Genomic DNA, 288,358 nt, shown 5'->3' on the forward strand with positions numbered 1-288,358 from the left:
TTCTGTAGCCTCGCACTGAATTCAGCTCCGGGCTGCGAAAGAGAGCGAGAGAGAGGCGCAGCGCATTTTGTCTGATTTATCTTGATTAATTATCAGTACTTTATTACTTTATTAGCTTTAGTAAGTTTAATAGCACTAATTTTACTACACTTCTCCGACCTTATTTATTAAAACGTTTATATTAGAAGACAGAGGTTAATATGCGGGCAATGCCGCGCGCAATGCCACGCGCTGCGCTAAGCTGGCTTTGCGTGGCTAATATTCTGGAGCACTGGACGAGATTTTAATTAATAAATTAACATATTTATAATTTTAATAAATTTGCCCTGGCTAAAAGAAACGAATTATAAAATATAGCTTTATATTTCTGTGCATGTTTTAAGGTTTATATAATTGACGGGCAGCACCAGAGGCTGACAATGTGCTTTATTTTTCAGATATAATAGCAAAGTGAAATAAAATAAATTTATGTTTGTCAAAGATATTTTCTCTTTTAATTTTTCTTTTCAAAAACTCCAGCTATTGACTGAGAATAAGCATCTGTTGAAATTCTTAAACAGCAGAATTCCTGTGTCTGCTATATTAAGATATAAGTCTGTGTACCGAACATAAATATACATATAAATCCTTATAACTGACAGAAATAAATATGACTAATAATTATTTATAGTTACTGTGCAGATTTTTGGGAAAACAGGTCGTAACGTTAAGAAATCGGCCCGCAAAACAGCTCACACTGTGAGACAAGCGACCAAAATTTCTGGCATGTCAGAAATCCCTGGTCGCGTCCGACTGCTCATTCGCAGCTCGTATGGGCAATTAATCGGACATCGCTTCCCCTCTCACACTGCACGACAAACGACGCACGATCAAGCTAAAATTCGGCCCGATCATGATATTCAGTCGCATCCGACCAGATCGGGCTTAAAATCGGGCTAAAATCGCAGTGTCCGCCTGGCTTAAGTTACTGTGGCCGATTATGATCCGATCAGCAACCTTTAACCTTTGAAGATCCTCCACCTAACAGCTTTAAAAATATACATTAAATAATGCAGCACTTTTCTTAAAGATTTTATTTTATTAAAGAAAAATATCAGTAACTCAATTTTTGATTATTATTTAGAATTCGTGCTGGACTCTATGGAGCTACTAAGGCGATTTCCAGTATAAACAAAAATAATGCATGGCCACAACTTATTAAGGTAGGGGTTTGAGCAATAAGGCCAGTTAAATAGCGGCTTCGTGTCGGTCTGGGATTTCCAACCTGATGTTCCTCGAATCCACCCGAAACATGGGAGAGAAAGCTGAAGAGCTGCTAGAACTCAGAGAACAGAACAAACACAGCAGCAGTCTTATGCTCGCTATAGTTTCTCTAAAACGGTGCAGTTTAATGCGGAGGAAATGCAGCGATGCAGAAAGAGGAGTAAAGAGCTGGAAGAAAAAGAGTGAGAGCAGTGCAATAAGGAGAAGTTGGAGCTCGGGGAAAGACTGAAAGAAAGAAAGAAAGAGAGAGAGAGAGAGAGAGAGAGAGAGAGAGAGAGAGAGAGAGAGAGAGAGAGAGAGATCTATCGGAGGAGGTGGAGTTGTTTGGAAATCCAATGTTGTCCAAACAACGAGCTATTCCATCAACTGAACACGGACTATTTGAGAGCACGAGAAAGACTTACCATCTAACTGATGATCATTTCTTTCTCAGAACGGACTCCGCTGATCCACAGCGAAGACTGGAACTGTTCAATCCTACAGATTTACTAGCTGAAAGCTCGTGGAGATCCAGTTTCTGCGGGTTTTCGGATGGAAAACTAGTTCCATACTGCCACCTATCATACACTGCTGAAGAGGAAACCAGCCGCCCAATAGTATAAAGTAGTGTTGCCAACTCCTCAGTAAGGAAAGTAGCTATTGGCTGTCCTAAAAGTCGCTAGAAGTCGCTAAATGACGTCATCATCTAATTTGCATAATACATGTTTTTGAAGCTGTAAAGGATTAAGGTTGTGGGAGAAAAAAAAGAGTAGAAACACTCTAAATATGTTAGAAATGTTACAAATGAACTCTAACAAATGAACAACTTCTATTGCTTTTTAAATAGGACGTCACTTTTTTTTTACAATAACTTCATTTTTACGTGAATTTTAGTGTTTTTTTGTTTGTTTGTTGTTTTTTTTATTTTTTTAAGTTTTCTTTATTTTTAAACCTATTATAGACAAATTGTTCAATGGTTCAATAGATATTTAGGTTTTTACAAAGAGGCAGACACTGTGGAGGAGGTGAGTCACAGGCTATGTGGTGAATGAGGTGAGTGACTGACTGAGACTGTATTAGTTAAATTCAGTGATTTATTTTCGTGTCACACTGAAGACACATTTATATTTACATCCTGCTCTGTAAATACGTGGGCGGGGTCAGTCAGTGGTGGCTTTGGTCATGCGCAGTTTATTTACAGTGTGTTCGTGGAGTGGTGTGGGTGAGACCGCACTGAGTGTTGAGGGGCGGGGCTCACGGCAGCTATACCCTTCTCGAGATTTCTGGCGACTGGTTTCATGGCTGAAAATTAGCTTGCAGGTAGTCATAGTATTACCAATATGAGAAATATGAGCTGGTTAGTTGGTCGCTTTTAAGCATGCTACTTTACATTTTCAGAACGAATTCATATATAGAAGAGTTATTACATATTATATGGCATTAATGAAGAATGAGAAAAGTGTTCCTTTTCTATCACACAAGTAAAAAAGTAAATATATATATATATATATATATATATATATATATATATACATATGTACATATGTACATATGTATATATATATATATATATATATATATATATATATATATATATATATATATATATATATATATATATATATATATATGTGTGTGTAAAAGGAGGTGTGGTTTAGAGCTTCTTGCTGTCAGAAAGGAGAACTACCTCCATCTAGTGCCATTAAGATGTTTTTACACACAAATAAACTCTTGCGTGTTTGTGATCTTCTAAGAGAATGTTATAATATATTATGTGGCACCAAAACAGCCCTTCTAGAAAACCTCTGGAGTTCCTATTATTTTTATTATTTTAAAAATAAAAATGGAAATTTGTTTACATAATACTTAAGTGCTCCAGTGGTTTTCTTAAAGTGCTTAATTAAGGGAAAGCCTCACATTATGTGGCTAAACTTCAGCTGGGTTACACTGTGATTCAGCAGGAGATGCTCTCCTGTCAGATTCCTGTCACATTAGCCTGTTAGCAGCTAACAGAGTTAGCAGTGAATTAGCCCCGTTTCTCTTAAACTGTTTAATAAACTGAGAAAAACACTAATAATTTGTGGTTACATAGATGAGATTAAACAACTTGAAATAAAACTAATCTAATTAAACGCTGATTTTAGGTCAAACATAAGGAACCGGCTAAATGAACTATTGTAACCTTCCTAGTGTTAGCTAAGCTAGCTACTGAATGAATATACCCAAAGTTTCTGAGGAGAAAGAGCATTTATTAACTGTTTAATGTAAATGAAAAGGTTTTATTTAAAAGATTTGGACAAAATGACTTGCCACTATTCTCACAAGTCTTCTAACTACAATCTGTCTTTAAGCTAATTTACCCCAGTAAGAGCAAATCATCCTCAAATTTGACCTCAGTTTAAGTTTTATTGCTTGTTAGCACTAGCTAACATATTTTATGTTTCTTCACACAGTTCTTTCTTAATTTCATTCCCCCCCCCGCATTACTCACACGTTTACTTTTACTTTTAATTCATGTATTCTTTTCTCTCCAGTCTCTCTTAGTTAAAAAGACAGATATTTGTATAATAATTAGATCAATATTAGTTTTGTTCTCCAAGATCCCTGCATTTAATTTTAAGAAGGAACTTATCATCTACAGCAAGTCATCCAATACGTTGAAATTTGAAATGTATTTTATATAAAGATCTGTTTTGATAGTACATAATGTTTTGTGTCATTATTACAAGAGCACAAACACGCCAGAGTTTATTTATATAAAATGTAGAACATCTTAATGACACTAGATGGAGGCAGTGCTCCTTCCTCACAGCAAGAATTGCTTAACTTCTAAGCATTGTTATGACAATGTACACATATACAGTAAGCACATCATGAAAAGATGCAATATTAACTAAATTTTCTAATAAAAAGGGAAAATTTACATTATTATTATTCTTCATTAAATTATGCTATAATCTATAATAGAAGTAACTATATTAAAACAAGTATTTGCTTTCTCTGGCTGAAACATAAGCCTGTTATTTAAAGTTAAGAAGCAACAGACATATATAGATATATATAGAATATAAAATATCATCATCATCATACCAATATCATTATTTACAACAACTTTACACAATACAGTTTATTTATGAACACATTACACTGCTGGAAACTTGTATAAAAATATTTAGGAAATAAATTAATTTTAAGATAAATCATGGTCGTGACATTTTGTGATGCCAAAGACAATTTGTATGGATGATCAATTAATTTAGTAATTCTAATAAGAATGTATGTGTACACAATATTCTTAATGTTTGAACAATTACAAAAGATACTTATATTGTTGTGCTTTTAAAATTATCTTATTAAAAATGTTTGTCTTTGGCCCATATATACTTATTTCTATCAGAAGCAGATTATATCTGCCCAATATCATTTATTTTACTCCAATATTCAAACACACAGAGTTCATTAATAATAGCATGGCATAATGAATTAGATTTTTTTTACAATAATATATTGTTGCAGAAATAGAGGGTCAGGTGGGGATTGTGTTACAGAGTGAACAGTCTCAGTGCCAAATTTATGATGCAATGTGGAATTGTGTTTAGTCATTTCTTATTTTTAACAATAATATAAGATAAATAAGTATTATTGTATAAATAAACAGCTATAAGACTTAGGTCCAAATGTACATCGTAAAAGGAAATAAAGATAATACAAAATTAATAAAATGTGTGGCAGTTGTCTATGAATTGCTCATATAACAGCTGCTTTAAATCTCTAACACTATATAAAATCAGAATAGATGGTCTAAAATACTATTAATACAATGTTTTAAAATGTTTATTTAAATGGGCAGCAGTTCATATAATAATTTGGATCAATTTGATCATTTATTCCAATATGTTTCCTAAAATGTGTTTTAGATGTGACCAAATGTAATTGTAATTGTAAGATGTACATTAATATCATTGTTACGCAGCCTGGCTCTCCTTCCACACTACCGGACTCTATTTCCCAGAATTCCCCAGATTATGACATCAATAATAACCCTTCACATTCACCCAATCACGTTACGCTCCGACGCTCTGATTCACCTGTTTACTAAATTACTTCCGGTTCATTCTTATCTAGATTCTGTATTTAAGGCATCCATTTGTAAGGAAACACCGCGAGGTATTGCCAACTCATGTTGCGTACTAAGCGTTTTCTGGATTACTGTTTTTGCCTTCTCGTTACGACTCTGTGTTTGGATTTTCGGTTTATGTCTTTTGTTTTGCCCTTGTTGGATTTGGTATATGGTTGGACTGTTTTCCGGTTTAGAACTTGGACTGTATCTTTGACTACGTCTCTGGTCATCGGTGAGATTATTGTTTGTTTTCTGTTAGCAGAACCTGTTAACCTTTCTTATAATAAACCTGCCTGTATTTTTAACTCGGCTCGCGTCACTCCTCTCTACCTGGCGTTTCTGAATACCTCGCCTAGCGTGATGGCCGAGTTTAATAACCTCCAGCAGGCAGTCGGTAATCAAGGGAGGGTTCTCGAACAGCATAGCCAGCTGTTTGAGAGCCTTGCTAACACGGTTACTGCTCTCACGACCCAGCAGTCAGAGCAGCACTCTCAGCTAGCTCAAATCACCACTAGCCTTCAGGATATCGCTACTCAGCTAGCCCAGCTAAGGGTAGCTGCTCCAGCTAGCCTAGCCTCCGCTAACCAGGCCCCGGTTAGCTCTCCTGCTAGCGCTCCCTCGGCAGCCGCTTTTCCGGTAAGCAAACCCGATAAATATGACGGTTCCCCCGATTTGTGCAGAGGTTTTCTCTTGCAAATGTCATTATTTTTTGTTAACTCGCCGGTTAATGTCGATGCAGCGCGCATTTCGTTTTTTATATCGCGCCTTACCGGCAAAGCTTTGGATTGGGCTACTGCTATCTGGCCTAGCATCGAGGGTAGCACATACGAGCATTTTCTTAAGGAGTTTAAACTGGTTTTTGATCATCCTCATCACGGACAATCTCAGGGGGAGTTATTAGTAAAGTTACGCCAGGGAAATCGTTCAGTTTCAGATTATGCTTTAGAATTTCGTACTTTGGCTGCTGGTAGTGGTTGGAACGAACCCGCTTTACGGGTTATGTTTCGTAACGGGCTCAGAAGTGAAGTGTTAGCCGAATTAGCATGCAAGGATGATGGACTTCCCTTGGACGAACTTATATCACTAGCCATCAGACTTGATCAGCTAAAACAGAACGCGGTACCTGGTCGTAGAGCTGCTTTGTCTACTCTGCGTTTTCCTACACCTCGTGCTTCTGGATTTACTCCACGGGACACACTCAGAGAGGAGGAACCCATGCAAGTGGACGCTACCCGTTTATCAAAGGAGGAAAGAATGCGGAGAATTCAGGCTGGACTTTGTTTCTATTGTGGCAGAGCAGGCCATGTGTTGAGAAATTGTCAACTTTACCCTTCCCGAGTTCAACGTCAAGTTACTTCAGGCTCGTCCTACGGTGGGCTCTCCCATGGTTACCATGGCAACCCGGACCGTCCATATGAGCCACCTGCTTCTGACTCGGGAAAGCGTGTGGAAGGGGTTCCACACGCTAAAAGGGTAAGCCGACCTAGCTCTGACATGTATTCAAGATCTTTTATTATATCAGTTATACTGTTCTGCCAGTCCTCTTCCTTTGTTTTTCCAGCCCTGATAGATTCCGGAGCCGAGGGGAACTTCATTAATGAGCAGCTGGCCAGAAGACTCCAGATCCCGTTAGAATGCCTGGAGAACCCAATGAGACTGTCAGCGGTGGATGGGACCCCAGTTGGACAAGGAGCCGTATCCCACACCACCACATCAGTCAAGCTGAACGTCAGCGCTTTGCACTCAGAGGAGATCAGGTTTTTTGTGATGAGGGACACAACTTATCAGATTATTTTGGGACTTCCATGGTTGAAAAGACACAATCCTCTGATTTCTTGGTCAAATTGTGAAATAATCTCATGGTCACCATACTGTCATGATCACTGTATTATTGGCCCTAAATTATTGATCCAATCTACTACTGTAGAAAGTCCTGGTTTGGAGTCACTTGCACATATTCCTCCAAATTATTCAGATCTAGCTGAAGTATTTAGTAAATCGCGTGCGTCTCAACTCCCACCACACCGTTCGTATGATTGTGCTATTGAGCTTACTGATAATCAGATACCACCGAAATCACGCATCTACCCGTTAACTCGGACTGAGGAGAATGCTATGGAGGAGTATGTGCAAGAGGCCTTAGCTCAGGGGTATATTCGTCCATCTACCTCTCCAGTGGCTGCATCCTTCTTTTTTGTTAAGAAGAAGGACGGAGGTCTTCGTCCATGTATAGATTATCGTCAGCTCAATGCAGTTACGAAGACGTATCCATACCCACTTCCTTTAGTACCTGTAGCTCTTGAACAGTTACGTGGGGCTTCCATTTTCACTAAATTAGACCTGCGTAGTGCGTATAACTTGGTAAGGATCAGAGAGGGGGATGAGTGGAAGACTGCCTTTACTACCACTAGGGGGCACTATGAATACTTAGTTATGCCGTTTGGTCTCAAGAATGCCCCTTCCGTGTTCCAATCTTTCATTAATGATGTACTACGTGACATGTTGGGGAGATTTGTAATAGCATATATTGACGACATTTTGATCTATTCATCGGATTTGCATACTCATGTCTCCCATGTACGTGCAGTATTGAACCGACTCCTCCAAAATCAACTTTTCATCAAAGCAGAAAAATGTGAATTCCATTTGTCCACCATTTCTTTCTTAGGCTATGTAATTAGTGCTAAAGGTATTACCATGGATGATAAAAAGGTTCTGGCAGTAGTTAATTGGCCTCTTCCCAAATCTGTTAAGGATCTACAAAGATTTCTTGGTTTTGCCAATTTTTACAGAAGATTTATTCGTAATTACAGTTCAGTCGCCGCCCCGCTCACAAACCTGTTGAAACGCAATGCCAAAAAATTGGTATGGTCAAGTGAAGCATCAGATGCGTTCTGCTCTCTCAAGGAGTTGTTCACTTCAGCTCCTCTTCTAAAACATCCGGATCCCAAAGAACCCTTTATAGTTGAGGTTGATGCGTCCAGTGTAGGAGTGGGTGCAGTTCTGTCCCAGAACTTTGGCTCTCCCAGCAAGATGCACCCAGTGGCCTATTTTTCCCACAAACTCTCTCCTGCTGAACGTAATTATGGAATAGGTGATCGTGAACTTTTGGCGATTAAATTAGCTTTAGAGGAGTGGAGACACTGGCTAGAAGGAGCATTACATCCTTTTGTAGTGATAACTGATCATAGGAATTTGGAGTACTTAAGGTCTATGAAAAGCATGAACTCACGTCAGGCTCGTTGGTCAATTTTCTTCGCGCGTTTTGATTTTGTTATTACTTATCGACCTGGTTCTAGAAATACAAAGGCTGATGCACTTTCACGTATTTATGAGGATGACAGTGCAGAAACTTCAGAACCCTCCGCTATATTAAAACCAGGTATTGTTTTAGCCCCTATTCGATGGGAGATCTCGGATGAGATTGATCAAATTAATTCCACTTCACCTCCTCCTGTACAGTGCCCTCCAGACAGGACTTTTGTACCATTGCAATGTAGAGATAGACTCATAACATGGGCCCACACCTCACTCACTTCGGGGCACCCAGGGGAGACCCGCACTTACCAATTGCTAGAGAATCGTTTCTGGTGGGAAAATATGCGGTCAGACATCCACCGCTTTGTATCTTCCTGTACTGTGTGTGCTCAGAGTAAGACTCCCCGTACTCTACCTGCTGGTAAATTAGTACCGCTGCCCGTTCCTGCTAGGCCCTGGTCTCACTTAGCTGTTGATTTTGTTACGGATCTCCCTGAATCTATGGGGCAGACAGTGATCATGACAGTCATAGACCGTTTCTCTCGCGGTGTTAGGTTCATTCCTTTCTGTAAGATGCCTACTGCCTTAGAAACTGCAGAAGCGTTATTTAACCAAGTGTTTCGTGTGTTCGGAATCCCAGAAGATATAGTCTCTGACCGAGGTCCTCAGTTTGTTTCCCAGGTTTGGTCTGCTTTTATGAACAGATTGGGTGTATCCGTTAGTCTATCCTCTGGTTATCACCCACAGAGCAATGGTCAATGTGAAAGAATGAACCAGGAACTAGGGAAATTTTTAAGAATTTACTGTTCTAACAACACCCATGACTGGGCTAAATTCCTTCCTTGGGCCGAATTAGCTCAGAACTCTCTAATTAGTTCCACCACCAAGATGACACCTTTTCAATGTTTTTTAGGCTACCAACCACCCATCATGCCCTGGACAGCCGAACCCTCTGATATTCCCGCAGTTGACGATTGGATGCGTCGGAGCGAGGAGGTGTGGGAGGAGACTCATAGGCGCATTGAGACTGTTCTACAGCGACAGAAACAGCAGGCAGATCGCCTGCGCCGCGAGACCCCCCTCTATTCTCCCGGGGATCGGGTTTGGTTATCGACCAGGGATTTCCGGCAGCCAGATATGCATAAGAAGCTCTCAGCTAAGTATATTGGTCCCTTTAAGATTATCAAAAGAATTAATGAGGTCACTTATCGTCTCGACTTACCGTCTCATTATCGTGTATGCCCTTCTTTTCATGTTTCTCTGCTAAAGCCGGTTATCCCTGGTCCATTGGATGAGACTTCGCTTGGGGCACCTCCTCCTCCTCCAGTGGCTATGGAAGGTGGTCCAGTTTATGCAGTGGAACGATTATTGGACTCCAGGCGGAGAAGGGGGACCCTGGAGTATCTTGTGGACTGGAGGGGTTACGGACCGGAGGAGAGAAGCTGGGTGCCGGCAACTGATGTTCTGGACCCTTTGATGGTGGAGGACTTTCATCGGTCTCATCCGTCCCGTCCTGCACCACGTCCCAGAGGTCGCCCTCGGAGAAGGTCTCCGGTTCCACGAAGGGGTAGACGTCGTGGTTCGGACTCGGTCCATTCCCTCAGTTCCGTCCGCGGCTCCAGAAGGGGTCGTCCCAGGTCCAGGGTCTCCGTCCATCCCGTTCCCGCTTCTGGACAGCCTGTCCAGGTTGCCACTGGGGGTGATGGGGTTGTTTCCTTGTGTCGTCCTCATCCTTTGTTACCTTCGGACTCTTTGGAGGGGGGTACTGTTACGCAGCCTGGCTCTCCTTCCACACTACCGGACTCTATTTCCCAGAATTCCCCAGATTATGACATCAATAATAACCCTTCACATTCACCCAATCACGTTACGCTCCGACGCTCTGATTCACCTGTTTACTAAATTACTTCCGGTTCATTCTTATCTAGATTCTGTATTTAAGGCATCCATTTGTAAGGAAACACCGCGAGGTATTGCCAACTCATGTTGCGTACTAAGCGTTTTCTGGATTACTGTTTTTGCCTTCTCGTTACGACTCTGTGTTTGGATTTTCGGTTTATGTCTTTTGTTTTGCCCTTGTTGGATTTGGTATATGGTTGGACTGTTTTCCGGTTTAGAACTTGGACTGTATCTTTGACTACGTCTCTGGTCATCGGTGAGATTATTGTTTGTTTTCTGTTAGCAGAACCTGTTAACCTTTCTTATAATAAACCTGCCTGTATTTTTAACTCGGCTCGCGTCACTCCTCTCTACCTGGCGTTTCAATCATAATATTACCTTAAAACAGTTATCCTGTTTGTACAACTAATTTGTATGTCTAATCTAAATTAAACTTGTATTGGAATTATATATAAATTAAATAATTTACTATATGATATACATCATTACAAATCAAAACTATAATCCAGATTTATGAGCTCAGAAACATACATTAACATTGTAATTACAAACAGTTTCTTGTGCGTATTTTAGTGATAATGGCGGGGAAAATATCTTTAATCTTCCAATTTGCTCACCTTTCACATGTATATAATAATGGAAACACAAAATTGCATTTAATGTATAACATATGCTGTTTCTATATCTGATAAAATAGTCTGAAGATCTGCATATCAAGTCACAGTCTCTTGCTCAGAAATGTTAAAGCCTCATATAAAAAGACATATAAAACAAATAATTATAAACTTGTTCAAGCTATATTATCTGAATTTTGTGTTTAATTTCTTTGCTACAAAGATTAATATATAGATGAAATCCAAGTATCATAAAAGTAATAATGCTGTAACCAGATTTAAGAAGGGGTGCGTTTTCTTGGAGGCTGGCTGAATGTTATTAAAAAATGAATCAATACAATTCCACATTGCATCATAACTTTTTGAATTGATATGGTTCATTCTGCATCAGTAAAATGTTTGTTTCCTTTATTCATGGCTGGAATCGACTGTATTTGTTTAAACTGTTTGTCAATTTATCATGTCAGCTCTCCTCCACGCGCTGTAGAGACGCCACCGCTACGACAAAATCTGCACACTGTATAATCTGTAACACTAAAGCTTTAATAATCAGCAGGTTTGTATATAACTGTAGGCGCCAGATGCCTATTTTATGCCTAGTTTTGAATTTTCCACATATTATGTGTATTTGATATTTATATTTCATATTATAATGTCATATTGATAAGATATTTGATACTGATTTAAATTTATGCTTGATATATATTAATAATTTAAGTAAAAACATGTTAAAATGTGGATAAAAGGTTAAAATGTGGATTTAGAATAATTACAGGAAGTGACATAGTTGACCTTTAATCACAAGGCGCCGATGGGGGCAGACATTTTGGGTTGTTGTGGTTAGAGTGACAGGGCAGAAGCAAGGGGGGAGCCTCACAGGTTTTTTTGACCGTGCGATGCCGTGGCCATAGTCAGGCTGTGGAGTGACTATAATTTACATTAGTGGACGCTTAAGAGGCAAAGGTACATGTGTATTCGTTTTGGTTATAATTTTTTGTGAAATAAAAAATACAAAACACGACTTTGGTGGAAGATATCTTTGCTGTTGGATCCTGTAACACGCGTCAGCCACAAAGCTCCAACCTATGAAGATTTTTGTTTAGAATACCCTACAATAACTGTATAATCACAGCAGCCCTGTAACAGCCCAAGAGAGGAAAATGCTCCTTTCCCTTTGAGCTGCTTGTCATAAAAAACGTTCGCTCGAATTACAGAAATCGTTCGCTCTAATTTTAGAAATGTCGTTCACTCGATTAAATTTTTTCCCGGGCTCCGTACAGAACAGACGTATTGGGAATAAATAAGAAGGGATCATTATTTACAGTAATGTTTATACAGGTCTTCAGATACACACTGAAATTCTAATAAATGTGAATATTTTATTATTTCTTTTTAGATAACTGCATTTATAGTTATAATAATTATAACACTAATGTGCATTTATGTGTAAATGAGAGCTGTTCACTGAGACTGTGTAATAAACAGTAAATGATGATTGGCCTTTATAAATACAGTAAGTTCAATATTGGAACTGTGTTCAGATCAACTTAGACGAGATCAGTTGTACTGCACTTTTTCTTCTTCTTGTTTTTTTCTTTTGAAGCAGAGATTTTACACTGCAGTGATTTTTACAGAGCAGACGGTGTTCTGAAGAATTGTGCTACTGTATCGAACTGTGCTCCCCTAGTGTATATTTAAATATAAAAATACAACAAAACACCATATTAGAACAGTCTCCTGGCAGGAATGTAGGTAGGATAACTGTATAGCCTAAATCACTTTATCGGTGTGAAGTAGTTAGGTAGTTAAGGTAATAGAGGTGATTAGAAACCATTTTTTATTTTGTTTTTAAATTGTTTATTATTTATTCTTTTTAAATTGTCATTTACTTTTATGTAACCCTTAAATTAAAAAAGTACAGTGAGCTCAGGCTGTTTAATGCAGTTCTGGAAAACAGAATCATCAAGAAAATCGTATAAAAACATTATAAAATGTGGGTCAGAGCATGCGCAGTGGCAGGGAGGAGCACTTTTGGACGGGTAGCAGAACTCAGCCAAACACCGGTCTGAAAATTTTAGGCTCATGAATATTCAAACATTCTATTTAGCCGTGTGATATGATTGGCTGACAATAGCGAATAACGACCAATAGCTCCGCTCACTCAGCATCAATTCGCAATGAGAGAGTGAGGGGGCGGGACTTAGAAAGCGATGTGAAGCAGTGAAGGAGAAAGTGAAAGTAAGTTCAGTTTCCTCCATTAAAAGAGGGCAGAAGTCCGGATTGACTCGGTAAGTTCAGAACTGAAGAGAATGTAGAACAGAACCGTGTAGCTTAAAGTCAGAACCGGTTCTAAAGGTTCCTCAGATCCAGAACCGGTTCTTTAAGCTCAGCTCAGTGTCCGATTCCACTGGAAGAAGCAGGATCAGCATGGAGATCTGAACCGGGCCTGGATCAGACCTGGACCTGGTCTAGATCAGACCGGCTGGAGAACAATCAGCTGTAACAGATCAATAATGCTGTAAACTGAAGAGAAATGCGCAGATATAGATCGATATTTATTGATCACAGTGTAGTTTATGCTGTTTAAAGCGCATTACTGCTTAATGTGGGCTTTGATCTGTTGGGGAGATAAAAACACGGAAGTGCTATAAAGGCGTGTTTATATGCAGCAGCGCTGTTCAACCACGTGATGTCTTAGCGTTTTTAATAATGCTAACATAATAATAATACAAATATTAATAATAATGTGTTTATATTCATATTGTTTTGTAACGAAGTAATGTTACTAGCAATAGTGAAATTATAATAATTATAACGACACTAAATCTACTCTGTAATCTGTAGAATATTTAATGCAGTTCTGACTATAATGAAATTATTCTAAGAATAAAGGTTTTATTGTAACGGCTGATCTGTTCTCAGGGGTTGGTGTCGGCAGTGTTCAGCTGTGTGTGAATGAAGAAGAGTAAATGATGGATCTTCAGAACTCCAGCAGTGGAGGAGGACCTCCTGTCCTACAGTGAGTGAATTAAGTAATAGTTTTATTTGTAAAGTAGTTTTGTATGTTAATGGTTTCCGCTCTAATCCTGGACCTGTGATCTCCATATTTTAAAGTTTTAAATATTGAGAACAGAGGTTCTCCTCGACCAGAGTCAGAACCCTGTGCTGTATTTAAACATAGACAAAAGCTTAACAAACCGCCTATCTGGGTTTACATTAGCAGGTGGTAAATTTAAAGAAGAATTGTGCCCTGGATTCACTGAACCTCAACAATCACTGATTATAAAGGGGATTATCTTTGGATTATGTTTAATATTATAACCTTCAGTATCATCGTTACATTTTGAGATTAATTGTTCATAAACTAAAGTGAGTAAACCGTATGGGTTTGCAAAAAGGTTTAGTTTAATTCAGGACAGAAAATAATTTTCTCTAGTGTTCATTTACTCATAGTTAGTGTTAGTTTGTGGTTACCCATAAACCACGGTAGGAGAACTAATGGTTATTGTTTGTGTACATGGATGTTTGATTATTACCAGTATTGATGAAGAAACCCAACATAATGAAGAGTCTCTCGCCTGTACAGGCATCCAGTTCAAATCATATTTCTCTCCATCAGTTATCTTTAGCTCAGTTAATATAAATATAATCAGCATCCGGTGAGTCCTTCCTTAGCTGGCCTTCCCCACCAATGCTTTCCCATCACTCTTCTAGCCCCGCCCCTGTAACCAGGACTTTAATGGGGAAAGTTTCCACACTACAAAGATAAAACAGCCAGGCAGCAAAACAATAAAGACATTTTTTTTACTAAAGTGACTATTTGCAAGCCATATTTACATAAGGAAATTAGGAAATCCTGATATGCTGCATTTACAGTCATATGAAAAAGTTTGGGCACCCCTATTAATCTTAATCATTTTTAGTTGTAAATATTTGGGTGTTTGTAACAGCCATTTCAGTTTGATATATCTAATAACTGATGGACACAGTAATATTTCAGGATTGAAATGAGGTTTATTTTACTAACAGAAAATGTGCAATATGCATTAAACCAAAATTTGACCGGTGCAAAAGTATGGGCACCCTTATCATTTTATTGATTTGAATACTCCTAACTACTTTTTACTGACTTACTGAAGCACAAAATTGGTTTGGTAACCTCATTGAGCTTTGAACTTCATAGCCAGGTGTATCCAATCATGAGAAAAGGTATTTAAGGTGGCCAATTGCAAGTTGTTCTCCTATTTGAATCTCCTCTGAAGAGTGGCATCATGGGCTCATCAAAACAACTCTCAAATGATCTAAAAACAAAGATTGTTCAACATAGTTGTTCAGGGGAAGGATACAAAAAGTCGAGGAACATAGTAAGGAAATGGAAGACCACAGGGACAGTTCTTGTTAAGCCCAGAAGTGGCAGGCCAAGAAAAATATCAGAAAGGCAGAGAAGAAGAATGGTGAGAACAGTCAAGGACAATCCACAGACCACCTCCAAAGAGCTGCAGCATCATCTTGCTGCAGATGGTGTCACTGTGCATCGGTCAACAATACAGCGCACTTTACACAAGGAGAAGCTGTATGGGAGAGTGATGAGAAAGAAGCCATTTCTGCAAGCACCAGCTTAATCCTTCCCGGACAAAAGTTGCCATTCCATGCTTCTTACTGTAGATGGATCCAGCAAGGAGGAACCCAGGCAGCTTGAGGTTGTCATCAGAAACCCAGTGTGTCTCTTGCATGAGAATAACCTCCACTTTGTTGGAATCGGCGAGGTGTCTGATGACTTCCAGTTTGGCGATGGTCAGGCCCTCGACGTTGAGTTGGAACACTGTCAGACCCTGGTTTTCGACGGTGGGGGTGTCCGACAGTCTTGATGAGGATGTTCTTGGTTGTGACCTTGACTTGTACCTTGGTCTGCCAGTTTGATGATTCTTTGGCGACATTAGTTTCATGAGTTGGTCTTGCACCATTTCTCACTACTCGCAGAGGAGGCCACGCGGAGGCTGTCGTCTTCTCCCCCGTATTGTTGACCGATGCACAGTGACTTTTTGTATCCTTCCCCTGAACAACTATGTTGAACAATCTTTGTTTTCAGATCATTTGAGAGTTGTTTTGATGAGCCCATGATGCCACTCTTCAGAGGAGATTCAAATAGTAGAACAACTTGCAATTGGCCTCCTAAAATACCTTTTCTCATGATTGGATACACCTGGCTATGAAGTTCAAAGCTCAATGAGGTTACCAAACCAATTCTGTGCTTCAGTAAGTCAGTAAAAAATAGGATTATTCAAATCAATAAAATGATAAGGGTGCCCGTACTTTTGCACCGGTCACATCTTGGTTTAATGCATATTGCACATTTTCTGTTTCTGTAAAATAAACCTCATTTCAATCCTGAAATATTACTGTGTTCATCAGTTATTAGATATATCAAACTGAAATGGCTTTTACAAACACCCAAATATTTACAACTAAAAATGATTACGATTAATAGGGTGCCTAAACCTTCTCATATGACTGTATATAAATCAGATGGAAGTAATTGGGTATGTTATTAAAGCTGTGGGATGAAGCTTCTCACAAAAACATCTGTTCCATTCTGTTTTGATATATATCTCTGTTATATTTATTTAATTAGTTTCTAATATAACATGCAGTTTTATATATATATATATATATATATATATATATATATATATATATATATATATATATATATATATATATATATATATATAACTGCATGTTATATTAGAAACTAATTCATATATATATAACAGATGTAATATAGATAACATAGATGTAGTAAATATTATTTAATCAGGCGATGACATTGAAACATTATAACAAACACACAAATACAAACAGAAGTATTGTTAAAGAAATTAAAATATATATAATGTATATTTATTAGACAAGCGTTTTTCAGTTTGGGGCAGCTGACAGAAAGCTTCAGGACGCTTCTGGGACAGTTATGAAGAAGTTAGTCTGGAACCTGTGAATAAGTTTTAGTAAAGGAACACATTACTCCACACTTTACTCTCATCATGGATCATCATGAAGATCTGTTTACAGATCTCCACCCCAATGGAGTGTCTATGAAGAGTGATCGGTCCATGGATCCTCCTCTTAAGTTCAGCAGTGGAGGAGGAAGCTCTGGGTCTCGGTACATCACTGCACTAAACTACTGTTCTGTTCTGAGAGTGAAGCTCTTCAGTTCCTGATCTTTATTAAAGATGTGCTGTGTGTTGGAGTTTCACTGTGTAAATGCTGGAGTTTCACTGTGTTTAATGTTAACAGAACTGAAACCCAGAGAGGAGCTTCTCCAGAACCCAGCTGTGTGTCTATGAAGAGTGACCGGTCCATGGGTCTTCATCCTGAGTTCAAGGGCTGAACTCAGGATGGCACCAAAGGAAATAACTTATCTAATGAAACAATGAAAACAAAAACTAACTACACTAAACCTAATGTAATAAATAAAACATACAGAGAGTGGTGCCCGCCCCACTAGGGTGTTGAACAAAAGAAGGCCTGTGTGATGGAAATGTATGAGCGTGCTCCTTCTTAACTGTCCAGCATCTACAAAGAAACAAATAAGAAAACAAAAACCTACTGGCCATTAATAGTGAAAAGCCACTGTTCCTAAAACGGGTTTCGTTACATCAAGCAGTTTCAAAATGTTTTGAATCTTTTCGCCCGTTTTAGTCCACACTTAAGTTCAAGCAGCTGGTCTGAGATCAGAATATTTGGTCTCATATATGCCCAGAGGAGAATACCCTATGGATCACTGGCTCAGACACTCTGCCGTCTTTCCTTATTTGTTTTAATTAACACAAAAAAACTCTCAATTCCAGCAACTTCTGTGCCCTGTGAGAGAGTTTTCTTCAAAGCTGGAGAAATTCTGAGCAAGAGAAGAAATGGTTTTAATCCAAGCACTGTGGAACAGATGCTGTTAATTAATAAAAACAACTGATTACTTGTAATGTTTAATAAATAAAGCATTACACAAGCATTTCCCTACCTTTCAATGTAAATGAATGTCAGCTATAATAATCCACTGACTAACAGTGTATCATAATGGAAAATACATCTTAATGACATTATTAAAACAACCCTGTTCTCTGCAAAATGATATGTTTTCATGACTAAAATTTATTTAAGGACACAATATGCTATGGGGAAATATGTCATGTTATTTTTCATAAAAGAAAAAACACATTACTTCTGTTTCTTTTAAGAAAAAGATGTGGATTAAGGCCCTGGTTGCCCACTAGATGTCACTGTGGCGTTTGATGATTCGAACGTTTCACAAGGTCGAATCATTTCCAAAATCAATTGGTGCCCACTTTTGCCATCACTAGCTATTAACTCTTTTAGAATTAATTCTTAGAAATACATAATTGCATGTTGTAGCATTGCAGTATGTTTGGGCCACATGGTTTCTCCCCATCAAACAGCATGGCCACTGCTCTCCCTCTGTGGTGACTGTCTGTCTGTCCCATCTGTCCTCCATTTCCCTCTGGTTGCAGACCTTAAATAAAAGGAGCTCCACCCACTGTGGAACCTCAGCACCTGGACCACACCCCAGGCGTACCTGCAAACAGACACACACACACAAGCATACATACAATCATGCCCTCAGTGCATTAGCACGTAACACTGGGAAGGAAATGGAATGTTTAGATGGTGGATTGGTTTAGATCAAAGAATATTCATGTGTAACAATGATACAGTCTTAAATCCCATTGATCTTCTGTGGAGAGACATGAAAACTGCTGTTCACAGACCAACGCTCTCCATCCATCCTGACTGATCTTCAGCTGATTTATAAAGAAGAATAGAGCAAAAATCTCAGTCTCTAGATGCGCAAAGCTGGTAGAGACAAATCTCAAAGCACTTACAGCTGTAACTGCAGTGAATGGTGGCTCTACTAAGTATTGATATAGAGGCGCTGAACACTTTCTCACATCACACTCTCACGTTCAGCCATGTGGATGGAGGCCATGTGGTTACCTCGTGTTTACTCTGCACATTAGCTCCATCTGGTGGCCAAAACGTAGAACAGACACATATTCAGAATAAATTAGAATACACATAGAACCTATATTTTTATAAGTCACACAGGATAATTTTCTAGCTGTTTCCTTTCTAAATACATTCACATTAAAGTGTGACATAATTACAAACATCTTTATTTACATTGTTAGAAAGTCAAGCTCTGTTTTCAACTTTAGGAAACATTTAGATATGTACTGGCTTAATGCAGGTTTTCATTAAAGATCTGTTTTAGTTTAATATGATTTTCAGACGTTATTTATATTATTAATAAGCGTAACATTTTTGTGAAACAAAAGCTTTTTAGATCAGATGTATTCATGTGGATTACAGTGTGGATTTTCTGTTCCTTAACAGTAAGAAGAAAAAAAACTATCGCTGGGAAAAACTGGACCACATATTGAAGGTTAGTCCTAAATCATATATGTGATGGGGATCTCTTGATTTCTCTTACTGTGCGTCCACACCGAACACGACGCGAGCGACAAAGCAGCCGTAAGTCATTCATTTTCAATGAGAGCGAGCGACACTGAACGACAGGCAGCGACGCGATGCGAAGCGGGCGGTTTGAGCGACGCGAGAGGGTTGACCAGAACTTAACTTTATACAAATGAGCAGCGACGCGCGGCGGCGACTACCAGTCAGAAACAGATTCTCATATGTCCGGCCTGAAATCGCTGCTCTGATTTTCGGTTCCTACTGAAGATTTATTCCGCCAGCAAAACGGAGAGAACAGAACTGAACTGAGCTGATCTGAGGTTCCCCACTATACTATTAACCAGAAGTAAATCCTCAGAGATCTACTTTATTTAATACAACACTATATATTAAAACTAAGGGAATTATTTATTAAATTAACAGAACCTTTTATTGAAACAAAGGGAAATAATTATTAAAGTTAACATAACGATTTATTACAAATGAAGAAAGCATTTATTAAATTTAACATGACGATTTATTAAAACTGAGGTATGAAATTTGGAATGATTTAATTAAAACTGAGGGAATTATTTATTAAATTAAGAAAAAGACTGTTTTTTAAATCAAGAGGATGATATACTATATTTAAGTAAACATATTAATCACATCCAAGGAATTATTTATTACATTAAGTTAACAATATTTTAAATTATGGACAAATTAAGAGAACGATTTACTACATTAAGGAAAATAATGTATTATATTTAACTAAACCCATTTATTGTAATATTAAATAATTATGTTAAATAATTGTACTGAATAGTTATAAAAGATATAAAGATTTATTTTTTGTGAAATGTCTGTAGGACTGTTTAATGTTTAGGAATTGTGTAGAGAGGCTGAACCCTTGTTTCTTTATGTGCCGTATTTGGAAAACGCCCACCAGCGACAGCTCGTTCTGAGTGAGACACGCCCCCAAGCGACTCATCGCCTGTTGGACAGACGACACAGAGCGATTTTATCGCATTTGGTGTGGACGTACATTTACATTTCAGTTTATTTTCACTGTAAATTTCAATACTAATCATAATTTATTAATCTTTAGTTTCTGGAATAATACAAATGTAATAATGTTAATATCAATGCTAAAAGATGCTGCTCAGTAACTTGATGTTTAAATCCTTTTACACACCAGAGCATCCATAACCCTTTCCTCCTCAGATCGGTGTCATCATCTCTCTCTCTCTCTGTACTGAAACAGCTCTAGTGATTCTGATGTTTGTTCTTAATCAGGAGCTGCAGGAGAAATTTATCTCTCTAATGAAGAATGAGCTGAACACATTCAAGAATCTTCTGAGTCCAGATTTCCCAGCATGCTCTGAGGGAGAGGTGGATGATGATCAGAGGGAGGGGGTGCTGAAGACCACACTGCACATCCTGAGGAACATGTATCAGATAGACCTCGCTAACAAACTAGAGAGCCGTAAGAGTTCTGGGTCATGACCATGAGTACCAACTTAAAGTGCTAATTTATTTCCTCAGTAAAGTTGGATTTGATATAATAAACAATATTTCACTGGATTTTGTAATTATACGATAATATATCATTATGTATGATTTTAGCACTACTACCACTACAACTGTTACAAAAACACCACTCTGCTATTTTAACATTACATTATTTATTTACTATATCAGAGTTGTGCTATACATAGCTCTTTGATTAATAATCAAAGCTAATTATATTTTCCTTATTTTCTTTCTCTATTATCAGAATTGGCCCCAGCATGTCAACAAAAACTCAAATCCAAACTTAGGGATAAATATCAGATAATTAATGAAGGAATCTCAGGCCCTGTAAAGTCAGCATTTCTTAATGAGATCTACACAGAGCTGTACATCACAGAGGGAGGAGGTGGAGACATCAATCAGGAACATGAGGTGAAGCAGATTGAAGCTGCATCCAGGAGAAGGGCAACACAGGAAAGTCCAATCAAATGCAATGACATCTTTAAACCCTTACCAGAACAGAACCGGCCCATCAGAACTGTGCTGACTAAAGGAGTTGCTGGAATTGGAAAAACAGTCTCTGTGCAGAAGTTCATCCTGGACTGGGCTGAAGGAAAAGTAAATCAGGACGTTCTCTTCATATTTCCACTTCCTTTTAGAGAACTGAATCTGATGAAGGAGACAAAGCTCAGTCTGGTGAATCTTCTTCAGCGCTTCTTCCCAGAAACACAAGATTTAAAACCAAGACATTATAAGAGCTACAAGATCATGTTCATCTTTGATGGTCTGGATGAGTGTCGACTTCCTCTGGATTTCCAGAACAATGAGAACTTGGTAAATCTAGAACAAAAAACCTCAGTGGATGTTCTGCTGACGAACCTCATCAAGGGGAATCTGCTTCCCTCTGCTCTCCTCTGGATCACCTCTCGACCAGCAGCGGTCTGTCAGATTCCTCCTGAGTGTGTTGATCAGGTAACAGAAGTGCGGGGTTTCAGTGACCCTCAGAAACAGGAGTACTTCAGTAAGAGAATCAGGAATCAGGACCTGGCCAACAAAGTCTTCACACACATCAGGTCTTCAAGAAGTCTCTACACCATGTGCCACATGCCGGTCTTCTGCTGGATTACAGCCACTGTCCTAGAGAGAATGCTGAGTGAAGCTGAGAGTGGAGAAATCCCCAAAACCCTGACGCAGATGTTCACACACTTCCTGATCTTTCAGATCAAACACAAGAGCCAGAAGTACAGTGGGAAAAGTGACATTGATGTTCAGCAGACTAGAACAAGTATCCTGGCTCTGGGGAAACTGGCGTTCCAGCAGCTGGAGAAAGGAAACCTGATCTTCTGTGAGGAAGATCTAAGAGAGAGTGGCATCGATATTAAAGACGTGTCAGTGTACTCAGGAGTGTGTACCCAGATCTTCAGACAGGAACATGAACTGCTGAACCTGGGGAAGGTCTTCAGCTTTGTACATCTGAGTTTTCAGGAGTTCCTCGCTGCTTTATATGCGTTTCTCTGCTTCATCAACAAAAAGGATCTGAATCAGCAAATCACTAAAAACCAAAACTCTGGACTATCTGAACTCTTCAGCAAGTCAACGATGACTGACTTTCTCAGCAGTGCTGTGGATAAAGCCTTACAGAGTGAGAGTGGACACCTGGACCTGTTCCTTCGTTTCCTTCTGGGTCTCTCACTGGAGTCTAATCAGACTCTGTTACGAGCTGTACTGACACCGAAAGAGAGGATCTCTCAAAGCAATGAGGAATACATCAAGAAGAAGATTGAGGAGAACCCTTCCCTGGACAAATCCATCAATCTGTTCCGATGTCTGAATGAACTTAATGATCACTCTTTAGTGCAGGAAGTGCAGAAATACCTGAGTGAAGGGGGTGACCGTTGTCTTCAACAGGCCAGACTCTCTCCTGCTCAGTGGTCAGCTCTGGCGTTTGTGTTGGTGAACTCAGGAGAAGAGCTGGATGAGTTTAACCTCAGTAAATATCACACTTCAGAGGAGTGTTTGCTGTCGGTAGTTAAAAGATCCATAGGAGCTGTGTAAGTTTTATCATTCAGTCCTTCACACTGTTTGTAATAAAGTGCTGATTTTAGCAGTTTTTAATAAAATTCATGGAATCACTTTATTCACATATTGTTACACCTTAGTATGAACAATTATTATCTTAGTGTGTGTAAAAAAATTTCAGTTTCTATTTAAAACATTCTCTCTTTTCCAGACATTATCTTAATTTAATAATGAAACCCTCATTTAAATCTAAATGGTAGTAAAGTTAATAATTTCTGTCTTAGACAAATCAGATATGTGATGCTCATTGCTATCTTACAACCTGCGAACAGTCTATTTTCACACCTTCAATCTGAATCGTTTTAAAGAAAATGGTGCAAATGAATATATCTAAACTGATGGGCGTGTTTATCTGGAAAATCAGGTAAATTTCTGACGTATTGCTATTCGCTATCACAGGTGCACTACTGACTAAATACAACCTAGACAGACGCCAACAGTCAGACCTTCATCACAGCGTCAACCAGCAGCTCAGTTTCCTCTGCTGAGAAGCGTTTGTTGGAGGTTCCAGGTAGCTGCACGGTTAAAATAGCAATCCGCCAAAGTCAGAGCTCACCTTTATCTTAAAGAGAATGATGAGCAAGAGACACTCTGATTGGTTTATTTAATGCTACGCCCAGAATTAACCACACCAATGATTAATTAAGAGAATTAGTACATGCCTTTTGCACGTTTCAACAGCAAGGTGTACTTTTCTCATTATTACGATAGAAAAGACACACTGATGCACTAATCCAAGCTGCATCGTTGATGACTCACCTTTAGATTGCTCAAATAGGGTCTTACAAAAAAAGATTTTGCAGGTTATGGGATTTCTGTAGTTAAAATAAATGTACATCCTCTGCAGTCAAAGTCTAGAGTAGTATTGGGCATTGGGTGTTGGCTTCTGGGACAGTAAGTCTGGAACCTGTGAATGAGTTTTATTAATTTAAGTCATTACCCCACACATTACTCTTATCATGAATCATAATTTTTTTAGGGTGAAGAGAACAACATCTTCAGAGCCCAGTGGAGTGTTTACGAAGAGTGACTGGTCTAGGGATTTTTCTTATAACTTTAACGGCAAAGCTGTGACCTCTGTCCCACAGTGAGTGAAACGTTAAAGCCTTTTTTAAACTGATTTTTACTGTAATGTACATTTGTTGTTTTGGGGTGGGGTGTATTGTGGTGAGATGGGATGTGGTTGGGTTGTTATGGGATGGGGTGGGATGGGTTGGGTTTTTATGGGATGGAGCGAGGTGGGGTGTATTGTGGTGAGATGGGATGTGGTTGGGTTGTTATGGGTTGCGGTGGGGTGGTGTGTATTGTGGTGAGATGGGATGTGGTTGAGTTTTTATGGGGAGGGCTGGGATGTGGTTGGGTTGTTATGGGATGGGGCGAGGTGGGGTGGGGTGCATTGTGGGGAGATGGGACGTGGTTGAATTTTTATGGGGAGGGCTGGGATGTGGTTGGGTTGTTATGGGTTGCGGTGGGGTGGGGTGTATTGTGGTGAGATGGGATGTGGTTGGGTTGTTATGGGATGGGGCGAGGTGGGGTTGGGGTGTATTATGGTGAGATCAAGTCAAGTCAAGTCAAGTCAAGAGGCTTTTATTGTCATTACATCTGAGTACAGGTACACAGTGTAATGAAATTACGTTCCTCCGGAACCATGGTGCAACATGGAACAACAAGCATTAGACAACATAAAGTGCAGGAGTGACGACAGTGCAACATAAAATTATAACATTAAATAACAATAAATACAATAAATACAAAGGACGAGACAATTTAAAGACAGGACAGTGCAGTACCGATACGGTATAATAAAGTGTATAGTGGGGATAAGGTGCAGAGATGTGTAACATACTGTAACATATAGAACATATATAATCACAGCAGTTACTGAGGTAGAGTTTATAGTTTTTAAGAGCGCAGCAAATTGCTGAAGGGAATAAAGTCATGTCAGCCTCTGTGTGCTGAGTGTGAGTGTGTGTGTGGGTGAAGTTCAGTTCTTTGTGAGTGTAAAGGGGGGGGGTGTACAGTTTAGTTTTGTGTGAGTGTGTTGGGTGTGTGGTGGGTGGGGTGGGGGTTCAGTTCTGTCTCTGTGCGTTGAGGAGTCTGACTGCCTGGTGGATGAAGCTGTTGCAGAGTCTAGTAGTGGAGGCTCGGATGCTCCTGTATCTTCTGCCGGACGGCATCAGAGCGAAGAGTCCGTGTGAGGGATCGGTGGGGTTGTCCACAATGCTGGTGGCTTTGCTGATGCAGCGTGTGGTGTAGATCTCGGTGATGGAAGGAAGAGAGATCTTCTGTAGGGTCTTGCGGTCTGAAGTGTTGCAATTCCCAAACCAGACGGTAATGCAGGTGCTCAGGATGCTTTCTACAGTCCCTCTGTAGAACATGGTGAGGATGGGAGGTGGGAGATGTGCTTTCCTCAGTCTCAGCAGGAAGTAGAGGCGCTGCTGGGCTTTCTTAGTTATGGAGCTGGTGTTGAGGGACCAGTTGAGGTTCTCTGCAATGTGAACACAGAGAAACTTGGTGTTTTCCACAATTTCCACAGCAGAGCCGTTGATGTTCAGCGGGTGGTGGACACCTGGAGCTCTCCTGAAGTCAACGACCATCTCCTTGGTTTTATCCACGTTTAGAGATAGGTTGTTGGTTCTGCACCAGTCCGTCAGCCACTGCACCTCCTCTCTGTATGCTGACTCGTCATTCTTGCTGATGAGGCCGACTACAGTTGTGTCATCAGCGAACTTGATGATGTGGTTTGAGCTGTACTTTGCAGTACAGTCATGAGTCAGCAGAGTGAACAGCAGTGGGCTGAGCACACAGCCCTGGGGGGCGCCGGTGCTCAGTATGGTGGTGCTGGAGGTATTGTTTCCAATCCTGATTGATTGTGGTCTCTCAGTCAGGAAGTCTAAAACCCAGTTGCAGAGGGAGGAGTTCAGGCCCAGCAAGCTCAGTTTTCCGATCAGATGCTGAGGGATGATGGTGTTGAATGCTGAACTGAAGTCGATGAACAGCATTCGAACATAGCAGTCTTTGTTGTCCAGGTGGGTGAGAGCCAGGTGGAGCGCAGTAGAGATGGCATCGTCTGTTGATCTATTTGGACGATACGCAAACTGCAGAGGGTCCAGTGAGGACGGGAGCTGGTTTTTGATGTGCCTCATGACCAGCTTCTCAAAGCATTTCATGATGATGGGAGTAAGTGCGGACTGTAGTCATTAAGGCAGGACACTTGAGACTTCTTCGGCACAGGGACGATTGTGGTCGTCGTGAAGCACGTCGGCACGATCGCAGTGCTCAGAGAGATGTTGAAAATGTCCGTGAGAACATCCGTAAGTTGTTCTGCACATCCTCTGAGCACTCTGTCAGGTATGCTGTCTCGTCCTGGGGCTTTAAGTGGGTTGACTCTGAGTAGAGTTTTCCGCACATCAGCTGAGGACAGGCACAGTACCTGATCGTTTGGAGGAGGTGTGGTCTTCCTTGCTGTCGTGTAGTTCTGTGCTTCGAACCTTGCGTAGAAGGAGTTCAGTGCATCTGGAAGGGAGACATCACTGTTACAAGCAGGTGGAGGTGACTTGTAGTTGGTGATGGTGTGGATGCCCTGCCACATGCGCCGAGTGTCAGCAGTGTCCTGGAAGTGGGCGTGGATTTTCTTTGCATAGGTGCGCTTTGCCTCTCTGATCCCCCGGGAGAGCTTGGCTCTAGCTGTTCGGAGGCCAGCCTTGTCCCCTGACTTGTAGGCTTTGTCTCGGGTTCTCAGCAGCACACGCACCTCTGCAGTCATCCACGGCTTCTGGTTGGGGTGGGTTGTGATGGTTTTGGAGACAGTAACATCCTCAATGCACTTGCTGATGTAGCCAGTCACTGAGCACAGTGTGCTCAAAACAGTCCTGAAGAGCAGAGATGGCTCCTGGAGGCCAGGTTGTTACTTGCTTCTTCTCTGATTTGGCGCGTCTGATGAGCTGTCTGTATGCTGGGATGAGCATGACAGAGATATGATCAGAGTAGCCGTAGTGGGGGCGGGGCTCTGCTCTGCACGAACCGGGAATGTTAGTATACACACAATCGAGCAGGTTAGCTCCACGGGTTGGAAAATCCACATGTTGGTGAAAGCTGGGCAGCAGAGCCTTCAGATTACTGTGATTGAAATCACCAGCAACAATAAACAGTCCGTCGGGGTGTGAGTTGGGATGTGGTTGGGTTGGTATGGGATGGGGCGAGGTGGGGTGGGGTGTATTGTGGTGAGATGGGATGTGGTTGGGTTTTTATGGGGTGGGGTGGGATGGGTTGGGTTGTTATGGGATGCTATGAGTTGGGCTGGGGTGTATTGTGGTGAGATGGGATGTTATGGGATGGGGTGGGATGGGTTGGGTTTTTATGGGATGGAGCGAGGTGGGGTGGGGTGTATTGTGGTGAGATGGGATGTGGTTGGGTTGTTATGGGATGGGGTGGGATGGGTTGGGTTTTTATGGGATGGGGCGAGGTGGGGTGTATTGTGGTGAGATGGGATGTGGTTGGGTTGTTATGGGTTGAGGTGGGGTGGGGTGTATTGTGGTGAGATGGGATGTGTTTGGGTTGTTATGGGTTGCGGTGGGGTGGGGTGGGGTGTGTTGTGGTGAGATGGGATGTGGTTGGGTTGTTATGGGATGGGGCGAGGTGGGGTGTATTGTGGTGAGATGGGATGTGGTTGGGTTGTTATGGGATGGGGCGAGGTGGGGTGGGGTGTGTTGTGGTGAGATGGGATGTGGTTGGGTTGTTATGGGATGGGGTGAGGTGGGGTGGGGTGTTTTGTGGTGAGATGGGATGTGGTTGGGTTATTATGGGTTGCGGTGGGGTGGGGTGTATTGTGGTGAGATAGGATGTGGTTGGGTTGTTATGGGATGGAGCGAGGTGGGGTGGGGTCTATTGTCGTGAGATGGGATGTGGTTGGGTTTTTATGGGGAGGGCTGGGATGTGGTTGGGTTGTTATGGGATGGGGCGAGGTGAGGTGTATTGTGGTGAGATGGGATGTGGTTGGGTTGTTATGGGGAGGGCTGGGATGTGGTTGGGTTGTTATGGGATGGGGCGAGGTGAGGTGTATTGTGAGATGGAATGTGGTTGGGTTGGTATGGGTTGCGGTGGGGGGACGTTCTGTATGCTAACAAGCTATAAGATAATAAGCTAACAAACTAAACTAAGCTCAAAATGCTAAAAGGAATATAATCTAAAGAATTCTAAAAGATCAAAACGAAATAGTGAATCCTCAATGCAGTAGCTTAAAGACAGAATATAAAGCTTTACTAGATTTATGAATCTTAAAAATTATGAATCTTAATTCTAATAAACAAGGCATATTTTGCCCTAAATGTTTATTTCCTGAAAGGACATACAGCTAAATGGGATAGATACTGAAAAGCGATACTGAAAAGAGATTCTAGGCTTTAAAATGGCATATTGGGTGTCCATAACCATTTGCGCCTCTAAAAGGGGGCCCCCAGAATTTCTAATATGTTGAGAGGACTCTGACTAAAGTTCAATATATTTGAAATATTAATTAAAAAATATTTAATTAGAGGGCCCAATTCATCACAAAACATCACAAAAAAATCTGGATTTTCATGGGCCCCTATCCCTACTCGGGCCCTGGCCTTGCCAAAACCACAAAATGTGTCATGTATCTTGTGGACAAGGACCTGGAACTGTGTTCCAGCGAATTACAATTAAATTAGAATACATTTAGAACTCATTGGTTTAAGTCTCTCTGGAAAACGCTCTTTTATTTCTATTTTCTATTTCTATTTTGTGATATAATTATAATTTTAATTTTAGAACAAATTAAGCATTGTCACAGTGGTTCAAAGCAATAGATTCAAAGGTGACGTCATTATACAATACACAAATATCTGTGTGACGACATCTTTGTTTTCAATGTTAGTGTCACGTTCTGGTCGTGTTTCTGTTCTGTTCTTATGTCTCTGTGTGTTTTCCCCCCACGTGACCCGTGCTCCTCTGTGTTTCTTCCCCAGTATATTTCCATTCACGTGTGTCCCATTTCTAGCTCCGCCCTTACTCCAGGCGTTCGTGTTTAGTGTGTGTTTCCTGTTTGTATAAATAGCCCTCCTATGTCACTTTGTCCTCGTCGGTCTTTGCACTAACCTCTGTCGTTTTTTTCTCAGCGTTTCTGTGTTTCTCATTGTCCTAGTTTCTTGTTCCGTGTTTTATTCCTAGTTTAGTGTTTATCTTCTTGTTTATTCCTAGTTTGTTTTCCCTTGTCTTTATCTTGTTTATTTCTCGGTTCTCCTTTGTTATTTTCTAGTTCCTCGTTTATTTCCTTGTTTTGTTTTATTTTCTTTATTTAGCATTAGTTAACGTTATTTGTTTGTTTCTTTGTTTTCCCTCCGTTAGCCTCCCTGTTTGTTTGTTATTTATTATCTCTTGTTTGGTTAGGTTTATGTTCTCTAGTCTCACTCGTTTGTTTTGGTTTGTTTCTTTGTTCTTTGTTTATTTGTCTGTTATTTATTTAATAAATTATATTTTTATTTACCTGCATTTACATCTGCCTCCACGTTTTCCTGCCTGCACCATCCTGACAGTTAGCCAGTTGAGTTCTGTTTCTCCTTTGAGAAACATTTAAAAAGTATTTGTTTATTGCAGGTGTTAATTATACATCAGTCTTTGAAATTGACCTGTAGTATTTTTTATATGTTTCATTTTATTAGTAATCTGAACTTTCATATTTTGTTGCATTCTAAGCTCCTAGATCAGTTGATTTATTCATATAGATTTTCTGCTCTTCCACAGAGAGAAGAAAAAAAGAGAAACACTGGACCACATATTCAAGGTTAGTCGTAAACCATATACAGTGCTGTAAAAAAATAATTTGCCCCCTACATTTTTTTTGTTTTTGCTTTTGCTTCTGTTTAACAAACACTTTGCTGTGATTATGTTGCTTGGGGTACAGATTAGAACAGCTTGAAAAAATTTCTCAAGCCAGGTCCCCCTAAAAAGAAGGAAAAGTGGGAGGACCAGCGGCCAAATCTGAACTGAAAGTGAGGTAAACGATAGTGAGAGTCTGTGGTCTTCAGTAGAAATTAATCTTCAACAAGAACGCTGATCTTCAACAGCGTTCCAGGGGTGGTTTGAGTCTTTATAGTAGATGGTATACCGAGTTGGCATCTGTCAGCTCATGGTCGTCACAGCAGATAGGGGCCGCCCAGACGAAGAACATGAACACCAGAGAGATGCAACCAGCTGGAGGAGAGAAGCTTCGACCGAAGAATGCAGCACCCGAGGAAAGAGTGAAGAAAACAGAGTCCGCCTCGCTGGCAGGGGTCGAGGGAACAGAAAGGAGCCGTCGCGACCATTAATAGTAAATGTAGTCAAAGTCAAAGTGTTTTTTATTGTCATTTCAGCTATATACAGAGTACACAGTGAAACGAAACAACGTTCCTCCAGGGACCATGGTGCACATAAACACAGTGTAGACAGAACAATAGCGCAACAGTACAAAAGTGCAGACAGACAATACAACACAATACAGACAAAGAATAATAAATAACAAGACAGTGTGCAAATTATGCAGTGTGCAAAAAAGACCAGTGAGGTAGTAATTACTCTATTACCCAGTGTGCAATAGAGTCCAGTGAGGTAGTAGGGTTTTTAGTGCTTTCCATTTTCTGGGGTAAGTGGGGTAAGAGTGTGTGTGCATGTACAGAAAAACCAACTTGGTGCTCTTAACAATCTCCACAGAGGACCCGTCGATGTTGAGTGGAGAGTGGGTGTGTTGTGCTCTCCTGAAGTCAACAACCATTTCCTTTGTCTTGTCCACATTCAGGTGAAGGTTGTTGACTGTACACCAGTCTGTCAGCCGCTGCACCTCCTCTCTGTATGCTGACTCGTCGCCTTTGGTGATGAGACCCAGCACGGTTGTATCATCGGCGAACTTGATAAAGCTGTTAGAACTGTGTTTTGCAGCACAGTCATGAGTCAGCAGGGTGAACAGCAGAGGACTCAGGACACTGCCCTGGGGGGCCCCAGTGTTCAGTGTGATGGTGCTGGAGGTGCTGCCCCCGAACCGGACTGACTGGGGTCTCCCCATCAGAGGGGAGGTGTTGAGGTCGAGCGAGCTTAGCTTCCTGGTGAGGTTCTGTGGGATGATGGTGTTGAATGCTAAACTGAAGTCTATAAACAGCATTCTGACGTAAGTGTCCTTCTTCTCCAGGTGGGTGAGGGAGAGATGAAGGGTGGTGGTGATGGCATCGTCCGTGGAGCGATTGGGATGATACGCAAACTGCAGGGGGTCCAGTGAAGAGGGTAGTTTTGTCTTGATGTTCCTCATGACTAGCCTTTCGAAGCACTTCATGATGATGGGTGTAAGTGCAACGGGACGGTAGTCATTGAGGCAGGACACTGTGGACTTCTTCGGCACGGGGACGATGGTGGTGGACTTGAGGCACATTGGGACAGTGGCGCTGCACAGGGAGATGTTGAAGATGTCCGTGAGAACATCTGTCAGCTGGTCTGCGCACTCCCTGAGCACTCTGCCGGGGATGTTGTCTGGTCCTGCAGCTTTCCGTGGGTTGACTCTGCGCAGAGTGTTCCTCACGTCCACTGCAGTCAGGCACAACACCTGCTCGTCCGGCTTGGGCATGGTCTTTCTCACCATCGTGTTGTTTTGTGCCTCAAACCGTGCATAAAACTTGTTCAGGGCATCAGGGAGGGAGGCATCACGTTCACAGGACGGTGGCATTGTCCTGTAGTTGGTGATTGCCTGGATGCCCTGCCACATGCGCCGCGCGTCACCCGTGTCCTTGAAGTGGCTGTGGATTCTCTGGGCGTGTGCTCACTTTGCCTCTCTGATGGCTCGTGACAGGTCGGCTCTCGCTTTCCTCAGGGCCACCTTGTCACCCACTCTGAAGGCGGAGTCGCGGGTCCTCAGCAGCGCACGTACCTCAGCAGTCATCCAAGGCTTCTGGTTTGGGCGTGTGGTGATGGTCTTGGAGACAGTGACATCATCAATACACTTGCTGATGTAGCCAGTGACTGATGCTGCATACTCCTCCAAATCAACAGAATCGCCTTCAGTAGCAGCCTCCCTAAACATGTCCCATGCAGTGCACTCAAAACAGTCCTGAAGTGCATATAGTTCCCACTCACTTGCCCTTAGTACATCTACCCCTTTTAGGTATGTGTCTGTTTTTACAAAACTGGCAATTGTTATGAACCATACCTGTAGTTGAATCTGAATATCACATAAAACATGAAAGTTAAATAGCAGTACTTTCAGCATAGAACAATGACACTAAAAACAATCAAGTAACCAGCTTTACTTGCCCTTCTTTACACTTTTTTTCTTATTGGATCCAGAAACTGTGCTGGGATTATTATGCCCTGTGAAACCACAGCTTGGTATATTGATCACTAGGGGCCCTAGCGTACACCCTGAGCAAGGTGCGGTGCAATGCTCATTCCTATCTTACGCCCAGTTAACAATCTATTGTCACGCCTTGCATCGAAGTTTAGGAATATATCTACACTGATGGGCATGTTGGTAAGGAAATGAGGTGTGTTCAGGTAAATTTCTGGATTGTTTCAAGTCAAGTCAAGTAGTTTTATTGTCAATACTGCATATGTACAGGACATACAGAGAATTGAAATTACGTTACTCTCCTTCCCAATTTTACAGCAAGTACAGATAATAGATATAATAAACGAGAATGGGAGACACTATGTGTACAATACAGCAGGGACACAAATAGACATACATGAGACAGAAACAAGGTGCAGTGGTGTGGGGGAGGAATAGATATATAAATATAAGTAAATAAGTAAAAATAGATATATAATTATAATATAAAAGAGTGGGAGACACTATATGTTCAATACAGCAAGACACAATAAACATACGTAAGACAATAGTGCAATATTGATGGTGATTGAGATGGAATGACAGTAAAAATAGTAAATAACAGTAGTGCAAATACGGTATATGGTATATTCCATCTTTGTAACAGAAAACACAGGAGCTCCACTGACTGAATACGACCTAGACAACAGTCAATCGACAGAGTCCATTCCTATCTCAGATATGCAGGTGCACTCAGAGTCCATACACCCCAGTCATTAAATACACACATGTGTAAATGCAGCAGTGTGTAAACCTGACATTTACCTCAACAATGAACATGTTCAAGAATACAACAACATTGCTAGGGGTGCAGAGTGGTCTATCGGTCTAAAGTGCTTCCAATATGTTTGAGAGCTCGCTGGTTTAAGTCCCAGCCGTGCAGCTTGTTATCAGCTGCCAGAGCCCTGAGAGATTAAAAGATGCTGGCGTACCTTTACAGCGTAGAACTCTGAACTCGCAGAGTAGTTACCTCTCCTCCACACTGTTAAGATACGAACGCGCCAAAGTCAGAGCTCACCTGTCTCTTAAAGGGAATGACAAGTGACACATTGATTGTGTTTTCCAAAACACACCCCTGATTAATTAAGATAATTAGTTTTTGCCTTTTGTGCTTTTTGGGCTGTACGAGGCATATTTTTTGTGCCATAATGATACCAAAGACACACCAACAAGCTCTCTATAGATCGCCAAAATATATCCCTTGAAGTTAAAAGTTAATTCTGCATGGGCTCACTGTGGGGTGAGGAATCATTCTGATTTGGTCCTAACTAATCTGTTTCTTTTAAGATGTGCCAATGGAAGGTTATAAGTTGTATGACCTTGTCGTTTTGGTCGGGCCACTGACTGTACCTGTATCTATGTTCTTCACCCAGACCCTCTGTCCTAGCTACTAGCCTATGTTTAGCCCTTGTTTTGTGTCTTTAGTTGTACCAGAAAGCCTGTTTCTGCTTTAAAACCTGATCCTTACTCCTAAAATCCTGGAGGTCGAGCCATCCTGGCTGAAGTTTCTTCTGATTAATTGGCAAGGGGGTCCTGATGTTGTGGCCCATCAATAGCTGCGCAGGGGACGATCCATGTGCTAAAGAGAGCTTTTTCAGGAGACAACCCTCTCAGCTTCAACATTATTTTGTGGATAATGAGGGCTGCTGGTCGTCTGAGTAATGTAATTGTCTCTGGAAAAGGCTGTGAATTCTGTAGTGTAGTCCGTACAAAACCAGCAGATTCTGATGATAAAGCCAGTAAGGATGAAGTGTAGGTGGAAGAGCTGTCCTGCTATTGAAAACCCTGTTTTTACTAGTTTACTAGCCGGTGTTGTCAGTGTTCTTCCTGTGCCTGATTTGTGCTAGCTTTGCATCTGATGCTCGAAACTGTCCAATTATTTGGTGGATGTACATGCAGACATTCTTCTAGCTGTTTTTTTCTCTGTTGTGGGCACTGCCTCTATTGGGGCCCTAGTTTGCGTATGTGCAGTGAATAAGATCTTTCCTGCAACATATTCAGTTTTATACCTGAAGCAAAAGAGTTGCAATCCGAATCTCAGAATGCATGGTGGCAAGTCGTCAAGGACAATGCTGCCTAGCAGGAAAATGAGTGGCTTATGACCAGTGTGTATAAGTCCAACCTGACTCAATAAGACGTTCACATGCCCAGGTCAGTGTGAGTGCTTAATTTTAAATTTCACTCAGTATGTGTCTAGCTGCATGAAATAAAGGCAACAAGGCACCAATTTCCTGATGGTTGCCTTTGAAATAGAACCCCAGTACCTTCGAGCCCAGTCAGCCACTTTTGGAAGTGTTACGGTGCTAACGAAATTCCAAATGTTGTAACAGTATCACCAAAATGGGGTGATAAATGTTGTCAATGGGACTGATTGGGATGACCTGCCAAACACTCCATGGGCTTCTCAATTGGTTCAGTCACCTCCCTTTACCCCATCCTTTCAAGTTCTGCTTTGACTTTGTCATACAATGGCAGGGGTTCATGTCTTGGTAGAAAGAAAAGCTTTTGAATAGTTTTTGGCTGGGATAACTGTCAAATCTCCACCTGTATCCAGTTTGTAATGTCTTTGCAATTTATCTTCAGTGTCTTTTTCCAGTTTGTAGACTTCGCTCCTGCGGACAATGCTCTAAAAAAAAGAAATCCTTTTTATGTTTTCTGCACTCTCTTGTGGCACAGCTGATTTTTGTAAAATCCTTTTTATATTTTCTGCACTCTGCCTCTCTTGTGGCAAAAGATTGCTGTTTCTTGATTTCCTCATGCTGTCGTATTAGCAAAACTGCTTCTTTCAATGTTAATGCACTGTCCATTTGTAGCTTTTTTGACAGTCCAAGATGTAGTATTCCCTCTACTAGTCTATCTCTTATGATTTCTTCTTGTAGTGTGCCGTATTGACAGTGTTCTGCTAGTTTGTAAACTTCAGAGATGAAAGATTCTGCAGATTCCCTGTTTCTTGGCATTTTTTGTTAAAATGATCTTTCTTATAGATTTCCCTATAAAGAACTTGTCAAATGCTACATTTATAGTTTTATATTTCCTTTTGTCAGCCCTGCGTAATCTTACTTAATCTCAACTTCTTCCAAACACTGCACTGAAAAAAACTCTGTTGGATTTACATGAAAAAGTATGTACATTGGTTGCACATAATAATAGTTGTGTTTAAAAAAAAAGAAGAATATACTCATCTATATATTTTTTTGGTTCAGTGAACATGACTTTTTAAACTATTTTAAAGCTATTCTATCATATGCAATATAGTCAAATGCAATTGGTTAACCCAACATGACTTTCTTATATTATTTTAAAGCTATTTTTTCATGTAAATCATAGTCAAATGCAATTGGTTAACCCAACATGACTTTCATATAATATATATATTAGATCCTTACAATTGTAGTGAATTATTTCATACACAAATAACGCAATTAAAATGACTCATTAATGCAAAATATTAAATTATGCTTTGTTAAACCAATGTTTCTTTCATGTGAAACACACAGTGTGGTAAAATGACCTAACCTCCATAAATGATTTCTAACTATTATAGGAGAGCTTTGGCATCCTTCATGCATAATATGTTATTTTTTTAAACTGATCTATTATTTAATCCTTTCAAATGTGAATTATTTCCAGGTGATGATAAGAATGCTGATTTCTGTAATTCACACAAAAAAAGAATCAGCAAAGTGTTCTAATATAAAATCTAATACAGTAAAATTCTAAATGTTATCATATATTTTTTATGTCCACTGCATTGGAAGCCTGGGCTTAATTTTCAGAACTGATATTAACCTGTTTACTTCTTAAACCATGACTAAACCATCTAATTAACTAACTAAATAAAGTGTTCTTAATTCGATAAAATAAATAAAAATAAGCCCTTGCATTTCATAGAGTGCTGCCTTGCAGTACTACAGTTGCTGTTTTTCCAGTGCAGTTGTTCAAGCTACTCTTATATTTGCTGGTAAGCTTTTTCATTGATATGTAAATGTAGGGTCTGAAAGGGTTAAATAAGACATTTTTGTATATTCCTCTACGTTATCCAGCCTAGTCCTTTACATAAACAGTTACAGAAAATTTGTGCATTTTTCAAGTCAAGTCAAGAGGCTTTTATTATCATTATATCTGAGTACAGGTACACAGTGTAACGAAATTACGTTCCTCCGGAACCATGGTGCAACATGGAACAACAATTACAGTACATAACATAAAGTGCAAATGTGTAACAAATGTGCAACTTAGAACTATAACTCTTCAATAAATATAAAAGACAATTTAACAGACAGTGCAGTACCAATACGGTAAAATGAAATGTGAGTAGTGAGGATAAGGTGCAGAGATATGTAACATAGTGTAACAAATAGGCAGGGCTGGACTGGTAATGTGGTGTACGGCCGACAATCCTCTGGGGCCGATGCTGGATGGATTTTTTTTTTCTTCCTTCTGTTTTTTCTAGGAGACCAGCCCATAATTTAGAGTGGGCAGCTCATTGGGCCATTTTTGCATGGTCCGCTGTAACTCCCACTACGTTCAGTGTTAAGCGCTTATGTTAAAGGAGAGGAAGCATGGAAAAACAGAAGCGGCAGAAATGGTTGTGCAGAGAAGTTACGCGCGAAGAAATTCACTGTAGATGCTAAAAAATGTCTACTGTAGGTGAAGACAGCAGCAGCAGACAGGGAGAGCAAGCTTGTGACGGAGAAACCGAGGGACAGACTGAGCAGGAATGTGTAGCACATAAGCAGGTAGTAACGTTAGTAACATTAGTAAAGTTAGGATTACACAGGGACTTTGAGGTGATGTAGGTAACGTTAGTAAAGTTGGGATTACACAGGGACTTTGAGGTGATGTAGGTAACGTTAGTAAAGTTGGGATAACACAGGGACTTTGAGGTGATGGAGGCAACGTTAATAAAGTTATGATAACACAGGGACTTTGAGGTGATGGAGGTAACGTTAGTAAAGTTAGAATAACACAGGGACATTGAGGTGATGGAGGTAAGGTTAATAAAGTTAGGATACACAGGGACTTTGAGGTGATGGAGGTAACGTTAGTATAGTTAGGATAACACAGGGACTTTAAGGTGATGGAGGTAACGTTAGTAAAGTTAGAATAACACAGGGACATTGAGGTGATGGAGGTAAGGTTAATAAAGTTAGGATACACAGGGACTTTGAGGTGATGGAAGAATGTTAGTAAAGTTAGGATTACACAGGGACTTTGAGGTGATGGAGGTAACGTTAGTAAAGTTAGGATTACACAGGGACATTGAGGTGATGGAGGTAACGTTAGTAAAGTTAGGATTACACAGGGACTTTGAGGTGATGGAGGTAACGTTAGTAAAGTTAGGATTACACAGGGACATTGAGGTGATGGAGGTAACGTTAGTAAAGTTAGGATTACACAGGGACTTTGAGGTGATGGATGTAATGTTAGTAAAGTTAGGATTACACAGGGACTTTGAGGTGATGGAGGTAACATTAGTAAAGTTAGGATTACACAGGGACTTTGAGGTGATGGAGGTAATAGATAGATAGATAGATAGATAGATAGATAGATAGATAGATAGATAGATAGATAGATAGATAGATAGATAGATAGATTGATGCTTTATTGATCCCAGAGGGGAAATTCCAGTTAGGAAATTCCAGTTTAACGTTAGTAAAGTTAGGATTACACAGGGACTTTGAGGTGATGGAGGTAACGTTAGTAAAGTTAGGATTACACAGGGACTTTGAGGTGATGGAGGTAACATTAGTAAAGTTAGGATTACACAGGGACTTTGAGGTGATGGAGGTAACGTTAGTAAAGTTAGGATTACACAGGGACTTTGAGGTGATGGAGGTAACCTTAGTAAAGTTAGGATAACACAGGGACATTGAGGTGATGGAGGTAACGTTAATAAAGTTAGGATTACACAGGGACTTTGAGGTGATGGAGGTAACGTTAGTAAAGTTAGGATAACACAGGGACTTTGAGGTGATGGAGGTAATGTTAGTAAAGTTAGGATTACACAGGGACTTTGAGGTGATGGAGGTAACGTTAGTAAAGTTGGGATTACACAGGGTCTTTGAGGTGATGGAGGTAACGTTAGTAAAGTTATGATTACACAGGGACTTTGAGGTGATGAAGGTAACATTAGTAAAGTTAGGATAACACAGGGACTTTGAGGTGATGGAGGTAACGTTAGTAAAGTTGGGATTACACAGGGTCTTTGAGGTGATGGAGGTAACGTTAGTAAAGTTATGATTACACAGGGACTTTGAGGTGATGGAGGTAATGTTAGTAAAGTTAGGATTACACAGGGACTTTGAGGTGATGAAGGTAACATTAGTAAAGTTAGGATAACACAGGGACTTTGAGGTGATGGAGGTAGTAAAGTTAGGATTACACAGGGACTTTGAGGTGATGGAGATAACCTTAGTAAAGTTAGGATAACACAGGGACATTGAGGTGATGGAGGTAACGTTAATAAAGTTAGGATAACACAGGGACTTTGAGGTGATGGAGGTAACGTTAGTAAAGTTAGGATTACACAGGGACTTTGAGGTGATGTAGGTAACATTAGTAAAGTTAGGAATACACAGGGACTTTGAGGTGATGGAGGTAACTTTAGTAAAGTTAGGATTACACAGGGACTTTGAGGTGATGGAGGTAACGTTAATAAAGTTAAGATAACACAGGGACTTTGAGGTGATGGAGGTAACGTTAGTATAGTTAGGATAACACAGGGACTTTGAGGTGATGGAGGAAACGTTAGTAAAGTTAGGATTACACAGGGACTTTGAGGTGATGGAGGTAACGTTAGTAAAGTTAGGATAACACAGGGACTTTGAGGTGATGGAGGTAACGTTAGTAATGTTAGGATAACACAGGGACTTTGAGGTGATGGAGGTAACATTAGTAAAGTTAGGATAACACAGGGACTTTGAGGTGATGGAGGAAACGTTAGTAAAGTTAGGATAACACAGGGACTTTGAGGTGATGGAGGTAATGTTAGTAAAGTTAGGATAACACAGGGACTTTGAGGTGATGTAGGTAACATTAGTAAAGTTAGGATTACACAGGAACTTTGAGGTGATGGAGGTAACGTTAATAAAGTTAGGATAACACAGGGACTTTAAGGTGATGGAGGTAACGTTAGTAAAGTTAGGATAACACAGGGACATTGAGGTGATGGAGGTAACGTTAGTAAAGTTAGGATTACACAGGAACATTGAGGTGATGGAGGTAACGTTAATAAAGTTAGGATAACACAGGGACTTTAAGGTGATGGAGGTAACGTTAGTAAAGTTAGGATAACACAGGGACATTGAGGTGATGGAGGTAACATTAGTAAAGTTAGGATTACACAGGAACATTGAGGTGATGGAGGTAACGTTAATAAAGTTAGGATTACACAGGAACATTGAGGTGATGGAGGTAAGGTTAATAAAGTTAGGATAACACAGGGACTTTGATGTGATGGAGGTAACGTTAGTAAAGTTAGGATTACACAGGGACTTTGAGGTGATGGAGGTAACGTTAGTAAAGTTAGGATTACACAGGGACTTTGAGGTGATGGAGGTAACGTTAGTAAAGTTAGGATTACACAGGGACTTTGAGGTGATGGAGGTAACGTTAGTAAAGTTAGGATAACACAGGGACTTTGAGGTGATGGAGGTAACGTTAGTAAAGTTAGGATTACACAGGGACATTGAGGTGATGGAGGTAACGTTAGTAAAGTTAGGATTACACAGGGACTTTGAGGTGATGGAGGTAACGTTAGTAAAGTTAGGATTACACAGGGACTTTGAGGTGATGTAGGTAACGTTAGTAAAGTTATAATTACACAGGGACTTTGAGGTGATGTAGGTAACGTTAGTAAAGTTAGGATAACGCAGGGACTTTGAGGTGATGGTATGGTAACGTTAGCTCTATTACATGAGAATGATGAGAAATGGCTGCTAAAAATAGGAAACGGTCAAGAATGAGAAGTGTTAGATGAGCAGTAAGTGTATATTTTAGGCTACATCATTTTATTGTAGATATTTGGGTTAAAGGTGTTGAAAAGCTGCATAGTTTGAGTTTTGTAGCCTCTACGCTGTGGATCATCATGTTTTAAAATGCACTAAAACAAGTGAAATAACAGATTTTAAAACTGATAAATGATCAGTTAACTTCAAAAGTAAGTAATATAAAAGTAATATTAGCAAAAGTTATGCCCACACTGAATAAGAGTAAAACAGTGTCAAATGCTTTTAAAACATAGTTGCATCGCATGAATTCATAAAGCAGCCCTGTTTGTAGCCTGATACAGATACATGTTATAGCTGTTTAAAGGAGGAAGCACCTTTAACCTGAAGAATTAGAATTTAGCTGTTATATCAGAAAAATTCAGAAAATACATATAAGACATGATTTAATAAAATTGATGTGAAATCTATTGAATTACACAGAGCAGACAAAAATGGTGGAGTTAACACTAGACAAAACAAATGACTAAACATCTTATATTTAACATGATACATTACGCTCCTCTGTAACCCCACATACATAAATTACAAGTTGGTTGTGCTCCGCTTATTATGAGGGGCCGGTCTAAACCAAAAATGCCAGGGCCGATTTTTTGTCCCAATTCAGCCCTTCATATAGGTACACGTGCATAATCCCAGCAGTTTTTTGGGATAGAGAGTTTATAGTTCTTGTAGATGAGCAGCAAATATTACGTAGATGTGGGCGCTGGTTTAATACACTTTATATGATTTGAACATGTTCAGATAAGGAATACAAATAAATTATGTAGAATATATGAAATGTATTTTTATTTTTTTCAGTGTGTCTAAGACTGGATTCTGCACTTCTGACACCATGTACTATGCCTCAGGTTAGCATTGTAGAGCACTCAGACAGGAGAAACTTGCTGTCACGTCAACCCTACACTTTTAATGAGACCTTACAAACACACAGGTCCATCTTTCAATGTGTCCTACCTACATAAGTAACCAATCACTTTCCCTCAGTACAGAATGATGCGCTGGCAATTACTTTCAGTGAGTCTTTCACATCTCTGTGGAGAAATTTTGATCCACTTTTCTTTGCAGAATTGTTTTAATTCAGACACATTGCTGGGTTTTCCAGCATGAACATCCTGTTTAAGATCATCCACAGCATCTCATTCAGACTTCAATTCCAAAGTGGACCTGCTGGTGTACTTCGGATTATTGTCCTGCAGTCATACGTGGGTTCTATCAGTTCCATCAATTACAGCAAGGCCCTGAAGCAGCAAAGAAGCCCCAGAACATCACACTACCACCACCATGTTTTATGCTCAGTATGATGTTCTTTTTCTGAAATTGTGTCAGTTTTACACCAGATGTAATGTGACAGAGTTTAAAACTTACCCAAATCAAGATTCAAGGAATCAAGATGTTTGTTGGTAAATATGCGCTAGGCCATTTTCACCTAGTCTCTTTTGTATTATTGAATCATTAACACTGACCTTATTTTTTCACATAGGGCCAGATTGAACTTGATTTTTTTGCCTTAAAGGGATAGTTCGGTATTTTTGACATGAGTCTGTATGGCATCATCATAACCAGTGTCGTGCATCCACACTGACTTACCCCCCACAGCGTCCTGTGAGCCGAGTTCTTGTCCAGTTTAGGTCAAAGCGAAAGTAGTCCGGCATGTTTGCTGGGGTCAGGAAAATAACTCCTTTTTCTTCCCAAAGCAGTACGTGTTCAAAAGAGTGATTTATTTACATCACAAAAAACTAACCCTGCAAAAGTCACGCCTCGTAAATCACTTGGGTCCTACTTTCTCTCATTTCGTATCAGTGCGAGTCATACTGACAGCGAGCTGCGCACGCGTCAACTTGTTCTGTGTTTTGGCAGTGCTTAGCAGCTGTGTTCAGACTAGCAACGCAAACGAGCTAACTTTACGGAGAAGTCTATTGGCTTTTATAAGCTTTGTAAACACATATATATATATATAGCTAGGTGTGTGTGTGTGTTAAAATGGTGCGGACTTGTGACTATCCAGGCTGTAGCAACAAAGATGTGGCTGATTCTCCGCAGAGTTTTCATCGTTTTCCTGTGACTGATGTTGCTCTGAGGAAACTTTGGGTACTAGCGCTGGGCAAAAAAAAGGAAAAAAGTTCTCAACACACCAGCATTCAGGAGTGCAGGGAAGTCACTGTTGTTTGTGATGCAAGCAGCTGCCCCGCTGACATCCTCATCAATGGATAGGTCTTGCATCTCGGGCATAACTAAGTCCCTGCAACAGTAGCATTCCACCTCGGTCTGCATTATTTCGCATTGAAACAAGTGCACCAGGATTTGTCGGCCACCCTGGGTATCGCAGCTCCAGCAGTGGCTCCAGTTTCATCTTCCACCACTTCTCTGTCCACCCTCTCTCTTTCTGCCCGATCTAATTCCATTTGGCGAAGTTCAACATCTGTATACTCGGGTTCATAAAGATATCCCCGTGGCTCTGAGCGGTGATCAATGTTTTCCTCGTCACTCTCTTAGTCAGACATGTTCTCGAGGCGAGAAGTAAACAAAGCGACCCAAACACGTAGGCTAGCTGTCAGGTTGCAGCGCTGCGCGCATTGATATGGAACGAGAGAAAGTAGGACCCAAGTGATTTACGAGGCGTGACTTTTGCAGGGTTAGTTTTTTGTGATGTAAATAAATCACTCTTTTGAACACGTACTGCTTTGGGAAGAAAAAGGAGTTATTTTCCTGACCCCAGCAAACATGCCGGACTACTTTCGCTTTGACCTAAACTGGACAAGAACTCGGCTCACAGGACGCTGTGGGGGGTAAGTCAGTGTGGATGCACGACACTGGTTATGATGATGCCATACAGACTCATGTCAAAAATACCGAACTATCCCTTTAATAAATGAAATCATTTACTCATATTATTTTGTATAGTTTGATAATCTAAAAAAATGTATGACGAAGCAAAATATAGCTAATTTGTATGGGGGCAAATATTCCTGATTTCTTTTATTTCTCTGATTAAAGCCACTTTACAAATGTTAAACTTTGCTAATACTAATGCTAAAACATTTATTATAACTGTAATATGGTTAATAATAATAATAATAATAATAATTAAAATTTAAATTAAATTTAAATTAAAATGATGCTCAGTAACTTAATGTTCAAGTCCTTTTCACACCAGAGCATCCATAACTCTTTTCTCCTCAGATCGGTGTCATCATTTCTCTCTCTGCACTGAAACAACAGTGATTCTAATATTTGTTGTTAATCAGGAGCTGCAGGAGAAGTTTATCTCTCTGGTGAAGAACGAGCTGAACACATTCAAGAAGCTCCTAAGTCCAGATTACCCAGCATGCTCTGAGGGAGAGGTGGATGATGATCAGAGGGAGGGGGTGCTGAAGATCACACTGCACATCCTGAGGAATATGAAGCAGACAGACCTCGCCAACACACTAGAGAGCCGTAAGAGTTCTGGGTCATAAACCATGAGTACCAACTTAAAGTGCCAATTTATTTCCTCAGTAAAGTTCTGCTTTTTAAATTGGAATAATAAACAATAGTTAACTGGATTATTATAATAGTTATATTATATTAATAGTTATGTTATATAGGTAGTTGACATGACGTGGACTTTGGTCCAATGTGTCAAATATAAGTATAAAATAATACGTCAAAAACTGCGATGATATTGTTTAGAAAGTGCTGTTTTATATGAACTTACAGAGCATTCATGGGATTAACATTTATTTTTTTTTACAATTTTCAGTCAAACCAGAAAAAGCTCATATTTCACAAAGTTAGATTTTGAATAAAAACATGCTAATTAATGCATTTTTTGTTCAATCAATTATATATTAATAATCAAGATGTCTACTTGTGAGTCTACTTAGCTAAAAGTTCGGGCATAATATTTTGAAGCCACCCTTAACTAAAACATTTTGTCCCAAAAATGAATGTCATATGGTGTGATGCCATACTCCTTTTTTAAACGGGCTATTGTTTAGAGACTTTTAGGGAGTGGGGGTCTTCCTTCTTTCAGGAGGAAGAACAACACATCAGAAGGCCACTGGAAGTTACAGGGTGAATTATCGCTCTCTATTCTTTTGGTGTGACACATTTTACACAAAAATACTCAAATTAAATTATGTTTCAGTCAATATTACCTTTAAAACTATATTGTCATATTGTAGTTAGCATGGTTTTATGATGCTAGCATAAAGCCACATTGCTTAATGTCATGCTAAGTACATAAAAACATCATATGGCGTGACAATGTCATACGGTGTGACAGGGTTTTCTCATCACACCATATGATTACTTTGTCACGCTATGTAATATAAACTGCATTTAAATACATAAATAATGCTATTAGATACATATATTATTGCTAATAAATAAGTTTTTTTTAAATATTTCATCCTTTTAGCACATTTTGATAATATATTATTTACAAATTTAGTATCAATATATCACCTCAATTTACTTCCCTATTATCTACAGTTTCAAGCTGAATCCATGTTAAACTACAGAATTTTGGGATTCAAATGTTTAGTTTAAATCAGATTTCAGTAGATGATGAGAGATGGCAAGTACAGAAAGAACAAGTAAATACAGAGAGATTAAATGCAGATTCTGTAATTGTTACACCTCAGCCCATGTCTGTCCTGTGTTTTTCCCTCTTTTGGTTTTCTGTGCTCCTGCCCTGTTTTCCTGTCTTGTGTTTCCAGCCATGTGCTTTTTTGAGCACATGGCATTGTTTTGTTATTGTTCTGTCTCCGCCCTAGCCCCGCCCTAGCCCTGCCCAAGCCATTAGTGTTGTCACCTTGTGTCTCATTTGTAACTCCGCCCCCTCATTACCTCCAATGCTTCTCAAGACCTAGTTTATCTTTTGTTTTATAGTCTTTAAGTGTTTACTTTAAGTGTTTTCTTTGTCTCAGTTTTTGGTTTGCTTTTTTTGTTATGTCTAAAAATAAATATGACTTGCATTTGCATCCGGCCTCCTCCTCCTTGTTACAGTAATTAGAGAGGAGGTCCTGAGTAAAAGACGAACAAAGTAAATGGAAACATTGAACTTTTTAACAGTGTTGCAGGGTGCTGCATCAAAAAGTCTATGCCAGAAAAATAGCTCTACAAAAGTTCAATGATAAACAAAGATTATTAGAATTCATGTAGCTAACATTCAAAATATTCAATAAAAATGCAAAAAATGCAACATCTAATAAATATAATGTATTAGTTTGCTAGTATTTCCCCATGCCCTTAACTGAAAGAGAAGGAAAAGAGAGAGGGGGGGAGCGAACTCAGAGTATTTGGGGTGGAGTTCGGGGCAACTTTGCCGGGAAAGCGTGAAGCTGAACCCCCCTCCCACGCAAAGAGGAACTGGAAGAGAAAGTTAGAAAATAAAAGAAGGAGGAAGATAGGGAAGAGGGGGGTGCGAGGTTGTTCGACTCAGGTAGAGAAGAAGTGATGGTTATAAAGGTTGGACAGTGGGAGGAGTAAGGGCGTGGATCACACTCCCAAAATTATGTTAATAACTCCAATTAGTTAATGTTTCAGTCACTTGTAAAGCAACATTTGTTTATCCCAAAGGAGGAAGTCTCCAAGAACATAGACCAGTTCAGGATTATTTCCTTGCTGAGTGTCGAAGGGAAGATTTTCTTCAGCATACTAGCAAGGCGGCTGACCGACTTTCTCTCTAGCAACCACTACATTGACACTTCAGTGCAGAAGGGGGGCATATCTGGAGTACCGGGGTGCCTGGAGCATACAGGAGTGGTGACCCAGCTCATTAGAGAAGCCAGGGAGAACAAGGGAGACCTGGCAGTGCTTTGGCTAGACTTGGCTAATGCCTACGGCTCCATCCCACACAAGCTGGTCCAAACAACCCTGGAGAGGCACCATGTGCCGGGCCAAGTGGCTGAACTCATCATGGACTACTATGACCAGTTCAGCATGAGAGTATCAACAGGGTCCATAACATCAGAGTGGCACAGAGTGGAGGTTGGGATCATCACAGGCTGCACCATCTCCGTGATTCTTTTTGCATTGGCAATGAATATGCTTGTGAAGTCTGCCGAAACTCAATGTCGGGGCCCAAAGACCATGACAGGAGTGCGTCAACCACCAGTCAGGGCATTCATGGACGACCTGACTATTACCACTGAATCAGTACCCGGCAGTAGGTGGATCCTTCAAGGGCTGGAGGAGCTATGTGGGTGGGCTAGGATGAGATTTAAGCCCGAAAAATCAAGGTCGCTGGTTTTGAAGCGGGGCAAAGTTGTGGATAAGTTCCGCTTCAGTATTGGAGGGGCATCAATCCCAACTGTCTCAGAGAAACCAGTGAAGAGCCTGGGCAAGGAGTTTAACAGCAGCCTGAAGGATTCAGTATCCGTTCAGGGAACCTGTCAGGAGCTGGAAAGCTGGTTGAGAGCGGTGGACCGGTCTGGGCTTCCTGGTAAGTTTAAGGCTTGGATCTACCAGCATGGCATCCTGCCAAGGGTACTGTGGCCTCTGCTCGTTTACGAGGTGCCAATCTCAATCGTGGAGGGCTTAGAGAGGAAAGTCAGCAGCTTCCTCAGGAGGTGGCTGGGTCTGCCTAGGAGCCTTAGCAGCATTGCTCTCTACGGACGCAACACCAAGCTCCAATTGCCCCTGAGATCACTGGAAGAGGAGTTTAAGGTGACAAGGGCCAGAGAAGTAATGATGTACAGGGACTCCAGCGACCCTAAGGTGGCCCAGGCAGGGGTCAGAGTGAAAACCGGGAGGAAATGGGTAGCCGATGAAGCCGTATTACAGGCAGAGTCGCGGATACGGCACAGAGCTTTGGTTGGAGCTGTAACCCGCGGTAGAGCTGGCCTGGGGACCTTTCCAACACCTCAGTATGAGAAAGTCAAGGGGAAGGAGAGATGCAGACTGGTGCAGGAGGAAGTGAGGGCAGAGGTGGAGGAGAGGAGGATTAGCAGAGCTGTCGGTTTGAGGCAGCAGGGTGCCTGGACAAGGTGGGAGCAGGCCATGGACAGGAAAGTCACATGGTCTGAGCTGTGGCGGGCAGAGCCGCAGCGCATAAAGTTCCTTGTCCAGGCAGTGTACGACATCCTGCCCAGCCCATCAAACCTCTCCATCTGGGGCAAGACGGAGTCTCCCAACTGTCCGCAGTGCCCAGGCAGAGGAACATTGGAGCACATCCTGAGCTGCTGCCCAGTAGCTCTTGGGCAGGGGCGATACACCTGGCGCCACAACCAAGTCCTGAGACCCATTGCGGAAGCCATCAGCATGGGAATCAGCAGTAGCAAACGGTCCCACTCCACCACCCAGATGATCGCCTTTGTGAAGGCTGGCGAGCGCCTGGGGAAAACCACCGGAGCCAGAAACCCAGCAGGACTGCTGGCGACGGCGAAAGACTGGCAGCTGTCGGTTGACCTGGAGAAACAACTGAAGTTTCCCCAGCACATAGTCGCCACCACCCTGAGGCCAGACATCCTCCTGGTCTCAGAGGAGACAAAGAACATCCTCCTGATTGAGCTAACAGTTCCATGGGAGGACCGATTGGATGAGGCCCACGAGAGGAAAAGGACCAAGTACGAGGAGCTGGTTATAGACTGCCGCAAGCAGGGCTGGAAGGCAAAGTGCATGCCCATCGAGGTAGGCTGTAGGGGGTTTGCAGGCCAATCACTCTACAAGACCCTGAGCGCTCTGGGCATAACTGGGATGGAGAGAAGAAGGGCCATCAAGAAAATCATGGAGGAAGCAGAGAAAGCCTCCAGATGGCTCTGGATCAGGAGAAGTGACCCATGGAGTAGTAGCAAATGCCACCTGAACACAAGCCGGGTCTGATCAACCTAGGCTGGGTCGCCAAGGAGAGGGTGTCTGATGTTGAAAGACCCGAAACACCCGAGGACCCTTGGTTACATCACTGACGATGTGTTCAGGAGCATCCTAGAGATGTATTTCATCAAGTGGAGCATCCTAGAGATGTATTTCATCAAGCACTCTACTGGCGAAACCAGTGGCGACCAGGAACAGGCTGGTTGACAACCAGGAATAGATTGGTGACGACTGGAGAGACAGTGGACAGCACGGAGAGACGGCAAACAGGGCGGGAAGGGTTGGCAGCCCGAACCGCAGCTTCTGAGAGGAGGAAACCCACAACAAGCTACAGAGCGGATCATGGAGAAATACCCCCAGGGATGCCCGAGAGGGGGGGAGGATGAGCATCCCAACCGGACGGACCTGAGGATAACGAACACTGGCAATGAACAAAGGTTTACGAGCATTGGCAAAGGACAATTAACGACGAGCAAGTGCAGATGCGGAAAGGTCTGCAAGAACAGCCGAGGTCTTAAGATTCACCAGACCCGGATGAGATGTTTGGAGGAAGAGCAAGCGCCACAACGCACAGGTACTCAACCTGATGAGACGCAGGAGGAGCCAGGCCCGGAGATACCCCACAGAGCCAGGAACCTCCAAGTGCCGCAACCAATTCCTCGAAACAGACTTCCGGAGACCGGAGAACAGACTTCTGGAGACCTTCCGGAGAGGATTCAAATCAAATGGCCACAGGCCTGCAAGACAGCAGTCTGGCAGCAGTTTGATGAGGATGCCAACTCTGTCTTAGATGCAACAGCAAAGGGTGATGCGGACCGAAGGCTGCAAACGATGACGACAATCATCGTCAGGCTAGCTGTGGAAAGGTTCGGAGTAGTGGAGAAGAGGATAGGAGGAGCACCCTTCACCATGAACCAGAGAGCAGCAAAAATCCACCGGATCCGGCAGGAGCTCAAGTCTCTCAAACTGCAGTTCAAGGAGGCAAGTGAGGAGCAACGCCCTCCCTTGGTAGAGCTGCGAACCATTCTGAGAAAGAAGCTGCTGACCCTCCGCAGAGCTGAATGGCACAGACGGAGGCGGAAAGAAAGGACCAGGAAGCGAGCATCCTTTATAGCCAACCCCTTCGGCTTCACTAAGCAACTCTTGGGACAGAGGCGTGGTGGGAGATTGGCCTGCTCCAAGGAAGAGATCGATCGGCACATCCAGACCACCTACAGCGACCCTGCCAGGCAGCAGGACTTAGGCCAGTGCAACACCCTGATATAACCACCTCCGCCCACCAAGGAGTTTGATGGCAGGGAACCACTCCTGAAAGAGGTGCAGGATGTTGTGAAGAAGGCACGATCTAGTTCAGCTCCCGGTCCAAGTGGAGTGCCCTACAAGGTCTACAAAAACTGTCCCCTGTTACTGAAAAGGTTGTGGAAGATCTTGAAAGTCATCTGGAGAAGAGGGAAAGTGGCGCGGCAGTGGCGATTTGCTGAAGGAGTCTGGATCCCAAAGGAGGAAGTCTCCAAGAACATAGACCAGTTCAGGATTATTTCCTTGCTGAGTGTCGAAGGGAAGATTTTCTTCAGCATACTAGCAAGGCGGCTGACCGACTTTCTCTCTAGCAACCACTACATTGACACTTCAGTGCAGAAGGGGGGCATATCTGGAGTACCGGGGTGCCTGGAGCATACAGGAGTGGTGACCCAGCTCATTAGAGAAGCCAGGGAGAACAAGGGAGACCTGGCAGTGCTTTGGCTAGACTTGGCTAATGCCTACGGCTCCATCCCACACAAGCTGGTCCAAACAACCCTGGAGAGGCACCATGTGCCGGGCCAAGTGGCTGAACTCATCATGGACTACTATGACCAGTTCAGCATGAGAGTATCAACAGGGTCCATAACATCAGAGTGGCACAGAGTGGAGGTTGGGATCATCACAGGCTGCACCATCTCCGTGATTCTTTTTGCATTGGCAATGAATATGCTTGTGAAGTCTGCCGAAACTCAATGTCGGGGCCCAAAGACCATGACAGGAGTGCGTCAACCACCAGTCAGGGCATTCATGGACGACCTGACTATTACCACCGAATCAGTACCCGGCAGTAGGTGGATCCTTCAAGGGCTGGAGGAGCTATGTGGGTGGGCTAGGATGAGATTTAAGCCCGAAAAATCAAGGTCGCTGGTTTTGAAGCGGGGCAAAGTTGTGGATAAGTTCCGCTTCAGTATTGGAAGGGCATCAATCCCAACTGTCTCAGAGAAACCAGTGAAGAGCCTGGGCAAGGAGTTTAACAGCAGCCTGAAGGATTCAGTATCCGTTCAGGGAACCTGTCAGGAGCTGGAAAGCTGGTTGAGAGCGGTGGACCGGTCTGGGCTTCCTGGTAAGTTTAAGGCTTGGATCTACCAGCATGGCATCCTGCCAAGGGTACTGTGGCCTCTGCTCGTTTACGAGGTGCCAATCTCAATCGTGGAGGGCTTAGAGAGGAAAGTCAGCAGCTTCCTCAGGAGGTGGCTGGGTCTGCCTAGGAGCCTTAGCAGCATTGCTCTCTACGGACGCAACACCAAGCTCCAATTGCCCCTGAGATCACTGGAAGAGGAGTTTAAGGTGACAAGGGCCAGAGAAGTAATGATGTACAGGGACTCCAGCGACCCTAAGGTGGCCCAGGCAGGGGTCAGAGTGAAAACCGGGAGGAAATGGGTAGCCGATGAAGCCGTATTACAGGCAGAGTCGCGGATACGGCACAGAGCTTTGGTTGGAGCTGTAACCCGCGGTAGAGCTGGCCTGGGGACCTTTCCAACACCTCAGTATGAGAAAGTCAAGGGGAAGGAGAGATGCAGACTGGTGCAGGAGGAAGTGAGGGCAGAGGTGGAGGAGAGGAGGATTAGCAGAGCTGTCGGTTTGAGGCAGCAGGGTGCCTGGACAAGGTGGGAGCAGGCCATGGACAGGAAAGTCACATGGTCTGAGCTGTGGCGGGCAGAGCCGCAGCGCATAAAGTTCCTTGTCCAGGCAGTGTACGACATCCTGCCCAGCCCATCAAACCTCTCCATCTGGGGCAAGACGGAGTCTCCCAACTGTCCGCAGTGCCCAGGCAGAGGAACATTGGAGCACATCCTGAGCTGCTGCCCAGTAGCTCTTGGGCAGGGGCGATACACCTGGCGCCACAACCAAGTCCTGAGACCCATTGCGGAAGCCATCAGCATGGGAATCAGCAGTAGCAAACGGTCCCACTCCACCACCCAGATGATCGCCTTTGTGAAGGCTGGCGAGCGCCTGGGGAAAACCACCGGAGCCAGAAACCCAGCAGGACTGCTGGCGACGGCGAAAGACTGGCAGCTGTCGGTTGACCTGGAGAAACAACTGAAGTTTCCCCAGCACATAGTCGCCACCACCCTGAGGCCAGACATCCTCCTGGTCTCAGAGGAGACAAAGAACATCCTCCTGATTGAGCTAACAGTTCCATGGGAGGACCGATTGGATGAGGCCCACGAGAGGAAAAGGACCAAGTACGAGGAGCTGGTTATAGACTGCCGCAAGCAGGGCTGGAAGGCAAAGTGCATGCCCATCGAGGTAGGCTGTAGGGGGTTTGCAGGCCAATCACTCTACAAGACCCTGAGCGCTCTGGGCATAACTGGGATGGAGAGAAGAAGGGCCATCAAGAAAATCATGGAGGAAGCAGAGAAAGCCTCCAGATGGCTCTGGATCAGGAGAAGTGACCCATGGAGTAGTAGCAAATGCCACCTGAACACAAGCCGGGTCTGATCAACCTAGGCTGGGTCGCCAAGGAGAGGGTGTCTGATGTTGAAAGACCCGAAACACCCGAGGACCCTTGGTTACATCACTGACGATGTGTTCAGGAGCATCCTAGAGATGTATTTCATCAAGTGGAGCATCCTAGAGATGTATTTCATCAAGTCAAGTTAAATGCATGTGTTGTGTGTTGTGTGAAACCCAAAAATCAGTGTCTCTCAGAAAATTAGAATATTATATAAGACCAATTGTTTTTTTTTGGCAGTGCGGGCAGTGTGCCAAGTCCTGCTGGAAAATGAAATCCACATCTCCATAAAAGTTGTCTGCAGAGGGAAGCATGAAGTGCTGTAAGATTTTGTTGGAAAACACTGCAATGACTTTGGACTTGATATTAAAACACAGTGGATCTGTAATGGGATGGAGTGCTACTGATAGGCAGCCCTCCAGCCCAGAGAGTTGTTAAACCCAGTTGTAGAACAGTAGATCTCAAAGAAGGTAAACCCAAGAAAAAGGGAAATAATAATAATAATGATAATAGTAATTATTATTATTATAACAATGAAAAATAAATATATAATAATTATTATTATTAATATATGTAGTGTTATAATACTAATTAATAGTAATAGTAATGGACGGGGGGCAAACCGTGAGAAAGAGAGGGGCAGGAGAGCTGAGATGGGGAGGAAACTCGAGAGGGAGGAAAACATAATACAAGTTTTTGACAAGGATTAACATTATGGGAGAGAAAAAAGTGAGTAAAAAACACCCTAAATATGTTACAAATGAACTCTAACAAATAAACAACGTCTGTTGCTTTTTAATAGGCAGTCACTTCTCAAAATAATTTCATTTTTACGTAAATTTCATGAATCAGTTTTTGCTGTGTTGTCATGTGTTATTATAAGAGCAGCATTTTTTTTTTTTTTTTTAAGTTTTCTTTATTTCAAACCTATTAAAGAGTAAGTTGAGTGAATGGGTAAGACTGTGTGAGTTAAATTCAGTGATTTTTTTTCTTTTTTTGTCACACTGAAGACATTTATATTTACATCCTGCTCTCTAAATACAGAGCAGGGTCAGTCAGCGGCGGCTTTGGGTAAGCGCAGTTCATTTACAGTGTGTTCGTGGAGCGGTGAGGTTCTGCTATGAGTGTGAGACTGCACTGTTAGGGTTGTGGGCGGGGCTCACAGCAGCACCGGCTGCTCGCTGATGTCAGTAACTGAAGAGCATGTGAAGAGATGCCAAACGTCTCCAATAACACCACAAAAACTCGCTAGATTGGTCGCTAGTCACCAGCTATGCTGTCCAGAACTCATTCCAAAGCGCAAGCAGGAAAACGGCACTTGCCGTGGAAAGAGCAGAATGGAAAATAATGAGCCGAAGCTCTGAGGAGCGTCAAAGATCCAGTGCCGAGTGGCTCGTTAACGTTGCTCCGATGCACCGGCCCTTACAGGATCAACACCAGCCTGTCATGACATGTCTCTATAAACCATCACTGATCATCAGTAAATTTGATATTTCATTTGTAAATCAAGGAAGCAGCATCTGGAGGAAGAGTGGAGAGATTCAAGATTCATGATTCAAAGATTCTATTGTCATTGTGCACAGTAAGAAACAAGTTGCCTCGTACAATGAAATTATTTCTTTGCTCCTTGCCAAGTATGCCGCATAAACATAAAAGTAGAAAATATACAATAAAGAAAGAAATAAACTAACTAAATATAAATATTAAATTGGTGTTAAATTTACATCCAGGATGGAAATATATATGAAAACAGTAACAGTCGAAGCTGCTTGAGGTCTAGTGTGAAGTTTCCACAGTCATGGTCTGCTGGTGTTGATCCACTGTGTTTTATTATCAAGTATAAAGTCAGTGCAGTTTTGTTTTCCCACAAAATCTTACAGCACTTCATGCTTCCCTCTGCTACTGACAACTTTTATGGAGATGCTGATTTCATTTTCCAGCAGGACTTAGCAAACTGCCCACACTGCAAAAAGTATCAATTGGTCTTATATAATATTCTAATTTTCTGAGACACTGATTTTTGGGTTTTTATTGGCTGTAAGCCAAAATCATCAACAATAAAATCAATAAATGCTTAAAATAGATCACTCTGTGTTTAATACATCTATGTAATATATGAGTTTCACATTTTGAACTGAATTACTGAAATAATGTAACGTTTCAAAGATATTCTAATTTTTTGAGATGTCTCAAATCTGATATATATTTTCTTCCTCTGTTATCAGAATTGGCCCCAGCATGTCAACAAAAGCTCAAATCCAAACTGAGGGAAAAATATCAGAAAATTAATGAAGGAATCTCAGGTCAGGTAACGTCAGCACTTCTGAATGAGATCTACACAGAGCTCTACATCACAGAGGGAGGGAGTGGAGAAATCAATCAGGAACATGAGGTGAAACAGATTGAAGCTGCATCCAGGAGAAGGGCAACACAGGAAAGACCAATCAAATGCAATGACATCTTTAAACCCTTACCAGAACAGAACCGGCCCATCAGAACTGTGCTGACTAAAGGAGTTGCTGGAATTGGAAAAACAGTCTCTGTGCAGAAGTTCATTCTGGACTGGACTGTAGGAGAAGTTAATCAGGATGTTCTCTTCATATTTCCACTTCCTTTTAGAGAGCTGAATCTGATGAAGGATAAGAAGCTCAGTCTGGTGAATCTTCTTCAGAGATTCTTCCCAGAAACACAAGATTTAAAACCAAGACATTATAAGAGCTACAAGATCATGTTCATCTTTGATGGTCTGGATGAGTGTCGACTGCCTCTGGATTTCCAGAACAATGAGAACTTGGTAAATATAGAAGAACAAACCTCAGTGGATGTTCTGCTGACGAACCTCATCAAGAAGAACCTGCTTCCCTCTGCTCTCCTCTGGATCACCTCTCGACCAGCAGCGGCCAATCAGATCCCTCCTGAGTGTTTTGATCAGGTAACAGAAGTGCGGGGTTTCAGTGACCCTCAGAAAGAGGAGTACTTCAGGAAGAGGATCAGGAATCAGGACCTGGCCAATAAAGTCTTCACACACATCAGGTCTTTAAGAAGCCTCTACATCATGTGCCACATACCGGTCTTCTGCTGGATTACAGCCACTGTTCTAGAGAGAATGCTGAGTGAACCTGAGAGTGGAGAAATCCCCAAAACCCTGACGCAGATGTTCACACGCTTCCTGATCTTTCAGATCAAACACAAGAGCCAGAAGTACAGTGGGAAAAGTGACCCCGATCCTCAGCAGACTAGAACAAGTATTCTGGCTCTGGGGAAACTGGCGTTCCAGCAGCTGGAGAAAGGAAACCTGATCTTCTATGAGGAAGATCTAAGAGAGAGTGGCATCGATATTAAAGAAGTGTCTGTGTACTCAGGAGTGTGTACCCAGATCTTCAGACAGGAACATGAACTGCTGGACCTGGGGAAGGTCTTCAGCTTTGTACATCTGAGCATTCAGGAGTTCCTCGCTGCTTTATATGCGTTTCTCTATTTCAACACAAAGGATCGGAATATGCAAACCCCCGAACAGCAAACCACTGAACTATCTGAGATTTTCAGCAGGACATCGATGAATGACTTCCTCAGCAGTGCCGTGGATAAAGCCTTACAGAGTGAGAGTGGACATCTGGACCTGTTCCTTCGCTTCCTTCTGGGTCTCTCACTGGAGTCTAATCAGACTCTGTTACGATTCATACTGACACAGAAAGAGAAGAACTCTCACAGCAATGAGGAAACAGTCAAATACATCAAGAAGAAGATTGAGGAGAACTCATCTCCAGAGAAATCCATCAATCTGTTCCACTGTCTGAATGAACTGGATGATCATTCTCTAGTGCAGGAAGTGCAGAAATACCTGAGTGGAGGTGATCATCTTCAACAGGCCACGCTCTCTCCTGCTCAGTGGTCAGCTCTGGCGTTTGTGTTGGTGAATTCAGAAGAAGAGCTGGATGAGTTTAACCTCAGTAAATATCACACTTCAGAGGAGTGTCTTCTGAGGCTGCTGCCAGTAGTTAAAATATCCAGAAGAGCTGTGTGAGTATTTTCTTTCAGCATTTTTTATTGAATCACTGGTAGACTCACATTATTCACATTGTTACACAATACTATAAATTATTCTGTGTATATGTAGTACACATACATTTAGTTAAAATCAATGCACATCCTCTACAGATTCACTGTAAAGTAGCACTGGGTGATATTTTTTATTCATATCTCAGTATGTTCAAGGGAAATGGTGATAAACAATACAATGTGGTAACATATTTTTATATAGATCATATGGTTTAAGTATTAGTGTTTGTAACACCAAAACATTATACTACATATTTGAATACTATTTTAATATCTAACTGCACATCCTAGTATAGTACACACTATTGCTGTTCCTGTGAGGCATAAGTTCATCAGCTTTCCTGTTTTACCTGGAATAATCATTTATCTCTAGATGTTGATGAAGCTGAACATGGAGGCATGGTTTGAGCTGTGCAACACTAGCATTCCTTTCCTTAATTCAGTGTCCAAGCTTCCTCATATATAAAAATCTATGTTAAACTCATACACTAAGCATTTTAATTAAAAAAGCTTCAAAACTACCTTGAGAAATTATAATCAAATAACCCCTTAAAATGCCTTGTCCCGTATTTGGGCTAAAGGTGTAGGTGATACAAAACTCCTTTTTTTCTGCTGTAAAATAAGTTATTTAAATTCTGAAATTTGAGGGTTTGAAATCTCCTACAGGACACTTGGAGAAGCTGCATGTTTTCTCTTTACTCCACTTAAATATTCCAGCTCATTAACAGGAATCAACCCAAATTCTGCAGGTTTGAGACTAGACAAACATAACGAAACCAAAGTTTTGGAGGACATGAACTGTTTGATTTGAATTCAGGAAAATATTCATTCAAAAAGTTCATCAAAGAGCAAATTTTATGATTTTATTCATAATATATTGACATTAGCAGATTTACTTAAATATTTTTTTTATATTTTCTATTACAATTACAATTATGATTTTCAGTAATGTTTCTTGTCAAACATGAAAGCTTTTTTGTAATGCTTGAATAGAAATCCTCAAGATTTAATGGTGTAATGTCAGGCAGAAAATTGAAAAATACCGGAATGTACCTCATACGTTTTTGATGGTCTTTGTGACTGCGCTTGAGGATACTTTCAAGTTTGTTGAAACTTTTCTGACTGACAGTCCCATTTTTTTTACTTAGTTGAGTAGTTCTTGCCATAATATAGATTAGAACATAGCTTAAATAGGGCTATTCACTGTATACAAACTTTACCTCTTCACAACTTTACATCTGATGCTCCTAAACACATTAAAAGGGCAAGAAAATCAAGTAATTAACTCTTGACGAGGCACAGCTGCAAAAGACCACAAGGACAAACAAAAGTATAAAATTAACAATTCAGTACAAAAAGGAGACAATGCAGCAGATAAAGATAAAAAGCATCTCAGTCACACCAAATAAGGAGAGAGAGAAAAAAAGGATGTACAAGGTGAGTGTCTAATATTGGCTAATTAGATAAAAGCAAGTCCTTAAGGATTGATCTAATGGTGTCCCACTCCATAAGTGTAGCTGCTTTAGCTTTATTTGTCATTGCAGTCGTCTGTTCAAGAGAGACAATGTCATGATAGAATAACAGCCATTGTTTTGAGAGTCTTGTTTTGGGATTAAACCAATTAAATATTATAGTCTTCTTAGCTGCCGTTAAGCCAGCAAAGATTAGTCTCTTTTGTACTAGTGTAAATGTAAAAGAACCGTCATCACTTAATAAACAAAGACATGAATTTTTGTCAATATGAATTTCAAGCATATCAGACATTGTAAGTAGAATGTAGTCCCAGAATTGAGAAATCACACTGCACTCCCAAAACATGTGTAAGAATGTACCAACAGAATCGGTGTTACAGACAGGACAGTAAGGCGTGGGGACCTTGCCCATTTTGTATCTTAAGTATGGAGTGGAATAAGCCCTGTGTATACATTTATAGTTAATTAACTGATGAGCTAGATTCTTCGAGGTAATTGTCAGATTAGGCCATATCTCATCCCACATAGGCTGGAATGCAAGATGTTCTAGTTCCCTTTCCCACTTAAAGGTTATGTCTAAGGGGGAGTATGATCTATCTAATATAGTATTGTAAAGTCTTGTTACTAGCCCTTGTTTAGAAGTCTGACAACTAAACCATCTAGACATTGGATGCAAGGAGATTGGACATTCCCAGGGAACTCCATATGCCCTCATGGCAGATCTGAGTCTGAGATACAGAAAGTAAGATGTGTCGGGAATAGAGAATTTTTCTTTTATTTGAAAGGACTTTGCTGAAAGGACAAAAAGTAAAATTTTAGATTGGGTAAGGAAAGTCCGCCTGCTTCTTTCCGTCGCTGCAGAGTAGCCTGTTGGATTCTAGCACGCTTTCCATCCCAGATGAATTTTGTAATTAGAGAGTTAAGTTCGTCTATAAATTTAGGTGGGGGAGTAAGAGGAAGCATGAAAAAAAAAGAAAATTAATTCTGGGAAGAATATTCATCTTTACAACTGAAATTCTACCTGCGAGTGAGGCCTTTAAAGAACTCCAGTGATCTAGATTGACACAAAACGTTTGCATTAAGGTATCAACATTTTCTTTTGTTATCTTTGATAAGGAGGGAGAAATTTTAATCCCCAAGTAAGTAAATGAGGTACTAATGGGGATTAGTGGGGGCAACTGTATTGACCTTGCCCCATTATTTAGTGGCATGAGAGCTGATTTGGACCAATTAATTCCATATCCTGAGAATGACCAAAATAAGTCGAACAGCTGAAGGAGATGATTAGAGGAAGAATCTATATTAGACAGAAAAAGCATTATGTCATCGGCGTATAAAGAGATGTGATGTACGGTATCATATATTGTAATTGGTTCAATAAGAGTGCTTTGTCTGATTGCCTGTGCAAGTGGCTCTAAACTAATGCAGAAAAGGGCAGGAGAAAGGGGGCACCCTTGTCTTGTGCCACTTCCTAAAGGAAGTGGTGTAGATTTTTGATTACTTGTAAGCACTGAAGCCATCGGAGAACTATACAAAACTTTAATCATCGAAATAAATGTAGAGCCAAAACCAAACCTATCCAGAACTAACCATAAGTATTCCCATTCAACTCTGTCAAAGGCTTGACGAGCATCTAAAGAAAAAGCTGCACAAGAATGTGGAACTGAGTCTGCTGCTTCTATAATATGCAGTAGTCTTCGTATATTATCGGCAGCGGATCGCCCCCTAATAAATCCAGTCTGATCATGATGAATTATTTTATTTATTACAGATTCCAAACGTAAAGCTAAAACTTTTCCATATAATTTTACATCACTGCAAATCAGGGAAATAGGCCTATAACTACTGCAGTCAAGCGGATCTTTGCCTTTCTTTAGGAGCAAAGAAATCAACGATATGCTTTGATCTCGATGGAAGAATTTGTTTTCAATTGCGTAATTATAAGAATTTAGCAGCAGAGGTCGGACTTCATCCCATAAAGCTATATATATTTCAGGGGGAATTCCATCCATTCCAGGAGCTTTACCTCTTTGAAGGGACTGAAGTGCGTTTTTAAGCTCTTCCAAACTAAAGGGTTGATCTAGCAAATCTCTTTCTTGTTGAGAGAGTACAGGTAAGTCTAACGAGTACAAAAAAGAAGAGCACCTCTCCTGATCCAAGCATACATCAGATTTGTATAGTTCTTCAAAGAAATCTTTGAAAGTTTGATTAATAAAATCTGGATTAGTTGTTATGATGCCCTCTTTAGTTTTTATTGCATTAATTGTTGCTTTAGATTCATTGTCTTTTAATTTTAATGCTAATAGTTTACTTATTCTTTCACCATGATAATAATATTTTTGTCTAGTACGATGAATAGCAAATGCCGCTTTAGCCATTGAAATAGAATTAAATTCTCCTCTTAGTGCAGTGAGTTTGTTTAAATTATCTTCAGATGGATTACATAGCTGTTCTGCTTCTGTTGCTTGAATAGTATTTTCCAATTCAGTGAAACGTTGGTTCCTCGCTGAATTTACCATAGATGTAAAGGCAATACAGTTGCCCCTTATAAAACATTTAGTAGCCTCCCATAATATTTGTGGATTTTCGGACGATTCTTCATTAAAATCATTAAATCTCCATCTAGTGCAGCGCGGCCTCCCCAAAGGGAAAGTATATTTACAGCAGAGGGGGGAATGGTCTGAAATAAGGATAGGAAGCATGTCAACATCTGACAGATCACTCTGAATGCCATGTGAAACCAGCACATAATCTATCCTTGAATATGATTTATGTCCGCCGACTCAGGTAAGCCCACTAGCCTCACGTTGTTCCTGCGGCTCCTGTCTTCCATGTCGATTAACTTAGCTCGCAGTTTATCGACTTGGCGTGCCTGCTCCTGTAGTTGTTCCCGGTCTGTGCGAGCTGCGTGCTGAATGTGGTCAACCCGGGTCTGTAGATGACTGATGGATTTGCTGTGAGAATCCAGTTAGTCATGAGCAAATTGTAGACTGGCTGTAACTTCCTTTATTCCGTTTTTGAGCTGGTCTAGCTGAGATGTGAGCACGTTGTTTAGAGCATCAGCTACTGCCGCGGAAATCAGAGAGTTCACCATATTGTCTTGCACTCTCTGTGCAATTTGGTGGATGATCAGTAAAGATTTAAGGATTAGTCAGCAAGGCTGTAATAGGGCAGATTTCAAGAATCAAGTCACATACAAGATTATCCTGGAAGAACACTTGCTTCTTTCTGCTCTGGCAATGCTCCCCAACTCTGAGGACTGATTTTTTTTCCAGCTGGACAATGCTCCATGCCATACAGCTTGGTCAATTAAGGTGTTAATGAAGAACCACCAGATCAAAACCCTGTCATGGCAATCTCCAGACCTGAACCCCATTGAAAATCTCTGGAATGTAATTAAGAGGATGATGGATTGTGTAGCATGAAAGAAGCATGAAATCTGTCATTACAAATCAGGGTTATTCCTCCAAATATTGATTTCAAAACTTTAAAAACATTAGTATTGTTGTTTCTAAATTAATATGAACTGGATGTCCTTTGCTCTAAATATTAGTAGTTTGAGAGAAATGTTATCAGTAATTTATAGAATAAAACAACAATGTTTATTTTACTCAAGCATTTACCTATAAATAGTTCATTTAGAGAAACTGATCATTTTAATCTGGTCTCATTTTTTACAGAACTGTATATCGCCGCTCTACTCTACAGCATCATTTTGTTGTTTAACAGTGTATTTCAATGTAATAACCTATAAACATAATGAACATTTAAGTATGGGTGAAGGCGACATTTTAATTGCTCTTTTAATTGCTTTTAAATACTCTTAAAAGCTCCCATGCTCTTTCTCTGTTTTGTAAAGCTTTTTCTTGGTCTATTTTCACTCATTTTAATCTGTCCCAGAGCTTTTGGTGAGCTGCATACTTTAAATGTATTGTACAATTTGTTGTGTTTATACTTGTTTTTTTCAGCCTAGCTTCATGTAATCTTGGAGTAAAGGCGTGTGAAAGTCTGGGATCAGTTTTAAACCTGATTAACTCCCCTCTGATGGAGCTGGACCTCAGTAACAATGACCTGCATGACTCTGGAGTGGAGCTACTCTCTGATGGACTGATGAGTTCACACTGTAAACTGCAGATTCTCAGGTCAGTGTTTCAGGTCACAATTGGTCAGACAAGATAGCTCATGAAAGCACAATTAACTACAGAAACTAATTTACATACAATTAGCTTAAAAATAGACACAACAAAATGGAGCTAATCCCCTACTTGTCAAACATTTATGAAAAATGGAACAAAGCCATTAAGCTAACATAGGATGTGCCAGAATGACCTGAGCAGGATGTTTACCAGATGACAAATTGAAGGAGCTGTATATAAGGGTTAATGTCAGTATATTTCTAAAGTAATTTTACTATTTTATTCATAATTCTTCTCTTTTCTGTAACTCATTTTATCCTTGCCTTTTTCTGATCTTAACAAAATCACAATGTAACAAGTAGCATAATACAGGAAGACTACAAAAAACTAATATAAACTCATTGTCATGGATGTTGAGAAACAGGAGGGCAGACATAAGTGCAGGTAATGAAAAAATAGTATACCAAAAGCATAAAAGCAAACATGCGATGGGATGCACAAAATCTAATAAAGACAAGACTATCAAAAGACAAGACTATGAAAACTTGACTGGATTAACCACATTTAAAAGACAAGAAACAACAGAACAACAACCATGAACAAGCAAGATGAGCACAAACAAACATAAAAGTCCAGACAAAGGTCAACCCCATTTTTTGTATATTTCCCCCCTAGAAATTAGGAAAACACCAAATAAACATTGTAAAAAAAAATAACACTGCTTCATTACCAGGCTACTACCTGTGGTCCATATGTGATCCTGCTGGGATAATGTGATGACAGCAGTGGAGCACTATCATCACATTAGTTCAGCAACCTGTTGGTTTACTAGCTAACTTTAGATCATTGTATGTCTTCAGAAAGGAGGCAGGTGGTGCAGCCATTACTTAGGGAAAAAAAAGCTGAAATTAGCTTTTATTTAGTTTTTACCTTAACCCCTTAACGCCTGTTGTTGCAAATATGCGACTAACCGTTTGATTCAATCAACCTGCCAAGATAGCGCCTGCATTCCCCCAATGCCTGTTAGTGCATATTCGCCACGGACCTAGGAACCTTTGACAATTTACAATTCAAATGAATCTAGAATTCAAATTAATGAAATGTTTCCTGTAATATTTGTGTATATTGTGTTGGTGACCGTAATTGGTGTTATTTATTATTGAATGCCTGCTGTTGGGTGCATGAATAAAACATAGATTTTTCACTGTTATATTACTCTGTTATTGTTATCTTAGTATGGACCATTATGTCTGCTGTAGCAAATTTGCAACATACCAAATTTACCCCAAATAGACCATATTGCCTGTTGTTGCAAATTTGCAACATACCAAAATTTCTATTTATTTTTTGTGCAAAAGTGAAATTAATAATCTCAACAATATTTACTATCTACTTAAAGGTAAAACACACATGAAACATTTTTTCATATAAAGCTACATTAATTCAGGCGTTAAGGGGTTAAATGCTGCAGCCTCTGCTGTGTGTTGCAGCAGAACAAGTATAAAACACTGAAACTACTCGTCAAACTATGGTAATGTAGTGGCTCTCATAATTTAAAAAAAGTGTGGGTTTATTTGGTTGCCTCTGCCTCATCTTGCCGGTGATTCGCAAAGCTGTCTGTTTTAAATGTGCCTGAAGGTCGATGTAGCCCAAACACTTTCCCCTACCCCTTTAGCCCAACAAGAATCGGACTCCCCTAGCCGTGCATACACAAACAGTCAAAAACAGAAACAGGGCAGACAGAAACAAGAAGGACAAAGAAAACAAAACGACAGACAAAGCTAAGGTCTGACACACTCATAAGTCTGCATTTGTCTTTAGAATGAAATATATATGCTTATAATCAAAACCTTATCATGGTTAAAAAAAATATTCTGTATTCTGTAGTCCACATCTATGCCACTGCTACATTCACATAGATGTATAATGTTTAAGTTTTTGAGGTTTAAGTTTCATGACTGGGTTATTATTTTCCTGTTTTAAGAAACTACAGGTTTCTATATATATTTTCAGATTGTGTAGTCTTATTTATAAGAAAGTGTCTATTTTATGTCAAAGTGCATTATCTTCTTTAGTCACTGACATTCTTTCTTTCTTTCGTTCTTTTTTTTCTTTGTTTCTTTTTTTCTTTCTTTCTCTTACTCACCTCGATCACATATTCTCTTGCACTGTCTACAGATTATCTGGCTGTATGATCACAGAGAAAGGCTGTTTTTCTCTGGCTTCAGCTCTGATTTTAAACCCCTTCCACCTGAAAGAGCTGGATCTGACCTACAACCACCCAGAAGAGTCAGGGGTGAGGCTGCTTTCTGCCAGACTGGAGGATCCGCACTGCAAACTGAAGGCACTCAGGTAGGTGTGACATGAGCATTATGTTATCAACTTATTGTAAGATAAATTGACATGATGTTTATTTATGCCACCAATAATATTGACTTTTGTATTTTAGTGAATAAATAACTTTCAGCCAGTTGTGCTGCTCTGTTCTCTCATCTGCACTCTAACTGAGGAAAGGGGAGTAGGCTCCAGTCACAGCGCACAACTGTAGATACAGACATAGGGCCCTATTTTAGCGATCTATAGCACACCGGTGATCGGTGATCCAGTCATGATTGCGCGGCTGGCTATTGACCTTTGTCAGGGTTTAACTCTGTCAGTCGTGCAGCTCTATTTTTTGACACCAAGATAGAAACATGCCAGAAATGTACCAGAACACATCACTTCCAGACCACCACACCCATTGGCATTAATAAATTCCTATTCCTATATAAAACGCTATTTTAACGATGCGTGCACAAGGCATGAAAATCGCGATGTGCCTTGCATACCATAGGGCCAATAGACTGTAACTTTTGTTTCAATTCAAGACAAAACACTGCACACAGTGTTGGGAAAATAAATGGTTAATGCTGTGAAATACATTGCTTTGTGGGACTTGTAGTGAGTCTAATTGTAGTCACCAAATACAGCAGTGGAGCAGCATGTAACTTTCTCTGTTACTTTATTTACACAGCTACACACATTTTCTGTTATGCCTGTGGTCCCGCTTCTGTTTATCTTTCTATTTTTCTGTTTTTTCCTTTATTGATCAATTTCAATGTTACATTAACAAACATTCTTTATTATTTAATCCTTAAATCAGCTCCCCCCGAGCTATCTAACCCCCCTCTCTGAGCCCCCTATCCCCTCAACCATTCCCCCTCCCTAAGAAACCTCCTTCTCTCCCTCCCAGGTCTCCCACCTGTACAAGCATACATGTAGACAATAAAGTCAGTTGTAGATTAGCAAAGAACCAAACATTGACACATAAATATTATTATTAATAATAATAATAATAATAATAATAATAATTAAAAAGAAATAACTCAAAATAAAATACAACTAATCAAGTCACCTTACCACTCTGCCCCTATTCATTTAAATTGGAAAACTGTTTAAAGTATGTGATAAAAGGATCCCAGACCAAACCAAACATATCTGCCACCCCTCTCAAACTAAATGTAATCTTTTCTAAATTGAGAAAGAACATTACATATTTTAACCACAGAGCATGAGCGGGTGCTGTAGAGGCTTTCCACCCAAGAAGAGTTCTTCTCTTAGCTAAAAGCAGCGCAAATTTTAGTGCCTCAACCACTCCAGACTGAAGGGAAGATTCCAAATTTACCCCAAACACTATGAGTAATGGGCTGGGGCTGATATCACTACCAAACGCATCTTTTAAAGAACTAAATACTGCCTTCCAATATTTCTCAAGCTTTGAACAGGCCCAAAACATGTGCAGTAGGGTAGCAGGCTCTTTACCACATCTGGGGCACAGGGGGTCCACCCCAGGATATATACTTCCCAGTCTGGCATTGCATAGGTATGTTCTGTGGACTAGTCGGAACTGTATTAAGTTCATTCGAGGACAAGAGGAGGACGTATGTATTCTTTTTAATATTTTGCTCCAAAGCTTCAATCGCAACTTCAAGTTCTTGCTCCCATTAAGACCTAACTGCTAAGGGGAAATCAGTGAAGGACATAAGAATACTATAAAGTTGTGATATCAACCCTTTTGAATGAACAGGAATTGTAAACAGGCGTTCCCAAGGTAACTCCGGCGGACGTCCTGGAAATGGGGCAAAAAGTGTTTGAGCACAATGGCGAATTTGAAAGTATCGAAACATATTGGTGCACGAGATGTTATATTTAGAATACAATCCAGAGAAACTGTAAAAGGCATCATCATCATACAGGTCTCTAAAGGAAGCAATTCTCAATTTACTCCAGGAGCCAAATGTGCGATTTAGGCATGAATACTGGAAGGCATTGAAACAGAAACAAAAACTTGGGAAGAATGTTCATTTTGACACTTTAAATTCTACCAGCAATTGATAAAGGGAGAGTACTCCACCTCTGAAAGTCTCTCTTAATGGAGGACATAAGAGGGGAATAATTAATTTCTTGAATGGAAGCCAATGTATGAGCTATATGCATACCAAGGTATTTAAAAGTATTTTGAGCTAGTTGAAGGGGGATGTTGGTTTGAGCTGATTGGACTGTAATAAAATTAAGAGGAAAGTATTCACTCTTTAATTTTACTTACATGTATATCCCGAAAAGGAGCCAAACTCTTTTAAAATTACCTGAGCAGCAGGAATTGAAAGTGAGGGGTGACCAATATATAGCAAGAGATCGTCAGCATACAACGAGCCTTTATTTTCTGTTATGATGTATAATACCCTGTATGTCTGATGATTCTTTGAGGGCAATAGACAAAGGCTCCAAAGCTAAAACCAACAAAGCTGGGCTTAACGGGCAACCCTGAGAAGTACCCCGCTGTAAGAAAAAAAAAGGAGAGAGAATAGAATTAGTACATATTCTAGCTGAAGGGGAGGTGTAAAGAAGCTTGACGCACGATATAAAATTATTCCCAAAGCCAAACTTGTGTAGGACTGAAAAGAGGTATTCCCATTCTAAACGGTCAAATGCTTTCTCAGCGTCCAAAGCAATAACTGCCTCAGGAACGTTAGAGGAGTTGGAAGACAGTACAATATATAAAAGCCTACGAATGTTTGATCATTTGAAACAACTAATGGAAGGACTTATTCTAAACGCTTGGCCAGCACTTTTACAAGAATTTTGTGCTCGTTACAAAGCAGACTGATGGGTCGATAAGAGCCACATAAAGTTGGATCTTTGTCTTTTTTCGGTATAAGCAAGATTGTTGCCTGAGTAAAAATTGGGGGAAGATAACCATTTTCAACTTATTCCTCAAACACCTCCAGGAGAAGGGTAGATAATTTTTCTTTGAACTTTTTATAAAACTCTATACCAAAGCCATCCGGGCCTGGCACTTTTCCACTATTCATAGAGAGAATTTCATCTACAATCCCCTCTAATGTAATAGGGTCCTCCAGATTCTGTACAGTGTCAGGGTCTAAACTAGACAGTTTTAGTTTATTCAAAAATGAGTGCATTATATATGGGTTGGGGCAGCATTCACTGGAATATAGTGTAGTGTAGTATTTGACCAAAATTTTGTTAATTTCCTTGGGATGGGTTACTTTGTTGTCTGATGAATCCCTAATTTGGGATATTAATCTGGAAGCAGTAAGTCTCCTCAGTTGATGGGCCAATAATCAACTGCCCGGGTTACCAAACTCATATGTCAGACCATGCATACACCAAATTTAAGCCTCCGCTTTTTCTGTCGCGAGGATGTTGAATTCCGCCTGGAGGTCTGTGCGTGATTTCAGCAAATCTGGGGAAGATTTTTCAGATATTTTTCTATCTAATTTAAGTATTGATTTAGAAAATGTACCCGTCTAAATTTGTTATCGTATGAAGAGGATGAGATTATTTCTCCCCAAAGTACAGCTTTCAGAGATTCCCATAATGTTGACTTGGAAATCGAATCTGACCTATTAATAGCTAAAAAAGTGTCAATGGTGTCTGAAATCTTGGAGATCTTTGTAATAAACTGTGAATTCAAATGCCACTGCAGAGGATCTTTCTGATAAAGACCAAACTTCATGTCCATTTGATCAGATATAACTATGGCCAAATAATCTACATGGGTAACAGAATCCAGGAGCACACTGTTAATAAAAAATTATCTATATGAGAATATGACTGATGTACGGGCAAGAAATAAGAGAATGATTTGTTGGAGCCAGGGGGCCACACAACTGTTATCCTCCATAAAGAACGACAAATATTGGACCATTTTAGAAAGCGAAGCTGTTTTTGAGCGAAGACTGAATTCATAACGCAATTGAAGTCCCCACCTCAAATAAGGTTTGGGAAAATATGTAAAAGCCTTTTCACAAAGTTCTCATTGTCCCAGTTCGGGGCATAAACATTGACCAGTAGCACCTTCTCCTGGAATAGATGAGCCGCTACAATGATATATCTACCCTCCCAATCTGAAATAATTTCACTTGGTATAAACTAAACCATTTTATTAACTAAGACAGCAACTCCTCTCGCCTTAGTGTTATAATTAGAGTGGAAGACTTGATTTACCCACAATTTACACAGCTTATTATGTTCTAATTTGGCTAAGTGGGTCTCCTGAAGAAAGACAGTGTCTGCACTTGAAGATTTGAGATGATCCTTTAACATTCCAAGAAATAAATCTTATTGGATTGTGTTGTCGGTTGGCTGCCCTTAACGTGTACATATATAAAGTATAAGGCTAAGAAGCAGTGGCAAGGAACAGCAAAGTGGGACCAACCCCAATCCCATAAAGCATTCCTCAAACTCAGACTTCTACTTCCATTAACGGTGCCCTGAGTTGTAGTTTACAGCAAAAATCCCTAATACCCACCCCCCAGGACACTGGAGTTAAACAACTGTATAGTAGAACATTATATAACAGACAAGTTAAGAATCGATACAAAGACCTGAACGGTGACCCGGTCTAAATGTGTTGGGTAGAGAATTATTAATTATAACTGCCCATACGGTGTCCACTTCAAATAACACCCCAACAGTAAACATGCCAAACGAATCTGGCCTTTATCATAGTCAACAGCCTCAATGGTGGCATTTTTTAATTATTGCTGACCTGCCCTTTAGGGTGCCTGTTTGTCGCAAAACTTCTGCACAATGTCTGGAGTTTCAAAGATCCTGGCCACTCCATTCACCATCACTCGGAGTCTGGCGGGGTAAAGAAGTGTGAAGCGGACTCCTCTCTGAAGTAAGGTTGCCTTAACTGGTTGGAACACAGCTCATCTGCGGGACAACTCCGCGCTGTAATCATGGAAGAAACACAGTTTATTCCCCTTGTTCATGAGCTCATCTCTGCTTTTCCTCATGACCCGCTCCTTGTCTTGAAAGCTATGGAAGAGGACAATCATAACCCGGGGTCTTCCACCAGAGTCGATGGGCTCTTTCAATAACCTGCTGACTCTGAATCAGACTGGAGTCGAACAGCTCCCTGAGGAGCTCCGTCACAAACCCAAACTTCTCCACTAGCGAGGCATTTGAGTGCTTAAGCAAGTCGCACTCCCGCTCGAGCCGCTCGAGCCGGGTGTCATGCACAGTCAGTGTACAGTCAGACTCCAATTCCGCGACATTATTCTAGTGAGAGTTGAATATCCGCTCCAGTGATTCAAGTAATTCGCAGATCGGTAATTCATTCAGGATTCTGATTGTTTACTCCATTTTCTGATCAAATTTTTCGCTAAACGCTGTAAACCATTTCGGAGGGGTGTCGCCATTGAAAGATGAGCCTTGTAACTTTCTTGTAACCTTGAAATCCACTTCCAAGGATTAAAAGGGCAGCTTGAAGTTTGTTCTAGGGGTGAAACGATTAAAAAACGATGCAAAAATTGATCAGTTAATTTTCTGTGCCTTGAGCAATTGTTTATTTCATTTATAAACTGAGAGGCATTTTCCTGACTTTTATTTTGACAACACGCTCAGCGTTACGACACCAGGAAGAGGGAGGAGAAGGCAGAAGGAAAATGGAAGCGGCGAGAGAAAACAGGGTTTTAAAGGACTAAAAGCATTTTATGTTCAAACTGTGAAATGTATTTGGTGCAGCGCATCCTTGCCTCCCACAACAGCATGTTTTAATGCTGTACCATCTCAGCCGAGGACACACGAGACGCGAGGACGCTGGGAGAGCAGGTAAATTTAACTTATAATAAATCAATGAGATTAATTATTAATATTAGTATATTACATATTAATATACCTATAACATAACGACAGCGCTGTGGAGTACTAAGTATTAGGAATACTGTCTAATGTGTGTGGTTAGTTTATTAGAGCAGAGACAAGTTCTAGACTTAATACAGGCTTTATGTAAACAGCGCTGTGGAGTTCAGAATATAAACAATAAATACATGTTAAAGTTAGCTAAGCTAAAGTTACTTTAGCTGGAAATTATATGCATGATTTCTTCATCTTCGAGTAAAATATATTTGGCCGGTGAGACAAGAAAATAAATTCAGACACTGTGTGTGGTTGATATAGGGAAGTGTTTGTCTCTTATTTATTTGATTGAATATTATTGGACAAAATATTAATAAGCACTAGAGCCTAATGTGCCCCAATGCGACAGGTGTCAATCTTAGTTTTCATAAGTGCACGGCCATGAATTTACTGTATTATTAGTCTTAGTGATGTAATTAGACCCAAGAAGTCCAAAATGTAAATAAACAAAAAAGCAACATTTTTAATACTTCTGTTGTCACAATTATTCCACAGGTCCTGATATATTTTGGAGAACCGGCTTTGTGGTAAAAGAATGCAGCACGCTTATCCAACACTGACAGGACTGACAATGTCTCTGCTGTTTAGAAATTAACATGCACAACACAAAGCCAATTTTTATGCATTTGTATTGATTAATACCCTATATTTGAAAGTAATGTAATTAAATGTATTTTTACTTGGGGTATTTATTTCTTTATTGTGTTTTATTTATTTGTATTTGCAATTTGGAAATGTATGTTGTAAATTTTAAAATATAACTTATCTAAACAAGGAAACCAATTGGTCATTCATTATTAAGTGCTCTTCAACCAAGCAAAAATGTTTTGTCCGATTACTCGATTAATCTAATCGATTTTTCAGTAGACTATTCGATTGCAAAAATAATCGATAGCTGCAGCCCTAGTCTCAACTGTAGAGTTTGGGGCAGCATAGACAAGAAGGGGTCACAGGGTCCTGGAAAGGAAGCCATGCTTGCAGACCCAGACTTTAAACTTTTAGCCAGCCATCCAACTCAGTGCAGGCTCACTGGATAGTTGTTGAGTCTCTCAGAGAGCTGTAAAAATCTTGACTGGCTTTTCTGTGATAGTTGGAATGGCTGTGCCTGCAATGTTCAACAGGAACTTGTCCTCCACCTTTCCTTTCCTCAACACCATGGGTCTTGATTCGGCTGGTTCGAAATGTATCCGGGCTCACTCCATCTTTTTTTGAGTCCCTTCAGAATCCACTGGCAGCCTAGGACTAATTTTCTTGTAACTGTGTGGTCATCCATGAATGCCCTGATGGGTGGTTGCTGTTGTCCAGAATTTGTTCAGGGCCCTCTGCACTTTTGCGGTTCTGCGGATTTGGTGAGCATATTTATGGCTAGGGAGAACAGTGTCAAAGAGGTAGTGCACTCCCTAATGATGCTGAACTCCACCATATGCCAACTAGGTGTATTTGCTTCAGACAGATTTAAGGCAGCTTGCACACTTTGTATGAAGCGCCTCTTAGTCTTTGACATATCTCCTCTTTGCTTTGTGGCATTGTGACTCCCATCTATGAGAACGCTGTGCTCTGAACCATGAACCTTGAGGAGGAATTTAAAACGACCGTATCATCCATATCCAAATATCCTTCCACCATGTCATCTCTTTAATCTGGGCTCTACTTGCACCAGCCTAGCTCAGGTGGAGCATGCAGCAGTCTTGGCTCATAGAGGGAGTAGGGTGACTGGAGCTTGGCGGGCCATTTTTGGAGCCTCTTCTCCTGATCCCTCCAACATGCAATTTTGTAATCTGGGACAAAGTCCACATTGAAAGCTTCTGAGAACCACTGGAAGATTTCAACCCAGTAGTCATGTAACACAGGGCAAGACCAAACTAGATATGACAAAGAACCTTCAGATGTTTGACAACGATCACACAAAGGAGAAACAGAAGTGTAGATTTTGTTCAGTTTGGTTTTAGAAAAGTAACATATGTACAGTATATTAAACTGTAGGAGTCTATACCTGGAGTTCACTGAGCAACAATGAATACTAAATAAACTTTCCTCCCACATGTCATCGGAAATTGCTGGACCCAGCTCATTAGCCCACCCTTCCTTTAGGGGAGTACTATTAATTGATTGGGATAATACAGAAAGAAAATTAGACACCAAGTGTCTAGCATCAGGGGAGAATGTAGTAGGTCATAGAAGGTTGATTCTTTTGGTTTAACTGAAAAAGAGGGTATCTTTTTTTAAACATTGTGTCTGAGCTGCAAATATCGAAAAAAGTGAGAAGGGAGACTAAATATAGTTTTAAGCTGAGTAAAGGAAGCAAAAGTATTGTTGATATAAAAATCTTTAATACACTGTAAACTCTTCTCTCTCCATGTGAGAAAGACATTATCTAACTGGGCTGGAACAAAGAAATGGTTATGAGCTATAGGAGTATAGATGGAAACTGGAGGCACCAACCTTTGTTAACACATTTGTCTGAAAGCCAAACCATTCTTTTTTGGATGGGACGGATGATGAATGTTTGAATTGTTGTCCGACAACTTCTCATGTTGTAAAAGCAACATATCAGGGTCTAAGGCAGCTCATTATTCATCTGTAATCCACAGTAGTACCTCCCTATCATATTCATATATACTCAGGGATTTAACAACAGAGTCTGCTCCATGTTATGCTGTCTACAGGGCCTGGAAAAGTCATTTATAATATTTAGTAGATTACGCACTCCCTATTCATCATTTAAATATTGTTTATTGATGTTTATATTAGTTTTAAAAGTATTTCACTATGTAGGAATCATGGTGTTATTTGAGATCTCCTCAGAAAGTGTGAACAGTGCAGGCTCAGTTCTGCCTGCTTGTTGTTTTTTCTACTGTGATACAAACAGCTCTACAAAAAGTATTTTAGTGCCTATCAATCATTGTCACTGAGCTCTGTCATGTTTCTCCTGCTGCATTTGGGAGGCTGCTGCTATTTAATTCATTCATTGTGAGATTTATTGTCTGTAATTGACTGATTTAAAGTTAATATGTTTTTGAAATGATAGTACTAACTGTAGTGCATGTTAGTTCATTGTGGAACCAGTAAATGTCTTTAATCTTAAATTCGTGTCAGACACATTCTATATTGGAGGTCTCATTGTGTTATTACAGTTTCCTCATTTGGATCCACACTGTGACTGAATGAATCCAATTGAACTAGCACCAATCAGAGCTTTTTCCATGTAGCATGCAACATTACACCTGACAGCTGTTAGCCTTCATTTCAGTTTGTGAAAATCTCACACTGCGCTAATGTGTGTGTGTGTGTGTGTTTAGAATGGAACATGGAGGGAGGATCAGAATGAAACCTGGATTTAAAAAATGTAAGTTCTCTCACTTACACCCTCAACTTACAGTACACAAACTACATATGTGTTACACGCACTGCACACAGTAAATTACCCTACACGCACATCTATATCACAATAGTGTTTCCACAGTTGTTTTGTGTCTGGAGATGTCCGTGTAGTAATACAAAGGACAGCTGTTCAGTGTACAGGACATAAACTTTTTATCTGAGTCTGAGTGTGATATAAGCAATGTGCATTTTGGAGAGGTCAAGTTAGTAAAGTGAGTACTGATTCGGTGACCTTCAGCTGTACACTGCCTCTGGTCCAGTTACACAGATCAATCAATCAAGTTCCAAATCCAGATGTGTTCGTATTCAGTTTACTAGAGGGCTTCTATCTGAAGTCTACACAAAACCAAGTGCAGTGTTAAATCAAGTCCAGTTGATTGCAACTTTCAGAGTTTATATAGTTCCACATTCTGACTAAATCACACATTCTATCAGAGCAGTGTGTGTAGTGTGTGTGTAATGTGTGTTGTTTGTTTTCAGACGGCTGTGATTTCACACTGGATCCAAACACAGCAAACCCTCGTCTCTCTCTGAGTGAGGAGAACAGGAGGGTGGAGAGGAGAGATGAGCTGCAGTCGTATCCTGATCATCCAGAGAGATTTGATGTGTACTTGCAAGTTCTGAGTAGAGAGAGAGTAACTGGTGTTGCTGGTGTTACTGGACGCTGTTACTGGGAGGCTGAGTGGAGCGGGTGGAGAGCTGCTGTAGCTCTGAGTTATAAAACCATCAGCAGGAAAGGAGGAGGATCAGAATGTGGATTTGGATGGAATGGAAAGTCTTGGAGTCTGATCTGCTCTGATAACGGATACTCTGTTCTTCACAATGAGAACATCATTGATCTCTCCACTCCTCCCTCCGGCTGTAGGAGAGTAGGAGTGTATGTGGACTGTCCCTCCGGCACTCTGTCCTTCTACAGCGTCTCCACTGATACACACTCACACACACACACACCCACTCACACTCTCAAACACTTACACACATTCTACACCACCTTCACTCAGCCCCTCTACACAGGGTTTGGGGTTTATTATGGCTCCTCAGTGTGTCTGTGTTAGACTGTGTAAACCTGTGTAACTGAGTGTGTGTATCTGCAGTATATTGGCAAAAGTATTTGCTTGCCTGCCTTTGCAACCATATGAAATTGAGTTAATTCCATTCTTAATCCATAGGGTTTAATATGACGTTGGAACACCCGTTACAGCTATAACATCTTAAACTCCTCTGGGAAGGCTTTCCACAAGGTTTAGGAATTTGTTTATCAGAATGGGTGACCACATGTGTAAGGTCAGAAACTCATGTTGTGCAAAAATGTCTGGATCTGTTCTAAGCGTGTTCTATCAGGTTGGGGTCAGGAATCTGTTCCTGACCAGTCAAGTTCTTCCACACCAAACTTGCTCATCCATGTCTTTATGTTGAGTTTGAAGCATGAATTTGTCTAAAATCGGTCAAGCATTAGAGTGTGTGTGAAATATTGTGTGTGTGTGTAGTTTGCAAGAACATGTATTTTAATTATTGTTACCACTTATTCTCTACAGCTATATCTTATTCTGTTAACTACTTTTTTCTCATTGTTATTTTGTTATTGTTATGTTTTAGCAATACTGTTGTATTACAGTCATGACAGCTACTTTAAATCTTGAATGGAGCAGATTACTTGAGCTACATGAGCTAATAGGGTAAAGCTAGCAGAGGCTAGATCCTAATTTACAGGAGCTAATAGGGTAAAGCAAGCAGAGGCTAGGCACTATTATAAAGGAGAAAATAGGGTCAAGATAGCACAGTCTAGTTGCTACTTTACAGGAGCTAATAGGCCTAAGCTAGTGGAGGCTAGCTGCTACTTTACAGGAGCTAATAAGCTAAAGCTTGCGGAGCTATGTGTTACTTTACAGGAGCTAATATTTTAAACATTGTATGTGTGTGTCAAGACATTATTCCAGTATTATTCTTGCACAATTGTGATGTATGTAACAACTATGTATTATAGCCTGTCCTTCAAAATAAAAGTCTCACAATAATGGCAGAATTAACCATAAATCTTCCTTTATTATCAAGATCGTATCAGTTGTATGAGCAAACTTACCCTGACAACAGGGGACCCTGAAAAGTTTAATGTACAAATGTATTCAGCCCCTTTTACTCTGAAATCCCTAAATAAAATCATGTGCAAACAATTGATTTCAAAAGTCCTTATTTAGTTAATAGAGTTAATCCAGCTGTGTGTGATTTAGTCTCAGTATAAATACAGCTGTTCTGTAAAGGCTTTAGTGGTTCATTTAAGAACACTAGTGAACTGTTCAATCCATCATCCAAACAATGGAAAAAGTATTCCACAAACCTACCAAAACACGGTCATGGTCTACCTAAACTGACAGATCCAGCAAGGAGAGCACTGGTCAGAGAAACAGCTAAAAGGCTCATGGTCACTCTGGAGGAGCTGCAGAGTTCCACAACTCAGGAGGAAAAATCTGTCTAGAGGACAACTATAAGTTGTGTACTCCACAGTCATGATGGGAAAATGGGTCTGTGGCAAGATATTTTTCCCTATTCAACCTGGCTGAGCTTCAGCTGTTTTATGAAGAAAAATGAGGTAAACATCTCAGAGATGATCTAGCTATTCCTCTCCCTGGACTAACATTCCTCTCCCTTGTCCTGGGGTAACTATTCCTCTCCCTTGTCCTGGGGTAACTATTCCTCTCCCTTGTCCTGGACTAACATTCCTCTCCCTTGTCCTGGGGTAACTATTCCTCTCCCTTGTCCTGGACTAACATTCCTCTCCCTTGTCCTGGGGTAACTATTCCTCTCCCTTGTCCTGGGGTAACTATTCCTCTCCCTTGTCCTGGACTAACATTCCTCTCCCTTGTCCTGGGGTAACTACTCCTATCTCTTGTCCTGGACTAACTATTCCTATCTCTCGTCCTGGACTAACATTCCTCTAACTATTCATATCTCTTGTTCTAGAATAACCATTCCTAATTAATCCTTTCTCTTGTTCTGCACTACTACAACTATTCATTGTAAACTGTATGTAAGGTTTGGAACATTAGGTATTTTGTTCTGGCATGCTGTAGATATTGTAATAGTGTAGCAATTATAAATAAGATAAGAAATATCCAGAATTGTGTTTGTGGATAATCTTGTGTGTTAATAGAATGTAAGCATGTCAAAACAAACTACCTTCTACTACCAGATCAGGAGAATCTCTCACTATCTTTATAAAACTCCTGAAGACAGAGCTCTTCAAAGAGCACTTACTCTCCTAACACCTCTAACTAACTACCTTCTACTACCAGATCAGGAGAATCTCTCACTATCTTTAATAAACTCCTGAAGACAGAGCTCTTCAAAGAGCACTTACTCTCCTAACACCTCTAACTAACTACCTTCTACTACCAGATCAGGATAATCTCTCACTATCTTTAATAAACTCCTGAAGACAGAGCTCTTCAAAGAGCACTTACTCTCCTAACACCTCTAACTAACTACCTTCTACTACCAGATCAGGAGAATCTCTCACTATCTTTATAAAACTCCTGAAGACAGAGCTCTTCAAAGAGCACTTACTCTCCTAACACCTCTAACTAACTACCTTCTACTACCAGATCAGGAGAATCTCTCACTATCTTTATAAAACTCCTGAAGACAGAGCTCTTCAAAGAGCACTTACTCTCCTAACACCTCTAACTAACTACCTTCTACTACCAGATCAGGAGAATCTCTCACTATCTTTAATAAACTCCTGAAGACTGAGCTCTTCAAAGAGCACTTACTCTCCTAACACCTCTAACTAACTACCTTCTACTACCAGATCAGGAGAATCTCTCACTATCTTTAATAAACTCCTGAAGACAGAGCTCTTCAAAGAGCACTTACTCTCCTAACACCTCTAACTAACTACCTTCTACTACCAGATCAGGAGAATCTCTCACTATCTTTAATAAACTCCTGAAGACAGAGCTCTTCAAAGAGCACTTACTCTCCTAACACCTCTAACTAACTACCTTCTACTACCAGATCAGGAGAATCTCTCACTATCTTTAATAAACTCCTGAAGACAGAGCTCTTCAAAGAGCACTTACTCTCCTAACACCTCTAACTAACTAACTACTTCTAACCTCATTTCCTTCTTCCCCTCCTTCAATCCTCTATCCCATTATTTCCCTTTGACCTCCTTTAGGCCCTATATAAAGATGTTTTTACCTTTAACTTTTTTATTATTTTTGTACTTGACTATTGTACTTTGGACAAAAGCGTCTGCCAAATGTAATGTAATGTAATTGAATGCATATTGAGATAGAAACATGAATTGTATCAATAGATGTTGTATATACAGATGTTGTGTTAAGCGTATTTAGTTTTTAAAATGGAAATATGTCCCAGGGACAAAATGCAAGAGTGCGTGTGTTAAGGTCCTAAACCCACAGTAACACAGATGGAGTGATAAGTCAATCAGAAAGAACCTCCTATTAAGGAGGGATCACCAATTTTATCCAGTGAGTTTTTATCCACAAGGGGACTTAATGACCCCACACACAACCCAAGCCTTAAATTTACCTTCGGACACTAATATTTCACTCTCCAAACAACCCCTGGAACTAACCTAGCTCAATTGTTAAAACTATGGTTAGTTTCAGAGGGAATATAGTATATACCAGTAAAACTACCCGAAGGAGACAACAACTTTAATTATATCTCTAGACATAAAGCCAGCTAAAAATCACGTGTGTAGTAAGGCTAAAATATTAGTATAACTTTTAAGATTAGCACAGTCAAAACTGTACTAAGAACCTGCAGCCGCTTGCTGGCTCGCCCCTCGCGCTCCTTATGGCCGCATTCGTCCCCGCGTTCTCCTGCTTAGATCAGGCCCAAAAAATCCGACCCGGCCCGAGCCCATGCACGTTCTGTCCGACCCAACCCGCCCCATAAATTGTCATTCTGAGCCCAAGCCTGACTGCCCCATAAACCATAAAATAATTTCGCAGCTAGCATGTGCTGCACGCTGCCGCTGTTGTGCCAAATCTGACCCGCAGAATCCGACTCTGCTTCACAAGCAGAATCGGCACAACACCACCCGCTGTAAAACTGCTGGAGTGGAAACAGCGCTTATAAACACAAAACTACTGTATTCTATCAGTAATTTAAATTTGTTTCAGTTAGTTTTATAAACACACAGTACAGTTCCAGTAAATTACGTTTTTTTTTCCATTTTTATTAGTTTTTCACTTTCAGTTTTCGTTACTTCGTTCATTTTCATTAACAGTAATAATAAGTTACTACAATCACTTCAGGGTACATTTTAGATAACTTTTCCATTTACTTTTACTTTTAAATTTTATTACTCTCCTAAATAGACTTATTTCTCAGGCAATTCCTCAATAATGATTTGAACAGCTGTACAGTCAGGTAAAGATGCATTGTTGGAGAAGGTGAAGGTGTGGACCACACATTTTTCCTTTGTTTAAAGATATAAATGGGACAGGTCTATGAACTGTGACTCAGCACTTGAGGCCCCTGCCAGATTAGGTAGACCTATAGTAACGTCTCCTACAAGTAATGTTTTAATTAGGAAAACATACATTTCAAAAATGCTCAAATTTTAGATTTGTAAAATGCTTAATGGCACATTCAATAAATATTATTTATCAGTGTGTATCAGTGTTATCATGTGTTGTATTGTATTATATTTTACTTATTGTATTTGAGTATTAGGAACGTTACTTTAGATACTATAATGTTAGTTATTGTCAAACTGGGAATGCTGCATAAGAAATATTTATGTTACCCATTTTCTCAATGTTTCTGAACCATTGTTTGTAACATTGCTGAATGTTCCTGTAGAGATCTTTGCTAAGTGGCCACTGGATGGAAACTATGCTGTCTTGTTTTTCCGTTCATGTGAAGACAGACCTGAAACCAGACTAACCAGTTTATGTGACACTTCTCAGTGAACAGCACTTACTGTAATTTGATCATAAACAGCTGAGAAATACTTTCAGTTTATGAAGAGACACTGCGTTCCAACACAGAGGATTCTGCAGAATGCAGAAATATAAAGGTATGATTCACATTTCAATTAACTTTAAATGCCTCATTGTTATCAAAATTCACATTCCTTCTAATATTGTAAGTTTGCTCTTGTTGAAGTGTGTATGTTAGGCACAAATAGACAAAAATAAAAAAACACAAAAACACACAAAAAAAAATGTTGCCATGTCAAAAAATAATTCCTGTGGAAAAAACTAGGCAGCTGTTTTGGACAAAGCTGAGTTTAATTCAAATTTATTTATAAAGCTCTTTTTCTTTCAACGAATGAGCTTTTCTCATTTGGTCGGTCTATTTCAAAAAGTAATGCAATTTTTTTTACATGTGTTAATTCAGAATATTCTATTTAAGTAAATGCTTGTTTGTAAAATGCTTAATGACACTAATTAAACAGAAATAAATATTATGTCAGTGTGATATGAAAGTAATTAGTTATTCGTTTTACCATAGTTTTTATTGTGTTGTAATTTATTTATTGTATTTAAGTATTAAGAAAGCTACTTTAAATACTAAAATGTTAGTTTTGGTCAAACTGGGAAAGTTGTGTAAGAAATGTAATAGTAAAATTTCAATACAAAACATTTTTAGAATGTAAAATTATAGTCTAACCTCTTAGGAACCTTTTAAAAACATTGTAGAACATTCATATAGATTTCTCTAATAACTGACCACCAGATGGAGACCATGCTGTCTTGTTTTGTGTCCATATGAAGACATGCCTGAGACACACCTAAAAACATTCTAAAATCTGACTAAACAATCTGAAACAGGACTAACCAAATCATGTGACACTTCCTGTAATTTGATCACACATCTCAGAAATACTTTCAGTTTATAAAGAGACACTGCGTTCTAACACAGGATTGTTTTACTGCAGAATCCAGAAATATAAAGGTAGGATCAATATTTTTATTCATTTTAAATGGTCTTATTCCTATAAAAATATACTCATTCTTAAACCGTGAGTTTAATCTTGCAATCTTTTGGAGCTTGTACATTGAATTTTACTTGACAGAAATGCAGCAGATTTTAAGGAAGTGTTCCCATGTTGAAATCCCTGTGGAACAAAAGGCAAAAATCAGTTCAGTTTAATTCCAATTTATTCATATAGCATTTTTTTTGTACAACAAATGAGATACAGTACAAGTTTCCTATCATCAAAACCACAGAAGAGAACATAACAGAGGTTCTAAAATATACAATCCAGAACATCAGACACAATCTTCTTCCTGAAATTAGTCAGAAGTGACCTGTAGATGAAAGAATTAAGATATTAGAAACATACCGTAAAACTGACACCCCGACCCTGCCTACAAAATAACAGCAAAAAATAATGCAAAAAGTAATGCAAGTTCATATTTTCTGAAATATTAATAACAAAATCTATTTAAATAACTGCTCCATTTTTTGTGTAAAATGCTTCATTAAATATCTTTCAATTTTATTTATATTTTTATTGTATTTAAGTGTTATGAAGTGACTTTAGATAATGCAACCATAATGCAAGTTTTTGATGGGATTTGTGTGGCCCAAAACGCACCCAAAAAAAACTTATTAATTCTCTTAATTAAATCTCTTAAATAGTCATGGGTGTGTTTTGGGCGTAACGTGAAATAAACCGGCATGTCTCTTGTTCATCATTCCCTTTAAGAGTCAGGTGAGCTCTGACTTTGACTTTGTAATGGTACAGGTTAACCTTTCAGGAACCTTTTAAAAAGATTGGTGAACATTCACATAGATTTCTCTGCTAACTGAACACTAGATGGAGACTATTCTGTCTTGTTTTGTGTCCATATGAAGACCTGCTGGAAGCGCACATTCTTTAAGTTCTCTTAGTTATCTGAACCAGACTAACCAGTTTTTGTGACACTGTTCAGTTAACAACACCCCTGTAATTTGATCACACACACACACACACACACACACACCAGTACCAGTAATACCAGTAACCCATTTAAGCATTAACCCAGAATATTGGATTCATTATTCATTTATGACCATTAGTAACCTGAGGAAACACATGCTAATCTGCTAAACATGAGAAACACAATGTATATGGCTAAAACACTGTTTAAATATATTTTAGCTGGCAATCCAGCTTTTAACTGGAGTTTTACTTAATTAACTGCACTGCTCCCATGTCCGACGAATGTTACACGTTTAAATAAATAAATAAAATCCCATAAAAAGCGCAAAATAAATGTTCACAATATGCATTTTAACCTCATGTCGATGTTTATTTTGCAAAATCCTCAGTAATTCTTAATGTTAAAACTTTTACATTTTTGTTGCTTTTTTCCAGCCATTTCCTGAATTAAACCCCATTTATTACCTCACAGCTCACACAGCCCCTCCTCCACACTGCTGCTATGTTCATGGTTCAGTATAAACGTTAACAGCACTTCTGATGTAACGAGAGTAAAATGTGCTCCAGCAGGTTTTTCTCTTTACAGAGAAAAGGTGAAGCATTAAAGTTGATGGTTGGGTTATTGTCTTTATTATTTATTAGAAATTGAAGATACTTGTATTTTATTGATCAATAATTGAATATTTTTGTATGAAAAAAAACTACATTTATGGATTTGGAGTTAGTCACCCATGTTTGGATATTCCACAGTATAAAACAGCTTCTCTGTAGTTTCCATTTTTGTCTCACATAGGTATTCTAAATCCAATTTAAATCTTGTCTTGATCAATTAATTTGAAGGGCAAATATCATGTATGGATTTAAAATGTATTTCTCAACATTAAGGGGTATTCAGAGATTTTAAATGGCTTATTCGAGAAGCTTATGTCTCAGTTGTTATCAGGATTATAAGCTGGTATGTTCTTCTGATTAAACTTGAATATATTAAGTTACCTAATACTTCCTCAAAAAAGTATTATTGTATCTTTATCTAAGAAGTCTAGACAGTATATATTTAGAGTCTGTAATTTGGGAAGTAGGTTATTTTCCAAATTAGTTCTGATTAATTTAATAAAAATGGCATGAATATTTTGTTTGATAGGATTTAATAGAACTATTCAAATATTTTGTAAATAAAAAATCAAAAATGTTATTTCTTTCGGTGAGATGTAGAATTTGCCATATCTGTTTATTTATTCAATTTTCCATTAATATAGATTTTTCCTGCTTCATATAAATCTATTGACATTTTGTGTAAGCTGAAGTTTTTTTTTTTATTATTATTAATTATTCTATTTATTTTTAACTCTTTTTATACAGGAGAAGATGGAATTAAAATCTAATCTTAATATCTGGATGTATAAAAGTGTTTATTTAGTAACTTCAGGTGTTTAGGAAAGCAGGTTAGCTGTTCACACCAACAGATACAGTATTTAAGACCAGTGGAGACCAAACTTCTACCCACCTCTATTTACAGGCTCTTTCTGTGGTTGCTTAGCAACAGCAGCACACTACATTTCCTGGCATCAGCGATTATTATTATTAGGGTTCAAGCACCGAAGGTGCGTAGAACCCTATTGTTTTTGCTAAGATTTTTCTTCTTCTTCTTCTTCTTATTATTATTATTCTTTTTCTCCTGTAAAAACAGTTGTGCAGCCTAAACCGTAAGTCATAGAGAAATGAAACTTGGTAGGTAGATGTAGGATCAGTGCATCACGGTGGACAACAAAAATGGCACCGATTGGTCAAGTGGTGGCGCTATAAACAAGGAAATTCATTTTTCACAATTTTCTCAATAACTCAAAAACCATAAGACCTACATTCAAAATTCTTTTTTTTTTTTTTTGGACCATGCACTTCCGTCTATATAGATTTTGTGCTAATTTGCATAATATGCAAAACCTACTTTTGCAAACTAGTCCTAGGAATTTTGACCAATCCTGGCATGTTTGGTATCAAAACACTCGTGAGAGCATGCGCTTCAATATTCATTAAGAAAAAGTTGAAATATGTAAACAATATGGCCGCCATATGCAAATTAGTCCTTCCGGATATATGCCCCATTCACTTCAAGAGGTAAATTTGGAGCACTGTTTCTCAGCAACCGTGCAACCTAGCAAGTTGAAACTTTGCATGCAGAATCTATCATACAGCCTCTAAAGGATGTTCAAAGGGCAACTTAATCAATCAACATGGCTGAACACCATCAGCCAATCAGCATTCAGCAGACATTTTGGCAGGCTGAATGTTGCCCAATCTGGATGATATTTGGCAGTTATGTTCAGGTGGAGACACTGTAGTGACCTGCAAAGTGCTGAAACAATCCGCCCACTGGGGGGCGCTGTTCCAAAAAAACGAATATATGTCAATCATGCTGTACTATTTTGACATCTAATTGTTTTTGCCATATTTAGTACAGTGGCTCTGACAAATTTCTCAATACAACTATGTTTAAAAAGTGCTTTGTTCATTCATAATTGCTAATTGTTTGAAAATAGCTATATTGAAACTACTCTCTGGGTATTTGGCCTATCACCTCCATTTCAGTCTTGCTGCACACTGTAGAGTCTCTAGGTAAATGTTCATTAAAAACATTTGTGAAAATTTCACATACAATACTCTCCAGGCATCAAGCAATCTGTGCGTCCTTGGAATTTCTAACCTAAATTGCTGTAACTCTGCAGTATTTGCTGTAATCTCACAATGTTAAAGACCTCTGTACAATATCACTCTGATGAAGCGCCATTTAATACAGAACTAGATTAAGAATAACTTGACATTACATGTCATATCAGAACATTCACTCCTTTGTGCCTCTTCTCAACATTAATAACAGGTGAAAGACTTTTGATCATTTTAAATGTGACAGAATGTCTCCAATTGTGTTAGACCTTCTTACACATCACCATCCTATGCTCTAGTAGGCACCATTGTGCTAGTTGGTGCTTGATGAAGCGCCATTTAATTCAGAACTAGATTTATAATAACTTCGTAATTACATGTCATATCAGAACATTCACTCCTTTGTGTTAATTTAAACTTGTTTGGTCAAACATTTCAGCTTGTTCTGCAAAGGTTCAAAGGTCAATCTGAATACCACTTTGTGAACATTCTGGTTGAAGCCACCTGATCAATACCAATAACATGTAGACACCTTTTGACTAGTTCTAACTCACTTAATGAATATCCTACAAAGTTCACTAGATTTACATGTGAATTTAAGCACTGATCAGGTTGAAAGGCCTCTGCTCAACATTAATAACAGGTGAAAAACTTGATAATTTCTAAATGTGACAGGGCATCTCCAATCATATTAGACCTTCTTACACATCACCATTCAATGCTCCAGTAGGCACCATTGTGCAAGTTGGTGCTTGAACCCGATGATTGCCGCTTGCGGCTATATTTCCTCTTACATTACTTTTACTTTTATACTTTAAGTAGTTTTTAAAAGCAGTACTTTTATACTTTTTTTAAGTAAAAAGTTTGAGCTGATACTTCAACGTCTACATTACTATTATAAGTATCTTTAAACCCCAGAATCTATACGTCTACCTACGGAGTAATGAATGTCAATACTTTTGACACGCTTGGTGAAAGTTTATACACTTGGGAAAATGTTTGGGATGGTTTGATGACAGATGATGGCAGAGATTATGATGAGCCAAAATCAATCTAGAGGAATTTGCATTTCAGGGGAAAGTCCTCAGACTGTGTTTCCTGGAGGTCTTAGCAGTAGATGTAAACGAGATAAGAGGTTAAACATCCTGCTGTAAATGTGTATAAAGTCTGAACTGTCTCTCACTTTCTCACTCTGGCTGTTCACACCATCGTGAATTATACCTCTGAGGACTCAACACTGCAGAGTGAGTACCAGCACAGATTTACTGTATACATTTGTCTATATATACAGTGTATATATATATATATATATATATATATATACACTGTATATATAGACAAATGTATCTGTCTGTATTTTCTGACATTTGCATTTAGTAGCAAACAAAGACCATCAACATGAATGAGCCTCTTTGTTTGCTTTATTTAAAAAGAGCAGTTTTATTTAATTTAGGTTTTATTATTTTTTTATCAGGAAATGGGCCGCTTTGTGTTTTACCTACTGGGGTCGATTACAGTGGCTGCTTTCACTGATGCATCGTCTATGAAAGGTAAATACAGTCTCTACAGCTGCCAGAACCCTGAGAGAGCACAGTTGGTCTTGCTCTCTCTGGGTGGGTACAGTAGATGGTGCTCTTTCCCCTCATCACTCCTTGGGTGATGTGGATCAGCACAACGCTGCATCTGTGAGCTGATCATTGACTTATTTCACAATCTGTTTGCATACTGGGTGTGTCCCCCAGTTTTTGAATTTCACCATTAGTGTGAGAGAGGTATGGTTTAGTCTGGTGAGAGAATATAGTTTGTTCTGGGAAGTGTGTGTGATTTAGTGAGGTGAGTGGGTGTGGTTTAGCCGGACAACGGGGTGTGGTTTGGTCTAGTGGTTGTGGTTTAGTCTGGTAAGTGGGTGTGTTTTAGTTGGTAAGTGGTTGTGGTTTAGTCTGGGGAAGTGGGTGTGGTTTAGTCTGGTAAGTGGGTGTTGTTTAGTCTGGTAAGTGTGTGAGGTTTAGTCTGGTAAGTGGGTGTGGTTTAGTCTGGTAAGTGGGTGTGGTTTAGTCTGGTAAGAGGGTGTGGTTTAGTCTGGTAAGTGGGTGTTGTTTAGTCTGGTAAGTGGGTGTTGTTTAGTCTGGTAAATGGGTGTGGTTTAGTCTGGTAAGTGGTTGTGGTTTAGTCTGGTAAATGGGTGTGGTTTAGTCTGGTAAGTGGGTGTTGTTTAGTATGGTAATTGGGTGTAGTTTACTTGAGAAGTGGGTGTGGTTTAGTCTGGGAAGTGGGTGTGGTTTAGTCTGGTAATTGGTTGTGGTTTAGTCTGGTAAGTGGGTGTTGTTTAGTCTGGTAAGTGGGTGTAGTTTACTTGAGCAGTGGGTGTGGTTTAGTCTGGGAAGTGGGTGTGGTTTAGTCTGGTAATTGGTTGTGGTTTAGTCTGGGAAGTGGGTGTGGTTTAGTCTGGGGAGGTGGGTGTGGTTTAGTCTGGTAAGTGGTTGTGGTTTAGTCTGGGTGAAGTGGGTGTGGTTTAGTCTGGGGGAAGTGGGTGTGGTTTAGTCTGGTAAGTGGGTGTGGTTTAGTCTGGGGAGGTGGGTGTGGTTTATTCTGGGGAAGTGGGTGTTGTTTGGTCTGGTAATTGGTTGTGGTTTAGTCTGGGGAGGTGGGTGTTGTTTAGTCTGGTAATTGGTTGTGGTTTAGTCTGGGGAGGTGGGTGTGGTTTAGTCTGGTAAGTGGTTGTGGTTTAGTCTGGTAAATGGGTGTGGTTTAGTCTGGTAAGTGGGTGTTGTTTAGTCTGGTAAGTGGGTGTAGTTTACTTGAGAAGTGGGTGTGGTTTAGTCTGGTAATTGGTTGTGGTTTAGTCTGGTAAGTGGGTGTTGTTTAGTCTGGTAAGTGGGTGTTGTTTAGTCTGGTAAGTGGGTGTAGTTTACTTGAGCAGTGGGTGTGGTTTAGTCTGGGAAGTGGGTGTGGTTTAGTCTGGTAATTGGTTGTGGTTTAGTCTGGGAAGTGGGTGTGGTTTAGTCTGGTAAGTGGGTGTGGTTTAGTCTGGGGAGGTGGGTGTGGTTTATTCTGGGGAAGTGGGTGTGGTTTAGTCTGGGGAGGTGGGTGTGGTTTAGTCTGGGGAGGTGGGTGTGGTTTAGTCTGGTAAGTGGTTGTGGTTTAGTCTGGGTGAAGTGGGTGTGGTTTAGTCTGGTATGTGGGTGTAGTTTAGATGGGAAGTGGGTGTGGTTTAGTCTGGGAAGTGGGTGTGGTTTAGTTGGGAAGTGGTTGTGGTTTAGTCTGGTAAGTGGTTGTGGTTTAGTCTGGCAAGTGGTTGTGGTTTAGTCTGGTAAGTGGGTGTGGTTTAATCTGGTAAGTGGGTGTAGTTTAGTCTCGTGAGAGGATGTAGTTTGTAGTGGTTGTGGTTTAGTCTGGGGAAGTGGGTGTGGTTTAGTCTGGGGGAAGTGGGTGTGGTGTAGTCTGGGGGAAGTGGGTGTGGTTTAGTCTGGGGGAAGTGGGTGTGGTGTAGTCTGGGAAGAGAATGTTTGCTATAATTTACGGGTTCTGTTGTTAATTCCAGCCAAAAACCTCGCTCTCAATGGAAAAGCCACTCAGTCTATCCTGATTGAAAACCCCTGGGCACCGTTTGGTCATGCCTACAACGCTATAGATGGAAATACTGATCCAGACTTCACTCATGGGTCCTGCACTGCCACCCCATTGCAAAAGAACCCCTGGTGGAGGGTGGACCTGCAGGACGAGTACACCGTGACCTCCATCACCATCACCAACAGAGGAGACTGCTGTCCAGAGAGACTCAACGGAGCCGAGATTCACATCGGAAACTCTTTAGTGAACAACGGAAACGACAATCCCTGGTGAGAGGACATTTACTGATTAAAATTATTGCTAAAATAAAAAAAAATATATTTTCCATTTCTCAGTACACCCAATAATGTCTCTCCAGGGCTGGAGTGATCTCCAGCAAACCTGCAGAAAAATCCGAGACCTTCACCTTTCAGAAGGAACTCTCGGGTCGGTATGTTAACGTGGTCATCCCTGGAGATAATCGGCTCCTGACTCTCTGTGAGGTCGAGGTCTACGGATACCCCACTCCTGATGGTGAGAAGAAATGATCTCAGGAAGATAAAATACTGCTCATATTGGTCTAATCCTAGAATTAATCTTAAACCAGTCAATCACTTAATTACTCAAGCAATAAATCAACCAGTTAACCTTCATCTAAAGTCATACACATTTTGTGATTAATTCCAAACAAATACACTGCAAAAGAACCTATTGGCAAAAACTGGAGGAAATATATGTGAAGAAATATACACTTATATATTAAGCAGAAACATCTGTCAATGGAGTAAGCAAACATCTTCTTAGTAAGATTTCTTAAAATAAGTGCAGTCTTACAGTTTAAATATAGTCTAGTAAGTGGGTGTGGTTAGTCTGGTAAGAGGGTGTGGTTTAGTCTGGTAAGACGGCGTGGTTTGGTCTGGTAAGTGGGTGTGGTTAGTCTGGTAAGAGGGTGTGGTTTAGTCTAGTAAGTGGGTGTAGTTTAGTAGTAGTAGTACTTTAGTAGTAAGACTAAACCAGGGGTACGTTTCCCAAAAGCGTAGTTGCTAACTACGTTAGCAACTTACATAGTCTGGACGAGCTGCGACGCAGGTGTTTCCCAAAAGCGTGGTTGGAACTATGGAGGTAACCATGTTAATAACTTACATAGTGCAAAACTTAGTTAAGCTACTCAGGTGTTTCCCAGAACCGTGGTTCCAGCGAATATTCGCAACTACCGTGGTTCAGCTGCGTCGTTCCAACTACAGCTCTAGACCTGTCGTTAGGAGCTTAGTTCCTGGTTATTAGTGCAGACGATGGACGGTAGGATACAGAAAGCTGATAAATCACATTAATATTGCTGCACGAGGATTTAAGATATCAAGTGTACCTATTTTTTTTAATGTTTGTGTTAATTACATTAATTGAGCCACTTCACTTTTACCAATGTGCGCCCAGGGAAAATAATAAAATTCAGTCCTTTTTTTTAATGTATGTCTTTAACATTTAGCTTTATTTGGCAAACATGAATTCAGTGTAGTGAAAAGAGTGCACTGAAGTGCTCTTTAGCTAAAATGTATTTTACAGTCTTGGAAAGATGTATGTTAATTATTCAAGCAGGCATCTCTTGAGTAAAGATAACTTGTGCTGTGAACATTTATGAAATAGTTAATAATTATTTTTTAAACCCATTGTGCTATATGCACTCTGTGAATAAGATATGCAATAAGCAGGTGTTTTGAATTACCTAATTATCCTCTGGAGGTAACAGGGCCAGACAGAGTGTGAATAAAGAAAATTTATTATTTAGCCAATACAGCGTGTTTCTAGGCCTATACAAATGTTATCAATTAGTATTTGTTAAATAATATATTACAGGAAATACGTAGAAATATGTAGGCTACATTAATATATATGTAAAAAATAATAACATTAATTGCCATTATGAAAACTTGCAGTTCATTGTTATTTTATTAATAGTATTGTTGTCCGTTATGTTCTGGTGATAATTACAATATAAATAGCCTAAATGATACATTAGAAACATATTTTTGGCATAATATTTTAAAGATTGTGAGTTTTGCACGTTTTCTGCTGGGAAAGTCTGGCCGAACACATCTGGAAACACCCTAGTTAAGACCACAGTGGTTCAAACCAACATAGTTCAGACTTCTGTGGTACCAACAAAGTACGATGGTTTCGGGAAACGGTCGTACTTCAGATGTTAGTTAGTTTAACGATGCATCGTACCACGTTAGTTCAATGCTAGGCTCCGTCGTTGTACGGGAAACGCACCCCAGTCTAGTAAGTAAATAGTCTAATAAGACTGTAGTAAATGGGTGTGGTTTGGTTGGCAGGTGAGTGTGGTTTAGTCTGGTAATTGGGTAAATGGGTGTGGTTTAGTCTGTTAAGAGGCAGGAGTTTGGTCTATTAAGTGGGTGTGGTTTATTCTGGTAAGTGAGTGTTGTTTGGTCTGGTAAGTGGGTAAATGGGTGTGGTTTAGTCTGTTAAGAGGGAGGAGTTTGGTCTGGTAAGTGGGTGTGGTTTATTCTGGTAAGTGGGTGTTGTCTGGTCTGATAATTTGGTAAGTGGTTGTGGTTTAGTCTGGTAAGTGGTTGTGGTTTAGTCTGGTAAGTGGTTGTGGTTTAGTCTGGTAAGTGGGTGTGATTTAGTCTGGTAAGTGGGTGTGGTTTAGTCTGGTAAGTGGGTGTTGTCTGGTCTGATAAGTGGGTAAGTGGTTGTGGTTTAGTCTGGTAAATGGGTGCGGTTTAGTCTGGTAAGTGGGTGTTGTCTGGTCTGATAAGTGGGTAAGTGGGTGTGGTTTAGTCTGGTAAGAGGGTGTGGTTTAGTCTGGTAAGAGTGTGTTGTCTGGTCTGATAAGTGGATGTTGTCTGGTCTGATAAATTGGTAAGAGGGTGTGGTTAAGTCTGGTAAGAGGGTGTGGTTTAGTCTGGTAAGTGGTTGTTGTCTGGTCTGGTAAGAGGGTGTGGTTTAGTCTGGTAAGAGGGTGTGGTTTATTCTGGTAAAAGGGTGTGGTTTAGTCTGGTAAGAGCGTGTGGTTTAGTCTAGTAAGTGGGTGTGGTTTGGTCTAATAATTTGGTAAGTGGGTGTGGTTTGGTCTAATAATTTGGTAAGTGGGTGTGGTTTAGTCTGGTAAGTGGGTGTTGTCTGGTCTGATAATTTGGTAAGAGGGTGTGGTTTAGTCTGGTAAGTGGGTGTTGTCTGGTCTGTTAAGTGGGTAAGTGGGTGTGGTTTAGTCTGGTAAGAGGGTGTGGTTTAGTCTGGTAAGTGGGTGTTGTCTGGTCTGATAAGTGAGTAAGTGGGTGTGGTTTAGTCTGGTAAGAGGGTGTGGTTTAGTGTGGTAAGTGGGTCAGTGGGTGTTGTCTGGTCTGATAATTTGGTAAAAGGGTGTGGTTTAGCCTGGTAAGAGGGTGTGGTTTAGTCTGGTAAGAGGGTGTGGTTTAGCCTATGGTTAACGGTCTCTCTCCAAGAGGTACACAACACAAAAGTAGATTCTTGGTTTTTAAACAGATCACAAAGCTACAGAACTGATTTATCACTGGATCAGAGCTTAATTTAAGGTTTGTTTTCTCTGTAGGAGAGAATGTTGCCCTGAAATCAAGAGCTACACAGTCCAGCCTTTATGCAAATAATTTTGCATCCAGTGCCATTGATGGAAATCGAGACGGTGTGTACGCTCACGGCTCCTGCTCACACACGGACAACCAGCTCAGTCCCTGGTGGAGACTGGATCTCCTGAAACCACACAAAGTCTTCTCCATCACCGTCACCAACTCGATTAATGCTGTTCCTCTGAGGCTGAATGGAGCTGAAATCAGAATCGGGGACAGTCTGGAGAACAACGGCAACAACAACCCGAGGTGAAGACCTTCATTTTCTTTAGTTTCTAAAGATCTGCCATTTCTGATCTGCACTAACTGCATTAAAAAAACACTTTTTTCTCATTTTCTCATGTCGTCTGATCAGGTGTGCTGTGATCTCGGTTGACGTGAACAACCCAACCATGACCTTTCAGTGTAAGGGGATGGAGGGACGCTACGTCAACGTCGTGATTCCAGGAAGGAACGAGTTCCTCATCCTGTGTGAGGTGGAGGTCAATGGAGCTCCATTGATCTGAGAAATGTCTTGGCTTCAATGGAATTGTTTGAAATGTATCTCTTGACCCCCAGTTCTAGTTGATCATCTAAGAGACATGTAAAATGTGCTTTTTTTAGTCCACAAAAGTAGATGCTAGGCTAACGTTGCTACCAAACACTGGGTTAACTAAAATTTGGAGAATGTTCTGAAAACATCTCTTATCTTAGACAAAAACTGTACACTTCTCAGCTGTTTTTTTAGAACACCTCTAGAACCTAGTCTGGTAGGTGGGTGTGGTTTATACCACCGTAATACTTTAATTTTTCAGTGCAATGTTTCTTTTCAGTTTATTCTGGTCTGCTGGTACGTTAACAGGAATGAAAAATGTTAATAAACCCTGAATCTGTTCAAATAAATGTGCCCATGCTTCCAATCCTGAAACTCCACATGCTCTTTTATGTAAGTGAGGACACAAATGAAGCGCTAAACTCATCCAAACTATGAAGAAAAACACATGGAATTATTTATTAAACTAAAAAGTGTCAAACAAACCAGAATATGTTTTATATTTTACATTCTACAAAGTAGCTCCTCTTGTTTAGATGATCAGTTTTGAACATCTCTGCTGGATTTTCTCAGTCAGCTTTATGAGGTAGAGTCTCCTGAAATTCAGGCTTTCAGTTAACAGCTGTGCTGAACTCATTAAGAGTTAATTACTTGAATTTCTTGTCTCTTAATAATGTGTGTGAGAGCATCAGTTAAAGTAAAGTAGTGAGGAGGTAGAGTTACAGGTATACAGTGAATAGTGAATATTTGAGTAATGTTCTAATCCAGATTATGAGAAGATAGAACTACTCAACTAAGTAAAGAAAATAGGTTTAGAAATAACTGAACAGGTGTTACCACAGATTTGTCTATATTGTGTAGTTGTGAATTTTAAGGACTGTACTTTGGTCAGAAGATTTGTTTTGTACTTTGTACTCTGATTTACTGGATTCATTTCACTTGTTTGTCCTCAGTGGAACTTTAACCCAGAGTAAATTTGATAAGTGGACCAGAAAGGTAAATATTTGGGTCTTTGGTTCCTTTTGGGAATGTTGGGATGTTGGGAATGTTGTCCTAGCACTATTTAGCTTCCCTCTGATATACAGATACAGTGGTGTGAAATGTGTGCCTTCTCTTTTTTTAATGTTTCAGGTCATCATTGAAATTTAACTGTTACTCAAAGACAACACAAGTAAACACAAAATGCAGTTTTAACCACTTAACTGTGGTTTATCACACCTGTGTTCAATTTCTCAGGCCTGATTACTGCCACACCTGTTATCAATCAATAAATCACTTAAATAGAACCTGCCTGATGAGGAGAAGTAGACCAACAGATACTCAAAAACTACACATCATACCAACATCCAAACAAATTCAGAAACAAATGAAAAAAATAAATTAATTGAGATCTATCAGTCTGATAGACACACCAGCAAGTCTGAAGAAAATGGCTGAAGAAAAAAAGGTCACTTTTGGAGTGACCTAGTCAAAGTCCTGACCTGGATCCTGTTAAGATGATGTGGTATGATCTTAACACTTTCAGACCTGAATTATGTTCCAGAAAAAAATATGAGAATGCTGCTTTCTGTCTGCAATGCACATACAATTAGAGTAGTCTAAATAGTCTAAAGAGAAACTTGTATAAAAATGAAATCCAATAAACTAAAATATATAAGAGCTTTTTTAAATGCCCATTTAATGCACTGGATGCCTGTGTTTAACATTCTTATTTTAGATTTAATATCGACTGCAAAAGTTTGAGGCACCAATGCAAATTACACTGATCCATTTATCTCAGCAATATGAGTGTTTTTACCTGATAAAAGCACCACATAGGATTTAAACAGATGCAAAAAATCTCATTTGTAGCTATAAGTATGTTTTATATCCTGTGAGCCAAGCTGAAGAACAAAGTGTAGAGATTCCAGATTTCTCCTGGATGCTCCTCAGCCAGCATGTGTATATTATTATGTTCAGTTCCGTCAGCAGCTCACCTGATTTACCACATTTACCAATTTATCAATTTACCAAACCAGGTGTTGATTAATATGATGAGAACTAGAAATAAATAACTCTATTAAACTCAGATTAAGAGGAGGAGAGATTAGGAGATGCTGTTTTAAGGAAAACTTTTAGCTTTTTGTAAAATTGCTGTTTGTATTTATTGTAATGCGGTAATGTGTTTTGCTGAGATAATTAACACTTATTTTACAGATAAGAAGCTTTTTCTTTACTGAAATCCCCACATGTGCCTCAAACTTATTATGTTTATAAAACTTAAAACTTATTATGTTTATAAAAACATAATAAATCAGGAAGGCAGAGAAACAAGACAAATCCAATGAATGAAAAAAGAAAAGCGTTAACACTATCCAGTTTAAAAGCACAGATATAATACACAATGCAAATGTACAAAATTAAATAAGGGGATTCAGACCAAAATTTACTTTACCTCATTGGAGTTGCTGATTTTTTCTAATGCAGTTGATGGGGCTAAGCTTCTGTCAAGTTTTCATTGATGGAAGAACACAGTCAAGGTCAAACACTAGTGGTCCAGTCAGACACGTGAAACTTCAGTACTGACACGTGCATGCTAACATGAGATGATTTTAACAACGCCTCATCAACAGGCTTACGTCATTTTGGGGTATAAACGTGGAGTCAGATCGGAAGGGGGGTCAGAACTTTTACTGAGACGGCTGTTGTTAACTGTCTGTTTGTAACGTTCTCCTGAATTCAGTAATAAATACTTGGTTTGCTTTCAACTTCACTCTACTTGCCTTCGACTCTCAATCAGACGAACACGCAGGGGAGATGTACCCCGGACGAGAGGTGGGGGCTAGCCCACCTTTCATTTTTCATTTCTACAACACTACTGTCTTTATAAACTGAAGGTTCTGTTTATTTTAACTAATTATCTTTATATTCTACCATATTCATCAGGTGTGCGGTGATCTCCATCGATAAGGAGAACCCTTTAATGACCTTTCAGTGTAACGGGATGGAGGGACGATACGTCAACGTCATTATTCCAGAGAGGAAAGAGTATCTCACGCTGTGTGAGGTGGAGGTGTATGGAGCTCCTTTAATGTGAGGAACCTCGTGAATTAAAGCTAGAAAACTGTGTTTAACGGCCCTGTCCTGTCTCAGTGTACATTTTTTTTACTCTGGAAGTGTTGGGTAAAACAGGGCTACTAGCATTCCACTAGCAATTAGGGGTGTAATGGTACACACATATCTCACAGTTTCGACATGGGCTACAGTTTGGACCTCATAGATTTGGAACATCAAAAAAACGACTAACCCAGCCAATACACTGGCCTCATCCAAAGCCCTAACCGGACGGGATTAGTTTCTCAGTTTCTCATTAGTTCTGGGGTAATTTTCTCTTTTATTGGGGATTCTCTGTGATTTTATTCCTGTCCAGAATGACCTTGTACATGTTTTTACAGACGTCCTCTGAGAAAATTACAGGCTGAATTATCTACTGTTTTTTCGCTGAACTCAGTGGTCCTCCGATAATTTTAGTCCCATCTGGATCTTTGACTTTTGTCACCTTGTGTTTAATAAAATAGCTATTTGTCCACTGCCAGGCACCGTAATTACACTTTGAACGGATGTTTCCATGGAGATTCACATAAACACAACAATAAGTGGAAATGGAGGAGCTACTGAACGTGATGTCATGTGACCAAAAAAAAAATAAAGCCTAAAAACTCACTGGACCTTTATTTTTCAATTGCAGTCTGGGTGCAGGAGTTTTATCACTGAGTAGAAATGTGAAATATTTTTTTACAGACATCCCCCTGAAAAACTAATCCCGTCTGAAAAGGGCTCAAATCCCCATGGTTTCCTGAGTGTAAAAAAGATAATGAGGACAAAATATTGGTGAATGTGTTTAGTCAATTCCTGTAGCTGCATTTCAGCTGGGCACATAAATTATTGATTGGAAACTATGCCTAGAAAACTGTGTGGGGGTGAGCATTATCCTGCTGAAAAATGCTCACACCTGCAGTTTACAGTGCGAACTCTTCAGTCCACCTTGATACTCTAACCTGGCTTTTATCCGATCTCAGATAGAACCTGAATTCTCAGTTAAATATGATACAGTTTTAGACTGTAGCTTCTTTTTCGCAACTCCACTGTAAACAAAGACAACTGTTTCTCGGCTTCAACGGTGGACAAATAAGCAAAATTACCAGACTGATTCTCTTAGTTATATAATCGGTCAAAAATCTGTCAACTTTGCTAAATTTAAGTCTTTATGTGTGTTGTAGAGGCATGTCTAGCAGCTTTACAGAAATGTGGTAGCAGGACAGATAATCAGACAAAACACTGAACATTGAACAACGTTTTTTAGATGTGTTTTCTTTACGGGTTCTGTGGAGTAAAACGCTTAAATCTGATTAAATGTGTAATATTGTCTTCATTCAGTAGTTTTACCACAGCTGAACAGGATCAGTTAACATTTGGTTCCAGTCAAAAGTTTGGAAGTTTTTTTCTACATAGTAAATAAATAGTGAAGTAATCCAGACTATGAAGGAACACATAAGGAATCATCTAGTAGCTTAAAAACAGTGTTAAACAAACCAAAATACTCTGTGAAGAAGCTTTTAGGTGCTCTTATCTGGGGAACTTTTAATTTGCAGTTTCTTAGGCTGGTAACTCTAATGAGCTTATCCTGTACAATAGAGGAAACTCCTGTTTCATCTTTTTTCAGATCGACTGACCTTTGTTTATTCAAGTATTTGTAGATATAATACACGATGCACAAAATCAAAAAAAGAGATTCAGCCCAAAATTTACTTTACCTCATTGGAGTTGCTGATTTTTTCTAATGCAGTTGATGGGGCTAAGCTTCTGTCAAGTTTTCATTGACTGGTTAATGTCCTATTCCAATGGACAATAGGCTTTAATTATTGTTGTGTGCAACAAAACATAAAAAAGAAAAAACACATGCTGTCCATTGTAATGGGCATAGGGTCTGAAAGGGTTAAAAAGGTTCATGCTGGTGAAACAGAATTTCGCCACAGTGCTGTGAAAGATTCACAGGTCTGTAAATGTGAAAGGTCGTTCCTTTAGTTAGCTTTTCTATTGATTGGTAAACATAAAAAATCTCGTTTACGGTAAATGACTCTCGGTGTGTGTAAACATCCCCTTTAAAAGCCTTGTATAAAACTCAGTCTGGCTCAAACAAAGCTTCAGTGGCACCGATAACGTCGAGAGGAAGCTTCATCCTGCTGATTTCTCTGCTGGGTAAGTTAATCTGAGATGATTACAGTACAGTAGCATGTTTAGTATGATGCCTGAACACAGTGGAGTTATTATAAAGAACTGTATCTGATTTAACTTTAGAGAAATGGATCATCACCTGTTTTACCTGCTGGCAGTGATTATTACAGAGGCTTCTTTTGGTCATGCTTCATCTGTGAAAGGTAAACCTCATTTTATAATGTATATGGATGCAAACATCATAAGAAAGGAACTCAACAAGGCATTGTTCTTCTCTATCAAATACAGAGGCTTGTAAAATTATACATTAAACTTTTTCACATTTGAGAATTTTATTGAGATTTTAAATGATAAACCAACTCAGAGTAGCACATAACTGCGTCACATGCAAATATATTCAGCCCCCTTTACTCTGAAAGCCCTAAAAAAACTCCAGTGCCTTTAAAAGTCTTACCTTAATTATTTGAGTCCAAATGTGTGTAATTTAGTCTCAGTATAAATATAAACAGCTGTTCTGTGAAGACCCCAGTGGTTTGTTAGTGAACACTAGTGAGCAAACAGCATCATAAAGACCTAATGTGGAACTCAGCAGACAGATCAGAGATAAAGTGGAGTGGAGAAGAAGTTTAAAGCAGGATTAGGTTATAAAAACATCTCCCAAAGCTTTGATCATCGCAAGGAGCACTGTTTCACAATCCATCATCCAAAAATGAAAGAAAAAAATACAAACTGTTTTTACAAACCTACCAAGACATGAACCAACCATCCACCCAAACTGACAGATCCAGCAAGAAGAGCACTGATCAGAGAAGCAGCCGAGACCCATGATCACTCTGGAGGAGCTGCAGAGATCCACAACTCAGGTGGATCAGGAGAATCTGTTCAACTGTAAGTCCTGCTCTCCACAAATCTGATCTTTATGGAAGAGTGGAAGAAGAAAACTGTTGAACATTGTTGAAAGAAAGACATAAGAAGGTTCTGTGGTCAGATCAGATCAAAGAACTTGAACTTTTTGACGTAAATATAAAGCTCTGTGTGTGGCAGAAAAGTAACACTGCTCATCACCCTGAAACCATCCTGATCCCCACTGTGAAACATGGTGGCGGCAACATCATGCTGTGGGGATAAGTTTTTCTTCAGCAGGGACAGATTTAGGAAGCTGGTCAGAGTTGATGGAGGGGAGATGGATGGAGATAAATAAATACAGAACAATCCTGGAAGAAGAAAAGCTGTTGGAGGCTCTAAAAGACTTGAGACTGGGAAGGAGATTCACCATCCAGCAAGATGATGACCCTGAACATACAGCTAAAGCTACAGTGGAATCAGAGAATATTCATGTGTTAGAATGATCCAGTCAAAAAAAAAGTTCTAAAGACCTAAATCTCATTGATCTTCTGTGGAGAGAAAACTGCTGTTGGAGGCTGTAAAAGACTTGAGATCTTCCGCCAAGACGATGACCCTAAACATACAGCCAGAGCTACAGTGGAGCTATAATGATTTAGATCAGAGAATATTAATGTGTTAGAATGATCCAGTTAAAGTCCTAAAGACCTAAATCTTATTAATCTTCTGTGGAGAGACATGAAAACTGCTGTTCACAAACGCTCTCCATCCAACCTGACTGATCTTCAGCTGTTTTATAAAGAAGAATGTAGTAAAAATCTCTAGATGATCAAAGTTGGAACAGACAACCCCCAAAAGACCTGCAGCTGTAACTGCAGTGAAAGGTGGCTCTACTACGTATTGATGTAATTTTCCACGTCACACTTTTAATATGATTAAAATCAAATTTTGTAAACCATGTATAAATTGTGTTCAACTTCACAATTATGTGCTACTTTGTGTTTTTATAGATAAAATGACTAAACACAGTATCTCGGACAGATTAGTAACACACAGATGACAGAATTAGGCTTTTGTTGTTTGTGTGTAACCGAATGTGAACCGATTTGTTAATTCCAGGCAAAAATCTCGCTCTCAATGGAAAAGCCACATCGGAAACTCTTTAGTCAACAACGGAAACAACAATCAACAGTGAGAGCACTTGGCAAATTTAAATGTTGCTATTAATGTTCTAAAGCTCATTCATGACTAGATGTTCCTTAATTATCCACGTAACACCCAATTATTTCTTTCCAGAGCTGGAGTGATCTCCACCATCCCTGCAGGAAAATCCGAGACCTACACCTTTGATTCAGGGATCTCAGGTCGTTACATTAATGTATTCATCCCTGGCAAAAATCGCCTCTTGACTCTTTGTGAGGTGGAGGTCTACGGCTACCCCACTCCAAATGGTGAGAAGAAATTATCTCAGGCAAAGTTATACTTGTTTTTGTCCTATTAAGCTTGGTATAGCTTTAAATCCGCCTTTCTGTTGAGGGATTTGATTCACTCATCAAATACTATATTCAAAACGTCATACCTTCTGCTTGCAAAATTATAGACAATATCCTTTATGCTGCTGCACAAGAACACGAATGGCATTACTACATTATGATTTTTTGCAAAACATGCCAATGAACCCTTTGTAATGACCTTGAATTCTGCACGGACTACAGATGTTGAAAACTTTCATATTCAGCACATTGAGTAAACATTTACAAAGGAAAGAGAATTCAGAAAGGTATATTTAAAGACATGGGGCGTGTTGCGATGCTCATTGCTATCTTACACCCCACCAACAGTCTATTTTCAAGCCTCCCACCTGCCTCATTAGCATAGCGTCGATGCTTGTGAATATGTGTTGGACACATCCAGCTAGAGTTAGGCCTAATCCCTTGATAATCATAATTAATTAAGAAGTAACAGAAGCAGAAGGATGAATTCTGAAGTTTACAGGGATTTACTTTCTGCTCAGTTTCATAAAGTTAATTTGTTCATTTACTTTTGAGCTGCTAAAATGAGGAGGGTTTGTAGAAAAATGGTTTTAATTCCTAAATGCTTCATAGGATGTTTAAGTTCAACTTCTTGAATTTCTTAAATAACCACACATATTATTAATTAATAGAATTAAAAAATGATTCTTTTAAGGCAAGGTGTACTTTTCCTGTCATTATGATAGCAAAGACACACTGCTGCCCTAAATCAAGCTGCACAGTGCACGCTAACAGCCTTTAGATCACTAAAATATGGCCCATGTACTTGCCCTCAACCAGCATGATTTATCTTTACCACTGATTGTGTATTCCTCTGTAGGAGAGAATGTTGCGGTGAAAGGCAGAGCTACACAGTCCAGTCTTTACAGTAACAGTTTCCCATTTACTGCCATTGATGGAAACCGGGACGGTGTGTACGCTCACGGCTCCTGCTCACACACGTACAACAACCTCAGTCCCTGGTGGAGACTGGATCTTCTGAAACGCCACAAAGTCTTCTCCATCATCATCGCCAACAGGAAGGATGCCGTTTCTGAAAGACTGAATGGAGCTGAAATCAGGATTGGAGACAGTCTGGAGAACAACGGCAATAACAACACGAGGTGAAGCTTCTTCAGAGCTTTTAAACTATCCTCTTTATAAACTGAAGGTTCTGTTTATTTTAACTAATTATCTTTATATTCTACCATATTCATCAGGTGTGCGGTGATCTCCATCGATAAGGAGAACCCTTTAATGGCCTTTCAGTGTAACGGGATGGAGGGACGATACGTCAACGTCGTTATTCCAGAGAGGAAAGAGTATCTCACGCTGTGTGAGGTGGAGGTGTATGGATCTCCTTTAATGTGAGGAACCTCGTGAATTAAAGCTATAAAACTGTGTTTAACAGCCCTGTCCTGTCTCAGTGTACATTTTTTTACTCTGGAAGTGTTGGGTAAAACAGGGTTACTAGCATTCCACTAGCAATTAGGGGTGTAATGGTACACACATATCTCACAGTTCGACATGGGCTACAGTTTGGACCTCATAGATTTGGAACATCAAAAAAACGACTAACCCAGCCAATACACCGGCCTCATCCAAAGCCCTAACCGGACGGGATTAGTTTCTCAGTTTCTCATTAGTTCTGGGGTAATTTTCTCTTTTATTGGGGATTCTCTGTGATTTTATTCCTGTCCAGAATGACCTTGTACGTGTTTTTACAGACGTCCTCTGAGAAAATTACAGGCTGAATTATCTACTGTTTTTTCGCTGAACTCTGTGGTCCTCCGATAATTTTAGTCCAATCTGGATTTTTGACTTTTTTCACCTTGTGTTTAATAAAATAGCTATTTGTCCACTGCCAGGCACCGTAATTACACTTTGAACACACGTTTCCATGGAGATTCACATAAACACTACAATAAGTGGAAATGGAGGAGCTACTGAATGTGATGACATGTGACCAAGAAAAAAATAAAGCCTAAAACTCACTGGACCTTTATTTTTCAATTGCAGACTGGATGCAGGAGTTTTATTACTGAGTAGAAATGTGAAATATTTTTTTACAGATATCCCCCTGAGAAACTAATCCCGTCTGAAAAGGGCTCAAATCCCCATGGTTTCCTGAGTGTAAAAAAGATGATGAGGACAAAATATTGGTGAATGTTTTAGTCAATTTCTGTAGCTGCATTTCAGCTGGGCACATAAATAATTGATTGGAAACTATGCCTAGAAAACTGTGTGCGGGTGAGCATTATCCTGCTGAAAAATGCTCACACCTGCAGTTTACAGTGCGAACTCTTCAGTCCACCTTGATACTCCAACCTGGCTTTTATTGGATCTCAGATAGAACCTGAATTCTCAGTTAAATATAATACAGTTTTAGTCTGTAGCTTCTTGTTCGCAACTCTACTGCAAAAAAAGACAACTGTTTCTCGGCTAAAATGGTGGTTTCCTGAGTGTAAAAAAGATAATGAGGACAAAATACTGGTGAATGTGTTTAGTCAATTCCTGTAGCTGCATTTCAGCTGGGCACATAAATTATTGATTGGAAACTATGCCTAGAAAACTGTGTGCGGGTGAGCATTATCCTGCTGAAAAATGCTCACACCAGCAGTTTACAGTGCGAACTCTTCAGTCCACCTTGATACTCTAACCTGGATCTCTTTATTGGATCTCAGATAGAACCTGAGTTCTCAGTTAAATATAATACAGTTTTAGACTGTAGCTTCTTGTTCGCAACTCCACTGTAAACAAAGACAACTGTTTCTCGGCTGAAACGGTGGACAAATAAGCAAAATTACCAGACTGATTCTCTTAGTTATATAATCGGTCAAAAATCTGTCAACTTTGCTAAATTTAAGTCTTTATGTGTGTTGTAGAGGCATGTCTAGCAGCTTTACAGAAATGTGGTAGCAGGACAGATAATCAGACAAAACACTGAACATTGAACAACTTTTTTTTAGATGTGTTTTCTTTACGGGTTCTGTGGAGTAAAACGCTCAAATCTGATTAAATTTGTAATATTGTCTTTATTCAGTAGTTTTACCACAGCTGAACAGGATCAGTGAACATTTGGTTCCAGTCAAAAGTTTGGAAGTTTTTTTCTACATAGTAAATAAATAGTGAAGTAATCCAGACTATGAAGGAACACATAAGGAATCATGTAGTAGCTTAAAAACAGTGTTAAACAAACCAAAATACTCTGTGAAGAAGCATTTAGGTGCTCTTATCTGGGGAAATTTTAACTTGCAGTTTCTTAGGCTGGTAACTCTAATGAGCTTATCCTTTACAATAGAGGAAACTCCTGTTTCATCTTTTTTCAGATCGACTGACCTTCGTTTATTCAAGTAATTTGTACTAATCTTTATTTAGTTGAGTAGTTCTTGCTTCTCATAATCTGGATTCGAACATTACTGAAATATTCACTATTCACTGTATACCTGTAACTCTACCTCTTCACTACTTTACTTTAACTGATGCTCTCAAACACATTAAGAGGCAAGAAATTCAAGTAATTAACTCTAGATGAGTTCAGCACAGCTGTTAACTGAAAGCCTGAATTCCAGGAGACTCTACCTCATAAAACTGACTGAGAAAATCCAGCAGAGATGTGCAAAACTGTCATCTAAACAAGAGGAGATACTTTAAAGAATATAAAATATAAATCATATTCTGGTTTGTTTAACACATTCCTGTTCACTATTGTATCAAACCATATGATTTTCTTCATAGTTTTGATGACTTTTGTATTAATATAAAATGCAGAACATTTTAAATAATTAAAAAATCACAGTGAATTTAAGCTATTTTGTTTAAATTTAATCATTCAAATTTAAAGTTCGCAAACATACAACAGAAATTAAGGGGAAATTAAGTGTTTCACAATTATTATTGTTTATCAATAAAACTGGCATTAAATCATTTTTTTACAAACTCTCTGTATTACTCTGCCAGTTAAGCTGAAAAACAACTTAAGATTTCTGAGCTCGTCCTGCAAAACAGGAGATTGCTCCATGTTTATGGCAACATTACTGGTTCTCTCTAACTGATCTCAGGAGAGAAACAAGACTCCATACTTATGCAAGAATTGAGCAAAACCATATGTACCAGCAGAAACATGTAGAAGGGCAATTCCACCAATTTGTAAAACATTCTGCTTAATGTAAATGGCTTAAACATAGCCACACTCTTAGAGATTTCCCATTGCATTTTGCAGAAAACGTGAAAAATTGATGGAATCCCTCAATTACATGTTTCTAAATTTGGCCTTGCCACAATGCATAAAAACATACAACTTACATATTTGATTCCTGAAGGTTTTTAGAGTTACCTAATGCCAGCTTTACAACAAACAACTTTTCAAGAGATTTGAAGACTAAAATATGGTGGAAATAAAGTCAGTTGTAGTTTTAATGTTCTCAATTGCTAAGACAATGTTTATTACATTAAACAGATTAAGAAAATCCTGAAAGGTACTGAACTTGTATCAGTGTTTCATTAGATTTATATGTATAAGACCACTTTAAATATCTAAATGTACTTGTAAAAAATGGAAAACAACAACAAACACCTGCAGGTCATATGTTTTCTTTTTAGTAAAGGTCATATTTAACTCTTGAAATGTTTAAGTAGCCGTAAACACATCCTCACATAAAGTGCAGTAAAAGCAATCTTAAATAAAATGATTTAGTGTGGGCTGTGTAAGAATGAACATTAAGATATAACTAAACTAAATTAACTAAATAATTTGAGAACTTGATGTAACTTTTTTTAAAGGGAAAATTATAGAACATATTTACCTAAAGATTAAAAACTGAACAAAGAATACTAATCATAAACACCAGTAAATATATCTACTTATTCATTAATAATGATCACTGAACACTCAGTGTTCCTTATAAATATAAACATTTCTACACAAAATCCACAGAACACTCTTCCTCTGTTTCCTTTTAACAAATGTATGTATTTACAGTTAATCCATTAGTATGATTTTCCGATAAAACCAACTGTGTTTAATATTAAAACACATTTTCTCATACAATCTGTGACATGGACATTGTTGTGCAGCAGATTGAGAAATGGGACAGTATTAATATGCATTTTTATATCCATTGTTTTAGTTTTCATATTTTTGTAAAGAATCAGTTCTTATAGGTTATGTTCTATTGATTGATACTGTATAATCTTAAACCCTTTTACATTAATCCACTTTCAGAGCTGCGCAGAAAGTTTAAAATTGGGTGGAGCTGCTCCTTAAAAGCCTTATTTAAAGCTCAGACTGACTCAAAGCGAGCCTCAGTGGAACTGATTACATCTGGAGGAAGGTTGATTCTGCAGATTTCTCAGCTGGGTGAGTTAATTTCAGTACAGATAAATTCAGTGAGATGTTTAGAATGATCTCAGAACACAGTGGGTTTTTGTAAAGAACTGTATCTGATTTATTTTTAGAGAAATGGATCATGGTGTGTTTTATCTGCTGGCAGTGACTCTTACAGTGGCTGCTTTCACGGATGCTTCATCTATGAAAGGTAAACTTCATTTTATGTAGAATTTTACCATGTACACTCCTGATTAAAATAGGAAGAATTTTCATTTTGCACTGGTGTATTATAAGCAGATTCTAAGTAGAGTTTTACAATGCAAAAATAAGAAATTTAAGGTTTTTGAACAGCTAATTTATTGATAATTGCATTTACAGTCAAGCATGCTTTTTTAATTTGATCAAACATTTAAGAAAAAAGTCTTTAGAAGCCAAGATTTGCACAAAAATGTGGATTCTGTGTTTGGATTGTCTGACAAATATTGACACTGTTGCAAAATAAAAAAATAACTTTTTGAACATGTTGGGACTGTTGATCTGCATTTTTTAATGTACATTGCCACATTAAAGTGCTAGACCCAAAAAGAGAAATTCCATTAAAATGTAATTAAAAAAAATGTTTTTGAGCTTAGTCTTGCCATTCTGCATGAAAAGATAAAGTAACTTACAGAGTGTTTTTAGTTAACTAATGCCAGTCTTACACTAAACAACTTTTCAAAAGATTTTGCTGGTTAGTTTGAGAAAGGAACTATACAAAAAAACTTATTTATTCTTGAAGATGATTAGGAATTGCACATTTTAAAGCAAATTAGAATAGCTGAAGATCACAGTTTGAACTATTTGAGCTTTGACAGAAAACCCAAATAAAAGAATACATGTTTTTTTGTACAACTAATTGAATCTGCACCACTCTGTTGTTCATTCCAGCCAAAAATCTCGCTCTTTATGGAAAAGCCACTCAGTCCTTCCTGGTTCAAAACCCCTGGACAGGACACGGTCATGCCTACAACGCTATAGACGGAAATACTGATTCAAACTACGACCATGGGTCCTGCACCGCCACCACATTTCAGCCGAACCCTTGGTGGAGGGTGGACCTGCTGGATGAGTACACGATAACCTCCATCACCATCACTAACAGAGGAGACTGCTGTTCAGAGAGGATCAACGGAGCCCAGATACGCATCGGAAACTCTTTAGTCAACAACGGAAACAACAATCCCTGGTGAGAAGCAGAGGTGGAAAAAGTACTGAAAAATTGTAATTAAGTAAAAGTACCTTTACTTTGCTAAAATTCTACTCAAGTAAAAGTAAAAGTACCCATCTAAAATTCTACTCAAGTAAAAGTAAAAAAAGTGCTCAATTTAAAATGTACATTGAGTAAAAGTTACATTGTTACTTTTATTTATTTGATGTAAAAAGGTACAAATCATAAATTAAATAATTCTTACATTAAATAATTTTTCAGGCAGTATTTGTTTAGACCAGCACATAAAACATTTTCAAGAACAAGTGGTATAGGTTTCCATGATCCATTTTTTTCCCTTGCTGTTAAAAAGTTATGGTCATATAGGTGACGATAAACTGCATTTTTATAGTTTTACGGGTCATTATTATTTTTTAACTTGCCATTGCTATGCTTTAACTGCTATTTACATGTTTTTTTAACATCAAAGCAGATGTTCCTAATAAAAACGTAAAGAATTGTCATGAAAAACATGAAAAAAAAAAATGTTGGTTGGCACATGCGCAGTGCCGTAAAGAAGCACATATCAATGGATAGCATAACTCGACAGAACTACAGGCTACACAGCTGATTCACACAGCGTCTCTTCCGCTAACTGTAATGAACACTGCATGGAGAAGTTCAGCTGCGCTGCCATGGAGAACAAAACTCTTTTTTTTTATTTAGACAATTTGTTTTTTTTCCCCCAGCATTTTATTTTTTACTGAGTAACGGGGAGTTTTCCAAAGTAGCTAAGTTAATTACTTGTGTCAAAATCTACTTGAGTAAAAGTAAAACTACCTTAAATATTTTAAAAACTACTTTAAAAATTACAAACTACCCATAAAATCTACTCAATTAAAACTTAAGTAAATGTAATTAGTTACTTTCCACCTCTGGTGAGAAGTACACATGCAACAACATTTGCAACACATTTCTGTTTTCATTTCTCAGCTGTCCACACTCCACATAACACCCCATAATTTCTCTCCAGGGCTGGGGTGATCTCCACCATTCCTGCAGGAAAATCTGAGACCTTTAACTTTCAGAGGGGACTCTCGGGTCGGTACGTTAACGTGGTCATCCCTGGAGATAATCGGCTCCTGACTCTCTGTGAGGTCGAGGTCTACGGCTACCCCACTCCAGAGGGTGAGACAACATCTCAGAAATGTGTTCAAAAAATCTTGGTGTACAATCAAATCACTAGTTTTGTAAGTTTTCAGAAATTTTAGAAATGAAAAGGGTGCCATCATATAAGAGCAGATAAATGTTTTACTAAACCTCAAATTCATCAATTACAAAAATCAAAATCAATATCTACAACTCCTCAATTGATGAATGCACAAAACACCCACAGAAATACTTTGTCCAGTCTTATAAATTCTTTAAAGAGGATCTTCAAAAAAATTGGATCCTTCTCACCAGCTCTGGATGAAATAGTCGTTAGAAATCCAAAGAAATCCAGATAAATGTAGTGAAACAGAGAAGAAATAATCCAGCTTTGTTTTGGCTGTGAAGAAGCTTCAGTAAGGTAGATGTTGTAGATGATTGCAAGATTTGTCGATAGAAGTCCTTACAAGTTCATTTGACAGAGAACAAAGTTATATAGTTCAATCCCTTACGCCAAGCTTTTAACTTAAAGTTCCTCAAACAAACGTTCATTAATCAGAAGCTTCCTCTGAACCTCCATTGTTACCACATGGCTTCCATCTTTGGATGGCTTGTAATCTGGGGTAAACAACCAGTACTGCCCCCAAAGGTTGGCGTAGGGATTACAAAAAAAAAAAAATGTGTCATGTGAAAATGTCACACTGTGGTACTATGATGTCTGATAATTGGCAGAATTATTAGGTAGTGTATAGAATCCTGTTGTATAGCACATTCTGAGACCAGAATAAAAAAAAAGTCACATGTGATGTGATGAGGGAGAACCATATTGAGCAATAAGGGCTCAAAGTTTTTTATTGAAAGTTTTGTAGACAACAGATGTAACAACATTTCACCATATTGCTCTATTGACTCTAGCAGAAGGTAATTGTAAGTAAAGAACATCTAAAAAGGAATGCAACCAGTGTGTAACAAAAAGTGACTGGGGTGGAAGCCAGCACTGAACAATATTTTTTAGCGGTTGTCAGGCCAGCCAACCAGACTTTCCGTACTCTCTTTGCCATAGGAGAGGTAGAAAACTCTGAACTTACAAACACTGTCTATCCAAAGATGAGCTGCAGATTGAGCTACAACACAGGGGTTTCTGATAAAGCGGCCAGAGAGATCTAGAAGGTCCATATAAAGACATGTACCTGTTTCCTCTGTAGGAGACAATGTAGCGCTGAAAGGAAGAGCTACACAGTCCAGTCTTTATGGTAACGGTTTCCCATTAACCGCAATTGATGGAAACCGAGACGATGTGTACGCTCACGGCTCCTGCTCACACACCCAAGATGACCTCAGTCCCTGGTGGAGACTGGATCTTCTGAAACGCCACAAAGTCTTCTCCATCAACGTCATCAACACGAGTGATAATATTCCTGAAAGACTGAATGGAGCTGAAATCAGGATTGGAAACTGGAGTGTGGAGAACGACGGCAACAGCAACCCGAGGTGAAGCTCTTTCAGAACTTTTAAACTATCGTCTTTATAAACTGAAGATTCTGTTAGTAATATGGCGTTACATCAATATCAAAAGTCCGGGGTGCAAAAATACCAGGTGAAAAAAATTAACCAGCCTGTTTTAACATTTTGCGTGTGTAAGTTAACTTCTACTTCTTATTCTTCGCTGAACAGAAAATCGCTCTCGAGCTTCATTTTTCTCCTCTCGGATTCACAGTGTGCTCGAGATTTGAAAGGGGTGGTTTTGACAGTTTGGGGGCGGAGTCAGGGTCGCCTCCCTCAGTGAATGTTATTTGGCTGATATCTCCAGGGTTTGTGACGGACCACCTACTAACAATAGCCGGAGGAAGGCAGAGAAAAAAGGACAGCAGGAGAGTTGGCTATGCTAACATCCAAAACAACTGACCCTCCGGCGCTGTTAGCGATCGACCCTCCGGCGCTGTTAGAGACCGACCCTCCGGCGCTGTTAGAGACCGACCCTCCGGCGCTGTTAGAGACCGACCCTCCGGCGCTGTTAGAGACCGACCCTCCGGCGCTGTTAGAGACCGAACCTCCGGCGCTGTTAGAGACCGACCCTCCGGCGCTGTTAGAGACCGACCCTCCGGCGCTGTTAGAGACCGACCCTCCGGCGCTGTTAGAGACCGACCCTCCGGCGCTGTTAGAGACCGACCCTCCGGCGCTGTTAGAGACCGAACCTCCGGCGCTGTTAGAGACCGACCCTCCGGTGCTGTTAGAGACCGAACCTCCGGCGCTGTTAGAGACCGACCCTCCGGCGCTGTTAGAGACCGACCCTCCGGCGCTGTTAGAGACCGACCCTCCGGCGCTGTTAGAGACCGACCCTCCAGCGCTGTTAGAGACCGAACCTCCGGCGCTGTTAGAGACCGACCCTCCGGCGCTGTTAGAGACCGAACCTCCGGCGCTGTTAGAGACCGACCCTCCGGCGCTGTTAGAGACCGAACCTCCGGCGCTGTTAGAGACCGACCCTCCGGCGCTGTTAGAGACCGAACCTCCGGCGCTGTTAGAGACCGACCCTCCGGCGCTGTTAGAGACCGACCCTCCGGCGCTGTTAGCGATCGAACCTGTGGAGCTGTTAGTGACCGAACCTGTGGAGCTGTTAGCGACCGAACCTCCGGCGCTTATAGCGACCACAACAGCAGCCTCAGGTAATTCACACAACGAGCGAGGAGAACTGTGAATTTAAGGGAAAAATAAACACCACAGAGGAGAAAAATGAACTTTTTTTTACTTTTTTTTGCTTGCAAGAAGTTAATTTACACACGCAAAATGATAAAACGTGCTGGTTAATTTTTTTCACCTGGTATTTTTGCGCCTCCGATTTTTGACATTGATCTGACACCATACAGTAACGATTTATCTTCTTATTATATTCTACCATATTCATCAGGTGTGCGGTGATCTCCTCCATCGATAAGGAGAACCCTTTAATGGCCTTTCAGTGTAACGGGATGGAGGGACGATACGTCAACATCGTGATTCCAGGGAGGAAGGAGTATCTCACGCTGTGTGAGGTGGAGGTGTATGGAGCTCCTCTGATCTGAGGAACCTCGTGAATTAAACCAATAAAACTGTGTTTAATGTGTTAGAAGTCTTGTCAAAATGAATAAAATCTCCTGTTTCAGACTTTGTTTTAGGTTTGTTTTACTCTGGGTGTGTTTGTTAAGTCAGGGATAACTCAATAAATCAGGATTTTTGCTACAAGTTTGGCTTATTTAGTTCAAATTCAGTTCCACCAGTGAGGCTACACTTAAGCCTCGCTCAGTTCTTAAGGCATCACATGATTTGGACAAACCTGCTCTGTACCAGGCTAATGTTCAGGCTGTACCACTTTAAAATAAGACCTTTATAAAGGGTTTTCAATGGTTTATAAAGGAGATTATTAATGATTAATAATTAGGTTGCAAATAATTTTAAACCCATTAATAAATTCATAATAAATACATAACAACATGTGAATAAAAATGGCAACAGTGAGCTGAAATGTTTGTGATAAAAATAGTGATTTCACACTTAAACCTAAACTGGCAAACTTCATATCTTTCTAGATACTGATCTTACTTTGTGTTTTTCATTAATCAGCATGTAATCAACCTGTAAAATTGATATATTTTTTAAGTATGTTTAACTATTTACTATTAGTTACAAAAAAAATTACTATGTTGAATTAACCATTTATAAATCATTTATAAGTATAGACTTATTTTAAAGTGGTACCGTTCAGGCTTAGCTTAGCTCGTTCACTTTGATTGGACGGGCCGTGTGATGTCATAGGTCACTGGTGCAAACAATATTAAGGAACAACATACAATTTTTATTTTTAATATAATATCGCTTTTAGCTAGCATGTTTAACTCAACTCATCCATCATCTGCTGACTCACCACGGACAGTAGGTACAGATCCCTCCCTCAGACGAAGTCTGCTGGCTAATCCTGCTGTGTACTGTCTAAGATTCTCAACCAGCAGACAGAAATGGAAACATTTCTTCAACTGATCTAGTGGTTCAGGGTTCTGGTGGGGGCTTGACGGGTGAGGGGTGGAGCCACTGTGGTTCTATGCAAATTAGCTTATTGTGACATCACATTACATTACATTACATTACATTACATTTGGCAGACGCTTTTGTCCAAAGCGACTTACAATAGTCAAGTACAATGTAAATAAGTTTAAAGGTAAAACATCATTGGATAGGGATAAAAGGAGGACAAAGGGGAATAATAGGATAGAGGAGCCAAAGGACATCACAATAAGGGAGGAGCCAAACAGCTCAGAGAATTCCTGACACAAAACTCTTTCAGCTGATTCACAGAAAATAGATTTATGGATTTTTGGTTTAAAATGTGTGTAGCATACCTGTCAAGTCTCCCGTTTTGGCCGGGAAACTACCGTATTTTACTCCTTTTCCCGCCGTCCTCCCGTATTAGTATTTTCCCGTAAATTTCCCGTATTATATAATAATGTAAAAAAAACTTTATTATTGAGGCGGCTGGCCGCTGTGTGTCTCTTAACCAATCATGGTTCCGGTTCAAGGAGAAAGTCCCACCTTTCAAGAGAAACAGCCAATCAGCTTGCTGGTTTTAGGTAGCGCAGAGCTAGTTGTAGGGTTTGTTAGTGTAATTTGGTGTAATTTATTATTTAGAAGGGGTAGAAGAGATAGTTGAGCTGGAGAGAGAAAAATTGTGGAGAGGACTGAAATTAACTGAACTGATCAGGACTGGACTGAAGTGTTTTATATTATCATATAAAAGAGAGCGTTCCTGCCAAAAAAGTGAAGATTTCATGTAGAAAAGGTTTTATTTAGGCTGTATTATAAGAATTACATATGTAGGAATATCCACAGCATTTTAGTGTCAACAAAGGTAGACCTGTTACATTCTGATAATCTAATTGTAGTTTGTAAGTTGTTTACAGGTGGTTATTTTAGATTTCTTGTAAACCTGTCTTAAAATGTAAAGGATACCTAACCTCGGTTGGGCTGGTGGGACGGCTCAAAGCGGGTGGCGGACAATTTCCCTTATTTTTAAATCCAAAATTTGACAGGTATGGTGTAGTGGCAGAGAGACCCGAGTGAAAATACAAAATAAAATTAAATACAAACATTCTGAGAACATCTAGTAAACTTACCAAGATATGCGGGGAAATTATTAAAGTTTATATCTAGAGGTCAGTGTTTGACACCAGGTGAGCAGTGAACTTTTGTATCTTCCACTGTAAACTTTTCAACTTCCTTTAATTTACTGAGGGTCAAGAGATGATCCACTTCCCCTAAAGTCATGAGCTGTTATCTAACGGAGCTGCGCAGGGAGATAAGAGGTTTTTGTGTAAACAGAGATATGCTGATGTTGAAATATTCTGAAATACAGTGTGTTTTTACTGTGTTATTAATTTATATTTTTGTTATTTTTTATTTTATTGATAAATTTCAGAGAGTTAACTGCACAGCAGGGTGTGGGTTAAAGCTACTCCACTATTAAGGGTTTATAAATGAGTTTATTAAGAGTTTATTAATTAGGTTATATAGACTTAAAATCTCTGTTAACCAATTAATAGGGAACTATTACCAAATAATGATCCCACATTCAACTATAGTGTCAAACCTCAGATATTTCTAGATCTTTAAATTGTATCACCAGAGAAGCACCTCCAGTATATAGTGATAGTAAACATGATAGTACATGTGATATTACATATAATAGTGCAATGTGATAACGCATGTGATAGTACAATGTGATGGTACAGTGCGACGGGCCGTGCGATAGTAAACATAGTAGTACATGTGATATTGCATGTGATAGTACAATGTGATAGTACAATGTGATGTTACAGTGACAGGTCATGTGATAATGCACATGATAGTGCATGTGAGAATACAATGTGATAGTAAATTGTGATAGTACAGTATAACAGCACTTGTGATTGCATGTAATAGTACATGTGATGGTACAATGTGGCAGTACATGTGATAATACAATGCGACTATGCATGGGATAGCGCATGTGATAGTACAGTGTAATAGTTCAATGTGACGGTGCATTGCATGCGATAGTATATGTGATAGTACAATGTGACCGGTTGTGTGATGGTAAACATGATGGTACATGTGATATTACATGTAATAGCACAATGTGCATGTGATAGTACAATATCATAGTACAGTATAGCAGTGCCTGTGATTGTAATTTAATAGTACATGTGATAGCACAATGTGGCAGCACATGTGATAGTACAATGTAATAGTTCAAGTTGACAGTGCATTGCATGTGATAGCACATGTGATATATGTGATGTGACAGGTTGTGTGATGGTAAACATGATAGTACATGTGATATTACATGTAATAGTATAGCAGTGCATATGATTGCATGTTATAGTACATGTGATAGTACAATGTGGCAGCGCATGTGATAGTAGTATGTAATAGTACAATGTGCATGTGATAGTACAATGTGATAGTATAGTATAGCAGTGCATGTGATTGCATGTTATAGTACATGTGATAATGCAGTGTGATAGGTTGTGTGATGGTAAACATGATATTACATATTATATTACATAAAATAGTACAATGTGATGCAAATAGTGCATGTGGTAGTACAATGTTATGGTACAGTGTGACAGGTCATGTGATAGTACACATGAGAATACAATGTGACAATGAAATGTAATAGTACATGTGATGGTACAATGATCCCACATTCATCTTCCTATATATTTTTTTTAATTGTCTCAGCAGAGGAGAATGTGCCCCCATGTATGTCAGCATTTTACTGTAAGAATTTCTTGAACTGCTTGAATTTTTGCACCAGGAGTAAAGCAGCATAAAGTTATCCAAAAGCAGTGTGTAAGACTGGTGGAGGAGAGCATGATGCCAAGATGCATGAAAAAAACTGTGATTAAAAACACCAGGTTATTCCACCAAATATTGATTATTTCTGAACTCTTAAAACTTTATGAATATGAACTTTATTTATTTGCATTATTTGAGGACTGAAAGCTCTGCATGTTTTTTTATTTCAGTAATTTCTCATTTTCTGTAAATAAATGCTGTAAATGAGAATATTTTTATTTGGAATTTGGGAGAAATGTTGTCTGTAGTTTATAGAATAAAACAACAATGTTCATTTTACTCAAACATAAACCTATAAATAGCAAAATCAGAGAAACTGATTCAGAAACTGAAGTGGACTCAATGATGAGTCTGCTGGCCTATTTTAAAGTGGTACAGTTCACAACTACTTCAATTGATTAAATGAAAGTTACGCCATCATTTAGCAACTTTCTGAATGTTCATGTGTGCAGGGAGATAAGAGGTAATTGTGTATGAAGGGAAAATGATGACTCTTATCAGATACCGAAAGAGGAACTTCAACATGTCAACATTTTACAGTTAGAATTTCATCAGATGACCCCTGAATGTTATGAAACATAAGTGAAAAAATACCCACATAACTGGTATGATAATCATTTTAAATGGGGTGTTTTTTTTCCACAGCTTTGAAAAAAAAAATAAGAGAGCACTTAAAAAAAGATGAGTTTCTTTGATTTTACCACATTAAAAACCTCTGGAATATAATCAAGAGGAAGATGGATGATCACAAACCATCAAACCACCAAACTGAACTGCTTGAATTTTTACACCAGGAGTAAAGCAGCATAAAGTTATCCAAAAGCAGTGTGTAAGACTGGTGGAGGAGAACATGATGCCAAGATGCATGAAAAAAACTGTGATTAAAAACCAACCAGGGTTATTCCACCAAATATTGATTATTTCTGAACTCTTAAAACTTTATGAATATGAACTTGTTTTCTTTGCATTATTTGAGGTCTGAAAGTTCTGCATCTTTTTTGTTATTTCAATCATTTCTAATTTTCTGTAAATAAATGCTCTAAATGAGAATATTTTTATTTGGAATTTGGGAGAAATGTTGGCTGTAGTTTATAGAATAAAACAACAATGTTCATTTTACTCAAACATTAACCTATAAATAACAAAATCAGAGAAAGAGCTGTATACAAAAAATCATAATCAAATTTATAACTGCAGTCTGAATTAATAAGGTCCATTGCAAATTAAGCTTTTTGGCAACATTTAATAATTATACAGTTTAACACAACTAATATTACAAGTGTTCACTTTATTCAATACTCATTATTAACCCTTAATCATGAGAATCGTTACTTAAAAAAGCACATTTCCTTTTTAATGACAAACTGTAATCATGATGCACAGCCAGATCAACTTCTGACAGCATTCCTCAGGAAACTTATGCCCATTTCTTTTCAGTAGTGCCTCCAGTTCACTATTATTCTTGGAATTCCTTTTAGAGTAATTTTGTTTGGTCGGCCGGTCACTCCTGGGAAGGTTCACCAGTGTTCCATGGTTTTTCTCCATTAGTGAATAATAGTGAATCACTGTGGTTCTCTGGAGTCTGAAAGCTTTAGAAATAAATGACTTTATAATCTTTTCCAGACTGACAGATGATCAATAACTTGTTTTTTCTCATCTGTTGTTGAGTTTCTTCAGATGAGGGTATAATAATAATAATAATGTGCTGCTTTTATCTGAGATCTTTTATCTGCTTCATGTTGTCAAACAGGTTCTATTATATAAGTGATTTATTTATTCTACAGGTCTGGTAGTAATCAGGCCTGGTTGTGGTTAGTAGTGAAACTGAACTCAGTTTTTTAAAAAGTGTGATTAATCACAGTTAATTTAGGGCTAGATTGGTTTGGATTGTTTTTTTTTTCTCTTTAAGGTTTCCTTCCGCTAAAATCTCCTTGTTATTGTTGTTTGTGAAATACAGTAGGTCTCTGAGTTGTTAATGATGCTGCACATGATGAAACTCTTCCTCTTCCTCATTGTCTGAATTAGCTAATAAAAGAAAAGCCTCAGAAATAGGAAATATTCAACCAGTGACTTCATGGCCTCGCCCACCATGGATCAGGACCGCCCACAGGCGGAGCTTACAGCTTCTGTTTAAAGCCGCTAGTTAGCGTTAGCTATCTTGTGTATGTAACTGTAGGTTTAAATTGGATCTCCGGTTGATTCTACGTTTATCGAGACCTAGAATAAACACTATGGAAGCACGTTTTTTGTTATATAGAACATTTATAGACTCTGGGGCTTCGACATGGTTAAACTGCCCAAATACTGAATCAACAAGTCTGAGGTAAGAGTTTAGTAGCGTTTAGCTGATAAAAAGAAACGTTACCAATGCCACAGCGTTGAGAGTCTGGCATTAAGTGAAGTTTAAAGGTTAATTTTACCCTTTATCTTTATATCTAAGGCTGTATCTCTGAAAATATGTTTTTTTTTTGTTTTAAAGCTGTAAAATTGACTGTGGGGGGAAAGGCAGCAGGTAGACATTCTCTGCTGCAGTGGTGTGTTAGGTGATATATTTTCATGTATGAGTATTCATGAGGAAGAGCTGAAATCCTGTCTTTCTTCAGAGACCACTTATCCAGTGAACTAAAACAGAGCTAAATAGAAACACCTAAACACTTTTTTTTCTCACAAAAAACGGCTCACACGGCATTTATTCATACTAGGGACACAAATAAACTGTTTAAAATGTATGAAAAAATGATGGAATGAGGCCTTTAATAAATAAAATCATCATTCAAAAGGTGTTTTTTTATATCTACTCAGGTTATCAGGTGATTTGTTTAATTTTAAAGTTTGATTGTTAATCTGCAAGGTTTAAGTATGATAAAAATGCAAAAACAGACTGTCTGTTTGCTTTTTCACATGCAAGTAAAATTAGTAAAATTTAATGCATGTATAATAAGGGGTTGGACATAAAGTCTGTAAAGTCTCTCCGTGTTAACGATGATGTAATCTGTTGATGATGTGGCGTAATTTACAGAATATAAGTACCTGACCTGAGAGAGTGAAGTTAGACGTCAGCAGAGCAGCAGAGGATCATCTGGGAAGTGCGTCTGTATCAGGTATTACTCTTATTTATTCTTATATATACTTAATTTATTATACTCTGGAAAAATAAAGAGATCACTTCAGTTTCTGAATCAGTTTCTCTGATTTTGCTATTTATAGGTTTATGTTTGAGTAAAATGAACATTATTGTTTTATTCTATAAACTACAGACAACATTTCTCCCAAATTCCAAATAAAAATATTCTCATTTAGAGCATTTATTTACAGAAAATGAGAAATGTCTGAAATAACAAAAAAGATGCAGAGCTTTCAGACCTCAAATAATGCAAAAAAAAAGTTCATATTCATAAAGTTTTAAGAGTTCAGAAATAATCAATATTTGGTGGAATAAACCTGGTTTTTAATCACAGTTTTTTTCATGCATCTTGGCATCATGTTCTCCTCCACCAGTCTTACACACTGCTTTTGGATAACTTTATGCTGCTTTACTCCTGGTGTAAAAAATCAAGCAGTTCAGTTTGGTGGTTTGATGGCTTGTGATCATCCATCTTCCTCTTGATTATATTCCAATTTCAATTTGGTAAAATCTGAAGAAACTCATCATTTTTAAATGGTCTCTTATTTTTTTCGCTAGAGTTGTATATGTTCATATTTAGAATTGTGGTAACACTTTATTTTGTAGAACACAAATTAGGCGGTTATTAATGTTTAATATTATTTGCTTAATAAAGCCTTAATTAGGCATTTGTAAATTATTTATTCACTACTTATTATGCTTTATTCTGTGTTATTAAGTGTTATTGGTGCTTAATTAGGGGTCTGTGATTAATTTAATAAATATTTATTCAGATGAACAGAAGCTCACTTTAGAATATGGTGTACATCTTGGTCTATTAGCGACTTATTAACCCCTTATTAACTCTTTTATAATAAACTCCAGCACAGCCATCACCATACCAAACTCACATAGATAAACTCAAAATGCTATAATGTTATAATAACACTAATAACATGTAGAATTAGCTAATAGCTAATAATGCTTAATAATCGAATCTGCTTATAACAGGGTGCTGACATTATTGTTTTTTGTGCACTATAAGAACTAATACAGCCATTATTATTAATTTCCACATAATTAGACCCCTAATTAAGCACCAATAACACTTATAACACAAAATAATAATAATACGTAGTAATTAAGGCTTTATTAAGCAAATAATAAGACATTAATAAGCACCTAATTTGTGTTCCTTAAAATAAAGTGTTACCAGAAATGTTTATTCAGAAATGCCGATATTTACGCAACAGGAATGTTCAGAATATCGGACCCTAGTTCCAGGTTGATTCAGTATAATAATAGTTATTGATGATAATGTTAAACTTTGTGTATTTTGTGTGAAATTAAAGGAGAAATCTGATATGAAATGGACTTTTGGTGAAGTGAAGAAACATGAGAACATACAAACTTTTTGGAATAGTCCACGTTTAGTACTTCGCCAGCATTCCCAAATACAGAGCTTTTAGCTGATGCTCCCAACAGGAGTCCAGCGGTCTAAAGCGCTTCCACTATGAATGGGAGGTCGCAGGTTCGAATCCCGCTCATGCAGCTTTACCATCAAGCTGCTGGCGCTCAGAGGGAGCACAATTGGCCCTGCTCCCTCTGGGTGGGTACAGTACAGTAGATGGCGCTCTCTCCCCACATCACTCCTAGGGTGATGTCTGCAGCACAGGGCGTCTGTGAGCTGATGTATCAGAACCGAGTCGCTGCGCTGCTTTCCTCCGAGTGTTAGCGCTGTGATGCTACTCGGAAATGCTACATCATCAGCAGCAGCTCAAAAAGAGGCGGAGTCTGACTTTACATGTATTGGAGGAGGCGTGTGCTGGTCTTCTTAACCCTCCTGGTGTGTTGGAGTATCACTAGTGATAGAGGGAGAGAGTCCTAATGAGTGGGTTGGCCAATTGGGGGAAAAATTGGGAAAAGTTTGAAATAAAATTATAAAAAAAAGAATTACCCAGTGCAAAGAAATACCTATTCTTACACCATTATCCAGCTCAAAGATCGACTGGTAGATTTCTGAGAGTCCTGACATTTAAAGCTAATTACTGACCTAAACTACATCTCTCTCTTTATCAGATTTCATAGATTTTTACTCCATACTCCAATTTAAAACTGGCCTATACTGTTTATACTGTTTAAATGACTCTTGAATAATCAGATAACTGCAGTAATCTGATCACTGAGCTAAAGCCAGCTATTTATCAGATATTTAAATGAGATTTTTAGACTTTTTTCTGATCTGAGAAACTGGAGTGTGCAGTTTACCTGAAATCAGTTTGAGTAATCAGATAAAGTAACTGCATCATTTTGAATGTGATTGTCCATGTACATGTACTCACATTTTTTAATTCATATATATGCCCTGTTTTTATGCTTTATCGTCATCATGATTTCTGCAGCTATTTTTTTGAATTGTGTTTGAAAAAGGTGAAATGGAAAAAAAGATGTATATATATATATATATAGTACAGGCCAAAAATTTGGACACACCTTCTCTTTTTCAATGAGTTTTCTTTATTTTTATGACTATTTACATTGTAGATTCTCACTGAAGCATCAAAACTATGAATGAACACATGTGGAGTTTTATGTACTTAATAAAAAATGGTGAAATAACTAAAAACATGTTTTATATTCTAGTTTCTTCAAAATAGCCACCCTTTGCTCTGATTACTGCTTTGCACACTCTTGGCGTCATTCTCTCAATGAGCTTCAAGAGGTGGCCACCTGAAATGAAAAGTTTTCCAACAGTCTTGAAGGAAGGAAGGAGTTCCCAGAGGTGTTTATTAGCACTTGTTGCCCCTTTGTCTTCTTCACTCTGTGCTCCAGCTCACCCCAAACCATCTGGATTGGGTTCAGGTCCGGTGACTGTGGAGGTTCAGCTCATTTTTTATTAAGTACATAAAACTCCACATGTGTTCATTTATAGTTTTGATGCTTCAGTGAGAATCTACAATGGAAATAGAGAAGGTGTGTCCAAACTTTTGGCCTGTACTGTACATATATATATATATATATATACAAATGAGCATAACTAATGTATATTAATTTTATTTGTTTAGAAAAAATGGATCGAAATACATTTTACCTGCTTGGGATGATTGCACTGAGCAGCTTCGCTGACGGTAAGAATCACTGTTATAATCCTGTGTTAGAATGTGATATTTTAATTAAATTCTCTTAAATAAAGTGTCAATATTTAATATTTGCCATATTACTTTACATACTTTATTTTGCATTATTTGTATACATTTTATAATGTATCGCATTGTAATACTGACTGTGTGTTTTACAAGGTTCGGCAGATAGTTTAATCAGTATCAGTAATTATTGAAATAAGTTTATGTACTGTATCTGTATGTTAGAATCAGGGTAACATGTATTTTTAACCAGCTATCAGAAACAGAGTCATCCATTACCTTTCTCTTAGAAAAATCCCTGTATGCACTGAAAAAAATGATGCGTAAAATTGACTCAAAAAAAAGTCAAACACAACTTTCTGCATTTTCTTTTTAAGTAAATTTAATTTCAGATCAATTTAAGTAACTTCAACTCGTTTTCAAGACTTAAATGTTACACAGAGTAAATAAGTGAACTGAACTTCAGTCAATCCTTTCTTTTAGTAAACTTTACTTCATTTATTTTTACTGAGTCAATCCTTTCTTTTAGTAACTTTACTTCATTTATTTTTACTGAATCAATCCTTTCTTTTAGTAAACTTTACTTCATTTATTTTACTGAATCAATCCTTTCTTTTAGTAACTTTACTTCATTTATTTTTACTGAATCAATCCTTTCTTTTAGTAAACTTTACTTCATTTATTTTTACTAAATCAATCCTTTCTTTTAGTAAACTTTACTTCATTTATTTTTACTAAATCAATCCTTTCTTTTAGTAACTTTACTTCATTTATTTTACTGAATCAATCCTTTCTTTTAGTAACTTTACTTCATTTATTTTTGCTGAATCAATCCTTTCTTTTAGTAACTTTACTTCATTTATTTTTACTGAATCAATCCTTTCTTTTAGTAAACTTTACTTCATTTATTTTTACTAAATCAATCCTTTCTTTTAGTAACTTTACTTCATTTATTTTTACTGAATCAATCCTTTCTTTTAGTAAACTTTACTTCATTTATTTTTACTGAATCAATCCTTTCTTTTAGTAACTTTACTTCATTTATTTTTACTGAATCAATCCTTTCTTTTAGTAAACTTTACTTCATTTATTTTTACTGAATCAATCCTTTCGTTTAGTAAACTTTACTTCATTTATTTTTACTGAATCAATCCTTTATTTTAGTAAACTTTACCTCATTTATTTTTACTGAATCAATCCTTTCTTTTAGTAAACTTTACTACATTTATTTTTACAGAATCAATCCTTTCTTTTAGTAAACTTTACCTCATTTATTTTTACTGAATCAATCCTTTCTTTTAGTAAACTTTACTTCATTTATTTTTACTGAATCAATCCTTTCTTTTAGTAACTTTACTTCATTTATTTTTACTGAATCAATCCTTTCTTTTAGTAAACTTTACCTCATTTATTTTTACTGAATCAATCCTTTCTTTTAGTAAACTTTACTTCATTTATTTTTACTGAATCAATCCTTTCTTTTAGTAAACTTTACTTCATTTATTTTTACTGAATCAATCCTTTCTTTTAGTAAACTTTACTTCATTTATTTTTACTGAATCAATCCTTTCTTTTAGTAAACTTTACTTCATTTATTTTTACTGAATCAATCCTTTCTTTTATTAAACTTTACTTCATTTATTTTTACTGAATCAATCCTTTCTTTTAGTAAACTTTACTTCATTTATTTTTACTGAATCAATCCTTTCTTTTAGTAAACTTTACTTCATTTATTTTTACTGAATCAATCCTTTCTTTTAGTAAACTTTACTTCATTTATTTTACTGAATCAATCCTTTCTTTTAGTAAACTTTACTTCATTTATTTTTACTGAATCAATCCTTTCTTTTAGTAACTTTACTTCATTTATTTTTGCTGAATCAATCCTTTCTTTTAGTAACTTTACTTCATTTATTTTTACTGAATCAATCCTTTCTTTTAGTAAACTTTACTTCATTTATTTTACTGAATCAATCCTTTCTTTTAGTAAACTTTACTTCATTTATTTTTACTGAATCAATCCTTTCTTTTAGTAAACTTTACTTCATTTATTTTACTGAATCAATCCTTTCTTTTAGTAAACTTTACTTCATTTATTTTACTGAATCAATCCTTTCTTTTAGTAACTTTACTTCATTTATTTTTGCTGAATCAATCCTTTCTTTTAGTAAACTTTACTTCATTTATTTTTACTGAATCAATCCTTTCTTTTAGTAAACTTTACTTCATTTATTTTACTGAATCAATCCTTTCTTTTAGTAAACTTTACTTCATTTATTTTACTGAATCAATCCTTTCTTTTAGTAAACTTTACTTCATTTATTTTTACTGAATCAATCCTTTCTTTTATTAAACTTTACTTCATTTATTTTTACTGAATCAATCCTTTCTTTTAGTAAACTTTACTTCATTTATTTTTACTGAATCAATCCTTTCTTTTAGTAAACTTTACTTCATTTATTTTTACTGAATCAATCCTTTCTTTTAGTAAACTTTACTTCATTTATTTTACTGAATCAATCCTTTCTTTTATTAAACTTTACTTCATTTATTTTACTGAATCAATCCTTTCTTTTAGTAAACTTTACTTCATTTATTTTTACTGAATCAATCCTTTCTTTTAGTAAACTTTACTTCATTTATTTTTACTGAATCAATCCTTTATTTTAGTAAACTTTACTTAATTTATTTTTACTAAATCAATCCTTTCTTTTAGTAAACTTTACTTCATTTATTTTTACTGAATCAATCCTTTCTTTTATTAAACTTTACTTCATTTATTTTTACTAATCAATCCTTTCTTTTAGTAAACTTTACTTCATTTATTTTTACTAATCAATCCTTTCTTTTAGTAAACTTTACTTCATTTATTTTTACTAATCAATCCTTTCTTTTAGTAAACTTTACTTCATTTATTTTACTGAATCAATCCTTTCTTTTAGTAAACTTTACTTCATTTATTTTTACTGAATCAATCCTTTCTTTTAGTAAACTTTACTTCATTTATTTTTACTGAATCAATCCTTTATTTTAGTAAACTTTACTTAATTTATTTTTACTGAATCAATCCTTTCTTTTAGTAACCTTTACTTCATTTATTTTTACTGAATCAATCCTTTCTTTTAGTAAACTTTACTTCATTTATTTTACTGAATCAATCCTTTCTTTTAGTAACTTTACTTCATTTATTTTACTGAATCAATCCTTTCTTTTAGTAAACTTTACTTCATTTATTTTTACTGAATCAATCCTTTCTTTTAGTAAACTTTACTTAATTTATTTTTACTAAATCAATCCTTTCTTTTAGTAAACTTTACTTCATTTATTTTTACTGAATCAATCCTTTCTTTTAGTAAACTTTACTTCATTTATTTTTACTGAATCAATCCTTTCTTTTAGTAAACTTTACTTCATTTATTTTACTGAATCAATCCTTTCTTTTAGTAAACTTTACTTCATTTATTTTACTGAATCAATCCTTTCTTTTAGTAAACTTTACTTCATTTATTTTTACTGAATCAATCCTTTCTTTTATTAAACTTTACTTCATTTATTTTACTGAATCAATCCTTTCTTTTAGTAAACTTTACTTCATTTATTTTTACTGAATCAATCCTTTCTTTTAGTAAACTTTACTTCATTTATTTTTACTGAATCAATCCTTTCTTTTAGTAAACTTTACTTCATTTATTTTACTGAATCAATCCTTTCTTTTATTAAACTTTACTTCATTTATTTTACTGAATCAATCCTTTCTTTTAGTAAACTTTACTTCATTTATTTTTACTGAATCAATCCTTTCTTTTAGTAAACTTTACTTCATTTATTTTTACTGAATCAATCCTTTATTTTAGTAAACTTTACTTAATTTATTTTTACTAAATCAATCCTTTCTTTTAGTAAACTTTACTTCATTTATTTTTACTGAATCAATCCTTTCTTTTATTAAACTTTACTTCATTTATTTTACTGAATCAATCCTTTTTTTAGTAAACTTTACTTCATTTATTTTTACTGAATCAATCCTTTCTTTTAGTAAACTTTACTTCATTTATTTTTACTGAATCAATCCTTTCTTTTAGTAAACTTTACTTCATTTATTTTTACTAAATCAATCCTTTCTTTTAGTAAACTTTACTTCATTTATTTTTACTGAATCAATCCTTTCTTTTAGTAAACTTTACTTCATTTATTTTTACTGAATCAATCCTTTCTTTTAGTAAACTTTACTTCATTTATTTTACTGAATCAATCCTTTCTTTTAGTAAACTTTACTTCATTTATTTTACTGAATCAATCCTTTCTTTTAGTAAACTTTACTTCATTTATTTTTACTGAATCAATCCTTTCTTTTATTAAACTTTACTTCATTTATTTTACTGAATCAATCCTTTCTTTTAGTAAACTTTACTTCATTTATTTTTACTGAATCAATCCTTTCTTTTAGTAAACTTTACTTCATTTATTTTTACTGAATCAATCCTTTCTTTTAGTAAACTTTACTTCATTTATTTTACTGAATCAATCCTTTCTTTTATTAAACTTTACTTCATTTATTTTACTGAATCAATCCTTTCTTTTAGTAAACTTTACTTCATTTATTTTTACTGAATCAATCCTTTCTTTTAGTAAACTTTACTTCATTTATTTTTACTGAATCAATCCTTTATTTTAGTAAACTTTACTTAATTTATTTTTACTAAATCAATCCTTTCTTTTAGTAAACTTTACTTCATTTATTTTTACTGAATCAATCCTTTCTTTTATTAAACTTTACTTCATTTATTTTACTGAATCAATCCTTTTTTTTAGTAAACTTTACTTCATTTATTTTTACTGAATCAATCCTTTCTTTTAGTAAACTTTACTTCATTTATTTTTACTGAATCAATCCTTTCTTTTAGTAAACTTTACTTCATTTATTTTTACTAAATCAATCCTTTCTTTTAGTAAACTTTACTTCATTTATTTTTACTGAATCAATCCTTTCTTTTAGTAAACTTTACTTCATTTATTTTTACTAATCAATCCTTTCTTTTAGTAAACTTTACTTCATTTATTTTTACTAATCAATCCTTTCTTTTAGTAAACTTTACTTCATTTATTTTTACTAATCAATCCTTTCTTTTAGTAAACTTTACTTCATTTATTTTACTGAATCAATCCTTTCTTTTAGTAAACTTTACTTCATTTATTTTTACTGAATCAATCCTTTCTTTTAGTAAACTTTACTTCATTTATTTTTACTGAATCAATCCTTTATTTTAGTAAACTTTACTTAATTTATTTTTACTGAATCAATCCTTTCTTTTAGTAACCTTTACTTCATTTATTTTTACTGAATCAATCCTTTCTTTTAGTAAACTTTACTTCATTTATTTTACTGAATCAATCCTTTCTTTTAGTAACTTTACTTCATTTATTTTACTGAATCAATCCTTTCTTTTAGTAAACTTTACTTCATTTATTTTTACTGAATCAATCCTTTCTTTTAGTAAACTTTACTTAATTTATTTTTACTAAATCAATCCTTTCTTTTAGTAAACTTTACTTCATTTATTTTTACTGAATCAATCCTTTCTTTTAGTAAACTTTACTTCATTTATTTTTACTGAATCAATTCTTTCTTTTAGTAAACTTTACTTCATTTATTTTACTGAATCAATCCTTTCTTTTAGTAAACTTTACTTCATTTATTTTACTGAATCAATCCTTTCTTTTAGTAAACTTTACTTCATTTATTTTTACTGAATCAATCCTTTCTTTTATTAAACTTTACTTCATTTATTTTACTGAATCAATCCTTTCTTTTAGTAAACTTTACTTCATTTATTTTTACTGAATCAATCCTTTCTTTTAGTAAACTTTACTTCATTTATTTTTACTGAATCAATCCTTTCTTTTAGTAAACTTTACTTCATTTATTTTACTGAATCAATCCTTTCTTTTATTAAACTTTACTTCATTTATTTTACTGAATCAATCCTTTCTTTTAGTAAACTTTACTTCATTTATTTTTACTGAATCAATCCTTTCTTTTAGTAAACTTTACTTCATTTATTTTTACTGAATCAATCCTTTATTTTAGTAAACTTTACTTAATTTATTTTTACTAAATCAATCCTTTCTTTTAGTAAACTTTACTTCATTTATTTTTACTGAATCAATCCTTTCTTTTATTAAACTTTACTTCATTTATTTTTACTAATCAATCCTTTCTTTTAGTAAACTTTACTTCATTTATTTTTACTAATCAATCCTTTCTTTTAGTAAACTTTACTTCATTTATTTTTACTAATCAATCCTTTCTTTTAGTAAACTTTACTTCATTTATTTTACTGAATCAATCCTTTCTTTTAGTAAACTTTACTTCATTTATTTTTACTGAATCAATCCTTTCTTTTAGTAAACTTTACTTCATTTATTTTTACTGAATCAATCCTTTATTTTAGTAAACTTTACTTAATTTATTTTTACTGAATCAATCCTTTCTTTTAGTAACCTTTACTTCATTTATTTTTACTGAATCAATCCTTTCTTTTAGTAAACTTTACTTCATTTATTTTACTGAATCAATCCTTTCTTTTAGTAACTTCACTTCATTTATTTTACTGAATCAATCCTTTCTTTTAGTAAACTTTACTTCATTTATTTTTACTGAATCAATCCTTTCTTTAAGTAAACTTTACTTAATTTATTTTTACTAAATCAATCCTTTCTTTTAGTAAACTTTACTTCATTTATTTTTACTGAATCAATCCTTTCTTTTAGTAAACTTTACTTCATTTATTTTTACTGAATCAATCCTTTCTTTTAGTAAACTTTACTTCATTTATTTTACTGAATCAATCCTTTCTTTTAGTAAACTTTACTTCATTTATTTTACTGAATCAATCCTTTCTTTTAGTAAACTTTACTTCATTTATTTTTACTGAATCAATCCTTTCTTTTATTAAACTTTACTTCATTTATTTTACTGAATCAATCCTTTCTTTTAGTAAACTTTACTTCATTTATTTTTACTGAATCAATCCTTTCTTTTAGTAAACTTTACTTCATTTATTTTTACTGAATCAATCCTTTCTTTTAGTAAACTTTACTTCATTTATTTTACTGAATCAATCCTTTCTTTTATTAAACTTTACTTCATTTATTTTACTGAATCAATCCTTTCTTTTAGTAAACTTTACTTCATTTATTTTTACTGAATCAATCCTTTCTTTTAGTAAACTTTACTTCATTTATTTTTACTGAATCAATCCTTTATTTTAGTAAACTTTACTTAATTTATTTTTACTAAATCAATCCTTTCTTTTAGTAAACTTTACTTCATTTATTTTTACTGAATCAATCCTTTCTTTTATTAAACTTTACTTCATTTATTTTACTGAATCAATCCTTTTTTTAGTAAACTTTACTTCATTTATTTTTACTGAATCAATCCTTTCTTTTAGTAAACTTTACTTCATTTATTTTTACTGAATCAATCCTTTCTTTTAGTAAACTTTACTTCATTTATTTTTACTAAATCAATCCTTTCTTTTAGTAAACTTTACTTCATTTATTTTTACTGAATCAATCCTTTCTTTTAGTAAACTTTACTTCATTTATTTTTACTGAATCAATCCTTTCTTTTAGTAAACTTTACTTCATTTATTTTACTGAATCAATCCTTTCTTTTAGTAAACTTTACTTCATTTATTTTACTGAATCAATCCTTTCTTTTAGTAAACTTTACTTCATTTATTTTTACTGAATCAATCCTTTCTTTTATTAAACTTTACTTCATTTATTTTACTGAATCAATCCTTTCTTTTAGTAAACTTTACTTCATTTATTTTTACTGAATCAATCCTTTCTTTTAGTAAACTTTACTTCATTTATTTTTACTGAATCAATCCTTTCTTTTAGTAAACTTTACTTCATTTATTTTACTGAATCAATCCTTTCTTTTATTAAACTTTACTTCATTTATTTTACTGAATCAATCCTTTCTTTTAGTAAACTTTACTTCATTTATTTTTACTGAATCAATCCTTTCTTTTAGTAAACTTTACTTCATTTATTTTTACTGAATCAATCCTTTATTTTAGTAAACTTTACTTAATTTATTTTTACTAAATCAATCCTTTCTTTTAGTAAACTTTACTTCATTTATTTTTACTGAATCAATCCTTTCTTTTATTAAACTTTACTTCATTTATTTTACTGAATCAATCCTTTTTTTTAGTAAACTTTACTTCATTTATTTTTACTGAATCAATCCTTTCTTTTAGTAAACTTTACTTCATTTATTTTTACTGAATCAATCCTTTCTTTTAGTAAACTTTACTTCATTTATTTTTACTAAATCAATCCTTTCTTTTAGTAAACTTTACTTCATTTATTTTTACTGAATCAATCCTTTCTTTTAGTAAACTTTACTTCATTTATTTTTACTTTACTAAAAGTTACTAAAAGAAAGGATTGATTCAGTAAAAATAAATGAATTTACTCTATTTACTTATTTACTCTATGTAACATTTAAGTCCTGAAACCGAGTTGAAGTTACTTGAAGTTGCAAAACTTTCTTTTAAGGAAGTTTTACGCATCATTTTTTTCAGTGTGCTGCTGCATTTCGGGGGGTGTTTTCTTTCTGAACATCACTTTTTAACCCTCTTATAAGTTTCCTGTTGTTTGGTGTTCAGGAGAAACTGTGGCTCAACTTAAAGGAATCGTTTCCCAGTCCAGTTATCCAGAGAACGCGTACAAAGCCATCGATGGAAATCGAGATGGAAACTACTTCGGTACTACGACCTACGGTTCCTGTACTCACACTGCAACCGAGCAGAACCCCTGGTGGAGGCTGGACCTGCAGGACGAGTACAAAATAACCTCCATCACCATCACCAACCGAGGAGACTGCTGTTCAGAGAGGATCAACGGAGCCGAGATACGCATCGGAAACTCTCTAATCAACGAGGGAAACGATAACCCACGGTAATTTGTTTGCTGTGTTCCTATGGATTGTAGCTACAAACTGCAAACGGCTTTTCTTACGTCTTTCTTTTAACTTTGGCAAAGGCCAGATTTGTGGAGAGCAGGACTTATAGTTGTCCTGTGGAGGGATTCTCCTGATCCACCTGATCTGTGGATCTCTGCAGCTCCTCCAGAGTGACCATGGTCCTCCTGGCTGCTTCTCTAACAGCTTTTACAGCGTAAAAAACATAATGTAACCAGGTCTAATCAACAAATATATAATAGAATGATTAATACGATTAATACCTATCTGTAGAAATTTTGTAAATACAGACCTTTCTCTTAATTAAAATAAAATACATATGTTTACAGCTTAAATCCACTCATTTTTTTAACAATACGTTATGAAATGATCACGGTTTAAAGTCTTACTAAAGAAGAAAACCAATATGCAACCAAATGAAACCACTGGGTCTTTATTTCCCTTTAAGGCTTGTGTTGAGATGCCTGTTCAGAAATATCCTGCATCTGGTTAGTTTGCACAGGAGTTAGTTGCAAGCCCTTATGCCTTTTCTTTTTTTTAGTTATTGGGACAAAAAACGAGCTTAAAAACTATCCATTAAAGTCATGCGTTAAGACGATAAACCTCTTACTGATGCAGGAGGACTGTCTGTGTGACACATAATTATATACTGTTATTATTGTTAAACATTATCACTTATTATTAATGTATGTTTGATCTCATGTTTAAGGAAATCCCACACAAACACTCATTGTCTTATGCACTTGTGCAAGCCACTGTTGCACTGTATATGAATGAAAAACAGGCATTGCACTGATCATTTCGTTTCATTTTCATTGTCTTTTCAGGGTTGCGGTGATTTCTTCCATCCCTGCTGGAAAATACCAAAAGTTTGCTTTCAAAGATATAATGTATGGACGTTACGTCAACGTCATCATACCGGGAAAGAATCGGATCCTGACTCTCTGTGAGGTTCAAGTGATAGGATCCCGACGTTCAGGTGAGGGTTAAATGATATAATACTGATTTAATACATTATGTTGTTAAGTAGTAACAAGATTTTGGGATATTTTCTCTCAGTTATGTTCATGTTGGGCGCACCTCTCACCCCTACCATGAAACTTCGGTACCTGTCACCCCTACCATGAATCTATCTTTTGTTGCCTCGGATTCTGAGCTGTAATCTGGCTAATCGTCCACTGCTGTTTCTCAACGGTTCCCAAGGTTGCGCTCCGTGGTTTCTCTACCCGATGCACTGTAAACCCATACGTTGTTTGAACTCAAATGATTTAAGTCTGTTTTACATAATATTGGGTATTTTTAAACAACACTCAACTATTTTGAGTTAGTTGAACATTTGTGAGCACATATACTGTACTATTCAAACTGAGATCTTTGAGTTGAACCAACTTATAATAATAACTGAGTTTAGTCTGTTTTGTCATTAACAGCTTCTTTTCCATTGGCTTCTGTCACAATCTATTTGCATACTGGACGTGTCCAACAGTTTCTGACTAACTAACACTCACCATCAGTGTGTAGTGATTCCCCCCTGGGCTACCTTACAAATAAATCAACTTCCCCTTTAGTTGTAATAACTTGATGTTTTAATTTATGCTAACTCAAGTTTTTATTTCCCATTAGTTAAAGAAATTGAGCAAATTGGCTGCCTTAGAAAAGTTAGGTAAACTCAACTTATCCGGTCTTACAGTATAACAAAAATAAAAAAGTTAAATCAACTTCCCCTTTAGTTGTAATAACTTGATGTTTTAAGTTATGCTAACTTAAGTTTTCACTACCCATTACTTTTTTTTACATAATTTTTTAAGGCAACCTGTTTACTCAAATTTCTTAAGTAAATTCAACTTATCCGGAATTACAGTGTGCCAGTTTGGTGCTTTCTGGCATGGTTGCTCCCATGTAGCCTGGACGCAGCTGCCATTTCCAACCCCTCCATGGTTCTCAGCTTCGCCAAATTTGTCCTTACGTTCTCCAAGTTCCAAGAACGTCCTGTGCGTTGCCTTTCCTGCCTGCAATCAGGAACTGAATGATTATCTGTCTGTCATTCTAGACCTGGCTGTGTGCTTCGGGGGTTCAGGATTTTACGAGTATTCTGGTCTCTTCTCCACACAGGTTCCACCACTTTTATTCAATCTCCTTTTCAACCTTCGATCTACACACCACTGTCTCTCTGAGGTTCTATCCTGGACCTTGCTCAATTTGCGGCATTCCCTAACTTCCTCACCTTCTCCAGCTCCCATTTTTCCATCTGTTCGTCCACCCTCAACTTCTTCCATAAACTCTTCCTTGGCTCACCTCATCCTTTTTCCAGTCATCCCCAAATCATATACTTACTGAAAGGCTTTAAATGAGGAGAACCATCTCACCAATATCAGCCTTTAACCCTCACTTCTCTGTTAGTGTTAAATCAATGATTTAACACTAACAGTGTTGATTTAACACTGCCAAATTTCCTGTGTATCAACCCTACAGTCCGGACAATATTCTCCTAATATCTCTCGTACCTTAGAAGCTATTTTTTCCTGCAAGCTTCTGTTGGTTTTCTCCGAGGATCAGAATTCACCGCTTCATCCATCACTCATCACGGCTCCGATGCGTCGATGCGTCGGGATGCGATGCGATGAAAAGTTGAGCCGAGCTGAAATTTATGCAAATGAATCCATCCAACGCGATGCGTCTATCCAATCAGAGAGCAGGTGTTCGCCTGATATGTGTCAACAGCGCAGTGTCTGAAAACATTTTAGTTTCACTTTCAAGCGTCCAGAGAAGCCTGGAAAATAAGTTTCAGGCTTTCCTGTTTTTTGTTAAATCCCTGCAGATTTACAGCGACTCTGATCACAGTAAAACAGCGAGGAGAAAGGCTGCTGTGATAGTTGGCGTCTCTGGTGGGTTTTTAAAATATTCATTTGTAATAAATTGGTAAAGTTTGCTTTTGTTAGCTTATATTCTGCTCTCTAGACAGTGTAATGAAGCTCATTCAAACATTTATATCTATAAATACACATTTATATTTACTAGTTTATAGGAAATAATAATAGCTTGTATAAAAGCATTTCGCATTTATTAAAACGATTTAATTGGACGACGCAGGGAACGCTTTTGTAACGCCCACATGCGACCAGTTGGAGGGGGCAGTGCGATCATCTGCGCTGACGCGACGGAGCGACGGAGCAGTGTAAACACCGTAACACCTCTCATTTTCAACATCAAGCGACGCCAAACAAACCAATGCGATGTGTTTACTCCAGTTTACATCTGCAACCTCATTCACCTCGCTTGACCCCCCGTTTATCAGTGAATCCGGTTCCCCTGATACCAGAAATTGGTTCTGTTTACACCTCAGGAACATTCTAACCTTTAGCAGATTCAATCCCACTCATTTTTCCAAACATTCATTCAGAATCGGAGCAGCCACCACAGCGTCGCCAAGGTTTACACCACCACACAGTACAGATACTTGGCCGCTGTTCCTTTCACATTTATCACAGTTACATCTGCACTTACGTTCGAGACCTGTCTACAGCCAATAAACTTCTAGTCCCAATTTGATTATCAGAGTTCACTTCCGTGATAGCAAAATAAAGCAATACTGTATGTTTCTTATGTAAATTATTGTGCATATTAGGGGAGGGCGATATGGCCCTAAAATAATATCACGATATTTCATGGTATTTTCATGATAACGATACTCTAGGCGACATGATAAAACACTTTTTTTATTACAAAAATACACTATACACTGCAAGAAAATAAACATATTTGATTATTACATACAATATAATACTGCACACCCCTAAGTGAGATATTAAAAAATACAAGAATTGTATCAGATTTGTAACAGAAGTCAATGATCTAGAATGTGATGATACTAATAATAATACACTCCAAATATCTCCATATATCCAGGATTAAAGTAAAATAAATATAAAAAAAATATTTTAGGGTATAATATCGTTCACAATGTTTCAAAATATTGACGATATCACCGTGTACAATACGATATGGCACCCCCCTAGTGCATATATTATTTTATTTGACCTGTTCTACTGTATGTTGTAAATATTGATCTCTGCATACTAGTGGGAACTTGCACCAAGTTTTTTTCTACTGACCTGTACTCTTGTGATGTGACGATAAATTTGATTTGATATTTCAGTATAAAATTGATCAGACATTTAAATTCATTTATAAAATCAGAACTTTCACCACTTAAGTTTTCTTCCAGAAATGATGCTGCTGTTCCCCAGTTCAGGGGGTGTTTTCTTTCTGAACATCACTTTTTAACCCTCTCAGAAGTTTCCTGTTGTTTGGTGTTCAGGAGGAACTGTGGCTGAACTTAAAGGAGTCACTTTCCAATCCAGTTATCCGGAGAACGCGTACAAGGCCATCGATGGAAATCGTAATGGAAACTACTTCAGCAATGCAAACTACGGTTCCTGTACTCACACTGCAACCGAGGAGAACCCCTGGTGGAGGCTGGACCTGGAGGGCGAGTACGAAATAACCTCCATCACCATCACCAACCGAGGAGACTGCTGTTCAGAGAGGATCAACGGAGCCGAGATACGCATCGGAAACTCTTTAATCAACGAGGGAAACAATAATTCACGGTAAGAGAAGTCTGTTTCAAGCCGATTTACTAAACATCTAAAACATCAACAATATAATTTCCCTACCTCTAATAATCACGTTATCCTCACTTTTGATGCTGACCAAAAACCAGGCCCGTGAAAAATCACCGTAATAATAGTTATGTTAGTAACAAAATATATTTAAGCAAAAATACAAATACAAAAATACAAAATGAATCTGTACAGGAGTTGGAGTGTGCATCCAACAGTCTAAGCACTGATACATTTACACCACGCATAGCGAGGTTCAACTTTGGTCGACAGATATCAGGCTGATTTTTTTTTGGAACCTTCTTCCACATGTTTACTGTGTTCCTACAGTGTACCTTGTGGCTACAAACAGCAAACGGCACTTCTTATGTCTTTCTTTCAACTTCCATAAAGACCAGATTTGTTGAGAGCAGGACCTAAATAGTTATTGATTCTCCTGATCCAGCCTGTTTACAACCTGTTTACAGCTTAAATGCACTTTATTTTTAAAACATTACATTATGCAATGACCACAGTTTAAAGTCTTACTAAAGAAGAAAATCAATATGCAATCAAATTAAACCCCTGAACTGTTTGTTTGCTGTGGCTCTGGGTCTTTGTGCTGAGATGCCTGTTCAGAAATATCCTGCATCTGGTAAGTTTGCACAGGAGTTGCATGCCCCGCCACGACATGCATCTCCAGGCAGGAGTGCATGCTTTTTTAACAGCTTTTACAGTTAAAAAAACATAATGTAAGCAGGTATAATCAACAAATATAGACTAGAAAGATAAATATGCATTTGTAGAAATTTTGGAATTGCAGACCTTTCTTTTGTGTACAGCTTAAATCTACAATATTTTTGAAACATTACAATAACATTAAAACATTAAAACAACAGTATTGTTAATTTAGGTTATTATTCATTTATTTTTGGTCTCATTTTAAGGAAATCTCATTCTCATTGTCTTATGTACACATAAAATAGGTGGGTTTAGTGTGTTAGACTACACCATTAAAAATGTTAAAAACCATGTCTTTTTTTCATGGTCTGTCACTCAAAATCTCAATGAAATACATCATAAAATACACATACAAGTTTTTGAACAAGTTCAATGCATATGACTATAAATCAGGCATTGCACTGATAATTTCACTTCCAATTTTTTTGTTTGTTTCAGGGTCGCGGTGGTTTCTTCCATCCCTGCTGGAAAAGACAAAACCTTTAATTTCGGAGGAGGAGTCTCTGGACGTTACGTCAACATTATAATACCTGGAAAACATCGGATCCTGACTCTCTGTGAGGTTCAAGTGTTTGGATCCAGACGTTCAGGTGAGGGTTAAATGATAGAGATAATGCTTACTGATGTAATAAATTATTGATAATAAACATAAAAGTTAATATGCTGTGGTGCAAAACACTTTACCAAGATTTTGATACTGTAGCTGTGAGAGGTATTACTGTACTATAGCATCATAAGCACACAAAAGACTGAAACAGAGGGGCTTAAATATACACAAGGAGGGTGAGGAACACCTGGGGCCAGTAACGAGAGGGTGGGGTTACAAACGAGACACAAGAGGCCAGTTGTTCAAAAAATGTAATCCGGATCAAAATTATCCAGATTTGGTAATCACATTTTTTGCTATCCAGGATCAGGTGATCTGTCTTACTTTTAAGCCAGTTTTTCAAAGCAATATTGGATTGGATCAACCTGATCCAGAAACACAGTTTTCAGGATTAGCTAATCCGGATTACCAGCTATGTAAAAAACAGGTAGAAGAACCAACAGGGGTTGATGACTCCTTTTCTTGCAGTAACAAGATACTGCTTATTGCAAAACAATACGAGCAATTGAGCGTTTAAATGGAGTTCTGCAGAGACGCTTTGCATGACTTAACTATTTGCGAGTCGAACCACAGGGAGCATGCAACATAACACTTGCATGTATTGTCCTGCCCAACGTTGCTACCAGACGCAATGTCCCTCTCTGTGATGTTCATGATGCACCTGAGCCTGTTGAAGAACCAGAACAAACTCTGGTGTTCTTTGCAATTGTTCGAAATTATTTTTGACAGCTTCATATCTGATGAATGTTTCTTTGACATTAATATACAGTGATGAATGACAGTGACGTAGATGAAAAAATGAATATATTATTTTTGTTTGTTATTGAAATCTTTTGGGGGGGTTATTTAATGGGGTCAAGATTGTTTTTATTTTTACGTTACTATAGAAAAAGGCCTAATTGGTAGCCAATGTCTACTTTATCACTGTAACGGTTAAACAGGTCAAGTGCAAAATAGAAGTAAAAGTATATGCTAAATTGTACAAATGTATTTTTTTTTACTTTAAAACTTTGATTTTAAAGTTTTACTACATTTTCTTCATGAAATCCACTTTGAAATCCTACCCCTTGTTGGGATCAGGGTAATCCTGTTTTTTTTTGGATCAAAGTTATCCAAATCCTACTGAAAAGTTTTGAACAACAGAAACTGAAGGTTTGATCCATTTACAAACTAGGATTGGATTACGTGATCTGATCCGATTTCAGAATGCTTCTTTTCCTTTTGAACAACCCGTTTTTCAGATTTGATCCAATCCGATAACCAAAAACCGATCAGATTTCCTCTGAACAACTGGCCCAAGGTGACAACACTAATGGCTAGAATGGAGAGAGGAATGATCCAGAATTCCTCCTGACCGTTCTGCAGGTCTGATCTGCAGCTACAGGAAACCATTGGTTGAGGTTTTTGCTGCTAAAGGAGGATCAACCAGTTATTAAATCCAAAGATTCACATACTTTTATTTCCTCTCACTGTGAATATTAACATGTTGTGTTCAATAAAATCATGCAAACATATTATTTGTTGGTCTGGTTGTAGTTTAAGCAGACTGTGTTTGTCTATTGTTGTGACTTAGATGAAGATCAGAACACGTTTAATGACCAACTTATGCAGAAATTCAATTAAATCCCAAAGGATTCACATACTTTTTCCTGCAACTGTAATCAATTTTGAGCTTTTTGAAGTTTTTGATGCACTAATATATACTGATGTTTTTTTTTCTTCTTTTTTTTTATGAAACACCAGAATCGTTGACACAAATACCGTCCCAATTAAAAAACCTGGCTCTCGCTGGAAAAGCCACTCAGTCCTCGTTTGTTGATCAGCCCTATAAGATCTTTCACGGTCATCCCTACAAGGCCATCGATGGAAAAAACACTTCAGAGTACAGCAAGGGGTCCTGCACTCACACTGAGACCCAGGACAACCCCTGGTGGAGGCTGGACCTGCAGGACGAGTACACCGTGACCTCCGTCACCGTCACCAACAGAGGAGACTGCTGTTCAGAGAGACTCAACGGAGCCGAGATACGCATCGGAAACTCGCTATCCAATGACGGAAACAGTAACCCACGGTGAGAGAACTTACGCAAACTTATACAACACTTACTGTAGCTCTGCATACAGCTCCTGATCCTGTTCCTGATCCTGATCCCGATCCTGATCCTGGGCACCTATTCTGCAGGATATATTAACCCGGCTGGCACACAACCGACCTTTAATGTTGAAATGTGGTTAAAATATGACTAAAGTTATATATGTTGTTGTTTCAATGTTAAAACAACATTTTATGTTCAGTGGTTGTGCTAACGTTGAAATTTTAACATTGAATCAACATTTTATGTTCAGTGGTTGTAACATCATATTCGTGTTCTAATAGTTTTAGTGTTTTAGTGTTTTTGAGATGTTCAGTAATCAGATTGGTAGTCGTGGTGGGTATAAACGTTTTTATACTCTGTAGATTTACTGCAGTGATGTTAGTTTATTGTTAACACTTTGTTAACCATGGGATTTTCTAGTGTTAGTGAGCTATGGTTTATTAAAGGTTGAACGTATGACATTGAAACAATGTTGCCAAATATATCAACAGTGATTCACTTTTCAAAAACAATGTCGATCCAACAATTATTCAACGTTGAAATGCCAGCTGGGAAAGGTTTTAACTACAGAGCTAATTTACAGCTTCATTTAGGGGGCGTGTCAGTGTGTTTTCGCTATCATAACGACGGGAAAAGTACACCTTGCTCTGCTCGAAACACGGAAAGCAAAAGTCATGCACTACAGTAATTCTCTTAAGTAATCATGGGTGTGATTTTAATTAATTAAGAGTGTCTCTTTTAATCCGAAACTTTACCACAGCGGTTCTTCATTTCCTTTATTTCAGGGTTGGAGTGATTTCTTCTATTTCTGCTGGAAAATCCCAAACCTTCACCTTAAACCAAGGAGTCTCTGGACGTTACGTCAACGTGATCATTCCTGGAAAGAAACGGATCCTGACTCTCTGTGAAGTTGAGGTCTTCGGGTACCATCCTTCACAAGGTGAGGTTTAAAGATCAGAGCTACCAACAACCCCCAGTCATTTCGTAGTTAATGTTTTCATAGTGAAGGCCATGTCCACTTGGATCCCACCTAGACAATGTTCCGCCAATGTTCTGATGATTTCCACTCTGTTGTTTCCAGTGAAAAACCTCGCTCCGCGTGGAAAAGCCACCCAATCATCCCTTGCGTTTGACGGTCACCCTTCTAAAGCTATAGATAAAAATAAGGACACAAACTACCACCAGGGTTCCTGTACTCACACTGTAATCCAGCAGAACCCCTGGTGGAGGGTGGACCTTCTGGACGAGTTCACAATAACCTCCATCGTCATCACCAACCGAGGAGACTGCTGTGCCGGGAGGCTCGAGGGAGCCGAGATTCACGTCGGAAACTCGTTAATCAACAACGGAAATGATAATCCACGGTGAGAGAACTCCGTAACTCTGTAACTCCAGGTGTAGTTTTAGTTAACAGCCCGAGTTTCTGCACTTAGCTCCTGATCCTAACAAATGACCTGGATTTGAAGCTGATCCAGGTGTCTCACCTGTTCCCTTCAGTGTCCTACACCTCCTCAGCCAAGCTCAGATCTTTATTATTACCTTTCCCCCGATAAGTTACCAGATCGTTTTTCCGAATATTCCAAAACTATACGCAGATACTACCCCTCAACTTCCTGAACCAGCTGAGCTCATGTTCCACCTCCATGATGTTACAGGCTCTTCCACACTTTCGCTTTCACAATCGGCACAGCAGTGAGGCAGAGTGAGGTAGAGTAGGGTTGAGTGAGGCAAAGTGAGGTAGAATGAATTAGAATGAGGTAAAGTAAGTTAGAATGAGTTACAGTGCGGTAAAGTGAGGTAAAGTGAGGTAAAGTAAGTTGAAGGAGGAATAGTGAGACAGAGTTACTTTTAGTATGGTAAAGTAAGTTAAAAGTGAGGTAGAGTGAGGTAGAGTATGGTAAAGTAAGTTAAAAGTGAGGTAGAGTGAGGTAGAGTATGGTAAAGTGAGTTAGAATGATGCAGAGTGATTTAGCACGTGGTAGGGTGAGGTAGAGTAAGGTAGAGTGATGTAGAGTGAGGTAGAATGATGCAGAGTGAGTTAGAACGTGGTAGCGTGAGGCAGAGTGAAGTTACGTGAGGCAAAGTAAGTTAGAATAAGGCACAGTGCGGTATAGTGAGGTAGCATTAAGTAGAGTAAGTTAGAATGAGGTAGAGTGAGGCTACGTGAGTTAGAATGAGGTAAAGTAAGGAATATTTAAATAAAGTGAAGTAGAAAGAGGTAGAGTGAGGTTAAGTGTGTTAGAATGAGGCAGAGTGAGGCAGAGAGAGGTAGAGTGAGGTAGAGTGAGGCAGAATGAGGTAGAGTGAGGTAGAGTAAGGTAGAGTGATGTAGAGTGAGGTAGAATGATGCAGAGTGAGTTAGAACGTGGTAGGGTGAGGCAGAGTGAAGTTAAGTGAGGTAAAGTAAGTTAGAATAAGGCACAGTGCGGTATAGTGAGGTAGCATTAAGTAGAGTAAGTTAGAATGAGGTAGAGTGAGGCTACGTGATTTAGAGTGAGGTAAAGTAAGGAATATTTAAATAAAGTGAAGTAGAAAGAGGTAGAGTGAGGTTAAGTGTGTTAGAATGAGGCAGAGTGAGGCAGAGAGAGGTAGAGTGAGGTAGAGTGAGGCAGAATGAGGTAGAGTGAGGTAGAGTAAGGTAGAGTGATGTAGAGTGAGGTAGAATGATGCAGAGTGAGTTAGCACGTGGTAGGGTGAGGTAGAGTGAAGTTAAGTGAGGTAAAGTAAGTTAGAATAAGGCACAGTGCGGTATAGTGAGGTAGCATTAAGTAGAGTAAGTTAGAATGAGGTAGAGTGAGGCTACGTGATTTAGAGTGAGGTAAAGTAAGGAATATTTAAATAAAGTGAAGTAGAAAGAGGTAGAATGAGGTTAAGTGTGTTAGAATGAGGCAGAGTGAGGTAGAGTGGGACTGAGTTAGTTAGAGTGAAGTAAAGTAAGATAAAGCCAGATAAAATTAGGCCAATTGAGGTAAAGTGACGTGGAGCAAGTTAGAATAAGGCAGAGTGATTTAGAATGAAGTATAGTAAGTTAGAACAAGGTAGCGTGAGGCAAAGTGAGGTAAAGTAAGTTAAAATGAGGCAAAGTGAGGTAGAATGGGGTAGAGTAAGGCAGAGTGAGTTTGAGCGTGGTAAAATGGTAAAGTGGGTGAGAGAGTGAGTCAGAATGAGGCAGAGTGAGGTAGAGTGAGGCAGAATGAGGCAGAGTGAGGTAGAGTGAGGTAGAATAAGGTAGAGTGAGGTAGAGGTCCACAGTAAATGTTCAGACTAAACTATTTACTCTTCTAGAAGATTAAATTAAATTTGAATGTAATTTATTGTTATTAGTGTAATATAATGTATTATATATTATTTAAAGTTGTATCTATTACATGTTGTTCACTGTAAATCATATTAGCTCATTTTTAACATTACTAAACTGTAACATCAGCATTTATTCGCTCACAAAGAGAATTATACCTGTGTGTTCTGCTGTGAACTGAGGGATTCCTGAGTAAGATCTCGTGATGTTTTCATCATCTTCAGGGTTGAGGTGATTAAGTCCATTCCTGCTGGAAAATCCCAAACCTTCCACTTAAAAAAAGAGGTCTCGGGGCGTTACGTCAACCTGATCATACCTGGGAGTAACCAGATCCTGACTCTCTGTGAGGTCGAAGTGTTCGGGTACCATCCTTCACAAGGTGAGGGTTAAAACACTTTGTGTAGATGTGGTTATTTCTTTATTGTCTTGCTGTTGGACCCAACTGTAGTCATTCACAAAAGAGAGTAACTACTCAAATTTAAATGGCCTATGGATTTGGGTCAAAAACCACAAAGAAGCTCCCAAAAATTCCCAGCGGTAATAAATACTGACCAGGTTTAGCACAAAAACCCCAGTCAAACCTCAGCTCTCTGTCGCACCTTTGTAGGAAGGTGACCTGTAACAGTGGGTTTTGAGAAAAAGAAAGGAAAAAGAGAGCGATCTCAAAGGAAACCAAAAGCCACACAAAAAAGTTATTTTTAAAAAATTGTGTATACAGTAAATATATGAGAAAATACATAAATACAAATAAATAAATAGATAATAATAAAAGCAACTAAATAAATAAATATATACATATAAAAAATCTGGCAACTGGGACTTTTTACTGCCCTCAAAAGAACAATCCAGTTCCCCCTCACGATTCGCACACTCAAAGAAAAATGGCCGACACACTCAATAGTGCCCTAACTAGTAAACAGGGAGCCGTTTTGGTCGCATCCTAAGTCTTAAACTTTAGATCTAATATGATGTACAGTATTGTGTAAATGTTTTAGGCACCTGTTTTTCAGTAAAGAAAAAGCTTCTTATCTGTGCAGTAAGCCCGGATATGTTGAGTTTACTTAAACATTTTGAGGAAACCGGTTGCCTTAAAAAAAACATCAAGTTATCACAACTAAAGAGGAAGTTGATTTAATTTTTTTTTTATTTTTGTTATACTGTAAGACCGGATAAGTTGAGTTTACTTAACTTTTTTAAAGCAGCCAGTTTGCTCAATTTTTTTAAGTAATGGGGAATGAAAACTTATTTTCATTTTCATTCATATTAATTTATTTGTAAGGTAGCCCAGGGGAAATCACTACACACTGATGGTGAGTGTTAGTTAGTCAGAAACTGTTGGACACACCCAGTATGCAAATAGATTGTGACAGAAGCCAATAGAAAAGAAGCTGTTAATGACAAAACAGACGAAACTCAGTTATTATTATTATAAGTTGGTTCAACTCAAAGATCTCAGTTTGAATAGTACAGTATATGTGCTCACAAATTCAGTTCAACTAACTCAAAATAGTTGAGTATTGATTAGAAATATCCAATTTTATGTAAAACAGACTTAAATCATTTCAGTTCAAACAATGGATGGGTTTACAGTGTGTGCAGTAAGTGTTTATTATCTCAGTAAAACACATTACAGCATTACAATAAATACAAACAGCAATTTTACAAAAAGCTAAAAGTTTTCCTTAAAACTGCATCTCCTAATCTCACCTCCTCATCTAATAGAGTTTAATAGAGTTATTTATTTCTAGTTCTCATCATATTAATCAACACCTGGTTTGGTAAATTGATAAATTGGTAAATGTGGTAAATCAGGTGAGCTGCTGACGGAACTGAACATAATAATATACCCATGCTGGCTGAGGAGCATCCAGGAGAAATCTGGAATCTCTACACTTATAGTTAAAAATGTGAATTCCTTGTTACGTTTTACTGTATCTATGTTTACTGGCATCTCTTTAAATCATATGCGGTGCTTTTTTCCTCAGGTAAAAACACTCATATTGCTGAGCTAAATGGATCAGTGTAGTTTTGAACTTTTGCACTTAATGGATGATGTTTGGGTTTAGATCTTCATGTCTCTGTTCACTCCAGTCAGAAACATCGCTTTCGGAGGAACAGCCACTCAGTCGTCGTTTGTTGAACAGCTTTACGCAACTCATGGTGATCCATCCAAAGCCATCGATGGAAAAACCACTTCAGAGTACAGCCAGGGGTCCTGCACTCACACTGAGACCCAGGACAACCCCTGGTGGAGGCTGGACCTGCAGGACGAGTACAATATATACTCCATCTACATCACCAACAGAGGAGACTGCTGTTCAGAGAGGATCAACGGAGCCGAGATACGCGTCGGAAACTCTTTATCCAACAATGGAAATGATAATCCACGGTGAGAGAACTTCGTTTCCAGTGTGACTCTTCCTCTTAGAACAGAGTTAGAAGATTAGGGGGTGAAATCCTCCCTCTAAGAATTGGGAAACCCTTCAACCCTGCTGAATAACTACACAGTAACATTTAATTTTGTGTACATTTTTATTAAAAATGCATCACATTTAAACAAATTTATAGATATGAATCAAGTTGCAGTAGAGTACAACAGGAGTCATTTCAAACGCAACGCAAAACATACCTATTGCGTAGTTTAAAGTGGAGCAGAAAAAAAATCCACCTTAAATGGTAGCTACAGAAGTTATCTAGCTCGCCTACATGCTGGGACTTCAAACAACAAAAATTTAATTACCAGCCATTTAGCTAGATAGCTAGATAGCTAGCATTGGTTTCCTGAAAGAACTATCAATTTCACCTCACTCGTGCAATCAAATGAAATCAATCAAATGAACCCTTTAAAAATACTTTAAAAATACTTTTAAAAGGCACTGTATATGAAAATAAACAGGCATTACATGATAAATTCATTTAGATGTTTTTTATTTGTTTTAGGGTCGGGGTGATTTCTTCCATCCCTGCTGGAAAAAGCAAAAGCTTTCATTTTAAAGAAGGAGTCTCTGGACGTTACCTCAACGTGATCATACCTGGAAAGAAACGAATCCTGACTCTCTGTGAGGTTCAAGTGTTTGGATTCCCACGTTCAGGTGATGTTAAACGATATACGACATTACTGCATTATTGTTAATAAATGTAAAAGTTAACATGCTGTGGTGCGATACGGTTTACCAACATTTTCATACTGTGAGACGTATTAGTGTAGAAATTCTACCTATGAAGAAAAGCAACTATGCTCATTGCTATCTTACACTCCTCAAACAGTCTATTTGAACACTTTCTGCCTGCATAGTTTCGATAGCAATAGTATTTGTGAATACTCTAAGCCGATGAGTGTGGTGATACGAACGTGCCAAAGTCAGAGCTCATCTGGCTCTTAGAGGGAATGGCGAGTGAAATGCTAATTGGTTTATTTCACATTACACAAAAAAAACACACTTTAGAATAATGAAAATGCCTTTTTGAGCTTAGCAAAGTGTACTTTTCCTGTCCTTACGAAAGCAAAGACACACTGACACCCTTAACCAAGTTTGATGACTCGCCTATAGATCACTAAAATCATTAAAAAATTAGTCAACTTTTTTTTTACGCTGTAAAACATTCAGGGTAACCTTCATTTTTTAAAGCAGCCGAGCAATTACAACTTAAAGGGACAAAAAAAACGTATTTTAGAGATATAAGAGATATAAGAATAAAGAGATACACTACAAATATAAAAAGATAATACAAATATAAACAATTAAAAAATAATTGAAGACTAAGAAATTTAGTAGCTAAAAACAAACACTAAATTATAAAGAAAGTAAATGGTAGAGGTAAAATAGAAAATAGAGCTAAGGGTTAAAAATTAAAAGTTTAAAATTATTTAGTGACACATGCAAGTTTTAAAGTTTTCTGTAGCCAAAGTCTAAAACTCTTCAAATTTTTAGTGATCTATAGCGCACCGTTTAAATCTGAATTGGGCAGCTGGATTAAGGGCGTGCCGATGTGTCTTTGGTATCGTTAAGCAGTAGAAAAATAAACTATATATTAAAGTGTATATATAATAAACTAATACAAAGCCAATAACAGGGGTCCAAGTGCTTTTAGACTGGGTTTTATCTATGAAACGTGTGTTCTTAAAACAAAGCTTCTAGTGCCAGAACATCAGAACTTTCAACATCAAAGAAAAAACACCAAAGTTTTCTTCGAGGAAAACCCAATACAGGTTTTACTTTCTGAACGTTTTACTTTTTACACCAACTTTCTTGTTGTTTGGTGTTCAGAAGGAAACGCTGCACTGAAAGGATTCGCTGCCCAATCCAGCAATTATGGAACTGGCTGTGCGATCAAAGCCATCGATGGAAACCGAGATGGAAACTACTTCTCCGGTTCCTGCACTCACACGAAATACGACCTCAGTCCCTGGTGGAAGCTGGACCTTCAGAAAACTCACAAGGTGTCGTCCATCACCATCACCAACCGGCAGGACGCTGTTCCCGAGAGACTGAACGGAGCTGAGATCCGAATCGGAGACAATCCGGCTCACAACGGCATCCAGAACCCCAAGTAAACTGCTTTTAAAATGATCTTAAAAACACTTTAACATTGTACTTCACAAGCTGATCACTTCAGAACCTCGTCTGTGAGATTGTAAGTCATCTATATTCAATCAATATTATTTAACCTTTTCAGTTTCAGCATCGCTCCAAAAGTGTTTGGACCAAAAGTCTCTTTACACTCAGGCACCTACACTTTGGGATTATACTTGGATTTCTGCATAAATTGGTGATTAAATGTGTTCTGATCTTTATTTAAGTCACAACAATAGACAAACACAGTCTGCTTAAACTAAAACCACACAAAAATATATATGTGCATGATTTTAGTGAGAGTAAATCAAATTATGTGATTCTTTGAATTTAATAACTGGTTGATCCTCCTTTAGCAGCAAAAACCTCAACCAATGATTTCCTGTAGGTGCAGATCAGACCTGCAGAACGGTCAGGAGGAATTCTGGATCATTCCTCTTCACTAAACTGTTTCAGTTCAGCTATAATATTATGGGATATCTGGTGTGAATCTCTCTCTTGAGGTCATGATGCTGCAGCATCTCAGTTGGGTTCAGGAGGTCAGGACTCTCCAGAAGATGTATTTATTTATTTTCTTCTGTTGAAGTCGATCGGTTGTTGATTTACTTCCATGTTTTGGGTCGTTGTTCTGTTGCATCATCCGTCCTCTGTTGAGCTTCAGTTGGAGGACAGATGGTCTTAAATTTTTCTACAAAATGTAAACTTGGTAAACTTGGGAATTCATTTAACTGAAGCAGCAAAGCAGCCCCAAACCATGATGCCCCCTCCACCATGTTTCACAGTTGGGATGAGGTTTTGATGATGGTGTGCTGTGGCATTGTGTTTTCCTTCCAAACAACTCAGTTGTAATTTCATTTGTCCACAATATATTTAGCCAGTACTGCTGTGGAACATCCAGGTGCTCTTTTGAAAACTTCAAATGTGCAGCAATGTTTTTTTGGACAGTGGTGTCCTCCCACAAACTCCATTCTTGTTTAATCTAGTTTTCCTTATTGTATTTATTGATTTGTCAACAAAAATGTTATCATGTGCCAGAGATTTCTGTATTCAGTCTTCAGCTGACACTCTAGGATTCTTCCTCACCTCATTGATCATTCTGCGCTGTGCTCTTACAGTCATCTTTACAGGACTTTACCACACCTAGGGAGAGTAGCTCCAGCAACAGTGCTGAACTTTCTCCATTTGTAGAGCGTCTGTGTTACTGTGGAAACATGAACATCAAGACTTTTAGAGATACTTTTGTAACCCTTTCCAGCTTCATGCAAGTCAACAATTCTTGAACGTAGATCTTCTGAGAGCTTGATCTTTTGTGTGAGGCGTGATTCACATCAAGCAATGCTTCTTAAGAACAACAAACTCAAAAACTGGTGTGTTTTATTTATAGGGCAGGGCAGCTTTATCCAACACATCCAATCACATCTCATCACATCCTGACTCCAATTAGCTCTTAGAAAAGTCATTAGCCGAGGGGTTCAAACACCTTTTCCACTCTCACTGTGAATGTTAACATGTTGTGTTAAATAAAATCATGCAAATATATAATTTTTGTCTGGTTTTAGTTTAAGCAGACTGTATTTGTCTATTGTTGTGATTTAGATGAAGATCAGAACAAATTTAATCACCAATTTATGCAGAAATACAAGTATAATCTTAAAGGGTTCACATACTTTTTCCTCCAAGGTGTCCTCCCATGAACTCCATTCTTGTTTAATCTAGTTTCCCTTATTGTATTTATTGATCTGTCAACAAAAATGTTAGCATGTGCCAGAGATTTCTGTAAGTCTTCAGCTCTCGCCTCATTGATGATTCTGTGCTGTGCTCTTACAGTCATCTTTACAGGATTTTACCACGCTTAGGGAGAGTAGCAGCAACAGTGCTGAACTTTCTCCATTTGATCTCCTGTATCTGTAGGTGTGGTGTGATTTCCTCCATTGGTAAAAACCCCTCCGTGACCTTCCAGTGTAACGGGATGAAGGGGAGGTACGTCACCATCGTGATTCCGGGAAGGAAGGAGTATCTGACGCTGTGTGAGGTGGAGGTGTTTGGAGCTCCAGTGCAGTGAGGATCCTCCTGATTTCCCAGTTGCAGGATCACCGAATGTCTCTTTTAGAAACCAAGCTATTGTTTATGGAGCCAAATCAGGGACAGAAGTTTTGTCAATTTGAAAAGAAAAATTTAAACCGAAAGTTTAAGTATTAAGCTTGAACTTTGAAAAATACAAAAATATATTCAAAATAAAAAATAAGTGTATCATATGTTTTTTTCAGATTATATATAATTTTGATTCAGTTTGGGAATTATTTATAAACCATTTTTGTTTTTTTTAATTTTCACTTTCTCGTGTATTTTGATTTTTAATCTTTAAATTCTATTGATTTTTAAGTAAAATATGTAAAATGTAATATACAATAGACTCAGCACTGTATTGTGAATATAAAGGGTGATAGTTTGCTGACACCCAGCTGTATCATAAACATTGCTGAAATGCTATTTAATTGGTGAATATGTAAATATAAGATCTCAAATATCAAAATACACAATTTATTATTTTATTTTGAATATTTTTTGGTGTTTTTCAAAGTTCAAGCTTAATACTTTTTTTTTTCAAATTGGCAAAACTTTTGTCCCTGATTTGGTCCTAGTTGTTCTTATTCTAGTTCAGTAACTCTTATTCTGCATGTTTCAGTCTATTTGAACAGTTTTCATGCTGTAAAAAACATTCTTGAGCCCAGCAAATTTTGCTTATTAAAATGATTGTTTCTGAACTCTGCTTAATTAAAAGAGCAAGCAAATCCCAATATTGTGTGTTTATTTTATTTCCTTTATTTTTCCTTTTAAAACTTACTTAACTAAACTGATAAAAACAGCCAAATATTTTTGGTGTATCAAGTTTAGAATCTTGGAGAAACATTTCATAGCATTTTAAGTAAAGTTAACTTGAGCCCAGTATTTTACTCAAAATTATACATTTTTTAACTTCATTAAACTCATAAAGACATCTTAATATAATCTTTGTTATTAAACTGAGAATATTTTACCTAAAATTATACCTTTTAAACGTTGTTTAATTAATCTAATAAATACAGCCCAATATGGTGTGCATGCATTAGACTTAAAGGTTTGTAGAAACATTGCATATTAATTTTTATTTCACCTAAAATTATATATTTTAAATTTTAACTGCTTAATTAAGCGAATAAATACATACAATACAATAAATACCCAATAATTTGTGTTTATTCTGTTTACAAATTTGTAGAAACACTGCCTATATATTTGAGTAAAGTTAATAAGACTTGAGCAGTAATTTTAATAAAGCTCATTATAATGAGAATAATGAGAACATTTTACATATCATTATAGCTTTTAAACTATTACTTGCCAATATGTTGGTTATGATATGTATCGACTTTTGCAGAAAAAAATCTCTTTAGCAATTTTAGCAAAATGTGTACATTTTAAACTGAATTAAATTCATAATCACAATATTTCTGTGTTTTATGTTTAGCGTGGCGCGTTGCCATAATACACCCCGTCAACAGTCTATTTTTATGCCTTGCTCACGAGTCCTTAAAATAGCAATGGACTTCTGGGATTTTTTAAGGCTGATGGGCGTGGTGGTCTGGAAATGAGGTGTGTTCAGGTAAATTTCTGGTGTGTTTCTATCTTGGCCGTCAATTATATAAAACTTAAAACTTTTAAAATACACAGAAATATGAAGTTATATGTTAGCGTTCGTTTCTTATCAACAGGGCAAATTTATTAAAATATTAAATATATTCATTCATTAACGAAAATCTGGTCCAGCGCTCAAAAAAGAGCGGGCGCGGCGTTGGATTACCTCTGTTTTCTTAAAAAGTCTCAAGTGTACTAATTCATGGTATAAACTCACTATATTTACGTATAATTAATCAAAAGAAATCAATCAAAATGCGCTGCGCCTCTCTCTCTCTCTCTCTCTCTCTCTCTCTCTCTTTCGCAGCGCGGAGCTGAATTCAGCGCCAGGCAAATAATACAAACTCAGTTTATTTAAATAAAATAAGATGAGTGAGGACCTGTAAAGTTAACCAAATATTATTAAATATAAAGGATAGGTTGAGGTTTTGATGAGCTGTTTCAATTTGAAACTGAAACTAACTGAAACTGAAACTTGTATTATTCTGCGCACTATCAGAAAGCCTGTGATTGTTTTAAATTAGTTTTTTAATACGTTTATATTTAATATTATTTATTTTTTAATTCATGTATTCACACACACACACACACACACACACACACACACACACACACATATATATATATATATATATATATATATATATATATATATATATATATATATATATATATATATATATATATTGTTTCCCATGGTTCCCATGTTTTTCGTTTATTCATTTAAATTTAATATTTTTTTATCCTTCTTATTATTTTACTTTATATTCACTACTATTACTTTTTTCTTCATAAGACATAAATTCTTTATTGTTTATGTATCAATTTTATGATCTTTTAAACATTTCCTATTTTTCCTTTTTTACGTGTATATTTTAATTGTCTATAGTAAATGTCAGTTTTTATTTCTAATTTTAAAAAAAAATCCCTTTTAAACTGTAAATGCTCAGTGGCGTTGTAAATGCGAGTCCCTTTCCAGTGTTAATGATGGTTAATTGCTTGATTAATATTTAATGTTGCAAACCCAGTTTTTACAGTTTTTACATACAGCTCATCAAAACCTCAACCTATCCTTTATATTTGACAATATTTGGTTAACTTTACAGGTCCTTACTCATCTTATTTTATTTAACTAAACTGAGTTTATGTTATTTGCCTCGCGCTGAATTCAGCTCTGCGCTGCGAAAGAGAGAGAGAAGAGAGAGAGAGAGAGAGAGAGAGAGAGAGAGAGAGAGAGAGAGAGAGAGAGAGAGAGGGGCAGCGCATTTTGATTGATTTCTTTTGATTAATTATACGTAAATATAGTGAGTTTATACCATGAATTAGTACACTTGATACGACCTTATTTATTAAAAGACTTTTTTATAGAAAAAAGGTAATCCCGCGCCGCGCGCGCTCCCAAACACGCTACGCGCGCCTGCGGTCTTTTTTGAGCGCTGGACCAGATTTTCGTTAATGAATTAATATATTTAATATTTTAATAAATTTGCCCTGTTGATAAGAAACGAACGCTAACATATAGCTTTATATTTCTGTGTATTTTAAAAGTTTTAAGTTTTATATAATTGACGGACAGCCCCAGAGGCCAGGGTGACAATGTGCTTTATTTTTCAGATATATAAAAAAAAATAATAAAAGTGAAATTTTAGTTAAATAATAGCGAAGTGAAATAAAAAATATGTTTAGTCGATTTGTCCATTATGTTTATTCTTTATTTCTAAAACTCCAGCATTTGAGTGAGAATAAGCATCTGTTAAAATTCACAGCAGAATGCTCGTGTCTGCTGAAATTAAGTTGTGTATTGAAACATATCTGTGTATTGAACATAAATATAAATCCTTATAACTGTCATGCAGATTTTTAAGTATATTTTATTTTTATAGTTCATTGCTGAAGCCTCTGGGTAAGTTTTTTTTTACTATGGTAAAGAAGTGATGGTATGGGTTTTTTTGGAGCGCAGGGTGATCATGATTCAGTTTTTGGTGCGCGACTGACCATTGAATTTCGACGTTCTTTCACAGGATCAATCGCGCAAGGGGTTTTCGGCCGCCAAGACAGAAACACACCAGACATTTACCTGAACACACCTCATTTCCAGACCACCACGCCCATCAGCCTTAATATATTCCAGAAGTTCATTGCTATTTTAAGGACTTGTGCACAAGGCCTAGAAATAGACTGTTGATGGGGTGTACAATGGCAACGCGCCAGGCTAGGGCCCCTAATCTTAGTCATTTTTGCTAATTATAATAAGAATATTTTACGTAAAATTATACCTTTTATACTGATAAATACACCCCATTATGTTGTGTTTGATATGTTTAGAAAATGTCTTAGGAGGAAAATGTCTTATAAATTGAAGTAAAGTTAAAGGAAACCTGAGCCCAGTAATCTTTGCTCGTTATAATGAGAATATCTGAGTTTAATTAAGCAAACTAATGCATCCCAATATGTCGTGTGTGTATTAGACTTAATTGTTTGTAGAAACATTGCATATAAGTTAACAAGCCTGGTCATTTTTGCTTATTATAATGAGAATATTTGACCTAAAATTATAGTTTTAATATTTTAACTGCTTAACTAAAATATTAAATACATCCCAATATTTTGTGAGTGTGTTACGTGCAAGTCTAGCCCTAGGGTGCTGGATATGTTCTGTGTGCTCTCCCTCTGTGTGTGTGTGTTTTTTCATGTTTCTCTGCAGCAGGGCCGCCGCTCTGCATACGCAGTCAACGCAGCCAGCGTTAGGCCTCAACCATTTTGCAGTTGCAGGGAGCCAAATTGACTGAGAATGAAATGTGTTGAAATTATGACATTATTAAATTTAAAACCCAATGTGAATTATTTATGATACGCTCATCTTTTTTGTCTTTAAACATTGCATGGGGCACCTACTCTACTACTTAAAAGCGGCACGTTATTATTTTTGTGCATAATATAATGCCCCCACCCCTATTGCTGCTCGGTTTGCTCTGTTGGTTGTTGCCAGATGTGACATTTTCCAGTCAAATAAATAATCAAAAAATGCATGGAGGCGCTAAATCTTGCGCATGTTTAACCATTTTTAAAGTGTATGTGGCCATTCTATACAAAAACTTGTCCAGTGCAATATTTGTGTAAGTTAAAAACTTAAAATAAAATAAACAAATAGGATGAAAAATCGTAACTTATCTGGCAACCTTAGTCCTAACCAAAGTAGCAACGCTACTTGAGTTTGGCAGGAGACAAGTTCACCGCGCGAAGTTGCTACTAAATGGTAATTCAACTATGAAGCGACGGTTTGAGTCTGGAGCTGAGAAGAAGAAAAAGAAGCAGAAAGATGAGGCCCATGCATCCCTTTCTGGTGAGTAACTTCGATGATAAAGGTTTAAATAGTTTTGATTACTTCATGTTCAGTGGTGTTGCCTGAGCTAGTTACGTTGGCTTTGCTGATTTGGTAGCTTTAAACGCTTAAGTAGAAACTAATCTGGGTATTGCAAGGCACGTGGCACGTTTGCAAATAGTAGTAGTGTAGTTTGAAGATTTTTAGTGACTTTAATAAAAAATTAATAAACAGAGTAGCCTACCTATTGACTAATGCCGTCAGTGCACTATCCAAATGGTCTGTATGACAGCAGGATCAGACAGCTCTATAGATTTTGACAGGCTGATATAAATACACCACGAATATAAACGATAATTTCATAACCTTTAAGGCTGGCTTGTGTAAATGACGTGTCCACTGCTTAAAATAGACATGCATCGTTTCATTTATTATTTATACATTATAAATAGTACTCTTGTGCTGTTCTTCACTGTTATTGGCCTTACTTATAACGGTTAAGTTATGCTTAGGGCCTCCAAAACCTTAGCAGCGGCCCTGCTCTGCAGGTTGCAGTCCACCTGACCTTCATGGGAGAAGCCATGGGCTATAAAAAACCTGCAGTCACCACCAAGATGGCGGCTAGAGCTCACACAGGAAGTGGGGCCTACTGTGTGTGCTTCTAGTTCCCCTGCTACCTTCACTACCACCATCACTGCCATGTGCTTTATTCTGAGTGTTTGCTCTTGTAGTCATTCCTTAGGGAATATCTTTCAGTCCTGTTTGTGCCATACAAACTTATACCAATTTGAGGAGTCCAACAGGTAAGGTTAAGGCACCTTATACATTTCCATCATGTAGCTGTCTTTGTGTATAGATACATTAGGTTAGCAGGCGGGTGCTTCTTTTGTACTTATGTTGTTAGTTTAAGTAGTAGTTTTCATTTTGTTCTTTTGTTTAGGATAAATAGTTTAGATTAAGTTTATGTTTTGTTTGTTTCTTTCCTTTGGCACCGTCACCGTTGGCTCCTCTTAGGCCTTAAGACTCTTAGGCCTTGGTATTGTTTAAAGTTGATGTTTGGCAGTTTTAAAATAAATCACTGATTGTGAAACATCTAATTCTGGTCTGGTCTCCTCACCTTCCCTTCTGTTCCCTTTGTTGCAACCATTTTTAAAAACGAGCCAACTTGGGTTGTAACAGAGTGTCATGTTTAGAAATTTGCAGAAACACAGCAAATAAATTTGAATAAAGTTAACAAGATTGGAGTGCAGTAATCTAAAACTTTAAACTGCTTAATTAAAATGATAAATGCACTCTGTTTGATATTTAGGATTTTGAAAAAACACTGCTTATATATTTAAAAAAAATTAAGGAGACTTGAGAACAGTAATCTTTGTTATTAAACTAAAAAACAGCTTTTTAAATTTGCTTAATTAAACTGATAAATAAAACCCAATATTTTGTGTCTGTTTTGTTTAGTATTTTGAAGAAACATTGCATATATACAGCTCTGTAAAAAAAATAAGAGAGCACTTAAAATGATGTGTTTCTTTGATTTTACCAAATTGAAAACCTCTAGAATATAATCAAGAGGAAGATGGATGATCACAAGCCATCAAACCACCAAACTGAACTGCTTGAATTTTTGCACCAGGAGTAAAGCAGCATAAAGTTATCCAAAAGCAGTGTGTAAGACTGGTGGAGGAGAACATGATGCCAAGATGCATGAAAAAAACTGTGATTAAAAACCAGGATTATTCCACCAAATATTGATTATTTCTGAACTCTTAAAACTTTATGAATATGAACTTGTTTTCTTTGTATTATTTGAGGTCTGAAAGCTCTGCATCTTTTTTTTTTTGTTATTTCAGCCATTTCTCATTTTCTGTAAATAAATGCTCTAAATGAGAATATTTTTATTTGTAATTTGGGAGAAATGTTGTCTGTAGTTTATAGAATAAAACAACAATGTTCATTTTACTCAAACATAAACCTATAAATAGTAAAATCAGAGAAACTGATTCAGAAACTGAAGTGCTCTATTAAGGTTTGCTTAATGTAGTTCCACACGTTCTTCAAAAATATTATCATTAGTACACATAAAGCCACATTTGGAAGAATCATGTAGATATAAAAACATAACTGCATGCATTTCTATAGAACAATAACACACAATTTACGTTTTGCTCATGAGTTTATTATTGGTTATTGATTGGAGGTGATGTTCAATACAGATTTAAAACATCAGCGCTCTGACGGTGGGGTTTTAATACCCGTAAACTTCGACCTCGCAGAGCGTCAGGATCCGGTTGTATCCGGGTAAGATCACGTTGACGTAACGTCCCGAGGCGTTGCTGAGCTTGAAGGTCACGGATCTGCCGGGAGGGATGGAGGAAACCACTGCAACCCTGAAATCAAGGAAGAAAAGGTGAATAGAGATTTATAACTCAAGAAGCACTGCAAGACTGCAAGAGCACAGCACAGAATGATCAATGAGGTGAGGAAGAATCCTAGAGTGATTGTTCACAAGTTTAAAAAAGAGCACCTGTATGTTCCACAGCACTACCGGCTAAATATACTGTGGACAGATGAAACCAAAATTGAGTTGTTTGGAACCAATTGCAGCTACAGGAGGATCAACCAGTTATTAAATCCAAAGACTCACATTCTTTTCCCTCCTCACTGTGTTCAATAAAATCATGCAAACATATAATTGTTTGTGTGGTTTTAGTTTAAGCAGACTGTGTTTGTCTATTGTTGTGCCTCAGATAAAGAGATCAGAACACATTTAATGATTACTTTATGCAGAAATAAAAGTATAATCCCAAAGGGTTCACATACTTTTTCCTGCAACTGTATATTAGATATGCTCTCTATCCTACGCTGATGCTTTTAGGAGGAATCTGCTCTGGAAAGATACTCAACAATCTGGAATTGCAGTAACTGCAGTGTGAAAGAGTGAAAGTATGAAACAGGAAGAGCGTCTCTCACCGTGGATTATCATTTCCGTTGTTGATTAACGAGTTCCCGACGCGAATCTCGGCTCCGTTGAGTCTCTCTGCACAGCAGTCCCCCCGGTTGGTGATGGTGATGAAGGTTATTTTGTACTTGTTTAGAAGGTCCACCCTCCACCAGGGGTTACTCTGGGGGTTGGTGTGGCTGCAGGATCCATCGCGGGCATCTGAATTGGGATTTCCGTCTATGGCGTAGTAGGCGAGTCCAAATGCTGAATTGCCCTTATTAATCAAGGTCGATTGGGTGGCTTTACCCAAGAGAGCGAGATTTTTGTCTGGAATCAACAGATCGACAAAGATTCAACAGAAATGTTTAATTGTTTAGAATATAAAACTGATCAGATATTTATAAATTCTGATTTTGCTCAGTTGCTTCATATGAACTTGTTCATGTTGGGCTCACTTTAAGTGCGTATTCTCCTCTATTGAGATTCTCGAACATGGCTTCACTAGTTCTTGTGTGTTTAGCTCTGGCGTGTTCTCGTGAGGAAACCTGTTTTTGGTGAGTTGGCGATTTTCCACAGTGAAAAAATTGTGGGTAACACTTTAAAATAAGACCACCTTTATAATGGCTTCATGAATGGTCATAAATGAGTTTATTAATCGTTATTAATTAGATTGCAAATACTTTAAAAACCATGAATAAGCAGTTAAAAATATATCTATAACAACACCTAAATAGAAATGGCAACAGTGACCTGAAAATTTTCAAATGAGGTCAAACTTCAGATCTTTCTAAATACTTCAATTAAATGACTAAGTTGATTTATACGACTAAGCTAACAATGAATCAGTGTTGCCTTTTCAGTTGATGTGATGTGCTGCTTATCAATGGTTTTAAAGCATTTACCATCTAATCTATAATAATTAATAATTAATAAACCATGTATAAACCCTTTATAAGGGTAGTCTTATTTTAAAGTGGTACCAAATTGTGTAATTTTGACCCCGTGTCGCTGATCAGTCACATAGTGCTTATATTTAATAACATAGTGTGTATAGGAAAAAGCAGAGTTATTATCAAAGATTTGCGAGCTGATACACCCCAGAGTTTGCCCAGATGAACGGCCACAATGTTGGTTAGAAGCACCTGATTAATGAATAATATTAAATATTACCTGCACATTAACCGATACCCTTTACAATACGTATAGGTGTGATTAAAGACACCGCAGGCGTCCCCTGCACCGGACCTACAGTACCAGGAATTTTCCGAATAGCATGGAGATATATAGTGTGGTGCTGTAATTCCTGGGCTGGTGGGAATTGTGTATAAGTGTGTGTATTCCACAGTAACAGCCTGATTACAGAATCCACGGACTTGGTGACTTTGGAGCTTTGCTTAGACCGTGAGCATCATCTGCATGAATTGACTGATTGCATTTCTTGAAGCATTAATGTCAAGAACTCATCATCAACTCACCATCGCTAATCTGGATTTTAATAATTTATTCGTGTTTGATTGGTCAATTCCAATATGCCCATGACGAAGTTGGCATTATAATATAATATAATATAATATAATATAATATAATATAATATAATATAATATAATATAATATAACTCATTCACTTACTTACTCACTCATCGTCAACCGCTTTATCTGTTAAGGGTCGCGGGGGGTGGCTGGAGTCCAGTGATGGTTAGTTACTTTGAAAAAGTAATCCGATTACTGATTACTGATTACTCCTTTAAAAATAACTTAGTTACTTTATGGATTACTTGATTATAAAAAGTAACTGAGTTACTTTACAAGTTACTTTATTAGTTACTTTCAGCAGCTGCAGACAGCACCTCCCGCCGCTTTAACATAAAAATTATAACCAATTTTGCCAATACTCCCTTTATTGTAAAATGCATTTTTAACAGCAATGCATCTCTAGACATTTAAAGTTGAACTATTTCATAAAATTAAAAGACCATTTTTCTTGAATTAACTTAACATAAATAATTTATAATAAATAAAATATGGTCTTTCTTGATTTCACTTAACATAAATACTTGTTTTTATAAAAAATATATAAAATAAAGAAAGTCTTTCTTGACCTGACATATTTAACACTGTAAATCGGAAAATGAGAACGGGCAGAAACTAAAGACACGCCGAGCGCGAGAGAGAGATAGGGGAGGAATGTAAAGGTGATGGGGAAGGGAGCGGTGTGTGTGTGTGTGTGTGTGTGTGTGAGTGAGTGAGGTGGAGAGAGAGAGTAACGCACAGTGACTTGGACAGGTAACTTTAATTTGATTACTGGATTGGAAATAGTCACGCGTTACTGACATCACTGCTGGAGTCTATACCAGCAGGCATCGGGCTGAAGGCAAGATACACCCTGGACAGGCCGCCAATCCATCACAGGGCAGACAGACACAGACAGACACACACATCCACTCACACACTCACACCTAATGGGCAATTTTTATCCGACATCCAATTAGCCTGAACAAACAGTCTTTGGACTGTGGGAGGAAACCGGAGCACCCGCTGACACGGGGAATAATATAATATAATATAATATAATAATTGATTATAATTAATAGTAATATAATAAAATTGCTTTAAACACGGAAATTATTATTTTTGTTCCTCAAAATTGGTGGTCCCTGGTGTTTAAGGTGCTGAACTGCAAGTCGAGATCCACTAAAGAAGCTCGTTAAGAATAACGACTGGGTCAGAGCACTCGTTAATCTGCCAGTGAGTTTACGTAGTACTTTAGTTATGCACGGGTTTGGGAAACACTCTTTAATTAACGATCAATCTTAAGTACGAGTTAATGAAGTTCTTAGCGTTACGAAGCTTTCGGGAAACCCACCCCTGAACTCTTAAAAGTTTATAAATATGTACTTGATTTCTTTGCATTATTTGAGGTCTGAAAGCTCTGCATCTTTTTTGTTATTTCAGCCATTTCTCATTTTCTGCAAATAAATGCTTTAAATGGCTATATATATATTTTATTTTTCCCTTATTGTAATTATAATGATTGTATTTCTTTATTTATATTGCACAGTCCTTTCAGTCCTTCCTTGCATTTAAGAATAAATTGATTCCAGAACATTTCGACGGTTTTCAGGTGTAATAGTGAAAAAATACTCTATATTATATTATTTGTGATTCGATTGAGCGCGCTGTTTCAGGGGAGGAGTCAACAAAGACGTTCTTTAACCTAGTTCCTTATTTTTCACTTTGAAGCTGTTTGGGAAACACTCGTAGGACTGGCTCGTTCTTTTCTCATGTCATTTGTTAGTTCGTTCCTTATTCGCTAAGATTGATCGTTTTCGGGAAACCCACCCCTGAATTGTTATTGGTGGCAGCGGGGGTTTAATCGATCCAATCGATTAAATCGAACCAGGCAAATTAATAAACAATTAAGAAAATTGTAAAAATCACGCTATGATTCCACGCAAGCGACAAAAAAAACCAAGAAAAATCTCAAAGCGGAGGATGGACCGGTGTTCTGTCGAATTCTGCTACCTTGTCGAACCGTGCTGCCCCAATGTATATTTAACTGTAAAAATACAAAAGAAGCACTATTTTAGGGCATGTACCCAGTGATATTCCAGTAGATGTACGTTATTAGATTTGGAGTGCATAATTCATTGTACCATGGCAAAGTTATAGTAAATATAGCTCATTACAAACTGCTTTTGTATTTATTTATGATAATAAGTGTAATTTTTAGTTTCCATTTACACTTTTGTGCAATGATAGTGCGCCCAGGTTGTTTAATGCACATAAACCCCCCTAAACCAAATTAATTATACATAAAACACGAGAAAGAATTAAATTGTGTAGGTCGGCGCATGCGCAGTACCGTTGGGAAGCATGTATCGATGGGTAGCAAAATTCGACAGAACACCGGCACACCCACAGACGCACCCCGATGGGAGATTTTCAGCATCTCACCTGACGGCATGCGTTTAGACTGTGGCAAGACATGTGACAGTACTATTCAGCACTGAAATGCTGTTTTAATAAATGCATAAGTGAATTTGAAGCGCTAAATGTAACTAATTCAATTCATATTAAGACCGCAGGGCGGGAGCGGCAGAAATGTGTATGTGGCGGCTGGAGCGAGATTAAAAGAAGCGAATTTGATTACAACGAAATTTAAGGAAGAACGTATATTATGTTTAATAATATAGTTTTTTAAGTGCAGATTTTAATAAATGAATGGCGGGATAACCAAAAGAAATGCAAAACATGATTTGGTTGAAAAAAGCTAAATTTTGTTCTGATTAAAATCATAGACAATATATAGCACATTTAATATAATGTTTTTTTACTACACACACACTATATACAATACAAATAATGCAAATAATAAACCAAAGAGTTTGGCTTTGAGATACGGTGAGGGCTTCTTTAAAAGTGCGGTATTTTTAAATCATAAGTAATTTTTATTTTGTCGTTTATTTGATGTAATTTGCTCTGAATGAGAATATTTTTGTTTGGAATGTGGGATAAATGTTGTCTGTAGTTTATACAATAAAACCACAATGTTCATTTTAATCAAATATAAACCTATAGATAGCAAAATCAGGGAAACTGAGGTCTCTTCTACTATTAAGTAATTATTAAGGTTTGCGTAATGTTAACCCACATCTTCTTTAAAAATATTATCGCTAGTAGACATTAAGCCACTTCTGTATTACTATATTAAACTGTTAATGGCCTCTATAAACATATAATCATGTAGATATAAAAATGTAACTGACTCCAAACTCCGACACCATGCATTTCTACAGTACAATAAAACACAGTTCACGTTTTGCTCATGAGTTTATTATTGGTTATTGATTGGAGGTGATGTTTAATACAGATTAAAACATCAGCGCTCTGACGGCGGTGTTTTAAAACCCGTAAACTTCGACCTCGCAGAGCGTCAGGATCCGTCCATGTCCAGGTAAGATCACGGTAACGTAACGTCCCGAGACGTTGCTGAAGTTGAAGGTCATGGATGTGCCGGCAGGGATGGAGGAAACCACTGCAACCCTAAAATCAAGGAAAAAAGGCGTATAGAGATTTATAATTTACATTAAGAATCACCGAGTGCTCAACTACTCAACTACTAAACACAGACTCGTCCCAAATCACTCCCTGCACCCTACACTTGCACCCTAAACTCTACTATAGAGCTCTCTCTGTAAAGTAAGAGCTTTGGAGGAAGTGTAGATTTAAACAGCCATGTTTTATTGGGACACAGCCAAGGGTGCGAATTCCTAAAGGGGTAAAAACAATAGTTTGGGTGGGGGGATCAAAACATTTAAATATACTTCTTACATATAATTATGTTAATTACTGCAAAAACTGTGCAGTATCTGCGGCTGGAAGAATATTGCGATACGATTTTAAGCAAAACCCCTAAAATTGGTAATTTACATTCCATTCCATGTTAATAAGCATTTCTAATAAGCAGTTTACTGTGGGAGAGATCCTGTAGAATATGAATTAAAATTTAATGGTGAGAAAGCTGATGAAATACAGCAGCCAGTAGCATTGAGTTTGCGTTTTAGCAGGATTAACTGTGGATTTTGCTGTATAATGTATTATTTATGACTATAAAGGTTTTTGTGTGGTATATATATGTGCTTCATTAGCTGACTTAATGGATTTATCTGTAGACATGAACAGTAATGAAGCGATACACTGTAAGGATTGTAAGAGTTCATTTTAGTGAAGCACCTGTGCTGTACAGATTAATACAGACCCGTCCCAAATCACTCCCTGCACCCTACACTTCCACCCTAAACTCTACTATAGAGGTCTCTCTACAGAGTAAGAGCTTTAAATTAGGTGTAGATTTAAACAAGCGCGTTATATTGGGAAACAGCCCATTTACTGGCAGTAATAATATGGACAAAATGAGACATTTCAGTATTTAAGTAGTATAGCAGTGTTTGAACTAATAGAGCTGCAGATGAATAACTATGATGCTGTTGAGTTAACTACTACAAGTTCATTTAATAAAGTGTATTATTATTATTTACTCTTCCTTGAACTAATAATTGTGAGTAATGAGCACAGGTATCACTGGAAGACACTTTAGCGTTTTTTAATCAGAAGAGTACAATTCTAAAGACACACCGAAATATGAAACAGTCAACAAGATACAACAAAATGCTAGAAAGCTAGCATTAACAAGAAAACAGACTAGCAAACTATAAATTGAACAAAAACACAACAGAGTTTTGGCAGAGCAAAAGCACATGGAAGGTGCAATGCTGTGAGGTTTATATAGGCAGGGCCAACGAGCAGGGAACCAGGTGTCAGTATTCAGGGGATGCAGAGCGTTGAATTGTCACTGTCACAAGTGGGAGTGCTGGGGAAAGGCTGGTTGGTGGATGGAATGTAAGACATTACAATAATAATTTATATTTCTTTCAGTATTTTTGTTTTATTGAGCAAAAGTAAAACAAACTTTAATCTGGATACTATGTAAAATGTTAATAAATTGCATTATTACATATGAAGCATTGTTAATACACTGTTTTGCAAACTTTATGGAAGGATTGAATAATTGGGCAAAAAACTGGGCTGTTTTCAAAATAAAAGCTATTGATTACTTTTTTATTTTTTTTAAATATATAGTAAATTTTCCAGGATCTGGACACATAAATTGAGAAAGTAATGTATAAAAGTGTATAATGTTTAGAAAATGTGTAGATATGCTGAACCCTTGGTATCTATATCCTGTGTGCTATCCTATGTACTGTTGGAAAGTGCTCACCAGCAAATCGTCGCCATTTTATGAAGAAATATTACTCAAAATTAATAATAAAAAAAAAAATTAAAACGCTTACAATTGTTGAAATGAACCTGTAATAGTCTTTTTTTTAAGCACCACATCTGAAGGTGATTTTTTTTGCCACTAGGGGTCGCAATTTACCATGTAAAATTTTAAACTGATCACCCTCACTGATCAGAAATGGATTCAGTGTGGAGTAAAGACTGTACAGAATTTCTCCAAATGTCTCTTTAAAATCTCTAAAGGACCCAAACCTCTATAAAATAAAAAAACTACTCATTTTACAGGGGGAAAAAAGTGTTTATCACCTAGACTTGATGGGAACAACTAGTCTTCCTGTTTACATCCCGCCTCCCCTGTTGCGCATCCGCCTAACTTGCCACCTGATTGGCCGACAGATTTGATTGATGTGTCCATGTAAAGGGGACAGTCTGGGCTTTATGAAAGCTGTAGCCTAAGCAGAACATATTTTAATATCTGTTTCAATTAGATATAATACATTTTTACCTTGTATTTTCTTTTCACAAAAATGAGGAATACTAGCGAATAAATTGATAAAAATAAACATATTTGGTGTAATTTTGAAGCCAGCAAACCAGGTAACATCGGCCAGTAGCCTCATCTGCATTGTTAAAAAAAAGTCTCTAATTCAGTAACCATACTGTACAGTAAAATGCTTTCCACAGCATTGTAATTCTGAGAGACAGGTGGATTGAATCTTGTATAACATGGATAAAATATGGATGTAAGAAAAATGCAAATATGCAATTATGAATCAGTTTTTTAATAAAACTTTAGCTAAAAAGTTATATTTCACCTAGAAAGTTTTATTTTCTGAAAGGAAATACAAACACTGGCAAATATTAATGATGACCTGTTTGTGGCCCGGACAAAGGTGCGTTTAGAGGTTTTAATGTTCTAAAAGGTATTAGATACAGTTGCAAGAAAAAGTATGTGAACCCTTTAGGGATTATACTTGTATTTCTGCATAAATTGGTGATTAAATTTGTCCTGATCTTCATCTAAATCACAATAACAGACAAACACAGTCTGTTTAAACTAAAACCACACAAAACATTATGTTTGCGTGGTTTTATTTAACACAACATGTTAACATTCACAGTGAGAGTGGAAAAAGTATGTGAACCCCTAGACTAATGACTTTTCTAAGAGATAATTGAGGGCAAGATGTGATTGGATGTGTTGGTTAAAGCTGCTTTGCCCTATAAATAAAACACACACCAGTTTTTGAGTTTGCTGTTTTTAAGAAGCATTGCTTGATGTGAATCATGCCTCGAACAAAAGATCAAGCTCTCAGAAGACCTACGTTCAAGAATTGTTGACTTGCATGAAGCTGGAAAGAAAGGGTTACAAAAGTATCTCTATAAGTCTTGATGTTCATGTGTCCACGGTAAGACAGACGCTCTACAAATGGAGAAAGTTCAGCACTGTTGCTACTCTCCCTAGGCGTGGTAAAGTCCTGTAAAGATGACTGTAAGAGCACAGCACAGAATGATCAATGAGGTGAGGAAGAATCCTAGAGTGCCAGCTGAAGACTGAATACAGAACAATCAAAACCTCATCCAACTGTGAAACATGGTGGAGGGGGCATCATGGTTTGGGGCTGATAGATAGATAGATACTTTATTTATCCTGAAGGAAATTTAGGAATTTATGCAGAAATAAAAGTATAATCCCAAAGGGTTCACATACTTTTTCCTGCAACTGTATATTAGATATGCTCTCTATCCTACGCTGATGCTTTTAGGAGGAATCTGCTCTGGAAAGATACTCAACAATCTGGGATTGCAGTAACTGCAGTGTGAAAGAGTGAAAGTATGAAACAGGAAGAGCTTCTCTCACCGTTGATTATCATTTCCGTTGTTGAATAGCGAGTTCCCGATGCGAATCTCGGCTCCGTTGAGTCTCTCTGCACAGCAGTCCCCCCGGTTGGTGATGGTGATGGAGGTTATTATGTACTCATCCAGAAGGTCCACCCTCCACCAGGGGTTACTCTGGGTGGTGGTGTGGGTGCAGGATCCATGGTGGTAGTTTGAATTGTGATTCCCATCTATGGCGTTGTAGGCATGTCCAAATCCTGACCAGGGGTTTTCAACCAAGATCGATTGGGTGGCTTTACCCAAGAGAGCGAGATTTTTGTCTGGAATCAACAGATCGACAAAGATTCAACAGAAACGTTTAATTGTTTAGAATAGAAAACTGATCAGACATTTAAAAACTCTTATTTATTTTACTCAGTTGCTTTATTTGAACCCATTCCTGTTGGACTCACTTTACAGTTTTTCTCAGTCAATTTGGTAAATTTTTCAGGTCAGAATTGAAATTCTCAAAACAGCTCATTCAATCTCCACACCCTAATTGCACTTCTCATTGTGTTTGTCATTTTGCAAATGGTCATGTACAATTTGCATTATCCATTGCTTTATGTCATGCTTTTCAAAGTGTGTTGTGCTGATTGTCTGTTGAATTGTCTTACCCTCCAAAACATCAGGCTTTAGGTCATTGCCTCGGTCATTACATGCAAAAGTGCTGAACAGGTTGTCATAATCTCTCAGGCATAATTTATACATTTCTATAAAACTTTTTTGGTACATTTTGATATTTTATCATAAATTAATAAAATTGTTCTCAGGTGAATCTTGGCTTTTAGCTAATTAGTGAAATTCACTACAGTCATGATTAACTATGTTTTGTGTAAGTTTGTATTTTGTGTGTATATTTGATTAAAATCAAACACTTGTTTCCATCAGAATATACACTGTACACTGTTGACAGCATGACTTAGTGTTTTGACTGCCTTGTTCAGAGGCATGAATATGAATTCTGAGTGAGTTACGAGCTTTTGCAGGTTTTTCATTGAGTTTTGCTGTTTGCACTGTTTTGAGAAACGCACTTGCTGTGATGGCAATTTAAATCATGATGTGAGAAATGAACCAAATCGACTGAGAAAAACTGTAATGGATAGTGTGTATAGGTAAAAGCAGAGTTAATCAAAGGTAACAGTTTTAAAAAGTTTGGAAGGATAAGACTTGCTTAAAACAAAAGCTAAAAATGGTTCTACTTAGTGTGATTTTAACCCTTTAAAGAGCAACATGGGGTCACAAATTCATTTTATATGAAATGGACAGTTTAAGGACAGTGGTACCAAAATACTAATGAAATGTATGTAAACTTTTGAATTCGCAGAAAGTTATAAAAATGCCTTTAAAATTCTCTCTCTCATTATTTGGGTATTTAGCAAATATAAGTAATTGTGCTAATCCTAATTGATGTAAAATGGCAAAGGTTTATTTTGATTTAGAATATGCATATGTGCGTCTTTATATAGTGTATATAAACTCCTGATTTCAACTGTGTAAATACACAGTAAAAATAATGAGTTTCTTTGATTTTACCAAATTAAAAACCTCTGGAATATAATCAAGAGGAAGATGGATGATCACAAACCATCAAACCACCAAACTGAACTGCTTGAATTTTTACACCAGGAGTAAAGCAGCATAAAGTTATCCAAAAGCAGTGTGTAAGACTGGTGGAGGAGAACATGATGCCAAGATGCATGAAATTAAAACTGTGATTAAAAACCAACCAGGATTATTCCACCAAATATTGATTATTTCTGAACTCTTAAAACTTTATGAATATGAACTTGTTTTATTTTATTTTTTTTGTTATTTCAGTCATTTCTCATTTTCTGTAAATAAATGCTCTAAATGAGAATATTTTTATTTGTAATTTGGGAGAAATGTTGTCTGTAGTTTATAGAATAAAACAACAATGTTCATTTTACTCAAACATAAACCTATAAATAACAAAATCAGAGAAACTGATTTAAAAACTGAAGTGTGTTATATTTATGATAAATATAAATTATTTAATTTCTGTACAGGTGAGTTTGATCTTACACTTCGTATATGAAGCAGCTGCTGGAATAATCAATCCCAGCAGGATAAAAACACGAGGATCCATTTCCCTAAAATCAAACAGATACAGTTTTAAACATTAATACTTTATAATTACAATTACAAACTTTACAATAAGAGTACCTTAATCACCAGCACTCAACTAACTCAACTAATTAGCTATTTACACTAGATAAGACAATATTAATGATTACATATTAATAATTGTTATTGCATAAAAACGTCTTTTTTATTTTCATTTACAACATTCTTTAGAATGAAAAAATTGCACTATTTAAAATAATCTTAACTAGTGTGAATTCATGTATAATTTAGACATTAACTAACAATTTTATCAATGTTTACTACTGTCATGAGTTCCGTTAATTATGATCTTTATTCTAAAATAAAACCAAAGGATTTCATAGCCTGTCTGATTTTAATTACTTGACTGTATATATTCTTGTACAAAATATAAACTAGATATTTTTTTACAAACAAAACCAGTCTAAACACAAAAGTCTCAGATCATCTTAGAACAGCTCAGACCAATATATTATATGTTGCATCATCTTTGAATATCTCAGAAAACCTTAGACTATTTCAGATCTTAAAATATTTCAGATAATCTTAGAATACATCAGATTATATCAGAACACCTCAGACCATTATAGAATATCTCAGATCATTATCCAATATTTCATATAATCCTAGAATATCGTAGATCAAATCAGCCTAGAACAACTCCCCTTATCAGAGACTATTACAAAACATCTCATATTATCTCAAAACATATAATTTAGGATATCTCAGAGCATCTCAGCTCATAAAACAACTCATATGATCTCAGAATACCCTGGAACACCTTTTAAAATACCAGACAACATCAAATGATCTCAGAACATCTCGGAAAAGATCAGATAAAATGATCTGAGATAAACTCACGCAGTGCTGAAAGTTCCAGGATGAAGGAGCGCTGCAGGTGTGATGAGTTCAGATCTGCTACAGGATTTTATATCTGATCTTCAGATCTGTTTCATCATCTATCTGCTGTATTTACTGAACTGTTCAGCAGTTTTTTAGTTTTGTAATTGTAAACATGTTTATGGAGATAAGAGGAACTGATCTCAACATCTCAGCATTTTAACATCTTAACTGTTTCCTCAAGATTATGAAACAAAACTGACAAAATTATCATTAACAGCAATACGAGAATCCAACCATATAATAACTACCAAACTACTACTACTACTAATAATAACAGTTATATAATAATAATAATAATAATAATAATAATAATAATAATAATAATAATAATAATAATACAGTTATATAATAATAATAATAATAATATTAATAATAATAATAATAATAATAATAATAATAATAATAATAATAATAATAATAATAAAACAGTCCACCAACTGAAGCTACTTGTATTATTACTAATACAGACAGACAGACAGGCCAATATATAGTTACACAGACAGACAGGTTAATATATACTTACAAAGACAGACAGGTCAATCTATAGTTACATAGACAGACAGACAGGGCAGTATATAGTTACATGGACAGACAGACAGACCAATATGTAGTTACATGGACAGACAGACAGACAGACAGACAGACAGACAGAAAGACCAATATGTAGTTACATGGACAGACAGACAAACAGACAGGTCAATATATAGTTATACAGACAGACAGGGCAATATATATTTACACAGACAGACAGGGCAATATATAGTTACATGGACAGACAGACAGGTCAATGCATATTGACACAGACAGGCAGACAGACAGACAGACAGGGCAATATATAGTTACATGGACAGACAGACAGACAGACAGAGATTCACAGATCATTTGAGAGTTGTTTTGATGAGCCCATGATGCCACTCTTCAGAGGAGATTCAAATAGGAGAACAACTTGCAATTGGCCATCTTAAATACCTTTTCTCATGATTGGATACACCTGGCTATGAAGCTCAAAGCTCAGTGAGGTTAACAAACCAATGTTGTGCTTCAGTAAGTCAGTAAAAAGTAGTTAGGAGTATTCAAATCAATAAAATGATAAGGGTGCCCATACTTTTGCACTGGTCAAATTTTGGTTTAATGCATATTGCACATTTTCTGTTAGTACAATAAACCTCATTTCAATCCTGAAATATTACTGTGTCCATCAGTTATTAGATATATCAAACTGAAATGGCTGTTCAAACACCCAAATATTTAGAACTGAAAATGATTAAGATTAATAGGGGTGCCCAAACTTTTTCATATGACTGTATATTTACATGGACAGACAGACAGACAGACAGGTCAATGCATATTGACACAGACAGACAGATGAATATATATTTACATGGACAGACAGACAGGTGAATATATAGTTATATGGACAGACAGACAGGTGAATATATAGTTACACAGTGTTAGAAATATGATTTAAAAATTCTTCTATACTGAATAACTTTACTATAATTAATACAAATTAAGTTAATGAAGGATAATTGAATGCATTATGAAGAGAGGTGTGAGACTATGGGAGGCATCATGACTTTACATAAAGCTCCACAGACCAAGAGCTCAGCTAAAGGGAAGGTGTTGACATGTTACGGTCAGAGTGGAGGAAAGCAGCTGAGACAGTCGACACAAACTCTCTGAGTTCCCTAAAATATTTCTCTGTTTTAACTGTCAGTTTCCTGCAAGATCTGACCGCTAGCTCCTGCTCATCAACACCAGCCACCGGTTATTAATCAAACTGTACGAGTAAGACAGAAATGAACCGAGAGACAACTTCTGATCAAGAGCAGCCAGAAGCAGTTTTTGGGGAAGTGTCTAGGGTACCTTCCTCCGGGAGCTTGAGGTGGGGTCTGTCTATAAATGCTCATGTCTGTGAAAGAATCTTTTTCTCTTGAGCTTCTTGTGAGTGGAAGTCGTTCCCAGAGCTCTGTTTTAATAAATTGTTATTTTGCTGAAGATCAAGTTTCCTGTGTCTCTATAACTTATCTCTACTTCAGGCCTCCATCACAAGAATCCAGGGGAACGCACTGGAGACGCCGCAGTGAGGGGTAGTGCGGTTTCCCCAACAACAGACAGACAGACAGACAGATAGACAGAGGTTCACAGAGAAGTCAGACAGACAGATAGACAGACAAATAGATCAACATAGTTTCACAGAGAAGTCAGACATACGTAACACATAATGTTATAGTATAGCTTTTGTACCAGTGACTGTGGAGAGTGGAGTATTTCCTTTTATTTCTTGGATATCCCTATGCATAAGTGAGTTTATTTAGAAGTTAACTTGTGGATTGTTTAAGATGAGTACATGCTTGCTGTATCTAAATATGGGGTTTCCTGTGCATTAACAAGCAAAGTTAACGTGGGTGTAGTGCCCAGTGATGCGCTTGTATGGCGCCAACTTTCCATGCTGTTAGTATGGGCCGATGCCCTTCATTCATACGTACGCTGGCCTCCGAGCCCAAAGCGGGGTGCGCCTCCGAAGCTTACGGGCTGCGAGCCTTCATTCCTTCATTCTTTTGGGCGTTGAGCCCGGTCATGTGCGGGGAGCGTCCCCAAAACAGCGTGCCCTTTATTCATTCATTCGTTCATTCTCATTCATCTGATTATGCGAGGGGTGCACCCCCAATCACACGGGCCACGGGCCCTACATTCATCCACTTGGGCGTCGAGCCCGATCATGTGCGGGGATCGTCCGCATTCCTGTTAGTGAAGGGCCAAGGGCTGAAACATACAATCTAGTTTGGGCTTCGAGCCTGATCAAGCGAGGGGATCGACCCCAAAAGAAACATGCATTGCTGTTAGTAACATGCCCTAAAATCCATAAAAAAATGCATAAATCCATAAAAGGCTCGTAAAAGCCGCCTCGAGCATGAAGTTGAACATAAAAAAAGCCAAAGTAATAGGCAACCGTTTATCTTTAGATTGAGGAACAGGATTTTGCAATGCCTTAAGGAGTAGGCGTATAGCTGGTTAGAAACAAACGTGGATAATCTGGACTATTACAACGTGCCTTAAATTGATCGGCATCAATAATTGTTGCCGAAATAAATTTGGCTATGTTGTGTAGTACGAGTGTGTACTATGAAAGCACAAACAGCAGCTAGAATAGAAAAGATATGAATTTAAAGGGAAGAGCAAAAGAGGGTAAATAGATGCCAAACATACTTGTAACGTGCAAGTTTTGAGCGCTAAAGACTAGAGAGTTGAAATAATATAATGCAGGATTAAATGATTGAAAGTGGGCATGGTTACGGGAACTTTTTGGCTGCTGGGCGGAGGCATCTGAATTACTGTAAACGAAAACGGGACAGTGCGACAGCAATGTATTGCAGCGACCAGAATATGAAAGGCTTAATAAGCTGTTATAAATTAATTCGTTTCAGAAAAAAAGAAGGTAAGCGCCCCATGAAACGCACGCGACCACCACTGGATAAATTTCGTGCAGAGCTTAAGAGGCAGATCCAAGGGATCCAAAATTTCAACTGCCAACATTAGGCAAACCATCGCCCTTGGAAGTAAGCCCCAAACCGACGGACACAGCGGCGCCGTAAAATTGAGCGCGTCAGAAGAAACAGGCGCCGAGGAATACAAATAGATATACCGGACCACAAAACGAGAAGGGGACACCAGAACAACTCTAGTCAAAACACAGCAACCAACAGAGAAGAGACACTGTCCGGCCCGCCAGCACAAACTGCAGGTTCCCAGAAAAAAAGAGAAGAACAGAAGAAAAAGCACCCAAGCGAGCAGAAAATCCAACAGAACAGTGAACAGCATTAGAAAACAGAAAAGACAGAACGGAAATAACGAAAAGGGGTAGATGGATGGCCAGCCAAAAGTTCTTCGATCGTGGATCGGACCCTCCGGGCGAACTCGCCAGGGCAGAGGTTGCAGGGAGAGGCAACCCGGAAGCAGTTCCACAACGCTCCTTGACAGCGAGCAAACGAGAGTCCACGCTCCGCATCGAGGCAGCGATCGCCTGAAGGACCGGGACAAGCTGGGGCTCAAGGCCGACCGAGGGCAGGGGCGGTGGCGGGACACACCAGGAGGAGGCTGCGGAGCGGGCCGGCAAGCCGACGTCGCGCCGCGAGGAGGAGGACCAGCAGGACCTGGGGAGTAGCGCCGGTAGCAGGAGCAGGAGGGCATCCGATGACAAATGCGGCCAAGAGCAGGACGTCAACACGGGACGCCGATCGGACACTCGAGAAGGCGAGAAACCGGAATGGGATATAATTGAGAGAACAACGGACGGCACTAAGAACGATCAGCGTCTGAAAGACAGCAAGGTACTGAATGAGTGATCGTTATTTAAAGACAGAAGGGAACAACTTACGCTGCGCTTTCATTTTCACAGAGAAGTCAGACAGACAGACAGACAGACAGACATATAGGTAGAAAGACATATAGACATATAGGTCAATGTTTAGTTACACAGATGGAAAGTCAGACCTCATCTAAGCAAGAGGAGCTGCTTTAAAGAATGTAAAATATAAAACATATTTTGGTTTGTTTAACATGAATTTATCTTGTGCGACAGAGGTGACTCCTGGTCTTTCAATCCTGGGGCCGTCCTGATGAGTGCCAGTTTCATCATAATGTTTTTGATGGTTAAAAGTTAAAAAGTTGAGATGGGTCAAAAGTAAGTTTTGCTACTAATAAAAAACGCTGGATAACAAGTTCATTTAATATGAACAGCCCGTCACAACTGTAGATATTTAGATTTGCATTTTATTACAAATATACTTTGCAATACTTATTGAAACATAGACTAAATGTATTTTATATGTCTACGCAATACTGCTCAGTCCTGAAACAGCAGCACTGAGATCAGATAATATTTACATTTACATATATTGGCTTTATGAGCACTCTGTTGATTTTATAGCTTGTGTAAACGTACAGTTCTCAGTAAAAACACACATACAGAGCCTGTAATCTGTAATTAAACATAATAAAAAACTGAATAAACTCTTATCTCTCCGTAAACTGAAGCTGATCTAGTTTAATTTAAAAGTTCAATTGAATAATGTGAATTATTTAGTTTCAGTTTTTATTTTTAGAGATTCAGAATTCGGCTCTTCTTACAATACAAATTAAGTTAATAAAGGATAATTAAATGCATTATGAAGAGAGGTGTGAGACTATGGGAGGCATCATGACTTTACATAAAGCTCCACAGACCAAGAGCTCAGCTAAAGGGAAGGTGTTGACATGTTACGGTCAGAGTGGAGGAAAGCAGCTGAGACAGTCGCCACAAACTCTCTGAGTTCTCTAAAATATTTCTCTGTTTTAACTGTCAGTTTCCTGCAAGATCTGACCGCTAGCTCCTGCTCATCAACACCAGCCACCGGTTATTAATCAAACTGTACGAGTAAGACAGAAATGAACCGAGAGACAACTTCTGATCAAGAGCAGCCAGAAGCAGTTTTTGGGAAGTGTCTAGGGTACCTTCCTCCGGGAGCTTGAGGTGGGGTCTGTCTATAAATGCTCATGTCTGTGAAAGAATCTTTTTCTCTTCAGCTCCTTGTGAGTGGAAGTTGTTCCCAGAGCTCTGTTTTAATAAATTGTTATTTTGCTGAAGATCAAGTTTCCTGTCTCTCTATAGCTTATCTCTACGTCAGGCCTCCATCACAAGAATCCAGGGGAACGCACTGGAGACGCCGCAGTGAGGGGTAGTGCGGTTTCCCCAACAACAGACAGACAGATAGATAAACAGAGGTTCACAGAGAAGTCAGACAGACACAGATCAACAGAAAATCAGACAGACAGACAGAACAACATAGTTTCACAGAAAAGTTAGACAGACACAGATCGACAGAAAATCAGACAGACAGACAGATCAACAGAGTTTCACAGAAAAGTTAGACAGACACAGATCGACAGAAAATCAGACAGACAGACAGATCAACATAGTTTCACAGAAAATCAGACAGACAGACAGATCAACATAGTTTCACAGAAAATCAGACAGACAGACAGATCAACATAGTTTCACAGAAAAGTTAGACAGACACAGATCGACAGAAAATCAGACAGACAGACAGATCAACATAGTTTCACAGAAGTCAAACAGACAGACAGACAGACAGACAGATCAACATAGTTTCACAGAAAATCAGACAGACAGACAGATCAACATAGTTTCACAGAAGTCAGACAGACAGATTAACGTAGTTTCACAGAAAAGTTAGACAGACAGATAGATCAACATAGTTTCACAGAAAATCAGACAGATCAACAGAGTTTCACAGAGAAGTCAGACAGACAGACAGATCAACATACACTGAAAAAAGTCATGGAATTTTCTCTTTTGACTGTTTCTCAAGACAATGTATAAGTGTCCACAAACAGCACAAATGAGAAAAAAGTAGATTTTTTTGCTAAAAACAGATCTGGTGGTATGGTTAGATCAGGGGTGGATCAGATAAGTCACGGGCCACAGACTCTATAATAAAACAAATAATGAAATATACCACTTTAAATAATACTTTTTCCTGATTATTTCATTTACACACCATTTTACTTGACTAACTCTCTTTATCTTTGACAGTGTTGTGTAAACTAAGATTTTTCAAATTGATGTTTCATTTCATGATGTCTCTTAATATTAAACTCCTTAATTACGGCAACTTTTAGACTCTTTGGCCTGTTTTTCTGCGCTAGAACTAAACACTCTCTCCGCTTTTAGACTCTTTTACCCCGTTTTTCTGCGCTAGAAATGCGCACCCTCTCCGCTTTTAGACTCTTTTACCCCGTTTTTCTGCGCTAGAAATGTGCACCCTCTCCACTTTTAGACTCTTTTACCCCGTTTTTCTGCGCTAGAAATGCGCACTCTCTCCGCTTTTAGACTCTTTGGTCCGTTTTTCTGCACTAAAACTGCGCACTCTATTCGCTTTTAGACTCTTTTACCCCGTTTTTCTGCGCTAGAAATGCGCACTCTCTCCGCTTTTAGACTCTTTGGCCCGTTTTTCTGCGCTAGAAATGTGCACCCTCTCCACTTTTAGACTCTTTTACCCCGTTTTTCTGCGCTAGAAATGTGCACCCTCTCCGCTTTTAGACTCTTTGGTCCGTTTTTCTGCGCTAAAACTGCGCACTCTATTCGCTTTTAGACTCTTTTGCCCCTTTTTTCTGCGCTAGAAATGCGCACTCTCTCCTCTTTTAGATTCTTTGGCCCGTTTTTCTGCTCTAGAAATGCACACTCTCTACGATTTTAGACTCTTTGGCTCGTTTTTCTGTGCTAGAAATGGGCACCCTCTCCGCTTTTAGACTCTTTGGCCTGTTTTTCTGCGCTTTAAAATGCGCACCCTCTCCACTTTTAGACTCTTTTACCCCGTTTTTCTGCGCTAGAAATGCACACTCTCTCCGCTTTTAGACTCTTTGGCTCGTTTTTCTGTGCTAGAAATGGGCACCCTCTCCGCTTTTAGACTCTTTGGCCCGTTTTTCTGCGCTAGAAATGCGCACCCTCTCCACTTTTAGACTCTTTTACCCCGTTTTTCTGCGCTAGAAATGTGCACCCTCTCCGCTTTTAGACTCTTTGGTCCGTTTTTCTGCGCTAAAACTGCGCACTCTATTCGCTTTTAGACTCTTTTGCCCCATTTTTCTGCGCTAGAAATGCGCACTCTCTCCTCTTTTAGATTCTTTGGCCCGTTTTTCTGCTCTAGAAATGCACACTCTCTACGCTTTTAGACTCTTTGGCTCGTTTTTCTGTGCTAGAAATTGGCACCCTCTCCGCTTTTAGACTCTTTGGCCTGTTTTTCTGCGCTAGAAATGCGCACACTCTCCGCTTTTAGACTATTTGGCTCGTTTTTCTGTGCTAGAAATGCGCACTCTCTCCGCTTTTAGACTCTTTGGCTCGTTTTTCTGTGCTAGAAATGCGCACTCTCTCCGCTTTTAGACTCTTTGGCCCGTTTTTCTGCGCTAGAAATGCGCACCCTCTCCACTTTTAGACTCTTTTACCCCGTTTTTCTGCGCTAGAAATGTGCACCCTCTCCGCTTTTAGACTCTTTGGTCCGTTTTTCTGAGCTAAAACTGCGCACTCTATTCGCTTTTAGACTCTTTTGCCCCATTTTTCTGCGCTAGAAATGCGCACTCTCTCCTCTTTTAGACTCTTTGGCCCGTTTTTCTGCTCTAGAAATGCACACTCTCTACGCTTTTAGACTCTTTGGCTCGTTTTTCTGTGCTAGAAATGGGCACCCTCTCCGCTTTTAGACTCTTTGGCCTGTTTTTCTGCGCTAGAAATGCGCACACTCTCCGCTTTTAGACTCTTTGGCTCGTTTTTCTGTGCTAGAAATGCGCACTCTCTCCGCTTTTAGACTCTTTGGCTCGTTTTTCTGTGCTAGAAATGCGCACTCTCTCCGCTTTTAGACTCTTTGGCTCGTTTTTCTGCTCTAGAAATGCGCACCCTCTCCACTTTTAGACTCTTTTACCCCGTTTTTCTGCGCTAGAAATGTGCACCCTCTCCGCTTTTAGACTCTTTGGTCCGTTTTTCTGAGCTAAAACTGCGCACTCTATTCGCTTTTAGACTCTTTTGCCCCATTTTTCTGCGCTAGAAATGCGCACTCTCTCCTCTTTTAGACTCTTTGGCCCGTTTTTCTGCTCTAGAAATGCACACTCTCTACGCTTTTAGACTCTTTGGCCTGTTTTTCTGTGCTAGAAATGCGCACCCTCTCCGCTTTTAGACTCTTTGGCTCGTTTTTCTGTGCTAGAAATGCGCACTCTCTCCGCTTTTAGACTCTTTGGCTCGTTTTTCTGTGCTAGAAATGCGCACTCTCTCCGCTTTTAGACTCTTTGGCTCGTTTTTCTGCGCTAGAAATGCGCACTCTCTCTGCTTTTAGACTCTTTGGCCTGTTTCTGACACCTAGCGTTCAAACTTTGAATCTCACATTATAAAAACCTGCTTAACAGCGGGCCAACTTTCATTCTATTTCTAAAATACCTCGAGGGCCGCTCCAAAACAGGAAACGGGCCGCAAATGGCCCGCGGGCCGTAGTTTGGACACCCCTGGGTTAGATCAACAAACTAAAAAAAAAATCTTTATCTTCTGTTTCATAGGTCTTCAGTGTTGTTCAGACGTTCAGTGTTTTTGTGTAATTTGACTACCCACTGATCTCGTTCTTCAGACCAAGGACTTTTCACAACTTTCTGTACAAATACAGTGGTGGTAGTATTTCAGCTCTTTGGGGTAAGCCAAATTCAGCGCCTAGATTATGGCAAGCGTTAATGCAAACGATGGAGCAAAAGATTTCATGTTGTCCAGAATGTTGTCTCCATCAACCACTATGCCGATGTCATCATGTCCTCCAAGCGCTCCACCATCTTTTGTGATGACGTAAACGCCCATTTTGGTGGTGTGCTGGTCTTTTACGAGGTCTTCACATGGAATGTTCTTTAAAAAACAAAGAAAAAGAAAACTCAATTCTTCAGTAATGTGTTCCTTTAATTATAATTACTTTAGGGTGCATAAAAATAAATAAATAAATAAATAAATAAATAAATACTTACTTACTATGTACTCCTTAATCAGAAAGCCATCCTCCTCACCAAGGTACAGACAAAGTGCTTTAATAATAATGGCTTCTCTCCTGAGGTGGACATCATTTGCCATCATCTGCGCACATTTTTCAGATTATAAAAAAAATATATAAAAAAAAATCATATCTGTATCCTGATTAATATGGTCTTGACTAGGCCAGTCATAATAGCTTTTTTAAATGGATGGTTATGAAAAATCAAACATACAAAATGTGTGAATATTTTACATGAATTAATGAATTAATGTAAAAAAAAGAAAATGCTGGCGACATGCCAGCTCGAATCATTTTAATGGGATATCTTCAGAAATGTAATGTTTTTTTGTCACAAATAATAATTTAACAATGTAAACGGACCTGCTGGTACACAGTGTTGAACTGTGTGTGGTTAGTGCTGAGTTTCACTCTTGTTATCTTTTATCCTGAACAAAAGCAAATTAAGTTAAGTTAGCTCAGCTGCAGTGTTGGGAGTAACGCCGTTAAAACTAACGGCGTTACTAATGCCGTTACTTTTTTTCAGTAAGGAGTAATCTAACTAATTACTATGACTGTAACTATAACACCGTTACCATTTCCGACACCCCGTTACTGCACCTTACTTTAGCTGCTCTATGAACTTTTTTTTTGTTTTAACTTCGCTTTGCCCTGGTTGACCCCTCCTCTTTCCGGTGAACTTGAGCTTCTGGCCGCTGTGCCTGTGGGATGGCGTGGTGAAGTGAGGCACAATTGTGATGATTTGCTGCTCTAATTAATTCAGTGATTGCCGTGGACAGCCCAAGTTCCGAATTAAGGACGTTAAGCTCTTTTCAGCTGCTCCGGTTTTTGTGGTGCTGCTGCTTTCTCTTTTGGTGAAGCTGTTATATTAATACAATTTTAACGGTCATTAGATTGTTGTTTTTGTCCATTATTTTGTTTTGTTTATATATACATATTTTCTTTGAGTGTGTCTTGGTTTGTTTAATTTCATCCCCAGACGCGTTTTTCAGTTTTTTCCGTTTTTTTCAGTATTACAAGTTTTAGTAATTTTCTTTGGTTCTGTGGAGAATTTCGTTTTGTTTTTTTGAAATTCGTTAGATTATATTTTTGTCAACATTTTGGGTTCATTTTCGTTTGTTATTTCTCTAATAATAATAGTAAATACATAATTGATTTCCTTTTTTTGACGGGCAAATAATAAAAAAGTAACATAGTTACTTTTATTGGTAACTAATTACTTTTATAGTGGAGTAACTCCGTTAGTAACTCAGTTACTTTTTTGGAGAAGTAACGAGTAACTATAACTAATTACTTTTTCAAAGTAACGTGCCCAACACTGCTCAGCTGTACTGCAGCTTATTCATCTCATAACCTCAGGCTTGTCAAATAAGATAACTAGCTATATGACCTCGGGCCAGAAAAATGTCATAATTAATATCTGGCTGTGTTTATGAATTATTATAGGCTCAATATAGACACCCAATATGCTTAGAATATATTTAGCTGTATCTCCTTTCAGAAAATTAAGGGCGAAATATGCTATGTTTATTAAAATTATGAATAATAATTTTCATATGTGTGTTTTTCGTACGTCCATATTTGATGCAGACATGTTATACATCATTTAAACCGTCTGGCCCTCCGGATTATGGAATTACGGTACCGTTTTACTGTAGGATGTACAGTTTCTAAATTAGAGTCGAAAGAGTGCCTTACACTGTGTGAGGACACTCCTTACACCCACCAGCGCCTACCTCAGACTCCTGGCTTCAAAATCACTCCAAATTTAAGAAAATCCATCAATCCACTTGCCAGTAATCCTCATTTATGTTCAACCAGTGCTTAAAATAATTTGAGGCAGAAAAAAAATTTATACAAATTTTAACGCCTTATCAAAACCATCTTATTGCATTTTCCATGTTCTGCCACATATCTGCTGATTCAGCAGAGCATCGCGGACACAAAGAGCTCTGAATGTTCAATTGAACATGGTAGTAGTGGTTGGGTGTGTCAGGAGTGTCCTCAAGTAACCTTGCGGTATAAACAAAAGCCGATCTAAACTGTAAACACACAGTTTAACGCACTGTTTTGACTCTAATTCAGGAACTGCACATCCTACAGTAAAAAGGTTTGCATGATGTATATCATGGCCGCATTGGATCAAATATGGACATACGAAAAATGCAAATATGAAAATTATGAATCATATTTTCAACAAACAAGGCATATATTCGCCCTAAATGTTTATTTTCTGAAAGGCAATAGTGTCTATATTGAGCCTAGAATTATTCATAAACAGGGCTAGATATTAATTATGGCATTTTTCTGGTCCTCCGGCGGGCCAGGGCGTGTTAAGGGGTTAATAAACAATTCAAAGGCAAAACGCCATTAAATATTTGTGGGTACTTTAACCCTATTGTAGCTTGACCTTGAGCTTGTACATTAGATTGTTTTGGTTTGAGCTGCTCATGTTTTGCCGTGCTAGCTCATTCATCCCATAACCTCAGGTTCTCTAACATTAGCGATATCTAACCCAACAATCTTGGTTACGCCAGTTACCTTAACTAAATATAATTAAATATATATTAAATATAATTATGTAAAAAACAAATGGCGCTGCAGATTTAGCTAGCGTTAGCTAGGTTAGTTAAGATAGCTTATATTTGTCTAAGTAGCTCCATCCTAGCTGGCTTACGCTAACTAACTAGCATTAGCTAACCTAGTTAAGCTAGCTTGGATAGCTCTTTAATATATCCTCCATTGCGTTTAACCCTTGTGTGGTGTTCGGGTCTGTGCGACACGTTTTTATTTTTCATCAAATGATACAAAAAAATTATTTTTTCTAACTCAAACTCATTGGCTCATTTTTGTGAAAAACATATATCAAAACATTTTCAATAAACACACACTGTACACCCCCCCCCCCCTACACATTTATATTACATACAGTATGTTTGGCCAAGGGCTAATAAACATTGCTTCATTTGTAAATTTGAAACTAAACAAATTTTCTACTCATATCTTGAGTTTAATTCATTTTCTTTTACATTTTATTTAAAAAAAACTAATAAAAAAAAGAGTAGCACTTTTTAAAAGAAATGTAACATAAGAAAGGTAAAGGGCAAATATTAACCATGTAAGCTGTTTATATTGCTTGCAATTTAGGTGAAGCGAGCATGTGTAAAGCATTTTAATGTAGAATTGCTTAATTTTGCTGAATTTAATACAAGTAACAAAGTAAACGAGTAACAAAAATATCACACAAGGGTTAAACATCATAACAGTGTATAATATATAATTTTATACCGTACAAAAAAATATGACTCAGTATTTGTTGTTTGAGTAGCTCAGATAGGTTAGCTAAGTTACTTAACTAACTAACATTTAGTCGACATAGGTTTTCCAATAACAATAACTTTTGGCATCGAATTATAATCGAGTTGGCATCTCTATAAATGTCAAGCATAAATGCATTCATAAAGACAAATAACATGCAATATCTTACCGTGCAGCAAATGCTTATTCCCAGACGAGTCTCCTCAGAAGCAGGGGGAGGAAAATGGCAGACCCTGGGTGGGAAAAGTTGCGCAGTGAAGTCCTAACCATTAACTTAAAGCTCACCTTCCGCGAAAATCCGATTTTTCTTGTTTTTTGTGGAATACAGTAGGTCTCTCCGAGTTGAATGTGTACACCTGCACATTAAACTGTTTTGCAGCCCCCATTGTCTGCAGGAGCTAAGCAAAGAAATCCCCCCTCCCCCCCTCCGAAAAACGGGTGAATTTTGAATTATCTTTCTGCCTACGTAGGCAGAAACTCACAGACCAGCCCACCTTGGCTCCAGAAACTCCCAGAGGCGGAGCTGAAGCGACGCAACATCACCGCTCATCAGTTAGGAGGTGGGAGGCAGTGAGCGGCAGAGCGGTGGAGGGGCGTCGCAGTGCTCCTAGCCAATCAGAGGAGAGATATTTGCATGCTGTTTGCATGTATGAATATTCATGAGCAAAGCTGGAATCCGGTCATTTTGGACACACCCCTAAAACAGTCCATTAAAAAAGAGCTATACAGAGACACCTGAGCACTTTTTTTTTACAAAAACGGCTCACATGTCATTCATTCATACTAGAGACCACAACTAGACATTTTAAAATGAAAGAAAAAACGACGGAAGGTGACCTTTAATTATTTTCAATTCGATTTAAGCAAAATTATTTCTTTCTCAGTATTATGTATTATTATTATGTAGAATCAAAAACCCATTTAAATTGAGAAAAACAAGAACAATTCCATTATGTATCATTTACAAAGGGCAAAGTTCACTTTTTTCAGTGTAGAAACTACAATATACTTTAATATTATGTAATACTTTCCTCTCTCTCTTTGTGTTTCCTGTATCTGTTGGTGTGGTGTGATCTCCTCCAGCGGTAAAAATCCCTCCGTGAACGGGATGAAGGGGAGGTACGTCACCGTCGTGATTCCAGGGAGGAAGGATCAGGAGTTTCATGTCCAAATCCGGCCCACTTTTTCCATGGAGAAGGAATTTAATTAAATGAAACAGCAGCTAGCTCTCACAATGCCTTTTTATTGCATATAAGTTCAAGTATATGTTGGTAAGTTAACAGAACACCCTTCACTTAAACATGTTTCATTCAAATTTAAATCAGGTGATTTTAAAATTAAATTCATACATTTTATGAATTAATATTACTTAGAAGCCTTTACAAAATTAATTGAAAACACTTAAAATTATTTAATTAAACGTAAAAGGTAAAAGAAAAAAAATAAAATTTTCTATTTTAATTTTTTTTATTTTCAGATCCATAAAATGAAATATTTATATGGATGAAGTGTTTTTGCAGCTCTATATTTTGCTTTAAAGTGTTTAGAATCACCATGTAAAATGATAAACTGCTCTCTTTCCTTGGTTATTATGGATATTATAGTGATTTAAACTTGGAATGGTATTTTCTTTCTCCAAAGGACTGGAAACTTTATAAGAATAAAAACTATACTTATTTTATAACTTATTTTGCAGTATTCCTAAAAAAGATTGTGCACGGTTTCTTTAAAAGCCCCCTCCTTTCCAGAGTCGGCCGACACATATTTGATCAGACGAGACTTTAAGCTTTCCGTCCATATACATTATATACGGGTACGTTACAGGGAAGCTGTGTTACAGCGGATTAAAATAGATGTTAATTTTTACTGGAGACTGGTTTGTTGGATCTGCTGGTTTGTTGGAGCGGAGTTTGAGGCAGGAGTGTGAGGTGAGCGGGGGGCTGAGCGTGTGAGCGCGTGTCCTTTAAAATGGCATATTGGGTGTCTATAATAATTCATAAACATAGCCAGATATTAATTATGACACGCCAGGGCGTGTTATCTGCGCAATAGCTGACAATTGAAGATTATTTCCATATCTCTGTTTACCGGCTGCAGCTGGAGTCTGTCCTCTGGAAAAAAAGCTTGTTAATTTTAAACATTTGACAGCTTCTTCCTTTTCTTCTTTCTTTTTTTTAATCTGGCTTTTTCGGCCTCTTTTTACGCTCCATCACAGCCGAGTAACGCTTCTGCTATTCTGTTGCTGTATTTAATTTGATCGCTTCAGAAAAGACCACTCAACGCAGCCAACTCAAGCATTTGGGAGGGGAGAATTCCCTCAGATGGTTGAACCCATCTAATCTACTGCGCAGTAGAGGCTGTGCTGTCAGATGAATAGAGAATGCAGACGTAGTTGAATGGAAATGAATGCAAGAATAAGATTAGATAAGGGACAGATATGTGTCAAAATTATTTTTTCTGTCCAACCGGCCCAAACTCGAGATTGACATGAGCCGGCCCATCGGGAATCCTCCCGAATCTCCCGATTAGCCACTCCGGGCCTGGGAAGGAGTATCTGACGCTGTGTGAGGTGGAGGTGTTTTATAACTCTGCGATTTTGTGCTGTGATTGCACTTTAATGCAATTTAAATGAAATGTAAACACATTTTTGGCCTGTTCACACCTGTTCACACCTGGTCAGGGGCGCAACTACATACTTTTTGAGCTCTATGCAAACATACTATCGGCGCGTTCTATAATTAATGTTTTATGATTCACCATCTACTAATTTACTTGTTCTGATCCATTATATTATAAATTCTCAAGCGCCTGTGTTTGGGAGGAAGTGACAGTAGGGTAGATGGGGAAGGAGTGGATGGGCGCCCGGTTAGTGCTGTGATTCTGTTTTTTGAAGTGTATTATTAGGGGCGTGGCCTGGGTATGTAAAAATCCGGGGCTCAGCCCAGTTCATTATATTAGTTTATTAGCTGATCAGTTGGATCCGGTGGAAAACATACAGTTTTAGGGCAGAAACCAGAGACAGGGTTAATAAACTCATTTAAACTATGTATAGTACTAAATTCTGTCTCCCCACAACATCCAGCTTCTAGCTAACTGGTTAGCTAAATACATTTCCGTTAATTATAGCTTACAGTAACCCTCCAATCCTACATTAATAAAAACAATTTAAAAATGAAATAGTTATTGGCTGATCAGGTACATCAGGGCAAGTTAAACATATATAGTTTTATGTTCTCAAACTTTGATCTGTGTGTTTTGATTCAGAGACGAGTCTTTTTTTAATCTGCTATCAGAAACATATCAGCACAGTTTACATGGTTAGTTCAGTTACCTTTCTTTTAGAAAAATCGCTGTATATTTAGATATGTTTTAACATCAGCGCTAAAACTCGGTGCAAGAACTTAAAAACCTTCTCATACTAGCATACAGCGCTCTGCAAAACCAGCAAGCTGATTGGCTGTTTCTCCTGACAGGTGGAACTTTAATCCTCTGTAATTCGCTTCAAAAGATTTTATATTCACAGTGAACAGCGCTCTGTCTCCTCATTAATATTACAGCTGAGCTGAGCGAAACGATTCGGGGCTACTGGAAACTTATTTGGGGCTAAAGCCCCGGAAGCCCAGGCCAGGCGACGCCCCTGTGTATTATCATACATGAACAAACAGCTCTTACAGAAAATACAGACTAGAGATAATTTTCCGGCATCTATTTGGCGCCCCCTCTAGTGCAGCGCCCCTATGTGTCGCATTCGCTGCATACCCCCTTTTTGCGCCACTGCACCTGGTTTTACTATTATATCGTGGTGGGATTTCTAGGTAGATGAAGTCATGGAGGTTAGGAGCCTTCAGCAGAGTCCTCAGTTCAAATACAGATGAGGAAACTAGTTTTGCTTGTGGAGGGTGGACGGTGTGGTATCGTCTTTATTGCACATGTTCTGACGGGGTGGTGATGTGGTTAATATGGGCGGGGCTTTGCTGATGTTCAGACTACAATATTAACATACGATTGATCAGATTGCAGAAACATTGCATATCTATAGCACTTAAAATGTATGTGTTTTTTTATTTTACCAAATTGAAATCCTCAGGAATATAATCAAGAGGAAAATGTTCACAAGCCAAAAAAACAAATTGAACTGCTTGAATTTTTGTACCATGAGTAAAACAGCATAAAGTTATCCAAAAGCAGTGTGTAAGACTGGTGGAGGAGAACATGATGCCAAGATGCATAAAAAACTGACTGTGATTAAAACCAGGGTTATTCCACCAAATATTGATTTCTGAACTCTTAAAACTCTTTATGAATATGAACTTTTTCTATAGAACAATAACACACAATTTACGTTTTGCTTATGAGTTTATTATTAGTTATTGAATGGAGGTGATGTTCAATAGAGATTTAAAACATCAGCGCTCTGACGGTGGGGTTTTAATACCCGTAAACTTCGACCTCACAGAGCGTCAGGATCCGGTTGTATCCGGGTAAGATCACGTTGACGTAACGTCCCGAGATGTTGCTGAGCTTGAAGGTCACGGATTTGCCGGGAAGGATGGAGGAAACCACTGCAACCCTGAAATCAAGGAAGAAAAGGCGAATAGAGATTTATAACTCCCATCACGAATCACTGCAAGACTGCAAGAGCACAGCACAGAATGATCAATGAGGTGAGGAAGAATCCTATCAGCTGGAAGTGTCAGCTGAAGACTTGCTGCACGTTTGTTCACAAATTTACAAAAGAGCACCTGGATGTTCACAGGTCCAATAATGGTTAAATATACTGTGGACAGATTAAACTAAAATTGTGAATAGTTGTTTTTGAAGGAACATACACAATCTTAAAGAAACGAACTCTAGACAGCTTGGATTTTGGCAACTACAGGCCAGTTTCTCTCCTCTCTTTCCTTTCCAAAGTCCTTGAGCGTGCTGTCTACAACCAACTTTCTCTCTTTCTCACTCAGAACAATCTTCAGGATCCAAACCAGTCTGGCTGGTTTGGATCCTGAAGTTTACAAATTTACAAAAGAGCACCTGGATGTTCACAGGTCCAATAATAGTTAAATATACTGTGGACAGATTAAACTAAAATTGTGAATAGTTGTTTTTGAAGGAACATACACAATGCTATGTGTGGAGAAAAAAAGGCGTAGCACACCATCATCAAAACCTCATCCAAACTGTGAAACATGGTGGAGGGGGTATCATGGTTTAGGCTGCTTTGCTTTGCTGCCTCAGGGTCTGGACGGATTGCTGTCATCAATGGAAAAATGAATTCCCAAATTTACCAAGCTTACATTTTGCACGAAAACTTAAGACCATCTGTCCTCCAACTGAAGCTCAACAGAGGACGGATGATGCAACAGAACAACGACCCAAAACATAGAAGTAAATCAACAACCGAACGACTTCAACAGAAGAAAATAAATAAATACTCCTTCTGGAGAGTCCTGACCTCCTGAACCCAACTGAGATGCTGCAGCATCATGACCTCAAGAGAGAGATTCACACCAGATATCCCATAATATTATAGCTGAACTGAAACAGTTTAGTGAAGAGGAATGATCCAGAATTCCTCCTGACCGTTCTGCAGCTCTGATCTGCAGCTACAGGAAACCATTGGTTGAGGTTTTTGCTGCTAAAGGAGGATCAACCAGTTATTAAATCCAAAGATTCACATACTTTTATTTACTCTCACTGTGAATATTAACATGCTGTGTTCATTACATAACATCATGCAAACATATAATTGTTTGTGTGGTTTTAGTTTAAGCAGACTGTGTTTGTCTATTGTTGTGATGTAGATGAAGATTAGAACACATTTAATCACCAATTTTTGCAGAAATCCAAGTATAATCCCAAAGGGTTCACATACTTTTTCCTGCAACTGTATATTAGATATGCTCTCTATCCTACGCTGATGCTTTTAGGAGGAATCTGCTCTGGAAAGATACTCAACAATCTGGAATTGCAGTAACTGCAGTGTGAAAGAGTGAAAGTATGAAACAGGAAGAGCTTCTCTCACCGTGTGTTACTGTTTCCGTTGTTGTATAGCGAGTTCCCGACGCGAATCTCGGCTCCGTTGATCCTGTTTGCACAGCAGTCCCCCCGGTTGGTGATGGTGATGGAGGTTATTTTGTACTTGTACAGAAGGTCCACCCTCCACCAGGGGTTATTCTGGGTGGAGGTGTGGCTGCAGGATCCATCGTGGTAGTTTGAATTGGGATTCCCGTCTATGGCGTTGTAGGCATGTCCGAATGCTGAATAGGGGTATCCAACCAAGGACGATTGGGTGGCTTTACCCAAGAGAGCGAGATTATTGTCTGGAATCAAGAGAGCAACAAAGATTCAAATGTTAAATTGTTTAGAATAGAAAACTGATCAGACATTTATAAATTCAGATTTTGCTCAGTTGCTTCATATGAACTTGTTCATGTTGGGCTCACTTTAAGTGCGTATTCTCCTCTATTGAGATTCTCGAACATGGCTTCGCTAGTTCTTGTGTGTTTAGCTCTGGCGTGTTCTCGTGAGGAAACCTGTTGTAGGTGAGTTGGCGATTTTCCACAGTGAAAAAATTGTGGGTAACACTTTAAAATAAGTTCTACCTTTACAAAGACTTTATTAATTGCTATTAATTAGGTTGCACATACTTTAAAATCCATTAATAAGCAGTTAAAATATTCATCTATAACAACACATTAATAGAAATGGCAACAGTGAGCTAAAATATTCAAATGTGGTCCCACACTTGATACTGTCAAACTTCAGATCTTTCTAAATACTTCAATTAAATGACTAAGTTGATTTATACGACTAAGCTAACAATGAATCAGTGTTGCCTTTTCAATTGATGTGATGTGCTGCTTATCAATGGTTTTAAAGCATTTACCATCTAATCTATAATAATTAATAATTAATAAACCATGTATAAACCCTTTATAAGGGAATTCTTATTTTAAAGTGGTACCAAATTGTGTAATTTTGACCCCGTGTCGCTGATCAGTCACATAGTGCTTATATTTAATAACATAGTGTGTATAGGAAAAAGCAGAGTTATTATCAAAGATAACAATTTTCGTATTTATCTTTTAAAATTCCCACATTTTCTGTGGAACCTCATGTACGGCTGAGTGTTTCTATGATATATTTTAGCAATAAATTAATTCAGTCATTCAGTATCCAAAGTATTCCTCAATTAGTTTGTTTTTAATCATAGTACTTACAATTTTTTTTTTTACTTTTGGTATAAAGGCCATTTTTGTGTCACTACCCCTCTAATGCACACATTGTTCAAATGTTCCATTCCGTTTTAACCTCCCAGAAGTTAAAGCTTAAGCGCAAATGGGTCTTCCTAAAGGACAGTGACCCAAAAATCATACAGTCTGTCAAACAGGTTAAAAACTGGATTAAGGATGATAAAGGCAACGTTTGTTTTGGGGGTGGCCGTCACAAAGCCCTGTTATCAATGCTATTTAAAATATATTTATGGGCAAAACTGGAAAGACCTACAATCCTGGCTCAGTTACAGCAATTCTGTCAGGAGAATTCAGCCCAAATTCTTGCCAAGTATTGTGAGTAACTTGTGGAGGGATACCCAAAACTTTGACCCAGCTTATAAAGTGTGAGGACAATAGTACCAAATACTAATAAAACATATGTAAACTCTTGAATTTGCAGAAAGTAATAAAATGTCTATCTCTCTTATTATTTGGGTATTTGTCAAATATAAGTCATTGTGCTAATCCTAATTGAAATCCTAAAATGGCAAAAGTTTATTTTGATTTGTCTTTGATGTGTCTTTTTATATAGTATATGTAAACTATATATACAATATATATATATATATATATATATATATATATATATATATATATATATATATATATATATATATATATATATATATATACAGTAAAAATGATGAGTTTCTTTCATTTTAAAATTGAAAACCTCTGGAATATAATCAAGAGGAAGATGGATGATCACAAATCATCAAAGAAGCTAAACTGCTTGAATTTTTGCACCAGGAGTAAAGCAGCATAAAGTTATCCAAAAGCAGTGTGTAAGACTGGTGGAGGAGATGCATGAAAATAAACTGTGATTAAAAACCAGGGTTATTCCACCAAATATTGATTATTTCTGAACTCTTAAAACTTTATGAATATGAACTTGTTTTCTTTGCATTATTTGAGGTCTGAAAGCTCTGCATCTTTTTTGTTATTTCAGTCATTTCTCATTTTCTGTAAACAAATGCTCTAAATGACAATATTTTAAATTGGAAATGTTGTCTGTAGTTTATAGAATAAAACAACAATGTTCATTTTACTCTGAGTATACACACACGTGTAATTCTGCTTAATACGATTTATTAATGATACATTTTTGTATTTATGCTTGAAACATTTTCTTTATTTGACTTAAGTAAAGGGTTTGAACTTACACTGTGTAGATGAAGCTGCTGGAATAATCAATCCCAGCAGGATAAAAACACGATGATCCATTTTCCTGAAATCAATCAGATACAGTTTTAAACATTAATACTTAATGATTACAATTACAAACAATTACAATAAGGGTACATTAATTACCAGTACTCAACTAACTCAACTAATTAGTGATTAGTTATTAGTCACACTAGATAAGACAATATTAATTAATGCATATTTTCAGAAATGTCTTACTTAATTATCATTTGCAACATTCTTTAGAATAAAAAATAGCAATGTTTAATAATATCTTAACTAGTCTCAATTAATGATTAGTTGAGACATAAACAAACAATTTAACAATATTTATTACTGTCGTAAATTCTGCTGATTATGACCATTATAGAAAATCTCAGAACATCTCACATCATATTAGAATATTTCAGATAATTTTAGAATATCTCAGAAAATAACAAATCAGCTCAAACGACCTCAGAGCGTCTGAGATAAACTCACGCAGTGTTGAAAGTTCCAGGATGAAGGAGCGCTGCAGGTGTGATGAGTTCAGATCTGCTACAGGATTTTATATCTGACCTGTTTCATCATCTATCTGCTGTATTTACTGAACTGTTCAGCAGTTTTTTAGTTTTGTAATTTTTAAACGTGTTCATGGAGATAAGAGGTTGTTGCGTAAGGAGAGAAGATGCTGGAGATTAAACTCAACATCTCAGCATTTTAACATCTTAACTTTCACCAGATAATTCCTCAAGATTATAAAACTAAACTGACACAATTATTATTAACAGAATACGAGAATATAGTTTCACTAATTATAATAATAATACAGTTATATAATAATAATAGTTATATAAAATGCATATAGACCAGAAACAGAACTGAATTAATTGCTAATACAGACAGACAGGTCAATATATAGTTACACAGACAGACAGACACATCAATATATAGCTAAACAGATAGACAAATACATCAATATATAGTTACACAGACAGATACATCAATAAATAATTACACAGGGGTCGGGGTGCAGTGTGATTTGGGTGGCGGCCGAAGGCTGGCTCTTGGGACGTGGAATGTCACCTCTCTGGAGGGGAAGGAGCCGGAGTTGGTGTGCAAGTTAGAGAAGTTCCGGCTAGAAATAGTCGGGCTCACCTCGACGCACGGCTCTGGCTCTGGAACCAGTCTCCTTGAGAGGGGTTGGACACTCTTCCACTCTGGAGTGCATACTTGTTGCCCCCCATCTCGGGGCCTGTACGTTGGGGTTCACCGCAGTAAACGAGAGGGTAGCCTCCCTCCGCCTATGGTGGGGGACGGGTCCTGACTGTTGTTTGTGCCTATGCACCGAACAGCAGTTCAGGCTACCCACCCTTTTTGGAGTCCTTGAAGGGGGTGTTGGAGTGCACCCCTCCAGGGGACTCCCTTGTTCTGCTGGGGGACTTCAACGCTCACATGGGTAATGACAGTGAGACCTGGAGAGGTGTGGTTGGGAGAAATGGCCCTCCCGATCGTAACCCGAGTGTTGTTTTGTTATTGGACTTCTGTGCTCGTCATGGATTGTCCATAACTAACACCATGTTCAAGCATAAGGGTGTCCATATGTGCACTTGGCACCAGGACATCCTAGGCCGCAGTTCAATGATAGACTTTGTTGTCGTGTCATCTGATCTGTGGCCGCATGTCTTGGACACTCGGATGAAGAGGGGAGCGGAGCTCTCCACTGACCACTGGTGAGTTGACTCCAATGGTGGGGAAGGATGCCGTTCAGACCTGGCAGACCTAAACGAATTGTGAGGGTCAGACAGAGCTTTGTCACCGATTCTGTTCATGACTTTTATGGATAGAATTTCTAGGCGCAGCCAAGGTGTTGAGGGGATCCGTTTTGGTGGCCTTGGGATAGCGTCTCTGCTTTTTGCAGATGATGTGGTCCTATTGGCTTCATCAGCTCGTGATCTACAACTCGCACTGGAGCAGTTCGCAGCCGAGTGTGAAATGGCCGGGATGAGAATCAGTGCCTCCAAGTCCGAGGCCATGGTCCTGAGCCGGAAAAGGGTACAATGCCTTCTCCGAGTTGGGGAGGAGGTCCTGCCTCAAGTGGAGGAGTTTAAGTATCTTGGGGTCTTGTTTACGAATGAGGGGAAGATGGAGCGGGAGATCGATAGACGGATCGGTGCTGTATCAGCAGTGATGCGGGCGTTGTACAGATCCAACGTGGTGAAGAGAGAGCTGAGCCAAAAGGCAAAGCTCTCGGTTTACCGGTCAATCTACGTTGCTTCCCTCATCTTTGGTCATGAGCTTTGGGTCATGACCGAAAGAACGAGATCACGGATACAAGCGGCCAAAATGAGTTTCCTCCGCAGGGTGTCTGGGCTCTCCCTTAGAGATAGGGTGAGAAGCTCAGTCATCCGGGAGGGACTCAGAGTAGAGCCGCTGCTTCTCCACATCGAGAGGAGCCAGTTGAGGTGGCTTGGGCATCTGATTAGGATGCCTCCTGGACGCCTCCCTGGTGAGGTGTTCCGGGCACGTCCCACCGGGAGGAGGCCCAGGGGAAGACCCAGACAGAATGACAGAATAACTATGAGTAAAGTGCAGGTAAGGAATGAGTTGAGTGGGCAGAGCAGGGGGCAGAATGCTGTATAATATGGGAAAGTCTGATAGATGCAGTGTAAAGTAAAGTGCAGGGTGCAGAGTTTGTATGGGTGTCAGTAGGGAGGGTTGGGCAGAACACTGTTCTACTGGCTGTTCAGCAGCCTGGTTGCCTGGGGGAAGAAGCTGTCTCGGAACCGGCTGGTTCTGGTCTTTAAGCTTCTGCGCCTCCTTCCACTTGGCAGCTGTGAGAACAGGGAGTGCTTTGGATGGGACGGGTCCTTCATGATCCTTTTGGATTTCCTCAGGCAGCGGTTGGTGTATAAATCCAAAAGGTTTGGGAGCTGAACCCCGGTGATGTACTGCGCTGTATGCACTAACCTCTGCAGGGATTTCCTCTCCAGAGCAGTACAGTTCCCGTACCAGGTGGTGATGCTGCCCGTCAGGATGCTTTCCACAGTGCAGGTGTAGAAAGTCCTGAGGATGCTGGAGTTCAGACCAAACTTCCTCAGCCGTCTGAGGAAGTACAGGCTGTGTACAGGCTGTTGTGCTTCTTCACCACCCGTGTGGTGTGTTCTGTCCATGTCAAAAACTCGCTGATGTGAACACCCAGAAACTGGAAGCTGCTGACCCTCTCTCTGCAGTCCCATTGATGGAGATCGACAGAGTTACACAGACAAATACATCAATATATAGTTACACAGACAAACACATCAATATAAAGTTACACAGACAAATACATCAATATATAGTTACACAAACACATCAATATATAGTTACACAGACAAATACATCAATATAGTTACACGGACAAATACATCAATATGTAGTTACACAGACAAACACATCAATATGTAGTTACACAGACAAATACATCAATATATAGTTACACAGACAAATACATCAATATATAGTTACACAGACAAATACATCAATATATAGTTACACAGACAAACACATCAATATGTAGTTACACAGACAAACACATCAATATATAGTTACACAGACAGACAAACACATCAATATATAGTTACACAGACAAATACATCAATATATAGTTACACAGACAGACAGATACATCAATATATAGTTACACAGACAAATACATCAATATATAGTTACACAGACAAACACATCAATATGTAGTTACACAGACAAACACATCAATATATAGTTACACAGACAAATAGACCAATATATAGTTACACAGACAAACACATCAATATATAGTTACACAGACAAATACATCAATATATAGTTACACAGACAAACACATCAATATATGGTTACACAAGCACATCAATATATAGTTACACAGACAAATACATCAATATATAGTTACACAGACAAACACATCAATATGTAGTTACACAGACAAACACATCAATATATAGTTACACAGACAAACACATCAATATATAGTTACACAAGCACATCAATATATAGTTACACAGACAAATACATCAATATATAGTTACACAGACAAATACATCAATATGTAGTTACACAGACAAACACATCAATATATAGTTACACAGACAAATACATCAATATATAGTTACACAAGCACATCAATATATAGTTACACAGACAAATACATCAATATATAGTTACACAGACAAATACATCAATATATAGTTACACAGACAAAAACATCAATATGTAGTTACACAAACACATCAATATATAGTTACACAGACAAATACATCAATATATAGTTACACAGACAAATAGATCAATATATAGTTACACAGACAAACACATCAATATATAGTTACACAGACAAACATATCAATATATAGTAACACAGACAAACACATCAATATATAGTTACACAGACAAACACATCAATATATAGTTACACAGACAAACACATCAATATATAGTTACACAGACAAACACATCAATTTATAGTTACACAGACAGACAAATGCATCAATATATAGTTATACAGACAAATACATCAATATATAGTTACACAGACAAACACATCAATATATAGTTACACAGACAAACACATCAATATATAGTTACACAGACAAACATATCAATAAATAGTTACACAGACAAACATATCAATATATAGTTACACAGACAAATAGATCAATATATAGTTACACAGACAAACACATCAATATATAGTTACACAGACAAATACATCAATATATAGTTACACAGACAAACACATCAATATATGGTTACACAGACAAACACATCAATATATAGTTACACAGACAAACATATCAATATATAGTTACACAGACAAATACATCAATATATAGTTACACAGACAAACACATCAATATATAGTTACACAGACAAACACATCAATATATAGCTACACAGACAAATACATCAATATATAGTTACACAGACAAACACATCAATATATAGTTACACAAACAAATACATCAATATATAGTTACACAGACAAATACATCAATATATAGTTACACAGACAAACACATCAATATATAGTTACACAGACAAACATATCAATATATAGTAACACAGACAAACACATCAATATATAGTTACACAGACAAACACATCAATATATAGTTACACAGACAGACAGATACATCGATATATAGTTACACAGACAAACACATCAATATATAGTTACACAGACAGACAAATGCATCAATATATAGTTACACAGACAAATACATCAATAGATAGTTACACAGACAAATACATCAATATGTAGTTACACAGACAAACACATCAATATATAGTTACACAGACAAATACATCAATATATAGTTACACAGACAAATAGATCAATATATAGTTACACAGACAAACACATCAATATATAGTTACACAGAAAAAACATATCAATATATAGTAACACAGACAAACACATCAATATATAGTTACACAGACAAACACATCAATATATAGTTACACAGACAAACACATCAATATATAGTTACACAGACAAACACATCAATTTATAGTTACACAGACAGACAAATGCATCAATATATAGTTATACAGACAAATACATCAATATATAGTTACACAGACAGATACATCAATATATAGTTACACAGACAAACACATCAATATATAGTTACACAGACAAACACATCAATATATAGTTACACAGACAAACATATCAATATATAGTTACACAGACAAACATATCAATATATAGTTACACAGACAAATAGATCAATATATAGTTACACAGACAAACACATCAATATATAGTTACACAGACAAATACATCAATATATAGTTACACAGACAAACACATCAATATATGGTTACACAGACAAACACATCAATATGTAGTTACACAGACAAACATATCAATATATAGTTACACAGACAAATACATCAATATATAGTTACACAGACAAACACATCAATATATAGTTACACAGACAAACACATCAATATATAGTTACACAGACAAATACATCAATATATAGTTACACAGACAAACACATCAATATATAGTTACACAAACAAATACATCAATATATAGTTACACAGACAAATACATCAATATATAGTTACACAGACAAACACATCAATATATAGTTACACAGACAAACATATCAATATATAGTAACACAGACAAACACATCAATATATAGTTACACAGACAGACAAATGCATCAATATATAGTTACACAGACAGACAAATGCATCAATATATAGTTACACAGACAGACAAATGCATCAATATATAGTTATACAGACAAATACATCAATATATAGTTACACAGACAGACAGATACATCGATATATAGTTACACAGATAAATACATCAATATATAGTTACACAAACAAATACATCAATATATAGTTACACAGACAGACAGATACATCAATATATAGCAACACAGACAGACAGATACATCAATATATAGTTACACAGACAAACACATCAATATATAGTTACACAGACAAACACATCAATATATAGTTACACAGACAAACACATCCATATATAGTTACACAGACAAATACATCAATATATAATTACACAGACAAACACATCAATATATAGTTACACAGACAAACACATCAATATATAGTTACACAGACAAATACATCAATATATAATTACACAGACAAATACATCAATATATAGTTACACAGACAAATAGATCAATATATAGTTACACAGACAAACACATCAATATATAGTTACACAGACAAACATGTCAATATATAGTAACACAGACAAACACATCAATATATAGTTACACAGACAAACACATCAATATATAGTTACACAGACAAACACATCAATATATAGTTACACAGACAGACAAATGCATCAATATATAGTTATACAGACAAATACATCAATATATAGTTACACAGACAGACAGATACATCAATATATAGTTACACAGACAAATACATCCATATATAGTTACACAGACAGATACATCAATATATAGTTACACAGACAAACATATCAATATATTGTTACACAGACAAATGCATCAATATATAGGTACACAGACAAATACATCAATATATAGTTACACAGACAAATACATCAATATATAGTTACACAGACAAACACATCAATATATAGTTACACAGACAAACACATCAATATATAGTTACACAGACAAATAGATCAATATATAGTTACACAGACAAACACATCAATATATAGTTACACAGACAAATACATCAATATATAGTTACACAGACAAATACATCAATATATAGTTACACAGACAAATACATCAATATATAGTTACACAGACAAACATATCAATATATAGTTACACAGACAAACACATCAATATATAGTTACACAGACAAATACATCAATATATAGTTACACAGACAAACACATCAATATATAGTTTCACAGACAAACACATCAATATATAGTTACACAGACAAACACATCAATATATAGTTACACAGACAAACACATCAATATATAGTTACACAGACAAACACATCAATATATAGTTACACAGACAAACACATCAATATATAGTTACACAGACAGACAAATGCATCAATATATAGTTATACAGACAAATACATCAATATATAGTTACACAGACAGACATATACATCAATATATAGTTACACAGATAAATACATCAATATATAGTTACACAAACAAATACATCAATATATAGTTACACAGACAGACAGATACATCAATATATAGCAACACAGAGACAGATACATCAATATGTAGTTACACAGACAAATACATCAATATATGGTTACACAGACAAACACATCAATATATAGTTACACAGACAAACACATCAATATATAGTTACACAGACAAACACATCAATATATAGTTACACAGACAAACACATCAATATATAGTTACACAGACAGACAGATACATCAATATATAGCAACACAGACAGACAGATACATCAATATATAGTTACACAGACAAACACATCAATATATAGTTACACAGACAAACACATCAATATATAGTTACACAGACAAACACATCAATATATAGTTACACAGACAAACATATCAATATATAGTTACACAGACAAACACATCAATATATAGTTACACAGAAAAATACATCAATATATAATTACACAGACAAACACATCAAGGAGCAAGGAGACATCAAAGAGATATTATTGAGCAAAATTTTCAAACTGCAAACTCCAAAAAACTCTGGGACTGTATGAAAGCTGTAACCCAAATGGAACCAAAAAGGAACAAGGTTGTTACCATGGATGAGCTACATAAGGCTAATGAGCTAAATGACTTTTATCTTCGGTTTGAGATGCAAAATTCTATCCAGGAGTGTAATAATGTGTTGGGAACGGTTTTATGCGATTCTGACTCCAGGCTGGTGGTGGAGCCACAAAAGATCAAGATTCTCTTCCGGCAGCTGTGTACTAACCGGTCCACAGGCCCTGACAAAATTTCTGCCTTACTACTAAAGACATGTGCAGAAGAACTCATCCCAGCTTGGTGTCCAATTTTTCAGCAATCACTGGATCGGCATACTGTTCCCACACTTTGGAAAAAAACTACCATTGTCCCTGTTCCTAAGAAGCCATGTCCAATTGACAGTAATGACTACAGACCTATAGCATTAACTTCAATTGTGATGAAATGTCTAGAGAAATATGTTGTGTCTCTGCTCAAAAAGGAGGTAACTCCTCTGTTAGATCCATTTCAGTTTGCTTATAGACATGGACGGGGAACACAAGATGCAATTAATACTCTCACTCATTTGGCCCTAAAACATTTAGAAGGACAAGAATCGTATGCACGTCTGCTTTTTATTGATTTTAGTTCAGCTTTTAATAGCCTCCTGCCGCACTTATTACTGGATAAAATGAAACAAATGAATATCAACCCTTTCATTATAAAATGGTACTATTCTTTTTTGACTAATCGTATCCAGTATGTAAAGGTTAATGGCACTCTTTCAGATCTTAAATTTACTAGTACAGGCGCCCCCCAAGGTTGTGTGAGCTCACCTATTCTTTTTACTTTGTACACAAATGAATGTGTGAGCAGACATTCAGGCAACTATGTATTAAAATTCTCTGACGATACAGCCATTTTAAGCTTACTATCTAAAAATTCTGGTGTATCGGATTATTATTCTGAAATAGGAAACTTTGTCAGGTGGTGTGACGTTAACAACCTCACTGTAAATGTGAGCAAAACAGAGGAGATGGTATTTGACCCTAGAGCTATAGGTGATCACTGTCCTGTGATCATCCATGATACTCCTGTTAAGCAGGTTTGCTCTTACAAATACCTGGGTGTCCATATTGACAACACATTTACCTGGAAAACTCATGTAGAAAATGTATGTTCCAAGTTGCAGCAAAGATTATATTTTCTTCGAAGGCTTAGACTGTACGGGCTGGGTCAGAAAATAATGTTACTGTTTTATCAGGCAGTTCTAGAAAGTGTGATCAGTTATGGGATACAGTCATGGTATGGTAATCTTTCAGTGAGGTTAAAATCTCAGCTCACTTATGTGGTCAAGACCGCTATGAAGGTTATAGGGAAAAAAGAATATAACCCGCTCCAGGCTACCTATGAACAGTCCGTGCTCAGAGGAGCTCAGAAAATAGTGGCGGATCCATCTCATGTGCTTTACCAGGAATACCAACTCCTCCCCTCGGGTAGAAGGTATAGGATGCCAAGATGCCAGCTCAATAGATATAAGAACTCGTTTGTGCCAGTTTCTATAAAGCTCTTAAATAATAAAGTATAGGGTATATGTAGTATAGCTTATGGTAGTGTTCGAGAGAATGTGCAATATAATCAAGGTCTAGGGTTGTGCAATACAGTCTGTGTTGGGTTAGAGGGAATGTATAAAACACACAGTGTCCAGGGTATGTGTTTAAATGTATGTCTTTTAATGTGCAGCAGGATGTATCTATGTGAAGTCCAAGAAAAATTTCCCTTCTCGGGACAATAAAGTATATCTTATCTTATCTTATCTTATCTTATATAGTTACACAGACAAACATATCAATATATAGTTACACAGACAGACAGACAGATACATCAATATATAGTTACACAGACAAACATATCAATATATAGTTACACAGACAAATACATCAATATATAGTTACACAGACAAACACATCAATATATGGTTACACAGACAAACACATCAATATATAGTTACACAGACAAACATATCAATATATAGTTACACAGACAAATACATCAATATATAGTTACACAGACAAACACATCAATATATAGTTACACAGACAAACACATCAATATATAGTTACACAGACAAATACATCAATATATAGTTACACAGACAAACACATCAATATATAGTTACACAAACAAATACATCAATATATAGTTACACAGACAAATACATCAATATATAGTTACACAGACAAACACATCAATATATAGTTACACAGACAAACATATCAATATATAGTTACACAGACAGACAGACAGATACATCAATATATAGTTACACAGACAAACATATCAATATATAGTTACACAGACAAATACATCAATATATAGTTACACAGACAAACACATCAATATATGGTTACACAGACAAACACATCAATATATAGTTACACAGACAAACATATCAATATATAGTTACACAGACAAATACATCAATATATAGTTACACAGACAAACACATCAATATATAGTTACACAGACAAACACATCAATATATAGTTACACAGACAAATACATCAATATATAGTTACACAGACAAACACATCAATATATAGTTACACAAACAAATACATCAATATATAGTTACACAGACAAATACATCAATATATAGTTACACAGACAAACACATCAATATATAGTTACACAGACAAACATATCAATATATAGTAACACAGACAAACACATCAATATATAGTTACACAGACAAACACATCAATATATAGTTACACAGACAAACACATCAATATATAGTTACACAGACAAACATATCAATATATAGTTACACAGACAAACATATCAATATATAGTAACACAGACAAACACATCAATATATAGTTACACAGACAAACACATCAATATATAGTTACACAGACAGACAAATGCATCAATATATAGTTACACAGACAAACACATCAATATATAGTTACACAGACAGACAAATGCATCAATATATAGTTATACAGACAAATACATCAATATATAGTTACACAGACAGACAGATACATCGATATATAGTTACACAGACAAACACATCAATATATAGTTACACAGACAGACAAATGCATCAATATATAGTTACACAGACAAATACATCAATATATAGTTACACAGACAAATACATCAATATGTAGTTACACAGACAAACACATCAATATATAGTTACACAGACAAATACATCAATATATAGTTACACAGACAAATAGATCAATATATAGTTACACAGACAAACACATCAATATATAGTTACACAGAAAAACATATCAATATATAGTAACACAGACAAACACATCAATATATAGTTACACAGACAAACACATCAATATATAGTTACACAGACAAACACATCAATATATAGTTACACAGACAAACACATCAATTTATAGTTACACAGACAGACAAATGCATCAATATATAGTTATACAGACAAATACATCAATATATAGTTACACAGACAGATACATCAATATATAGTTACACAGACAAACACATCAATATATAGTTACACAGACAAACACATCAATATATAGTTACACAGACAAACATATCAATATATAGTTACACAGACAAACATATCAATATATAGTTACACAGACAAATAGATCAATATATAGTTACACAGACAAACACATCAATATATAGTTACACAGACAAATACATCAATATATAGTTACACAGACAAACACATCAATATATCGTTACACAGACAAACACATCAATATGTAGTTACACAGACAAACATATCAATATATAGTTACACAGACAAATACATCAATATATAGTTACACAGACAAACACATCAATATATAGTTACACAGACAAACACATCAATATATAGTTACACAGACAAATACATCAATATATAGTTACACAGACAAACACATCATTATATAGTTACACAAACAAATACATCAATATATAGTTACACAGACAAATACATCAATATATAGTTACACAGACAAACACATCAATATATAGTTACACAGACAAACATATCAATATATAGTAACACAGACAAACACATCAATATATAGTTACACAGACAGACAAATGCATCAATATATAGTTACACAGACAGACAAATGCATCAATATATAGTTACACAGACAAACACATCAATATATAGTTACACAGACAGACAAATGCATCAATATATAGTTATACAGACAAATACATCAATATATAGTTACACAGACAGACAGATACATCGATATATAGTTACACAGATAAATACATCAATATATAGTTACACAAACAAATACATCAATATATAGTTACACAGACAGACAGATACATCAATATATAGCAACACAGACAGACAGATACATCAATATATAGTTACACAGACAAACACATCAATATATAGTTACACAGACAAACACATCAATATATAGTTACACAGACAAACACATCAATATATAATTACACAGACAAACACATCAATATATAGTTACACAGACAAACACATCAATATATAGTTACACAGACAAATACATCAATATATAATTACACAGACAAATACATCAATATATAGTTACACAGACAAATAGATCAATATATAGTTACACAGACAAACACATCAATATATAGTTACACAGACAAACATATCAATATATAGTAACACAGACAAACACATCAATATATAATTACACAGACAAACACATCAATATATAGTTACACAGACAAACACATCAATATATAGTTACACAGACAAATACATCAATATATAATTACACAGACAAATACATCAATATATAGTTACACAGACAAATAGATCAATATATAGTTACACAGACAAACACATCAATATATAGTTACACAGACAAACATATCAATATATAGTAACACAGACAAACACATCAATATATAGTTACACAGACAAACACATCAATATATAGTTACACAGACAAACACATCAATATATAGTTACACAGACAGACAAATGCATCAATATATAGTTATACAGACAAATACATCAATATATAGTTACACAGACAGACAGATACATCAATATATAGTTACACAGACAAATACATCCATATATAGTTACACAGACAGATACATCAATATATAGTTACACAGACAAACATATCAATATATTGTTACACAGACAAATGCATCAATATATAGTTACACAGACAAATACATCAATATATAGTTACACAGACAAATACATCAATATATAGTTACACAGACAAACACATCAATATATAGTTACACAGACAAACACATCAATATATAGTTACACAGACAAATAGATCAATATATAGTTACACAGACAAACACATCAATATATAGTTACACAGACAAATACATCAATATATAGTTACACAGACAAATACATCAATATATAGTTACACAGACAAATACATCAATATATAGTTACACAGACAAACATATCAATATATAGTTACACAGACAAACACATCAATATATAGTTACACAGACAAATACATCAATATATAGTTACACAGACAAACACATCAATATATAGTTACACAGACAAACACATCAATATATAGTTACACAGACAAACACATCAATATATAGTTACACAGACAAACACATCAATATATAGTTACACAGACAAACACATCAATATATATTTACACAGACAAACACATCAATATATAGTTACACAGACAGACAAATGCATCAATATATAGTTATACAGACAAATACATCAATATATAGTTACACAAACAAATACATCAATATATAGTTACACAGACAGACAGATACATCAATATATAGCAACACAGAGACAGATACATCAATATGTAGTTACACAGACAAATACATCAATATATGGTTACACAGACAAACACATCAATATATAGTTACACAGACAAACACATCAATATATAGTTACACAGACAAACACATCAATATATAGTTACACAGACAAACACATCAATATATAGTTACACAGACAGACAGATACATCAATATATAGCAACACAGACAGACAGATACATCAATATATAGTTACACAGACAAACACATCAATATATAGTTACACAAACACATCAATATATAGTTACACAGACAAACACATCAATATATAGTTACACAGACAAACACATCAATATATAGTTACACAGACAAACATATCAATATATAGTTACACAGACAAACACATCAATATATAGTTACACAGACAAATACATCAATATATAATTACACAGACAAACACATCAATATATAGTTACACAGACAAACATATCAATATATAGTTACACAGACAGACAGACAGATACATCAATATATAGTTACACAGACAAACATATCAATATATAGTTACACAGACAGACAGACAGATACATCAATATATAGTTATGCAGACGGACAGATACATCAATATATAGTTACACAGACACACAGCTCAGTATATATTTTAGCAGTTATTTAGTTCTGAAATTTTTAAAGGTGTTTATGGAGATAAGAGTTTATTGTGTAAAGAGAGAAGATGCTGGAGATTATCACAAACGAGCTCCTGATATAAAGAGGAACTGAACTCAACATCTCAGCATTTTAACATCTTAACTTTCACCAGATAATTCCTCAAGATTATAAAACTAAACTGACACAATTATTATTAACAATATGAGAATCAAACTTACACTAATAATAATAATAATAATAATAATAATAATAATAATAATAATAATAATAATAATAATACAGTTATATAATAATAAAAGTTATGTAAAAAGCATACAGACCAGAAACAACTAAATTCATTGCTAATACAGACAGACAATATATAGTTTTACAGACAGGCAGAAAGACAGACAGTCAGACAGCTATGTCAATATATAGTTACACAGAGATAGACAGTAAGGTCAGCATATAGTTACACAGACAAATACATCAATATATAATTACACTGACAGATACATCAATATATATTTACACAGACACATAGATACATCAACATATAGTTTCACAGACAGGCAGAAAGACAGACAGTCAGACAGCTATGCCACAGAGATAGACAGACAGACAGGTCAACATATAGTTACACAGGCAGATACATCAATATATAGTTACACAGACATATACATCAATATATTGTTACACAGATAGATACATCAATATGTAGTTACACAGACAAATACATCAATATATAGTTACACAGATAAACAGACAGACAAATGCATCAATATAAAGTTATACAGACAAATACATCAATATATAGTTACACAGACAGACAGATACATCAATACATAGTTAGACAGACAAATACATCAATATATAGTTACACAGACAGATACATCCATATATAGTTACACAGACAGACAGATACGTCAAAATATAGTTACACAGATAGACAGATATGTCAATATATAGTTACACAGACAGACAGATACGTCAATATATAGTTACACAGACAGAAAGATGCATCAATATATAGTTACACAGATAAATACATCAATATATAGCTACACAAACAAATACATCAATATATAGTTACACAGACAGACAGATACATCAATATATAGCAACACAAACAGACAGATACATCAATATATAGTTACACAGACAAATACATCAATATATAGTTACACAGACAAACACATCAATATATAGTTACACAGACAGACAGACAGATACATCAATATATAGTTATGCAGACGGACAAATATATCAATATATAGTTACACAGACACACAGCTCAGTATATATTTTAGCAGTTATTTAGTTCTGTAATTTTTAAAGGTGTTCATGGAGATAAGAGTTTATTGTGTAAAGAGAGAAGATGCTGGAGATTATCACAAACGAGCTCCTGATATAAAGAGGAACTGAACTCAACATCTCAGCATTTTAACATCTTAACTTTCACCAGATAATTCCTCAAGATTATAAAACTAAACTGACACAATTATTATTAACAATATGAGAATCAAACTTACACTAATAATAATAATAATAATAATAATAATAATAATAATAATAATAATAATAATAATAATAATACAGTTATATAATAATAAAAGTTATGTAAAAAGCATACAGACCAAAAACAACTAAATTCATTGTTAATACAGACAGACAATATATAGTTTTCCAGACAGGCAGAAAGACAGACAGTCAGACAGCTATGTCAATATATAGTTACACAGAGATAGACAGTAAGGTCAGCATATAGTTACACAGACAAATACATCAATATATAATTACACTGACAGATACATCAATATATATTTACACAGACACACAGATACATCAACATATAGTTTCATAGACAGGCAGAAAGACAGACAGTCAGACAGCTATGCCACAGAGATAGACAGACAGACAGGTCAACATATAGTTACACAGGCAGATACATCAATATATAGTTACACAGACAAATACATCAATATATAGTTACACAGACAGACAAATACATCAATATATAGTTACACAGATAGATACATCAATATATATATTTACACAGACAGACATGTCAATATATTGTTGCACAGACAGACAAATACATCAATATATTGTTACACTATATATTGATATTGATATACATCAATATATAGTTACACAGACAAATACATCAATATATAGTTACACAGACAGATACATCCATATATAGTTACACAGACAGACAGATATGTCAATATATAGTTACACAGACAGACAGATACGTCAATATATAGTTACACAGACAGAAAGATGCATCAATATATAGTTACACAGACAAATACATCAATATATAGTTACACAGACAGATACATCCATATGTAGTTACACAGACAAATACATCAACATATAGTTACACAGACAGACATGTCAATATATTGTTGCACAGACAGACAAATACATCAATATATTGTTACACTATATATTGATATTGATATACATCAATATATAGTTACACAGACAGACAGATACATCAATATATTGTTACACAGACAAATACATCAACATATAGTTACACAGACAGATACATCAATATGTAGTTACACAGACAAATACATCAACATATAGTTACACAGACAGAAAGATGCATCAATATATAGTTACACAGATAAATACATCAATATATAGTTACACAAACAAATACATCAATATATGGTTACACAGACAGATACGTCAATATATAGTTACACAGACAGAAAGATGCATCAATATATAGTTACACAGACAGAAAGATGCATCAATATATAGTTACACAGACAGACAGATACGTCAATATATAGTTACACAGACAGAAAGATGCATCAATATATAGTTACACAGATAAATACATCAATAAATAGCTACACAAACAAATACATCAATATATAGTTACACAGACAGACAGATACATCAATATATAGCAACACAGACAGACAGATACATCAATATATAGTTACACAGACAAATACATCAATATATAGTTAAATAGACAAATACATAAATATATAGTTGCACAGATAGATACATCAATATATAGTTACACAGACAGACATGTCAATATATTGTTGCACAGACAGACAAATACATCAATATATTGTTGCACAGACAGACAAATACATCAATGTATTGTTACACAGACAAATACATCAACATATAGTTACACAGACAGATACATCAATATGTAGTTACACAGACAAATACATAAACATATAGTTACACAGACAGAAAGATGCATCAATATATAGTTACACAGATAAATACATCAATATATAGTTACACAAACAAATACATCAATATATGGTTACACAGACAGATACGTCAATATATAGTTACACAGACAGAAAGATGCATCAATATATAGTTACACAGACAGAAAGATGCATCAATATATAGTTACACAGATAAATACATCAATATATAGTTACACAAACAAATATATCAATATATAGTTACACAGACAGACAGATACATCAATATGTAGTTACACAGACAAATACATGGATGATGGATACATGGATGATGGGTGGATGGAGTAGTGGATGGTGGGTGGATGGAGTAGTGGGTGATGGGTGGATGGAGTAGTGGATAGTGGGTGGATGGAGTAGTGGATGGTGGGTGGATGGAATAGTGGATGGTGGGTGGATGGAGTAGTGGATGGTGGGTGGATGGAGTAGTGGATGGTGGGTGGATGGAGTAGTGGATGGTGGGTGGAAGGAGTAGTGGATAGTGGGTGGATGGAGTAGTGGATGGTGGGTGGATGGAGTAGTGGATGGTTGGTGGAAGGAGTAGTGGATAGTGGGTGGATGGAGTAGTGGATGGTTGGTGGATGGAGTAGTGGATAGTGGGTGGATGGAGTAGTGGATGGTCTAGATGGATGGAGTAGTGGATGGTCTAGATGGATGGAGTAGTGGATGGAGTAGTGGATGGTTGGTGGATGGAGTAATGGGTGATAGGTGGATGGAGTAGTGGGTGGAGTAGTGGATGGTGGGTGGATGGAGTAGTGGATGGTGGGTGGACGGAGTAGTGGATGGTGGGTGGATGGAGTAGTGGATGGTGGGTGGAAGGAGTAGTGGATAGTGGGTGGATGGAGTAGTGGATGGTGGGTGGATGGAGTAGTGGATGGTGGGTGGATGGAGTAGTGGATGGTCTACATGGATGGTGGGTGGATGGAGTAGTGGATGGTGGGTGGATGGAGTAGTGGATGGTGGGTGGATGGAGTAGTGGATGGTCTACATGGATGATGGGTGGATGGAGTAGTGGATGGTGGGTGAATGGAGTAGTGGATGGTGGGTGGATGGAGTAGTGGATGGTCTACATGGATGATGGGTGTATCGAGTAGTGGATAGTGGGTGGATGGAGTAGTGGATAGTGGGTGGATGGAGTAGTGGATGGTGGGTGGAAGGAGTAGTGGATAGTGGGTGGATGGAGTAGTGGATGGTGGGTGGATGGAGTAGTGGATGGAGTAGTGGATGGTGGGTTGGTGGAGTAGTCGATGGTGGGTGGATGGAGTAGTGGATGGTGGGTGGATGGAGTAGTGGATGATGGGTGTATCGAGTAGTGGATAGTGGGTGGATGGAGTAGTGGATAGTGGGTGGATGGAGTAGTGGATGGTGGGTGGAAGGAGTAGTGGATAGTGGGTGGATGGAGTAGTGGATGATGGGTGTATGGAGTAGTGTATGGAGTAGTGGATGGTGGGTTGGTGGAGTAGTCGATGGTGGGTGGATGGAGTAGTGGATAGTGGGTGGATGGAGTAGTGGATGACGGGTGTATGGAGTAGTGGATGGTGGGTGGATGGAGTAGTGGATGGTCTACATGGATGGTGGGTGGATGGAGTAGTGGATGGTGGGTGGATGGAGTAGTGGATGGTGGGTGAATGGAGTAGTGGATGGTGGGTGGATGGAGTAGTGGATGGTCTACATGGATGGTGGGTGGATGGAGTAGTGGATGGTGGGTGGATGGAGTAGTGGATGGTGGGTGAATGGAGTAGTGGATGGTGGGTGGATGGAGTAGTGGATGGTGGGTGGATGGAGTAGTGGATGGTCTACATGGATGGTGGGTGGATGGAGTAGTGGATGGTGGGTGGATGGAGTTGTGGATGGTGGGTGGATGGAGTAGTGGGTGATTAGTGGGTGGAGTAGTGGATGGAGTAGTGGATGGTGGGTGGACGGAGTAGTGGATGGTGGGTGGATGGAGTAGTGGATGGTGGGTGGATGGAGTAGTGGATGGAGTAGTGGATGGTGGGTTGGTGGAGTAGTCGATGGTGGGTGGATGGAGTAGTGGATGGTGGGTGGATGGAGTAGTGGATGATGGGTGTATCGAGTAGTGGATAGTGGGTGGATGGAGTAGTGGATAGTGGGTGGATGGAGTAGTGGATGGTGGGTGGAAGGAGTAGTGGATAGTGGGTGGATGGAGTAGTGGATGATGGGTGTATGGAGTAGTGGATGGAGTAGTGGATGGTGGGTTGGTGGAGTAGTCGATGGTGGGTGGATGGAGTAGTGGATAGTGGGTGGATGGAGTAGTGGATGATGGGTGTATGGAGTAGTGGATGGTCTACATGGATGGTGGGTGGATGGAGTAGTGGATGGTGGGTGGATGGAGTAGTGGATGGTGGGTGGATGGAGTAGTGGATGGTTGGTGGATGGAGTAGTGGATAGTGGGTGGATGGAGTAGTGGATGGTTGGTGGATGGAGTAGTGGATAGTGGGTGGATGGAGTAGTGGATGGTCTAGATGGATGGAGTAGTGGATGGTCTAGATGGATGGAGTAGTGGATGGAGTAGTGGATGGTTGGTGGATGGAGTAGTGGGTGATAGGTGGATGGAGTAGTGGGTGGAGTAGTGGATGGTGGGTGGATGGAGTAGTGGATGGTGGGTGGATGGAGTAGTGGATGGTGGGTGGATGGAGTAGTGGATGGTGGGTGGATGGAGTAGTGGTTGGAGTAGTGGATGGTGGGTTGGTGGAGTAGTCGATGGTGGGTGGATGGAGTAGTGGATGGTGGGTGGATGGAGTAGTGGATGATGGGTGTATCGAGTAGTGGATAGTGGGTGGATGGAGTAGTGGATAGTGGGTGGATGGAGTAGTGGATGGTGGGTGGAAGGAGTAGTGGATAGTGGGTGGATGGAGTAGTGGATGATGGGTGTATGGAGTAGTGTATGGAGTAGTGGATGGTGGGTTGGCGGAGTAGTCGATGGTGGGTGGATGGAGTAGTGGATAGTGGGTGGATGGAGTAGTGGATGACGGGTGTATGGAGTAGTGGATGGTAAGTGGATGGAGTAGTGGATGGTCTACATGGATGGTGGGTGGATGGAGTAGTGGATGGTGGGTGGATGGAGTAGTGGATGGTGGGTGAATGGAGTAGTGGATGGTGGGTGGATGGAGTAGTGGATAGTGGGTGGATGGAGTAGTGGATGGTTGGTGGATGGAGTAGTGGATAGTGGGTGGATGGAGTAGTGGATGGTCTAGATGGATGGAGTAGTGGATGGTCTAGATGGATGGAGTAGTGGATGGAGTAGTGGATGGTTGGTGGATGGAGTAGTGGGTGATAGGTGGATGGAGTAGTGGGTGGAGTAGTGGATGGTGGGTGGATGGAGTAGTGGATGGTGGGTGGACGGAGTAGTGGATGGTGGGTGGATGGAGTAGTGGATGGTGGGTGGATGGAGTAGTGGATGGTGGGTTGGTGGAGTAGTCGATGGTGGGTGGATGGAGTAGTGGATGGTGGGTGGATGGAGTAGTGGATGATGGGTGTATCGAGTAGTGGATAGTGGGTGGATGGAGTAGTGGATAGTGGGTGGATGGAGTAGTGGATGGTGGGTGGAAGGAGTAGTGGATAGTGGGTGGATGGAGTAGTGGATGATGGGTGTATGGAGTAGTGGATGGAGTAGTGGATGGTGGGTTGGTGGAGTAGTCGATGGTGGGTGGATGGAGTAGTGGATAGTGGGTGTATGGAGTAGTGGATGATGGGTGTATGGAGTAGTGGATGGTCTACATGGATGGTGGGTGGATGGAGTAGTGGATGGTGGGTGGATGGAGTAGTGGATGGTGGGTGAATGGAGTAGTGGATGGTGGGTGGATGGAGTAGTGGATGGTCTACATGGATGGTGGGTGGATGGAGTAGTGGATGGTGGGTGGATGGAGTAGTGGATGGTGGGTGGATGGAGTAGTGGATGGTGGGTGGATGGAGTAGTGGATGGTCTACATGGATGGTGGGTGGATGGAGTAGTGGATGGTGGGTGGATGGAGTTGTGGATGGTGGGTGGATGGAGTAGTGGGTGATTAGTGGGTGGAGTAGTGGATGGTGGGTGGATGGAGTAGTGGATGGTGGGTGGACGGAGTAGTGGATGGTGGGTGGATGGAGTAGTGGATGGTGGGTGGATGGAGTAGTGGATGGAGTAGTGGATGGTGGGTTGGTGGAGTAGTCGATGGTGGGTGGATGGAGTAGTGGATGGTGGGTGGATGGAGTAGTGGATGATGGGTGTATCGAGTAGTGGATAGTGGGTGGATGGAGTAGTGGATAGTGGGTGGATGGAGTAGTGGATGGTGGGTGGAAGGAGTAGTGGATAGTGGGTGGATGGAGTAGTGGATGATGGGTGTATGGAGTAGTGGATGGAGTAGTGGATGGTGGGTTGGTGGAGTAGTCGATGGTGGGTGGATGGAGTAGTGGATAGTGGGTGGATGGAGTAGTGGATGATGGGTGTATGGAGTAGTGGATGGTCTACATGGATGGTTGGTGGATGGAGTAGTGGATGGTGGGTGGATGGAGTAGTGGATGGTGGGTGAATGGAGTAGTGGATGGTGGGTGGATGGAGTAGTGGATGGTGGGTGAATGGAGTAGTGGATGGTGGGTGAATGGAGTATTGGATGGTCTACATGGATGGTGGGTGGATGGAGTAGTGGATGGTGGGTGGATGGAGTAGTGGATGGTGGGTGAATGGAGTAGTGGATGGTGGGTGGATGGAGTAGTGGATGGTGGGTGGATGGAGTAGTGGATGGTCTACATGGATGGTGGGTGGATGGAGTAGTGGATGGTGGGTGGATGGAGTTGTGGATGGTGGGTGGATGGAGTAGTGGGTGATTAGTGGGTGGAGTAGTGGATGGTGGGTGGATGGAGTAGTGGATGGTGGGTGGACGGAGTAGTGGATGGTGGGTGGGTGGATGGTGGGTGGATGGAGTAGTGGATGGTCTACATGGATGGTGGGTGGATGGAGTAGTGGATGGTGGGTGGATGGAGTAGTGGATGGTGGGTGAATGGAGTAGTGGATGGTGGGTGGATGGAGTAGTGGATGGTGGGTGGATGGAGTAGTGGATGGTCTACATGGATGGTGGGTGGATGGAGTAGTGGATGGTGGGTGGATGGAGTTGTGGATGGTGGGTGGATGGAGTAGTGGGTGATTAGTGGGTGGAGTAGTGGATGGTGGGTGGATGGAGTAGTGGATGGTGGGTGGATGGAGTAGTGGATAGTGGGTGGATGGAGTAGTGGATGGTGGGTGGAAGGAGTAGTGGATAGTGGGTGGATGGAGTAGTGGATGATGGGTGTATGGAGTAGTGGATGGTCTACATGGATGGTGGGTGGATGGAGTAGTGGATGGTGGGTGGATGGAGTAGTGGATGGTGGGTTGGTGGAGTAGTGGATGGTGGGTGGATGGAGTAGTGGATAGTGGGTGGATGGAGTAGTGGATGATGGGTGTATGGAGTAGTGGATGGTCTACATGGATGGTGGGTGGATGGAGTAGTGGATGGTGGGTGGATGGAGTAGTGGATGGTGGGTGGATGGTGGGTGGATGGAGTAGTGGATGGTGGGTGGATGGAGTAGTGGATGGTGGGTGGATGGAGTAGTGGATAGTGGGTGGATGGAGTAGTGGATGATGGGTGTATGGAGTAGTGGATGGTCTACATGGATGGTGGGTGGATGGAGTAGTGGATGGTGGGTGGATGGAGTAGTGGATGGTGGGTGGGTGGATGGTGGGTGGATGGAGTAGTGGATGGTGGGTGGATGTCACAAAGTCCCAACAAGCTACAAAATCAGCGAGGAGGGGGCGGGGTCATGTTTTGGGGCGGGGTCATGTTTTGGGGCGGAGTCATGGAGATAGAGGGGTAGCTCTTTTAGGGTCCTCAGAAAAGTATAATGAAAAACACTTTTCTCCAAAACAGCAACTTTACAGGAGAGAAAAAAAACCTTGTCAACTTTTAATGGAAGTCAATGTAAAAAGAGTTTATTTCAGGTCATTTTGAAGAGTTTCTATTGGTCCGTTCATCAAGAAATTTTGGCACAGTGTAAGAGACAGTTTGATTGTTCAAATTATGTAGTAAACTAAAAATCAACAAAAATGGATTAAAGTGTTTTTTTTATAGGACAGCGACGATAGAGTTTCTGACTGACCACTTTCTTCCATTGTACAAAAAGAAGAACCGAGCCTTCCGGAGCAAAATCATCTTCAATGACAATGCATGAGACTGTCTGTCTGCTCATGACTGCAAAAAAAAGAACTCACAAGTTCAACACATGCAAGAATTGTGAAGGTGATTTTAAAGAAGGGTTTCTATGGTAACATGTAGCTTGGCCTGTTAGGATGTTCTTGATTTAAATATGTCTTAATTATTTCAGTGAATGTGAAATCCTTTTAACCCTCCTGTCGTGTTCACCTCCTGCCCCTTACTTTAGTGTTCCCGGTCAAATTTTAACATAGTCATAGTTCCTTTATTCATCTCCCAAGGAGAAATTTTTCTTGGATTGAGGGCATACTGCACTACAACACAAAACAGACAATCAGGTGACCAAAACCATATCATTACAATACATTAAGGATTTAAAGTGCATTACATTACATACTTTTACACAACCCCACAGTTCCTTTACAACTGAATACAGTCAGACGTCCTTATTATTTAGAATCTTAATTGAGTTGTTTTTTAGGTAGATAGAATCACTTCCGCTGGAGGTTAGAAGCCTTTCCAGTTTTCTCTGGATGGAGTCCTCAGTTCAAATCTTAGTTTAGCTTGTGGAGGGTGGACGGTGTGGTATCTCCATTATTATATCGCACGTGTTCTGGCAGGGTGGTGCCGAGGTTAATATGGGCGGGGCTTTGCTGATGTTCAGACTTCAATATTAACCCAGCTCCACACAACCGACTTTCAACGTTGAAATGTGGTTGAAATATGATTAGGTAATGTATGCTGTTGTTTCAACTTTGAGACAACATTAAATCAACATTTAACGTTTAATGGTTGTGCTAACGTTGAAAGAAAAGAAACCCCAAAGATAATAGGAGGGTTAAGCACCATCCAGATCAGGGGTAAAAAAGAAAATTGTGTTTTAGACTAGTATCTCTCCAGCCCAGAGGATTGTTGAACCCAATTGCAGAACAGTTGATCTCAAAGCAGATAAACCCAAGTAGAAATAAATAAATAAATAAATAAACACACCGCTCCTCACGGGGGATCCAACCCGTGTCGTCAGGGTCGCGCTCCAATACACTACCGCTGCCCCAACTAGTGAATTGGGACATGACCGGGAAAAAACGCCCTTATAAGTAGATAGAGAGCCCAAGAACAGGCGGAAAAACGAGACACAGGGGAGGGATGTAAACAAAAGCTCTCCAGTGAAGTTTTTAATTATTTTATTTGTTTCATTATCGTTTATTATAGTTCATTATAAACAACCTCACGGACCAGATAATAATTCCTATTGCCGACCCCTAAACTAGATAATAAAATAGATAATAATAAATAAATAGATAATAATTTTTTTACTGTATGTATTTCCAAACAGTGCATATCCGAACCTAGACCTCACTCACAGAATCAATACATGAATTCAGCAATTTTGCAATCAAGAAAAGAAAAAATATATATGCTACGATTTTAAAAAATCATATATTTTTTAATTTTCCAAAAAATTCAAATTCACATAATTCAAAAAGACCAACGTTTTTAACACTCAACTAGAATTTCATGCTTCATGGACCAATAGAAATGCTTCAAAAGGACTTTGGATAAAATAATTTTACACTGACATCTATTAAAGTATTTTTATTATGTACGTTTAGATCCCTCACAGAAATAATGACATCCTTAATAAATATAAGTCACGCGAAAATGAACAAATGATTAAAAGTATGAAATGTTGATTATACAGTGGTCAATAAGAGGTGATTAATAAAATAATAGTAAATCAGTAATAAATCTGCTTTGCACAAAACTGTGTGATCTGGGTTCATTATTTTTTATTATAAACGGTAAAATCATTGTATTTGATATGAAAAGATTACTGTGTTTTGTTCATGTAGTTTTTCAGATCAATTGCATGGTCTAAAGTGCCAGTCAAAAGTTTGGGCACACCTTTTTCATTTTTATTTTTTTTCTACATAGTAAATGAATAGAGAAGTGATCTATCAGATTATGAAGGAACACATAATGAATCATGTAGTAACTTAAAAGCAAACTACAATACTCTGTGAAGAAGCTTTTAGATGCTCTTATCTTTTTGATTTCGATATCTCTTATATTTAGATGCTTGTGGTTTCTGGGTCTGGTAACTCCGATGAACTCATCCTGTACAACTGGTCCTGATGAGTGCCAGTTCCATTTTCATAATGTTTTTGATGGTCTTTTTTTTGCAACTGCACTTGAGGATACTTTTTAAAGTTCTTGAAATTCCTTCTTTTTGAGTGATTGACCTTCATTTTTTTCTTAAAGTCATTTTTTCTTTACTTGGTTGAGTAGTTGTTGCTTCTCATAACCTGGATTCGAACATTACTCAAATAGAGCTATTCATATAAAGCCTGAATTCCAGTTGATTGAGAAAATGGTGTTCAAAACTGATCATCTGAACAAGAGGAGCTACTTTGAAGAAAGTAAAATATAAAACGTATAAAATATAACTCCATACATCTTTCTTAAAAGTTTGAATGAGTTTAGTATTAATCTACAGTACAGAACATTTTAATATAATGAAAAAAACAATAAAATAAACAATTAATACATCAGATGAAACATCAGAAAAAACATCACAGAACATTTTGTGACATCACAGAACATTCCATGACGTCACAGAACATTCCATGACATCACAGAACATTCCGTTATCCTGATGAGAGCCAGTTTCATCATCATAAAGTTTTTGATGGATTCGAACATTATTCAAATATTCACTATTCACTGTATACCTGTAACTCTACCTCTTCACTACTTTACTTTAACTGATGCTCTCAAACACTTTATTAAGAGACAAGAAATTCAAGTAATTAACTCTTGATGAGTTCAGCACAGCTGTTAACTGAAAGCCTGAATTCCAGGTGACTCTACCTCATAAAACCGACTGAGAAAACCCAGCAGAGATGTTCAAAACTCATCATCTAAACAAGAGGAGATACTTTGAATAATGTAAAATATTTTAAACAACATTTCTGATATAGTGTAGCTGTAAATGGACGCTCTTGTCTCTGCTCTTGTCAGTGTCTCAATATTTTTCTCCATATAGTACAAACATAAAGGGGGACCGACTCCACACTGATGACTATGGGTTTAGAATGGGATGTCATTTAAAAAATACGCTACTTTTTTGGAATCTATATGTGTCTCAATACAAATTAATATTTTGTCCATATAGTGCAGCTAATCCGAGACAGTTTTACTGTTTTACTGAGTTAATATTGACACTGCTGTTTTATTGCTGTTTAGTCTTCAGACCAGAAGTTTTTACCAAAATAAATACATACAGTCCAGTTCAGTGTTAAACTCTTGAACTCATGTTAGAGCAGATGTTCAGCGCTATTATTATATATTATACATTGTGTACTTTTGGTGGTGCCTAATTCAGAATACACACAGATTAAGCCCTCACCCATCAGCACACACACATTACAGCAGCGTTTCATAACTATATCCTATTTTCTCATCATAAATATCCCCCGTTTTCACTGTTTAAAATGATATATAAAGCTCTGTGATCTTCAGACGAGGCTCTTCAGTGGAAGTGATCACGTCTCCCAGAGCTTCTGCAGCTCCACTGAGAAAAAAGGTGAGTCTCAGAATTATTCATATATATATTAATATTTTATCATTAATATAATGCAGTTTTTGAGTCGCAGCATAGTTGCAACATAATGTTTTTTTGCCTTGTCTGTAGTGCTGCAGGGCTAAGTTGAATAGTTTATTTATATTAATAAATAATACAATTTACACTAAATAAAGTTTAGTTTTTTGTAAGGCCATTTGGGCTACCCACAAATCTGCCACTAGACTTATTAATAAGATTTTGTTTAATAAATTAAATTGCTGTTATTTTAAGACACTTTCAATATTTTATGCCATTGATATAATGAAGAAACATAATATAATATATATAATATATATAATATTGTTTGCACATTTATTTTGTTAACACACTAACTACTTCTAACCCCATTTCCTTCTTCCCCTCCTTCACTTCTCTATCCCTTTATTTCCCTTTGACCTCCTTTAAGCCCTATCTAAAAATGGGTTATCTAAATTCCTATTAATTTTGTACTTCAATATTGTAAGTCGCTTTGGACAAAAGCGTCTGCCAAATGTAATGTAATGTAATGTAATGTAATGTAATGTAATTTTAAAGAACGGTGAGCTGTAATTATTTGAAATATTGAATTATTGGAATTGGAGAATAAAAATGCTTAAACATTCTTAATAATAAACCATATATAATACAAAACCAGAGTCACTAAAATTATAATAAATTATAAAATAAATCATAATTTTCTAGCTAAATTAACTCGATGGGCAATATCAATGTCAGCTAAACTGTTTGAGATTATGTCCAAATATTAAATGATAATATTTCTTACCTTAACATTGTGTATATATTTTTATATATTTTTTAGAAAAATGTATCGTCAGATATTGTACCTGTTTGGAATCATTACAGTGACTGGTTTCACTGAAGCCACTCCCATAAAAGGTAAATATACATCAATAAAAATACTCTACATAATGCACAATACTAACACTTACAGTACAGCAGTGTGTTTTAAGAAGATATATTTCCCCCCCCTGCAGATTTCTTTAGTTTTTGCATTTTTATGATATGTACATTTTTTAGATTAACAAACACATTTTAATATCAGACAAATATGACCTGAGTAAATATAAAAATCTTGTTTTAAATGATAATTTCATATATTAAGGAAAAAAATATATATCCAAACCAGTGGACCTGTGTGAAAAAGTATTTTCCCCCTAAATCTAATAACTTGGTTTAGCCACACTTGACGGCAACAACTGTAATCAATCTTTAATGATAACTGATGTCGAGTCTTTCTCATCTCTGTGGAGGAATTTAGTTCCACTCTTCTTTACAGAATTGTTTTATTTCAGACAAATTGGAGGATTTTCCAGCATAAACGTCCTGTTTATGATCATCCACAGCATCCTCTCACATTATATTGGATTGTCCCTTAATACATGAAATTATCATTTAGAAAAAATTTAAAATTTAAGTACGATACAAAAGCAAAAGAACTAGGCTGGCAAAACCTAATCACCGTCTCCTCGCAGTGACGGCTAGTAACAAGGACTTCGGAACTTGGCCAACGGTGATGGTCTTTGATGACAGGCGGAACAACACGCCAGTATTTATTATTACGTATTTATTGAATATGCCTTCCAGAAATTTCAACCGACAAGCTAGGACGTTCCCCCGAGGCGACACGAACTGCCCCTGCCCAAGCGACGTGAGAAATGGACAAGGGCTACCCGTCAACAGTCGCGACGGGTTAAAGAAGCTAGTCTACCTACGACTTGGAACAATCAATCGGACCTTTGGCTGGACGCAGTCGAGAATTGGCTTAAGTACTCAAGAAATAGAACATCCACTGCCTGCAAGAATACAAATCAAGTCAAGTCAAGTCAAGTAGTTTTATTGTCAATGCTGCATATGTACAGGACATACATAGAATTGAAATTACGTTACTCTCCTTCCCAATTTTACAGCAAGTACAGATAATGGATAATAAAGAAAAAGGGGAGACACTATGTGTACAATACAGCAGCAGGGACACAGACATACATGAGACAGAACAAGGTGCAGTAGTGGTGGGGGTGAAATAGATATATAAATAGAAATAAAAAGAAATAAATATATAATCTAAATCTAAATGAGTGGGAGACACTATATGTACAATACAACAAAAACACAATAGACATTTGTGAGACAGAAGATAATAGTGCAATATTAATGGTGATTAAGATCAAGTGACAATATAAATAGAACCCGTATAACAGTAGTGCAATGTTGCATCTAGCTTAAGGCTGGTAAAGTTCTTAAAGTTCCCAGTTCTTGGGGAATTAAAGTGTGTATGACAGTGCAGCGTAACAGTAGTGCAGGTATTGGGTGTGTAGTGCAGGTCCTTTTACAAAAGTTACAGTACTGTGTGTGTTCTAGTGCAGAGTTTCAGTACTGTGTTGGTGGGAGGATGTGGGGTCAGGATGATGAGAGTGTGTGTGCTGTGGGCAGGATTGGGATGGGGGGTAGAGCAGGAAGAGAGTTCAGCATCCTCACAGCCTGATGGATGGGGCTGTCTCGCAGTCTGCTGGTCCTAGACCCGAGACTCCGCAGTCTTCTCCCTGATGGCAGCAGGCTGAAGAAGCTGTGTAGTGGGTGGGAGGGATCTCCTGCCAGACGGAGGGCTTTCCGCGTGAGGCGGGAGCTGTACAGGTCCTGAAGGGAGGGGAGAGAGGTGCCAACGATCTTCTCAGCTGCTCTCACGATGCGCTGGAGGGTCCTGCGGCAGGATGCTGTGCAGGCCCCGTACCACACGGTGAAACAGCTGGTCAGGATGCTCTCGATGGCCCCTCTGTAGAAAGTGGTCATGATGGGGGTGGGGGCTCCAGCTCTTCTCAGCTTGCGGAGAAAGTAGAGACGCTGGTTTGCCTTCCTGGCCAGTGATGCAAATGAACCGGAAGCAAAGCGACAGAGATTGGCGAAGGATATAGCCGCTTCTATTACAGGGAGGAAAGCCACCAGAACCACAGGCTGGCTGCAGCAACGGGAAAAAGATGACTTCTGGGAGAAGCTGGACAAGGTCATTCAGACCTTCGCCCCGGACGAACATATCCTGATTGGAGGAGATCTCAACGGTCATGTGGGAGCGGACGTGGTCTTGGCATGTGGAACAATGACGGCCAGCGCATCCTGGACATTGCGGAGACGCACAACTTGGCCGTGTCCAACACGTTCTTCAAAAAGAGGCCCTCGCACCTTGCCACTTGCCACTGCGACTACTGGATGGTCCAGCGGCAAGACCTGAAGATGGTGATGGACACCAAAGTGATCCCGCATGATTCTGTGGCTCCCCAGCATCCAAGTTGAAAGAACCCAAACGTCGGACAGGACCGAAAGGAGCAGCTGGCAACCGCGCTTCACACGCAGGCGGTAAATGTGGACAAACCCGTGGAGGACAAGTGGACAGAGATGGTCAAATCCGTGCAAAAAAAGGCTTAGAGCATCGTCGGCTCGATGAAACCGGAAAAAAGCACATCGTCAAACAAGTGTGGTGGTGGAATGAGGAGGTTCAGGCAGCAATAAAAGCAAAGAAGCTGGCTTTCAAGATGTGGTGGCAATTGCGGATCCCTGACGACTACACCTAATACCAATCCCTGAAATCGGCAGCGAAGAGGACGGTAGCTGCTGCATAAAGCTGGCACTACCTGGCCCTGTACGACCAGCTTGAGACCACCGAGGGGGCTAACAACATCTACCGCCTTGCCAAAGCCCACCATCGAGCGAAACAAGATGTCGACATGAACCAACTGTGTAGATCAAGGAAGTTGATGGACAGATCCTGAGAGATCCCAAAAACATCCTGCAGTGCTGTTTGAACTACTTTGCTGGAATCAGCACCGAAGAATTCCTGCACCCACCCATCCCACCTGCAGACCCAGTCCCTGGATGCTTTTTTGGGTTCTTTTGGGACCTGTCGCACCAATCACCATCACGGAAGTTTGAAATGTCCTAAAGAAAATTAAGAGCAGAAAAAACACTGGACCAGACAATATCACAGTCGAAGCATTGAAGCTGATGGGTGACCGCGAGGTCACTTATTTTGAGGTGATGTTCAACTAGATCACAGCCAAGGACACCCCTCCCCAGGCCTGGACAACGAGAATCACGGTGCCCATTTGGAAGGCCAAGGGGGACGCCACCGAGTGCACCAGCTATCGACCAATACGACTGCTCTGCCACGCCATAAAGATCTTTGAATGCGTCCTGGACAATCGAATACGCCCACTGGTGACAATCATGTCGAATCAATGCGGCACCGTCAAGGGCTGCAACACTGCCAATGCCATCAATGGCGCCAGTTTGTTGATGGAAAAGCACCGGGAAAAGAACAAGACCCTCCCAGATGCCAGAGCTCATGTCAACGCAGCGTGGATGAAGTGGCACCAGGTGAGACGACAAGAGAATGGCAATCTACCTCAAGGCAAAGGTGTACAAGACGGTCATATGTCAGTCTTACTTTTGGTGGCACTGTATGGATCGGACAACAGAGAAGCATGAGCAAGCCCTTCACACCTAGGAGATGAAGATGAAGCTGAGATGATGAGATGATGCTGAGTTGGCCACTGGGACTCACGTGAGTCAACCGAGTCATAAACGAAGACATCAGAAAACGGGTCCATGTGGACCGCAGGGGGGTCACAAAAGTAGAGAAGTCCCAGAATACTTCTCAAATCCAGCTCTCTTGATCAGATTTCTTAATCAGATTTTAGACCCTACTCTTATTTAAGAGTACTTAAATACTCAGATGTTTGCAGTAGTTTTAGATTATGAGCAGATGTTTCAACTGAGCTTTACTTGTACCATTTATTAACTACACTATTCTATTTTTTCCAGGGCAAAATCTGGCTCTCCGTGGAAAAGCCACTCAGTCAGACTTAGTCGAATACCCTTATACAGGACATGGTCACGCCTACAACGCTATAGATGGAAATACAGATCCAAACTACTACCATGGGTCGTGTTCCTCGACTGACTGGCAGCAGAACCCTTGGTGGAGGGTCGACCTGCTGGACGAGTACACGATAACCTCCATCGTCATCACTAATCGAGGAGACAGCTGTTCAGAGCTCATCAATGGAGCTGAGGTTCATGTAGGAAACTCTTTAATCAACAACGGAAACAGCAACCTACGGTAAGAAAGGCCTAAAAAATGTCTACTGCAATGAATAACCTTGTATTTCAATTTTTACTGTTTTTACTTTTACTTTTCTTTTCTTTTTTCCAGGGTTGGGGTAATCACTTCCATTCCCCCAGGAAGATCCCACACATTCACCTGGGACAAAGGAGTCTCAGGACGTTACGTCAACGTGATCATACCTGGAAATAAACGAATGCTCATACTGTGCGAGGTTGAAGTATATGGGTATCCCACTCCACATGGTGAGGAAGAAAAAGGAACTCCAGCCTTTTACATAAGACCCAACCAGCTCTACAGCCTCAAAATTTACATCAGGGGTGGGGAATTAGGTTTGGCTGCTGGCCAGATATTTTCCAAGCCATTACGTGGTGGGCCACAAAATTTATTTTTTTTGTAAAGTGTAGTGTATTTGGATGGAGCGCTACAGACTAGCAGCTCTCCAGCACAGAGGGATGTTGAACCCAATTGTAGAACAGTTGAATTTTAAGCAGGTAAACCCAAGAAGAAAGGAAAAATAAATAAATAAACACAAACCAGTGCCTAATTTGCCTGAATCAATTGTTTAGATGCATGCCAATTGCTACAGACAATCTTATTACCATGGTGGAGTCAGAAACCGAGTCAGATATTCAGAAACTTGGTAAATTTCTTATGTAGTTTAGGTAATTTGTAAAGTTGTGTTTCAACTGCAGACCAGTTGTATTTGTTTCACATATCAGTTGTGTTAAAAGAACATTATAAGAATGTTTTGCAAACTTTTTGAAAACGTTTCTAGAAGGTTAGCCTGAAAATAAAAATTACAGGAATGTCCTGATGTCAGTATCTAACCCTTGGTGTTCTTCTTTGACCCCCGCACTTCCTTCACTCTGGATCTGATAAGGTCGTTGGCTGTCATGAAATCAGATTTGAGCATCCAGACCAAAGGCCGTATTTTAAGGATGTGTAGGCAAGTCGTCAACCGTGCACCAATTAGCTTGATTTAGGGCGTGCCAGTGTGTCTTTGCTATTGTAACGATAGGAAAAGTACACACTGTGCAGCTCGAAATGCACAAAATGCAGGTACTTTTGTGTGTTCGCTTTGGGTATAGTGGGTATAGTAAACCAATCAGTGTGTCTCTTGCTCATCATTCTCTTTAAGAGTCAGGTGAGCTCCCTGGACGAGGAAACTGAGCTGCTGGTTGACGCTGTGAAGGAGTTCCAGCAGCTCATTTACGGGAACAGCAATGTTATTTTATTTACTATTCTGACTGTTGACATCCGTCTAGGTTGTATATAATGTGTTTTTTAAATTAACTGTACTTTTCTTCTCATTTTCTGTGCAGGACAGAATGCGGCAGTGCAGGGAACAGCTACGCAGTCCAGCCTTTATGGATATTTCCTTGCATCTGGTGCCATTGATGGAAACCGAAATGGACCGGGCTCCTGCTCATTCACTAACTATGACCTCAGCCCCTGGTGGAGAGTCGACCTTCTGAAACGACACAAGGTTTTCTCCGTCAGCGTCACCAACTCTCAGGACGTCTACGCTTCAAGACTGAAAGGAGCTGAAATCAGAATCGGAGACAATCTAGAGGACAATGGAAACAACAACCCGAGGTTAACTGCCTTTAATTGGACTTTGCTTAGATATAAAATGCTTGATGTAATGATCATTTCAGAATTCAAATTCAATACATATCCAAATTTCCAAAATTAGAAGAAGGCAAAATGGACAGCAGCAGTGATAAAGGAGTTCAGTGCTGGGATAGTGGGGTTAGAATATTTGGATCTATGTCTCTATTTAAACTTAATTATAAGCCTCAGTGACCACAGGAGGGCGCTTTTGCAGTGTCAAAAAAAATGGAAACAAGGATTTGAGGATTCAAAGAGATTTACTTGTCATTCGCATCACATGTGGTACATGAGGTGGAACGAAATTGTGATCTTACGATCCAGTTTGCAGCCAGGAGCAGTTGTTAAAATAGATAAATATAGATAAAATAGGGTAACAAAATAAAGGTACACAAGAAAAATAGAATATACAAAATAGATAAAGATAAATACACAAAAAATAAATAGAGAGAGTAGGCAGGTAGAAGCAGCATGAAGTCCAGAGTGCAAGTTTTGCTTTAGCAGCATGATAATGTGAATTAAGACTGAGACAGAAACTGTAACCGGGGTAACGGGTCGTACCGGTGTTCTGCCAAACTCAGCACCCCGCCAGGAAAAGCACCCCTTCTCGGGAGCGAGCACGTACGTCTTCGTGGCCTTAACTTTTTTAAGAAAATGGAAATACCCAAGATGCTGTTCTAAGCTATGCTGACTTCTAAGAAATAATGAAAAATAGTGATGTCACCTGCAGCCTCTCTCTCGAGTGGGTGCTTTTCCTGGCAGGGGTGCTGAATTCAGCTGAAGATCTGCACCGCCGCCGTGAAAAGCACCCACTCTCGGGAGCGTGTACTTCTTGCTTTAAATTTACTTAGAAATACACTCCGGAGAGAGGGCGCATGAAATGATACGGCACAGGCTGAGTAAACGATTGGATCTCCAGTGGAAAATCGACTTACAATTGACCTCACCTTGATTTGTTGCTTGTTGCTAAGTTGCATTATGCATAAGAAATGACTGGTCATCACTCGACGCTCATTGTTTTATACCCTACTTCAGTTTGTCTAATTGATTATCTGATTATCAGATTATTAGACTATCAGATCAATAACAGTAGCCTCCCTGTCCTGGTTCCTGTCTCTGTAGGTGTGGTGTGATCGAGTCCACTGGTTCTCCAACTGTGACCTTCCAGTGTAACGGGATGGAGGGACGCTACGTGAACGTGGTGATTTCCGGACGGAGGGAGTATCTCACGCTGTGTGAGGTGGAGGTGTATGGAGTTCCTCTGATCTGATTAAACTCTTCATCCTCCGTCAGCTGGAAGCCACGATTGCTCTTTAACTGGATGCAATAAAATTAAATGAAATGTCATCGTTGATCAACTGATCTTTATTCGGAATGGATTGTAAACGCAGAAGACAAAATTTTAATAATACCTACATTTTAATACTGATATAAATCTATGATTATTGATAATAATCACTAAAAGTGTATTGGTATGCAGTAAAATAAATTAATTTATGAGAATAAGCACATAAGGGTTTGTTCATTGTTCATTACATCTGGGTTCTATTACAATTACCTGAAGAAAAAGTTTTATATTCTATTTTTAGTCATATTGAGGTGATTCCTCTAACGTTAGGCTTTACCTTCAAACCAGAAGACTACTAAACCAGAACCAGCTAAATGTGTGTGAGAATAGAACTGCTGAGGTAAATGTAAGCTTAGAAAAAGCACTGTTGAGGTAACTGTATGATTAGAATAGAACTGCTGAGGTAAATGTATAATTAGAATAGCACTGCTGAGGTAAATGTATAATTAGAATAGCACTGCTGAGGTAAATGTATAATTAGAATAGCACTGCTGGGGTAAATGTATGATTAGAACAGCACTCCTGGGGGGAATTTATTAGCAGAGCAGCACAGCTGATGTATGATTATAACAGTATGAATAGACTGGCACTGCTAAGGTACATTTATAAATGGAATAGCACTGCTGAGGTAAATGTATTATTAGAGCAGCAGGGCTGAGGTAAATTTATAATTAGAGACGCACGGCTTAGGTATTTATGATTAAAATAGCACTACTGAGGTAAATGTATGATCAGAATAGCACTGTTGAGGTAAATTTATGATTAGAATAGAACTGCTGAGGTAAATGTATGATTTGAATAGCACTGCTGAGGTAAATGTATGATTAGAATAGCAGTGCTGAGGTAAATGTATGATTAAAATAGCACTACTGAGGTAAATGTATGATCAGAATAGCACTGTTGAGGTAAATTTATGATTAGAATAGAACTGCTGAGGTAAATATATGATTAGAATAGCAGTGCTGAGGTAAATGTATGATTTGAATAGCACTGCTGAGGTAAATGTTTAAATATTACGTTATCTATAGCTCACAATATAAAGTTAATAAAGACATAAAAACACTGATGTCTTGAAACACTCTCTATAGCATTAATGATGTAAGTTTCAAATTATATTGCTGTAGGAATGAAGATAATTTAGACTATGTAATTTTTTTATTAATTATTAATGTATTATAATGTGTAAATAACGTGTTTTAAATCAGTGAAAATCAAATATCTTCATTTTAGGCAAATCCTGGGTACTTCTGGCACCAGGGCTTTTATTATGAAAGTCAAATTTCATCCTGTCGCCTGTTCCTGTGCGTTTAGCCTATCAGAGGTCTTTATGGGCGGGTCTAAAGTGCGCGTGCAGGCAGAGAATCTCTACAGAAAAGAATACCCACTCGATAAAGTGTTCTGGGTCAGGCCTATTTAAACACCAGGGGGCGCTCCAGAGGCCCCCTTGGAGCAAGCGAGTAAAACTATAGTTTTTAAATATATATATATATTTTTAAAAGCTAATTTCCTCAACACAGAACAATATGAAATGTTTTAGCACTGCCATCTTACCTTTTCCTCTTATATTGTAGCTATAAAAATACAGTCCTAATGCTGTGGATGGCTGTAAAAAATATCACGATATTTAAGGATGTAGGGATTATTTTTAACAATAAAGATATTTTTGGCGATATAGCTAACCACTGACATTTTTTAAAAAAAATCCCAAGAACAAACTACTGCAACAAGATAAACGCCCCAAAAAGTGTTCTGGAGAAAAACCCAAAGTAAATTGCCCAACTTTAACTTCTAGTTCTGTTTTAGCCTCATAGACTTTTTTTTACTTTTTTTTAATAAACATGTTATAAATTAATTTTAAGAATGAACTCCTGCAGCATGATGCATATTAAAGTATTATTTAACGTAATTATATCAGTTTCATGCATTCAGTAGAAACAAAAAAATCTATAATTGTGTTTTTTTTTTTATCCCATTTTCTCCGCAATTTACACGGCCAACCCTCACATTAGCACTCCCCCTATCACTAGTGATGCCCCCCAACACCAGGAGGGTGAAGACTAGCACATGCTTCCTCCGATACGTGTGAAGTCAGTCTCCGCCTCTTTTTAACTCTTTTTGCCGAGTCAAAAAGCGCTAACGCTCGGAGGAAAGCGCAGCAACTCGGTTCTGATACATCAGCTCACAGACGCATTCTTGTGCTGATCCACATCACCCTAGGAGTGATGAGGGGAAACAGAGAGCGCCATCTACTGTACTGTACCCACCCAGAGGGAGAGCAAGACCAACTGTGCTCTCTCAGGACTCCGGCAGCTAATAGCAATATTAAACCTTTTTTTCTATTTGTAAACAGTAACTTATCAAGATATTGTATAAAATGATGATAATAAAACAAAAATATAAATATATATAATTGCAGAAATCTGCCCCAAAACTAAAGTCAAGTAAATTTAGTGAATATAAACTGCAAATAAATAATTACAAGTACATAAAGTAAATAGCTAAATAAGTACAATGTTTCAAAAATATCACAATATTATAATATGGAGTGTTTTTTCATCATGTCAGAATTTTTTTACGATATTATTGTGTGTAAAAGACAATACGGCTCTCCCTACTATACATTATGAAAAGGCTGAACTAACTAAGCTAGTTTTTTGGTTTTCTCAGTCACATGACATCACAGCGTTCTGTAGCTCCTCCATTTCCTCTCGGTGTTGTGTTTTTTAATGTGGATCTCCGTGGAAACCGTGGTGCGTCCAAAGTGTAATTACGGTGCGCAGCAGTGGACAAATATCTATTTTATTAAAGGCGAGGAGACGAAACTCAGAGATGTGCGTCCGGACGGGACTAAAATTACCGGAGGAGCACGGAGTTCAGAGAAAAACAGTAGATAATTCAGCCTGTAATTTTCTCAGAGGACGTCTGAGAAAAACACGTACATGATCGTTCTGGACGGGAATAAAATCACAGAAGATAAAAAAAAACAAAAATACATAAAAGAGAAAATGACCCCAAAGGGAACCTCCTGAAAAACCAATCCAGTCCAGATAGAGCTTAATAATGTCTAATTAAGCTTGAATAATGAAATAATAAAAAAACATTTGCGTGTAATAATACAAAAGTGTTTGGTTATTTGTGGTGCTCACTGTAAAAATGAATAAAATAAAGCTTTTCCTCTTTAAATATATATAAACATTCACTTCAGATTAGCTAGGGTTGATTTAAATCACTAAATTCAGCAAAGCTTTGGCTAAATCATACACATATCTAAATTTAATTATATATATTTTTTTAAGTTGTGCTCATATTTTTATTATATTTTATTTCTATTTTTTGCAATTGCACAAAAGTACTATTTATTTGAAAAAATAAAACACTGCATACATAATAGTGTACTGTGGGTCTGGTTTAATGACATGGAGTGTCTTCTAGTATCAAGGTAAAGGTAAACATATATATGTATATATATATATATATATCTCTGAAAAAAAAGAGACTGCTTAAAAATGATGAGTTTCTTTGATTTTACCAAATTGAAAACCTCTGGAATATAATCAAGAGGAAGATGGATGATCACAAACCATCAAACCACCAAACTGAACTGCTTGAATTTTTGCACCAGGAGTAAAGCAGCATAAAGTTATCCAAAAGCAGTGTGTAAGACTGGTGGAGGAGAACATGATGCCAAGATGCATGAAAAAAACTGTGATTAAAAACCAACCAGGGTTATTCCACCAAATATTGATTATTTCTGAACTCTTAAAACTTTATGAATATGAACTTGTTTTCTTTGCATTATTTAAGGTCTGAAAGTTCTGCATCTTTTTTGTTATTTCAGTCATTTCTCATTTTCTGTAAATAAATGCTCTAAATGAGAATATTTTTTATTTGGAATTTGGGAGAAATGTTGTCTGTAGTTTATAGAGTTAATAGAGTCATATTCTATTGGTAATAATTCCATATTGCACATTTGTGGCAGCAATGGATGCAACTCAAAATATCTGAATGTTTGAATTTGGACTTCAAATATTTGAGTGTAAAATGTTTTTTTAGGGAGATAAGAGGTTGTGTTTTTCCACCACTAGATGGCGATGTAATGCAGTCAATAAAAGAGTCTAAATATATACAGTGTAAATACAGCTCTGTAAAAAATGAAGAGAGCGATTCAGTTTCTGAATCAGTTTCTCTGATGTTGCTATTTATAGGTTTATGTTTGAGTAAAATGAACATTGTTGTTTTATTCTATAAACTACAGACAACATTTCTCCCAAATTACAAATAAAAATATTCTCATTTAGAGCATTTATTTACAGAAAATGAGAAATGTCTGAAATAACAAAAAAGATGCAGAGCTTTCAGACCTCAAATAATGCAAAGAAAACAAGTTCATATTCATAAAGTTTTAAGAGTTCAGAAATCAGTATTTGGTGGAATAACCCTGGTCACAGTTTCCATCTTGGCATCATGTTCTCCTCCACCAGTCTTACACACTGCTTTTGGATAACTTTATGCTGCTTTACTCCTGGTGCAAAAATACAAGCAGTTCAGTTTGGTGGTTTGTTGGTTTGTGATCATCCATCTTCCTCTTGATTATATTCCAGAGGTTTTCAATTTGGTAAAATCAAAGAAACTCATCATTTTAAGTGCTCTCTTATTTTTTTTTTATATTGAGTTTTATTTATCAGTTTAATTAAGTTTTTTGGTTTAATAACAAAGATTACTGTTCTCAAGTCTGCTTAATTTAAAAAAAAAATTATAAGCAGTGTTTTTTCAAAATCCCAAATATCAAACAAAATATCAGAGTGCATTTATCATTTTAATTAAGCAGTTTAAAGTTTTAGATTACTGCACTCCAATCTTGTTAACTTTATTCAAATTTATTTGCTGTGTTTCTGCAAATTTCTAAACATGACACTCACAAAATATTGGGATGTATTTAATATTTTAGTTAAGCAGTTAAAATATTAAAACTATAATTTTAGGTCAAATATTCTCATTATAATAAGCAAAATGACCAGGCTTGTTAACTTATATGCAATGTTTCTACAAACAATTAAGACTAATACACACACAACATATTGGGATGCATTAGTTTGCTTAATTAAACTCAGATATTCTCATTATAACGAGCAAAGATTACTGGGCTCAGGTTTCCTTTAACTTTACTTCAATTTATAAGACATTTTCCTCCTAAGACATTTTCTAAACATATCAAACACAACATGATGGGGTGTATTTATCAGTATAAAGGGTATAATTTTACGTAAAATATTCTTATTATAATAAGCAAAAATGACTAAGATTAGGGGCCCTATCTTACACCCCGCGCAAGACATGGCGCGTTGCCATTGTACACCCCATCAACAGTCTATTTTTACGCCTTGTACACGAGTCCTTAAACTAGCAATGAACTTCTGGAATATATTAAGGCTGATGGGCGTGGTGGTCTGGAAATGAGGTGTGTTCAGGTAAATGTCTGGTGTGTTTCTATCTTGGGGGCGGAAAAACGCGTTGCGCGATTGATCCTGTGAAAGAACGTCGAAATTCAATGGTCAGTCGCGCACCAAAAACTGAATCATGATCACCCTGCCCTGCGCTCCAAAATACCACATACCATCATTTCTTTACCACAGTAAAAAAAAAAACCTTACCCAGAGGCTTCAGCAAACTATAAAAATAAAATATACTTAAAAATCTGCATAAGGATTTATATTTACGTTCAGTACACAGACTTAATAACTTAATTTCAGCAGACAGGGGCTTTCTGCTGTGAATTTTAACAGATGCTCTCACTCAAATGCTGGAGTTTTAGAAATAAAGAATAAACATAATGGACAAATCGACTAAACATATTTTTTTTATTTCACTTCGCTATTATTTAACTAAAAATTCACTTTTATTATTTTTTTTATATATCTGAAAAATAAAGCACATTGTCACCCTGGCCTCTGGGGCTGTCCGTCAATTATATAAAACTTAAAACTTTTAAAATACACAGAAATATAAAGCTATATGTTAGCGTTCGTTTCTTATCAACAGGGCAAATTTATTAAAATATTAAATATATTAATTCATTAACGAAAATCTGCTCCAGCGCTCAAAAAAGACCGCAGGCTCGCGTATGGTGTTTGGGAGCGCGCGCGGCGCGGGATTACCTTTTTTTTCTATAAAAAAAGTATTTTAATAAATAAGGTCGTATCAAGTGTACTAATTCATGGTATAAACTCACTATATTTACGTATAAATAATCAAAAGAAATCAATCAAAATGCGCTGCCCCTCTCTCTCTCTCTCTCTCTTTCGCAGTGCAGAGCTGAATTCAGCGCGAGGCAAATAACATAAACTCAGTTTAGTTAAATAAAATAAGATGAGTAAGGACCTGTAAAGTTAACCAAATATTGTCAAATATAAAGGATAGGTTGAGGTTTTGATGAGCTGTATGTAAAAACTGTAAAAACTGGGTTTGCAACATTAAATATTAATCAATCAATTAACCATCATTAACACTGGAAAGGGACTCGCATTTACAGTTTAAAAGGGATTTTTTAAAATTAGAAATAAAAACTGACATTTACTATAGACAATTAAAATATACACGTAAAAAAGGAAAAATAGGAAATGTTTAAAAGATCATAAAATTGATACATAAACAATAAAGAATTTATGTCTTATGAAGAAAAAAGTAATAGTAGTGAATATAAAGTAAAATAATAAGAAGGATAAAAAAATATTAAATTTAAATGAATAAACGAAAAACATGGGAACCATGGGAAACAATATATATATATGTGTGTGTGTGTGTGTGTGTGTGTGTGTGTGTGTGTGTGTGTGTGAATACATTAATTAAAAAATAAATAATATTAAATATAAACGTATTAAAAAACTAATTTAAAACAATCAAAGGCTTTCTCAAAAAAAGCTCATCAAAACCTCAAACTATCCTTTATATTCAATAATATTTGGTTAACTTTACAGGTCCTCACTCATCTTATTTTATTTAACTAAACTGAGTTTATATTATTTGCCTCGCGCTGAATTCAGCTCCGCGCTGCGAAAGAGAGAGACAGAGAGAGAGAGAGAGAGAGAGAGAGAGAGAGAGAGAGAGAGAGAGAGAGAGGCGCAGCGCATTTTGATTGATTTCTTTTGATTAATTATACGTAAATATAGTGAGTTTATACCATGAATTAGTACACTTGATACGACCTTATTTATTAAAAGACTTTTTAAGAAAACAGAGGTAATCCAACGCCGCGCCCGCTCTTTTTTGAGCGCTGGACCAGATTTTCGTTAATGAATGAATATATTTAATATTTTAATAAATTTGCCCTGTTGATAAGAAACGAACGCTAACATATAACTTCATATTTCTGTGTATTTTAAAAGTTTTAAGTTTTATATAATTGACGGCCAAGATAGAAACACACCAGAAATTTACCTGAACACACCTCATTTCCAGACCACCACATCAGCCTTAAAAAATCCCAGAAGTCCATTGCTATTTTAAGGACTTGTGCGCAAGGCTTAAAAATAGACAGTTGACAGGGTGTATGATGGCAACGCGCCACGCTAAACATAAAACACAGAAATATTGTGATTATGAATTTAATTCAGTTTAAAATGTACACATTTTGCTAAAATTGCTAAAGACATTTTTTTCTGCAAAAGTCGATACATATCATAACCAACATATTGGCAAGTAATTATTAGTTTAAAAGCTATAATGATATGTAAAATGTTCTCATTATTCTCATTATAATGAGCTTTATTAAAATTACTGCTCAAGTCTTATTAACTTTACTCAAATATATAGGCAGTGTTTCTACAAATTTGTAAACAGAATAAACACAAATTATTGGGTATTTATTGTATTGTATGTATTTATTCGCTTAATTAAGCAGTTAAAATTTAAAATATATAATTTTAGGTGAAATAAAAATTAATATGCAATGTTTCTACAAACCTTTAAGTCTAATGCATGCACACCATATTGGGCTGTATTTATTAGATTAATTAAACAACGTTTAAAAGGTATAATTTTAGGTAAAATATTCTCATTAAAACGAACACAGATTACTGGTCTTAAGTCTCATTTAACTTTGCTTTAATTTATAAGACTTTTTTGTAAAACTTCTACACATAACAAACACAACATATTGAGATATATTTATCAGTACAAATGTGTAATTTTAGGTTCAATATTCTTATTATAATGAGCAAAGATTACTGAGATTGTTTCTACAATGTTACAATGTTTCAATGTTTCTACAAACTTCTAAAGATAAAACAGAAATATTGGGATGTATTTATGAGTTTTTATTTAGTATACAATGTACAAATTTTGCTACAAATTTCTTAATATAACGAGCAACGATTTCTGAGATCAATTATTCTTCAACTTAACTCAAATTTATATGCAATGTTTCTACAAATTTCTAAACATGAAACAGAAATATTGTGATGTATTTATCAGTTTAGTTTAGTTTAATAATGTATACTTTTTTCCTTTACTAACTTTAATAAAATTAAGCAAAGATTGAAAGCTGTAATTTTAGGTCAAATACTCTCAGTTTAATAACAAAGATTACTGTTCTCAAGTCTTTAATTAAATATTAATTAATTTAAGGCTTTAATTAATAGGCAATATTTTTACAAAATCCTAAATATAAAACACAAAATATAATTATATTAATTTAGCAGTTAAATGTTTTAAAGCTATAATTTTAGGTAAAATATTCTCATTATAATAAGCAAAGATTACTGTTCTCAAGTCTCCTTTTACTTTGCTTCAAATTTATATGCAGTGTTTCAACAAACTTCTAAACATAAAACACAGAAATATTGGGATGTATTCACTCGTTTAATTTAGTTTAAAAGGTATAAATTTTTTGCTAAAATCTTCTCATTATTACGAGTAAACATTATTGGGCTCAAGTATTGAGCTTTACTTTACTAAAACTGATATGCAATGTTCTTCCAAATGTCTAAACATAATACGCCAAAATATATGGCTGCATTTATCAGTTTAGTTAAGAAAAGATTGAAAGATATAATTTTAGGTAAAACATTCTCATTAAAATAAGTAAAGATAATTTGACCATTTGTGTCATTAACTTTAGTTTAGTTTAGTTAACTTAACTCAAATTTATATGCAATGTTTCTACAAACTTCTAAACATAAAACACAGAAATATTGTGATGTATTCATTAGTTTAATATAGTTTAAAAGGTATATGTTTTTCCTTTAGTAACTTTAATAAAATTAAGCAAAGATTGAAAGCTGTAATTTTAGGTAAAATATTCTCAGTTTAATAACAAAGATTATATTAAGATGTCTTTATGAGTTTAATGAAGTTAAAAAATGTATAATTTTGAGTAAAATATTCTCATTATTATGATTAAAGGTTACTGGGCTCAAGTTAACTTTACTTAAAATGCTATGAAATGTTTCTCCAAGATTCTAAACTTGATACACCAAAAATATTTGGCTGTATTTATCAGTTTAGTTAAGTAAGTTTTAAAAGGAAAAATAAAGGAAATAAAATAAACACACAATATTGGGATTTGCTTGCTCTTTTAATTAAGCAGAGTTCAGAAACAATCATTTTAATAAGCAAAATTTGCTGGGCTCAAGAATGTTTTTACAGCATGAAAACTGTTCAAATAGACTGAAACATGCAGAATAAGAGTTACTGAACTAGAATAAGAACAACTAGGACCAAATCAGGGACAAAAGTTTTGCCAGTTTGAAAAAAAAAAAAAAAAAAAAAAAAAGGTATTAAGCTTGAACTTTGAAAAACACCAAAAAATATTCAAAATAAAATAATAAATTGTGTATTTTGATATTTGAGATCTTATATTTACATATTCACCAATTAAATAGCATTTCAGCAATGTTTATGATACAGCTGGGTGTCAGCAAACTATCACCCTTTATATTCACAATACAGTGCTGAGTCTATTGTATATTACATTTTACATATTTTACTTAAAAATCAATAGAATTTAAAGATTAAATATCAAAATACACGAGAAAGTGAAAATAAAAAAAACAAAAATGGTTTATAAATAATTCCCAAACTGAATCAAAATTATATATAATCTGAAAAAAACATATGATACACTTATTTTTTATTTTGAATATATTTTTGTATTTTTCAAAGTTCAAGCTTAATACTTAAACTTTCGGTTTAAATTTTTCTTTTCAAATTGACAAAACTTCTGTCCCTGATTTGGCTCCATAAACAATAGCTTGGTTTCTAAAAGAGACATTCGGTGATCCTGCAACTGGGAAATCAGGAGGATCCTCACTGCACTGGAGCTCCAAACACCTCCACCTCACACAGCGTCAGATACTCCTTCCTTCCCGGAATCATGATGGTGACGTACCTCCCCTTCATCCCCTTACACTGGAAGGTCACGGAGGGGTTTTTACCAATGGAGGAAATCACACCACACCTACAGATACAGGAGATCAAATGGAGAAAGTTCAGCACTGTTGCTGCTACTCTCCCTAAGCGTGGTAAAATCCTGTAAAGATGACTGTAAGAGCACAGCACAGAATCATCAATGAGGCGAGAGCTGAAGACTTACAGAAATCTCTGGCACATGCTAACATTTTTGTTGACAGATCAATAAATACAATAAGGGAAACTAGATTAAACAAGAATGGAGTTCATGGGAGGACACCTTGGAGGAAAAAGTATGTGAACCCTTTAGGATTATACTTAGATTTCTGCATAAATTGGTGATTAAATTTGTTCTGATCTTTATCTAAATCACAACAATGGACAAACACAGTCTGCTTAAACTAAAACCAGACAAAAATTACATATTTGCATGATTTTATTTAACACAACATGTTAACATTCACAGTGAGGGGGAAAAGTATGTGAACCCCTCGGCTAATGACTTTTCTAAGAGCTAATTGGAGTCAGGATGTGATGAGATGTGATTGGATGTGTTGGATAAAGCTGCCCTGCCCTATAAATAAAACACACCAGTTTTTGAGTTTGTTGTTCTTAAGAAGCATTGCTTGATGTGAATCACGCCTCACACAAAAGATCAAGCTCTCAGAAGACCTACGTTCAAGAATTGTTAACTTGCATGAAGCTGGAAAGGGTTACAAAAGTATCTCTAAAAGTCTTGCTGTTCATGTGTCCACAGTAACACAGACGATCTACAAATGGAGAAAGTTCAGCACTGTTGCTGGAGCTACTCTCTCTAGGCGTGGTAAAGTCATGTAAAGGTGACTGTAAGAGCACAGCGCAGAATGATCAATGAGGTGAGGAAGAATCCTAGAGTGTCAGCTGAAGACTGAATACAGAAATCTCTGGCACATGATAACATTTTTGTTGACAAATCAATAAATACAATAAGGAAAACTAGATTAAACAAGAATGGAGTTTGTGGGAGGACACCACTGTCCAAAAAAACATTGCTGCACATTTGAAGTTTTCAAAAGAGCACCTGGATGTTCCACAGCAGTACTGGCTAAATATATTGTGGACGAATGAAATTAAAATTGAGTTGTTTGGAAGGAAAACACAATGCCACAGCACACCATCATCAAAACCTCATCCCAACTGTGAAACATGGTGGAGGGGGCATCATGGTTTGGGGCTGCTTTGCTGCTTCAGTGAAATGAATTCCCAAATTCACCAAGTTTACATTTTACAGGAAAACTTAAGACCATCTGTCCTCCAACTGAAGCTCAACAGAGGATGGATGATGCAACAGAACAACGACCCAAAACATGGAAGTAAATCAACAACCGAACGACTTCAACAGAAGAAAATAAATAAATACTCCTTCTGGAGAGTCCTGACCTCCTGAACCCAACTGAGATGCTGCAGCATCATGACCTCAAGAGAGAGATTCACACCAGATATCCCATAATATTATAGCTGAACTGAAACAGTTTAGTGAAGAGGAATGATCCAGAATTCCTCCTGACCGTTCTGCAGGTCTGATCTGCAGCTACAGGAAACCATTGGTTGAGGTTTTTGCTGCTAAAGGAGGATCAACCAGTTATTAAATCCAAAGATTCACATACTTTTATTTACTCTCACTAAAATCATGCAAATATATATTTTTGTGTGGTTTTAGTTTAAGCAGACTGTGTTTGTCTATTGTTGTGACTTAAATAAAGATCAGAACACATTTAATCACCAATTTATGCAGAAATCCAAGTATAATCCGAAAGTGTAGGTGCCTGAGTGTAAAGAGACTTTTGGTCCAAACACTTTTGGAGCGATGCTGAAACTGAAAAAGTTAAGTAATATTGATTGAATATAGATGACTTACAATCTCACAGACGAGGTTCTGAAGTGATCAGCTTGTGAAGTACAATGTTAAAGTGTTTTTAAGATCATTTTAAAAGCAGTTTACTTGGGGTTCTGGATGCCGTTGTGAGCCGGATTGTCTCCGATTCGGATCTCAGCTCCGTTCAGTCTCTCGGGAACAGCGTCCTGCCGGTTGGTGATGGTGATGGACGACACCTTGTGAGTTTTCTGAAGGTCCAGCTTCCACCAGGGACTGAGGTCGTATTTCGTGTGAGTGCAGGAACCGGAGAAGTAGTTTCCATCTCGGTTTCCATCGATGGCTTTGATCGCATAGCCATCGTCAAAATTGCTGGATTGGGCAGCGAATCCTTTCAGTGCAGCGTTTCCTTCTGAACACCAAACAACAAGAAAGTTGGTGTAAAAAGGAAAACGTTCAGAAAGTAAAACCTGTATTGGGTTTTCCTCGAAGAAAACTTTGGTGTTTTTTCTTTGATGTTGAAAGTTCTGATGTTCTGGCACTAGAAGCTTTGTTTTAAGAACACACATGTATCATAGATAAAACCCAATCTAAAAGCACTTGGACCCCTGTGATTGCCACTTGGCTTTGTATTAGTTTATTATATATACACTTTAATATATAGTTTATTTTTCTACTGCTTAACGATACCAAAGACACATCGGCACGCCCTTAATCCAGCTGCCCAATTCGGATTTAAACGGTGCGCTATAGATCACTAAAATTTAGAAGAGTTTTAGACTTTGGCTACAGAAAACTTTAAAACTTATGTCACTAAATAATTTTAAACTTTTTATTTTTAACCCTTAGCTCTATTTTCTATTTTACCTCTACCATTTACTTTCTTTATAATTTAGTGTTTGTTTTTAGCTACTAAATTTCTTAGTCTTCGATTATTTTTTAATTGTTTATTTTTGTATTATCTTTTTATATTTGTAGTGTATCTCTTTATTCTTATATCTCTTATATCTCTAAAATACTTGATTTTAATTTTAATAAAAAAAAATTTTGTCCCTTTAAGTTGTAATCGCTCAGCTGCTTTAAAAAATGAAGGTTACCCTGAATGTTTTACAGCGTAAAAAAAAAAGTTGACTGATTTTTTAATGATTTTAGTGATCTATAGGCGAGTCATCAAACTTGGTTAAGGGTGTCAGTGTGTCTTTGCTTTCGTAAGGACAGGAAAAGTACACTTTGCTAAGCTCAAAAAGGCATTTTCATTATTCTAAAGTGTGTTTTTTTTGCGTAATGTGAAATAAACCAATTAGCATTTCACTCGCCATTCCTTCTAAGAGCCAGATGAGCTCTGACTTTGGCACTATCGTATCACCACACTCATCGGCTTAGAGTATTCACAAATACTATTGCTATCGAAACTATGCAGGCAGAAAGTGTTCAAATAGACTGTTTGAGGAGTGTAAGATAGCAATGAGCATAGTTGCTTTTCTTCATAGGTAGAATTTCTACAGGAATACGTCTCACAGTATGAAAATGTTGGTAAACCGTATCGCACCACAGCATGTTAACTTTTACATTTATTAACAATAATGCAGTAATGTCGTATATCGTTTAACATCACCTGAACATGGGAATCCAAACACTTGAACCTCACAGAGAGTCAGGATTCGTTTCTTTCCAGGTATGATCACGTTGAGGTAACGTCCAGAGACTCCTTCTTTAAAATGAAAGCTTTTGCTTTTTCCAGCAGGGATGGAAGAAATCACCCCGACCCTAAAACAAATAAAAAACATCGAAATGAATTTATCATGTAATGCCTGTTTATTTTCATATACAGTGCCTTTTAAAAGTATTTTAAAAGTATTTTTAAAGGGTTCATTTGATTGATTTCATTTGATTGCACGAGTGAGGTGAAATTGATAGTTCTTTCAGGAAACCAATGCTAGCTATCTAACTATCTAGCTAAATGGCTGGTAATTATTTAAGTCCCAGCATGTAGGCGAGCTAGATAACTTCTGTAGCTACCATTTAAGGTGGATTTTTTTTCTGCTCCACTTTAAACTACGCAATAGGTATGTTTTGCGTTGCGTTTGAAATGACTCCTGTTGTACTCTACTGCAACTTGATTCATATCTATAAATTTGTTTAAATGTGATGCATTTTTTATAAAAATGTACACAAAATTAAATTTTAATGTGTAGTTATTCAGCAGGGTTGAAGGGTTTCCCAATTCTTAGAGGGAGGATTTCACCCCCTAATCTTCTAGCTCTGTTCTAAGAGGAAGAGTCACACTGGAAACGAAGTTCTCTCACCGTGGATTATCATTTCCATTGTTGGATAAAGAGTTTCCGACGCGTATCTCGGCTCCGTTGATCCTCTCTGAACAGCAGTCTCCTCTGTTGGTGATGTAGATGGAGTATATATTGTACTCCTTCAGCAGGTCCAGCCTCCACCAGGGGTTGTCCTGGGTCTCAGTGTGAGTGCAGGACCCCTGGCTGTACTCTGAAGTGGTTTTCCCATCGATGGCTTTGGACGGATCACCATGAGTTGCGTAAAGCTGTTCAACAAACGACGACTGAGTGGCTGTTCCTCCGAAAGCGATGTTTCTGACTGGAGTGAACAAAGACATGAAGATCTAAACCCAAACACCATCCATATACAGGACTGTGCAAAAGCTCAAAACTACACTGATCCATTTAGCTCAGCAATATGAGTGTTTTTACCTGAGGAAAAAAGCACCGCATATGATTTAAAGAGATGCAAGTAAACACAGATACAGTAAAACATAACAAGACATTTCTCATTTTTAACTATAAATATGTTTTATATCCTGTGAGCCGAGCTGAAGAACAAAGAGCTCCTCAGCCAGCCTGTGTATATTATTATGTTCAGTTCCGTCAGCAGCTCACCTGATTTACCACATTTACCAGTAATTTACCAAACCAGGTGTTGATTAATATGATGAGAACTAGAAATAACTCTATTAAACTCATTCATCATTCATCATTGTCATTCAATCATGTGTTTTACTGAGTTAATAAACACTTACTGCACACACTGTAAACCCATACGTTGTTTTAACTCAAATGTTTTAAATAAAATTGGATATTTCTAATCAATACTCAACTATTTTGAGTTAGTTGAACTGAATTTGTGAGCACATATACTGTACTATTCAAACTGAGATCAACTGAGTTGAACCAACTTATAATAATAACTGAGTTTAGTCTGTCACAATCTATTTGCATACTGGGCGTGTCCAACAGTTTCTGACTAACTAACACTCACCATCAGTGTGTAGTGATTTCCCCTGGGCTACCTTACAAATAAATCAACTTCCCCTTTAGTTGTAATAGCTTGATGTTTTAATTTATGCTAACTCTAAAAAAGTTTTCATTCCCCATTACTTAAAAAAATTGAGCAAACTGGCTGCCTTAAAAAAGTTAAGTAAACTCAACTTATCCGGTCTTACAGTATAACAAAAATAAAAAAAAAATTAAATCAACTTCCTCTTTAGTTGTGATATCTTGATGTTTTTTTAAGGCAACCGGTTTCCTCAAAATGTTTAAGTAAACTCAACATATCCGGGCTTACTGCACAGATAAGAAGCTTTTTCTTTACTGAAAAACAGGTGCCTAAAACATTTACACAATACTGTACATCATATTAGATCTAAAGTTTAAGACTTAGGATGCGACCAAAATGGCTCCCTGTTTACTAGTTAGGGCACTATTGAGTGTGTCGGCCATTTTTCTTTGAGTGTGCGAATCATGAGGGGGAACTGGATTGTTCTTTTGAGGGCAGTAAAAAGTCCCAGTTGCCAGATTTTATATATGTATATATTTATTTATTTAGTTGTTTTTATTATTATGAATTGATTTATTTGTATTTATGTATTTTCTCATATATTTATTGTATACACAATTAAAGAAAAAAAAACGTTTTTGTGTGGCTTTTGGTTTCCTTTGAGATCGCTCTCTTTTTCCTTTCTTTTTCTCAAAACCCACTGTTACAGGTCACCTTCCTACAAAGGTGCGACAGAGAGCTGAGGTTTGACTGGGGTTTTTGTGCTAAACCTGGTCAGTATTTATTACCGCTGGGAATTTTTGGGAGCTTCTTTGAGGTTTTTGACCCAAATCCATAGGCCATTTAAATTTGAGTAGTTACTCTCTTTTGTGAATGACTACAGTTGGGCCCAACAGCAAGACAATAAAGAAATAACCACATCTACACAAAGTGTTTTAACCCTCACCTTGTGAAGGATGGTACCCGAACACTTCGACCTCACAGAGAGTCAGGATCTGGTTACTCCCAGGTATGATCAGGTTGACGTAACGCCCCGAGACCTCTTTTTTTAAGTGGAAGGTTTGGGATTTTCCAGCAGGAATGGACTTAATCACCTCAACCCTGAAGATGATGAAAACATCACGAGATCTTACTCAGGAATCCCTCAGTTCACAGCAGAACACACAGGTATAATTCTCTTTGTGAGCGAATAAATGCTGATGTTACAGTTTAGTAATGTTAAAAATGAGCTAATATGATTTACAGTGAACAACATGTAATAGATACAACTTTAAATAATATATAATACATTATATCTCACTAATAACAATAAATTACATTCAAATTTAATTTAATCTTCTAGAAGAGTAAATAGTTTAGTATGAACATTTACTGTGGACCTCTACCTCACTCTACCTTATTCTGCCTCACTCTACCTCACTCTACCTCTCTCTGCCTCACTCTACCTCATTCTACCTCACTCTGCCTCATTCTGCCTCACTCTACCTCATTCTGACTCACTCTACCTCACTCTACCTCATTCTACCTCACTCTACCTCATTCTGACTCACTCTACCTCACTCTACCTCATTCTGCCTCACTCTACCTCATTCTGACTCACTCTACCTCACTCTACCTCATTCTTACTCACTCTACCTCACTCTACCTCATTCTGCCTCACTCTACCTCATTCTGACTCACTCTACCTCACTCTACCTCATTCTGACTCACTCTACCTCACTCTACCTCATTCTTACTCACTCTACCTCACTCTACCTCATTCTGACTCACTCTCTCACCCACTTTACCATTTTACCACACTCAAACTCACTCTGCCTTACTCTACCCCATTCTACCTCACTTTGCCTCATTTTAACTTACTTTACCTCACTTTGCCTCGCGCTACCTTGTTCTAACTTACTATACTTCATTCTAAATCACTCTGCCTTATTCTAACTTGCTCCACGTCACTTTACCTCAATTGGCCTAATTTTATCTGGCTTTATCTTACTTTACTTCACTCTAACTAACTCAGTCCCACTCTACCTCACTCTGCCTCATTCTAACACACTTAACCTCATTCTACCTCTTTCTACTTCACTTTGAATATTTAAATATTCCTTACTTTACCTCACTCTAACTCACATAGCCTCACTCTACCTCATTCTAACTTACTCTACTTAATGCTACCTCACTATACCGCACTGTGCCTTATTCTAACTTACTTTACCTCACTTAACTTCACTCTACCTCACCCTACCACATGCTAACTCACTCTGCATCATTCTAACTCACTCTACATCACTCTACCTTACTCTACCTCACCCTACCACGTGCTAACTCACTCTGCATCATTCTAACTCACTCTACATCACTCTACCTCACTTTTAACTTACTTTACCATACTCAAACTAACTCTGTCTCACTGTTCCTCGCTTTCACAATCGGCACAGCAGTGTGGCAGAGTGAGGTAGAGTAGGGTTGAGTGAGGCAAAGTGAGGTAGAATGAATTAGAATGAGGTAAAGTAAGTTAGAATGAGTTACAGTGTGGTAAAGTGATGCAAAGTGAGGTAAAGTAAGTTGAATAGTGTGGAAGAGCCTGTAACATCGTGGAGGTGGAACATGAGCTCAGCTGGTTCAGGAAGTTGAGGGGTAGTATCTGGGTATAGTTATGGAATATTCGGAAAAACGATCTGATAACTTATCGGGGGAAAGGTAATAATAAAGTTCTGAGCTTGGCTGAGAAGGTGTAGGACACTGAAGGGAACAGGTGAGACACCTGGATCAGCTTCAAATCCAGGTCATTTGTTAGGATCAGGAGCTAAGTGCAGAAACTCGGGCTGTTAACTAAAACTACACCTGGAGTTACAGAGTTACGGAGTTCTCTCACCGTGGATTATCATTTCCGTTGTTGATTAACGAGTTTCCGACGTGAATCTCGGCTCCCTCGAGCCTCCCGGCACAGCAGTCTCCTCGGTTGGTGATGACGATGGAGGTTATTGTGAACTCGTCCAGAAGGTCCACCCTCCACCAGGGGTTCTGCTGGATTACAGTGTGAGTGCAGGAACCCTGGTGGTAGTTTGTGTCCTTATTTTTATCTATAGCTTTAGAAGGGTGGCCGTCAAACGCAAGGGATGATTGGGTGGCTTTTCCACGCGGAGCGAGGTTTTTCACTGGAAACAACAGAGTGGAAATCATCAGAACATTGGCGGAACATTGTCTAGGTGGGATCCAAGTGGACATGGCCTTCACTATGAAAACATTAACTATGAAATGACTGGGGGTTGTTGGTAGCTCTGATCTTTAAACCTCACCTTGTGAAGGATGGTACCCGAAGACCTCAACTTCACAGAGAGTCAGGATCCGTTTCTTTCCAGGAATGATCACGTTGACGTAACGTCCAGAGACTCCTTGGTTTAAGGTGAAGGTTTGGGATTTTCCAGCAGAAATAGAAGAAATCACTCCAACCCTGAAATAAAGGAAATGAAGAATCGCTGTGGTAAAGTTTCGGCTTAAAAGAGACACTCTTAATTAATTAAAATCACACCCATGATTACTTAAGAGAATTACAGTAGTGCATGACTTTTGCTTTCCGTGTTTCGAGCAGAGCAAGGTGTACTTTTCCCGTCGTTATGATAGTGAAAACACACTGACACGCCCCCTAAATGAAGCTGTAAATTACCGTATTTTTCGGACTATAAGGCGCACCGTATTATAAGACGCACTATCAAAGAACGCCTATTTTCTGCTATTTTTCCATACATAGGGCGCATCGCATTATAAGGCGCGTTAAGTGACACTAGAAAGGGTGCCTATATCAAAGTGAACAGGGGTGTCGCCATGTTTCCCTTCCCCCACCGAGGGTGGTCGCTTGCCGGTGGAGCGTCTCAGTATATATAAATCTAGCTCTAAGTCAAACGAGTGCTGGATATTAATCTACACAGATTCCTCTCCTGAAAACTGTTTATTTGGGTGAGTAACGTGCTTCAGTTTATTTACAGTAAGCTTAGATTTCCAGATGTCCACTAAGGCTTGCTGCACCAGCGTTAGCATAGCTATCCGCTAGCACGCTAGCTAGTCACCTAAACTAGTAAAGTTAACCCAAACTTAAACGACAGCGTTACACTGAGTAATCCTGCGTGTTCTGGTAAGACAGTGAGATATTAGCTAGCGATTCGTCCCCCGTAGCTTGTTTTAACACGGTAAACAAGCAGATTACAGGCTGATAAAACTCACCTCTGAGAGAGTTAGCGCTTAGCATCTAGCTAATGCTAGCCAGGCAAAGCAGCACAGACTTACAGGCCGATAACTCACCTCTGAACGGTGAACGCTTAGCGATTAGCATCTAACTCTAATAATACTGCTCCAGCAGTATTAAAAGTGCTAAATTTAGAAAATACTGATCTCTGAACAGTGAAAAAGCTAGCTAGCTAAGCGGTTAGCATCTAGCTAATGCTATTGCTGCTCCAGCCTCGGAGCGGCACGGCTCTGCACGGAGTGTGTGTTTACTGCTCCTTACACCTGACGGGTAAAATTTAGATAATACTGATCTCTGAACAGTGAATAAGCTAGCTAATGCTATTTGCTGCTCCAGCCTCGGAGCTGCACGGCTCTGGACTCTGTATAGCACTGAAACTCTGTATAACGCTGCACGGAGTGTGTGTTTACTGCTCCTTACAACCTGACGAGTAAAATTTAGATAATACTGATCTCAGTGAATAAGCTAGCTAGCTTAGCGGTTAGCATCTAGCTAATGCTATTTGCTGCTCCAGCCTCGGAGCTGCACGGCTCTGGACTCTGTATAGCACTGAAACTCTCTATAACGCTGCACGGAGTGTGTGTTTACTGCTCCTTACAACCTGACGACTAAAATTTAGATAATACTGATCTCAGTGAATAAGCTAGCTAGCTTAGCGGTTAGCATCTAGCTAATGCTATTGCTGCTCAGCCTCGGAGCTGCACGGCTCTGGACTCTGTATAGCACTGAAACTCTCTATAACGCTGCACGGAGTGTGTGTTTACTGCTCCTTACAACCTGACGAGTAAAATCCATACAAAAGGCGCACCGTATTATAAGACGCACTGTAAATTTTTGTGAAAATTAAAAGTTTTTAAGTGCGCCTTATAGTCCGAAAAATACGGTAGCTCTGTAGTTAAAACCTTTCCCAGCTGGCATTTCAACGTTGAATAATTGTTGAATCGACGTTGTTTTTGAAAAGTGAATCACTGTTGATATATGTGGCAACATTGTTTCAATGTCATACGTTCAACCTTTAATAAACCATAGCTCACTAACACTAGAAAATCCCATGGTTAACAAAGTGTTAACAATAAACTAACATCACTGCAGTAAATCTACAGAGTATAAAAAAGTTTATACCCACCACGACTACCAATCTGATTACTGAACATCTGATCTCAAAAACACTAAAACACTAAAACTATTAGAACACGAATATGATGTTACAACCACTGAACATAAAATGTTGATTCAATGTTAAAATTTCAACGTTAGCACAACCACTGATCATAAAATGTTGTTTTAACATTGAAACAACAACATATATAACTTTAGTCATATTTTAACCACATTTCAACATTAAAGGTCGGTTGTGTGCCAGCCGGGTTAATATATCCTGCAGAATAGGTGCCCAGGATCAGGATCAGGATCAGGATCAGGAGCTGTATGCGGAGCTACAGTAAGTGTTGTATAAGTTTGCGTAAGTTCTCTCACCGTGGGTTACTGTTTCCGTCATTGGATAGCGAGTTTCCGATGTGAATCTCAGCTCCGTTGAGTCTCTCTGAACAGCAGTCTCCTCTGTTGGTGACGGTGACGGAGGTCACGGTGTACTCGTCCTGCAGGTCCAGCCTCCACCAGGGGTTGTCCTGGGTCTCAGTGTGAGTGCAGGACCCCTGGCTGTACTCTGAAGTGGTTTTTCCATCGATGGCCTTGTAGGGATGACCGTGAAAGATCTTATAGGGCTGATCAACAAACGAGGACTGAGTGGCTTTTCCAGCGAGAGCCAGGTTTTTTAATTGGGACGGTATTTGTGTCAACGATTCTGGTGTTTCATAAAAAAAAAGAAGAAAAAAAAAACATCAGTATATATTAGTGCATCAAAAACTTCAAAAGGCTCAAAATTGATTACAGTTGCAGGAAAAAGTATGTGAATCCTTTGGGATTTAATTGAATTTCTGCATAAGTTGGTCATTAAATGTGTTCTGATCTTCATCTAAGTCACAACAATAGACAAACACAGTCTGCTTAAACTACAACCAGACCAACAAATAATATGTTTGCATGATTTTATTAAACACAGCATGTTAATATTCACAGTGAGAGTAAATAAAAGTATGTGAATCTTTGGATTTAATAACTGGTTGATCCTCCTTTAGCAGCAAAAACCTCAACCAATGGTTTCCTGTAGCTGCAGATCAGAGCTGCAAAACGGTCAGGAGGAATTCTGGATCATTCCTTTCTCCATTCTAGCCATTAGTGTTGTCACCTTGGGAGAATTGTTCAGAGGTAATCTGATCGGTTTTTGGTAATCGGATTGGATCAAATCTGGAAAACGGGTTGTTCAAAAGGGAAAGAAGCATTCTGAAATCGGATCAGATCACGTAATCCAATCCTAGTTTGTAAATGGATCAAACCTTCAGTTTCTGTTGTTCAAAACTTTTCAGTAGGATTTGGATAATTTTGATCCAAAAAAACAGGATTACCCTGATCCCAACAAGGGGTAGGATTTCAAAGTGGATTTCATGAAGAAAATGTAGTAAAACTTTAAAATCAAAGTTTTAAAGTAAAAAAAATACATTTGTACAATTTAGTGTATATACATTTACTTCTATTTTGCACTTGACCTGTTTAACCGTTACAGTAATAAAGTAGACATTGGCTACCAATTAAGCCTTTTATTATAGTAACGTAAAAATAAAAACAATCTTGACCCCATGAAATAAACCCCCCAAAAGATTTCAATAACAAACAAAAATAATATATACATTTTTTCATCTACGTCACTGTCATTCATCACTGTATATTAATGTCAAAGAAACATTTATCAGATATGAAGCTGTCAAAAATAATTGAACAATTGAAATGAACACCAGAGTTTGTTCTGGTTCTTCAACAGGCTCAGGTGCATCATGAACATCACAGAGAGGGACATTGCGTCTGGTAGCAACATTGGGCAGGAAAATACATGCAAGTGTTATGTTGCATGCTCCCTGTGGTTCGACTCGCAAATAGTTAAGGCATGCAAAGCGTCTCTGCAGAACTCCATTTAAACGCTCAATTGCTCGTATTGTTTTGCAATCAGCAGTATCTTGTTACTGCAAGAAAAGGAGTCATCAACCCCTGTTGGTTCTTCTATCTGTTTTTATATAGCTGGTAATCCGGATTAGCTAATCCTGAAAACTGTGTTTCTGGATCAGGTTGATCCAATCCAATATTGCTTTGAAAAACTGGCTTAAAAATAAGACAGATCACCTGATCCTGGATAGCAAAAAATGTGATTACCAAATCTGGATAATTTTGATCCGGATTACATTTTTTGAACAACTGGCCCCTTGTGTCTCGTTTGTAACCCCACCCCCTCGTTACTGGCCCCAGGTGTTCCTCACCCTCCTTGTGTATATTTAAGCCCCTCTGTTTCAGTCTTTTGTGTGCTTATGATGCTATAGTACAGTAATACCTCTCACAGCTACAGTATCAAAATCTTGGTAAAGTGTTTTGCACCACAGCATTTTAACTTTTATGTTTATTATCAATAATTTATTACATCAGTAAGCATTATCTCTATCATTTAACCCTCACCTGAACGTCTGGATCCAAACACTTGAACCTCACAGAGAGTCAGGATCCGATATTTTCCAGGTATTATAATGTTGACGTAACGCCCAGAGACTCCTCCTCCGAAATTAAAGGTTTTGTCTTTTCCAGCAGGGATGGAAGAAACCACCGCGACCCTGAAACAAACAAAAAAATTGGAAGTGAAATTATCAGTGCAATGCCTGATTTATAGTCATATGCATTGAACTTGTTCAAAAACTTGTATGTGTATTTTATGATGTATTTCATTGAGATTTTGAGTGACAGACCATGAAAAAAAGACATGGTTTTTAACATTTTTAATGGTGTAGTCTAACACACTAAACCCACCTATTTTATATGTGCACATAAGACAATGAGTGGTTTGTGTGGGATTTCCTTAAAATGTGACCAAAAATAAATGAATAATAACCTAAATTAACAATACTGTTGTTTTAATGTTTTAATGTTATTGTAATGTTTCAAAAATATTGTAGATTTAAGCTGTACACAAAAGAAAGGTCTGCAATTCCAAAATTTCTACAAATGCATATTTATCTTTCTAGTCTATATTTGTTGATTATACCTGCTTACATTATGTTTTTTTTAACTGTAAAAGCTGTTAAAAAAGCATGCACTCCTGCCTGGAGATGCATGTCGTGGCGGGGCATGCAACTCCTGTGCAAACTTACCAGATGCAGGATATTTCTGAACAGGCATCTCAGCACAAGCCTTAATAAAGGGAAATAAAGACCCAGAGCCACAGCAAACAAACAGTTCAGGGGTTTAATTTGATTGCATATTGATTTTCTTCTTTAGTAAGACTTTAAACTTTGGTCATTGCATAATGTAATGTTTTAAAAATAAAGTGCATTTAAGCTGTAAAAAGATTTAATTTATATTAATTAAGAGAAAGATCTGTATTTACAAAATTTATACAGATGGGTATTAATCATTCTAGTGTATATTTGTTGATTAGACCTGTTTATATTATGTTTTTAAGCTCTAAAAGCTGTTAGACAAGCAGCCAAGAGGCTCATGGTCACTCTGGAGGAGCTGCAGAGATCCACAGATCTGCTGGATCAGGAGAATCAATAACTATTTAGGTCCTGCTCTCAACAAATCTGGTCTTTATGGAAGTTGAAAGAAAGACATAAGAAGTGCCGTTTGCTGTTTGTAGCCACAAGGTACACTGTAGGAACACAGTAAACATGTGGAAGAAGGTTCCAAAAAAAAATCAGCCTGATAACTGTCGACCAAAGTTGAACCTCGCTATGCGTGGTGTAAATGTATCAGTGCTTAGACTGTTGGATGCACTCTCCAACTTCTGTACAGATTCATTTTGTATTTTTGTATTTGTATTTTTGCTTAAATCTATTTTGTTACTAACATAACTATTATTACGGTGATTTTTCACGGGCCTGGTTTTTGGTCAGCATCAAAAGTGAGGATAACGTGATTATTAGAGGTAGGGAAATTATATTGTTAGTAGATGTTTTAGATGTTTAGTAAATCGGCTTGAAACAGACTTCTCTTACCGTGGATTATCATTTCCCTCGTTGATTAAAGAGTTTCCGATGCGTATCTCGGCTCCGTTGATCCTCTCTGAACAGCAGTCTCCTCGGTTGGTGATGGTGATGGAGGTTATTTCGTACTCGCCCTCCAGGTCCAGCCTCCACCAGGGGTTCTCCTCGGTTGCAGTGTGAGTACAGGAACCATAGTTTGCATTGCTGAAGTAGTTTCCATTACGATTTCCATCGATGGCCTTGTACGCGTTCTCCGGATAACTGGATTGGAAAGTGACTCCTTTAAGTTCAGCCACAGTTCCTCCTGAACACCAAACAACAGGAAACTTCTGAGAGGGTTAAAAAGTGATGTTCAGAAAGAAAACACCCCCTGAACTGGGGAACAGCAGCATCGTTTCTGGAAGAAAACTTAAGTGGTGAAAGTTCTGATTTTATAAATGAATTTAAATGTCTGATCAATTTTATACTGAAATATCAAATCAAATTTATCGTCACATCACAAGAGTACAGGTCAGTAAAAAAAAAAAAAACTTGGTGCAAGTTCCCACTAGTATGCAGAGATCAATATTTACAACATACAGTAGAACAGGTCAAATAAAATAATATATGCACTAGGGGGGTGCCATATCGTATTGTACACGGTGATATCGTCAATATTTTGAAACATTGTGAACGATATTATACCCTAAAATATTTTTTTTATATTTATTTTACTTTAATCCTGGATATATGGAGATATTTGGAGTGTATTATTATTAGTATCATGACATTCTAGATCATTGACTTCTGTTACAAATCTGATACAATTCTTGTATTTTTTAATATCTCACTTAGGGTGTGCAGTATTATATTGTATGTAATAATCAAATATGTTTATTTTCTTGCAGTGTATAGTGTATTTTTGTAATAAAAAAAGTGTTTTATCATGTCGCCTAGAGTATCGTTATCATGAAAATACCATGAAATATCGTGATATTATTTTAGGGCCATATCGCCCTCCCCTAATATGCACAATAATTTACATAAGAAACATACAGTATTGCTTTATTTTGCTATCACGGAAGTGAACTCTGATAATCAAATTGGGACTAGAAGTTTATTGGCTGTAGACAGGTCTCGAACGTAAGCGCAGATGTAACTGTGATAAATGTGAAAGGAACAGCGGCCAAGTATCTGTACTGTGTGGTGGTGTAAACCTTGGCGACGCTGTGGTGGCTGCTCCGATTCTGAATGAATGTTTGGAAAAATGAGTGGGATTGAATCTGCTAAAGGTTAGAATGTTCCTGAGGTGTAAACAGAACCAATTTCTGGTATCAGGGGAACCGGATTCACTGATAAACGGGGGGTCAAGCGAGGTGAATGAGGTTTGCAGATGTAAACTGGAGTAAACACATCGCATTGGTTTGTTTGGCGTCGCTTGATGTTGAAAATGAGAGGTGTTACGGTGTTTACACTGCTCCGTCGCTCCGTCGCGTCAGCGCAGATGATCGCACTGCCCCCCTCCAACTGGTCGCATGTGGGCGTTACAAAAGCGTTACAAAAGCGTCCAATTAAATCGTTTTAATAAATGCGAAATGCTTTTATACAAGCTATTATTATTTCCTATAAACTAGTAAATATAAATGTGTATTTATAGATATAAATGTTTGAATGAGCTTCATTACACTGTCTAGAGAGCAGAATATAAGCTAACAAAAGCAAACTTTACCAATTTATTACAAATGAATATTTTAAAAACCCACCAGAGACGCCAACTATCACAGCAGCCTTTCTCCTCGCTGTTTTACTGTGATCAGAGTCGCTGTAAATCAGCAGGGATTTAACAAAAAACAGGAAAGCCTGAAACTTATTTTCCAGGCTTCTCTGGACGCTTGAAAGTGAAACTAAAATGTTTTCAGACACTGCGCTGTTGACACATATCAGGCGAACACCTGCTCTCTGATTGGATAGACGCATCGCGTTGGATGGATTCATTTGCATAAATTTCAGCTCGGCTCAACTTTTCATCGCATCGCATCCCGACGCATCGACGCATCGGAGCCGTGATGAGTGATGGATGAAGCGGTGAATTCTGATCCTCGGAGAAAACCAACAGAAGCTTGCAGGAAAAAATAGCTTCTAAGGTACGAGAGATATTAGGAGAATATTGTCCGGACTGTAGGGTTGATACACAGGAAATTTGGCAGTGTTAAATCAACACTGTTAGTGTTAAATCAACACTGTTAGTGTTAAATCATTGATTTAACACTAACAGAGAAGTGAGGGTTAAAGGCTGATATTGGTGAGATGGTTCTCCTCATTTAAAGCCTTTCAGTAAGTATATGATTTGGTGATGACTGGAAAAAGGATGAGGTGAGCCAAGGAAGAGTTTATGGAAGAAGTTGAGGGTGGACGAACAGATGGAAAAATGGGAGCTGGAGAAGGTGAGGAAGTTAGGGAATGCCGCAAATTGAGCAAGGTCCAGGATAGAACCTCACAGAGACAGTGGTGTGTAGATCGAAGGTTGAAAAGGAGATTGAATAAAAGTGGTGGAACCTGTGTGGAGAAGAGACCAGAATACTCGTAAAATCCTGAACCCCCGTAGCACACAGCCAGGTCTAAACTGACACACAGATAATCATTCAGTTCCTGATTGCAGGCAGGAAAGGCAACGCACAGGACGTCTTGGAACTTGGAGAACGTAAGCACAAATTTGGCGAAGCTGAGAACCATGGAGGAGTTGGAAATGGCAGCTGCGTCCAGGCTACATGGGAGCAACCATGCCAGAAAGCACCAAACTGGCACACTGTAATTCCGGATAAGTTGAATTTACTTAAGAAATTTGAGTAAACAGGTTGCCTTAAAAAATTATGTAAAAAAAAGTAATGGGTAGTGAAAACTTAAGTTAGCATAACTTAAAACATCAAGTTATTACAACTAAAGGGGAAGTTGATTTAACTTTTTTATTTTTGTTATACCGTAAGACCAGATAAGTTGAGTTTACCTAACTTTTCTAAGGCAGCCGGTTTACTCAATTTCTTTAACTAATGGGGAATAAAAACTTGAGTTAGCATAAATTAAAACATTATTACAACTAAAGGGGAAGTTGATTTATTTGTAAGGTAGCCCAGGGGGGAATCACTACACACTGATGGTGAGTGTTAGTTAGTCAGAAACTGTTGGACACGTCCAGTATGCAAATAGATTGTGACAGAAGCCAATTGAAAAGAAGCTGTTAATGACAAAACAGACTAAACTCAGTTATTATTATAAGTTGGTTCAACTCAAAGATCTCAGTTTGAATAGTACAGTATATGTGCTCACAAATGTTCAACTAACTCAAAATAGTTGAGTGTTGTTTAAAAATACCCAATATTATGTAAAACAGACTTAAATCATTTGAGTTCAAACAACGTATGGGTTTACAGTGCATCGGGTAGAGAAACCACGGAGCGCAACCTTGGGAACCGTTGAGAAACAGCAGTGGACGATTAGCCAGATTACAGCTCAGAATCCGAGGCAACAAAAGATAGATTCATGGTAGGGGTGACAGGTACCGAAGTTTCATGGTAGGGGTGAGAGGTGCGCCCAACATGAACATAATTGAGAGAAAATATCCCAAAATCTTGTTACTACTTAACAACATAACGTATTAAATCAGTATTATATCATGTAACCCTCACCTGAACGTCGGGATCCTATCACTTGAACCTCACAGAGAGTCAGGATCCGATTCTTTCCCGGTATGATGACGTTGACGTAACGTCCATACATTATATCTTTAAAAGGAAACTTTTGGTATTTTCCAGCAGGGATGGAAGAAATCACCGCAACCCTGAAAAGACAATGAAAATGAAACGAAATGATCAGTGCAATGCCTGTTTTTCATTCATATACAGTGCAACAGTGGCTTGCACAAGTGCATAAGACAATGAGTGTTTGTGTGGGATTTCCTTAAACATGAGATCAAACATACATTAATAATAAGTGATAATGTTTAACAATAATAACAGTATATAATTATGTGTCACACAGACAGTCCTCCTGCATCAGTAAGAGGTTTATCGTCTTAACGCATGACTTTAATGGATAGTTTTTAAGCTCGTTTTTTGTCCCAATAACTAAAAAAAAGAAAAGGCATAAGGGCTTGCAACTCCTGTGCAAACTAACCAGATGCAGGATATTTCTGAACAGGCATCTCAACACAAGCCTTAATAAAGGGAAATAAAGACCCAGTGGTTTCATTTGGTTGCATAATGATTTTCTTCTTTAGTAAGACTTTAAACCGTGGTCATTTCATAACGTATTGTTTAAAAAATGAAGTGGATTTAAGCTGTAAACATATGTAATTTATTTTAATTAAGAGAAAGGTCTGTATTTACAAAATTTCTACAGATAGGTATTAATCGTATTAATCATTCTATTGTATATTTGTTGATTAGACCTGGTTACATTATGTTTTTTAAGCTGTAAAAGCTGTTAGAGAAGCAGCCAGGAGGACCATGGTCACTCTGGAGGAGCTGCAGAGATCCACAGATCAGGTGGATCAGGAGAATCTGTCCACAGGACAACTATAAGTCCTGCTCTCCACAAATCTGGCCTTTGCCAAAGTTAAAAGAAAGACGTAAGAAAAGCCGTTTGCAGTTTGTAGCTACAATCCATGTAGGAACACAGCAAACAAATTACCGTGGGTTATCGTTTCCCTCATTGATTAGAGAGTTTCCGATGCGTATCTCGGCTCCGTTGATCCTCTCTGAACAGCAGTCTCCTCGGTTGGTGATGGTGATGGAGTATATTTTGTACTCGTCCTGCAGGTCCAGCCTCCACCAGGGGTTCTGCTCGGTTGCAGTGTGAGTACAGGAACCGTAGGTCGTAGTACCGAAGTAGTTTCCATCTCGATTTCCATCGATGGCTTTGTACGCGTTCTCTGGATAGCTGGACTGGGAAACGATTCCTTTAAGTTGAGCCACAGTTTCTCCTGAACACCAAACAACAGGAAACTTATAAAAGGGTTAAAAAGTGAAGTTCAGAAAGAAAACACCCCCCAAAATGCAGCAGCACACTGAAAAAAATGATGCGTAAAACTTCCTTAAAAAAAGTTTTGCAACCTTCTGCATTTGCTTTATTTAAGTAAATTGAATAACTTCAACTTAACTCGGTTAACTTAACTTCAACTCGGTTTCAAGACTTAAAAGTTACATAGAGTAAATAAGTGAACTGAACTTCAGTCAATCCTTTCTTTTAGTAAACTTTACTTCATTTATTTTTACTGAATCAATCCTTTCTTTTAGTAAACTTTACTTCATTTATTTTTACTGAATCAATCCTTTCTTTTAGTAAACTTTACTTCATTTAATTTTACTGAATCAATCCTTTCTTTTAGTAAACTTTACTTCATTTAATTTTACTGAATCAATCCTTTCTTTTAGTAAACTTTACTTCATTTATTTTTACTGAATCAATCCTTTCTTTTAGTAAACTTTAATTAATTTATTTTTACTGAATCAATCCTTTCTTTTAGTAACTTTACTTCATTTATTTTTACTGAATCAATCCTTTCTTTTAGTAAACTTTACTTCATTTATTTTTACTGAATCAATCCTTTCTTTTAGTAAACTTTACTTCATTTATTTTTACTGAATCAATCCTTTCTTTTAGTAAACTTTACTTCATTTATTTTACTGAATCAATCCTTTCTTTTAGTAAACTTTACTTCATTTATTTTTACTGAATCAATCCTTTCTTTTAGTAAACTTTACTTCATTTATTTTTACTGAATCAATCCTTTCTTTTAGTAAACTTTACTTCATTTATTTTTACTGAATCAATCCTTTCTTTTAGTAAACTTTACTTCATTTATTTTTACTGAATCAATCCTTTCTTTTAGTAAACTTTACTTCATTTATTTTTACTGAATCAATCCTTTCTTTTAGTAAACTTTACTTCATTTATTTTTACTGAATCAATCCTTTCTTTTAGTAAACTTTAATTAATTTATTTTTACTGAATCAATCCTTTCTTTTAGTAACTTTACTTCATTTATTTTTACTGAATCAATCCTTTCTTTTAGTAAACTTTAATTAATTTATTTTTACTGAATCAATCCTTTCTTTTAGTAACTTTACTTCATTTATTTTTACTGAATCAATCCTTTCTTTTAATAACTTTACTTCATTTATTTTTACTGAATCAATCCTTTCTTTTAGTAAACTTTACTTCATTTATTTTTACTGAATCAATCCTTTCTTTTAGTAAACTTTACTTCATTTATTTTTACTGAATCAATCCTTTCTTTTAGTAAACTTTACTTCATTTATTTTTACTGAATCAATCCTTTCTTTTAGTGAACTTTACTTCATTTATTTTTACTGAATCAATCCTTTCTTTTAGTAAACTTTACTTCATTTATTTTACTGAATCAATCCTTTCTTTTAGTAAACTTTACTTCATTTATTTTTACTGAATCAATCCTTTCTTTTAGTAAACTTTACTTCATTTATTTTTGCTATGCAAAAACTAAAGAAATCTGCAGGGGGGGGGGAATATATCTTCTTAAAACACACTGCTGTACTGTAAGTGTTAGTATTGTGCATTATGTAGAGTATTTTTATTGATGTATATTTACCTTTTATGGGAGTGGCTTCAGTGAAACCAGTCACTGTAATGAATCCAAACAGGTACAATATCTGACGATACATTTTTCTAAAAAATATATAAAAATATATACACAATGTTAATGTAAGAAATATTATCATTTAATATTTGGACATAATCTCAAACAGTTTAGCTGACATTGATATTGCCCATCGAGTTAATTTAGCTAGAAAATTATAATTTATTTTATAATATATTATAATTTTAGTGACTCTGGTTTTGTATTATATATGGTTTATTATTAAGAATGTTTAAGCATTTTTATTCTCCAATTCCAATAATTCAATATTTCAAATAATTACAGCTCACCGTTCTTTAAAATAAATGTGCAAACAATATTATATATATTATATATTATATTATATTTCTTTATTATATCAATGGCATAAAATATTGAAAGTGTCTTAAAATAACAGCAATTTAATTTATTAAACAAAATCTTATTAATAAGTCTAGTGGCAGAATTGTGGGTAGCCCAAATGGCCTTACAAAAAACTAAACTTTATTTAGTGTAAATTGTATTATTTATTAATATAAATAAACTATTCAACTTAGCCCTGCAGCACTACAGACATGGCAAAAAAACATTATGTTGCAACTATGCTGCGACTCAAAAACTGCATTATATTAATGATAAAATATTAATATATATATGAATAATTCTGAGACTCACCTTTTTTCTCAGTGGAGCTGCAGAAGCTCTGGGAGACGTGATCACTTCCACTGAAGAGCCTCGTCTGAAGATCACAGAGCTTTATATATCATTTTAAACAGTGAAAACGGGGGATATTTATGATGAGAAAATAGGATATAGTTATAAAACGCTGCTGTAATGTGTGTGTGCTGATGGGTGAGGGCTTAATCTGTGTGTATTCTGAATTAGGCACCACCAAAAGTACACAATGTATAATATATAATAATAGCGCTGAACATCTGCTCTAACATGAGTTCAAGAGTTTAACACTGAACTGGACTGTATGTATTTATTTTGGTAAAAACTTCTGGTCTGAAGACTAAACAGCAATAAAACAGCAGTGTCAATATTAACTCAGTAAAACAGTAAAACTGTCTCGGATTAGCTGCACTATATGGACAAAATATTAATTTGTATTGAGACACATATAGATTCCAAAAAAAGTAGCGTATTTTTTAAATGACATCCCATTCTAAACCCATAGTCATCAGTGTGGAGTCGGTCCCCTTTTATGTTTGTACTGTTGTAGAAATGAAAATGAAAGGTGGGTCAAGACAGGTGGAGTGAAGTTGAAAGCAAGCCAAGTATTTATTACAAAGTACTGGATCCAGGAGAACATACAAGTACGGTTCTTCACCGTCCAGCATACGCTCTGACCCCCCTAATGATCTGACTCCATGTATATACCAAAAATGACGTGAAATCGGCCGATGAGGCGTTGCTAAAATCATCTTATGTCAGCATGCATGGTGTTACGTGTTAGTGCTCAAGATTCGCTAGTGTTGGCCTTGAGTGTGTGCAGCCAGACAGTCCGGCATTTGTTCAGTAATTAGACAGTGTTGCACTCCCTGTGCGCATGTCCTCCTTAATTTGACAGGTGAAGGACTTTACGCGCACAGAGAGAGAAAGACTGCACTGTTTGCCCAAAAGCCTCCTTGTATTAAATCAGGTCATGCAGAATGCATAACCATGCAGAAATCTGATGATTTGTAGCTGTTAGTGAGAAAAACATGCAATCACACAATGGGTTTCAGTGAGGTGTCAGTGGCGCGTGATTCGTCCGCCATACAATAGGTCTATACGTTAGTAAACCCCCTTATGTATCATGTGGGTTAGTTTGTCAGACTAAGGCCTGTGTTAGTCACATGCTCATACAAAACAATGTTTCACTATGTACGTGAGGAATATATGGTGGTTAATGGTTAGTCTTCTATATAAATGTGTGTAAGATATACTGTGAGTAATAAAATGATCAAATATGGTGTGAGTATTGGTTAATACATATAAAATACAAGGTTTCACAGATGATTATGTAATTTTAGATACCAAGATAAGTAATCATGATTGTGAGATACTTGTCAATATATTCAAGGTAAAACAATGTTTCTTCGTAAGATTTTCCACAGTACTATATGGAGAAAAATATCGAGACACTGACAAGAGCAGAGACAAGAGCGTCCATTTACAGCTACACTATATCAGAAATGTTGTTTAAAATATTTTACATTATTCAAAGTATCTCCTCTTGTTTAGATGATCAGGTTTGAACATCTCTGCTGGATTTTCTCAGTCAGCTTTATGATGTAGAGTCTCCTGGAATTCAGTCTTTCAGTTAACAGCTGTGCTGAACTCATCAAGAGTTAATTACTTGAATTTCTTGTCTCTTAATAAAGTGTTTGAGAGCATCAGTTAAAGTAAAGTAGTGAAGAGGTAGAGTTACAGGTATACAGTGAATAGTGAATATTTCAGTAATGTTCCAATCCATCAAAAACTTTATGATGATGAAACTGGCTCTCATCAGGATAACGGAATGTTCTGTGATGTCAAGTAATGCTCTGTAATGTCATGGAATGTTCTGTGACGTCATGGAATGTTCTGTGATGTCACAAAATGTTCTGTGATGTTTTTTTCTGATGTTTTATCTGATGTATTAATTGTTTATTTTATTGTTTTTTCATTATATTAAAATGTTCTGTATTGTATATTAATACTAAACTCATTCAAACTATTATGAAAGATGTATGGAGTTATATTTTATACGTTTTATATTTTACTTTCTTCAAAGTATCTCCTCTTGTTCAGATGATCAGTTTTGAACACCATTTTCTCAATCAACTAGAATTCAGGCTTTATATGAATAGCTCTATTTGAGTAATGTTCGAATCCAGGTTATGAGAAGCAACAACTACTCAACCAAGTAAAGAAAAAATGACTTTAAGAAAAAAATGAAGGTCAATCACTCAAAAAGGAAGAATTTCAAGAACTTTGAAAGTATCCTCAAGTGCAGTTGCAAAAAAAAGACAATCAAAAACATTATGAAAATGGAACTGGCACTCATCAGGACCAGTTGTACAGGAGTTCATCAGAGTTACCAGACCCAGAAACCACAAGCATCTAAATATAAGAGATATCGAAATCAAAAAGATAAGAGCATCTAAAAGCTTCTTCACAGAGTATTCTGGTTTGTTTAACACTGTTTTTAAGTTACTACATGATTCATTATGAGTTCCTTCATAATCTTCATAATCACTTCTCTATTCATTTACTATGTAGAAAAAAAATAAAAATGAAAAAGGTGTGCCCAAACTTTTGACTGGCACTTTAGACCATGCAATTGATCTGAAAAACTACATGAACAAAACACAGTAATCTTTTCATATCAAATACAATGATTTTACCGTTTATAATAAAAAATAATGAACCCAGATCACACAGTTTTGTGCAAAGCAGATTTATTACTGATTTACTATTATTTTATTAATCACCTCTTATTGACCACTGTATAATCAACATTTCATACTTTTAATCATTTGTTCATTTTCGCGTGACTTATATTTATTAAGGATGTCATTATTTCTGTGAGGGATCTAAACGTACATAATAAAAATACTTTAATAGATGTCAGTGTAAAATTATTTTATCCCAAGTCCTTTTGAAGCATTTCTATTGGTCCATGAAGCATGAAATTCTAGTTGAGTGTTAAAAACGTTGGTCTTTTTGAATTATGTGAATTTGAAATTTTTGGAAAATTTAAAAAAAAATGATTTTTTAAAATCGTAACATATATATTTTTTTCTTTTCTTGATTGCAAAATTGCTGAATTCATGTATTGATTCTGTGAGTGAGGTCTAGGTTCGGATATGCACTGTTTGGAAATACATACAGTAAAAATTTTACGATGATAAGATTTGGGGATTTTGAGTGTCTTTGGGTTGTTTCTTTGGTCCTGTGATCAAAATTTTATTATTTGTTTTATTTTATTATCTAGTTTAGGGGTCGGCAATAGGAATTATTATCTGGTCCGTGAGGTTGTTTATAATAAACTATAATAAACGATAATGAAACAAATAAAATAATTAAAAACTTCACTGGAGAGCTTTTGTTTACATCCCTCCCCTGTGTCTCGTTTTTCCGCCTGTTCTTGGGCTCTCTATCTACTTATAAGGGCGTTTTTTCCCGGTCATGTCCCAATTCACTAGCCGGGGCAGCGGTAGTGTATTGGAGCGCGACCCTGACGACACGGGTTGGATCCCCCGTGAGGAGCGGTGTGTTTATTTATTTATTTCTACTTGGGTTTACCTGCTTTGAGATCAACTGTTCTGCAATTGGGTTCAACAATCCTCTGGGCTGGAGAGCTACAAGTCTAAAACACAATTTTCTTTTTTACCCCTGATCTGGATGGTGCTTAACCCTCATATTATCTTTGGGGTTTAACCATTAAACATTAAATGTTGATTTAATGTTGTCTCAACGTTGAAACAACAGCATGCATTACCTAATCATATTTCAACCACATTTCAACGTTGAAAGTCGGTTGTGTGGAGCTGGGTTAATATTGAAGGCTGAACATCAGCAAAGCCCCGCCCATATTAACCTCGGCACCACCCTGCCAGAACATGTGCGATATAATAATGGAGATACCACACCGCCCACCCTCCACAAGCTAAACTAAGATTTGAACTGAGGACTCCATCCAGAGAAAACTGGAAAGGCTTCTAACCTCCAGCGGAAGTGATTCTATCTACCTAAAAAACAACAGGTGTGAACAGGCCAAAAATGGGTTCACATTTAATTTAAACTGCATTAAAATGCAATCACAGCACAGAATCACAGAGTTATAAAATCAAGAATGTCCTCCACCTCACACAGCATCAGAAACTCCTTCCTCCATGAATTCACGATGGTGACGTACCTCCCCTTCATCCCGTTACACTGGAAGGTCACGGAGGGGTTTTTACCGATGGAGGAAATCACACCACACCTACAGATACAGGAAACACAAAGAGAGAGAGTAAAATATTACATAATATTAAAGTATATTGTAGTTTTTATGTGGTGAAAATGGTCTTGGCAGCTAAATCAAGTATAAAGGTTTAAAGGTGTCCTTCCGCTAAAATCTTCTTTTTCTTGTTGTTTGTGAAATACAGCAGGTTTCTCTGAGTTTCTGGACCTGGACTACCTGTCACGGAGGGTGATCCAGGCAGGGAGACGAGGAAAGCGGACGCAAGTGCAGGTAAGGGCGAAACGAATAAATAATTTATTAAATAAATAACAAAGATAGACAAAGAAACAAGTAAACACGTAACAAAGATAATATAAACATAAACAAACTAGAGATAATAATAAACAAACAGGGAATAACAACAAGGAACTAAACTCGATAAATAATAAATTAACAAAGAAACAAACGAGGGACTAAATAAATACAAAACTAAACAAGGCAGGGATATATATACATAAGGAAACCAACATGAATCTAAACTAGACAGGGAATAACTAAACTAGACAAGAATTAATAAACTAAACAGGGCAAGGAGAAAACAACTGAAAATAACAGGGAACTAGAAATAAACAAGAAGATATAAACAAGGAGCCGGTGGATTTGGTGTTTTACAGAGACTCTAAGACTAGATCAGTGGCTGAACTGCACTTAGCAGGGCATTATTACACATGTTGTAAAGTAACATATAACATTGCAAAGACTGTTATTAGTATAAAAATGTCTTTATTTTAAAAAAGTTTCTAACTGTTGTTCGTCTCGCTGCCTCCTGGTGTCACAGTGCACAGTGCAATCAGAGGTGAAATGTTTGCATGTATAAATATTTTCCATAAACTGCAGAGTGAAACCGAAACTAAACGTACTGAATACAGTTTACCTGGGGTTCTGAATGCCGCTGTGAGCCGGATTGTCTCCGATTCGGATCTCAGCTCCGTTCAGTCTCTCGGGAACAGCGTCCTGCCGGTTGGTGATGGTGATGGACGACACCTTGTGAGTTTTCTGAAGGTCCAGCTTCCACCAGGGACTGAGGTCGGATTTAGTGTGAGTGCAGGAACCGCAGAAGTAGTTTCCATCTCGGTTTCCATCGATGGCTTTGATCGCATAGCCATCGTCAAAATTGCTGGATTGGGAAGCGAATCCTTTCAGTGCAACATTTTCTTCTGAACAACAACAAAAAAGAAAAGAGAAAACAGGAAAATCCATCAGCAGGATAACATAAAATTTTGGAATCTATACAATAAAAGAGTCCTTCCAATGAATAACCATATATCGATGATTTCTTCATTGTGGGAGAATTCCCTTATTCTTTCTATATTTTTTTTTTATATAATTTGGACTGCTTATTTTATAATGTATTTAAGATGTCCTTTATTTGGACATACAGGGGTTGGACAATGAAACTGAAACATCTGTCATCATTTTAGTGTGGGATTTTAGGTTTCATGGCTAAATTGGAGCAGCCTGGTGTTCAATCTTCATTAATTGCACATTACACCAGTAAGAGCAGAGTGTGAAGGTTCAATTAGCAGGGTAAGAGCACAGTTCTGCTCTAAATATTGCAATACACAACATTATGGGAGACATACCAGAGTTCAAAAGAGGACAAATTGTTGGTGCACGTCTTGCTGGAGCATCTGTGACCAAGACAGCAAGTCTTTGTGATGCATCAAGAGCCACGGTATCCAGGGAAATGTCAGCATACCACCAAGAAGAACCAACCACATCCAACAGGATTAACTGTGGACGCTGTAAGAGGAAGCTGTCTGAAAGGGATGTTCGGGTGCTAACCCGGATTGTATCCAAAGAACATAAAACCACGGCTGATCAAATCACGACAGAATTCAACTAACCATATTAAATGTGTCTGTCTGTCTGTCCATCTATCTATGTATCTATCTATCTATCTATCTATGTATCTATCTATGTATCTATGTATCTATCTATCTATCTATCTATCTATCTATCTATCTATCTATCTGCCTATTTATCTGTCTGTCTGTCTGCATGCCTGTCCGTCCGTCTGTCCATCTATCCGTCCGTCTGTATGTATGTCTGTCTGTCTGCATATCTGTCTTTCTTTTTGTCTGTCTGCCTGCCTATCTATATATCAATCTGTCTGTCTGTTTGTCTGTCTGTCTGTTAATTTTGTTATTTAAAAACCAAGTACACTGAAAATACTTCAGTTTTTTTTCCCTGAATAATTTAAAGTTCTGAACGTTCAGCCCATCCCTAGTAAATTTTAGCATTTACATGTTTCATCTAATAAAATATAATATAATAAAATATAATATAATATTCAGTGTATGTTTGTGCTGTTTACCTTGGGCGTCAGTTGCATCAATGAAACCAGTCACTGCAACGATCCCAAGCAGGTAAAAGTTGCGTCCATCCATTTTTCTAAACTCTGTATATCTGTCTGTCTGTCTGACTCCTCTGTGAAACTAGGTTTATCTATTTGTCTGTCTGACTTTTTTTGTGAAACTATGTTTATTTATCTGTCTGTCTGTCTGTCTGTCTGACTTTTTTTGTGAAACTCTGTCTATCTGTCTGTCTGTCTGACTCCTCTGTGAAACTATGTTTATGTCTGTCTGTCTGTCTTCTCTGTTAAACTATGTTTATGTCTGTCTGTCTGACTTCTTTGTGAAACTATGTCTATATATATGTCTGTCTGACTGTCTGTCTGACTTCTCTGTGAAACTATGTTTATCTACCTGTCTGTCTGTCTGGTCTATGGAGCTTTATATCAAGTCATGTTGCCTCCCATAGTCTCACACCTCTATTCATAATGCATTTAATTATCCTTTATTAACTTCATCTGTATTGATTATAGTAAAGTTATTCAGTATAGGAGAATTTATAAAGCAGATTTATAACACTGTGTAACTATATATTCACCTGTCTGTCTGTGTAACTATATATTCACCTGTCTGTCTGTGTAACTATATATTCACCTGTCTGTCTGTGTAACTATATATTCACCTGTCTGTCTGTCCATATAACTATATATTGACCTGTCTGTCTGTGTAACTATATGTTGGCCTGTCTGTCTGTCTGTCTGACTTCTCTGTGAACCTGTTTATCTATATATCTGTCTGTCTGTCTGTCTGACTTCTCTGTGAACCTGTGTTTATCTATCTATCTATCTATCTATCTATCTATCTATCTATCTGTCTGTCTGTCTGTCTGTCTGTCTGTCTGTCTGTCTGTCTGTCAGTCCATCAGTCTTTCTGCCTGCGCATATATAATCATGTAAAAGTTAAATTTAGTAAAATAAAAGTGAATCTTAGTATTGCAATATTATGACATATAAAAGTTTTAGTTTTCTAAATCCTGAATCTCTAAAAACTAAATAATTCACATTATTCACCTGAATTTTTATTGAACTTTTATTATGTTTAATTACAGATTACAGGCTCTGTCTGTGTGTTTTTACTGAGAACTGCATTTCCCTATAATAATATAATATAATATCATTCCAAACACATACGTTTACACAAGCTATAAAATCAACAGAGCGCTCACAAAGCCAATTTATGTAAATGTAAATATTATCTGATCTCAGTGCTGCTGTTTCAGGACTGAGCAGTATTGAGTAGACATATAAAATACATTTAGTCTGTGTGTTTCAGTAAGTACTGCATATAATACATGTAATAAAATGCTAATCTAAATATCTACAGTTGTGACGGGCTGTTTATTTACACTCGTCTGGAAAATGAAGTGTAAATTAACTCGTATTCCGGCGTTTTTTTATTTGTAGCCCCATCTCAACTTTTTAACTTTTAACTATCAAAAACGTTATGATGAAACTGGCACTCATCAGGACCGCCCCAGGAATGGAAGACCAGGAGTCACCTCTGTTGCACAGGATAACGTACTGAGCGTATGATACATTTTAGTAGGAAGGTGTTCTGTTGAGTTCTGTCGAGTTTCTGTCCTCCCACGTGAACCAACTTCCTTGATGTTTGCCTTGCAATCCTTTTACTCTAAACACAATGGATAGGTTATCTGTGGAAGAGGTTCTGGTCCAGGTTTTTGGACATGATGAAGAGGGCACTGAAATTGAGTCAGAGATAGAGGAGGATGTCTTAGAAGTGGACAACAACACAGATTTTGACTGATCAGTCAGCAGATAGAGAGGGACAGGCACCTGAAGAACAGGCCCCTGAGGAGATATTCTGGTTCAAGAGTGGACACTTGCTCTGGTCTTTATCCCCCCAGAACAGAGGAAGTAGAGCAAGAGTGGAAAACTCTAAAAAATCAAGAACATGACTCCAGGGCCAACATGGTATGTGACATCTCATGTGGATGACATCAAGTCCAGCTTCCAACTCTTTTTCATTGAGTGAATTATACTGGAGATGACAAACCAGGAGGGGAAGCGTGTGTTTGGTCTGTTGATTTTAGCAGGAGTATATCTCTTAAACAATGAGGCAACAAAAAGGGAAAAACAGGGAAATATGGAATAAAGATCTGGCCAGCAAGTGATGCCAGAAGCAGCTATGCCTGGAATATGCAGGTATACATGGGAAAACCCATGTGAGCTCTGTGCCCATAGAGACAACAAAACAAGCCTGAGGTGCTGCAAATGTGATGCCTATGTTTGCAAGGCCCACTTTGACCTGAGTGTCACATGTTGAGTTTTGTCTTTGGTTTTCAATGTATCATTTATAACATGTTCATTTTGTAATACATGTGCAGTGCCTGTCTGTACTTTAACTGCAGTTATCTTATGTATAGTTCTATAAATTCAGGTTAAACACTGCTTTGACACATTGATCACAGCTAAAAAATGTTGTATAAAAATTTGATGGTGAAAATGCTATAATTAGGCAGGCTAGGAATATTGTTTCCGATAGTACACATGTGCTACATCAGGAGTACCAGCTCATGAACTCAGGTAGAAGATACAGGGTTCCTTTGTGCAGGCACAATAGGTTTAAACATTCTTTTGAACCACTGTCAATTAAGATTCTAAATAATAAGGACGTCTGACTGTATTCAGTTGTAAAGGAACTGTGGGGTTGTGTAAAAGTATGTAATGCAATGCACTTTAAATCCTTAATGTATTGTAATGATATGGTTTTGGTCACATGATTGTCTGTTTTGTGTTGTAGTGCAGTATGCCCTCAATCCAAGAAAAAATTCTCCTTGGGAGATGAATAAAGGAACTATGACTATGTTAAAATTTGACCGGGAACACTAAAGTAAGGTGCAGGAGGTGAACACGACAGGAGGGTTAAAAGGATTTCACATTCACTGAAATAATTAAGACATATTTAAATCAAGAACATCCTAACAGGCCAAGCTACATGTTACCATAGAAACCCTTCTTTAAAATCACCTTCACAATTCTTGCATGTGTTGAACTTGTGAGTTTTTTTTTTTGCAGTCATGAGCAGACAGACAGTCTCATGCATTGTCATTGAAGATGATTTTGCTCCGGAAGGCTCTGTTCTTCTTTTTGTACAATGGAAGAAAGTCGTCAGTCAGAAACTCTATCATCGCTGTCCTATAAAAAATACACTTAACTCCATTTTTGTTGATTTTTAGTTTACTACATAATTTGAACAAACAAACTGTCTCTTACACTGTGCCAAAATTTCTTGATGAACGGACCAATAAAAACTCTTCAAAATGACCTGAAATAAACTCTTTTTACATTGACTTCCATTAAAAGTTGACAAGGTTTTTTTTCTCTCCTGTAAAGTTGCTGTTTTGGAGAAAAGTGTTTTTCATTATACTTTTCTGAGGACCCTAACAGAGCTACCCCTCTATCTCCATGACTCCGCCCCAAAACATGACCCCGCCCCAAAACATGACCCCGCCCCCTCCTCGCTGATTTTGTAGCTTGTTGGGACTTTGTGACATCCACCCACCATCCACTACTCCATCCACCCATCATCCACTACTCCATCCACCCAACATCCACTACTCCATCCACCCACCATCCACCCATCATACACTACTCCATCCACCCACCATCCACTACTCCATTCACCCACCATCCACTACTCCATCCACCCACCATCCACTACTCCATTCACCCACCATCCACTACTCCATCCACCCACCATCCACTACTCCATTCACCCACCATCCACTACTCCATCCACCCACCATCCACTACTCCATCCACCCACCATCCATGTAGACCATCCACTACTCCATCCACCCACCATCCACTACTCCATCCACCCACCATCCACTGCTCCATCCACCCACCATCCACTATTCCATCCACCCACCATTCATGTAGACCATCCACTACTCCATCCACCCACCATCCACTACTCCATACACCCATCATCCACTACTCCATTCACCCACCATCCACTACTCCATCCACCCACCATCCACTACTCCATCCACCCACCATCCATGTAGACCATCCACTACTCCATCCACCCACCATCCACTACTCCATCCATCCACCATCCACTATTCCATCCACCCACCATCCATGTAGACCATCCACTACTCCATCCACCCACCATCCACTACTCCATACACTACTCCATACACCCATCATCCACTACTCCATCCACCCACTATCCACTACTCCATCCACCCACCATCCACTACTCCATCCACCCACCATCCACCCATCATACACTACTCTATCCACCCAACATCCACCCATCATACACTACTCCATCCAACCAACATCCACTACTCCATCCACCCACCATCCACCCATCATACACTACTCCATCCACCCACGATCCACTACTCCATTCACCCACCATCCACTACTCCATCCACCCACCATCCACTACTCCATTCACCCACCATCCACTACTCCATCCACCCACCATCCACTACTCCATCCACCCACCATCCACTACTCCATCCACCCACCATCCATGTAGACCATCCACTACTCCATCCACCCACCATCCACTACTCCATCCACCCACCATCCACTATTCCATCCACCCACCATCCATGTAGACCATCCACTACTCCATCCACCCACCATCCACTACTCCATACACTACTCCATACACCCATCATCCACTACTCCATCCACCCACTATCCACTACTCCATCCACCCACCATCCACTACTCCATCCACCCACCATCCACCCATCATACACTACTCTATCCACCCAACATCCACCCATCATACACTACTCCATCCAACCAACATCCACTACTCCATCCACCCACCATCCACCCATCATACACTACTCCATCCACCCACGATCCACTACTCCATTCACCCACCATCCACTACTCCATCCACCCACCATCCACTACTCCATTCACCCACCATCCACTACTCCATCCACCCACCATCCACTACTCCATCCACCCACCATCCACTACTCCATCCACCCACCATCCATGTAGACCATCCACTACTCCATCCACCCACCATCCACTACTCCATCCATCCACCATCCACTACTCCATCCACCCACCATCCATGTAGACCATCCACTACTCCATCCACCCACCATCCACTACTCCACCCACCCACCATCCACTGCTCCATCCACCCACCATCCACTATTCCATCCACCCACCATCCATGTAGACCATCCACTACTCCATCCACCCACCATCCACTACTCCATACACTACTCCATACACCCATCATCCACTACTCCATTCACCCACCATCCACTACTCCATCCACCCACCATCCACTACTCCATCCACCCACCATCCATGTAGACCATCCACTACTCCATCCACCCACCATCCACTACTCCATCCACCCACCATCCACTGCTCCATCCACCCACCATCCACTATTCCATCCACCCACCATCCATGTAGACCATCCACTACTCCATCCACCCACCATCCACTACTCCATACACTACTCCATACACCCATCATCCACTACTCCATCCACCCACTATCCACTACTCCATCCACCCACCATCCACTACTCCATCCACCCATCATACACTACTCTATCCACCCAACATCCACCCATCATACACTACTCCATCCAACCAACATCCACTACTCCATCCACCCACCATCCACCCATCATACACTACTCCATTCACCCACCATCCACTACTCCATCCACCCACCATCCACTACTCCATTCACCCACCATCCACTACTCCATCCACCCACCATCCACTACTCCATCCACCCACCATCCACTACTCCATCCACCCACCATCCATGTAGACCATCCACTACTCCATCCACCCACCATCCACTACTCCATCCACTACTCCATCCATCCACCATCCACTACTCCATCCACCCACCATCCATGTAGACCATCCACTACTCCATCCACCCACCATCCACTACTCCATCCACTACTCCATACACCCATCATCCACTACTCCATCCACCCACTATCCACTACTCCATCCACCCACCATCCACTACTCCATCCACCCACCATCCACTACTCCATCCACCCACCATCCACTACTCCATCCACCCACTATCCACTACTCCTTCCACCCACCATCCACTACTCCATCCACCCACCATCCACTACTCCATCCACCCACCATCCACTACTCCGTCCACCCACCATCCACTACTCCATCCACCCACCATCCACTACTCCATCCACCCACTATCCACTAATCCATCCATCTAGACCATCCACTACTCCACCCACCCACCATCCACTACTCCATCCACCCACTATCCACTACTCCTTCCACCCACCATCCACTACTCCGTCCACCCACCATCCACTACTCCATCCACCCACCATCCACTACTCCATCCACCCACTATCCACTAATCCATCCATCTAGACCATCCACTACTCCACCCACCCACCATCCACTACTCCATCCACCCACCATCCACTACTCCATCCACCCACCATCCACTACTCCGTCCACCCACCATCCACTACTCCATCCACCCACTATCCACTAATCCATCCATCTAGACCATCCACTACTCCACCCACCCACCATCCACTACTCCATCCACCCATCACCCACTACTCCATCCACCCACCATCCACTACTCCATCCACCCATCATCCATGTATCCATCATCCATGTATTTGTCTGTGTAACTATATATTGATGTATCTGTCTATCTGTGTAACTATATATTGATATATTTGTTTGTGTAACTATATATTGATGTATTTATCTGTGTAACTATATATTGATGCATCTTTCTGTCTGTGTAACTATATATTGATGCATCTTTCTGTCTGTGTAACTATATGTTGATGTATTTGTCTCTGTAACAATATATTGATGTATTTGTCTGTCTGTGCAACAATATATTGACATGTCTGTCTGTGTAACTATATATTGATGTATCTATCTGTGGAACTATATATTTATGTATTTGTCTATTTAACTATATATTGATGTATTTGTCTGTGTAACTATATATTGATGTATCTGTCTGTCTGTGTTGCTATATATTGATGTATCTGTCTGTCTGTGTAACTATATATTGATGTATTTGTTTGTGTAGCTATATATTGATGTATTTATCTGTGTAACTATATATTGATGCATCTTTCTGTCTGTGTAACTATATATTGACGTATCTGTCTGTCTGTGTAACTATATATTGACATATCTGTCTATCTGTGTAACTATATTTTGACGTATCTGTCTGTCTGTGTAACTATATATGGATGTATCTGTCTGTGTAACTATATATTGATGTATTTGTCTGTGTAACTATATATTGATGTATTTGTTTGTGTAACTATATATTGATGTATTTATCTGTGTAACTATATATTGATGCATCTTTCTGTCTGTGTAACTATATATTGATGCATCTTTCTGTCTGTGTAACTATATATTGACGTATCTGTCTGTCTGTGTAACTATATATTGATGTATCTGTCTGTCTGTGTATCTATATATTGATGTATCTGTCTGTGTAACTATATACTGATGTATTTGTCTGTGTAACTATATATTGATGTATCTGTCTGTCTGTGTTGCTATATATTGATGTATCTGTCTGTCTGTGTAACTATATATTGATGTATTTCTTTGTGTAACTATATATTGATGTATTTATCTGTGTAACTATATATTGATGTATTTATCTGTGTAACTATATATTGACGTATCTGTCTGTCTGTGTAACTATATATTGACGTATCTGTCTGTCTTTGTAACTATATATTGATGTATCTGTCTGTCTGTGTAACTTTATATTGATGTATTTGTCTGTATAACTATATATTGATGCATTTGTCTGTCTGTGTAACTATATATTGATGCATTTATCTGTGTAACGATATATTGATGTATTTGTCTCTGTAACTATATATTGATGTATTTGTCTATGTAACTACATATTGATGTATCTGTCTGTGTAACTATATGTTGATGTATTTGTCTGTGTAACAATATATTGATGTATTTGTCTGTCTGTGCAACAATATATTGACATGTCTGTCTGTGTAACTATATATTGATGTATCTATCTGTGGAACTATATATTTATGTATTTGTCTATTTAACTATATATTGATGTATTTGTCTGTCTGTGTAACTATATATTGATGTATTTGTCTGTGTAACTATATATTGATGTATCTGTCTGTCTGTGTTGCTATATATTGATGTATCTGTCTGTCTGTGTAACTATATATTGATGTATTTGTTTGTGTAGCTATATATTGATGTATTTATCTGTGTAACTATATATTGATGCATCTTTCTGTCTGTGTAACTATATATTGACGTATCTGTCTGTCTGTGTAACTATATATTGACATATCTGTCTATCTGTGTAACTATATTTTGACGTATCTGTCTGTCTGTGTAACTATATATGGATGTATCTGTCTGTGTAACTATATATTGATGTATTTGTCTGTGTAACTATATATTGATGTATCTGTCTGTCTGTGTAACTATATATTGATGTATATCAATATCAATATATAGTGTAACAATATATTGATGTATTTGTCTGTCTGTGCAACAATATATTGACGTCTGTCTGTGTAACTATATATTGATGTATTTGTTTGTGTAGCTATATATTGATGTATTTATCTGTGTAACTATATATTGATGCATCTTTCTGTCTGTGTAACTATATATTGACGTATCTGTCTGTCTGTGTAACTATATATTGACATATCTGTCTATCTGTGTAACTATATTTTGATGTATCTGTCTGTCTGTGTAACTATATATGGATGTATCTGTCTGTGTAACTATATATTGATGTATTTGTCTGTGTAGCTATATATTGATGTATCTGTCTGTCTGTGTAACTATATATTGATGTATATCAATATCAATATATAGTGTAACAATATATTGATGTATTTGTCTGTCTGTGCAACAATATATTGACATGTCTGTCTGTGCAAATATATATTGATGTATCTATCTGTGTGACTATATATTTATGTATTTGTCTGTGTAACTATATATTGATGTATTTGTCTGTCTGTGTAACTATATATTGATGTATTTTTCTGTGTAACTATATATTGATGTATCTGCCTGTGTAACTATATGTTGACCTGTCTGTCTGTCTATCTCTGTGGCATAGCTGTCTGACTGTCTGTCTTTCTGCCTGTCTATGAAACTATATGTTGATGTATCTGTGTGTCTGTGTAAATATATATTGATGTATCTGTCAGTGTAATTATATATTGATGTATTTGTCTGTGTAACTATATGCTGACCTTACTGTCTATCTCTGTCTAACTATATATTGACATAGCTGTCTGACTGTCTGTCTTTCTGCCTGTCTGGAAAACTATATATTGTCTGTCTGTATTAGCAATGAATTTAGTTGTTTCTGGACTGTATGCTTTTTATATAACTCTTATTATTATATAACTGTATTTTTTATTATTATTATTATTATTATTATTATTATTATTATTATTATTATTAGTGTAAGTTTGATTCTCATATTGTTAATAATAATTGTGTCAGTTTAGTTTTATAATCTTGAGGAATTATCTGGTGAAAGTTAAGATGTTAAAATGCTGAGATGTTGAGTTCAGTTCCTCTTTATATCAGGAGCTCGTTTGTGATAATCTCCAGCATCTTCTCTCTTTACACAATAAACTCTTATCTCCATGAACACCTTTAAAAATTACAGAACTAAATAACTGCTAAAATACTGAGCTGTGTGTCTGTGTAACTATATATTGATATATCTGTCTGTCTGCGTTACTATATATTGATGTATCTGTCCGTCTGCATAACTATATATTGATGTATCTGTCTGTCTGTGTAACTATATATTGATATGTTTGTATGTGTAACTATATATTGATGTGTTTGTCTGTGTAACTATATATTGATGTGTTTGTCTGTGTAACTATATATTGATGTGTTTGTCTGTGTAACTATATATTGATGTGTTTGTCTGTGTAACTATATATTGATGTGTTTGTCTGTGTAACTATATGTCACGGAATGACCCAGGCAGGGAGACGAGGAGGCGGACACAAGTGCAAGTAGGGTGAAAATAAATAATTTAATAAATAAATAACAAGAAAACAAGGAACAAGTAACATGAAACAAAGATACACAAATAACCAATAACAAATCAAAGAACCTAAACTAAACCAACTAGAGATAATAAATAAACAAACAGGGAATATATACAAGGACTAAACTAGGAATCAACACAAGCAGGGTATATACAGGGAGCTAGGTGTAAGGGGGTTGGGGAGCGGTAGGTTGTAGAATCCAAGTGCAGAGCAGTAGATCTCGAAGCAGGTAAACCCAAGAAAAAAAAGGATAATAATAATAATAATAATTATTATTATTATTAATATATAATCGTTAATATATATATTAATAGGATATATATTAATATTATATAATAATATTATATATATATATATAATTATTATTATTATTAAACCCCGCTCCACGCGGGGATCGAACTCACGCTGTCGCGGTCGCGGCCCAATGCTCTAACCGCTGAACCAGCGAGCGGATTGGGACATGGCCGCTTTAATCACTCTTAAGGACCTCCGCCGAAAGGGGCGGAGCAACGAAAACGGGTGGAAAACAAAAGTCAAGCTTAGCGTGAGTGAGAGAGAGGGGGAGAATACGTAACTAAGGATCGCCTGGAAGCGGCTACCTCTTATGGCGCGAGGTGAAGGATTAACTAAAATATAAGGACTTCCAAAGAAAACAAACTGAACTAAGGTGATTGTGGATTAAATGCTGTTTCACCAGAGAAGGGAGAAACAGCAAGGGAAAGAGAGAGGGTGAGCATACCGCGTGCCTCGCCTCTGCTACACCCACACACACACACAGACACAAAGAGAGAGTGACGGCGGAGGAGAGCACACTGCTCTGCTCCACCAGACTAGAGAGGTAGATGGCGGCCGTGGAGCTCACTGCTCTACACAGCTCCACCAAACTCGAAAGGGAAAGAGATAAATATAAAGAGCCGGGGCTCGCTCGGAAAACCGGCATAGATTCGCTCTCACAAGCTTCAAAGATCCAGCGCCAAGTGGCTAGTTGGCGTTGCTTATAAGCTGTTGAAAGCAGGTGTTGATAATTAGCCAATTAGCCCTCGGCGCTGGCCTGGCGCGCCCTCTGATGCCCTGGAGGACACTGAGGCCGGGCACCAGCCCTTACAGGACCCCCCCCCCAAGGGGTGGCACCCGACGGCCCCAAACCTGCCGCACGGTCCCGCCGAAAAGCCCTAACCAGTTCCGGGTCCAGGATGTGTCTAGCGGGCACCCAGGACCGCTCCCACGTACCGCGGGGCCAGTTTACGTGGGGTACCCTGCAACGGGAGGTCCTTGGCCGATATCCAGACCCATTGGCCAACCCTATATGAGGGGGCGGGCCGCCGCCTCCTGTCTGCATGGCGTTTCTGGGTCACCCTGGCAGACAAGAGGGCAGCCCGCGCCTTCCTCCAGGCTCTGTGGCAACGTCTGACCGTCTGGTCGGCCGAGGACACCCCCGTAATAGTCTCCTGTCCGGGGAAAGCAGGCGGAGCATACCCAAACTGGCACTCAAAAGGCGACATTCCCAAAGATGAGTGCCAGAGTGTGTTGTGGGCATACTCCGCCCACTTCAGTTGGTCGGACCAGGTAGAGGGGGCAGAGGAAGCCAGACAGCGGAGGGTCCTTTCCAGATGCTGGTTGACCCTCTCTGTCTGACCGTTGGACTGGGGGTGAAACCCAGAAGAGAGGCTGACCTCTGCCCCTAACAAACGACAGAAGGCACCCCAGAACCGGCTGGTGAAGTGAGCCCCACGGTCTGAGACTATGTCCGATGGTGGCCCGTGGATTCGGACCACCTGGTCGAGCAGCACCTCCGCTGTTCCCTGCGCGGATTGCAACTTGGGAAGTGCCACAAAGCGTCCTGACTTGGAAAACCTGTCCACGATGACTAGTATCACGGTGTTGCCTCGAGATGTGGGCAACCCCAGCCCCCCAGCAACCCCGTGAGTCAAGGGACAGGTGAGACCAAGGACGTAAGGGAACAGGCAGAGGGTGCAACAGACCCGTGGGCTTGGTTCTGGGGTCCTTACAGCGAGTGCAAACCTCACAAGCGGCCACATGGGAACGCACGTCTCTCTCCATATGAGGCCACCAGAACCGGCGCCGCAGGTACTCTAGCGTACGTGTGGCCCCTGGATGCGCTGTCTGGGGAGAGGCGTGACCCCAGTCGAGTGCCCGCCTCCTGAGGGAGGATGGTACGAAGTCTCGGCCTGGGGGACCGTTCCCCGGGTCAGGATCGGTCTCTTGGGCCCGTCGAACAGCATCCAACAGAGCCCAACGGAGGGGTGCCAGGATCCTGGCCGGGGGAATCATGGTGGCTGGTTCCACTGGAAGAGGGAGGGGCTCCCATTGGCGAGAGAGGGCGTCCGGTTTGACGTTCTTGGACCCAGGATGGTAAGACAAGATGAAGTCAAACCGGGTGAAGAACAACCCCCATCTGGCCTGGCGTGGATTCAGACGTTTGGCCTGCTGGATATAAGCCAGGTTCTTATGGTCTGTCCAGACCAGAAAGGGGTGTTCAGCCCCCTCAAGCCAATGCCTCCACTCTTCCAGGGCAAGCTTGACGGCCAGAAGCTCCCAATCTCCTACGTCGTACCTCTGCTCGGCAGGGGTAAGACGATGAGAGTAGTAGGCGCATGGATGCAGTCTGCCTCCAGGCCCCGATCTCTGGGACAAGACTGCTCCTACGCCCACTTCAGAGGCATCCACCTCCACGACAAACGGAAGTCCCGGATCAGGCAGCTGGAGAACTGGGGCCCTGGTCAACAGGCGCCTGAGGGCGTCAAACGCCTCCTGGGCCTCTGTGGACCAGCTGAACCGCCCCGAAGTCTTCCTCGTCAGGGCGGTCAGCGGGGCGGCCACAGAGCTAAAGTTCTTCACGAACCTTCGGAAGAAATTAGCAAAGCCCAGGAAGCGCTGGACCAGGCGCACCGAGGTGGGCTGGGGCCAGCTCTCCACTGCCTTGATCTTGGTGGGATCCATGCGCAGTGTGTTGTGCGACACAATAAACCCCAAAAAGGAGATGGTCTGCGCATGGAACTGGGACTTCTCAAGCTTGACGTAGAGGTGGTTCTCCAGGAGCAGCTGAAGCACCCTTTGGACATGGCTGACGTGTTTGTCAACAGACCGGCTATATATGAGTATATCGTCTAGATAGACGAACACGTAGCGGTCCAAGGCTTCCCGAAGAACCTCATTTATGTACCCCTGGAAGACGGCAGGGGCGTTCATCAACCCGAACGGCATGACCAGGTATTCATAGTGCCCGGACGGAGTGATGAACGCCGTCTTCCACTCGTCACCCACCCTGACCCTGACCAGGTTGTAGGCACTGCGCAGGTCCAGCTTGGTGAAGATTGTGGCCTGCTGCAGTGCCTCAAAGGCGGATGACATAAGGGGCAAGGGGTAGCGGTTCTTCACAGTGATCTTGTTGAGGCCTCTGTAGTCAATACAGGGCCTCAACCCACCGTCTTTTTTGCCCACAAAAAAGAAGCCGGCGCCGGCCGGGGAGGTAGATGGCCGGATAAAACCTAAGTCTAGGGCCTCCTGGATGTAGCCCTCCATTGCTCGCCGTTCAGGGCCTGAGAGGGAGAACAGCCTCCCCCTGGGGGGGCTAGTCCCAGGGAGAAGGTCAATAGCAATGTCGCAGGGGCGGTGGGGGGGCAGTACCTGGGCTTGCCTTTTGCTGAAGACCTCCTGAAGGTCTCGATATTCCCTGGGTACTTGAGAGTGATCGGGACCTTCGGGGTCGAGGTCCACACCTTTAGAGGCTCTGGGGGACCGAAGACAGGAAGCTTGACAGGCTGGCCCCCACCGTATGACCGAACGGGTCAGCCAGTCAATGTGGGGGTTGTGCCGCTGGAGCCAGGGAAACCCCAACACCAGCTGCAAGTCGGGAGCATTTATGATGTACAGTGCAATTTGCTCTGAATGAGCCCCGACTCGCAGCGTGAGGGGCCGTGTTTGTTGGGACACCACCCCTGGCTCCAGGGACCGCCCATCAATGGCTGCTATGGGTAGGGGTTCATGTAGGCGGACCAGGGGCAAACCAAGCTCTCTGGCCCTGGCTGCGTCCATGAAATTCCTTGCCGCTCCAGAGTCTAGGAAGGCTGGTAGACGAACCTCCACAGACCCCCACGCTAGTGTTGTGTTCAGGTACACACCTTGGGTTCGAGGGGGCCCTGGTCGATCTGTTAGGGGCCCTGGTCGGTCTGTTAGGGGCCCCTCTTCCCCTAACAGATGCTGACTTTTGGCTGCCAAGTCAGGACAGGTAACGCGCTGATGCCCCACAAGCCCACAGTAGATACAACGCCCCTCCCGCATGCGGGCCTCGTGTTCTTGCCTTGGCAGCCGGGTGTGCCCTAACTGAACAGGTCGGTCCCCATGGTCAGGTTGTTTCTTGGAGGCCAAGGAAGACCCTCCAGCGGAGGGCTGATCACGAGGACCTCGAACACGTCCTGTACACCCCCTTCTTCGCCTCTCCCTGAGGCAATGGTCTATCTTCTGGGTCAGCTCAATCAGGTCATCAAGTGAGGCAGGACAGTCGCGGTGAGCAAGCTCATCCTTAAGGTCCTCACTGAGACCATGATGGAACGCGCTGACCAGAGCGCTAGAGTTCCACCCACTCTCAGCCGAAAGCGTGCAAAACTCAATGGCATAATCAGAGACGGACCTTCCATGTTGATGTAGGTTCAGGAGGCAGGTCCCTGCCTCCTCTCCTCGAGCTGGAAGGTCAAACGACCATGAGAGGGCGGCTGCAAACAGTGTGGCCGTGGCGCAAACAGCTGGTTGGTTCTCCCAAACCGGGGTAGCCCACGCTAGCGCCCTCCCAGAAAGAAGAGAGATGATATATGCCACTTTTGCACACTCCGACTAAAAGTGGGATGGCTGCAGCTCAAACGCGAGGGAGCACTGCAGGAGAAACCCCCTGCAGCCTCCCGGTTGCCCACCATAACGCACAGGGGTGGGCAGCGAGGGCTCAACTCCACCTGGAGTCATAAGTTCCTCTACCTGGGGAGGGGCAGGCCCTAGGGGAGCTGGCTGTATGGGTTGCAGCAGGTTTTGTGACAGGATGGTAGTCAGATCCCGCAGCTGGGCTAAGATCTGCTGTAGGGTCTGCTCATGCTTCCCTATTGCCACCCCCTGGTTCCCCAGGGCAATTTTTACCTGCTCGAGATCCAACTGTTCTGCTGGATCCATGTTGGGGCTGGATCTTTCTGTAAGGGGGTTGGGGAGCGGTAGCTCTCCAGCCCAGAAGGTTGTAGAATCCAAGTGCAGAGCAGTAGATCTCGAAGCAGGTAAACCCAAGAAAAAAAAGGATAATAATAATAATAATAATAATAATAATTAATATATAATCGTTAATATATATATTAATAGGATATATATTAATATTATATAATAATATTATATATATATATATATATATATATATATATATAATTATTATTATTATTAAACCCCGCTCCACGCGGGGATCGAACTCACGCTGTCGCGGCCCAATGCTCTAACCGCTGAACCAGCGAGCGGATTGGGACGCGGCCGCTTTAATCACTCTTAAGGACCTCCGCCGAAAGGGGCGGAGCAACGAAAACGGGCGGAGGAGGAAAACGGGTGGAAAACAAAAGTCAAGCTTAGCATGAGTGAGAGAGAGGGGGAGAATACGTAACTAAGGATCGCCTGGAAGCGGCTACCTCTTATGGCGCGAGGTGAAGGATTAACTAAAATAAAAGGACTTCCAAAGAAAACAAAACTGAACTAAGGTGATTGTGGATTAAATGCTGTTTCACCAGAGAAGGGAGAAACAGCGAGGGAAAGAGAGAGGGTGAGCATACCGCGTGCCTCGCCTCTGCTACACCCACACACACACACAGACACAAAGAGAGAGTGACGGCGGACGAGAGCACACTGCTCTGCTCCACCAGACTAGAGAGGTAGATGGCAGCCGTGGAGCTCACTGCTCTACACAGCTCCACCAAACTCGAAAGGGAAAGAGATAAATATAAAGAGCCGGGGCTCGCTCGGAAAACCGGCATAGATTCGCTCTCACGAGCTTCAAAGATCCAGCGCCGAGTGGCTAGTTGGCGTTGCATATAAGCTGTTGAAAGCAGGTGTTGATAATTAGCCAATTAGCCCTCGGCGCTGGCCTGGCGCGCCCTCTGATGCCCTGGAGGACACTGAGGCCGGGCACCAGCCCTTACACTAGGGAACAAGAAATAAAACAAGAAACTAGAAATAAACAAGGAAATAAACTATAAACGAGAAAACAAGAAATAAACAAGAAACAAGGAACCAAGGCTAAGAGAGAACAAGGAAACACTGAGAAAAGCTATTAAACACTGAGAGAGACAAACGACAGGTGAAGGTGCAAAGACCGACGGAGACAAAGTGGCAGAGGAGGGCTATTTAAAGAAACAGGAAACACACTATAATTAGAAACACCTGGGGAAGGGGCGGACCTACAAATGAGAAACAGGTGGAAATGTACTGAGACGGGAGACACAGGGGAGCACAGGTCACGTGGGGAAGACACACAGAGACACGAGACGAGACCAGGATGTGACACTATATATTGATGTGTTTGTCTGTGTAACTATATATTGATGTGTTTGTCTGTGTAACTATATATTGATGTATTTGTCTGTGTAACTATATATTGATGTATCTGTCTGTCTGTGTTGCTATATATTGATGTATCTGTCTGTCTGTGTAACTATATATTGATGTATTTGTTTGTGTAACTATATATTGATGTATTTGTTTGTGTAACTATATATTGATGTATTTATCTGTGTAACTATATATTGATGCATCTTTCTGTCTGTGTAACTATATATTGACGTATCTGTCTGTCTGTGTAACTATATATTGATGTATTTGTCTGTGTAACTATATATTGATGTATCTGCCTGTGTAACTATATGTTGACCTGTCTGTCTGTCTATCTCTGTGGCATAGCTGTCTGACTGTCTGTCTTTCTGCCTGTCTGTGAAACTATATGTTGATGTATCTGTGTGTCTGTGTAAATATATATTGATGTATCTGTCAGTGTAATTATATATTGATGTATTTGTCTGTGTAACTATATGCTGACCTTACTGTCTATCTCTGTGTAACTATATATTGACATAGCTGTCTGACTGTCTGTCTTTCTGCCTGTCTGTAAAACTATATATTGTCTGTCTGTATTAGCAATGAATTTAGTTGTTTCTGGTCTGTATGCTTTTTATATAACTGTTATTATTATATAACTGTATTATTATTATTATTATTATTATTATTATTATTATTATTATTATTATTATTATTATTATTATACATTTTTTAGATTAACAAACACATTTTAATATCAGACAAATATGACCTGAGTAAATATAAAAATCTTGTTTTAAATGATAATTTCATATATTAAGGAAAAAAATATATATCCAAACCAGTGGACCTGTGTGAAAAAGTATTTTCCCCCTAAATCTAATAACTTGGTTTAGCCACACTTGACGGCAACAACTGTAATCAATCTTTAATGATAACTGATGTCGAGTCTTTCTCATCTCTGTGGAGGAATTTAGTTCCACTCTTCTTTACAGAATTGTTTTATTTCAGACAAATTGGAGGATTTTCCAGCATAAACGTCCTGTTTAAGATCATCCACAGCATCCTCTCACATTATATTGGATTGTCCCTTAATACATGAAATTATCATTTAGAAAAAAATTAAAATTTAAGTACCATACAAAAGCAAAAGAACTAGGCTGGCAAAACCTAATCACCGTCTCCTCGCAGTGACGGCTAGTAACAAGGACTTCGGAACTTGGCCAACGGTGATGGTCTTTGATGACAGGCGGAACAACACGCCAGTATTTATTATTACTTATTTATTGAATATGCCTTCCAGAAATTTCAACCGACAAGCTAGGACGTTCCCCCGAGGCGACACGAACTGCCCCTGCCCAAGCGACGTGAGAAATGGACAAGGGCTACCCGTCAACAGTCGCGACGGGTTAAAGAAGCTAGTCTACCTACGACTTGGAACAATCAATCGGACCTTTGGCTGGACGCAGTCGAGAATTGGCTTAAGTACTCAAGAAATAGAACATCCACTGCCTGCAAGAATACAAATGAACCGGAAGCAAAGCGACAGAGATTGGCGAAGGATATAGCCGCTTCTATTACAGGGAGGAAAGCCACCAGAACCACAGGCTGGCTGCAGCAACGGGAAAAAGACGACTTCTGGGAGAAGCTGGACAAGTTCATTCAGACCTTCGCCCCGGACGAACATATCCTGATTGGAGGAGATCTCAACGGTCATGTGGGAGCGGACGTGGTCTTGGCATGTGGAACAATGACGGCCAGTGCATCCTGGACATTGCGGAGATGCACGACTTGGCCGTGTCCAACACTTTCTTCAAAAAGAGGCCCTCGCACCTTGCCACTTGCGACTACTGGATGGTCCAGCGGCAAGACCTAAAGATGGTGATGGACACCAAAGTGATCCCGTATGATTCTGTGGCTCCCCAGCATCCAAGTCGAAAGAACCCAAACGTCGGACAGGACCGAAAGGAGCAGCTGGCAACCGCGCTTCACACGCAGGCGGTAAATGTGGACAAACCCGTGGAGGACAAGTGGACAGAGATGGTCAAATCCGTGCAAAAAAAGGCTTAGAGCATCGTCGGCTCGATGAAACCGGAAAAAAGCACATCGTCAAACAAGTGTGGTGGTGGAATGGGGAGGTTCAGGCAGCAATAAAAGCAAAGAAGCTGGCTTTCAAGATGTGGTGGCAATTGCGGATCCCTGACGACTACACCTAATACCAATCCCTGAAATCGGCAGCGAAGAGGACGGTAGCTGCTGCATAAAGCTGGCACTACCTGGCCCTGTACGACCAGCTTGAGACCACCGAGGGGGCTAACAACATCTACCACCTTGCCAAAGCCCACCATCGAGCGAAACAAGATGTCGACATGAACCAACTGTGTAGATCAAGGAAGTTGATGGACAGATCCTGAGAGATCCCAAAAACATCCTGCAGTGCTGTTTGAACTACTTTGCTGGAATCAGCACCGAAGAATTCCTGCACCCACAAAGGTGTACAAGACGGTCATATGTCAGTCTTACTTTTGGTGGCACTGTATGGATCGGACAACAGTGAAGCATGAGCAAGCCCTTCACACCTAGGAGATGAAGATGAAGCTGAGATGATGAGATGATGCTGAGTTGGCCGCTGGGACTCACGTGAGTCAACCGAGTCATAAACGAAGACATCAGAAAACGGTGGAGAATGATGCGGGAGTCCAGGCTCCGATGATATGGCCATGTGGACCGCAGGGGGGTCACGAAAACAATCATGTAAATCGACCCGGATGGTACTAGGCCACGAGGAAGACCAAAAAAGCACTGAATGGACCAAATCAAAGACGATATGGAGAGACATGTCGAAATGTGGACCCGCATCATGTGGGACATAAACCACTTAGACAGAAGAAGAAGAAAGAAATCTGTAAGGGGAAATACTTTTTTACAGCACTCTACATCAGTAGAGAAGTCCCAGAATACTTCTCAAATCCAGCTCTCTTGATCAGATTTCTTAATCAGATTTTAGACCCTACTCTTATTTAAGAGTACTTAAATACTCAGATGTTTGCAGTAGTTTTAGATTATGAGCAGATGTTTCAACTGAGCTTTACTTGTACCATTTATTAACTACACTATTCTATTTTTTCCAGGGCAAAATCTGGCTCTCCGTGGAAAAGCCACTCAGTCAGACTTAGTCGAATACCCTTATACAGGACATGGTCACGCCTACAACGCTATAGATGGAAATACAGATCCAAACTACTACCATGGGTCGTGTTCCTCGACTGACTGGCAGCAGAACCCTTGGTGGAGGGTGGACCTGCTGGACGAGTACACGATAACCTCCATCGTCATCACTAATCGAGGAGACAGCTGTTCAGAGCTCATCAATGGAGCTGAGGTTCATGTAGGAAACTCTTTAATCAACAACGGAAACAGCAACCTACGGTAAGAAAGGCCTAAAAAATGTCTACTGCAATGAATAACCTTGTATTTCAATTTTTACTGTTTTTACTTTTACTTTTCTATTCTTTTTTCCAGGGTTGGGGTAATCACTTCCATTCCCCCGGGAAGATCCCATACATTCACCTGGGACAAAGGAGTCTCAGGACGTTACGTCAACGTGATCATACCTGGAAATAAACGAATGCTCATACTGTGCGAGGTTGAAGTATATGGGTATCCCACTCCACATGGTGAGGAAGAAAAAGGAACTCCAGCCTTTTACATAAGACCCAACCAGCTCTACAGCCTCAAAATTTACATCAGGGGTGGGGAATTAGGTTTGGCTGCTGGCCAGATATTTTCCAAGCCATTACGTGGTGGGCCACAAAATTTATTTTTTTTGTAAAGTGTAGTGTATTTGGATGGAGCGCTACAGACTAGCAGCTCTCCAGCCCAGAGGGATGTTGAACCCAATTGTAGAACAATTGAATTTTAAGCAGGTAAACCCAAGAAGAAAAGAAAAATAAATAAATAAACACAAACCAGTGCCTAATTTGCCTGAATCAATTATTTAGATGCATGCCAATTGCTACAGACAATCTTATTACCATGGTGGAGTCAGAAACCGAGTCAGATATTCAGAAACTTGGTAAATTTCTTATGTAGTTTAGGTAATTTGTAAAGTTGTGTTTCAACTGCAGACCAGTTGTATTTGTTTCACAAATCAGTTGTGTTAAAAGAACATTATAAGAATGTTTTGCAAACTTTTTGAAAACGTTTCTAGAAGGTTAGCCTGAAAATAAAAATTACAGGAATGTCCTGATGTCAGTATCTAACCCTTGGTGTTCTTCTTTGACCCCCGCACTTCCTTCACTCTGGATCTGATAAGGTCGTTGTCTGTCATGAAATCAGATTTGAGCATCCAGACCAAAGGCCGTATTTTAAGGATGTGTAGGCAAGTCGTCAACCGTGCACCAATTAGCTTGATTTAGGGCGTGCCAGTGTGTCTTTGCTATTGTAACGATAGGAAAAGTACACACTGTGCAGCTCGAAATGCACAAAAGGCAGGTACTTTTGTGTGTTCGCTTTGGGTATAGTGGGTATAGTAAACCAATCAGTGTGTCTCTTGCTCATCATTCTCTTTAAGAGTCAGGTGAGCTCCCTGGACGAGGAAACTGAGCTGCTGGTTGACGCTGTGAAGGAGTTCCAGCAGCTCATTTACGGGAACAGCAATGTTATTTTATTTACTATTCTGACTGTTGACATCCGTCTAGGTTGTATATAATGTGTTTTTTAAATTAACTGTACTTTTTTTCTCATTTTCTGTGCAGGACAGAATGCGGCAGTGCAGGGAACAGCTACGCAGTCCAGCCTTTATGGATATTTCCTTGCATCTGGTGCCATTGATGGAAACCGAAATGGACCGGGCTCCTGCTCATTCACTAACTATGACCTCAGCCCCTGGTGGAGAGTCGACCTTCTGAAACGACACAAGGTTTTCTCCGTCAGCGTCACCAACTCTCAGGACGTCTACGCTTCAAGACTGAAAGGAGCTGAAATCAGAATCGGAGACAATCTAGAGGACAATGGAAACAACAACCCGAGGTTAACTGCCTTTAATTGGACTTCGCTTAGATATAAAATGCTTGATGTAATGATCATTTCAGAATTCAAATTCAATACATATTCAAATTTCCAAAATTAGAAGAAGGCAAAATGGACAGCGGCAGTGATAAAGGAGTTCAGTGCTGGGATAGTGGGGTTAGAATATTTGGATCTATGTCTCTATTTAAACTTAATTATAAGCCTCAGTGACCACAGGAGGGCGCTTTTGCAGTGTCAAAAAAAATGGAAACAAGGATTTGAGGATTCAAAGAGATTTACTTGTCATTCGCATCACATGTGGTACATGAGGTGGAACAAAATTGTGATCTCACAATCCAGTTTGCAGCCAGGAGCAGTTGTTAAAATAGATAAATATAGATAAAATAGGGTAACAAAATAAAGGTACACAAGAAAAATAGAATATACAAAATAGATAAAGATAAATACACAAAAAATAAATAGGGAGAGTAGGCAGGTAGAAGCAGCATGAAGTCCAGAGTGCAAGTTTTGCTATAGCAGCATGATAATGTGAATTAAGACTGAGACAGAAACTGTAACCGGGGTAACGGGTCGTACCGGTGTTCTGCCAAACTCAGCACCCCGCCAGGAAAAGCACCCCTTCTCGGGAGCGAGCAAGTACGTCTTCGTGGCCTTAACTTTTTTAAGAAAATGGAAATACCCAAGATGCTGTTATAAGCTATGCTGACTTCTAAGAAATAATGAAAAATAGTGATGTCACCTGCAGCCTCTCTCTCGAGTGGGTGCTTTTCCTGGCAGGGGTGCTGAATTCAGCTGAAGATCTGCACCGCCGCCGTGAAAGGCACCCTCTCTCGGGAGCGCGTACTTCTTGCTTTAACTTTACTTAGAAATACACTCTGGAGAGAGGGTGCATGAAAAGATACGGCACAGGCTGAGTAAACGATTGGATCTCCAGTGGAAAATCGACTTACAATTGACCTCACCTTGATTTGTTGCTTGTTGCTAAGTTGCATTATGCATAAGAAATGACTGGTCATCACTCGACGCTCATTGTTTTATACCCTACTTCAGTTTATCTAATTGATTATCTGATTATCAGATTATTAGACTATCAGATCTATAACAGTAGCCTCCCTGTCCTGGTTCCTGTCTCTGTAGGTGTGGTGTGATCGAGTCCACTGGTTCTCCAACTGTGACCTTCCAGTGTAACGGGATGGAGGGACGCTACGTGAACGTGGTGATTTCCGGACGGAGGGAGTATCTCACGCTGTGTGAGGTGGAGGTGTATGGAGTTCCTCTGATCTGATTAAACTCTTCATCCTCCGTCAGCTGGAAGCCACGATTGCTCTTTAACTGGATGCAATAAAATTAAATGAAATGTCATCGTTGATCAACTGATCTTTATTCGGAATGGATTGTAAACGCAGAAGACAAAATTTTAATAATACCTACATTTTAATACTGATATAAATCTATGATTATTGATAATAATCACTAAAAGTGTTTTGTAAAATGATGGTATGCAGTAAAATAAATGAATTTATGAAAATAAGCACATAAGGGTTTGTTCATTGTTCATTACATCTGGGTTATATTACAATTACCTGAAGAAAAAGTTTTATATTCTATTTTTAGTCATATTGAGGTGATTCCTCTAACGTTAGGCTTTTCCTTCAAACCAGAAGACTACTAAACCAGAACCAGCTAAATGTGTGTGAGAATAGAACTGCTGAGGTAAATGTAAGCTTAGAAAAAGCACTGTTGAGGTAAATGTATGATTAGAATAGAACTGCTGAGGTAAAATTATGATTAGAATAGCACTGCTGAGGTAAATGTATAATTAGAATAGCACTGCTGGGGTAAATGTATGATTAGAACAGCACTCCTGGGGGGAATTTATTAGCAGAGCAGCACAGCTGATGTATGATTATAACAGTATGAATAGACTGGCACTGCTAAGGTACATTTATAAATGGAATAGCACTGCTGAGGTAAATGTATTATTAGAGCAGCAGGGCTGAGGTAAATTTATAATTAGAGCCGCACGGCTTAGGTATTTATGATTAAAATAGCACTACTGAGGTAAATGTATGATCAGAATAGCACTGTTGAGGTAAATTTATGATTAGAATAGAACTGCTGAGGTAAATGTATGATTTGAATAGCACTGCTGAGGTAAATGTATGATTAGAATAGCACTGCTGAGGTAAATGTATGATTAGAATAGCAGTGCTGAGGTAAATGTATGATTTGAATAGCACTGCTGAGGTAAATGTATGATTTGAATAGCACTGCTGAGGTAAATGTATGATTTGAATAGCACTGCTGAGGTAAATGTATGATTAGAATAGCAGTGCTGAGGTAAATGTATGATTTGAATAGCACTGCTGAGGTAAATGTATGATTTGAATAGCACTGCTGAGGTAAATGTTTAAATATTACGTTATCTATAGCTCACAATATAAAGTTAATAAAGACATAAAAACACTGATGTCTTGAAACACTTTCTATAGCATTAATGATGTAAGTTTCAAATTATATTGCTGTAGGAATGAAGATAATTTAGATTATGTATTTTTTTTTATTAATTATTAATGTATTATAATGTGTAAATAACGTGTTTTAAATCAGTGAAAATCAAATATCTTCATTTTAGGCAAATCCTGGGTACTTCTGGCACCAGGGCTTTTATTATGAAAGTCAAATTTCATCCTGTCGCCTGTTCCTGTGCGTTTAGCCTATCAGAGGTCTTTATGGGCGGGTCTAAAGTGCGCGTGCAGGCAGAGAATCTCTACAGAAAAGAATACCCACTCGATAAAGTGTTCTGGGTCAGGCCTATTTAAACACCAGGGGGCGCTCCAGAGGCCAAAATGAATGCGTTCATATGGAGCAAGCGAGTAAAACTATAGTTTTTATATATATATATATATATATATATATATATATTTTTAAAAGCTAATTTCCTCAACACAGAACAATATGAAATGTTTTAGCACTGACATCTTACCTTTTCCTCTTATATTGTAGCTATAAAAATACAGTCCTAATGCTGTTATATTGAAGCATTTAAACTTAATTTATATTAAAGCTTTTAAACTACAGTTATATTAAAACTTTTAAACTACAGTTTTTATAAAGCTTTTAATCTCCAGTTATATTAAAGCTTTTAATCTCCAGTTATAATAAAGCTTTTAAAGTTTTTAACTCTTTTGAACTGCAGTTTTTAACTCCATTTATCTTATCGGTTGTTAAAAACATTTGCTGTATTAATATTTAAAGATATTTAACTTTTAAGTTTTCTTTGCGTTTTTAGTTAAAACCTTTACTCTATTTTTTAAAATTAAAGAGATTTCCTGAATAAACACTTATGCACTATTTTTAATTTGTGTTTTTAGCGTTCAGCTCTATTCAACCCCATTCATTTCCGACTCACTCTTGGGCGCCCACTAGCGGTTGAGAGTGGTGATGCGGTATTACAGGAAGTGAGCAATCTCTGTATAATAAAGCTGCTGCAGAGTCTAGAGGAGCTGGAGGTTTTTGAGGAATTCTGCTCCGGGTTTTTTATTGTTTTAGAAAGATATTTTTAGTTTACAGTGTTTTTTTCCAGTTTGTGGATTAAATTACAGATTATTTTAAATCTGATGAGGGTTTGCATGTTGAAGGCCTGTGTTTATTAATGAAGATTAGCACGGATTAAGAACAGCTGCTGAAAACAGTTCGGTAAGCAACAGAATAATAATAATTATTATTTATTTACCAGATAACGTTCAGTTACGTTGTAGCCATTTTTGTAACTTTAGGGTTTATCTTCTCTGTGTATATTTCAACCTACATAACTAGCTAAATGTGTGTTAGCTAATCTAGATTAGAATAGCAATTCTTAGGTACATTTATGATTAGAATAGCACTTCTGATGTAAATTTATGAATAGAATAGCACGGCTACAGTAAATACTTGATTAAAGGAGCTCTGCTGAGGTAAATACATGATTAGAATAGCTCTTATGAGGTAAATGTATGATCAGAGTAGCATTACTGAGGTAAATGTATGATTAGAATAGCATTTCTGATGTAAATATATTATTAAATTAGCACTGCTGAGGTAAATACATGATCGGAATAGTACTGCTGAGGTAAATTTATGAATAGCTTTGCTGAGGTAAATAAATTATTAAAATAGCACTACTGAG

General features: G+C 38.1%; 10 protein-coding genes, 2 long non-coding RNA genes and 1 other non-coding gene across 18 annotated transcripts in view; 8 read left to right on the forward strand and 5 right to left on the reverse strand.

Moving 5' to 3' along the window:
- LOC125785584 (zinc finger protein 239-like) overlaps positions 1–1,843 on the reverse strand; it is a 23,339-nt gene extending 21,496 nt beyond the window's left edge. Inside the window, exon 1 of the mRNA XM_049469430.1 lies at positions 1,668–1,843. The gene's annotated coding sequence lies outside the window, so the exon portion shown is untranslated. The remainder of the gene's footprint in view (positions 1–1,667) is intronic.
- Positions 1,844–7,029: 5,186 nt separating this feature from the next.
- Positions 7,030–10,848, forward strand: LOC125785561 (uncharacterized). The gene is made up of 2 exons (XM_049469195.1): positions 7,030–7,119; positions 9,534–10,848. Exon 2 carries the CDS (start codon positions 9,551–9,553, stop codon positions 10,520–10,522), a length of 972 nt encoding a protein of 323 aa, XP_049325152.1. The 5' UTR covers positions 7,030–7,119; positions 9,534–9,550; the 3' UTR covers positions 10,523–10,848.
- A 19,126-nt stretch (positions 10,849–29,974) lies between these two features.
- LOC125802163 (NLR family CARD domain-containing protein 3-like) lies at positions 29,975–66,597 on the forward strand. The gene is made up of 6 exons (XM_049479200.1): positions 29,975–29,992; positions 43,815–44,004; positions 54,349–56,143; positions 61,623–61,796; positions 63,969–64,142; positions 66,537–66,597. The coding sequence occupies exons 2-6, from the start codon at positions 43,968–43,970 to the stop codon at positions 66,595–66,597; spliced, it is 2,241 nt and encodes a 746-aa protein (XP_049335157.1). The 5' UTR covers positions 29,975–29,992; positions 43,815–43,967.
- Positions 38,718–40,357, forward strand: LOC125785742 (uncharacterized). 2 transcript variants are annotated; one of them, XR_007428084.1, is made up of 4 exons: positions 38,718–38,866; positions 39,053–39,589; positions 40,118–40,204; positions 40,253–40,357. It is a non-coding gene; the product is annotated as an uncharacterized LOC125785742 (long non-coding RNA). The 2 variants fall into 2 exon arrangements; XR_007428083.1 differs by lacking the exon at positions 40,253–40,357 and having other exon boundaries at positions 40,118–40,246.
- A 6,608-nt stretch (positions 66,598–73,205) lies between the features above and the next one.
- LOC125785664 (neoverrucotoxin subunit alpha-like) lies at positions 73,206–75,547 on the forward strand. The gene is made up of 2 exons (XM_049469650.1): positions 73,206–73,341; positions 73,857–75,547. Exons 1-2 carry the CDS (start codon positions 73,296–73,298, stop codon positions 74,429–74,431), a joined length of 621 nt encoding a protein of 206 aa, XP_049325607.1. The 5' UTR covers positions 73,206–73,295; the 3' UTR covers positions 74,432–75,547.
- A 9,870-nt stretch (positions 75,548–85,417) lies between these two features.
- On the forward strand, positions 85,418–100,616 carry LOC103022645 (uncharacterized). Its single transcript, XR_007439127.1, has 10 exons — positions 85,418–85,493; positions 87,485–87,782; positions 87,872–88,026; positions 91,067–91,349; positions 91,456–91,650; positions 94,558–94,704; positions 98,809–98,880; positions 98,986–99,140; positions 100,042–100,324; positions 100,421–100,616. It is a non-coding gene; the product is annotated as an uncharacterized LOC103022645 (transcript).
- A 3,767-nt stretch (positions 100,617–104,383) lies between these two features.
- LOC103037467 (uncharacterized) lies at positions 104,384–147,691 on the forward strand. The gene is made up of 13 exons (XM_049468971.1): positions 104,384–104,559; positions 104,658–104,737; positions 105,457–105,649; positions 128,849–128,953; positions 134,756–134,907; positions 136,668–136,995; positions 137,805–137,959; positions 138,101–138,383; positions 140,542–140,696; positions 142,409–142,706; positions 143,258–143,409; positions 144,586–144,868; positions 146,803–147,691. The coding sequence occupies exons 2-13, from the start codon at positions 104,662–104,664 to the stop codon at positions 146,951–146,953; spliced, it is 2,331 nt and encodes a 776-aa protein (XP_049324928.1). The 5' UTR covers positions 104,384–104,559; positions 104,658–104,661; the 3' UTR covers positions 146,954–147,691.
- LOC125785699 (uncharacterized) lies at positions 108,695–109,560 on the reverse strand. Of its 4 annotated transcripts, none has more exons than XR_007428031.1 (5): positions 109,372–109,560; positions 109,228–109,299; positions 109,108–109,179; positions 108,916–109,011; positions 108,695–108,771 (listed from the first exon to the last, which is right to left on the reverse strand). It is a non-coding gene; the product is annotated as an uncharacterized LOC125785699 (long non-coding RNA). The 4 variants fall into 4 exon arrangements; XR_007428030.1 differs by having other exon boundaries at positions 108,916–109,035; XR_007428029.1 differs by lacking the exon at positions 108,695–108,771 and having other exon boundaries at positions 108,998–109,059.
- A 6,351-nt stretch (positions 147,692–154,042) lies between the features above and the next one.
- On the reverse strand, positions 154,043–188,453 carry LOC125802168 (uncharacterized). The gene is made up of 7 exons (XM_049479309.1): positions 188,359–188,453; positions 165,552–165,619; positions 163,489–163,786; positions 159,738–159,872; positions 155,322–155,374; positions 154,859–155,156; positions 154,043–154,275 (listed from the first exon to the last, which is right to left on the reverse strand). The coding sequence occupies exons 2-7, from the start codon at positions 165,613–165,615 to the stop codon at positions 154,134–154,136; spliced, it is 990 nt and encodes a 329-aa protein (XP_049335266.1). The 5' UTR covers positions 165,616–165,619; positions 188,359–188,453; the 3' UTR covers positions 154,043–154,133.
- On the reverse strand, positions 183,851–189,104 carry LOC103037148 (fucolectin). The gene is made up of 4 exons (XM_049479344.1): positions 189,016–189,104; positions 187,857–187,921; positions 185,442–185,739; positions 183,851–183,992 (listed from the first exon to the last, which is right to left on the reverse strand). Exons 1-4 carry the CDS (start codon positions 189,102–189,104, stop codon positions 183,851–183,853), a joined length of 594 nt encoding a protein of 197 aa, XP_049335301.1.
- A 26,375-nt stretch (positions 189,105–215,479) lies between these two features.
- On the forward strand, positions 215,480–223,752 carry LOC111188594 (fucolectin-1-like). The gene is made up of 6 exons (XM_049469339.1): positions 215,480–215,536; positions 216,374–216,452; positions 220,389–220,686; positions 220,780–220,934; positions 222,015–222,288; positions 223,426–223,752. Exons 2-6 carry the CDS (start codon positions 216,380–216,382, stop codon positions 223,571–223,573), a joined length of 948 nt encoding a protein of 315 aa, XP_049325296.1. The 5' UTR covers positions 215,480–215,536; positions 216,374–216,379; the 3' UTR covers positions 223,574–223,752.
- A 9,451-nt stretch (positions 223,753–233,203) lies between these two features.
- On the reverse strand, positions 233,204–262,524 carry LOC111188583 (uncharacterized). The gene is made up of 16 exons (XM_049479405.1): positions 262,452–262,524; positions 261,009–261,291; positions 260,045–260,113; positions 255,130–255,206; positions 253,191–253,482; positions 252,188–252,339; positions 248,538–248,829; positions 247,006–247,157; positions 244,921–245,248; positions 242,501–242,655; positions 242,077–242,359; positions 240,154–240,308; positions 238,214–238,511; positions 237,523–237,674; positions 236,037–236,319; positions 233,204–234,104 (listed from the first exon to the last, which is right to left on the reverse strand). Exons 1-16 carry the CDS (start codon positions 262,522–262,524, stop codon positions 233,954–233,956), a joined length of 3,195 nt encoding a protein of 1,064 aa, XP_049335362.1. The 3' UTR covers positions 233,204–233,953.
- Positions 262,525–287,683: 25,159 nt separating this feature from the next.
- The window catches only part of LOC103046126 (zinc finger protein 239), a 7,855-nt gene continuing 7,180 nt past the window's right edge, over positions 287,684–288,358 (forward strand). Inside the window, exon 1 of one of the 2 annotated variants that reach the window (XM_007239733.4) lies at positions 287,684–287,889. The gene's annotated coding sequence lies outside the window, so the exon portion shown is untranslated. The remainder of the gene's footprint in view (positions 287,890–288,358) is intronic. The other variant, XM_049469327.1, reaches the window with a different exon arrangement.

Source organism: Astyanax mexicanus, chromosome 1 (assembly GCF_023375975.1).
Source record: "Astyanax mexicanus isolate ESR-SI-001 chromosome 1, AstMex3_surface, whole genome shotgun sequence".
Classification (NCBI taxonomy): domain Eukaryota; kingdom Metazoa; phylum Chordata; class Actinopteri; order Characiformes; family Acestrorhamphidae; genus Astyanax; species Astyanax mexicanus.

Coding starts and splice junctions, on each gene's coding strand:
- LOC103037148 (XM_049479344.1), bottom strand. CDS start 189,104: ATGGGGGGCAACAAGTATGCACTCCAGAGTGGAAGAGTGTCCAACCCC. Junction 185,740..187,856: donor AGCAGCTTCATCTACACAGT/GTAAGTTCAAAC, acceptor TCTTGATTCCAG/ACAATAATCTCGCTCTCTTG. Junction 183,993..185,441: donor AACGGAAACAGTAACACACG/GTGAGAGAAGCT, acceptor CCTTGATTTCAG/GGTTGCAGTGGTTTCCTCCA.
- LOC125802163 (XM_049479200.1), top strand. CDS start 43,968: ATGAAGCAGACAGACCTCGCCAACACACTAGAGAGCC. Junction 56,144..61,622: donor AAAATATCCAGAAGAGCTGT/GTGAGTATTTTC, acceptor TGTTTTTTTCAG/CCTAGCTTCATGTAATCTTG. Junction 61,797..63,968: donor TGTAAACTGCAGATTCTCAG/GTCAGTGTTTCA, acceptor CACTGTCTACAG/ATTATCTGGCTGTATGATCA.
- LOC125785664 (XM_049469650.1), top strand. CDS start 73,296: ATGGAACATGGAGGGAGGATCAGAATGAAACCTGGATTTAAAAAAT. Junction 73,342..73,856: donor GAAACCTGGATTTAAAAAAT/GTAAGTTCTCTC, acceptor GTTTGTTTTCAG/ACGGCTGTGATTTCACACTG.
- LOC125802168 (XM_049479309.1), bottom strand. CDS start 165,615: ATGGATCCTCGTGTTTTTATCCTGCTGGGATTGATTATTCCAGCAGCT. Junction 155,375..159,737: donor TGCGAGGTCGAAGTTTACGG/GTTTTAAAACAC, acceptor CACCAAAAACAG/GTTTCCTCACGAGAACACGC. Junction 155,157..155,321: donor ACAAGAACTAGTGAAGCCAT/GTTCGAGAATCT, acceptor TGTTGATTCCAG/ACAAAAATCTCGCTCTCTTG.
- LOC125785561 (XM_049469195.1), top strand. CDS start 9,551: ATGCCCTGGACAGCCGAACCCTCTGATATTCCCGCAGTTGACGATTGG.
- LOC111188594 (XM_049469339.1), top strand. CDS start 216,380: ATGTATCGTCAGATATTGTACCTGTTTGGAATCATTACAGTGACTGGT. Junction 220,935..222,014: donor TGGGTATCCCACTCCACATG/GTGAGGAAGAAA, acceptor TTTTCTGTGCAG/GACAGAATGCGGCAGTGCAG. Junction 222,289..223,425: donor AATGGAAACAACAACCCGAG/GTTAACTGCCTT, acceptor CTGTCTCTGTAG/GTGTGGTGTGATCGAGTCCA.
- LOC111188583 (XM_049479405.1), bottom strand. CDS start 262,524: ATGGATGGACGCAACTTTTACCTGCTTGGGATCGTTGCAGTGACTGGT. Junction 260,114..261,008: donor AGCGGCATTCAGAACCCCAG/GTAAACTGTATT, acceptor CTGTATCTGTAG/GTGTGGTGTGATTTCCTCCA. Junction 247,158..248,537: donor GAGGGAAATGATAATCCACG/GTAAGAGAAGTC, acceptor TGTTTGTTTCAG/GGTCGCGGTGGTTTCTTCCA.
- LOC103037467 (XM_049468971.1), top strand. CDS start 104,662: ATGGATCATGGTGTGTTTTATCTGCTGGCAGTGACTCTTACAGTGGCT. Junction 104,738..105,456: donor GGATGCTTCATCTATGAAAG/GTAAACTTCATT, acceptor TGTTCATTCCAG/CCAAAAATCTCGCTCTTTAT. Junction 142,707..143,257: donor AATGGAAATGATAATCCACG/GTGAGAGAACTT, acceptor TATTTGTTTTAG/GGTCGGGGTGATTTCTTCCA.